This window comes from Salmo salar, chromosome ssa01, assembly GCF_905237065.1.
Source record: "Salmo salar chromosome ssa01, Ssal_v3.1, whole genome shotgun sequence".
NCBI classification, from domain to species: Eukaryota; Metazoa; Chordata; class Actinopteri; order Salmoniformes; family Salmonidae; genus Salmo; species Salmo salar.
In genome coordinates, this window is record NC_059442.1 from 164,267,446 (window position 1) to 164,555,803 (window position 288,358).

General features: G+C 42.8%; 8 protein-coding genes across 21 annotated transcripts; 5 read left to right on the plus strand and 3 right to left on the minus strand.

Annotated features, from left to right (window-relative positions):
- The first annotated feature begins 3,923 nt into the window (after positions 1-3,923).
- tln1 (talin 1) lies at positions 3,924-148,742 on the plus strand. 5 transcript variants are annotated; one of them, XM_045693648.1, is made up of 59 exons: positions 3,924-4,174; positions 36,795-36,865; positions 52,068-52,230; positions 58,110-58,207; positions 59,048-59,177; positions 60,075-60,230; positions 60,944-61,086; positions 63,078-63,205; positions 63,483-63,543; positions 63,915-64,019; positions 64,224-64,379; positions 65,405-65,506; positions 66,168-66,244; positions 67,219-67,399; positions 67,720-67,833; positions 68,112-68,220; positions 70,527-70,735; positions 71,278-71,376; positions 71,774-71,836; positions 76,631-76,798; positions 77,882-78,176; positions 78,763-78,929; positions 79,607-79,735; positions 80,786-80,899; positions 81,406-81,519; positions 81,768-81,902; positions 82,323-82,451; positions 90,208-90,310; positions 92,956-93,164; positions 93,353-93,472; positions 93,622-93,819; positions 94,145-94,284; positions 98,051-98,144; positions 101,579-101,668; positions 102,035-102,157; positions 104,627-104,770; positions 105,170-105,331; positions 105,638-105,778; positions 107,278-107,459; positions 108,074-108,206; positions 111,077-111,178; positions 114,004-114,174; positions 114,835-115,083; positions 115,495-115,614; positions 116,074-116,220; positions 116,694-116,860; positions 117,653-117,836; positions 121,224-121,349; positions 129,638-129,754; positions 130,226-130,411; positions 130,816-130,923; positions 132,972-132,974; positions 136,850-136,955; positions 140,830-140,954; positions 141,423-141,548; positions 142,490-142,552; positions 143,134-143,316; positions 146,496-146,621; positions 146,897-148,742. In XM_045693648.1, the coding sequence occupies exons 3-59, from the start codon at positions 52,101-52,103 to the stop codon at positions 147,029-147,031; spliced, it is 7,695 nt and encodes a 2,564-aa protein (XP_045549604.1). In that variant the 5' UTR covers positions 3,924-4,174; positions 36,795-36,865; positions 52,068-52,100; the 3' UTR covers positions 147,032-148,742. The 5 variants fall into 5 exon arrangements, with proteins under 5 accessions (XP_045549604.1, XP_045549606.1, XP_045549608.1 ...); XM_045693649.1 differs by lacking the exon at positions 3,924-4,174 and adding an exon at positions 32,719-32,739; XM_045693650.1 differs by lacking the exon at positions 132,972-132,974.
- An 855-nt stretch (positions 148,743-149,597) lies between these two features.
- tpm2 (tropomyosin 2 (beta)) lies at positions 149,598-186,919 on the plus strand. 8 transcript variants are annotated; one of them, XM_014144788.2, is made up of 9 exons: positions 149,598-149,906; positions 153,917-154,042; positions 168,501-168,634; positions 169,393-169,510; positions 173,635-173,705; positions 175,781-175,856; positions 177,696-177,758; positions 177,948-178,017; positions 185,064-186,919. In XM_014144788.2, exons 1-9 carry the CDS (start codon positions 149,793-149,795, stop codon positions 185,144-185,146), a joined length of 855 nt encoding a protein of 284 aa, XP_014000263.1. In that variant the 5' UTR covers positions 149,598-149,792; the 3' UTR covers positions 185,147-186,919. The 8 variants fall into 8 exon arrangements, with proteins under 8 accessions (XP_014000263.1, XP_014000243.1, XP_014000253.1 ...); XM_014144768.2 differs by lacking the exon at positions 175,781-175,856 and adding an exon at positions 176,465-176,540; XM_014144778.2 differs by lacking the exon at positions 185,064-186,919 and adding an exon at positions 181,415-181,980.
- Positions 186,920-192,322: 5,403 nt separating this feature from the next.
- LOC106571594 (E3 ubiquitin-protein ligase TRIM35) lies at positions 192,323-195,355 on the minus strand. Its single transcript, XM_014144862.2, has 6 exons — positions 194,686-195,355; positions 194,318-194,413; positions 193,453-193,683; positions 193,324-193,346; positions 193,121-193,239; positions 192,323-193,003 (listed from the first exon to the last, which is right to left on the minus strand). Exons 1-6 carry the CDS (start codon positions 195,088-195,090, stop codon positions 192,429-192,431), a joined length of 1,449 nt encoding a protein of 482 aa, XP_014000337.1. The 5' UTR covers positions 195,091-195,355; the 3' UTR covers positions 192,323-192,428.
- A 2,072-nt stretch (positions 195,356-197,427) lies between these two features.
- zgc:114200 (Aph-1 domain-containing protein) lies at positions 197,428-209,867 on the plus strand. The gene is made up of 7 exons (XM_014144882.2): positions 197,428-197,967; positions 198,342-198,512; positions 201,157-201,230; positions 202,169-202,291; positions 202,841-202,968; positions 204,969-205,092; positions 206,035-209,867. The coding sequence occupies exons 1-7, from the start codon at positions 197,855-197,857 to the stop codon at positions 206,064-206,066; spliced, it is 765 nt and encodes a 254-aa protein (XP_014000357.1). The 5' UTR covers positions 197,428-197,854; the 3' UTR covers positions 206,067-209,867.
- Positions 209,868-220,682: 10,815 nt separating this feature from the next.
- Positions 220,683-241,258, minus strand: ca9 (carbonic anhydrase IX). Its single transcript, XM_014144897.2, has 12 exons — positions 240,534-241,258; positions 233,847-233,879; positions 232,514-232,684; positions 232,217-232,359; positions 231,203-231,295; positions 230,910-230,976; positions 228,183-228,340; positions 224,992-225,118; positions 224,211-224,294; positions 222,786-222,800; positions 222,430-222,523; positions 220,683-221,959 (listed from the first exon to the last, which is right to left on the minus strand). The coding sequence occupies exons 1-12, from the start codon at positions 240,664-240,666 to the stop codon at positions 221,899-221,901; spliced, it is 1,179 nt and encodes a 392-aa protein (XP_014000372.1). The 5' UTR covers positions 240,667-241,258; the 3' UTR covers positions 220,683-221,898.
- A 540-nt stretch (positions 241,259-241,798) lies between these two features.
- On the plus strand, positions 241,799-243,142 carry LOC123729144 (GATA zinc finger domain-containing protein 14-like; the record flags this gene model as incomplete). The annotated part of the gene is made up of 1 exon (XM_045703108.1): positions 241,799-243,142. A coding segment is annotated over one exon (1,344 nt), but the record flags the coding sequence as incomplete, so codon positions are not given.
- A 14,989-nt stretch (positions 243,143-258,131) lies between these two features.
- Positions 258,132-274,520, minus strand: dcp2 (decapping mRNA 2). Of its 3 annotated transcripts, XM_014143287.2 has the most exons (11): positions 273,202-274,520; positions 272,164-272,315; positions 271,733-271,860; positions 271,502-271,600; positions 271,201-271,353; positions 270,979-271,091; positions 265,697-265,801; positions 265,474-265,600; positions 263,911-263,994; positions 260,202-260,253; positions 258,132-259,521 (listed from the first exon to the last, which is right to left on the minus strand). In XM_014143287.2, the coding sequence occupies exons 1-11, from the start codon at positions 273,252-273,254 to the stop codon at positions 259,379-259,381; spliced, it is 1,209 nt and encodes a 402-aa protein (XP_013998762.1). In that variant the 5' UTR covers positions 273,255-274,520; the 3' UTR covers positions 258,132-259,378.
- A 3,128-nt stretch (positions 274,521-277,648) lies between these two features.
- reep5 (receptor accessory protein 5) lies at positions 277,649-286,414 on the plus strand. Its single transcript, NM_001140957.2, has 5 exons — positions 277,649-277,864; positions 278,193-278,286; positions 280,288-280,426; positions 283,033-283,201; positions 286,359-286,414. Exons 1-5 carry the CDS (start codon positions 277,738-277,740, stop codon positions 286,412-286,414), a joined length of 585 nt encoding a protein of 194 aa, NP_001134429.1. The 5' UTR covers positions 277,649-277,737.
- The last annotated feature ends 1,944 nt before the right edge of the window (positions 286,415-288,358 follow it).

Below are 288,358 nucleotides of genomic sequence, written 5' to 3' on the forward strand. Positions count from 1 at the left end.
GTGAAGAGCACACTTCTCCATCGAAGGTGAGCATTTCCCCACTGATGTCGGTTACGATGCCAAACTGCAGTTAGGTCAAGACCCTGGTGAGGACAACAAACACCCAGATGAGCTTCCCTGAGATGATGTTTGACAGTTTGTGCAGAAATTCTTCAGTTGTGCAAACCCACAGCTTCATCATCTGTCCGGGTGGCTGTTCTCAGACAATCCTGCAGGTGAAGAAGCCGAATGTGGAGGTCCTGGTCTGTTATGGTTACACGTGGTCTGCGGTTGTGAGGCCAGTTGGACGTACTGCCAAGTTCTCTAAAACGACATTGGAGGCGGCATATAGTTGAGAAATGACCCTTAAAATCTCTGGCAACAGCTCTGGTGGACATTCTTGCAGTCAGCATGCCAATTGCACGCTCCCTCAAAACATCTGTGGCAATGTGTTGTGTGACAAAACTGCATATTTTAGAGTGGCCTTTTATTGTCCCCAGCACAAGTTGCACCTGTGTAATGATCATGCTGTTTAATCAGCTTCTGGATATGCCACACCTGTCAGGTGGCTGGATTATCTTGGCAAAGCAGAAAAAAGCTTTTTGTGAGTATGAAAATGTTCTGGGATCTTTTATTTCAGCTCATGAAACACGGGACCAACAATTTACATTTTTGTTCAGTTTAGATTACATGTATTTAATTTAAAAAATATATATGAATGATCTTTAAAAGAAATAAACAGCACAGTCTATTGCTCCAATACAATACATTTAATGAATTAAACGTTTTGACAGCCAGCTGCCTATATCAAGATTTCTGATCAGACATTCTGATCTTCAGAGCAGTCTTTGACTTACACCATGCTTTGTCCTCTCCTTCGCCAAGCTCTGCTTTCTTGACAGTCTAAGAGGAAACCAGGTATTAATATAAAGTTAGGCTTCAATTTTATAGAAAATGCCTCTGTTAAATACACATGTATGTTATTAAAGTGATGCTAATGCAATTATTATTTGTGGTTCTGAAAATATCCTCAGCCCACAGTGCTCTTTCATATTCCTACAACATACCTGTAGAGGTCTCTTGAGGCTCCCAGGAGGCAGGAGATCTGTTCAAGGGTCTGAGCAGAGTCACTCCAAGCCTTCCACCCACTGCCTTCCACCCGGGCCCAGAGGTGTTTCTCAAAGTGGTTCCTGGGCCAGTGGTTCCTGAGCCAGATGTGTTTTCTCAAAGTGGTTTCTGAGCCAGAGGTTTGTTGGTGGGGAAGCATTGCTGTGTCACTATGGTTCCATTTTCTTCCAGGGACTCCCTCGTTCTCTCATGGTGGTGGTGATTTATTGCTGTGGTCAGTTGGCTGTCATTTTTTTGGATCAAATTACCCAGCACATGGATGGATGATGTCCACCTGGATGGTCAGTTTCCTGGGCCAGAGGTGGGAGTTTCCTGGTTGGGTCCTGAGCCAGTCTTCCATCTGGGGGCTGAATGATGGCCTTCCTGGTTCTCACCTGGTGGGTGTTATTCATCCCACACTACCAGTAAGGCTTTATCACTTATTGGGCCAAAGGTGTTGTTAGAAGCATTTACTGGGTCACAGTAGGAACCAGTTCCTGGGTCAAAGGTGTTCTGGTTGGGGCCTCCCTGGTCCTCTGGTGGTGCGGTGGCATTGTGGTGGTCTCGTATAGCTGAATGACAAAATTGTTCACATCCGTGAAGAGGTCCCCCTGCAGGGACAGGGCGCTGGCCCGTTGTTTGGGGACCATGAGAGGCATCAGGGTATTCTGGAGGGCCTCAAGATCTAGAGGCTTGATGTTGAAGATCACCAACAGGACAATAAAGCAGAAAACAAATCTGGAAATCATCATCATGTCAATCAAACCGTAGAGAAAATAAAATGGTAACCACACTCTAGAGAGGTAGCCGAGTTGTGAGTCTTGTTTGCGGCGAGACTTGCTTGTTGTAATGTTTACTGGAGTGATATGACGGTGCTGTTATGCATTTGTTTATGACCTCACAAATGGCAGAAATCCCCTCGTCTCCTAATGACCTAGAATGGCGAGGAGATGAAGTGATGGCTGTCTCTGTGACTTCATTAAAGATCTTGGATCTGATCCAACAACACACAAACCACACATGCAACAGGGTGGATTTTCATGACATTTTGGCACTCTGTGATGTGTGATACTAGTCTTTAATAAGTCAAAACACCTGTTGCTGTTGGATAGCACCTGATGAGGTTCAGTATAACACTGAACAATAAACTATCAGTAATATAGCCCATGCCATAAGTCTATGAATATAAGTACGCCACTACAGGCTACATCTGCCTGTCTGTACAGTGAATGCCATCAATGCTAATACGTGTATCCAATAGGTATAAAGGTGTTAAACTTTCACCCTACTTAAAAGGTTGATTTGTAATTCAAGCATCCTGATGGTGTTGTCGCCTCTGCACTTGGTTGAAATAATGCAGGACCTTGCAAGGTGTTAACCCAAGCCATAGACTGTTCTCTCTGCCACCGCAGGGCAAGCGGTACCAGTGGACCAAGTCCGGAACCAACAGGACCCTGAACAGCTTTGACCCCCATGCCATAAGCAGTGGTGTAAAGTACTTTTTACTCCATACATTTTCTCAGACACCCAAAAGTACTTGTTACATTTTGAATGTTTAGCAGGACAGGACAATTGTCAAATTCACACATTTATCAAGAGAACATCCATGGTCATCCCTGATGCCTTGGATCTGGTGGACTCACTAAACAGAGAACATCTCTGGCCATCTCTACTGCCTTGGATCTGGTGGACTCACTAAACACAAATGCTTTGTTTGTAAATGATGTCTGAGTGTTGGAGTGTTCCCCTGGCTATTTGTAAATAAAAAAATATATTAAAAAATTGTGCCAATCTGGTTTGCCTAATATAAGGAATTTTAAATTATTTTGACTTTATATTTTGAAGTATATTTGAGCAATTACATTTACTTTTGATAGTATATTTAAAACCAAATATTTTTAGACTTTTACTCAAGTAGTATTCTATAGGGTGACGTTCACTTAGGTCATTTTCTAATATGGTATCTTTACTTTTACTCAAGTATGGCCATAAGACTGCTAAATAGCTAATCAAATGGCTACCCGGACTATCTGCATCGATCCTTTTTTGCACTGACTCTACCACCCCCCCGACACACACCACATTCGCTGCTGCTACTGTCTACTGTCTATCCTGTTGCCTAGTCACTTTACCCCTACTTATATGTACATAGCTACCACAATTACCTTGTACACCTGCACATTTACACGGTACTCCCTGTATATAGTTATGTTACTTTTTACTCATCATTATTCACTGTGTATTTATTCCTCATGTCAATATTTTCTCATTTTATTTTTGTATCTTTATATTAACTCTACATTGCTGGAAAAGGACCCGTAAAGCAAGCGTTTCACTGTTAGTCTACACCTGTTGTTTACGAAGCATGACAAATACAATTTGATTTGATTTGTCGCACAACTTTTCCACCATTTTACAGACTTATACACCTGTAGACACACTGTTATACCAAATGGTGGCAGCATTTCTGCGGTTTTCTGGAGCAGACGCAAAATGACATTCCTAGCTGACCTGTTATGTTTTAGACCCGATGTGGAGGACTCATAAACACACATTTGGGACCACTAAAATAGTGTGTTAGAGGGACCTTTTGTCAGTGGCCTATTGTTACGATTTCCTTTCAAATGATGTCTAATAGGTTATATTAATTGGTGGCTATATTATCATAATACAGTAAGCTACTTTGAAGTTGATCTGTTTGCGGGTGAGGTGACGGATGTAACCAAATCTCTATTTGGTAACTAGTCGACTTTTTAAAATGGGGCTTGTTAGGCTAGATGTGTCATTCACAAATAATTCAGTGACGTTGGGGTTTAATAGGAAAGTTGACGTTGACTTACACGAAATCCACAAGTTCTCGTCCCCTGATACACCGCCCATGCCTGCATCATAGTGTCTGTGCTCTTGACTCGCTGAAGGGTGGAGTTTGTACCACCGCCTCTAAAGAACGGGACTAGGGAGGGAGTTGAAAAATCACTCTCTAACATTTACCAGCATTTAGAACACCATTTCTGCTGGGGGAAAGGGATTTAATTTCGATATTTCACCTTTGAAAGTGGGAAATCTTCGCAGGAAGAGGAACTAAGAGGTGAGTGGAGATACAATGTGTGTTTTTAGTCCAGAACTATGCCTGACTGCGCGTGACGTCAAGTCCGATTTTGAAGTTTTCTACTCCTCCATTCTCTAAACTTCACCGAGTTATGCACTTCGAATAGTTTGAGGGCCGAATAGGCTACATCTTGACAAATCTTTTAGAGCAGTAGCCTAGTCGTAGCTTATATCGAGAGAGAAAAAAAAGATTTTGAAACGACCATGTAACAATAATACGTAAACTGAACCTTCTAACGTTACTTCGATTTCCGGAGCTTTGTAGCCAGAGAAGTATTTTAATACGGAAGCGAAACAGTGCCTCAAGGCATGAATACATGCATTACAGATCAGTTCTTGGCCTATTGCTCGTAAATAAAGAAGGGAAAAAAAGAATTTTGTATTCATTAAACACATGGCACGCTGTACATTTTGGTATGCAGTGAATTTGCCTTATAACCATACAACTAGGTCATCCTACAATCCTAGCCAACTGTAGCCGTGTCACGTCCTAAATCTCTAGACTACATTAAGGTGTGTTACTTTGTATCATTCTCATTGTTGGTTGGCTCAGACACTGTCATCACCATTACCTATGTTCATATTCTGGCCAGCCAGACTGAGTTGGGTAGCTGTCTGTAAACAGTTACCTCATTTGACTGGTCGTTCTTAAAACTTTACATGAAGCCAGAATATGGTATCCATCCTGTATGAAAATGTGTCTATTTGGCTTCAAATAACAAGCTACTGTTTATGTAGTTAACAGCAGTCATTGCATAACCCAATGCCTTTTGCACCCTTGCTTTGTCTATAGAGAAGCCTACCTAACACAGATTCACATTTCAAATACGTTTTCCATGGTCTAGCTTTGTATGATGAATCTTTTTCCATTGTTGTAGTTTGGATTGCCATAACTTCTTCAAAAATGTTTCAAGGCCTCGTTTTATGTGTGTGTTCTGCAGTTGTCAAACAAGCTAGAGAAAATATGCAGCCTCTGGGTGTGAATTCCAACACCAAGATGGGGTGTGGTGTCACCATTTCCGTGTGACAGAACAAACTATGTAGCTGTGGGGACACATGTGCCTCAGGAGAAATGGAGCCAATGAATAGCTAGCAATGTGATTGATATATGCTTGCAGGTAAGGGATTTGATAGGGCCTAGCTAGACTCAGCAGTTTTCAGGTAACATGGCAGGGCATGTTTCCTGTTGCTACATGTAAATGTTCTCTGGGAAGGCAGTAAGGCACACAGTGGACTTCAAAACAGAACAGCACTTCTACATTCTTGCTACATGGGGGGAAAAAAACCATGTTATTGATGTGATTTCCTTCTAGATTTTTCTGGCATTTAGTTTTATGGTTTTGTACAGTCTACTCTTTTATACCATTTTCTGTGGGTTTTTTTTTCTGCAATGTGTGTCGACACCTTAACCTGATTTTTATTACAATGCGTCTTACTGTTAGGACACGTGCAATGCTGAGTTCTACAAATTGTCAACTAGTAAATAAATTGGATCAAACAGCTAACTGTTTCAATGAAAAAAGAATGACGGGAGTGCACACAGACCCTAATTATTAAAGCCAACAACCACTGTCCTTGAGCAGCGCACAGTCACTCATCACAGCCGTGTGACAGTTGGTAGGGAGGGGGACGGGTGCCATTGAGAAATTGCTCATGACACAGCAATAATTATAATTTATTTGAGGCTAGCCTAGGCCAGTAGTCGGTCTTGTGTGACTCTGATAGTGTCAGAAGCTTGGGTTTGCCTGAGGCTCTCGACTGTTTCGCTGTCTGTTACTCTTTAATCGGTGGTTGAGAGAGCATTCAGTTCAATCATGTCTCTGTGCTTGTATTGTGAATTCAATTCTGTTTTGAATGTGTGGCTTGTTTAGGTCATTGAAAGAAACAGTCATTGTTGAGCAACAGGGAGGGTAAAGATGTTTTCACAAAATGTCAGATGTCATGTTTGTACTTATCTATTTATTTCACAACGTTCACAAGAAAGTGTTTAACATAAAACAAGTGGATGTTGTAGTCTAACCATCATCGCTGGAAATGGTCCATCCATAACACTCAAGTTCGGCTATTGTATGTTTCTATGATGGAAAATTCTAAAAGCCAACAAAGGGCCCACTAGTTTTTTCAGCATCAGATTTAGATATTTTTTTTCCTTTTTCTGTGGCCCAGAAGCCAACAAAAGCCTTTATTAAAGACAGGATGCCAAACAGGACTTCCAATAGATACATGAACACTGAGAGGCTCAATAGACGAGTCAGTGCATCGTCAATGAGGAGTTGAGTGATTCAGCCCAACAGCATGTTTGCTTTATTTCCATGCCTATTTTACTCCTGTAAAGCTATTGTCAGTATCAGAAGTTAGTCTGGATGCATTTTAAACTATCACCTTGCTCCTCTGTCATGGAGCCTCAAGGCCATCTAGAAGTGCACTTACTAGTCATTCTATTTCTATGGCGTGTACTATGCATGTTCATCATGAATTATGTCACTGGTGTCTGCTGATCCATTACTGGTCTGATTCTTTACATGGCTTAGTTTGTCTGAAGGTATTCATAAGAGATCACACATGAAGCAATGTATTGCGCATACATTTTTTTGTATTATAGAGCCCCTGTTGCAAGTGTCTCAGTCAGTGCATTTTGATCCAGGTGTTATAGAACCCGGAAATGGGCTATGTCCTAAATGTGCCCTGTACTTGCTGTCCCAGAAATGGGCTATGTCCTAAATGTGCCCTGTACTTTCTGCCCCAGAAATGGGCTATGTCCTAAATGTGCCCTGTACTTTCTGCCCCAGAAATGGGCTATGTCCTAAATGTGCCCTGTACTTTCTGCCCAGAAATTGTAAAACAGATACACTGTTCCTTTTCAACTTTGATATAGGCTTTGAAAGTGAAAGCCACTCAATGGCATCCATTGCCACTCCATTAAAGTGTGAATGGCAATGCGTAATACTGCCGACGACAGTAGCCAGCTCTGCCTCAGACAAAGGCAAGGCTAGGAGCAGCATGTGCCACAGACTCTCCCCTGGGTAACAAGGTTGCTATTGAAGGCCACAACTGTGTGGTATTGTACTGGGCTCTGGGGGAATGAAGGCCTCCTTTGTCCTCGGGGATGTGTGGGTGCTGCAGGAGAATCCTGCTGATTCCTCAGCAGCAGAGAGGTGGGTACGGACTGATGTTTCCCCTAGCTACAGATCTAGGATCAGTTTCATCAATCCTAACCTTAACCATTAGTGGGGAAAATGCTAAACTGGCCCAAGATCAGTGTCTAGGGGCACCTTCACACTACACGAGAAAGGGGCACCTTCACACTACACAAGAAAGGTGCACTGTGGGAGGCGCCCCTGCTCCGCCTCTGGATCTAGCCTGGTCCCAGATCGTTTTATAAACGGGTGACCATAGATGTTTGCAATAAGGCACTAACATCTGAGACCAACCTACTCTAGTCTCTCAACATATCTGAGACCAGGCTACTCTGGTCTCTCAACATATCTGAGACCAGGCTACTCTGGTCTCTCAACATATCTGAGACCAGGCTACTCTGGTCTCTCAACATATCTGGGACCAGGCTACTCTGGTCTCTCAACATATCTGGGACCAGGCTACTCTGGTCTCTCAACATATCTGGGACCAGGCTACTCTGGTCTCTCAACATATCTGGGACCAGGCTACTCTGGTCTCTCAACATATCTGGGACCAGGCTACTCTGGTCTCTCAACATATCTGGGACCAGGCTACTCTGGTCTCTCAACATATCTGGGACCAGGCTACTCTGGTCTCTCAACATATCTGGGACCAGGCTACTCTGGTCTCTCAACATATCTGGGACCAGGCTACTCTGGTCTCTCAACATATCTGGGACCAGGCTACTCTGGTCTCTCAACATATCTGGGACCAGGCTACTCTGGTCTCTCAACATATCTGGGACCAGGCTACTCTGGTCTCTCAACATATCTGGGACCAGGCTACTCTGGTCTCTCAACATATCTGGGACCAGGCTACTCTGGTCTCTCAACATATCTGGGACCAGGCTACTCTGGTCTCTCAACATATCTGGGACCAGGCTACTCTGGTCTCTCAACATATCTGGGACCAGGCTACTCTGGTCTCTCAACATATCTGGGACCAGGCTACTCTGGTTTCTCAACATATCATCTCATGGCTCCCATATTGACTAGACCCAGTCATGTTGGCAGGGACCTACTCCAATACAGGGACCTACTCCAATACAGGGACCTACTCCAATACAGGGACCTACTCATACAAACAACAAATGTCTCTGAGCACCTCCAAGGACCTATATACCGGCCTAACAACACATTCTTCAGCAGTTAATAGTCATTTATGATTCTCCTGTCAGCAACTGAAGCATCTGTAAGACGCATCAAACCCAATGCCCTGCATTCACTCAATCATATAAGTACATGTTTTATGTTAAACTTACGGATGTGTAATGTAGTTATTTTTAGGGCAGTTATAGCAATGAGCTCCTACTGCAGAAATATCTTTAATCCTATGGACAGGAAACATAACTAACTTCCCAAGGGAGAGACATGGCTCTGGACTAGGCCTAGCTGTTGGAATCACTCAAGGGTTCCACTGCTGCAAGATAATGCGTAAGGGTGCTTGCCAGCTAAAATATTGTGGTATTTCTTTTGCTGTAGAAATGGCAGTTAAAATGGTAGAACCGCCCTTGTGGTGGTGCAACATACTTCTATTTCTGTTGGTACACCATTTATAACTGTTTTGTCTTAAGTTAAAACTGCTAAGGTCACATACGTTTGTTTTGCCTCCAAGATGTGCTCAAAGCACCCATTTGACACGGCAGCATGTGACTGAATGGTTGTTTGTTGACAGGTGTTTGTACAGGTGAGTAATCCCATTGACCATGGCAAGTATGCATGTTCTCAACAATGTTTTCTCTCTAAATGTTTTGACACTGTCCAAACAAACTGACGGTCTTCATTCTCTCGAATGGTAAATACAAGCAGGAGAGAAATATTGCAATGGAGCACTTTTTATTTTTTTAGACACTTTTCCTATACAGCAACATTTCATACAGCTTTTCAACCTTAGAGGTCCAATTTTAGGTCTAGATCGTCTGTCCTTTTTTTTTTTTACATATTGACCACTTGTTTTTAACATTTGATAGACCATCAGTCTACAATTGTGTTAAACAGCCACGCTATTGGGGCGGCAGTGTAGCCTAGTGGTTAGAGCGTTGGACTAGTAACCGAAAGGTTGCAAGTTCGAATCCCTGAGCTGACAAGGTACAAAATCTGTCGTTCTGCTCCTGAACAAGGCAGTTAACCCACTGTTCCTAGGCCGTCATTGAAAATAAGAATTTGTTCTTAACTGACTTGCCTAGTTAAATAACCATATTTGATATCTTGAACACTACGGCAGGTAGCCTGGATCGAATCCCTGACAAGGGAAAAATGTCGTTCTGCCCCTGAACAAGGCAGTTACAATACAAGATAGTCACAATACGATACTTAGATGTCGATACGATATTGTCACGATTCTATATGTATTGTGATTCGATCCTGGGATTTTATTGCGATTTTGATGTTCCAAACTAATTGCTCACTATATGTCTGCTGTAGAGAGACAAGAGACAGCATGAGAACTAGTTTTGGTCAGTCAGGGAAATTAGTCCTGAAAACAGGCTGGCTCAATATTTAAAAAGAAGATTGAGAACAAGCTATAGGATTAAATATATTGGCGTTTTGCGCTTGCCAACGCTACCTACCATAGCAAAACATTACATTTTGTTTTTATACTTGAAGTCAAATATCAATATAATATCATCCCAAAATAATATTGCAATATGCAACTGTATCAATGTTTTCACCATGACTATAAAATCAACAACAATGTTTCTTCGCCACATACAAATGGACATGCTCCCTTGGTTTAAATAGGCGTGTTACCGCTGAGCGTAGATATCATGGTAGATGTCTAGACTTCTAAGCAGCATGGGTCATGCAGTTAAACGTTATATTTAGGCCAGGAATCTTTTTGAAGTTGCCATGTTAGCCCACACCTTAAGGAAGGGTTCTTGGTAATCTCAGAGACCAAATAAGAAAAGCGGAGAGATGAATAGATGAGGGTAATACAGAGGAACAGAAAGGGAGAACCGGTATGGGCTAGGGAACGAGGCCTGATCTGCTATGTTTTGTGATTCATTTCCCATTTTCATCATTTAAAGTCTCACCTTCTGTTTTGGCAAAAAACTCCACAGAGACAATGTTACTCCCAATCATCTTTTTCAGAATACCCAAACATATAATTTGGACAGTTTGCAGACTGTTAAAGACAGTCGAAGCTGGCCCTGGCTGTTACTTTGCAAGTTCAGATTGTGTATAACTTAGTGAAAAAAAAAAAAAAAAAAGATTGACTCAAGGCAAAAATTATGACCTCACTCACAACGGCCATTTGAATCCACTGTGAAATATACCAGAACAGGAAATGTGTATTTCAAACGCTGGCTGCTCAAAATGATGGACGTGAACATGACCTTTTTTGAGAACCTGAATGTCTGATCAAATTCAACAGTGAAGATCTATTTATGAAAATAGCAATGTGGAAGTAGTGGACTATTGCATTGTGGGCCAAAATTGCAATTTGTATATTTCATAGCTGATCTTAATTTGAATAGTCTAAAACAGTGGTGTTCCATAGTGTTTGCCAAACTCTCCATTTGTGCAGAGTGAATGAATGTCTGTTTACAACAGAATTTTTTTTTTCTTAGGGTTTACTCCAAGAGCTTTGATCAACAATGGACTGACTGTACGTCAGTGGTTGAACTGTGCTGAGTGTGAGTTGTACTGCTACTCATATCCAGTGATTTTTGTATTTGCATTACACCTACCGTGATCACTTCTGGCTATTCAAAGCAGGTTAACGTCTTGGTCATTTCCTGAAGCACTGTCTAGGCTGGTGGATGTCTTCCTGGATAGCACAATTATACGTATCCTCCCGGGCAATTACTGTATATGTGACGTCAACCAACTGAGTGCATGAGTCAGATAAAAGGTAGGTTTTGCAAGACAGCGCAACCTCCGTATCAAATGTATCACTGTCATGTTTCTCTGACGCTACATCCTCACAAACTAGAATATTCCATTACAACCAATTTGAGATCGATTGAAGCCAAATATTTTGTAAGATGTAAGAGCAAGACAGAGTTAGCTCAGTAGCTCATTTCAATAATGGAAGGGGAACATTGCAAAGTGAAGGGATGTTCATGTTGTTGCATTGTCCCAGCTGGTCTCTGCCATTAGGCCTTTTCTGAAGTCAGATCCACAGTGACCCCTGGCACAGTGACCACATGGCCTCAGGATGTTCTCCCTGGACAGCCATTCAGAGCTTCCCCTGAGGAAGCCCCATGGGCGGGAGACTGGCAACGTCAACAGGAAAAACATGGAGAACCTTTACAGCCAATAAAAGAGTATCAGGACTGCTCCCATCCATCTTTGATATCCACTCTGTACCACCTACCACAAGTCACTTTGTTAAAAGGTGGACTAAGCACTATGACATCATTGTACACAGTGAGGCAACTTCCTGTTTACAGACATCAACAACAGAATTCAAATGTGCCATAACTGCCACTATTGGCTCCTCTGAATTTGGCCCCACCTTTTGAGGCATGCTCACATTGGGAAGAGCACATTGTGGCAGTTTTGGCTGAACCATGGCCTTGTAAACCATAGCCTTAATAATTAGCTTTGAAGCTGCAATGTGTAACTTTTTGGGCTAGCTCACCAAAATAACATAGAAATGTAACCTTATAGATCTTTCATTCTCATTGAAAGCAAGTCTAAGAAGCGGTAGATATGTTCTATGTGCGCTATTTCTATGCTTCAGGTTCTTAAGTACTGTTTTTGCGTCTTTTACTTTCGGTTTTGTACACCAGCTGAAAATGCAATATTTTTGGTTGTTGAAAATATATTTCAGTGGTTTAGATGGTACAATGATTCTCTACATTTATATATAGCTTGTTTTGTCACAAACTGAAATAAGACAAACTATTAGAATTTTAGCAACCAGGAAATGGGGGAGCGATTTCTGCATATTGCACCTTTTTAATGAATAAATAGCCTTAAATAAATGCATCCCTGGTTGTACTGTATAGTAACAGATTGGCAAGCTGTACTGAACAAAAATATAAACGCAACATGTAAAGTGTTTGTTTCATGAGCTGAAATAAAAGATCCCAGAAATCTTCCATACTCACAAAAAGCTTATTTCTCTCAAATTGTGTGCACAAATTTGTTTACATCCCTGTTAGTGAGCAATTCTCCTTTGCCAAGATAATCCATCCACTTGACAGGCATGGCATATCAAGATTAAACAGCATGATCATTACATAAGTGCACCTTATACTGGGAACAATAAAAGACCACTCTAATATGTAGAGTTTTTTGTTACACAACACAATGCCAAGTTTTGATGGAGTGTGCATTTGGCATGCTGACTGCAGGAAAGGCCAACAGAGCTGTTGCCAGAGATTTTAAAGTACATTTTCTACCATAAGCCGCCTCCAACGTTGTTTTAGAGAATTTAAAAGTATATCCAACCGGCCTCACAACCACAGGCCACATGTAACCATGCCAGCCCAGGACCTCCACATCCAGTGCTGAGGAGTATTTCTGTCTGTAATAAAGCCCTTTGGTGGGGAAAAACTAATTCTGATTGGCTGGGCCTGGCTCCCCAGTCATGTGAAATCTATAGATTATGGCCAAATGAATTTATTTCAATTGACTGATTTCCTTCTATGAACTGTAACTCAATAAAATCGTTAATTGTTGCATTTTTCAATTTTTTGTTGTTGTTGTACAGTATAAGTAAAGAAACAACCTAGATTTAATTGATGTCAGTACAGTATGTGTCCTTGCTCACTCTCACTCATGTTTAGGTGTGTGTGTGTGTGTGTGTGCGTGTGTGTGTGTGTGTGTGTTTCGCAGGCTGCTCCATGTCAGTGTTTTCAGCCAGCCAAATTTGGTCAAGGCAACATGCACTGTTATTTCTCCAGCTAAAGAAGTCATTTGTTTTGCATTCCCGACTCTGCTAATGGGCTCACTGTGTGTTCAAATGCCAGTCCAAGATCATCATTTATGATGCTGATCATCCCCCCCAGATTTGAGTTTGCTGTTCACCTTCTGCAAGCTCCAGTGCACTTTTACACAATGTATTTGATTAAGCTTCAGCAACCAGCGGCAGCGCTTTTAATTTTAAAGTTACGTCATGCATTGACAATTAGCTTTGTGGAGGCTTATGCACTTTGTCTACATAATTTGCTTGTTGAGCTACACTAACAAGTAGATAGTTATAAAGGCCACAATTGTACAGTTTTGTAATGTTTCTGACAAAAAGTTCAGTAGAATGGGGTTCCCGAGTGGCGCAGGGGTCTAAGGCACTGCATCTCAGTGCTAGAGGCGTCACTACAGACCCTGGTTCGATTTCAGGCTGTATCACAACCGGCCGTGATTGGGAGTCCCATAGGGTGGCGCACAATTGGCCCAGCGTCGTCCGGGTTAGGGTTTGGCCAGGGTAGGCCATCATTGTAGATAAAAATTTGTTCTTAACTGACTTGTCTAGTTAAATAAAGGTTCATTAAAATAAAGAATGCGGTGGATTAAGACTGGATACATCGTTTCCTGTTAGTGTCAGAATTGCCCTCAGACTATGCTTGTATGTAAGTTTTTGTTCATCATATTATTTTTCATTTCCCCCCCCCCCGGCTTCCAAGAACGATGTTTTACCATACCGGCAGAAAGCCTACATGACAAGATGACCTGCCGTTACTGGATGTTGAACGACACACTGTTAATCATGTGGTGGTGGACAAACTTGACCCTCCTCATGGTCTACATAGGAGCCATTGGAGAGGAACACCTATGAGATCTCTCTTTTACACCAAGTCATTCAGCCTAGGTGTACGGTCGGGTTCCCCCTCAGTGTCTAGCAAGGGGGCGTACAGTACACACACTAGCAGATATTTGGCATAGCTCGCTAGCTGTGTCATTGCTTACATTAGGAGATCTGCCTGCCACTGGCCTCTGATCTGTCAAGTGACTGTGTTGTCTTCTGTCTAGACCTGACAGATGGAAAATTGTCATTCTCACCAGTAAAATGTTAGCTTGTGTTTGACAGCGAGTATGTTGTTAGCACGCAGATGCTGATCTGATCGAAATCTCGAGTGGACGTGTGTAAAGGAATATCTCTGTTTACTACTGTTTAGTTGACTGGGAATGTAAGAGTGGCCCCCCTCCATACCACTGGTAGCCCTACGCCGTCTTCCCCTTACAAGGTATTGTCTTGACTAACTGGAGTATTATTTAATAATAGGATCGAAAAACCCTAGATATTGGCATCTCATTATGTTTTCCTGTGCTTTAGAAATCATCTTTCAAGATTTAAGACATTTATTTCACCAACATTTTTCAGGATTCAGCTGAGAATCAGCTGCCATGTCATAATATCACACACTCTGGTTTACGGTAGTTCTCAGAATATCTACATGAATAGCCTACATTTGTTGACTAGAATATTGAATTAAGTCCTATGTAACCATCTGTAATTGAATATACAAACCTACTTTTATTTCTAGTCTGGAATGAAGCGCCTTTTTCCATGACAGAAATACAATTTATGTTCTTGCCTGTCAATATCATGGCCATACTTTACCCTCTCAAAGTATCTAACTACTTTGGTTATAGAATATAGTTGAAAATAGTTTGTTCGTGGCTGCACTTTGCGTCTTTGCAGACGTCAGTCGACGTGAACATGAAGGAGGACGTGCATATCAACTTCCTGTTTTGCTGTGGGAATGAAAGTGCAAGAATGTTGAACTCCCGTCATTGCTCATATCATGGTCCCATGGCTGCGTGCATCAGGTTCGCTGGTTCCTGAAGCAGCCCTGTAACATTTTCACCTCCCATAAATGCCATAACCGGACACTTCAGTTACATCATACATCATATTGGTTTGAATTGAGGAAGGATCACTACATGGAGCCAAGTAATAAGGCCTTGCTTAAACTGTTGATCAACCAAGTGGGATTGTTCTGTAGCAATCTCTTGCACATAGACAATACTTACGTACTCTAAAGATGGTGAAGTGTCAACTTTCCCACCAGATTCTCTGCTGACTGTTAGATGCCATTTTAGCATTTAGCTTGCCCCAGGTCTTACCATCTGCAGTGTTGTTGTAGTGCTCTCGCAGACAAGGCTGTAAAAAGAACTAACTAACTGGTAGGATTGTCTAACGTTTGCCTGCTGACAGTACCTGGCACCTCCTGAACAGTGTCGTCAGCTGCTCAACCTTGTTAGAACACTCCAACCCAGAAGGTGGCAGTAGCATTGTTTTGCAATGCATGTCCCTGTGTGTTGCTTTATGGTCTATAGCCAATGTTGGCTGGCTAGCTGGCTAGCTAGCCGTGCTAATGCTGCTATTGTTGTAGAAAGCTAATGTTGATACTAGCTATATGGCCACAGCTAGAGAACTAGCTAGCAAGATGACCAAGAAACAATTTGAATTCACTCTCCATTATCACATATAGCCTATAGATGGATAGATTTTTAGCTAGCTGGCTAACATTAGCTAAACAGTTAGCATGATTCGCTAGCTGTTGTGCTAGCTAGTTAATGACTGCATTGACTCACAACAGCCAGCTACATGCAGCTGCTTCATGGAAACAAATCCATTGTCATTTAATTATAACATTACTAGCTACAGTGGCCAAATAGCTAGGCTTGGAGGCATTACTTTTTTTTTTGTGACAGACATTCAGTGTGGTGTACAATACCTATTAGAGGGCCTGGGCCCAACACTTATGTGTTTACAACAGTGGTGGTCGGTACCGTTTTACAATGAGGGAGGACATATTTGTTTTCTTCATGAGCATGGCCTTATTTACAGCATATTATATGACTGTCATTCATTTTCCATTCACCCAGTTCAATGTAACAGCGATAGGTTTAGGCTACTACATGATATCATTTTCCCTATACCCATCATGAGGTTGCTAAAACCTAGCCAATGAATGAAAGTTTACAATGTAGGTGCACACTGGTAGTGACACATTCAATACCGCCTTGCACACTCATGCCTGTATCTAGCTGATCTAGGGTGTAATCATTAGTCCAACAGTTGCAAACTAGTTTTATTTTATTTTTACAAATTAATGTATGTTTATCCCCACCTCATTCCTTTGATTCCATTTATTCAACTTTTGAACGAAATCAGCAGAATGAATACACCCCTGATCACAATTCACTTTCATAGCAGCCACGTTGTATTCCTTCACGCATCTATGCGCTCTCTTCTCACCTTTTCTCTTCGCTTGTGGACTTCAATGCACAACACATCAGCTGTATGTGACCAGGCAAAAAAACCTTCACAAACCATATCATAACCGCTACACACAGTCTTGAATTAATTAATTTGTTCAAAACTGTTCAACTATTGTCTTTCTCTCTCTTTGAGTCAACTACTAACCACATTTTATTATGTAATTATGTTTAAAAAATATATTTTTATGAAATTCACTGAGGATGATCCTCCCCTTCCTTCTTTGAAGAGCCTCCACTGGTTTACAAGCTACCACCCAGTCTACACACACATCTGGGAACAAGCTTTCCAGCATTATGCTAGCCGTTGGAATTTTCCTCTCTTCCTCCTCACAACCGTGCTATCAAAACCAGGCAACTTGGACTTCCTGATGTGCTTTGACACAGACTTGTCATGTTCACAGTTCACACATGCAATTCAGGCCTGAGTTTTCTTTAGTGCTTTCTAGATCAGTCAAACTCACAAATTTGACTGAACGTGATCATTTGAAAATGAATCCAGAATTGACGATATCTTTGCAATAGTTCTTTGTGACTTGGGGGTGTCCCTTGTATGGGTTCCGATTGTAACAGGGCCTTTCTCTTTTACCATATGGCTGAACCAGGCTCCCGAGTCGCACAGCAGGTCTAAGGCACTGCATCTCAGTGCTAGAGGCGTCACTACAGACACCCTGGTTCGAATCCAGGCTGTATCACAACCAGGCTGTGATTGGGAATCCAATAGGGCGGCGCACAATTGGCCTAGCGTCGTCCGAGTTTGGCCGGTGTAAGCCGTCATTTGTAAATAAGAATTTGTTCTTAACTGACTTGCCTAGTTAAATAAAGGTTCAATAAAAAAAATTATCCTGGTTAACTCTTTTTTTGATGACTTCAGTTCCACCAGGCTGCCTGCCTGGCCCGGCGGCCTTGGCGCGAGTGCAGGTCACAAATGTTACCACAATTAGTTTGACACAGACGTTTTCTGAGAACACACAACTTCCAAGAATGTCCGTGGTTTCACAGTCTAATTGGATTAAAAACTAAGTGGCTACCTCCATTCACTCCACAAAGGAGATATTCCACTAACTCACTGGCATTTTCTCAGCAAGCATGCAGGGAGGATGTTGTATCGCCTGAGCTGACCATGGCTTTGTTAAGATGGTGTGAACCAGCCCAGTTACTTTGATCTCGTAAACATAATCTTAGCCAAGGTCATTTAGTTGTACTGCAACACCGGTTTCGCACGACTTTTAGAATCAACGGTGTCATATCTATATCAGGATATGATTCTGATCCAACTAAGCTGTGGGCAGAGGGTGAAGAATGCACTTGGTTGAAGTGAAGGAATACTTCCTTTTCAGACCTCCCCCACTGAAAGCCAACAATAATTCAGTGTTTTCTCCAAAGCATCCCTGATGAAAAGTGGAATGTTGTTTTATTTTATTTTTTTTAATTCTTTTACTCCAAACATTGTTTGGCTGATTTCCTATCAGTTTGTTGGAAGAGTCACAAAAGAGCAACATGACTTTGGAACAGCCATGCTTGCATATCTCTGTAGTAGTCTATTCCAAAAGATGCTGAAGGGCTTGAAGGAGACACCAGAAGATTCAACTGCACCAGACTTATTTGTCTACAAGTGACATTTTAAGGGTTTCGATCCCAGAGGGAAGTATGTAGCTGCCATTTTCAACTGCTTGACATTCCTCCTCTGCTACCTTGTTTCTGCTTGGTTGTGTAGATTTACCCGCTATTTTCCGTCAACATGCCAACCGAGCTTCTCAATCGGTTCCCTCACATTCTTGCAAGCCTTCGGGGAATAAATTAAATTAGTGTGTTCCTCTCTTGCCAGTGACAAGAGGCCCAAAAAAGAGCCCTCCCTTACACCCTCTCCTGGACTCTGCAGAGAATCGTAGCGGAATTCCAATGGAATGTGGGATGGAATTCAGATATGGAGTTGGCGGGCCAGAGTAGCCATGCTGTCTCTAGACCAGTCTCTAGCCTAGCTCATGTTGCTGTTCTAAATCTACCACTGCTTTATTTAAGGATGCTATTAGTCTCTGCGGTAGCAACCTGTTGACACTGTATTACTTCAGGGGATGGTTTAACATTGTGGGATTTCTTTTGACCGATGTCGATAGTTGGGAGCTAGCTTTTGAAAGGGATAGTTATGACTTTTTAACCCCAATCTTTAATTTGTTTCTTACTCGGAAGTTCTCTGAACTGGTTTCGCAAGTTCTTTACGAAACTGAGTCTGACCGCACTCTGAACTTCTCTCGAAGTAAGAAACTGATTAAAGGTGTTACAAAATATATTTCACATCTATTTAGATGGTACAATGATTCCCTATACTATTCAGTGCTTGTTTTCTCGCATAAACTGAAATTGAGCGAACAGTGTAGAATTTTAGCAGACAGGAAATGACAGAGTGATTTCCACTACATAACACAGCCACAAAGTCAGAACAGCTTTACCATTCTGACAACAGAGGCCACTCCGGCGGGAGAAATCAATAGGGGAGTATCACAGCCAATCACAACACTGGCGGGTAAGTAATATTGTGAAACACTATCATTCCACTATTGACATTTTCGGAAATTGCAATGCAAAAAAAGTGTAGCACAATTTAAGATTGATGTAAAAAGTCAGAAAACAAACACTTTAATGTCATGTTTTCTGTAACATTGTGAAAATGATAAGAGTTGGCTTAATTTGTTTGACAAGTGACAACATGGAGTTACAAAGAGCTTGACCACAGGGGAACGGAGTCCCTTTTCAAACTGGCACAAAGCACTGAGCAAAGTTCCGTTTTTCCTGGTTGCCATGGCTAGCCACTTGTTTCTCATCACTAAGAGGTTTTCCTCTTTACCACTCCGTACTCCATTCATTCTAGAATGTGTGAAGGAATCCTATGTGAGTGTCTGCAGAGAGATTTAAAGCCAATGGATTTGCCCTGCAGATTATACTCCCAACAGATGTTCCTGGGCTATTGCTTACAGTTCCCCATTGGTTAAGCCATCAAAGCATCTTAGAGCCTGCCAGCCAGCAGAAAAACATGGAGCCACAGTGGTGAAGTTCACATCAGTGCGCCAGAATTCACAGTTTAACTGCACTCCCTCTGGGAGAGTTTGTGTGTTTTGTGAGCACCCATTCAGACAAACCCCTCACCACAGGTCTAATTTCAACCATATGCTGTAACAGCAGGGTCTACCTGAGACACATCATGAGGTTGTTATAATGTTACATCAATGTTAAAGCACATCCGGAAGTTGGAATGCTAGTGTTTCATGATGCAGGGATGAATGAATATGTAGTTCATGAACCTAATATAAAAACACAGTATCCTACGTGCTCTGCGGAACACAATTTGTGTTACATTTTTTTCCATGTAGAATTGTTTTCCATTGACTACACAAATTAATGATTCATCAGAATATATATGTATATATCTCAGTTAGCACTACCGGATGATTCATCAGAATGTACAGTGCATTCCAAAATGTCTCAGACCCCTTCACTTTTTACACATTTTGTTACGTTACAGCCTTATTCTAAAATGGATTCAATAGTTTTTTTTTCTCATCAATCTAGACACAATACCCCATAATGACAAAGCAAAAACAGATTTTTACATAAGTATTCAGATAATTTACTCAGTACTTTGTTTTAGCACCTTTGGCAGCGATTACAGCCTCGAGTCGTCTGGGGTATGACGCAACAAGCTTGGCACACCTGTATTTGGGGAGTTTCTCCCATTCTTCTCTGCAGATCCTCTCAAGCTCTGTCAGGTTGGATGGGGAGCATCGCTGCACAGCTATTTTCAGGTCTCTCCAGAGATGTTTGATCGGGTTCAAGTCCGGGCTCTGGCTGGGCCACTCAAGGACATTCAGAGACTTGTCCCGAAGCCACTTCTGCGTTGTCTTGGCTGTGTGCTTAGGGTTGTTGTCCTGTTGGAATGTGAACCTTCGCCCCAGTCTGAGGTCTTGAGCACTCTGGCGTAGGTTTTCATCAAGCATCTCTCTGTACTTTGCTCCGTTCATCTTTCCCTCGATCCTGACTAGGGATGCATGATATATTGGTGAACATATCGGTATCGGCCCGATGTCTAGTTTAACGCCGATGTGCAAACTGATGTCAAAGCTGACGTGCTTACCTATGTAATGACGCCACGTAAAATGTTGTGCTACACAGCATTCCTAACCTAGCCCACAATGTCTGCTGTGTGGATCGAGTCTAGCAGTCATTTTGAAAGTGTAAGAACATTTCAGCAAGAGAACTCAAAGGCAAAATCCATTTAAAGCCAATATTGCCCTTGACAATCAACCGTTCTCTGTCGAGGATGATGTTGGCTTTCGCCGAGTGGTCGAGCACCAGTACGCGCTATTTTTCAGATGTTGCCCTACTGGTGTTACACAGTAATAGCGTCACTACTATTAGCTTCACGATATATGGACCGCCGTTTTGGGCCATTGCTTGTCAAAAAAGATACAGTAGCACTCTCAAAGCTGTACAAAAAGTCTTCCTAACACCGGCCACGAACGATGTGTTTACAATACCGCTTTGGTAATAAAGCATAATTTGTTAGACCGCAACTTCTGGGGTAGCCAGCTTTAGCTTGGTACCTAGCTAGTACCAATACAACCAGCCTGAAAACAATGACCAGTAGAAACTGCAGTCATTTTCAATATTCTTAGCAATGACTTAGGAATCTTTGTGAGTAAGTATTAGCTAGGTTGCCACTTGTTGTTCACCTATTGAATTTGAACTTCAGTTTATGAAAAGAAATAGCTAGACAGCTACTTAACCCTGTTGCCCAAAGCTAACGTTATAAGCAGGCAGCTAGCTTCATCTGGCTATTGAGGCTCGACCGGACCGGGTTATGTGTTGTGAAGCTAGCCACAATAAGGATTAGGCACAATAGTGGAATTTGCGGTTTATGCCACACTTTTTTATTTTGAAGGCTAACCGCAAAGTCCACTGTTGTGGCTAATCCTTATTGTGGCTAGCTTCACATAGATGGATCCAACAACTATTAATCAAATAAGAACGTTCTTATAAGTTAGGGTTATTTTAGATGATGACACCTAGCTATATAGTTAGCTAGCTAACTAAATATGTCGTTTTGCTATGTTTTTGGGGAAGAACATTGTTTGCATCCATGAGCTAGCTAGCTTTATTTTATGACCAGCACTGTAGGTGTGCGCGAGACTACTTTACCAGCATCATAGCACACGTATCAACGAATCGTTGTGACATATGAGGATAGTGTAATCAATGTGTAATAACTACGTAAAAAAATGTATGAACGCGTTAAATTATTATGTGACGTGCAGTCATATTCAGGTCCTGATTGGTCAACAAGCTTATCTGACACGCAAAGACCCAAACGGTGTTCCATTGCAGAGATCCAGACGGCGCTCCATAGAAATCCTGGTTGAGAATGAAACGACTGAACAAATGAACGAAACAGGACAGCAAGTAAGTGAAAGAAATAGGTTTTGATGATGTGTGTGTAACCTTTATTTAACTAGACAAGTCAGTTAAGAACAAATTCTTTATTACAATGACGGCCTATCCCGGCCAAACCCGGACGACGCTGGGCTAATTGTGCGCCGCCCTATAGGACTCCCAATCACGGCCGGATGTGATACAGCCTAGATTCGAACGAGGGACTGTAGTGACGCCTCTTGCACTGATATGCAGTGCCTTAGACCGCTGCGTCCATGTGTGTGTGTTAACTATTTAACTGTACTAGAATGCTTAAAAGGCCGCTAAAATGTAACATCTCGGTTATCGTATCAGGTTTTTTGGCAAGGAAAATATTGGACATCCGTATCGGCCAAAAATATCATATCGGTGCATCACTAATCCTGACTAGTCTCCCAGTCCCTGCCGCACAACAGGATGATTCATCAGAATGTCTATCTCGGTGAGCACCACAGGAATGTTGCCCTTTTTGGTATTTATTCCTGCTATAGACTTGCTCAACAGGACAAATATAACTCTCCAACAACTCACTCAGTAGCAGAAAGGACACAAACATTCTTCTCTCATATTTTTTCTAGGTACAATGGTTACAATAAGAGGCCAGGTATTTCCAAACAGACAAGAGACGCCAGTCTTGTGTTTTATTGTAAATATGTGGCAATTCGCCCACTGATTTGGGCACGTGCTCTAGTCCTTGGAATGGGATGGGGCGGCACAACGCTGATTATGACTGATCTCAGAAAGCCGCTCCTCCTCCCTCTGACATGAAAAGATAGTTCTTATTAATACTCATATTGTTGTTTTGGGGTTGTTAACTTGGTGTCCCTGTCAGTAGATACAGTAGTCCCAACTATGCGAACTAGAGGGAAACGGACACAGCCGGGTGGTGGAGATGGAGTTGAATACGGGGTCAGGGAAGTCATTCTCGTATGCGGCTGTCATTCATACCAGTGGCCCAGGAAGTGATCTGACACTACATGCTGACATTGGAGGGCGATGGGAAGGTTGTTAGGTCTTTTTCTGGATCCTGTCACGTCGCGCTCCCTCTCTCACCATAAGTGGGCTGTACGTATGGGACCAACTGTTTATGCCGAGTTGGAGGAAACCATTTGTGCTGTTAAAGCTTTTAAGTGGATCTGGGCATGTTTGGCAGAGCCTTCACCAAATACTGATGCAATAGAACAATGTCTTGACACAATCACCCCAATGCAATATGAATCCAACTGCACTTGTTTGCGTTTTTCTAACACTACCGTTCGTTTTTTTTGTATCCCTTCAAAGTAAGGATGGGTATGAGTAGTCGAACGGACGTCAAAGCTCAATCTTTAACCAGAGATTACATTTTTTTTTCAAATACCGCAAAACTATTTGATTAGACTCTAGTGTTCCATTTGTACATGTGCTTTTGCGGGGTACAACAAAAAAGAAACCAAGCCGTTGTTCTGCCTAAATTCCCTTTCCCCTCCGTGTCTCATTCACTCAATTGTGTTCACACAAGCTCTGTTTAGGCCTACAAAATTAAATGCCCTATGTAATGTAACGAAATAGATTAGGATTTGTTATCAGTAATGGTTAGGATACATTAGGCATGTTACGATCTGTTGGCATATAGATAAAGGCACAATTTTTATTCCAGTGCAGGCCTTGTGTGCTTGGTACTTGTTTTTAAAGAAAAACACTTTTTTGTCCATTTAAAATAACATCAAATTGATCAGAAATACAGTTTAGACATTAATGTTGTAAATGACTATTGTAGCTGGAAATGGCAGATTTATGGAATATCTACAGAAGGCCATTATCAGCAACCATCACTCCTGTGTTCCAATGTGTTAGCCTTTTAAAATTATTAACTTGGATTAGCTAATTGATCATTAGAAAACCCTTTTGCAATTATGTTAGCACAGCTGAAAACGGTTGTGCTGATTTTAAAGAAGCAATAAAACTGGCCTTCTTTAGACTAGTTGAGTATCTGGAGCATCAGCATTTGTGGGTTTGATTACAGGCTCAAATGGCCAGAAACAAAGAAATTTCTTCTGAAATTCGTCAGTCTATTCTTGTTCTGAGAAATGAAGGCTTTTCCATGCGAGAAATTGCCAAGAAACTGTAGATCTCATACCACGCTGTGTCCCTTCACAGAACAGAGCAAACTGGCTCTAATCAGAATAGAAAGAGGAGTGGGAGGCCCTGGTGCACAACTGAGCAAGAGGACAAGTACATTAGTGTCTAGTTTGAGAAACAGATGCCTCACAAGTCCTCAACTGGCAGCTTCATTAAATAGTAACCGCAAAACGCCAGTCTCAACGTCAACAGTGAAGAGGTGACTCCGGGATGTGAAGAGGTGACTCCTTCTAGGCAGAGTTGCAAAGAAAAAGCCATATCTCAGACTGGCCAATAAAAATAAAATATTAAGATGGGCAAAAGAACACAGACACTGGACAGAGGAACTCTGCCTAGAAGGCCAGCATCCCGGAGTCGCCTCTTCACTGTAGACGTTGAGACTGGTGTTTTGTTGTACTATTTAATGAAGCTGCCAGCTGAGGACTTATGAGGCGTCTGTTTTTCAAACTAGTGATCCCAAACATACGTATGTATGTATGTATGTATGTATGTATGTATGTATGTATGTATGTATGTATGTATGTATGTATGTATGTATGTATGTATGTATGTATGTATGTATGTATGTATGTATGTATGTATGTATGTATGTATGTATGTATGTATGTATGTATGTATGTATGTATGTATGTATGTATGTATGTATGTATGTATGTATGTATGTATGTATGTATGTATGTATGTATGTATGTATGTATGTATGTATGTATGTATGTATGTATGTATGTATGTATGTATGTATGTATGTATGTATGTATGTATGTATGTATGTATGTATGTATGTATGTATGTATGTATGTATGTATGTATGTATGTATGTATGTATGTATGTATGAATTCGAGTACTCGGGGGAAGAAGAAAAGTCATGCGAGTACTCGAACAGTAAAGAGAATGTCAAATGCCCATCCCTACTTCAAAGGCTAGCCTGTCGGGAAAGATAAGCTGCTAGTTTTCGGCACGATGATAAACTGTGTGTGAGGATTTGAGCTAATCTCTTCCTGAAAGTACAGACACGTTCCGGCCGCTCAGATGTAGAGATCAAACAATTATAGGCCTAAGGCATAGCTTAATCATACCCGCAAGCCCTAGAAGGGGAGCTGTGCATTACAAGTGTGTCCCGGTACCTGCTGTAGACAGTCTGTCGTGCTGCGACGACCTTGAATTTCACATTCATAGGGTTACTGATTTTGGTTCTACTTTCCAGTGATTCTGATTTATTTATTTCAGTGATGTTAGAAGTTGTTCATGTTTTTTTTTTTTAAAGGACTTAGAATTCCATTTCTATTAAAGGGATACATGGAGATTATCTACCTCCCCAGAGTGGGATGAACTCGTAGATACCATTTTTATGTCTCTGTGTGCAGTTTGAAGGAAGTTGCCAACTAGCGTTAGCACAATGACTGGTAGTCTATGGGAACAGCTAGCATGCTATTGCTTTGAAGTACAGCTAGTTCTGTTGTATTGAAATCTAATAATGGCTAACACAATGGGTTCTGGGAAAATGTAATGAACGATATACCGTACTACTTTTGTTATCCTATTTCACCATCATCAAAACAATGTTCCTGTTATGATTTGATTATTTATATTCACTGTGGTTGCTCTTTGTGCATACTTGTGTATTTAGTTTGAGGCGTCTTCATTTTCTCCCTTTTTGACAGGGTGGGGGAGGAGAAAGGGTGTATTTTTGGCCGTGACTGAGCTGGGAATGCAGGCAGTGTTTGGGGAGGAGCTCGTGTGGACACAGAGGCTTGAGCACTGAGGTTATGTCAGGCTGCTGGTTGGGGATGGCCGTTGTCATAATAGTGGTGTGTGTGTGTGTGTGTGTGTGTGTGTGTGTGTGTGTGTGTGTGTGTGTGTGTGTGTGTGTGTGTGTGTGTGTGTGTGTGTGTGTGTGTGTGTGTGTGTGTGTGTGTGTGTGTGTGTGTGTGTGTGTGTGTGTGTGTGTGTGTGTGTCTATATACAGTCTATGGTGTGTCCACTCTGGGCGTGGCAGGCGTTGGCATTATGCATCTTGAGAAAATATGTCCTTAGTCAGATCACCACTGCCCATAAGATGTTTTTAGGTCTCAAGAATTTCACCAATGACTCACTTTCCATGGCTATATCATGTGAATGAAGACTTGACTCACCCAGCTCCGTCTCTTATAATATGAGTTATTGTTTACTTATTACATCCCAAGCTTTAGGTTTGTGTACCCCTATTGGATTTATTTATCTCAAACGGTCTTAGGCTGTGACAATAAATACATTATTTGGGGGGAATATATATTTGTTGAAGTAAAACTGTTGTCTCAAGACTACTCTGTCCTTTTTGAGTGACCAAACCTAGGAACTAATGTGTCCTAATTGTGTAATAATTACAGTAGGCTGCAACAGCTGTATTGTGTCTGGTGCAGATAAAGGCCCCTGACCTGTGCAGTGATCTGTACTAAAAGGCTACGGGATGCTCTGGAACATGGTGGGTCCCAACACAATGAGTGACCTGTCTGCTGCAGAACACCAGAGCTACAGATAAAAGGGTTTTGTGTTCATGTTTTCTTTGCAATAACCTTGACGATATTGACTTTTTCTTAATTTTATTTGGCCTGTTTATCATGCTCAGCCTTTCTAATCAGTCATTGTTTACATTTCAATTACGATGCCATGACGCATTTCAGAGAGCCATTCATCAGCAAAACCGCAAAACCTCTTCAACCAAAAGCTGAAGGTTCTAGACAAAAGATTGAAGATGAATTAACTTGTATTTATACTGAACAAAAATATAAACAAAACATGTAAAGTGTTGGTCCCATGTTTCATGAGCTGAAATGAAAGACCCCAGAAATGTTCCATACGCACAAAATGCTTATTTCTCAATTTTTTTTGTCTGACTCACCCAGCTCCATGTTTGTGAGCATTTCTCCTTTTACTAAGATAATTCATCCACCTGACAGGTGTGACATATCAAGAAGCTGATTAAACAGCACCTTGTGCTGGGGACAATAAAAGGCCACTCTAAAATGTGCAGTTTTGTCACACAACACAATGCTACAGATATCTCAAGTTTTGAAGGAGTGTGAAATTGGAATTCTGACTGCAGGAATGTCCACCAGAGCTGTTGCCAGAGAATGTAATGTTAATTTCTCTATCATAAGCTGCCTCCAACTTAATTTAACAGAATTTGGCTAAGTCCAACCGGCCTCACAACCACAGACCACGTGTAACCACGCCAGCCGAGGACGTCCACATCCGGCTTCTTCACCTGCGGGATCATTCTATGATACATCTCCTTTCAAGGCGTATCATAGACTCTCCAGCCACACCCCAAAACATGAACATCGTAGATCAAAGATTTGCGATGAACTTGAAGCCCTGGTGCTAAATGGATTATCAAATTCCCTTGACTGAGCTAATTCTTAGCCTGGCTTCCATATAACTCATGGTTACCTGATATTACCTGCTTTAAGAACTTTAGTTCCTTAATTGTAACTCACTGGAGGTACAGTACTACTTCTGTAAGAGCCCCAGGTTTATTGTGTTATTTTCCAGTACTATACCATAACCTCTCATTGACCCTACAGAGAAGGTTGGTGAGTTCAGCTCAGAACGCATTCAAGGACTTCCTTCACTGAACACCTTGTTCATTTATCTACACTCACTGTAGCTCCTTTCAATGTGAAATTCTGAGGAAACCTTGTTATCCTAGGTGTTTGTTGTCCAGTTATAGTGAAATGTAGATTTTTCTCAACTAGATTGTAGTCATAAATGATGCCTGGCTGTTCTAGGCTGTCTACTGTTCTAGGCAGGCTACTGTTCTAGGCAGGCTACTGTTCTAGGCAGGCTACTGTTCTAGGCAGGCTACTGTTCTGTGTGGTTGTAGATATTGTGAGACATGGAGTGAACAGATGGAATATTGCACGGTTTCGCCTCAACACATGTCAGCAGCCGTTATGCTGTTGGATCTTGGACAAGTAGGAGTACTTGACGATAATGACTTTGGCCTCTGTCTTGCACTGCGCAGATTATCAGATCTCACAATGATTGGAGAAGTGTTCAACATCACCAGTACCACATCCTTATGATCTTGTCATTTAGCACAACGTGACTTCAAAAGAGACAGGTTGGAATGTCAATTCTCATCAAATAAATGGGAAGTCTGACAGAATTTTTTTTTGTAAATAAGTGGCGTTTTCATTTGTTTATAAAAATGTGGGACATGATTGTTTGGTTGCGCAACAAAGAGCCAAAAGCAGGACGGACTGTCCCACACAATCGGGAAAGTTAGTCACCCTATATTCCTACCAGTATCTTGATCTAGCACTACACTTGCCTGACAACTCAAACTGCTCTATCGTTCGCTCCATACTTCAGTCGTTCGTGGTCAAAGTGAGGGGTATTGTAAAAAACTAAGTCATCAACGATTGGATCATCTCTAACCAATCAGAGTATCAAAGCCAATGACGAATTTTCAAAAAGTTGCTTTACCCATGTGTGTTCTGGCTCTGGCCCAACCCATCAGTTTCTGGGACTGACTAGAAATTGTTGGGGAGGTAATGAGTCTGGATCTAATGTCCGTAGGCGTAGCATTTGGCCGGAGAAAGGAGTTTGGGTAGCCAGGCAAGCACTACACAAGATCCAGTCCAACTTCTCCAAGATGGATTTTCCACTGACTAAATTGATTATGGGGTTGGAGGTTTGGATTAGAGATTAGGATTATCTTCATTGGTTCATATCTCTGATTGGGTCTAGACGGTGGACAGGGCTGAATGGGTAACAGATAGGGATTAGGGTTACCTTCATTGGTCCTTATCTCTGATTGGGTGTTGATGGTGGTCAGGGCAGGATGGGTAACCAGTAAGGATTAGGGTTACCTTCATTGGTCCATATCTCTGATTGGGTGTTGGTGGTCAGGGCAGGATGGGTAACCAGTAAGGATTAGGGTTACCTTCATTGGTCCATATCTCTGATTGGGTGTTGGTGGTCAGGGCAGGATGGGTAACGATGAGGGTTAGTCTATTATAGTTAATCCTTTTGCTTGTTTTGGTGTCTCCCGTCTGCTTGGGAAGAATTTCATGTTGCTTCCAGAGCCTTGGTTGTCTAATCTTTATTCCTTGAAAGAGCCTTTTGATAGGTTGATATTCCTGAAAAGTGAATGGTGCCTCATTGATTTGATTGGAAGTGCTAAAGGGGTTTTTGACATTGGGATTGAGAGACCTGGACCTAGTCCAAAAACAACCTCTTGTCCTAGACACCTCAGGTAGATCTGAAAGATCTGGATACAGTGCGTTCGGAAAGTACAAGTCAAGGGGTGTGAATACTTTCAGAATGCACTGTATCCAGGCATTATGGTTATAGCTCCACCTTGCCCTCTGATAGGCTAGTGCCAGATGGATTTTTCATCGTAGTACTAATATTGTACCTATCCAATTCTTTCAGATCATCACGTCCAGTGTAGGGCAGGGCCCTAGAGAGACACAGGGTTGGTTGGACTAGGTAGCCTAATTGATGTGAGGGGGGCCATGGTAATATTTCCACAGTCCCCTACTTGCTTTGCGTGTTGAGTGTATATCACTCCTTCTTTCCCAATTAGCAGTTCTCACACTGAGTGATCTAGTTGGCTCCATTCCCCCTCTCTGGCGCCTGGTGGAGTTGCTACGGGGTTCAGTTACGCTGGCAAGTGCGAGGGAGCATATCCTCATGTCACACAGCTATATTTTCATATCAGTGGTGACACGAGGCCCTCCAAAATAAAACCACCACCATGGTGTCACCTTGTTATGGAGGGCCCGCCGATGCCCCCCAACTTTCTCTGTAGTTGATTGGCTGATTGAAGTCGAGTAGTGAGAAAAGTATTGGCTCCAATCTTGACCCAAAAGGGTCCCCCCCAAATGGACAGAAATATTGCCAATATTACCACATTGGATAGAAAGAGACACACCTCTCTACCCTCATGAGCAAGTATATTGTTTACGTGAAACCAAGGAGATGCCATAAACGATTAGCAACTAAACTTCAATAGTGTACCATTTTAAATTCTAGAAAATTCAAGAACAGTATAGTTATTAACCATATATACGGATCTTTTGATAATGAAATTAAATATTTTGAGGTATATCTCAGTTCATCTTGTTCTAGGTTGTTTTAAAGTCAGACTGCATCTGTTTTGTGTTACTGGTATTTAGGCCTAGCTCCATATACTAGTGTAAATCAAACTTCTAAATCCTATTAGCTTATTTCCACATTCTATCTCTACAAAATGCAAATATCTTTGTACTTACATAATGGTAAGTGGGTGATGGGACATTACGGAGTTTTGTGAAGAACAGGAGGTGTTTGGGAGTATGTTTGTTATGCAAAAACATTTGTTCGACAGCAGTACAGTCTGTATCAGCAGGTTAAAATGCATCACAAATAGCCACTAAGATTCCCCGTCATGATTGTTCTGCAGTCTGCACAGTCTCTGATAGTAGTAATCTCTTCCAAGCTTGGAAAATTCGATATAAGACAGCGAAGATACAAACTATATAATGTGGGTACGACGTTGTCCCCATACTGAGGGACTTTAGGGTACGACGTTGTCCCCATACTGAGGGACCTTAGGGTACGACGTTGTCCCCATACTGAGGGACCTTAGGGTACGACGTTGTCCCCATACTGAGGGACCTTAGGGTACAACGTTGTCCCCATACGCAGGTGCCGATACGATATGTATTCCAATTCTATATGTATTGCAAATTTGATGTCCCGTACCCTAGTTGTATATACAGATTCTTAGAATTAGTCACAAAACAACAATTCTCAAAATTCTATATGTATTGCAATTCAGTGCTGCGATTTTATTGTGATTTTGATGGTCCAAACATATTGCTTACTATAAGTATGCTGCAGAGAGACAAGGGAGCCATGAGCACATGAGTTATGATCAGTTATGTGCTGAAAACATGTTGGCTCAGTGTTGGAGAAGATGGAGAACAAGCTATCGATATAATATTGTAACTGTATTTAATATGTAACTGTATTGATCTTTAAAATTGAATTAAATTGAGATTTGTCACTGGTCTACACACAATACCCCATAATGTCAAAGTGGAATAATGTCCCATTTTTTTATATAATTAAACATGAAATGTATTGATTCAATAACTATTCAACCCCTTTGTTATGGCAAACCTAAATAAGTTCAGGAGTAAAAATGTGCTTAATAAGTTGCATGGAGTCACTGTGTGCAATAATAGTGTTTAACATGTACCCTAAGTCGAGCAGTGAATTTCAAACACAGATTCAACCACAAAGACCAGGGAGGTTTTCCAATGTCTTGCTAAGGTCACCCATTGGTAGATTGGTAAAAAAAAAAGCAGACATTGAATATCCCTTTGAGCATGGTGAAGTTATTCATTACTCTTTGAGTGGTATATTAATACACCCAGTCACTACAAATATGCGAGCGTCCTTCCTAACAGTTGCCGGAGAGGAAGGAAACCACTCAGGAATTTCACCATGAGGCCAATGGTAACTTTTTTAAATAGTTGCAGAGTTGAATGCCTGTGATAGAACTAAGAAGGTATCAACAGCATTGTAGTGACTCTAAATACTAACCTAATTGACAGAGTGTAAAGAAGGAAGCTAGTACAGAATAAAAAATATTCCAAAACATGCATTCTGTTTGCAATAAAGGCACTACAGTAATACTGCAAAAAATGTGGTGAAGCAATTCACTTTTTGTCCTGAATACAAAGTATTATGTGTGGGGCAAATCCAATACAACACATTACTGAGTACTACTCTCCATATTTTCAAGCATAGTAGTGGCTGCATCATGTTATGGGTATGCTTGTAATCGTTAAGGACTTGCGTTTTTCAGGTTAAAAAAGAAACGGAATGGAGCTAAGCACAGGCAAAATCCTAGAGATTAACCTGGTTCAGTCTGCTTTCCATCAGACACTGGGAGACAAATTCACCTTTCAGCAGGACAATAACCTAAAACACAAGGTCAAATCTACACTGCAGTTGCTTACCAAGAAGACACAGAATGTTCCTGAGTGGCCGAGTTAAAATTTTGCCGAGTTAAAACTTGAGAATCTATGGCAAGACCTGAAAATGGTTGTCTAGTAATGATCAACAACCAATTTGACAAAGCTTGAAGAACAATGAGTAAATATTACACAATCCAGGTATGGAAAGCTCTTAGAGACTTACCCAGAAAGATGCACAGCTGTAATTGCTGCCAAAGGTGCTTCTACAAAGTATTGACTCAGGGGTGTGAATACTTATTTAAATGAGATATTTATGTTTTTTATTTTATTGTGTGTAGATGGGTGAGAACAAAAATCTATTTCATCCATTTTAAATTCAGGCTGTAACATAACAAAATGTAGAATAAGTCAAGGGGTATGAATACTTTCTGATAGGCCCTATAGTGTCAAAGCGATGCACTACGACCGTATTGTTTGCGAGCTGGCTCTTTGTTACTCGGCAGCGGAAACGCTGCAATAATTGCAGCTCTGGCCGGTGACTTCCTTTTCTCAGTCAGGGTGGGGAAGCGTTCCACTCCCGTCAATAGTGGGCTAGCTGCTTCATACATCAACTGGCTCAGACCTACAAGGGGACATCAAAACTCTGAAGACCTGGGTAAGACATATTGAGCCACTATGGACCCGACTTCAGTTGTACTCAAAATAAATAAATCAATGTACAAAAAGTAAAAGCTATTGAACTAACTGTAGCATAAGCTGAGTGAATGATTAGATCTTTGGTGTCAATGATACTACTAGACATGATGTTATACAGTATGTTCTGTAGATGATCAGAAGACTAATATCTTACACATCACCATGCACTTTCTCTGAGGGATGTGTCCTCACCTAGGCTAGTGTAAAAGTAAACACATGGAAGGTCTGACATTTTGCCCATCATTAGAAATAACTTCCGTCTCCTTTGTGACAACTTGTGCCTAAACACAACTTCTTTGTTTGCTTTGGTGTAGTAGTTCTGCGTCTTTCTCATAAGCAAAACAAACCCTTCCTTCCCTTTACTACTAGCTAACTCTTAATTGCACAGGATACAGAGATCCCGGCTGGGGAAAAGTCTCTCTCTCTCTCTCTCTCTCTCTCTCTCTGAGCCTACAGATGGCTAAAATTCCCTTTTATGGCGTTGGAGGGCTTTTGAAACAGGAAATGACATCACGCTCTGAGGTAGTGAGTAGGGAGCTAGCTACAACTCTGTGGCATTCCAAAGCGGGTGAGTCGCAGCTTGCCTGGAAATGAACCCCAGGCATGACTGACACTCAAATCACCTAAACCCAAAAAATAGACCGGGACGGACAACTTTTCAATTGAGATGTTATTTCATCTATGGTAGATGATAGCAGCAAACCAAAATAATGAATGGTGGGTTGCAGTGTTATTGTATCAGGGGCTTGTGTTGAGTGATGATGACAAAAATATTTGTGGTTTGAGTAAAGTTCAAGGCCTTGAAAGGAGTTCAAACTAGTGTTTATCAGAGAGAACGTGACTAAAGAAAGAGAAATACAGAGCGGGAGAGAGAGAACAGTTAACAGAACAGTCAGCGGGCGTACCATGCATGTTTCATTCCCTGGGAGGGGCTGTCTGTCTGGTCTGGAACTGCTGACATGCAACACACATGGCCACTCCCTCTAGAAATAGGAGGAGCTGCAGCCAGGCCACTCCTTCTAGAAGTAGGAGGAGCTGCAGCCAGGCCACTCCTTCTAGAAGTAGGAGGAGCTGCAGCCAGGCCACTCCCTCTAGAAGTAGGAGGAGCTGCAGCCAGGCCACTCCCTCTAGAAGTAGGAGGAGCTGCAGCCAGGCCACTCCCTCTAGAAGTAGGAGGAGCTGCAGCCAGGCCAGAGAGAGAGGGAGAGAGGGAGCGGAAGAAGGCTCACAATGTTCCAATAGCCTTCTAAGGCCTCTTCAGACAGCAACTGTAACAGATTACTCATAATGGGGATTATCAGGAGTCGGACCTCGGATGACGATTGTTTTCTTTCTATGGGGCTAGCCACCTGTATTTATAGAGCAGTTTGGAGTGTTCATTTCATTCTTTATTTCAAAATCACGTTGACTAAGAGCCTTGAAACTGCCTAGTTTTCTAGTCAAATTTTATTGGTCGTATACACATTTTGCAGATGTTATCGCAGGTGCAGCGAAATGCTTATGTTTCTAGCTCCAATCGGTGCAGTAATACTTAACAATACAAAACAAAACAAATAATTCCCCAAAAATTGAAATAAAGAAATTAAGAAATATCAGAACGAGCAATGTCAGAGTCTGGAATAGAGATATGCATTCGGAAAGTATTCAGACCCCTGACTTTTTACACATTTTGTTACATTACAGCCTTAAAATTGATTTAAAAAAAATTCCCCTCATCAATCTACACACAATACCCCATAATGACAAAGCAAAAACAGGTTTTTAGACATTTTTGCAAATGTATTACAAATGAAAAAACGGAAATATTACATTCCCGTAAGTATTCAGACCCTTTACTCAGTAGTTTGTTAATTACAGCGACTACAGCCTCGAGTCTTATTGGGTATGACGCTACAAGCTCGGCACACCTGTATTTGGGGAGTTTCTCCCATTCTTCTCCTCTCAAGCTCTGTCAGGTTGGACAGGCAGCTTTGCTGCACAGCTGTTTTCAGGTCTCTCCAGAGATGTTAGATCGGGTTCAAGTCCGGGCTCTGGCTGGGCCACTCAAGGACATTTGAGGCTTGTCTCAAAGCCACTCCTGCGTTGTCTTGGCTGTGTGCTTAGGGTCATTGTCTTGTCGGAAGGTGAATTTTTGCCCCAGTCTGAGCTCTTGAGCACTCTGGAGCAGGTTTTCATCAAGGATTTCACTGTACTTTGCTCCATTCATCTTTCCCTCGATCCTGACTAGTCTCCCAGTCCCTGCCACTGAAAAACATTCCCACAGCATGAAGCTGCCACCACCATGCTTCACCGTAGGGATGATGCCAGGTTTCCTCTAGACGTGACGCTTGGCATTCAGGCCAAAGAGTTCAATATTGGTTTCATCAGACCAGAGAATCTTGTTTCTCATGGTCTGAGGGTCTTTAAGTGCCTTTTGGCAAACTCTACGGTAAAGGCCTGATTGGTGGCGTGCTGCAGAGATGTTTGTCCTTCTGGAAGGTTCTTCCATCTCCACAGAGGAACTCTGGAGCTGTCAGAGTGACCATCAGGTTCTTGGTCACCTCCCTGACCAAGGCCCTTCTCCCCCGAATCCTCACTTTGGCCGGGCGGCCAGCTCTAGGAAAGAGTCTTGGTGGTTCCAAACAGAAATGTTTTGGTACCCTTTCCCAGACAATTCCTTCGACCTCATGGTTCGGTTTTTTCTCTGACACGCACTGTGAACTGTGGGACCTTATATAGACAGGTGTGTGTCTTTCCAAATCATGTCCAATCAATGGAATTTACCACAGGTGGACTCCAATCAAGTTGTAGAAATCAATGGAAACCGATGCACCTGAGCTGAATTTCGAGGGTCTGAATACTTATGTAACAATTTTTTTTAATACATTTGCAAATATTTTACCGCGTTGTCATTATGGGGTATTGTGTGTAGATTGAGGGGGAAAAAACAAACAATTTAATTCATTTTAGAATAAGGCTGTAACGTAACAAAATGTGGAAGAAGTCAAGGGGTCTGAATACTTTCCAAGTCTTGTGCGTGTGTGTAGGCAGTATTAGTTGTTATGAAAGTCCTGACAAATTGATGAATCATTGTCATATTTATATCTAATAGTGTAATTACCTGTGTATCTGAATATTCCAAGGATGTGATATTAAAGTAGTAATATTAATTTAGATCAATATATTAACCTGAAATACTAGTGTAAATAAATGAACTGTGGAGAAAGGAAATACACACAGCTTTACAGTATGATGACCCAAAGATAAAGGATGGTCATGTGTGTGTTGCAATGCTTTCTTATCTGGTGAACCCTGTGTATGGCCCGTTGTCATTATTTCTAATTCATGTGACAAATATGAATGTGACCACTAGAGAAAACACTTGGTATCTGTTGTTCATGCTGCCTATTGCCTTTTAAATGACTCATAATGGATGTGTCCAGTCATGTTTCAACACCTCTATCTATCACAGGGCTGTTTTAAGTTACATGGCCCATCCCAAATGTAACCCAATTCCTTATATAGTGCACTACATTTAACCAGGACCAATGGGGCTCTGGTCAAAATAAATGCACTTTGTAGGGAATGGGGCGCCATTTGGGACGTAACCACAGTTTGTCAAACCCTCATCGCTCCTCTCTGACCCTGACACACTTTGGCATTTTGTATGACGGTGTTTCTGAGAAGCTATCGACAGGAACATCACTTCTAAGCAGCCAGTGTAGTCCAGCAGCAGAATTGCATAAATGTCTTGTGTTTTTTTGTATTTGCATCTATACCTCAGGTCAGTCTTTCAAAAAAAACTAAGCGTACAACCATTTTAAGTATGGAAAGTTTTAGGACGATAAAAAGCAGATGAATTAAGAGATTGTTAATGATAATTAGCACAGAAGATTCCATATTCACAGTTGGATGTCCAATCTAATTTGGACTTGTTGACATTGTCATTTAAGCAGCAATCTCAATAATTCGTTCCAGTTTAATGAAAAGATTGATCTTGGTTACACTAAACTCCTCCTTTCTTTTTCTCTGCAGCCGGGCAAAGAACCCTACAGCGCCATAACCGACTGGGAGGACATCTCCCATTAAAGACCAGTTTCTATCAGGTACTGTCTGTGACCTTGTGCTCTACTGTCATCTACTATTAGCGCTACTCACATGTTGTAAAGAAGCATTTTACATGGATGGATATTACTTTATTAATCCCCTTTTGGAAATTGATTTGTCAACTCCAGCAAGAAAATCAATACACATTTTCCTGTCATGCACAGAGATCCTATAAATTACCAATCTACACTGTGTCTAAAACATTAAGAACACCTTCCTAATATTGTGTTGATGTGATGTCATCAAGTTCATGTAATTACTCATTACATTGATCTTTGTCATTGGCTGTACCAGAGTGGATCTGGATGGGAGTGCATTGATTTGTCCAGGCTGAGTTGTAGCTTCATAATTAAAAGGAAGACTGGGGCTTCTGTCAACACAGGAAGCCAGTTCTGAATCTGAGCCATCTTATCACACGGTTGGTGATGTGCACTCACAATTTACAAGTGTTGAATGGCAATCTCGTCTAGTGACAACTTGTTTTTCCCAAAGAGCTCACTGGTGTGTCGTTTGGACTAAAAGACTGAAGGCATAATTGCCACTGTCGGGCCCATTTTAACAAGCTGAGGAGCAAACAGCTGTGTGGAGAATACCTTACCCAGAGACCACTACTTACAACGGTATCCTGGTTAGTAGGTCTCTTTTAGCTTGGATAATGTCATTCTTCAAACTATTTCAACTATATTAGATTAGTCTCTCATAGCATTGCTCTGCTTAAATTGGACATATACATTTAATTTGTTAAACTTACCAGACAAGAAGAAGTCGAGTGCCTTCTTGAGGCAAGATGAGTGAAGTCTCACATAGGAGCTGATCTTTTTGTTCACTTTTCAAGGTGTCTAACCTTAGTATGTCACTCACTCTTTTAATAATGCATCCACCATTTAGACAGAAAGCGGGTTGTGTGCAATGGGGGGGAAACCTCCCACCCACAGACTGTCAAACAGACTCAGAAACTCCTCAGAGATAGACAGTCCGTAGTAGTCACCTTAGACTTTGACCAAACCCACCAACATTCAAAACCAGGCCTTTGTTTAGTCTGAGGGGCAACGTAAAACCAGACCTGACCGAACTGAAGGTCGATCTAAAAAAAACTCTGTGATTGACCCTGACCTGACCCAACTAAAGGTGGGTCTAAACAACACCGTGATTGACCCTGTTCAGAATGTGTCAATGGCTGACTGATGGGGTTGACTTATCACAAGGTCTTGAAAGAAAGCGCAGTTTGTGTGTTTGTCACGGAATCATTTGTCTTACCCAGATATTCTCCTGAACAGGACTGAAACAGGTCTGTCTTGTAGGGGACATGATACAAAGGACCACAACCTACAGGTGTTAAAAACGTTGTTTTCCTGACACCTTCACCGAGTTGTGCAGCTCTGACTGACAGCTCTGTGTGGCTGCGAGCACAAGTTTGTTTGTCTTCAAACGTTGCAAGACAGTCACGTGAATTGTAATATCAACGTATGAGGTGCAGTTACCCAATTGTTCTACCAATGCTCAAATCAAATTTTATTTGTCACATACGTCGAATACAACAGGTGTAGACCTTACCGTGAAATGTTTACTTACAAGCCCTTAACCAACAATTTTAAGAAAATAGTTATGAAAATATTTACTTTTTATTTAAAAAAAATGACTTTAGTTTATTTAGTAACACAATAAAATAACAATAATGAGGTGAAGATTTAACTTGTCGAAGCCATAACTGTATTTAAGTTCTTATGCTGACTTGGTGTATTGTTTATACCTTCCTATCAGTGGCCATAAGTGCTTCACTGGAAAACTAATTCTGCTTTCACCACTGTATTTTACCCAGAAAAAGAGACAACAACGTGGAGCTAAAATTGAAGGAGAGGCATCTTGATTCTAGCCCACTGAGTTCCTCCTTTGTATAAAAATGCCATTTTGTATTTGAAGGTTGTTCCTTGACCTCTACGACCTCATTTCAGAGCATCTGTAGAGTGAAAGAGCTCCACACAAATAAGTTGAGTTCCATGAATAGCCTTCGGTTTGAAAAAGGCAGGAAGAATATCACATCTCAGTATGTTATTGTCCCTGAAGAGCATTCAAATGTTTTTATAAATGGAGAATATTTAAAATATAATGTTCAAATTAAACAAAGGCCTAGAAAACTGTAATATAAGATTTTGACGATTTAGTAGTTTCTTTGGCATAAAATCTGAAAGCATACAGTGGGGATTTGGTAACGTTGAGTGTATTCAGGGAAGTGATACAATTGAATGTTGCCGGTCATGTTGTGAAAGTATCCCCCATCTTGAAGCTTTATGCTGCATCAGGGGAACATCCCCCACTGTGTGAAGAACATGAAGACAGTGGCGTTGCCCAGGGTGGCCACGGCCCTCTCTATAATCTGATTGGAAATTCTGAGATCTGATAGGTCGTCTCTGAATACATTGACAATTTTGGTTATTTGGTTAACTATCTACATTGCCGCTTTATCCTCTAAATCTTTTTGACTCATTTTATCTCTACCTATATGTACATATCTAGCTCAATTACCTCGTACCCCTGCACATCTACTCGGTACTGGTATCCTGTGTATATAGCCAAGTTATTGTTATTTATTTTTCGTGTAATATTCTATTATTTCTCCTTTTTGTCTCTGCATAGATACACGTGGCGAGGTGTGGCTTAATTTGACCACGGCCCCGATTAGGGTACACAGGTTACTCCCATGTAATTAGCCAAACTTTGGCATCATCTTAAGCAAACTACTGACACTTTATTTTTTTCTCTCGTTTCAATAATTATTTTCAGCAGTGTCACATGTCGTTATTAACATACTGTACTTGGCTGTCACAACAATAAATGACTTGCATGATACTTATTCTGCCACTCTGTGTTACCCGACCTGCTAACACTGACAGTGAAGCTAGTAAATCTGTTGCATTATACTGACGTCACTGTTTGTTTACCCCTAGCTTTTTCACCGGTTAACTCACGTTTGCTGGCTGGCTAGCGAGAGAAGTTACTCTCAATCTAATTGGCTAGTTTCAGATATGCTGCGTAACTTTGCCATGCCATTGAACCGTCTAGGTATTTAGAAAAGTAGATTAATTTAGCCTTACCTATATGTCCTTTCAACTTGCCAACTGGGCAGACAACCCTACCAAATGGCCCAAATTAGCCTATGGTGATATCTACACAGACTTGAGGGAATATCCAGGTTTACACAGGCATTACACATGGCTAGTTAGATACAAACAAGTGTTAGCTTAAGACTTACGGTGAATGAAGTGCTTCGAACACACATGTATGGATTAACCGGAGTCCACAGCTTTCCATCATCATTGCAGTGTATAGAGTGAAACCACAAGGTTAATTTATCCTGGTCCTTGGGTATAGAGTGAAACCACAAGGATAATTTAACCTGGTCCTTGGGTGTAGACTGAAACCACGAGGTTCATTTAACCTGGTCCTTGGGTGTAGAGTGAAACCACGAGGTTCATTTAACCTGGTCCTTGGGTGTAGAGTGAAACCACGAGGTTCATTTAACCTGGTCCTTGGGTATAGAGTGAAACCACGAGGTTCATTTAACCTGGTCCTTGGGTATAGAGTGAAACCACGAGGTTCATTTAACCTGGTCCTTGGGTATAGAGTGAAACCACGAGGTTCATTTAACCTGGTCCTTGGGTATAGAGTGAAACCACGAGGTTCATTTAACCTGGTCCTTGGGCGTAGTAAAGTACCCTGCAGCGGTACCCTACCTGGGGGCGTGGCTTAACGTTACCATGGGAATATGGGCGGGCCCGTAAACGTTTCATTGTTAGTCTACGCCTGTTGTTTACGAAGACTAATAACATTTTTTTTAAAAACATCTATATTGTTAAACAGTTTTGGGACGCCTGGCTGCCCTTGGCAACCATAAATACATGTCACTGTGTAGGTAGAATGTCATTACCCTGATGGTGTTTGTGATAATGTCCCTTATCATTCAAAAGGCAGGTGCAAAGTGCACTGTTCAGAAGCTGGACTTGATTAGGAGTAAAGGAACTTGTTCAGGTAACTTACTTAACCTAGTTTTTGAAGTGATTTGTTTGACAAAAAATATGAAAACATCATGACTGGTTGTGTTCATGACACATTAAAAGGTCCTTTTTTTACAGTTAAATTACATGTCTTTACTATAAAGCCCATAAAGCTTTTTTCTTTTCTTTTGTGTACGTTTGTTTATGTGTAACTCTGTGTTGTTTTTGTCACACTGCTTTGCTTTATCTTGGCCAGGTCGCAGTTGTAAATGAGAACTTGTTCTCGACTGGCCACCTGGTTAAATAAAGGTGAAATAAAAAACGAGGTCCTGTTAAAAAATATTCTGACCCCCCCCCCCCCCGAATGTCACGTACTCCGGGTGGCACTTTCAAGTAAATTTACTTCTGTATGCTAATACCCTTTATATAAAATCCTGACCTAGAATGCAAACACTGTAGCAAGACTTTTGGAAATAATTTTTATGCTTTATTTGAACTGGGGAATGTACCAAATCGAAAATGAAGCATTTAATGCGTTGAACCATCATAATAACATTTAACAAATCACGTTTTATGACGTCGTCGTCCCCAAACTGGGGCTGTGCCCTACCTTGACCCCCACGCTCAAAATATTCTGCACATGACAATGCAAAATAAAAACGAGAAGTGAAACTGAAATACATATCACCACAGAGCGTCCTCTGCTATATTCTCATCGCTTGTCAGCTCTCAAGCGGCTTTTTATGCATCTATTTTCAGTGATGGGTTTTCATGAGAGGGACAGCTACATTCTTTGAGTGGGGTTGAGGTGACTGACTCAAGAATGTTATATTTTTTCCGGGCCAGAATGTAGTCTGTTTTTTACCAAGTCCTTAGCCTTACTCTCTGCCTCCATGCTAGACCTCTTCCAAATGGTTCATTGTCCAAACAGTAGTCAGAGAGAAGGACTGACACTAGTAAATGTCTACAAATGGACATGGCTCCAGATGATTTGGTTAGCATGTGGAACTGTGAAGACACTCTCCATCTTAATTCTACTTTTGCCCTGTAAAAATGTAATTGGGGATTGACAATGGAAGCTATTTGACCAGTCTTCTTAGATGTTCTCTGAACTTAATCGGTTAACAAAGGCTGGTTGTGTGGGCTACTCTTTGAACTTTGTGAACTCTTAAAAGTTCCCATCATAATGGTGTGGTACATCGCTTGCCTCAAAAAAAAGTATTCCCATGTTTAAGGAACAACTTGCAGTGCATGTGCTTTATCTATCTAGGTTACTTGTAGCAGGCATGTACTATGCCAGTGAGAAATGTGGACTGAAAGTAGTGCTGCCTTCCTCAATGCCTCCCTCAAACTCAATAGCATTAGATAACCTATATCCTACAGAATCTCACCCAGCAGTTGCACCTTGCCACTAGACCGTAGAAGAGCTAGTGAGGTGGCCTGGGCTGGTCTAAAGGATCAGATGCATCTCAAATCTGAGTGCCGATAGGTACTTACTTAGCACTTAGTGCCCTATTCTTCTTGTCACTTCTGTCGAAGGTTTGTGCTCTCTAATTGGCTCAAAGTCAATTTCTCGCCCACTGACAAGCATTGCGATTCTACAAGTAGAAACAGCAGGTTCATCGGTACACCGTCAGTACACAGCAGGTACGTATTTTGTTCTTGCAAGAGAAGGAACGGCCTCCTACTGTTATAAATACCTATCGGAAGTCCGATTTTCTCGGTGTCTGTACCAAAAGAAACCGCCTCTGGAGTCTGGAACACACATACCGCTGCAGCATGGGTTCGAATCCGGACTGCTGCTATTTTCTCTCTATCTCTCTCCAACCCAATATGGGGGACTGCTCCACTCCTTAATAAAAAAAGAAATGACAAGTGCTACTGAGAATGCAAATACAATCGTTCAGTATGCAGTGCATTTTTGCGGTGGAGCTGTCAAAACGAACAGCTAAATTACTGGTATTTCATGTCATTTTTATATCTCGTGTAAATCTGGGATGCATTTGGTATGTCCAGTAAAAACATGGTTACAGCCAACTCTTAAAGACTGATTCTTCTCAGGAATTTTGACTGGAAACCAGAGAAAACACACACAAAGAGGGACAGCTTGTCCTTTATTGTATTGGACACAGTCACTTATTTATACTGGTGTAAATCACTGCTTTGAGTAAGAATAAAATAATACAGCCTAACTTCATACACATCTTGTAACCTCTTTAATGAAAGTTGAACACAGCTATAAACCTCTCTCTGTTTCATACAACGGGTTAACGGTCTGAGCGTCTCACACACTCAAAGGCCAGAGTGACGTTCTAATTAAGACTTTGAATATTCATATCATTACTCATCTTTTAATCCAAAGTCCCAATTGATTGTGCAGAATGGTAATTTCTTGAGTCACTTTTAGACATGATGAAAAGGTAAATAGAGAACCACACATTTTGAAGCATAATCTCTGATTTCCCATAAAACTCAACTCAAGAAATGACCATGCTATTCAAATCCTAATGCTGTAAATGTGTTTTTGGCTGTTACTGATACTGTTACTGATACTGAAAGCCAGTCAGTTTGACCGAAGTAGTAACCCCAAACTTTCAGCAGGCGTTCTATTGTAAGGCAGCAGAGACACCAGCAGGGATCATAAAAACCATCTCACCAAAATCTAAATGACCATATATATATATAAGGTTTTTCATTGATCCATCTGAAGGGCTTAGCTACTGGAATCTGATAGATGTGGTTTTTATGACTCCATTGTGCTGAGGTTTGGGATTGGTGCATTCCTAAAGGAACATAATGCTCGATATCGGGCATGTTGCTGCAGGAGCTAGGTTACAAAACCAAGTTTGCAGTTAACGTCTGTAACTAACATGTGTGGGAATACATACATACATACATACATACATACATACATACAGTACCAGTCAAAAGTTTGGGCACACCTACTGAGAGAATGCGAAGAGTGTGCAAAGCTGTTATCAAGGCAAAGGGTGGCAACTTTGAAGAATCTCAAATATATAAAACTTATTTTCATTTGTTTAATACTTTTTTGGTTACTACATGATTCCATATGTGTTATTTCATAGTTTTGATGTCTTCACTATTATTATACAATGTAGAAAATATTACAAATAAAGAAAAACCCTTGAATGAGTAGGTGTGTCCAACCTTTTGACTGGTACTGTACATTTACTTACATACATGCATACATACATACAGTTGAAGTTGGAAGTTTACATACACCTTAGCCAAATACATTTAAACTCAGTTTTTCACAATTCCTGACATTTAATCCTAGTAAAATGCCCTGTCTTAGGTCAGTTAGGATCAGCATTTTATTTTAAGAATGTGAAATGTCAGAATAATAGTAGAGAGAATGATTTATTTCAGCTTTTATTTCTTTCATCACATTCCGAGTGGGTCAGAGGTTTACATACACTCAATTAGTATTTGGTAGCATTGCCTTTAAATTGTTTAACTTGGGTCAAACATTTGAGGTAGCCTTCCACAAGCTTCTCTCAATAAGTTGGATGAATTTTGGCCCATTCCATCCCTCCTGCAGCAAAGCACCCCCCACAACATGATGCTGCCACCCGTGTGCTTCACGGTTGGGATGGTGTTCTTCGGCTTGCAAGCCTCCCCCTTTTTCCTCCAAACATAACAATGGTCATTATGGCCAAACAGTTCTATTTTTGTTTCATCAGACCAGAGGACATTTCTCTAAAAAGTACGACCTTTGTCCCCATGTGCAGTTGCCTGGCTTTTTTATGGCGGTTTTGGAGCAGTGGCCTCTTCCTTGCTGAGCGGCCTTTCAGGTTATGTCGATATAGGACTCTTTACTGTGGCTATAGATACTTTTGTACCTGTTTCCTCCAGCATCTTCACAAGGTCCTTTGCTGCTGTTCTGGGATTGATTTGCACTTTTCGCATCAGAGTACGTTCATCTCTAGGAGACAGAACGCTTCTCCTTCCTGAGTGGTATGACGACTGCGTGGTCCCATGGTGTTTATACTTGCGTACTATTGTTTGTACAGATGAACGTGGTACCTTCAGGCGTTTAGAAATTGCTCCCAAGGATGAACCAATTGTTGGAAAAATTACTTGTGTCATGCACAAAGTAGATATCCTAACCGACTTTCCAAAACTATAGTTTGTTAACAAGAAATTTGTGGAGTGGTTGAAAAACGAGTTTTAATGACTCCAACGTAAGTGTATGTAAACTTCCGACTTCAACTGTACATTCATACATACATGCATACATACATACATACATACATACATACATACATACATACATACATACATACATACATACATACATACATACATACATACATACATACATACAGTGAGGGAAAAAAGTATTTGATCCCCTGCTGATTTTGTACGTTTGCCCACTGACAAAGAAATGATCAGTCTATAATTTTAATGGTAGGTTTATTTTAACAGTGAGAAACAGAATAACAACAAAAAAATCCAGAAAAATGCATGTTATAAATTGATTTGCATTTTAATGAGGGAAATAAGTATTTGACCCCTTCTCAATCAGAAAGATTTCTGGCTCCCAGGTGTCTTTTATACAGGTAACGAGCTGAGATTAGGAGCACACTCTTAAAGGGAGTGCTGCTAATCTCAGTTTGTTACCTGTATAAAAGACACCTGTCCACAGAAGCAATCAATCAATCAGATTCCAAACTCTTCACCATGGCCAAGACCAAAGAGCTCTCCAAGGATGTCAGGGACAAGATTGTAGACCTACACAAGGCTGGAATGGGCTACAAGCCCATCGCCACGCAGCTTGGTGAAAAGGTGACAACAGTTGATGCGATTATTCGCAAATGGAAGAAACACAAAAGAACTGTCAATCTCCCTCGGCCTGGGGCTCCATGCAAGATCTCACCTCGGAGTTGCAATGATCATGAGAACGGTGAGGAATCAGCCCAGAACTACACGGGAGGATCTTGTCAATGATCTCAAGGCAGCTGGGACCATAGTCACCAAGAAAACAATTGGTAACACACTACGCCGTGAAGGACTGAAATCCTGCAGCGCTCGCAAGGTCCCCCTGCTCAAGAAAGCACATATACATGCCCGTCTGAAGTTTACCAATGAACATCTGAATGATTCAGAGGACGACTGGGTTAAACTGGTGTTGTGGTCAGATGAGACCAAAATGGAGCTCTTTGGCATCAACTCAACTCGCCATGTTTGGTGGAGGAATGCTGCCTATGACCCCAAGAACACCATCCCCACCGTCAAACATGGAGGTGGAAACATTATGCTTTGGGGGTGTTTTTCTGCTAAGGGGACAGGACAACTTCACCGCATCAAAGGGACGATGGACGGGGCCATGTACCGTCAAATCTTGGGTGAGAACCTCCTTCCCTCAGCCAGGGCATTGAAAATGGGTCGTGGATGGGTATTCCGGCATGACAATGACCCAAAACACACGGCCAAGGCAACAAAGGAGTGGCTCAAGAAGAAGCACATTAAGGTCCTGGAGTGGCCTAGCCAGTCTCCAGACCTTAATCCCATAAAATATCTGTGGAGGGATCTGAAGGTTCGAGTTGCCAAACGTCAGCCTCGAAACCTTAATGACTTGGAGAAGATCTGCAAAGGGGAGTGGGACAAAATCCCTCCTGAGATGTGTGCAAACCTGGTGGCCAACTACAAGAAACGTCTGACCTCTGTGATTGCCAACAAGGGTTTTGCCACCAAGTACTAAGTCATGTTTTTCAGAGGGGTCAAATACTTATTTTCCTCATTAAAATGCAAATAATTTTTACATTTTTGACATGCGTTTTTCTGGATTTTTTTGTTGTTATTCTGTCTCTCACTGTTCAAATAAACCTACCATTACAATTATAGACTGATCATTTCTTTGTCAGTGGGCAAATGTACAAAATCAGCAGGGGATCAAATACTTTTTCCCTCACTGTACATACATACATCTCGTTTTATTGTTCCTGGAGGCTTTTGCCATAGTAATAACCAAAAGATAGCTGTATATACATATGTACAGTATAGTGTGTATATACACAATATATCAAAAATATATGTTGTAGATTGTAACAGTTCTTGATCTTCAGAAATCAAGTGAACTCAGTGCAGTAATCACTTCAGTGTCCTGTCTATCTACAACAAGTAATTTGACATGATGAGTAGGCCTCTTCCCATAGGAGCCTCTTCAACACTGCAGCTGAGAAGCGGGTGTCAGAATCCTGCCGTAAACCACCCTCTCCCCTTAATATAGAGTAGGGATTGATCCCCTGGAAGGCTGCCAGCCAGTCTGTCTGTCTCCCCACCACACACAGCCGTGCCAGTAGACCGAGACGGACCACACCGGGAGGCCGGGGACAAAACACAACTGGGGGGTCTGATTTGATTTTTTTTTAAAAATGTAACCTTAATTTAACTAGGCAAGTCAGTGAAGAACAAATTCTTATTTACCTTGACGGCCTATGAACAGTGGGTTAAGGCAGAACGACCGAGTTTTACCTTGTCAGCTCGGGGATTCGATCTAGCAACCTTTCGGTTACTGGCCCAACGCTCTAACCACTAGGCTACCTGCCGCCCCCGATAATACCATATCTACTATTGCTAGATTCAGACAATAGTGCCGACTGGCTTGGAGATCTTCTTTTGACATCGTCATTTCCATCACGGTTACAACGCAGTTCGGCTCGCCTCTGCTCAATAGTGTGAAAATGGTACCTGTGTGTGTTTAGGGATGTAAAGCACTTACTCAGGGATAACCCCAATCTTCACTGTTTGGAAACCACGTGGAATTCGCCTCAGCTCACAGTGGGGGCTGTGGTGGGGGATGGGAGTGTGAATTGCTTCCAGCTTTGTGCTTGTGTAACAACATTAATTGGATCTTGATGCTCAGTTCAACATTCTCTGCATTCTGCCGAGAGCCAAATATTGTCAGTCACATGAATCACATTTTGATTACCAATATGTTAACCTACTGGGACTTGACATTCTTATCACACGATTTGAACACGGACATGAGTATTGATCTATCTAACGACATGCGTTTTCATGAATAACTTGGGCTGAGTCCCAAACGTCACCATAGTCCCTTTGTAGTTCACTACTTTTGATAGGCCCATTTCATGTGATTTAACTCATGATGTGTGTTGCTATTGGCTCATTACATTTTACATTTTAGTCATTTAGCAGATGCTCTTATCCAGAACAACTTACAGGAGCAATTAGGGTTAAGTGCCTTGCTCAAGGGCACATCCACGGATTTTACCTAGTCGGCTCTGGGATTTGAACCAGTAACAGTTGAATTACTGGCCCAACGCTCCTAACCACTAGGCTACATGCCTCCCCTGACAGTCAGACAGTCATTGTTAAAATGGTTGCTCCTCACCCACGCCAACAGTCAACATATTATGACCTACGTGCTGTTTGTCGTTCCGTCGGTGCCGTGACTGTGACACTAGCTACTGTTCGTATCTGTGCTGTCATCACTGACCGGTTATAAATAAGTGTCTCGAGCTCAGTCCACAGTCTAGGCCGAGGGTCAAATCACTCTTGCTACACAGACTTATTTTTATATAATCGTTCAGCTGAGGTGTTCTCCAAAATGCTTTGTAAGTTGATTAACTGGTCAAATGCGAGACAGATGCTGATGCGAAGTATGTCTGTCTGTCTCTGTGTCCATTTAAATATCTGTATCTCTGTCTGTGTCTGTAACTGTCTCTATTTCTCTGTCTGTCTTTGTCTGTCTGTGAAGAAAACCCTTTGAGTACAACTCCCAGCCGTTTCTCAAACCCTCTCTCTGGCCCTGGGACTAATGGCTCTCGCACACATCCCACCGAATATGGATGTTGCATTCGTCTGCCGATCATTCAGTGTGCTGTTTTAGGGACCACCCTCTGTAAGACGTGTGACTGCCAACATTTTTCACACGATTCTACATGTAAAATCGGTGTGCATTCGGTTCTCAAATTACGCTGAGAGGGGCTTGGTACTCTTGGCCAGCAGACGTTATTGGTGTCGGAGCCCTTCTAGGCAAACTTTGTGACGTCTTACAGCTGAGGTAGGCTACTAACCCCCGACCTCCGGCAGAGTCTATTGTCCTGCGGCAATAGTACTGTTTGTCCATTTTGAGATGCTGTAGCCAGTATACACTTCCTTTAAAATAGTCAGAATTAATCTAAGAAAACTCAAGAAATATGTAATTAATTTTGACGGTTTTGCCGAGGAGATCTTAGTCGCGCAATTTTACATCTAACTAAGATGTTTGGTGTAGTTTTTTTCAATGAAAAAAATGTGCATGAAAACGAGTCGTTTCTTGTTGAATGACAACAAAGACTTTATTGAAGAATCTCTACTGTTAACCAATCACCGACGAAGAGGCATAGACTTTCGGCTCCGAACTTCGGCTTACCTCTAGAAACAATGTTGTGTGCCTGAACAGCTGAAATACCCTCACCGAAGACCAAAACCAACAAAAACATCACAAAATGTTGTCATAATATATACTCGAACTCTTCTGAACTGTTTCAATCAAATCAATCAATCAAATGTATTTATAAAGCCCTTTTTACATCAGGCAATGTCACAAAGTGCTATACAGAAACCCAGCCTAAAACCTCAAACTGCAAGCAATGGAGATGTAGAAGCACGGTGGGTAAGGAAAAACTCCCTAGGTAGGCAGGAACCTAGGAAGAAACCTAGAGGAAGCAGGCTCTGAAGGGTGGCCTCAGACTGGCCGGGAAGCATACGGATGCCTCTAGGGACCAGGTTACCAGGGAATAGAGTTGTCCCGGTCAGTCGGTGGCCTAGCCTGGTGTTGGAGACCCCAGTCTGCCCCTGAACTCTTTAGTTGTCTCCCAAGATGTCATGTTGGAGACAACTTCTAGAAACTCCTGTCTACCTCAACTCACATCTGGACCCTTCATCTGGACCCTTCATTCTGCTGGACTCCCTCATGGGTGTGTCTTTGACCATAACCCACTACCCTGTGTGTCTGTTTGGTGTGTGTGTGTGTGTGTTAATAAAGTGTGAATTGTATTCTACTGGTTATTTCTGTCCACTGGGACAGATGCGTCTGTACCTGAACTGGCACCTCTTTCAGAGCCCACCACATGGTGTTGCTCTTTTCCAGTGTGTTTGTGTTTGTTCTCTCCTCTATGTCTAGAGGAGGATGTTGCTGTTGAGCTGATTGTAATGTGGTGTAGAGAAGTGATACTAGTGATGGTGTGAATAGGACAGGAGAAGTCTGGTCATGTACTCCTCCTCCCTGTGTATTGGGAAAGGCTGATTTGAAATCCCTCTTTAGCTACAGGCGCCCTCACATCACTGCACATTGCTAGGCAACCCAAATAGATTTAACCTCGGAACTTAAACTTTCAACACCTTCCCTTAAATTCTGAGATTGTTTTTGAGGGCTATTTTTCACAGCAAATGGAGTTGTTTTTCCCTATTGATTGATATTAAATGTCTTCTTTCATTTAGTATGGTACTGGTTTTGATTCCTCAATTGACGTAATAATCAGTCAAGCCACAAATGTTCTGTTGATGCTATTTTCAGAGGTTCCACATTCAGTGTTCACCAGTTATTTCCATGTACTGTTATGTCTCTGAGACAGTTCTTCTTTTCTACTATGGCCCCTTTTAGACTGAAACTGCAACTCGTGTAAAGTCCCCTCAGAGGAGGAACTACATGCCGGCAGGAGGGTTATTAATGAAACAGCACAGTCCCCACTCTCTTCCTAGTGAACATGAGGGTTAATAGTGAAACACCAGTCTCCTACTCTCTTCCTAGTGAACATGAGGAGGGTTAATAGTGAAACACCAGTCTCCTACTCTCTTCCTAGTTAACAGGAGGATGGTTAATAGTGAAACACCAGTCTCCTAGTCTCTTCCTAGTGAACATGAGGAGGGTTAATAGTGAAACACCAGTCTCCTACTCTCTTCCTAGTGAACATGAGGAGGGTTAATAGTGAAACACCAGTCTCCTAGTCTCTTCCTAGTGAACAGGAGGATGGTTAATAGTGAAACACCAGTCTCCTACTCTCTTCCTAGTGAACATGAGGAGGGTTAATAGTGAAACACCAGTCTCCTAGTCTCTTCCTAGTGAACATGAGGAGGGTTAATAGTGAAACACCAGTCTCCTAGTCTCTTCCTAGTGAACATGAGAGGGTTAATAGTGAAACACCAGTCTCCTACTCTCTTCCTAGTGAACATGAGGGTTAATAGTGAAACACCAGTCTCCTACTCTCTTCCTAGTGAACATGAGGAGGGTTAATAGTGAAACACCAGTCTCCTACTCTCTTCCTAGTTAACAGGAGGATGGTTAATAGTGAAACACCAGTCTCCTAGTCTCTTCCTAGTGAACATGAGGAGGGTTAATAGTGAAACACCAGTCTCCTACTCTCTTCCTAGTGAACATGAGGAGGGTTAATAGTGAAACACCAGTCTCCTAGTCTCTTCCTAGTTAACAGGAGGATGGTTAATAGTGAAACACCAGTCTCCTATTCTCTTCCTAGTGAACATGAGGAGGGTTAATAGTGAAACACCAGTCTCCTAGTCTCTTCCTAGTGAACATGAGGAGGGTTAATAGTGAAACACCAGTCTCCTAGTCTCTTCCTAGTGAACATGAGGAGGGTTAATAGTGAAACACCAGTCTCCTAGTCTCTTCCTAGTGAACATGAGGGTTAATAGTGAAACACCAGTCTCCTACTCTCTTCCTAGTGAACATGAGGAGGGTTAATAGTGAAACACCAGTCTCCTAGTCTCTTCCTAGTGAACATGAGGAGGGTTAATAGTGAAACACCAGTCTCCTAGTCTCTTCCTAGTGAACATGAGGAGGGTTAATAGTGAAACACCAGTCTCCTAGTCTCTTCCTAGTGAACATGAGGAGGGTTAATAGTGAAACACCAGTCTCCTACTCTCTTCCTAGTGAACATGAGGGTTAATAGTGAAACACCAGTCTCCTAGTCTCTTCCTAGTGAACATGAGGAGGGTTAATAGTGAAACACCAGTCTCCTACTCTCTTCCTAGTTAACAGGAGGATGGTTAGTGGTGAAATGAGAGCTCACTAGTTAATAGGAGGATGGTTAGTGGTGAAATGAGAGCTCAGTCTTTCGTTTCCCAAAGTTATAAACATATTGATGTAATGCTATATGTATGGTGTTGTCTTTTAACCTTTAACCCCCTGTCCTGTGTGTTTCCCCTGCTATCCCTGCAGGTGTAACGGCGGTGGAAACGGAGAGCGGCAGTCATGGTGGCCCTGTCACTGAAGATTGGCGTGGGGAACGTGGTGAAGACGATGCAGTTTGAGCCCTCCACCATGGTGTACGACGCCTGTCGAATGATCAGGGAAAGAGTCCCTGAGGCACAGCTGGGCCAGCGTGAGTACACACACACACACACACACACACACACACACACCTCGGACACAAACACACACCATGCCGATACACAGTCTTATACATATCTAGTTTTGATCATAAGACACACACCACCAACACACACGCCTGTCATTTTAGTCACGTCTATGCCTTCACCAAGTTCTAGTTGTTTTTCTTACAGGTCATTTAGAGTTCACCAACAATGGTTTTGTCTATGAATAACTAAATATTTGGTTTAATTAATATCGATTTAAACTTTGATTACATGGCCATTATGTGTGACTCAAACTTAAATTGAAGTTTAATTAAAATCCAGGAATAATTTTACTCTTGTCTAAAACATTATCGTCACTGTCAAATGCAAATGAGTGCAGGAGTAGGCATCAACAGTCTGAAATGGTTCAATAGTGTATAACCCAATGCGTAGCTGTTAAGCTATTCAGTTTATCAGTCCAGTGCAGCTTCCTGGGATGTTGACAAACTAGAGCCTCTGTCTTTCAAAATCACTCAATTGACAACAGGAGATTAGATAGGAATGATGTATGCAGAAGGGATCCAGAAACAAGCAATCTGCTGTGGCACAGGCCAACAGACTTCTATAAATGCCAGCACTTCTCACTAAACCAATACTGACAGGGAACTATCTATTACAGACTTGAGCAGCTGTCTTTAATAACACCCAATATGACAACAGGAAATTCAAAGAGATGATAACTGTCTCTCTTGTAGGGCAAGGAATTGCCAGGGACCTCACCATGTACGATATGTTTTGCGATTCTTATGAGTCTATATGCATTGAGTTTTGATGCTGTGATTTTTATTTTGCGATTCGGCTTAACCAAACATATTGCTTTTTATTTTTTATAACCAAATATATTGCTCGACATACAGTTGAAGTCGGAAGTTTAAATACACCTTAGCCAAATAAATTAAACTCAGTTTTTCACAATTCCTGACATTTAATCCTAGTAAAATCCCCTGTCTTAGGTCAGTTAGGATCACCACTTTGATTTAAGAATGTGAAATGTCAGAATAATAGTAGAGAGAATGATTTATTTCAGCTTTTATTTCTTTCATCACATTCCCAGTGGGTCAGAAGTTTACATACACTCAATTAGTATTTGGTAGCATTGCCTTTAAATTGTTTAACTTGGGTCAAATGTTTCAGGTAGCCTTCCACAAGCTTCCCACAATAAGTTGGGTGAATTTTGGCCCATTCCTCCTGACAGAGTTTGTGTAACTGAGTCAGGTTTGTAGGCCGCCTTGCTCGCACACGCTTTTTCAGTTCTGCCCACACATTTTCTATAGGATTGAGGTCATGGCTTTGTGATGGCCACTCCAAAACCTTGACTTTGTTGTCCTTTTGCCACAACTTTGGAAGTATGCTTGGGGTCATTGTCCATTTGGAAGACCCATTTTCGACCAAGCTTTAACTTCCTGACTGATGTCTTGAGATGTTGCTTTAATATATCCACATCATTTTCCTACCTCATGATGCCATCTATTTTGTGAAGTGCACCAGTCCCTCCTGCAGCAAAGCACCCCCACACCATGATGCTGCCACCCCCGTGCTTCACGGTTGGGATTGTGTTCTTCGGCTTGCAAGCCTCCCCCTTTTTTCCTCCAAACATAACGATGGTCATTATGGCCAAACAGTTCTATTTTTGTTTCATCAGACCAGAGGACATTTCTCCAAAATGTACAATCTTTGTCCCCATGTGCAGTTGCAAACCATAGTCTGGCTTTTTTATGGCGGTTTTGGAGCAGTGGCTTCTTCCTTGCTGAGCGGCCTTTCAGGTTATGTCGATATAGGACTCGTTTTACTGTGGATATAGATACTTTTGTACCTGTTTCCTCCACCATCTTCACAATGTCCTTTGCTGTTGTTCTGGGATTGAAATGCACTATTCGCATCAAAGTACGTTCATCTCTAGGACACAGAACACGTCTCCTTCCTGAGCGGTATGACGGCTGCGTGATCCCATGGTGTTTATACTTGCGTGCTATTGTTTGTGCAGATGAACGTGGTACCTTCAGGCGTTTGGACATTGCTCCAAAGGATGAACCAGACTTGTGGAGGTCTGCAATTTTTTTCTGAAGTCTTGGCTGATTTCTTTGGATTTTCCCATGATGTCAAGCAAAGAGGCACTGAGTTTGAAGATCGACCTTGAAATACATCCACAGGTACACCTGCAATTGACTCAAATGATGTCAATTGGCTTATCAGAAGCTTCTAAAGCCATGACATAATTTTCTGGAATTTTCCAGGCTGTTTAAAGGCACAGTCAACTTAGTGTATGTAAACTTCTGACCCACTGGAATTGTGATACAATGAATTATAAATGAAATAATCTGTCTGTAAACAATTGTTGGAAAAATTACTTGTCATGCACAAAGTAGATGTCCTAACCGACTTGCCAAAACTATAGTTTGTTAACAAGAAATTTGTGGAGGAGTTGAGAAACAAGTTTTAATGACTCCAACCTAAGTGTATGTAAACTTCCAACTTCAACTGTATGTCTGCTGCAGAGAGACGAGAGAGCCATGAGAAAACCAATTTTAATCAGTCATGGAAATAGTGTTCCCTATTAAAAAGAAGATGGAGAACAAGCTGTAAAGGAAAAATACTGGAATTTTGATGCAGGTACAGAAAACGAGTGCAAAAATAATATTGCAATATTGCCAAAAGCGATACGATATATCGTCAAAAATAATATTCCGACATGTAACTGTGTCGATTTCCTACCCCATCTCTTGAAACTCTGCAGTAATCCTAATGGGACGCATTCTAAATTACACCCTATTCCCTATGTAGTGCACTACATTTGACTAGAGTCCTATGGGAGCCCTATGAGCCCTGGTCAAAAGTAATGCACTACATAGGGAATCGTGTAATTTGGGATGCAACTAAGCAATTGCAACAAACGTGAAAGCAAACAATTTCATGCCTCCACGCCCATCTTTCCTCATACTAACATTCTGTGTCCATTCCAGCCCTTCGTCGTCTTCTCATTGAATACTTGCCATGAAGTCGATTTCTCTGAGGTCTTGAAGGGTTGATGACTTATACTGAGTGTCATTATGGGCTGCTCAACCTTTCCATGTTAATATTTCCATGTATGACGGCTGAGCAGATGCAGTGTTGATATGAGAAGGAGGATATTTCAGTGATCCAAGGATCTGGAGAATTCTCCCTTGTGCATCTTTGATGTTCCAAGATTTTGTCATTCTTCTCCAAGATTCCCCCTCCCTCTATTTCAAGATTCCCCTCATTGTTCTCCAAAATTCCCCCTTCCTCTTTCAAAATTCCTTAATCCCCATCTCATCTTATTGCCATAACAGCTCAACGATGCAGACTGGTTGGAATTCAAAAATATGATCACTGTCTGTTTTTAGACTTCTTTGTTGACATCAGTTTCAGGCCAAAAAATACCTATTGGTTCAGTGAAAAAAAAAAAATGGCGTGAGGAAAAAAATATCTTCAGGAAGCCCAGAAATGTCTCAAATTGAGTGTAACAAAGACAACTGCGTCCCTTATTGAAAGGAACCTCTCCTTCTCTGCTTTCCAATGTGCCTCGGTTAGGGGTTACGTACGAAGCTGTGTGCTGTTACGTTGGTGATTCTCTCTGACTGCAGTGGACAGACTCGCTTCCATGTCTCAACCTGTGAGTAATTTTCCACTTTGAGAGAGAGAGAGAGAGAGAGAAAAAAAGAGGGAGAGACGTGTCTTGGCCAACATCAACAGCTAATATGGAATGTTCAGCGTCTTAAATGGCCAGATTCCTTTAGCTCTGGCAAGCTGTGCTAGCTAGGCACCTTTCAGGCCCTAGAGGACAGGAAGTGCCGTTTTGAAACTTGGATGTAGTCCAGTTAGTGCTGAGCAATTTTTCCTTTTTGAGGTTGGTTCGGTTTTGGTTCGATTTATTAAAAACGAATCACTGTTTTTGGTTTCCATAATAAAAAAATAAACTTAAATGCACTATGCATTATGTGGGTTGAATGCTGTAACAACATTGAATAAAAGTCCCATGATGGTAGTGACTGTCCATTACTGATTATCACTTATTAACCATCATTTATTCACATTACTTTACTTTATTAAAATATTTCAGTTGTTGTTAACTGCTGAATACCAACTATCAATCACTTAGATCATGTATTTACATATATACTGTACCAGTCAAAAGTTTGGACACGCCTACTCATTCCAGGGTTTTTCTTTATTTTTACTATTATCTACATTATAGAATAATAGTGAAGACATCAAAACAATGAAATAACACATTTGGAATCATGTAGAAACCAAAAAAGTGTTAAACAAATCAAAATATATTTTATATTTCAGTTTTTTTCACAGCAGCCACCCCTTTGCCTTGATGACAGCTTTGCACACAAAACCCTTGAATGAGTGTCCAAACTTTTGACTGGTACTGTATATACATACGGTGCATTCTGAAAGTATTCAAACCCCTCTCCCTTCTTTTGACTGGTACTGTATATACATACAGTGCATTCTGAAAGTATTCAGACCCCTCTCCCTTCTTTTGACTGGTACTGTATATACATACAGTGCATTCTGAAAGTATTCAGACCCCTCTCCCTTCTTTTGACTGGTACTGTATATACATACAGTGCATTCTGAAAGTATTCAGACCCCTCTCCCTTCTTTTGACTGGTACTGTATATACATACAGTGCATTCTGAAAGTATTCAGACCCCTCTCCCTTCTTTTGACTGGTACTGTATATACATACAGTGCATTCTGAAAGTATTCAGACCCCTCGACTTTTTCCACATTTTGTTACGTGACAGCCTTATTTTAAAATGTATTTAATAGATTTTTTCCCCCTCATCAATCTACACACAATACCCCATAATGACATAGCAAAAACAGGTTTTTGGTGCCCTTCCCCAGATCTGTGCCTCGGCACAATCCTGTCTCTGAGCTCTACGGACAATTCCTTCGACCTCATGGCTTGGTTTTTGCTCTGACATGCACTGTCAATTGTGGGACCTTATATAGACAGGTGTGTGCCTTTCCAAATCATGTCCAATCAATTGAATTTACCACAGGTCAAAGTTGTAGAAACATTTCAAGGATGATCAATGGAAACAGGATGCACCTGAGCTCAATTTTGAGTCTCATAGCAAAGGATCTGAATAGTAATGTAAATAAGGTATTTCATTTTCGTATGTATGTATGTATGTATGTATGTGTGTGTGTATATATATATATATATATTTGCAAAAATTTCTAAAAACCTTTTTTCGCTTTGTCGTTATGGGGTATTGTGTGTAGATTGATGAGGAGAACAAAAGATTGAATCCATTTTAGAATAAGGCTTTAACGTAACAAAATGTGGTAAAAGTCAGGGATCTGAATACTTTCCAAATGCACTGTGTATAGATCACGTATTTACCTCGCGCAGCAACTGCACTCTATAGCTCTGGAGAAACTGCGTATTGAGTACACAGAAGAAAAAAACGAACAAAATGTAATTCAGATAATTGAACCAACGTTGGTCAATTAGTTGTTTAAAAAACTAAACCGAGTTCCGCACTAAATCCGGTAGAAACAGTCCAGCTGATTTCCGTGTGGTAGCACAGTTTCCTGTCACTTGTTGACATTCTAGTTTGTTTCCAGCTGACTTAATGCACCGATAAGAACGCTTTTAATCCACACTGAATTTGTTCTATGTGTTGGAATTACGTCAACTAATCCAAGATGAGACCCTTTGACTCACTCAATCCAGGGGAAAAAAACGCCTTCAGATCGTATCGTTTACACAACCAGAACATCCCCCCCAAACCCCCTCCTCAAATCCCTCCCAACCCCCCCCCCCCAATCTCTAATACCCTTTCTCTAATTTCTCTTCCAGCCAATGACTATGGTCTGTTCCTTTCCGATGAGGACCCCAAGAAAGGCATCTGGCTGGAGGCAGGCAAGGCCCTGGACTACTACATGCTGAGGAATGGGGTGAGTGATTCAGTCACAGCTGACTGCTATGGGACCTAATTCACTTAGAGGGTCCTTTCCGCATCTCTTTCCATTCATGACCACTGATACAGTAGATGAAAGCACTGGATAGGCTTCAGCCATGTTGCTCTCCCTGTTCAAGTGCTTTTTAGATCTGTGCTCGTGAAGGTGAGGTGGTCAGGAAAGCTCTATAGGGATCTTTTGAGAAATATCGGCAGTGTCTTCCACAACATCTTACGGAGACATCGCCAACAACTGTTGTCAGCAAAAAAAATGGTCTTTCTTTTCTGTTACCCATTGGTTGTAGAGTCAGTGGTAAAGCTGCACCAGTGACGACTGGGTTTAGAAAGCCTGAAACCTAAACCTGTCCGAACGCGCTGTATTAGACACTACAATGCATATCTATCACAAAAATACCCAGATCTTTTTTTAAGAAAAGTTGGGACATACTGTATTGGCAGTCAGTCTAAACATTGGTACGATGATACTAATGATAATATCCACATGGTTGTCCTCAGTTGGTAGAGCATGGCACTTGCAACGCCATGATAGTGGGTTCGATTCCCGAAACCAGCCAAGCGTTAACAATTCATACATGTATGACTGTAGGTTGCTTTGGATAAAAGCATCTGCTAAATGTAATATTATAATGTTTTATTATGATGCTAACAGTTCTACGAGGGATGTAGCTAGCTAGTTATCTGAAGTATTGTCTAATGATTGTGAATGTGGTTTATAATTAACACATGACGTCTAATAAATGTGAATGTGCCCTCTGAGCGAAACACTTCAAAAATATGTATTTTAAACAATATTGTTCTCACTGGGTGGTTTTATCAGGACACTCTGGAGTACAAGAAGAAGCAGAGGCCCTTGAAGATCCGCATGCTGGACGGGACGGTGAAAACCGTCATGGTGGACGACTCCAAGATCGTCAGCGACATGCTTATGACCATCTGTGCCAGGATAGGTCAGTTTAATGAATTAGAGATGGGCACGTTCATTATAAGTCATGGCACAAAATGTAACGTTAGTTGGCTAGCGGTAATTGGTGAATTGGGCTGAAAGTCAGTTGACGTAAGCGCGCATTAACAGTTCATAACTTATCTGTTATGTCATTATAATGGTAGTGTTATCGAGGCGTTATGAATAAAGGGTCAACTCATAGAAGTCTAATGTTACTGCTTGATGATTTTCCACTTTTTCAACTAGTCAGATTTCCAGCTAAAACAAAGGCTCTCTCCTTGATTCCTCACATCCTCTCTCCTTGATTCCTCACATCCTCTCTCCTTGATTCCTCACATCCTCTCTCCTTGATTCCTCACATCCTCTCTCCTTGATTCCTCACATCCTCTCTCCTTGATTCCTCACATCCTCTCTCCTTGATTCCTCACATCTTCTCTCCTTGATTCCTCACATCCTCTCTCCTTGCCACCTCCTCAAAACAAATTGGAGGATTATTTTCTATTTAATCCTTATTTTACGGGGTAAGTTGACTCAGAACACATTCTCATTTACAGCAACGACCTGGAGAATAGTTACGGGGGGGTGAATGAGTCAATTGGAACCTGGTGATGATTAGGTGGCCATGAAGGTATGAGGGCCAGATTGGGAATTTAGCCAGGACACCGGGGTTAACACCCCTACTCTTACAATAAGTGCCATGGGATCTTTAGTGACCACAGAGAGTCAGGACACCCGTTTTTAACGTCCCATTCGAAAGACTGTACCTTAAACAGGGCAATGTCCCCAATCACTGAAGATCCAAGGCCCCTCCCTTCTGACTTTCTCCTCCAATGAATGTATAGGAAAGACAATATGAGTTAGAGCCAAAAAGTAATTTTTTCTTTCAACACTCTTTGGGCAGGTATCACAAACTATGACGAGTACTCGTTGGTGCACGACGTGGTTGAGGAGAAGAAGGAGGAGATGACAGGGACTCTGACAAGACGGGACAAGACTCTGATGAGAGACGACAAGAAGATGGAGAAACTAAAGCAGAAACTCCACACAGACGACGAGTGTAAGACAACACACACACACACACACACACACACACACACACACACACACACACACACACACACACACACACACAGACAGACGACGAGTGTAAGACACACACACACACACACACACACACACACACACACAGACGACGAGTGTAAGACACACACACACACACGCACACACACAGAAACACAGACAACGAGTGTAAGACACACACACACACAGACGACGAGTGTAAGACAGACGCACGTACAGATACAGACACACGTACACACACACAGACGCACACAAAAGTGTCAAGAACAATATGGTACCAGTTGTCATGTAAAAATCTATTTCACACTGGGAACATTTTTGACATGACACCAGTATCTCTATTGATGTATGTGCTTGTCCTTCATTTTGAATGTCCATTAGGACACCACTGATTAAGTTGTATTTTTGGGGTTTTGATTGACTGGCATCAAGTTGTGTTTTCTCACATAATTTACATTTAGTTGCATAAAAGTTTACATTTTTTGGTATTGACTGCATTTTATTGACATGATTTGCATAGATAAACATATATTCCCATTGCGTTGTACTGACTGACATTGAGTTGTATTGATTCCCATGAAGTTGTATTGATTCCCATGAAGTTGTATTGATTCCCATGAAGTTGTATTGATTGACATTGAGTTGTACTGATTCCCATGAAGTTGTATTGATTGACATTGTGATTGTCAGTGAACTGGCTGGACCATGGGCGGACGCTGAGGGAGCAGGGTGTAGAGGAGACCGAGATGCTGCTCCTCAGGAGGAAGTTCTTCTACTCAGACCAGAACGTGGACTCACGAGACCCGGTCCAGCTCAACCTGCTCTACGTCCAGGTACTGACCGCTACCCAGGCTGCGTCCAAAATGAAACGTAGTACTCTTCAAATGTTGTGCACTATATAGAAATAATAAGGTGTTATTTCAGACACAACCCCAGAATGACCTCTGTTGGCCAAATCCTGCCTGGAGTTTGGAAAGAAATCCAAGGCAGGAATGCGGTTTGGGTGTTCAGTGTTTTGGGAACAAGGTTCTCCTTGGAGGGGTTCATGTAGACCTGTCGGTGTTAATGATTGATCACATTCCAACACCTATCCTGAGATGACCTAACCTGAGATGACCTAACCTGACCTAACCTGACCTAACCTGAGATGACCTAACCTGAGATGACCTATCCTGACCTAACCTGAGATGACCTAACCTGAGATGACCTATCCTGAGATGACCTAACCTGACCTAACCTGAGATGACCTAACCTGACCTAACCTGAGATGACCTAACCTGAGATGACCTATCCTGAGATGACCTAACCTGACCTAACCTGAGATGACCTAACCTGAGATGACCTAACCTGACCTAACCTGAGATGACCTAACCTGACCTAACCTGAGATGACCTAACCTGAGATGACCTAACCTGAGATGACCTAACCTGAGATGACCTATCCTGAGATGACCTAACCTGAGATGACCTAACCTGACCTAACCTGAGATGACCTAACCTGAGATGACCTATCCTGAGATGACCTAACCTGAGATGACCTAACCTGACCTAACCTGAGATGACCTAACCTGAGATGACCTATCCTGAGATGACCTAACCTGACCTGACCTGAGATGACCTAACCTGAGATGACCTAACCTGAGATGACCTAACCTGAGATGACCTAACCTGAGATGACCTAACCTGAGATGACCTAACCTGACCTATCCTGAGATGACCTAACCTGAGATGACCTATCCTGAGATGACCTAACCTGAGATGACCTATCCTGAGATGACCTATCCTGAGATGACCTAAACTGAGATTATTGTATTTACCTAAAACCTTCCACTTCACTCATGCTTTGATGTCAATGGAAGATACAGTATGTGAGAAACATTTAGCATTATAAGTTCCTATTCATGCCCTTAGTTACTGTACCAACATCCATTTCCATTGGTGTGAGAATGCACGGTGTCAGGAAGAACAGCTGAGAGTCACAGCTGGAGGACAGCAGACTCAAGGTGCCCGTTGACGTGTCAGCCATGTTTTATGTCCTGAGGTGGCAGATGTCATAGTGGTGGCGGGATGTCTTCTCCCAAGATCACCTCCCAAAGTTTGAGAAGAAAATGTTGTTCAACGTGTGATTGTCTCATATTGACACACACAGTGAAGGAGTGAACCTTTTGTCTTTGAGACTTTTTGCGGTCTTCCACTCACAGAAGCTTCATCTTCTTCTTTCTTAAGACTTCTAGTCTTTGTGTTCCTGCCAAAGACAGTAGTTCTGGGAGCTCTCCTTTCCCTGTTGAAACACAGCTGGACACATGGGCCCAGGCCAATGCAAGCACTGCCCATGTGGCCGGCCTGCCTGCCTGCCTGCCTGCCTGCCTGCCTGCCTGCCTGCCTCTACTGGTTTTTGCCAGAGTACATCACAAAATGTTCCCAATAGTTCATGCTCCTGGTAATATGAAAACAATGAAACATTTGGACCAACATTAAAGTTAATTTATGGGTACATTTTCTCGTCATTCATTTTGATGCTAGAAAGGCATTAGATTGTCTCAGAAAGAGGATATTTGATGATATTTTCCTTGGATGTTTTTCAGGGAAGTATAAGCCTGGTCCCAGATCTGTTTGTGCCCCACCACAGAGTTAAGACCATTGATCGCAGGAGTTCCCTAGACTGGTCACTAAGGAAATATGCAAAACAGCAGATAATTCTCTGTTTTATCTATTTTCCTGATCTGGGATGACTCCTGGCTCTGTTTGGGATCTTCCTTAATGAATGTCTTTGTGGATAATGTTTTTGTGGATAATGTTATTGGGATGTTCCTCTCCCTGTGCAGGCCCGTGATGACATTTTGAACGGCTCCCATCCCGTCTCCTTCGAGAAGGCCTGCGACTTCGCCGGATACCAGTGTCAGATCCAGTTTGGTGACCACAATGAGACCAAGCACAAACCAGGCTTCCTAGAGTGAGCACTGTTTATTGCAGAATGATTAAATATATCATGCTATGTATATACTTTAACATGAATGGCTCAAATATTTTCGATATATAACAAAGATGTATTTTCCTTTTAGCAAAAGCGATTTACAGCACTGTGTGCATACATACAGTACATTTATGATGTAGTATCACTTGAATTCAAACTTGAGTCAGAACTACTGGATTATATTGCCTGCCTTAGTGATTTTGCTGTCTTCTTGAATAACGTTTGTTTCCATTTATTTATTATTTATTTTCTGTAGTTTGAAAGAGTTCCTCCCTAAAGAGTACATCAAGAACAAAGGGGAGAAAAGAATCTTCCAGGTAAGAACCCCAGCATGTGTGTATTCGCTTGTGGGTGCTTGCGTTGGTGCATGTGTGTGTGATGGGGGGGTCGTTGTAAAGCCAGTCATTTTTGGGCTGCTTGCTCTTTGCGGTGGGGACATTTTTTTTCTCACAGACTGAAAACACATGACCTGAAAAAATAGTTTCCCAGTCTGGTTTGTAGTAATAGTCATTGTCTCCATCTGTGTAGAGTTCAATGTATGCCAACTAGATTCATTGTTGCTATGGCTGTAACTGGTCGTATTGATTTAAACCTGTCCTGACTTGCTCTGTTCTAATTACTTCTGCTGTGACACTATAGTATCACTGGCTGAGATGTTCAATAAGTGTTCTTTTTGTTTCCCACACAGGCACACAAAAACTACCAAAACATGACTGAAATCGAGGCCAAAGTCAGCTACGTCAAACTGGCTAGGTCTCTGAAAACCTATGGAGTGTCATTCTTCCTAGTAAAGGTACAATGGCACTGACAAAATAACATTCAACCACAACTCCTTAAACAACTCCTTAAACAACTCCTTAAACAACAGTGAATATCTTCTTTCTAACCAATCAAAGCTCTAACATTTCAAAGATTTTGAAGTTACCTTTTCAAATGTTAAGGTATCATAGTACTGGAGTACTTTTAACCGTGTGTGTTTTTGTGTGTGTCCCTGCAGGAGAAAATGAAGGGTAAGAACAAGCTGGTCCCTCGTCTGCTGGGAATCACCAAGGAGTGTGTCATGCGGGTAGACGAGAAGACCAAGGAGGTGATCCAGGAGTGGAACCTCACCAACATCAAACGCTGGGCTGCCTCGCCCAAGAGCTTCACCCTGGTGAGTCCCCTGACCTCTGACCTCCTGGTCACCTTTGACCTTCTGGTTGCGTGGTCAGCATTGGAACAGGGTGACATTCAGGGTCGTGTTCATTAGGAGCCAAACTGAAGAAAAACCGACTGAAACAGGGAGTGACTACCTGGACTTATAAGAAATGTTAATTGACCACTTTTAAAACATTTTCTGTTGTGTGCCCTAATGAACATGACCCAGTGCTCAACTAGAGCTAATATCAATGGGAACATATTGTCTGGCTGTTTGAATTAGGTTGTTTTGTGTTCAGTCTTTCAGTTTTTTTGTTGACTAAACCACAATGTTCATTGTCTTGAGTTTGTCTAGACTGGAATATGAACACAGGGTTGTCTATTGCTATTACTATGCTACCTCATAGAAGTTTTTGAGGCATCTTGTACCAAAAGCACAAAACAATGTATACAACCACTTTAGAAGAATACACCCTGCAAAGATGGTGCTGTGTATTTCAAATAAGGCTCCATTTTCTTTGTCAGTTATTTTGTCAGTTATAAACAATTACAGAAAAGGGACGGGCCGTTTTGTCCGACTTGTTATTATTTTCTTTTCTGGAGAGTATTTCCTGGCAGCTCATCAGATAAATAAAATTGAGCTCCATGATGACTTATTGAGGGTTGGAAAGAAAATATCTGCCGCTTATAATGCCAACAAAATTACAGATAGTGCATTGTATAACGCCAGTGTTATATTTCAGGGGAGCAATAACTATTAAAACGGCCCTATACTACCCAATCTTTGGAGATTTTTATGTAAGTACCTCAGAGGAGGTATTTGGCAGGTGTTGGTGATTTACAATGTGCATACAGTATATACAATTAAGTTGTAATTTTGTCTCTTACAGTGGTGTAACAGCTGTGTTCCCTCTAGGCATCTCTATGGGATTAGTTGTAAAGGAATTGGTCACATAATAGGACCACTGCCATTTCAAACAAAAACATAGAGATGCATTGAGGGAGCACCCCGTTACAGTAGATATAATAATTGTATTCCAGGACTTTGGCGATTACCAAGACGGTTACTACTCTGTCCAGACGACTGAGGGAGAGCAGATTGCCCAACTGATCGCTGGTTACATTGACATCATTCTGAAAAAGGTACTGCGCTGTCATTGATGTTTCACAATATAGATGCATTGGAGTATGGTGAAGTTGCCCTTAGACACCGATCGTGGGTCAGTTTCCCCATTTGAATGTTTAAGGTTAGGATTGAGGAAGCTGATCCTTGATCTATACCTAGGGGAAACTTCACCGCGGACACTAACACAAAATCCTGGTTAGAGCCAGAGATTGTAATCAGCCAAGATAGTGAATCAAGAGTTCTGTATGACCAGGTCACCATGGAAATCATATTGACAAAAACCTCAGGTACACTAGAGTTGCCTCTTCAATGTGTCTGTGCACTGCAGTACAGTATGCATAGAGTACTGCCGTTTTAGAGTTTAGAGATTCCACATCATATCACATTACCCAGTAATGGTGAGATTAAAATTGTTTACAGACAATAGAGTAAAACTAGCTTATAATATGGGTTCTGATGAGGCACGACAGTTGAACTAAGCTCAGGGTTCTGATGAGGCACGACAGTTGAACTAAGCTCATGAGGCATTTAGAAGTTCCATACGTCAAGAATCAATGGTCATATATCATTACTTTAAAAGTCCCAAAAAATTGATGTACAAATCCCAGATTGCCCCTTTAATTCAGTGAATAGAGCTGTATCAATCACCCAATAACCTGTCTTGTCTCCTTCCAACAGAAAAAGAGCAAAGACCACTTTGGCTTAGAGGGAGATGAGGAGTCCACCATGTTGGAGGATTCTGTGTCACCCAAAAAGTGAGTCCAGTACAGCTGTTACCTGCAATGTGTGCCAGTGATATGTCACAGCATGCATGTTGATGACGGCTCACTTCGTGTGTGTGTTTTGACGTCAGTAGATTCTATAATGTACTAACTTTCCCTCAGTCTTTATCCATAACTCACCTAAAGATTTTCATCATCAAAATGTATGGATTTATTCCTGTGTAGTGGGTCCATCTGGCATGTGGGTCCATCTGGCCTATGGGTCCTGTGTAGCGGGTCCATCTGGCATGTGGGTCCTGTGTAGTGGGTCCATCTGGCCTGTGGGTCCTGTGTAGTGGGTCCATCTGGCCTGTGGGTCCTGTGTAGTGGGTCCATCTGGCCTGTGGGTCCTGTGTAGTGGGTCCATCTGGCCTATGGGTCCTGTGTAGTGGGTCCATCTGGCCTGTGGGTCCTGTGTAGTGGGTCCATCTAGCCTGTGGGTCCTGTGTAGTGGGTCCATCTAGCCTGTGGGTCTTGTGTAGTGGGTCCATCTAGCCTATGGGGGCCATCTTTCTGATTCTGATGAGGATGAAGAGCCTTACTGTATACAGCACTGCAATATAGTATGTCTTCTGACATCTCTATTCATCCCTCTCTCTCTCTCTCCATCTCTCCCTCTCTCCATCTCTCCCCTCCCTCTCTCCATCACTCCCCTCCCTCTCTCCATCTCTCCCCTCCTTCCCGCCATCTCTCCCCTCCCTCCCGCCATCTCTCCCCTCGCCATCTCTTCCCTCCCTCCCTCATCTCTCCCCTCCCCCTCACCATCTCTCCCCTCCCTCCCTCATCTCTCCCCTCCCCCTCACCATCTCTCCCCTCCCTCCCTCTCTCCCCTCCATCTCTCCTCTCCCCTCCATCTCTCCCCTCCCTCCCTCCCTCCCTCCCTCCCTCCCTCCCTCCCTCCCTCCCTCCCTCCCTCCCTCCCTCCCTCCCTCCTCTCACTCCCTCTATCTGTCCCTCCACTCCCCCAGGTCTACGGTGCTGCAGCAGCAGTTCAACAAGGTGGGGAAGGTGGAGACTGGCTCTGTGGCCCTGCCGGCCATCATGCGTTCAGGGGCCGGGGGCCCCGAGAGCTTCCAGATGGGCTCCATGCCCCAGGCCAAGCAGCACATCACCAGCGGACAGATGCACAGGGGCCACATGCCCCCGCTGGTAAGACTGGAGGGCCACATTGAACTCTAGCAGCGTTGGGATCAATTCAGTTTTCAATCCAGAAAGTGAAATTCAGTTCAATTCGAGATTTTGAAAAAAGCCCTATTAGGAAATAGTGGTTAATTCACTTTCTCAATTGACTGTTAATTGAAATAACTGAACAGACTCCAAAACGATCTCTATATCTGAAGAAAGCCTTTTAGAGGCTAATGCACCATAACATTCTCAGTGGAAAAAAATTACAAACATGAAGTGTTTATTTCATTAACAGTACAGAATGAAAACTAAGAGTGTATCTCGATATGTTCCCCTGTGTGCAGACATCCGCCCAGCAGGCCCTGACTGGCACCATCAACTCCAGCATGCAGGCGTTGCAGGCTGCCCAGGCCTCGCTGGAGGAGTTTGACACCCTGCCTCCCCTTGGGACAGACGCGGTGAGACACCTGGTCTTAAACTGACCCCCTCTTCACCTGTACAACCTCCAACCTGTAGCTATAAGAACATTCTGGATGATCTCTATCATTTTTTCCTCTGTTAGTTTGAAGTTAATTATTTCAAATGGATACAATTTTAAAGCATAGTTGTGCCAAATAAAGAGAGAGAACATGCTCCACTCTTTTATAGTGTAATACAGTGAGTTGGTGTATTTTTCATGTAAGTTGTGTAGAAAGTAGTTTAATGTCAATGTAATCTGTGTCTTCCCATGATCAAGGCCTCCCAAGCCTGGCGTAAGAACAAGATGGACGAGTCCAAACATGAGATCCACTCCCAGGTTGACGCCATCACAGCCGGGACGGCCTCTATGGTCAATCTCACCGCAGGTACCGTCTCCACACTGCGGATACCAACAATGGATGTTGTGGTAACTTCTATCCAGTGGTGGAAAAAGTACCCAACTGTCATACTTGAGTAAAAGTAAAGATACCTTAATAGAAAATGACTCAAGTAAAAGTCACCCAGTGAAATACTACTTGAGTAAGTCTAAAAGTATTTGGTTTAAAATATACTTAAGTATCAAAAGTAAAAGTATAAATCATTTCAAATTCCTTATGTTAAGCAAACCAGATGGCACCATTTTCTTATTTTTAAAATTTACGGAAAGCCACGGGCACACTCCAACATTCAGACATAATTTACAAACAAAGCATGTGTGTTTAGTGAGTCCTCCAGATCCGAGGCAGTAGAGATGGCCAGAGATGTTCTCTGTTTAGTGAGTCCTCCAGATCAGAGGCAGTAGGGATGACCAGAGATGTTCTGTTGATAAGTGCGTGAATTTGACTATTTTCCTCTCCTGCTAAGCATTCAAAATGTAACGAGTACTTTTGGTTGTCAAATGAAATGTATGGAGTAAAAAGTACAATATTTTCTTAAGGAATGTAGTGAAGTAAAAGTAGTCAAAAATATAAATAGTAAAGTACAGATACCCCAAAAAATGACTTAAGTAGTACTTTAAAGTATGTTTACTTAATTACTTTACACCACTGCTTATATCTGTCTCGAAGAACTAGTAGATATGGGATTGCCTTTTTCACAAGCGCGCTTAATTCAATACAGGTCTCTCTTGTAAAATAGATTTTATCTCAATGACAATAACATGTAGAAATACAGCTTAAATGAAAAATAAATAAATAAAAAGGTATTTAGATACTGCATTGTAATGTCCTTCAACTAGATATGTAAAGGCTTTTTCAGCTTAAATATTGACTGTGGTTGGATGAAAAAAACAAAGCAGCAGCATAGGCCACATGAAGACTGCTCATGAAGTTCACCTCATAAACCACGTGAAGACTGCTCATGAAGTTCACCTCATAGACCACATGAAGACTGCTCATGAAGTTCACCTCATAAACCACGTGAAGACTGCTCATGAAGTTCCCCTCATAGACCACGTGAAGACTGCTCATGAAGTTTCCCTCATAGACCACGTGAAGACTGCTCATGAAGTTCCCCTCATAGACCACGTGAAGACTGCTCATGAAGTTCACCTCATAGACCACGTGAAGACTGCTCATGAAGTTCACCTCATAGACCACGTGAAGACTGCTCATGAAGTTCCCTCATAAAACACTTGAAGACTGCTCATGAAGTTCCCCTCATAGACCACGTGAAGACTGCTCATGAAGTTCCCCTCATAGACCACGTGAAGACTGCTCATGAAGTTCCCTCATAAACCACGTGAAGACTGCTCATGAAGTTTCCCTCATAGACCACGTGAAGACTGCTCATGAAGTTCACCTCATAGACCACGTGAAGACTGCTCATGAAGTTCCCCTTATAGACCACGTGAAGACTGCTCATGAAGTTCCCCTCATAGACCACGTGAAGACTGCTCATGAAGTTCACCTCATAGACCACGTGAAGACTGCTCATGAAGTTCACCTCATAGACCACGTGAAGACTGCTCATGAAGTTCACCTCATAGACCACGTGAAGACTGCTCATGAAGTTCACCTCATAGACCACGTGAAGACTGCTCATGAAGTTCCCTCATAAACCACGTGAAGACTGCTCATGAAGTTTCCCTCATAGACCACGTGAAGACTGCTCATGAAGTTTCCCTCATAGACCACGTGAAGACTGCTCATGAAGTTCACCTCATAGACCACGTGAAGACTGCTCATGAAGTTCACCTCATAGACCACGTGAAGACTGCTCATGAAGTTCCCCTTATAGACCACGTGAAGACTGCTCATGAAGTTCCCCTCATAAACCACGTGAAGACTGCTCATGAAGTTTCCCTCATAGACCACGTGAAGACTGCTCATGAAGTTCACCTCATAGACCACGTGAAGACTGCTCATGAAGTTCCCCTCATAGACCACGTGAAGACTGCTCATGAAGTTCCCCTCATAGACCACGTGAAGACTGCTCATGAAGTTCACCTCATAGACCACGTGAAGACTGCTCATGAAGTTCACCTCATAGACCACGTGAGGACTGCTCATGAAGTTTCCCTCATAGACCACGTGAAGACTGCTCATGAAGTTCACCTCATAGACCACATGAAGACTGCTCATGAAGTTGCCCTCAACATCTGTCTGTCCCCTTCACCATAGGTGTAGTGCTTAAAGGACTGCCCACAAAGTATTGAAACCTAAACATGTCTGTCTGTCCCCCTCAACAATAGGCGACCCAGCAGAGACAGACTACACGGCGGTGGGCTGTGCCGTGACCACCATCTCCTCCAACCTAACGGAGATGTCCAAGGGGGTCAAGCTGCTCGCCGCCCTCATGGAGGATGAGGGAGGCAACGGAAACCAGCTGTTGGGGGCTGCCAAGAACCTGGCGTGTGCCGTGTCCGACATGCTAAAGACCGCCCAGCCAGCCAACACTGAGGTAACACGCACGAGCACCAACTGAATACTGAAGTAACACACCGAATGCTTAGCCATGTTTGTGAACATCCTGTTTCATGCTAAAGACCGCCCAGCCAGCCAACACTGAGGTAACACGCACGAGCACCAACTGAATACTGAAGTAACACACCGAATGCTTAGCCATGTTTGTGAACATCCTGTTTCATGCTAAAGACCGCCCAGCCAGCCAACACTGAGGTAACACGCACGAGCACACACTGAATACTGAAGTAACACACCGAATGCTTAGCCATGTTTGTGTACATCCTGTTTCTGTGTCGCACAATGATAATGTTCAGAAAAGCGCACGGGGGGAAAAAGATTTTGCAGCTAAAATTGAAAATCTGTGTTCTTATTAAACTGTTTTCTCCCATTTTGTGCTTACTGGACATGACCAATGTCACCTGTAAGTTAACGTGAAACCAACTTCATGCATAAGATATACACTGTTAAAGAATCCCTTCTTCACTCATGTGACCTGTGCTTTTTGGGCATCTTTTCCTCTTTTTTTTTACCCATCAGCCCCGTCAGAACCTTCTGCAGGCTGCAGGCAACGTGGGCCAGGCCAGTGGCGAGCTGCTGTCTCACATCGGAGAGACGGACGCCGACCCCCGCTTTCAGGTAGGCCAACCGTGACCCAGTCCAGAGTGAACTAAACTGACACTCTGAAAGTGGTACTACGCCACAAGAAAATAAGTTCACCGTTTTCAGACTTGGGGCAAATTCTAACTTACACTTAAGTCAAACGTTCACTTAGTCTCCCATTGACATCAATAAATGGCTAAGTGAAAATTCCTGGAAGTTAGGATTCAGCCCTTCATAAACTTTAGTCTGAATCTTCTGTGCAAATTGTCCATTGCTTTCAACACTCTGATTTGCACAACGTTTAAGTTGTCTTAGGGTCTTAGGTCAGAATTACGGTCCTGATCAGTTCCCTATGTAGAGTTTGTTGACATCATTTGTGCAATACTGTGTGATTTTACTATAACCCCTCTTTTTTTACACCTGCATTGGTCAGTTTCTAGGTAAAGGATCTTTCAGGGGTGCAAGGCGGAGCGTCTCCACTTATAGTCACATGCTGGTAACAAACGTGTCCTCGAAAGATGAGCCTATCCGAATCACTGTCACTCCCAATGGCCAATCATACTAATCGTTCTTGGATCTTTCACTGTAATTGATATGGACCACACTGGTGTATCATCATCTAGAAGTCTATTCTTGACATTTCTACCTGTTTAATAAGCATACGACAGCAGTTTTGTTCAGTTTCTCTTGCATATCTTCAGGTACTCAAAATGCTCTCGGTTTTCTTATAGGTTTTGATTATTGACACGCAAAAAGAGCAAGTAGCTCTCAAAAGCATTTGATTATGAAAGTATGCAACAGCTGAATAGCTCAATGCACTAAGAGAAACTCCGAGTTTCAGATGAGAAAATTCACCCCAGGGATTAAAAGGTGAACTGTATTTACATGATCATATTCTGCCCTGTCCATACAAGACTTCTGCCCTGTCCAAACAAGACTTCTTCCCTGTCCAAACAAGACTTCTGCCCTGTCCAAACAGAGTAGTTTCCATTTGTAGGGTACTGGGTTGATTATTAACTCTTAATGTGGTTGCATTGAGCTCTAGGAGAATACTGCTGTACCTGAAGATATACAGGCAATGTCTGTTTTAACAATTGTGTCCAATATTAAATGAAGGTTTTAACAATAGTAGTAGTAGGGGATCTGTTTCGATAAGTGATGGGAAGCCTGTTACCAATTGTTTTCTCTAAGAGAATTTCTGAATTCCTCATGACTGAACTAAGACCTATTGGCAACAGGTTTTGAATACAGTATTTAACCTTTAAAATGAGACAAAACGACAGCTCTTTGGTGAAGGTGTTGGAGTTGTTGTTTAATGTGGAGTTATTTATAATAGCCTATACATGTATTGAAGGAAGCACTTCAACTGAAAATGTGACGATGTAGCTGTAATGTTACACCTAAGTGATGATATATCCTACCATACAATGACTGAGCGAGCGCAGAGAAGATATTGTGGAGAAATAAGTAGGCCGGCTAATGCCTGTTCATAAATGCTTGTGGAATGCAGCCTGACCGCAGCTACCATAAAGTTCTCCGGTTTTTTTTCTCCCCCTCCATTTTTCTGCCTCCTCCCCCCCACTCCTTCACAAAACAACATGCAGAGAGAGCTGCCCAACTCCTCTGTCGTGATGTCGATAATCCCACTCAAACACCTTCTAAACTGCATAAAAATAATCTCTGGAGTGGTGCGGAGGCTGATGAGTGTTTGCTAGATTAGCTTTTGCAGCGACCCTGTTGCAGCCTGCTACTGGTGATATCCTGTCTCTCCTCAATGACAACCGTGTGTTAGCCTACCGTGTGTTAGCCTACCGTGTGTTAGCCTACCGACCGTGCGTTAGCCTACCGTGTGTTAGCCCACCGTGCATTAGCCCACCGTGCATTAGCCCACCGTGCGTTAGCCTACCGTGCGTTAGCCCACCGACCGTGTGTTAGCCTACCGTGCATTAGCCTACCGTGCGTTAGCCCACCGACCGTGCGTTAGCCCACCGACCGTGCGTTAGTCCACCGACCGTGCGTTAGTCCACCGACCGTGCGTTAGCCCACCGACCGTGCGTTAGCCCACTGCGTTAGCCCACCGACCGTGCGTTAGTCCACCGACCGTGCGTTAGCCCACCGACCGTGCGTTAGCCCACTGCGTTAGCCCACCGACCGTGCGTTAGCCCACCGACCGTGCGTTAGCCCACTGCGTTAGCCCACCGACCGTGCGTTAGCCCACCGACCGTGCGTTAACCCACCGCGTTAGCCCACCGACCGTGCGTTAGCCCACCGCGTTAGCCCACCGACCGTGCGTTAGCCCACCGACCGTGCGTTAGTCCACCGACCGTGCGTTAGTCCACCGACCGTGCGTTAGCCCACCGACCGTGCGTTAGCCCACCGACCCGTGCGTTAGCCCACTGCGTTAGCCCACCGACCGTGCGTTAGCCCACCGACCGTGCGTTAACCCACTGCGTTAGCCCACCGACCGTGCGTTAGCCCACTGCGTTAGCCCACCGACCGTGCGTTAGCCCACCGACCATGCGTTAACCCACTGCGTTAGCCCATCGACCGTGCGTTAGCCCACCGACCGTGCGTTAGCCCACTGCGTTAGCCCACCGACCGTGCGTTAGCCCACCGACCGTGCGTTAGCCCACCGACCGTGCGTTAGCCCACCGACCGTGCGTTAGCCCACCGACCGTGGGTTAGCCCACCGACCGTTAGCCCACCGTGCGTTAGCCCACCGTGCGTTAGCCCACCGTGCGTTAGCCCACCGTGCGTTAGCCCACCGCGTGTTAGCCCACCGCGTGTTAGTCCACCGAGTGTTAGTCCACCGCGTGTTAGTCCACCGCGTGTTAGTCCACCGCGTGTTAGTCCACCGCGTGTTAGTCCACCGCGTGTTAGTCCACCGCGTGTTAGTCCACCGCGTGTTAGTCCACCGTGTGTTAGTCCACCGTGTGTTAGTCCACCGTGTGTTAGCCCACCGCGTGTTAGCCCACCGCGTGTTAGCCCACCGCGTGTTAGCCCACCGCGTGTTAGCCCACCGCGTGTTAGTCCACCGCGTGTTAGCCCACCGCGTGTTAGTCCACCGCGTGTTAGTCCACCGCGTGTTAGTCCACCGCGTGTTAGTCCACCGCGTGTTAGTCCACCGCGTGTTAGTCCACCGTGTGTTAGTCCACCGTGTGTTAGTCCACCGTGTGTTAGCCCACCGCGTGTTAGCCCACCGCGTGTTAGCCCACCGCGTGTTAGCCCACCGCGTGTTAGTCCACCGCGTGTTAGTCCACCGCGTGTTAGCCCACCGTGTGTTAGCCCACCGCGTGTTAGCCTAATGTGTGTTAGCCTAGTGTGTGTGTGTGTGTGTGTCTGGCACTTCAGAGGTCACAACTGGAGTCCCTCTGCTTCCACGTATCATCTTTTGACACACCTAGAGAGCCCCTACTCCCTTTTCTCTCCCCCTACTCCCTTTTCTCTCCCCCTACTCCCTTTTCTCTCCACCCCAGTCTCTTCTCCCCCCTCAGTCACTCCCCCCAGTCACTTTTCTCTCCCCCCTCAGTCAGTTTTTTCTCTCTCCCCAGTCACTTTTCTCTCTCCTAGTTACTCCCCCACCCCCCTTAGTCACTCTGTTTTTATGCTTCCAAACGTGAAGTAACAGGTTTTGGAAGCACAAAAACGCACATTCTTTAGTTTAAATATATCTATCACGAGTCACAATTCAAACAGTTGCACATGTTTGAAATATCCCAGACCCAAAACCAGTATCAATGTCAAACCCAGTCTCTGATTTAATCAGCTAGTTGACAAAATCTACATTAATATGCCATTGTTAGTCATTCTGTACCGTAGCTGCATTAGCTAGCCCACCACATAACCTTGTAGAATATCCTTATATTACCTTTGGAGGGTAGAGAATGCCGGTATGTTCCTAAAGTCCCGACTTGTGGGGTAGACACAAAGACCAACAACTAAAGGCAGAGTTGATGATTGTCTTTGGAGCCACCAGGCTTGAGTCTCCCCTCCTCCCCAGCCTGGATGGGTTATACTATAGTATATTTAGGTTTAAGCCAATGAATGTGAAGCGCTCTATCACAAATGACACCATATTCCCTACATAGTGTACTAAGGCTCTGGTCAAATGTAGTGCTCTATGTACGGAATAGGGTGCTATTTGGGACGTAGGCTTGGCTTGGCTTCTCCTATGGAAAGAAACCTTGGAGGCCACTTCCCGAGTGGCGCAGTGGTCTAAGGCACTGCATCGCAGTGTGCCACTAGAGATCCTGGTTCGAGTCCAGGCTCTGTCACAGCCGGCCGCGACCGGGAGACCCATTTGGCCCTGCGTCGTTAGGGGAGGGTTTGGCCGGAAGGGATGTTCTTGTCCCATCGCGCTCTAGCGACTCCTGTGGCGGGCCGGGCGCAGTGCACGCTGACACGGTCGCCAGGTGTACGGTGTTTCCTCCAACACATTGGTGCGGCTGGCTTCCGGGTTGGATGGGCATTGTGTCCAGAAGCAGTGCGGCTTGGTTGGGTTGTGTTTCGGAGGACGCACGGCTCTCGACCTTCGCCTCTCCCAAGTCTGTACGGGAGTTGCAGCGACGAGACAAGACTAACTACCAATTGGATACCATGAAATTATGGAGAAAAAGGGATGTAAAAAAAGAATTTAAAAAAGAATCCTCAGAGGCCATTACATGGAAGGTTATAGATAGTAGGGTCATCAATAGGGCCTTCTATTCACCTTTGTGCTAAAACTGGCTACCACTGAATTCAGGTCAGACTGTAAACTGTGGTGTGTTTGGCAGCACAGATTTTAAAACTGGAAAAGTCTCTAATTTTCTCCTTTTCGTAGAGGCTATTTCTCTAATCTCTTTACTTAATTTAATTAGCCAAAATGGACCTTAACATTTGAGTACTCTTCCTGAAGAGGACCATTCTCTTCAGAATAATTACATTGATCCTAATTCTTACCAAAATAATTAAATGAGTGCATTGTTCCATAGTTGACCCACAATCTTTTCACCCCATATAACCTAGGTGTCACACTGTTTCTGTTCTCAACAATGCTACACTGTCGTTTTCTTTGCTACGACAACAACGACAAGTTAACTAAAGCAGAAACAGTCTGGTACTCAGGCTAAAGATACTCACAATGAACCACAGTCTCAATCAAAACAGAGCCTCGTTTATGGGCCTGGTATGGAATCGTCAAAATTATATTTTCTCCTTCCACTTAAGCATGCCTTAATTTACTTTATGCTACATGCTAACAAGCATGCTAACAAGCATGCTAACTAGCCTGTGTCATCCCTGCCATTCTCAGGACATGCTTATGCAGCTGGCTAAAGCCGTGGCTAACGCCGCCGCCGCGCTGGTGCTCAAAGCAAAGAACGTGGCCCAGAAGACAGAGGACTCTGCACTCCAGAACCGCGTCATCGCCGCAGCGACCCAATGTGCCCTGTCCACCTCCCAACTGGTGGCCTGCACCCGGGTAAGAGAAGAGAACCCCAACATCTTTACCACACACTAACCATCTATTGTCCCATGTTTGTCATTTAGGCTTGGGCGGTATACCGTTTACCGGGGTGTTTTTTTAAATACAGACGCTATGATTTTCAGTACTGTAAATTGGGTGCCCCATAAAGCTCGGGTGCACCTCCGCATCACGGGAGCTGTTATAACTGCTAAGTTAACAATCTAAGATGTGTCAGATAAATGATATCCAGCTTGGGGCTCCAGCTATGCATTTGGTTTGCTAACTAGCTATCTAAGCGGCTAGATGGCAAGATCAAGCTTATTGGTTACAGCAGAGATAATCAATCCCAACCTGGATCAAGATCCCTGCTGCCTAAATTTGTTTTATGCGTTAAAATACAAACATTTGGAAAGAAATGGTGCCCCTGGTGTGCACTGCCGGTAATACAATATACCCTGGTATTGTACAGGAACGGTATGAAGGTATGAAAATCTGCATACCTCCCAACCCTATTGTCAAAATAGTGACACATTTGACACAAATGAATGAATGAGTGTTTTTCCATTTGAAAATAAAGTTTACATAAGAAGAGAGAATTGGTTGTTTCCCCTCTCTAGTTTAGTGTCGACACCAAGAAGTGGTTCAGACGGCTTGATTAGATCTGTAGTCCTTCCAACATCTGTTTCTCTCCTCCTCTTCCTTTACCCATTAATTTATTTCTATTGTCCCCATTTCTACCACCCCCTTTTTTACCACTTACCCCCATATCTCCCTCCTCTTTTCTTACCCCATCTCTCCCTCCACTTTTTTTTACCTTTCTCTCTCTCTCTCTCTCCCCCCTCCTTTTTGACTCCTATCTCTCCTCCCCCTTTTTTACCCCATCTCTCCCTCCCCTTTTCTTATCCCTCTCTCCCTCCACTTTTTTCTTTACCCCTCTCTCCCCCCCTCCTTTTTACCCCTATCTCTCCGTCCCCTTTTCTTACCCCTATCTCTCCCTCCCCTTTTTTACCCTACCCCTTTCCCCTATCTCTACCTTTGCTTTTTCTCTCCTTTCTCCCCTCATCCCTTTTTGTCTTACCTCTCTCCCTCTCTCTCCAGGTGGTCGCTCCCACCATCAGCTCCCCGGTGTGCCAGGAGCAGCTGATTGAGGCAGGCAAGCTGGTTGCCAAGTCAGTGGACGGCTGCGTGGATGCGTCGCAGGGAGCCACCAGCGACGAGGGGCTCCTCAAGCAGGTGGGCGCCGCTGCCACAGGCGTCACCCATGCCCTCAACGAGCTCCTGCAGCACATCAAGCAGTACGCCCACGGAGGCCAGCCCATAGGGCGCCACGGAGAGGCCACCGACCGCATCCTGGACGTCACCGAGAACATCTTCAGCTCCATGGGAGACGCCGGTAGGCTGGGGGATGGGAGGGGTGGGGCTAAAAGAGGTCAAGGGTCAGCAGTCATATTGGAGTGAGATAGCAAAGATGGTGGATTAAAGATGTCCCACTCATGCCTTTTACCATTGAAGAAAATGGTCACAGTTCTGGTCTGCTTAAGGGGCTGGCTCTCCCATAGGTAGCAGCTGGGTCTGGTCTGCTTAGTTTATTGACTGTATATGAACCTGAAAAAAGGAGCGAGTGAGATGTCTCTGGAGTCTGCATCTCAAAATGGCATCCTATTTGCAAAAAGCAATTTCAAACGTTTGTCTTATTTCCAAAAAGCAGTACAAAAAAAGTCTAATTTGACATGTTTTAATATGACAATATGATGAGGAAGTGGATTGTTGTATAACTTTTTGTTGATAAAATACTCCCTGACTTTTAAGTTTTAAGAGGTTTATTAAAGGAAAGATCAAAATGCTGCCTCTCCTACCGTTGCCCTTTTCCTAGGGCCAGAATCAATAAAGGTTGGATGAATAAATCAGTATTTAAACGTCAATAAAAACTAGATGAATAAATGAGGATTTCAACTGTATTGACTGCTGTTTCTCTCCAGGTGAGATGGTGCGTCAGGCCCGCATCCTTGCCCAGGCCACCTCGGACCTGGTCAACGCCATCAAGATGGATGCAGAGGGCGAGTCGGACCTGGAGAATTCCCGCAAGCTGCTGTCAGCCGCCAAGCTCCTGGCAGACGCCACGGCCAAAATGGTGGAGGCTGCCAAGGTCTGTTCCACATGACCTACTGTTCCCATCCTGTCCCCCATTCCACCATGTTCTGTTCCACATGACCTACTGTTCCCATCCTGTCCCCCATTCCACCATGTTCTGTTCCACATGACCTACTGTTCCCATCCTGTCCCCCATTCCACCATGTTCTGTTCCACATGACCTACTGTTCCCATCCTGTCCCCCATTCCACCATGGTCTGTTCCCATCCTGTCCCCCATTCCACCATGGTCTGTTCCCATCCTGTCCCCCATTCCACCATGTTCTGTTCCACATGACCTACTGTTCCCATCCTGTCCCCCATTCCACCAAGGTCTGTTCCACATGACCTACTGTTCCCATACGGTGCCCCATTCCACCGTTGAGGAATTATGAGCGTGGATGGAGGAATGGCGATGCCTCCGTTTAGGAGCTCTGTGTGTGTGTGTGTGTGTGTGTGTGTGTGTGTGTGTGTGTGTGTGTGTGTGTGTGTGTGTGGTGTAGTTTTTTTTGTTATTGTTTAGTCTTACTTAAGGTTAAGTCTGCTGTATTGAGGATTTAGTTAGCAACTTCCTCAGTGCGCTCGCATGCGGGTGGAATATCCTCTTGGTCTAATGGTTATGATGCTGGTTTCTCCAGCGGGAGACCGGGGTTCAGGTCCCACTCGTAACATTAACGTGCTGATGTGTGTGCAGGGCGCAGCCGCCAACCCGGACAGTGAGGAGCAGCAGCAGAGACTGAGGGAGGCAGCAGAGGGTCTACGCATGGCCACCAACGCTGCTGCCCAGAACGCCATCAAGAAGAGGCTGGTCAACAAGCTGGAGGTGAGGACACAGACAGCTTTCTCTTGATATTACTGGATCTCAACCAGTGTTTCCCCCGTCGTTATGTAGATTGGGTTGGGTGGGCCCCCCTCCTAACTTTGTTACACCCCCCCTGCTTAAAAGAGACCGCCTGGAAATTAAACTAATGCTGACTTTCAAATCAAATGTTATTGGTCACATACACATGGTTAGCAGATGTTAATGCGAGTGTAGCGAAATGCTTGTGCTTCTAGTTCCGACCATGGAGTAATATCTAACAACTAATCTAACAATTTCACGACAACTACCTTATAAGAATATGTACATAAAGATATATGAATGAGCGTTGGCTGAACGGCATAGGCAAGATGCAGAACTAAGCAGAACTTATGACTGTCTGACTTGCCTAAGCAGAACTTATGACTGTCTGACTTGCCTAAGCAGAACTTATGACTGGGGGTGAATCTGTCAGTGAACAGCAAAACAAGCCTGCCGCAATATTACAATCGTGGGAAATCATTGGTTGGAAAGCAAATGTCTCCTGCTGAAAAGAGAAGAGGCTAAATCCGTATGCTGTAGGCTACCAAAATATTAGATCAACTTCCAAATATTGTTTACAAAGTAAAGCAAGAGAGACAGGCTTTTGGCACGAACACATCAGCCATCACCGGCGAGTGACCGGTGCATCATTGGCTGAGTCAGTGAAACTGGAAAGTATTTTCAGGATCATCATTTCCTCCTCAGGTTGTAGCCTACAATATGTGTGTCTGCACACACAGCTCACTATTGATGGATTCAAGACAAGGTTGTTTTTATTGATCTCAGTTTGTCAGTGTCAAAGTAGCCTGTCATTTTGATTATTTGTGCGCAGCATTATGATTGCTAAGATTGATTTGTTTTATTGCCATACATTAAGGTAACCATACATTAAGGTTATTAAAAACGTAACCTTAATGTATGCATTGCTGAAATTAACCAACCCGGGTGTTAGTTAGCAAGCACATCGGTTTGGAAACCTAAGTTGAAACTAAACTAACAGTCTTTTTTTTTTCACACTGCGTTTCCTGTCAGAACGCAGCCAAGCAGGCCGCCGCGGCCGCCACTCAGACTATAGCCGCCGCCCAGCACGCCGCCTCGTCCAATAAGAACCCAGCAGCCCAGCAGCAGCTCGTCCAGAGCTGCAAGGTGAGAGCTCCGCTGCCATGGCAACCCAACCATCACTCTCTTCCTGGTTTCTGGTCCTGTGGGGTCAGGCATAGGTCACTGAGTACAAGTGTCATGCCTTCTCTCTCTTCTCTCATTTTCTCTCGCTCTCTTTTTCTCTCTCTCTCGCTCTCTCTCTCTATTTCTATTTTTCTTTCTCTCTCTCTCAGGGGTACAATTACTGTAGTAAATCTCAAATCAAATATTTTTGACTTTGCCATTCTGAGTTAGATTCTAGTTCAGGTGTCCTTCATTGTTCTCTGAAAATGAATGTGGAAATATCCCCTTTCTATACACTGAGCTTGTGATTTGTCATGTATGCAGTGATGTGAGCAATGATTGCTTCATTGCACTGTAAGAATGAGAATAGAGTATTGTGATTTTGATAGTGTATGTTATTGTTTTTACCCTGACCAAACTACACATTTTCCATTTGATTGGTTGGTTGATAGTCATTAATTGGCCGATCTGGTGTGTATGTGTGTCAGGTGGTGGCAGACCAGATCCCTCAGCTGGTCCAGGGGGTGCGTGGCAGCCAGTCCCAGCCCGACAGCCCCAGTGCCCAGCTCACCCTCATCGGGGCCGGCCAGAACTTCCTCCTGGTGAGACCCTCATCTCTGCCCTGCTCTCATGTTTTTTTTCCTGATTCTGATATACTTTCGCAAAGAAGGATGCCCGCCTAAAAGGAATATGACACAAAACAAGGAAGCTTGTCCTCTGAAATCTGCTGGAGCCAATTTGATTTATTACAATCTACACCGGAACAATGTTTTAGTAGCATGTAGCATGCACCTTTGTAGAAATAAACAAGTTAACCCTTTCCTTCCTCCATCCACTCCTATGCCCTCAGCCTGGTGCCAAGATGGTGACGGCTGCCAAGGCCACAGTACCTACCATTGGCGACCAGGCCTCTGCCATGCAACTCAGCCAGTGTGCCAAGAACCTGGCCACTGCCCTTGCCGAGCTCCGCACGGCCGCACAGAAGGTACCAAACACCCCCCAAACGCACTCAACAAGGACCTGTTGTTTGACCTTGTTAGCGCTTTCGCTAGTGGAATTAGCTAGCTACAGTAGCTTGCTCTGTAACTAGCTGAAATACTGTGTTAGCAGTTTAGCTAGTGGAATTAGCTAGCTAGCTTGCTCCATTTGGCTGAAACATTGTATTAGCGGTTTAGCTAGTGGAATTAGCTAGCTACAGTAGCTTGCTCTATAACTAGCTGAAACACTGTGTTAGCAGTTTAGCTTGTTGGAATTAGCTAGCTCACTCCATAGCTAACTTGAGTAACACCACGGTAATATAGCACTAGAGGTTTAGCAGGCCCAGTCTTGCTCAATATGGGGTCCCTATTCTGTTCTGTCTTCCCTTTCCCCACTTCCTGTGTTGACTTCCTGTCATGTGATCCAGGCACAGGAAGCATGTGGTCCTCTGGAGATCGACAATGCTCTGACGGTGGTCCGAGGCCTGGAGAAAGACATGGTGGAGGCCAAGGCCTCAGCTGGTGATGGCAAACTCAAACCCCTGCCCGGAGAGACGGTGAGAGAACACACACACACACACACACACACACACACACACACAATACACCTTGCATATGTCGTATGCGAACTGTGCTTGTAGGCTAGCAGGAAGTTTGACACACACACACACACACACACACACACACACACACAATACATCTTGCATATGCCGTATGCGAACTGTACTTGTAGGCTAGCAGGAAGTTTGACACACCACACACACACACACACACACACACACACACACACACACACACACACACACACACACACCCCTGCCCTGGTAGATGGCAAGCACATGCCCAAATGCACACATTTTCACAAACACACAGTACTGTACGTACAAGCTAACCACTTGTTCAACAGTATGCATATTATACAGAACCAAGTGTACACATCTCTCCCACGATCTTCCTGTCACATGACTTGTGACAGAAATAACTTGTGACAAGTTAACTACTGACTTTCAGCATGCATATAGGGAAGGGCACTCAACTTGTACTGCACCGACACAGATGACTGGCTAAAAGAAATGGCTAAGAAGATGATAATGTTATGTAATATTTTAAACTCTATATAACTTTTTAATGTTGCTGGACCTCAGAAGGAGTAGCTTCTGCCTTGGCAGCAGCTAATGGGGATCCTTAATAAATTCAGAATACAAATAGTTGGAGCTGTATTGTTAGATTTCAAGCCTTTGATGTTATTGATCATGAATTGTTATTGGAAAAAAAACTTTACATCACCTGCCATCACATGGTTGGAGAGTTATTTATCCAATAGAACCCAGAGAATGTTCTTCACTCTCTAACATCAGATATCTACAGTGCGGTATCCCTCAGGGCAGTAACCTTGGGCCGTTACTCTTCTCAATTTTTACCAATTATTTGCCACTTGTCTTACAAGAAGATAAAATGACTCTGAATGTTGATGATTGAACACTACACATCAGCACCTCTAGCCAGTGAGCTCACTGACACTCTTAGCAAGGAGTTGCAGTCAGTGTCAAAATGGGTAACTAACAATAAACTGGTCTTAAATACATCTAAAACTGAAGGCATTGTATTTGGATCAAAACATTCTCTAAGACCTAAACCTCAACTGGAGTTGTGTATAAAGGGTGTGACCATTGAACAACTCCTAGGAGGAACATTGGATGGCCAGATATAATGGTCAAGTCATATTGACAAAGTTGTTGTGAAGATGGGGAGAGGTATGTTTGTTTATAAAATATATATTGCATTTTTTACACAAAAATCAACTGTACTAGTTGTTCAGGCTCTGGTCTTGTCCCATCTTGATTACTGTCTGGTAATATGGTCAAGTGCAGCAAAGAAAGACCTAGCAAAGCTGCCGCTGGCTCACGACAAAGCAGCACGCCTTGCCCTTAACTGCACACACACAACTAACATCAACAACTTGCATTGATAGTTTTTCATGGTTTAGGAAAAATGTACATCTCTTCTAGTCTTTTTAAGAAACATTTGTGTGTTGAAAATGCCTCACCACTTGTACAATCTATTTTAAACAGACGTACATACCTCACCAGACACACCACTATGGGTTCCTTCACGGTGCCCAAACCATAAACAGATTTTCACTTAGTTATCTATTGAGTCATGGTGGAATGATCTGCTACCAGAGGTTACTCAGTTATCTATAGAGTCATGGTGGAATGATCTGCTACCAGAGGTTACTCAGTTATCTATAGAGTCATGGTGGAATGATCTGCTACCAGAGGTTACTCAGTTATCTATAGAGAGTCATGGTGGAATGATCTGCTACCAGAGGTTACTCAGTTATCTATAGAGTCATGGTGGAATGATCTGTTACCAGAGGTTACTCAGTTATCTATAGAGATGTCATGGTGGAATGATCTGCTACCAGAGGTTACTCAGTTATCTATAGAGTCATGTCATGGTGGAATGATCTGCTACCAGAGGTTACTCAGTTATCTATAGAGTCATGTCATGGTGGAATGATCTGCTACCAGAGGTTACTCAGTTATCTATAGAGTCATGGTGGAATGCTCTGCTACCAGAGGTTACTCAGTTATCTATAGAGTGTCATGGTGGAATGATCTGCTACCAGAGGTTACTCAGTTATCTATAGAGTCATGGTGGAATGATCTGCTACCAGAGGTTACTCAGTTATCTATAGAGGTCATGGTGGAATGATCTGCTATCAGAGGTTACTCAGTTATCTATAGAGTCATGTCATGGTGGAATGATCTGCTACCAGAGGTTACTCAGTTATCTATAGAGTCATGGTGGAATGATCTGCTACCAGAGGTTACTCAGTTATCTATAGAGTCATGGTGGAATGATCTGCTACCAGAGGTTACTCAGTTATCTATAGAGTCATGGTGGAATGATCTGCTACCAGAAGTTACTCAGTTATCTATAGAGTCAGTCATGGTGGAATGATCTGCTACCAGAGGTTACTCAGTTATCTATAGAGTCATGGTGGAATGATCTGCTACCAGAGGTTACTCAGTTATCTATAGAGTCATGGTGGAATGCTCTGCTACCAGAGGTTACTCAGTTATCTATAGAGTCATGGTGGAATGCTCTGCTACCAGAAGTTACTCAGTTATCTATAGAGTCATGTCATGGTGGAATGATCTGCTACCAGAGGTTACTCAGTTATCTATAGAGTCATGGTGGAATGATCTGCTACCAGAGGTTACTCAGTTATCTATAGAGTCATGGTGGAATGATCTGCTACCAGAGGTTACTCAGTTATCTATAGAGTCATGGTGGAATGCTCTGCTACCAGAGGTTACTCAGTTATCTATAGAGTCATGGTGGAATGATCTGCTACCAGAGGTTACTCAGTTATCTATAGAGTCATGGTGGAATGATCTGCTACCAGAGGTTACTCAGTTATCTATAGAGTCATGTCATGGTGGAATGATCTGCTACCAGAGGTTACTCAGTTATCTATAGAGTCATGGTGGAATGATCTGCTACCAGAGGTTACTCAGTTATCTATAGAGTCATGGTGGAATGATCTGCTACCAGAGGTTACTCAGTTATCTATAGAGTCATGGTGGAATGCTCTGCTACCAGAGGTTACTCAGTTATCTATAGAGTCATGGTGGAATGCTCTGCTACCAGAGGTTACTCAGTTATCTATAGAGTCATGGTGGAATGATCTGCTACCAGAGGTTACTCAGTTATCTATAGAGTCATGTCATGGTGGAATGATCTGCTACCAGAGGTTACTCAGTTATCTATAGAGTCATGGTGGAATGATCTGCTACCAGAGGTTACTCAGTTATCTATAGAGTCATGGTGGAATGATCTGCTACCAGAGGTTACTCAGTTATCTATAGAGTCATGGTGGAATGATCTGCTACCAGAGGTTACTCAGTTATCTATAGAGTCATGTCATGGTGGAATGATCTGCTACCAGAGGTTACTCAGTTATCTATAGAGTCATGTCATGGTGGAATGATCTGCTACCAGAGGTTACTCAGTTATCTATAGAGTCATGGTGGAATGATCTGCTACCAGAGGTTACTCAGTTATCTATAGAGTCATGGTGGAATGATCTGCTACCAGAGGTTACTCAGTTATCTATGAGTCAGTCATGGTGGAATGATCTGCTACCAGAGGTTACTCAGTTATCTATAGAGTCATGTCATGGTGGAATGATCTGCTACCAGAGGTTACTCAGTTATCTATAGAGAGTCATGGTGGAATGATCTGCTACCAGAGGTTACTCAGTTATCTATAGAGTCATGGTGGAATGATCTGTTACCAGAGGTTACTCAGTTATCTATAGAGAGTCATGGTGGAATGCTCTGCTACCAGAGGTTACTCAGTTATCTATAGAGTCATGGTGGAATGATCTGCTACCAGAGGTTACTCAGTTATCTATAGAGTCATGGTGGAATGATCTGCTACCAGAGGTTACTCAGTTATCTATAGAGTAGTCATGGTGGAATGATCTGCTACCAGAGGTTACTCAGTTATCTATAGAGTCATGGTGGAATGATCTGCTACCAGAGGTTACTCAGTTATCTATAGAGTCATGGTGGAATGCTCTGCTACCAGAGGTTACTCAGTTATCTATAGAGTCATGGTGGAATGCTCTGCTACCAGAGGTTACTCAGTTATCTATAGAGTCAGTCATGGTGGAATGATCTGCTACCAGAGGTTACTCAGTTATCTATAGAGTCATGGTGGAATGCTCTGCTACCAGAGGTTACTCAGTTATCTATAGTCAGTCATGGTGGAATGATCTGCTACCAGAGGTTACTCAGTTATCTATAGAGTCATGGTGGAATGATCTGCTACCAGAGGTTACTCAGTTATCTATAGAGTCATGGTGGAATGCTCTGCTACCAGAGGTTACTCAGTTATCTAGAGTCATGGTGGAATGCTCTGCTACCAGAGGTTACTCAGTTATCTATAGAGTCATGGTGGAATGCTCTGCTACCAGAGGTTACTCAGTTATCTATAGAGTCATGGTGGAATGATCTGCTACCAGAGGTTACTCAGTTATCTATAGAGAGTCATGGTGGAATGATCTGCTACCAGAGGTTACTCAGTTATCTATAGAGTCATGGTGGAATGATCTGCTACCAGAGGTTACTCAGTTATCTATAGAGTCATGTCATGGTGGAATGATCTGCTACCAGAGGTTACTCAGTTATCTATAGAGTCATGGTGGAATGATCTGCTACCAGAGGTTACTCAGTTATCTATAGAGTCATGGTGGAATGATCTGCTACCAGAGGTTACTCAGTTATCATAGTCAAGTCATGGTGGAATGCTCTGCTACCAGAGGTTACTCAGTTATCTATAGAGTCATGGTGGAATGATCTGCTACCAGAAGTTACTCAGTTATCTATAGAGTCATGGTGGAATGATCTGCTACCAGAGGTTACTCAGGCAAAAAGCATGTTTAGCTTAAAAAACAGATATAAAATACATTATCACAGCGCCTCTCCTATTTCTAAAGATCTGATTGAACTGTACTGTATATAACAATATGAATATGTACACTGCTCAAAAAAATAAAGGGAACACTTAAACAACACAATGTAACTCCAAGTCAATCACACTTCTGTGAAATCAAACTGTCCACTTAGGAAGCAACACTGATTGACAATACATTTCACATGCTGTTGTGCAAATGGAATAGACAACAGGTGGAAATTATAGGCAATTAGCAAGACACCCCCAATAAAGGAGTGGTTCTGCAGGTGGGGACCACAGACCACTTCTCAGTTCCTATGCTTCCTGGCTGATCTTTTGGTCACTTTTGAATGCTGGCGGTGCTTTCACTCTAGTGGTAGCATGAGACAGAGTCTACAACCCACACAAGTGGCTCAGGTAGTGCAGCTCATCCAGGATGGCACATCAATGCGAGCTGTGGCAAGAAGGTTTGCTGTGTCTGTCAGCATAGTGTCCAGAGCATGGAGGCGCTACCAGGAGACAGGGCAGTACATCAGGAGACGTGGAGGAGGCCGTAGGAGGGCAACAACCCAGCAGCAGGACCGCTACCTCCGCCTTTGTGCAAGGAGGAGCAGGAGGAGCACTGCCAGAGCCCTGCAAAATGACCTCCAGCAGGCCACAAATGTGCATGTGTATGCTCAAACGGTCAGAAACAGACTCCATGAGGGTGGTATGAGGGCCGACATCCACAGGTGGGGGTTGTGCTTACAGCCCAACACCGTGTAGGACGTTTGGCATTTGCCAGAGAACACCAAGATTGGCAAATTCGCCACTGGCGCCCTGTGCTCTTCACAGATGAAAGCAGGTTCACACTGAGCACGTGACAGACGTGACAGAGTCTGGAGACGCCGTGGAGAACGTTCTGCTGCCTGCAACATCCTCCAGCATGACCGGTTTGGCGGTGGGTCAGTCATGGTGTGGGGTGGCATTTCTTTGGGGGGCCGCACAGCCCTCCATGTGCTCGCCAGAGGTAGCCTGACTGCCATTAGGTACCGAGATGAGGTCCTCAGACCCCTTGTGAGACCATATGCTGGTGCGGTTGGCCCTGGGTTCCTTCTAATGCAAGACTATGCTAGACCTCATGCGGCTGGAGTGTGTCAGCAGTTCCTGCAAGAGGAAGGCATTGATGCTATGGACTGGCATTCCCCAGACCTGAATCCAATTGAGCACATCTGGGACATCATGTCTCGCTCCATCCACCAACGCCACGTTGCACCACAGACTGTCCAGGAGTTGGCGGATGCTTTAGTCCAGGTCTGGGAGGAGATCCCTCAGGAGACCATCCGCCACCTCATCAGGAGCATGCCCAGGCGTTGTAGGGAGGTCATACAGGCACGTGGAGGCCACACACTACTGAGCCTCATTTTGACTTGTTTTAATGACATTACATCAAAGTTGGATCAGCCTGTAGTGTGGTTTTCCACTTTAATTTTGAGTATGACTCCAAATCCAGACCTCCATGGGTTGATAAATTGGATTTCCATTGATTATTTTTGTGTGATTTTGTTGTCAGCACATTCAACTATGTAAAGGAAAAAGTATTTAGTAAGATTTTTTCTTTCATTCAGATCTAGGATGTGTTGTTTAAGTGTTCCTTAATTTTTTTGAGCAGTATATATATTCCTATATATAAAACTCTTGTTTTATTTCTAGTTTGAATTTATTGTAATAAGTTGTCTATTACTGTTCTGTACTTTCATGTATTTGAATGTTTTGTGTGGACCCCAGGGAGAGTAGCTGCCGCATTTGCAGTAGCTAATAGGGATCCTAATAAACTAAACTAAACTTGTTGCCACATGCACAGCGGTAGATAGGCTGATTTCAACACCCACCACAGAATCAGGCAGGTAGGCTGATTTCAACACCCACCACAGAATCAGGCAGGTAGGCTGATTTCAACACCCACCACAGAATCAGGCAGGTAGGCTGATTTCAACACCCACCACAGAATCAGGCAGGTAGGCTGATTTCAACACCCACCACAGAATCAGGCAGGTAGGCGATTACAACACCCACCACAGAATCAGGCAGGTAGGCTGATTACAACACCCACCACAGAATCAGGCAGGTAGGCTGATTACAACACCCACCACAGAATCAGGCAGGTAGGCTGATTGCAACACCCACCACAGTATCAGGTAGGTAGGCTGATTGCAACACCCACCACAGTATCAGGTAGGTAGGCTGATTTCAACACCCACCACAGAATCAGGCAGGTAGGCTGATGTCAACACCCACCACAGAATCAGGCAGGTAGGCTGATGTCAACACCCACCACAGAATCAGGCAGGTAGGCTGATGTCAACACCCACCACAGAATCAGGCAGGTAGGCTGATTACAACACCCACCACAGAATCAGGCAGGTAGGCTGATTACAACACCCACCACAGAATCAGGCAGGTAGGCTGATTACAACACCCACCACAGAATCAGGTAGGTAGGCTGATGTCAACACCCACCACAGTATCCAGGTAGGTAGGCTGATGTCAACACCCACCACAGTATCATGCCTCAGCACCCATCATTGGGTCTGTGCCCACATGATGATTACAAGTACTTGACTGTGAGAATTCCAACCACAGTGCAGACACTTAGGAACACACACGCACATAACTGGCCCTCAATGCTTTGTATGCGAGAGCAGTCTGTAAAATGAAACCTGTAGGCATAATTAGGATTCTTGACCACTCACTCCTACTCATGTTACTTTTAATTTAATTAGTTTGTGTGAAGATCAGAATTATACAAGTGGAAGTATGTGCATTGTGTCATATAGTGTATAACTGTTGTGTGTGTTTTTGCAGCTGGAGAAGTGCTCTCAGGACGTGGGCAACAGCACTAAGGCTGTGAGCTCTGCCATCGCCCAGCTGCTGAGTGAGGCCACCCAGGGCAACGAGAACTACACAGGTAGCTACAGTAGTGTACAAACTGGTCACCCAGGGCAACGAGAACTACACGGGTAGCTACAGTAGTGTACAAACTGGTCACCTAGGGCAACGAGAACTACACGGGTAGCTACAGTAGTGTACAAACTGGTCACCCAGGGAAACGAGAACTACACAGGTAGCTACAGTAGTGTACAAACTGGTCACCCAGGGAAACGAGAACTACACAGGTAGCTACAGTAGTGTACAAACTGGTCACCCAGGGAAATGAGAACTACACGGGTAGCTACAGTAGTGTGCAAACTGGTCACCCAGGGAAACGAGAACTACACAGGTAGCTACAGTAGTGTACAAACTGGTCACCCAGGGCAATGAGAACTACACAGGTAGCTACAGTAGTGTACAAACTGGTCACCCAGGGAAACAAGAACTACACGGGTAGCTACAGAAGTGTACAAATTGGTCACCCAGGGCAACGAGAACTACGCTGGTAGCTACAGAAGTGTACAAATTGGTCACCCAGGGAAATGAGAACTACACGGGTAGCTACAGTAGTGTACAAATTGGTCACCCAGGGAAATGAGAACTACACGGGTAGCTACAGTAGTGTACAAACTGGTCACCCAGGGAAACGAGAACTACACAGGTAGCTACAGTAGTGTACAAACTGGTCACCCAGGGCAATGAGAACTACACAGGTAGCTACAGTAGTGTACAAACTGGTCACCCAGGGCAACGAGAACTACACAGGTAGCTACAGTAGTGTACAAACTGGTCACCCAGGGCAATGAGAACTACAGTACCAGTGAAAAGTTTGGACACACCTCCTCATTCAAGGGTTTTTCTTTATTTTTATATTTTTTCTACACTGTAGAATAATAGTGAAGACATTTCAACTATGGCTCTCTGGGACTAGAGTTGGATAACCCTGGCCTACAGCAAGGCTCTCCAACCCTGCTCCTGGAGAGCTATCGTCCTGTAGGTTTTCACTCCAACCCTGCTCCTGGAGAGCTATCGTCCTGTAGGTTTTCACTCCAACCCTGCTCCTGGAGAGCTATCGTCCTGTAGGTTTTCACTCCAACCCTGCTCCTGGAGAGCTATCGTCCTGTAGGTTTTCACTCCAACCCTGCTCCTGGAGAGCTATCGTCCTGTAGGTTTTCACTCCAACCCCTGCTCCTGGAGAGCTATCGTCCTGTAGGTTTTCACTCCAACCCTGCTCCTGGAGAGCTATCGTCCTGTAGGTTTTCACTCCAACCCTGCTCCTGGAGAGCTATCGTCCTGTAGGTTTTCACTCCAACCCTGTTCCTGGAGAGCTATCGTCCTGTAGGTTTTCACTCCAACCCTGCTCCTGGAGAGCTATAGTCCTGTAGGTTTTCACTCCAACCCTGCTCCTGGAGAGCTATCGTCCTGTAGGTTTTCACTCCAACCCTGTTCCTGGAGAGCTATAGTTCTGTAGGTTTTCACTCCAACCCTGTTCCTGGAGAGCTATAGTCCTGTAGGTTTTCACTCCAACCCTGCTCCTGGAGAGCTATAGTCCTGTAGGTTTTCACTCCAACCCTTATCTAGCACACCTGATTCTAATAATTAGCTGGTTGATAAACTGAATCGGGTTAGTTACAACTAGGGTTGGATTGAACACCTACAGGAGGGTAGCTATCTAGGAACAGGGTTGGATTGAACACCTACAGGAGGGTAGATCTCCAGGAACAGGGTTGGATTGAACACCTACAGGAGGGTAGCTCTCCAGGAACAGGGTTGGATTGAACACCTACAGGAGGGTAGCTCTCCAGGAACAGGGTTGGATTGAACACCTACAGGAGGGTAGCTCTCCAGGAACAGGGTTGGATTGAACACCTACAGGAGGGTAGCTCTCCAGGAACAGGGTTGGATTGAACACCTACAGGAGGGTAGCTCTCCAGGAACAGGGTTGGATTGAACACCTACAGGAGGGTAGCTCTCCAGGAACAGGGGTTGGATTGAACACCTACAGGAGGGTAGCTCTCCAGGAACAGGGTTGGATTGAACACCTACAGGAGGGTATCTCCAGGAACAGGGTTGGATTGAACACCTACAGGAGGGTAGCTCTCCAGGAACAGGGTTGGATTGAACACCTACAGGAGGGTAGCTCTCCAGGAACAGGGTTGGATTGAACACCTACAGGAGGGTAGCTATCTAGGAACAGGGTTGGACTCAACACCTACTGGATGGTAGCTATCTAGGAACAGGGTTGGATTGAACACCTACAGGAGGGTAGCTATCTAGGAACAGGGTTGGATTGAACACCTACAGGATGGTAGCTATCTAGGAACAGGGTTGGATTGAACACCTGCAGGAGGGTAGCTACTCTAGGAACAGGGTTGGATTGAACACCTACAGGAGGGTAGATCTCCAGGAACAGGGTTGGATTGAACACCTACAGGAGGGTAGCTATCCAGGAACAGGGTTGGAGAGCCCTGGCCGAGAGGTAACTTACTGAAGTATGTAAAAATCAAGAATGTAGCTCAGATACTAAAAGGATCATGAAGCCCTCAGCCATGTGCACTGAGTATAGTATATAATGTGTCTGACAGCATTAAAGCCTGAACATGTATCTGGTGGGAGTGAGGAAGACTCATGAGCACCCTCTAGGGGAGACAGATGGTACTCACGCTTTGTCCCCTCTCTCAGGTATGGCAGCTAGAGACGTGGCTCAGGCATTGCGCGCTCTGGCCTCGGCCGCCCGTGGGGTTGCCGCGACAACCGCCGACCCTCAGGCCCGCAACGCCATGCTGGACTGCGCTGGTGACGTTATGGACAAGTCGGCCAATCTGATCGAAGAGACCAAGAGAGCCATCGCCAAGCCGGGAGATCCTGACAGCCAGCAGAGACTGGCACAGGTCAGTCAGAGAAAGTCAGACAGTCTGTCAGGTTTTATACTTTTGGATATTTGTTGCCAATACACAAAGAGCTCACTATTAGAATGTAAACCCATCAACAGTCAAGACTGTGCTTCTATGAAAGACCTTAAGAAACATCATATCCACCTACGAAATGCTTCTATTTGAATGTGTTTGGTTGTGTACAGGTGGCCAAGGCTGTTTCCCAGGCCCTGAACAGGAGTGTGAACTGCCTGCCTGGACAGAGAGATGTGGACAACGCTATAAGAACAGTTGGAGAGGCCAGTAAGAAGCTACTGGCCAATTCTGTGAGTAGAAAATCACACCAAACTAAAATACGAGGTGCGTTGTTCTGACTTTTTAGGACGACTTTTTGTTTTCTACTATTATTCTCTTTTCTCCTTTTCATGACTTATTTTTCTCTTCATTTATCCCCTCCTCCCCCTCTCTTCTCCAGTTCCCGCCCAGTGGGAAGAGTTTCCAGGAGGCGCAGGTCAACCTGAACCAGGCTGCAGCCGGTCTCAACCAGTCAGCCAATGAGCTGGTCCAATCGTCCAGAGGCACCACCCAGGACCTGGCCAAGGCCACTGGCAAGTTCGGCCATGACTTCGGAGAGTTCCTGGAGGCCGGCGTGGACATGGCCGGCCAGTCACAGGTCAGAGAAGGACACGGATGAAACACCTGTGTCATGTGACTGGGGTGAAATGATATCTATTGCGTTGTGATGTATTGTTCAGGTTGATTGATGTTGTGTAGCTAATTTCATACTGTGTATGATGCAGTGGTCGTATGTTTTGTTAAGTGTATGTTTAGAGAGGAGGACGGGACGTGTCTTGAGATATACGCAGGCAATTCATTCTTATCAGAAGTTTCCATGCTTGTGTGTGTCATATGTTACTCACTTCATATGTGCGTGAATGGCTGAGAGAACCTTCATGACCTGATGTGAACCATTTCCTTCCTGTCTGCCCTCCGTTCAGAACAAGGAGAACCAGACGCAGGTGGTGTCCAACCTCAAGACCATCTCCATGTCGTCCAGTAAGCTGCTGCTCGCCGCCAAGGTCCTGTCCACTGACCCCAACTCCCCCAACCTCAAGAACCAACTGGCAGCCGCCGCTCGGTAAGAATGGCATTAGAGCCTGTCCACAGACCCCTCCCAGCACCCACAATGCAGTTCGCTACAGATAGCAGGCTTGGGTTCACTTCTACTTTCAACTCTATGAAATCTATTTAGGCATTCATTGAAATTCCAGGTTTGTACTGGAAACGTGCTGTCATTTTCACTGGGGAGAGTTTCTATTTGAATTGTGATATTTGTTACCCTCTCATGATGCTCCATGCTAATTGTTAGCATGTGTTCCTTTCCACGTTACTCAAGCTCTTATTGTTACACACACACACCACCCACTCTCATTTACAGTAGACACAGCTCTGAGCATTCTCTAACTCCCTGTCTTCCACACACACACGTTACAATAGTCACGTTCTTGTATACACGTCTTCTAACGTGCGTGCGACGTGCATAGAAAGCGCAGGGTTTATATAACAAACTGTCAGTAGTGGTTATATAACAAACTGTCAGTAGGGGTTTATATAACAAACTGTCAGTAGGGGTTATATAACAAACTGTCAGTAGGGGTTTATATAACAAACTGTCAGTAGGGGTTTATATAACAAACTGTCAGTAGGGGTTTATATAACAAACTGTCAGTAGGGGTTTATATAACAAACTGTCAGTAGGGTTATATAACAAACTGTCAGTAGGGGTTTATATAACAAACTGTCAGTAGGGGTTTATATAACAAACTGTCAGTAGGGGTTTATATAACAAACTGTCAGTAGGGGTTATATAACAAACTGTCAGTAGTGGTTATATAACAAACTGTCAGTAGGGGTTATATAACAAACTGTCAGTAGGGGTTTATATAACAAACTGTCAGTAGGGGTTTATATAACAAACTGTCAGTAGGGGTTTATATAACAAACTGTCAGTAGTGGTTATATAACAAACTGTCAGTAGGGGTTATATAACAAACTGTCAGTAGTGGTTTATATAACAAACTGTCAGTAGGGGTTATATAACAAACTGTCAGTAGGGGTTTATATAACAAACTGTCAGTAGTGGTTATATAACAAACTGTCAGTAGGGGTTTATATAACAAACTGTCAGTAGTGGTTATATAACAAACTGTCAGTAGGGGTTTATATAACAAACTGTCAGTAGGGTTATATAACAAACTGTCAGTAGGGGTTTATATAACAAACTGTCAGTAGGGGTTTATATAACAAACTGTCAGTAGGGGTTATATAACAAACTGTCAGTAGGGGTTTATATAACAAACTGTCAGTAGGGGTTTATATAACAAACTGTCAGTAGTGGTTATATAACAAACTGTCAGTAGGGGTTTATATAACAAACTGTCAGTAGGGGTTTATATAACAAACTGTCAGTAGGGGTTTATATAACAAACTGTCAGTAGTGGTTTATATAACAAACTGTCAGTAGTGGTTATATAACAAACTGTCAGTAGGGGTTATATAACAAACTGTCAGTAGGGGTTTATATAACAAACTGTCAGTAGGGGTTTATATAACAAACTGTCAGTAGGGGTTTATATAACAAACTGTCAGTAGGGGTTATATAACAAACTGTCAGTAGGGGTTTATATAACAAACTGTCAGTAGGGTTTATATAACAAACTGTCAGTAGGGGTTTATATAACAAACTGTCAGTAGTGGTTATATAACAAACTGTCAGTAGGGGTTTATATAACAAACTGTCAGTAGGGGTTATATAACAAACTGTCAGTAGGGGTTTATATAACAAACTGTCAGTAGTGGTTATATAACAAACTGTCAGTAGGGGGTTATATAACAAACTGTCAGTAGGGGTTATATAACAAACTGTCAGTAGGGTTCTATAACAAACTGTCAGTAGGGGTTCTATAACAAACTGTCAGTAGGGGTTTATATAACAAACTGTCAGTAGGGGTTATATAACAAACTGTCAGTAGGGGTTATATAACAAACTGTCAGTAGGGGTTTATATAACAAACTGTCAGTAGGGGTTATATAACAAACTGTCAGTAGGGGTTTATATAACAAACTGTCAGTAGGGGTTTCTATAACAAACTGTCAGTAGGGGTTTATATAACAAACTGTCAGTAGGGGTTTATATAACAAACTGTCAGTAGGGGTTTATATAACAAACTGTCAGTAGGGGTTTATATAACAAACTGTCAGTAGGGGTTATATAACAAACTGTCAGTAGTGGTTTATATAACAAACTGTCAGTAGGGGTTTATATAACAAACTGTCAGTAGGGGTTTATATAACAAACTGTCAGTAGGGGTTTATATAACAAACTGTCAGTAGGGGTTTATATAACAAACTGTCAGTAGGGGTTTATATAACAAACTGTCAGTAGGGGTTTATATAACAAACTGTCAGTAGGGGTTATATAACAAACTGTCAGTAGGGGTTATATAACAAACTGTCAGTAGGGGTTTATATAACAAACTGTCAGTAGGGGTTTATATAACAAACTGTCAGTAGGGGTTTATATAACAAACTGTCAGTAGGGGTTTATATAACAAACTGTCAGTAGGGGTTCTATAACAAACTGTCAGTAGGGGTTTATATAACAAACTGTCAGTAGGGGTTTATATAACAAACTGTCAGTAGGGGTTTATATAACAAACTGTCAGTAGGGGTTTATATAACAAACTGTCAGTAGGGGTTTATATAACAAACTGTCAGTAGGGGTTTATATAACAAACTGTCAGTAGTGGTTATATAACAAACTGTCAGTAGGGGTTTATATAACAAACTGTCAGTAGGGTTTATATTGAATGAAAAGTTCAACCGGACACACCTCTCCCAGTTGGATGTCATGATGACGGGTGACTAGAGCTCTATCTACAGATCTAGGATCAGCTTCCCCTCCCCCAATTCTTACCTTAACCCTTAATGGGGAAAATAAAAAACTGACCCAAGATCAGCATCTAGGGGACAACTTCACCCTACTCCGCTATGAGACTCAAGGAAAAGGGATGTGACAGGCTTTGATTGAACACTTTTCAATTTTTCTAAAGGCACCTCTTTAGACTCTAGTGTGGGCTGCTCCGTTCTTTAGTGTGGGCTGCTCCGTTCTTTAGTGTGGGCTGCTCCGTTCTTTAGTGTGGGCTGCTACGCTCTTTAGTGTGGGCTGCTCCGTTCTTTAGTGTGGGCTGCTCCGTTCTTTAGTGTGGGCTGCTCCGCTCTTTAGTGTGGGCTGCTCCGTTCTTTAGTGTGGGCTGCTCCGCTCTTTAGTGTGGGCTGCTCCGTTCTTTAGTGTGGGCTGCTCCGCTCTTTAGTGTGGGCTGCTCCGTTCTTTAGTGTGGGCTGCTCCTTTCTCGCTCTCTGTCTTTCTCGCTCGCTCTCTGTCTTTCTCGCTCGCTCTCTGTCTTTCTTGCTCTCTGTCTGTCTGTCTGTCTGTCTGTCTGTCTGTCTGTCTGTCTGTCTGTCTGTCTGTCTGTCTGTCTGTCTGTCTGTCTCTGTCTGTCTCTCCTGCTTTCAATGTCTACCTTTTCTTTTTCACTCTCTGCCTTTCAGTTTCTGATGAGAAAACAGCTCACCAGTTCTCTGTAGAGATTCTAAACACCAAAGCTCTGAAGCATGTGTGGGCGAACGGCAATTTACAGCGAGAGACTGGTGCTCTGCATCCCTCATTCTCTCACACACACACACACACACACACACACACACACACACACACACACACACACACACCCTTTCTGTTACTCTGTCGCTAACACACTCCCTCTTGTTTTCTCACATGCTACCTCCTGTTTCTCTCTCTCTCTCTCTCTCTCTCTCTCTCTCTCTCTCTCTCTCTCCGTCCACAGTGCCGTCACTGACAGTATCAACCAGCTCATCACCATGTGTACCCAGCAGGCCCCGGGCCAGAAGGAGTGTGACAATGCTCTCCGGGAGCTCGAGGTACTCCCGTTCTTCTCTCCTCTTTCTATTTGTTGTCATTTTTTTTGTCTTTCAATCTCTGAACAGTTTGTTGGATGACTCATTCAGTTGTTGGTGTATGTGAACACTGTGGAGTGAGGGAGTTGAACGGTTGCTAAGGCTGGGAAAGAGTGTGTTATTGTTCTTCTGGGACTTGTGGTATAGGTACACTATACTGTATTACTGCATGTTGTATTCTGTATGTGGATATTAAAGGGATAGTTCAGGAACATTTACAAAGTAAAATTGTATATTTATACATATTCATTATCATAAAAACAGTCTACTGTATGGACAAGGGAGAGACTGCAGTCTACACATTGTTTTTTAAAAACTTGCCACTGCCACCAACCACTAATATTAGTATTTTTATATTAGTTTATCATGTTTTAAATTTCATTCCGTCTGGCTCCTCCTCTCCCTCCTCCTTCACACTCTCGCTCCTGTTCCTCCTCTCCCTCCTCCTTCACACTCTCGCTCCTGTTCCTCCTCTCCCTCCTCCTTCACACTCTCGCTCCTGTTCCTCCTCTCCCTCCTCCTTCACACTCTCGCTCCTGTTCCTCCTCTCCCTCCTCCTTCACACTCTCGCTCCTGTTCCTCCTCTCCCTCCTCCTTCACACTCTCGCTCCTGTTCCTCCTCTCCCTCCTCCTTCACACTCTCGCTCCTGTTCCTCCTCTCCCTCCTCCTTCACACTCTCGCTCCTGTTCCTCCTCTCCCTCCTCCTTCACACTCTCGCTCCTGTTCCTCCTCTCCCTCCTCCTTCACACTCTCGCTCCTGTTCCTCCTCTCCCTCCTCCTTCACACTCTCGCTCCTGTTCCTCCTCTCCCTCCTCCTTCACACTCTCGCTCCTGTTCCTCCTCTCCCTCCTCCTTCACACTCTCGCTCCTGTTCCTCCTCTCCCTCCTCCTTCATTCCATCGCTCCTGTTCCTCCTCTTCCTCCTCCTTCACACTCTCGCTCCTGTTCTCCCTCTTCCTCCTCCTTCACACTCTCGCTCCTGTTCCTCCTCTCCCTCCTCCTTCACACTCTCGCTCCTGTTCCTCCTCTCCCTCCTCCTTCATTCCATCGCTCCTGTTCTCCCTCTCCCTCCTCCTTCACACTCTCGCTCCTGTTCCTCCTCTCCCTCCTCCTTCACACTCTCGCTCCTGTTCCTCCTCTCCCTCCTCCTTCACACTCTCGCTCCTGTTCCTCCTCTCCCTCCTCCTTCATTCCATCGCTCCTGTTCTCCCTCTTCCTCCTCCTTCATTCTCTCGCTCCTGTTCCTCCTCTCCCTCCTCCTTCACACTCTCGCTCCTGTTCCTCCTCTCCCTCCTCCTTCATTCCATCGCTCCTGTTCTCCCTCTTCCTCCTCCTTCATTCTCTCGCTCCTGTTCCTCCTCTCCCTCCTCCTTCATTCCATCGCTCCTGTTCCTCCTCTCCCTCCTCCTTCACACTCTCGCTCCTGTTCCTCCTCTCCCTCCTCCTTCACACTCTCGCTCCTGTTCCTCCTCTTCCTCCTCCTTCATTCCATCGCTCCTGTTCCTCCTCTCCCTCCTCCTTCACACTCTCGCTCCTGTTCCTCCTCTTCCTCCTCCTTCATTCCATCGCTCCTGTTCCTCCTCTCCCTCCTCCTTCATTCCATCGCTCCTGTTCCTCCTCTCCTTCCTCCTTCATTCCATCGCTCCTGTTCCTCCTCTCCCTCCTCCTTCATTCCATCGCTCCTGTTCCTCCTCTTCCTCCTCCTTCATTCCATCGCTCCTGTTCTCCCTCTTCCTCCTCCTTCATTCCATCGCTCCTGTTCCTCCTCTCCCTCCAAGTTATCTCATCAAAATATTTTGTTGCTCAGTGATTTGAAGTTATTTGTAAATGATTTGGTCATGGAATGTGAAACTCTCTAAATGGAGGACATTGACTTGGATAGGTTTGTGTTTGAACAAGCTAATATTGTCTTGTGGCTAGATTAACAAACCAACGTGTAGATTGTACTCCCTCCTTGTCCATAGACTGTTTTCAAGGTAAGGAAACAAATATATGAATATGTAATATCGCTGAACCACCCCTTCAATGTACTTAAAGTGGTGATTGGTCAAGAACATGTTACTATTTTTCTACTGTTTTCTACTATTATATCTTAGTATTAGAAATGTGTAATTATTAATATATAAACATTGATGTATGAATATCAATATCTTTATGCATTTCTGATATATTTTTTGGGTCATAGACTTGAAATAATCTCAGTATTGGCATGGTTTATCCGTACTTGGGAAATAAAGTTATACTACCTAATAATTTCTCCTATTACACAGTGAAGGTATGATTTGAGTGTGAGATCAAAATTTGTTGTTGTGCTCCAGAGTCTAGTGACACAGCTTCAAGTTGTTGTGCTCCAGAGTCTAGTGACACAGCTTCAAGTTGTTGTGCTCCAGAGTCTAGTGACACAGCTTCAAGTTGTTGTGCTCCAGAGTCTAGTGACACAGCTTCAAGTTGTTGTGCTCCAGAGTCTAGTGACACAGCTTCAAGTTGTTGTGCTCCAGAGTCTAGTGACACAGCTTCAAGTTGTTGTGCTCCAGAGTCTAGTGACACAGCTTCAAGTTGTTGTGCTCCAGAGTCTAGTGACACAGCTTCAAGTTGTTGTGCTCCAGAGTCTAGTGACACAGCTTCAAGTTGTTGTGCTCCAGAGTCTAGTGACACAGCTTCAAGTTGTTGTGCTCCAGAGTCTAGTGACACAGCTTCAAGTTGTTGTGCTCCAGAGTCTAGTGACACAGCTTCAAGTTGTTGTGCTCCAGAGTCTAGTGACACAGCTTCAAGTTGTTGTGCTCCAGAGTCTAGTGACACAGCTTCAAGTTGTTGTGCTCCAGAGTCTAGTGACACAGCTTCAAGTTGTTGTGCTCCAGAGTCTAGTGACACAGCTTCAAGTTGTTGTGCTCCAGAGTCTAGTGACACCGCTTCAAGTTGTTGTGCTCCAGAGTCTAGTGACACCGCTTCAAGTTGTTGTGCTCCAGAGTCTAGTGACACCGCTTCAAGTTGTTGTGCTCCAGAGTCTAGTGACACAGCTTCAAGTTGTTGTGCTCCAGAGTCTAGTGACACAGCTTCAAGTTGTTGTGCTCCAGAGTCTAGTTTCACAGCTTCAAGTTGTTGTGCTCCAGAGTCTAGTGACACAGCTTCAAGTTGTTGTGCTCCAGAGTCTAGTGACACAGCTTCAAGTTGTCTTCTTTGTCTGGTTCATTAACATGTCACCTGAAGGGTGCATAATTGACAGGTCTTTTGTGTGTGCGTGTGCCTTGTGCGTGCACATATGTATATGTGGGGTGTATCTGAGTGTGCACCATAACCTGTGCACCATGTCTCTCCAGACTGTTCGGGGTATGCTCTGTGTTGTCTCTGTGGCTGTGTGGGTTGTCATGTTCCTAACCTGTGCACCATGTCTCTCCAGACTGTTCGGGGAATGCTTGAGAACCCCACCGAGGCAGTCAGTGAGCTCTCATACTTTGACTGCATCGACAGTGTCATGGAGAACTCCAAGGTAAACAACAGACTAGACACCTCCTTGATAAATATTTCATTTCTTTCATTTCCTCTCACCCTTTCTCTTCCTTTCCTTCTATACGTTCTCCCTACTCCCCCCCCCCCCCCCCCACTTCCTCCCTACTTCCCACATACTTCCTCCCTACTTCCCACATACTTCCTCCCTACTTCCCACATACTTCCTCCCTACTATGTCCTAGAATATATCCAGGGAAATGGTGGTGTTTTGTTTTTAAAATAAGATTTTCGATCACCTATATACCTTATAATGTTGTATAGGTATTTTGTGAAATAAATATGTTTAAATATATAGAAATATTAACAAATATAAGTATTTTAAATCTATTTGCCTTGTGTCCTGCAGGTCCTGGGGGAAGCCATGGCTGGAATCTCCCACAACGCTAAGAACAGCAATCTGCCTGAGTTTGGGGACTCTGTCAGCTCTGGCTCTAAAGCCCTGTGTGGCCTTACTGAAGCAGCTGCCCAGGTAAACCACCTTCCAGTCCAGCAGACCAGGGGGTGTCCCAAATGGCCCCCTATTCCCTGTATACCCTATGGGCCCTGTATACCCAATTCCCTGTATACCCAATTCCCTGTATACCTTATTGGCCCTGTGTACCTTATTGGCCCTGTATGCCCAATTCCCTGTTTACCCTATGGGCCATGTATACCAAATTCCCTGTGTACCCTATGGGCCCTGTATACCAAATTCCCTGTGTACCCTATGGGCCATGTATACCAAATTCCCTGTGTACCCTATGGGCCCTGTATACCAAATTCCCTGTGTACCCTATGGGCCCTGTATACCCAATTCCCTGTGTACCCTATGGCCCTGTATACCGAATTCCCTGTATACCCTATGGGCCCTGTATACCAAATTCCCTGTATACCCTATGGGCCCTGTATACCAAATTCCCTGTGTACCCTATGGGCCCTGTATACCAAATTCCCTGTGTACCCTATGGCCCTGTATACCCTATGGGCCCTGTATACCCAGTTCTCTGTATACCCAATTCCCTGTATACCCTATGGGCCCTGTATGCCCAGGTCTCTGTATACCCTATGGGCCCTGTATGCCCAGGTCTCTGTATACCCTATGGGCCCTGTATACCCAGTTCTCTGTATAACCTATGGGCCCTGTATAACCTATGGGCCCTGTATACCCTATGGGCCTTGTATACCCAATTTCCTATATACCCTATGGGTCCTGGTCCAAAGTTGTGTACTACATGGAGAATAGAGTGCATTGCATAGTTGGATGGTCCCACGCTCTAATACATCGGCCTAATTATTCCCTCAGCCAATGAGGCAATTCGATGCTAGCTTAGGAACATCTGGACCTGGGATGGAAGGAGTGGTAGTCACTTTCAACAGTCAATTCCTCTCTCAAATGGAGGGAAGGAGTGGTAGTCACTTTCAACAGTCAATTCCTCTCTCAAATGGAGGGAAGGAGTGGTAGTCACTTTCAACAGTCAGTTCCTCTCTCAAATGGAGGGAAGGAGTGGTAGTCACTTTCAACAGTCAGTTCCTCTCTCAAATGGAGGGAAGGAGTGGTAGTCACTTTCAACAGTCAGTTCCTCTCTCAATTCATCTGCGTACATTTACACAGTAGGGCACACATGCATACTCTCATATAACCACACAAACAAACGCCCGCACTTGCTCGCATGTGAGCACGCGCGCAGACGCAGAGGCGCCTAATGGCTGTGAGTAAGGCCTGGTCATGTGGGTCTGTCAGTGTGTGTCTCTGAATGCTCCATCTGCTCATTACATTACAGTTCAGTACATTACAGTTCAGTACATTACAGTTCAGTACACCGTTTGCTACATCATTGCTTTATTTATTTTTTCATAAAAAAAAAAAAAAAGATGTAAATGTTATTTTGTGAGCCTTGTATTGTAAATGGAATTCCCCCTCTGCTTCTGCTGCCAACTACTGTTTTGGAAGAAAGCAACAGCATAGTACATTACAGTTCAGTACAGCATTACAGTTCAGTACAGCATTACAGTTCAGTACAGCATTACAGTTCAGTACAGCATTACAGTTCAGTACATTACAGTACATTACAGTTCAGTACATTACAGTTCAGTACAGCATTACAGTTCATTACAGTTCAGTACATTACAGTTCAGTACATTACAGTTCAGTACAGCATAGTACATTACAGTTCATTACAGTTCAGTACATTACAGTTAGTACATTACAGTTCAGTACAGCATTACAGTTCAGTACATTACAGTTCAGTACAGCATAGTACATTACAGTTCAGTACATTACATTACAGTTCAGTACATTACAGCATAGTACATTTCAGTACATTACAGTTCAGTACATTACAGTTCAGTACAGCATTACAGTTCAGTACAGCATTACAGTTCAGTACAGCATTACAGTACATTACAGTTCAGTACATTACAGTTCAGTACATTACAGTTCAGTACAGCATTACAGTTCAGTACAGCATTACAGTTCATTACAGTTCAGTACATTACAGTTCAGTACAGCATAGTACATTACAGTTCAGTACAGTTCAGTACATTACAGTTAGTACATTACAGTTCAGTACAGCATTACAGTTCAGTACATTACAGTTCAGTACAGCATAGTACATTACAGTTCAGTACATTACATTACAGTTCAGTACATTACAGCATAGTACATTACAGTTCATTACAGTTCAGTACATTACAGTTCAGTACATTACAGTTCAGTACAGCATTACAGTTCAGTACATTACAGCTCAGTACAGCATAGTACATTACAGTTCAGTACATTACATTACAGTTCAGTACATTACAGCAGATGCAGATGTTAACGTTGTCCATCAACAATAACACGTGTAGCGCTGCAGATGTTAACGTTGTCCATCAACAATAACACGTGTAGCGCTGCAGATGTTAACGTTGTCCATCAAAACCATCCATACCACATGAATTTGTCTGATAAATGTTACAGGGTGCCTACCTGGTTGGAGTGTCAGACCCTAAAAGCCACGCGGGCCAGAAGGGGTTGGTGGACCCTGGCCAGTTTGCCCGTGCCAACCAGTCAATCCAGATGGCATGCCAGAACCTGGTAGACCCGGCCTGCACCCAGTCCCAGGTAGAACACACACACACACACACAGACACGCACACACACTGACACGCACACACACACACACACACACACACACACACGCATATGACCGTACGAATGAACACTCATGCATTCATACACTCACCTGCTTACTCAAGGTACATGGATAAACACACGCATGCACTCACAAATAAACACACACACCTGCAAACTCTCATACACTCACTGACAACCTCATTGACTTCCTCACTCACACGTCATACCACACAGACCACACATCTAACCAACCTAAACTTGCTCTGCATACTGTTTTCCAAATGTCCCCTGTATACAGAGTCAAGGTGAACACAGATGATCAATATTTCTGAACAGAAGCCGTGTCTTTTAGCTGCCTACTTCAGACGCCTCCTCTTGTTTCCCAAGGTCCTCTCTGCCGCCACCATCGTCGCCAAGCACACGTCAGCGCTGTGCAACGCCTGTCGCCTGGCGTCCTCCAAAACAGCCAACCCTGTTGCCAAGCGACAGTTTGTCCAGTCTGCTAAGGAGGTGGCCAACAGCACAGCCAATCTGGTCAAGTCCATCAAAGTGAGTAACTACTTTTTGAATTCATATGTACTATGTGCCATTCAATGTACAGTACAGGTTAGGGCTGCAGCAAGGTACATCGTTAATGTGACAGACACTTGCAGGGTGACTCCAACAACAACCCATGCAATGAGAAATACACTTCTGAAATATGTTCCTGACAGTGCAGTTAAATCCATCTTGGAGCAAATGTTTATATATATATATTTTATTTTATTAATTATTATTATAATTTTTTTTACTGCTGTTTTAGAATGTCATTCCATCACTAATGAATGTAACCCTGTTTGTGCATTGTGTCTGTAGGCTCTGGATGGAGCGTTTAACCAGCAGAACAGAGAGAAGTGTAGGGTCGCCACAGGCCCCCTGATAGAAGCTGTGGATAACCTCACCGCCTTCGCCTCCAACCCAGAATTCGCCAGCGTGCCGGCTCAGATCAGTGCTGAGGTACTACAGTTCACTGTGGTTACGCTGTCCCTTCCCTACTGTCTCTGTGGTTACGCTGTCCCTTCCCTACTGTCTCTGTGGTTACACTGTCCCTTCCCTACTGTCTCTGTGGTTACGCTGTCCCTTCCCTACTGTCTCTGGTTACGCTGTCCCTTCCCTACTGTCTCTGTGGTTACGCTGTCCCTTCCCTACTGTCTCTGTGGTTACGCTGTCCCTTCCCTACTGTCTCTGTGGTTACGCTGTCCCTTCCCTACTGTCTCTGTGGTTACGCTGTCCCTTCCCTACTGTCTCTGGTTACGCTGTCCCTTCCCTACTGTCTCTGTGGTTACGCTGTCCCTTCCCTACTGTCTCTGTGGTTACGCTGTCCCTTCCCTACTGTCTCTGTGGTTACGCTGTCCCTTCCCTACTGTCTCTGTGGTTACGCTGTCCCTTCCCTACTGTCTCTGTGGTTACGCTGTCCCTTCCCTACTGTCTCTGTGGTTACGCTGTCCCTTCCCTACTGTCTCTGTGGTTACGCTGTCCCTTCCCTACTGTCTCTGTGGTTACGCTGTCCCTTCCCTACTGTCTCTGTGGTTACGCTGTCCCTTCCCTACTGTCTCTGTGGTTACGCTGTCCCTTCCCTACTGTCTCTGTGGTTACGCTGTCCCTTCCCTACTGTCTCTGTGGTTACGCTGTCCCTTCCCTACTGTCTCTGTGGTTACGCTGTCCCCTCCCTACTGTCTCTGTGGTTACGCTGTCCCCTCCCTACTGTCTCTGTGGTTACGCTGTCCCTTCCCTACTGTCTCTGTGGTTACGCTGTCCCTTCCCTACTGTCTCTGTGGTTACGCTGTCCCCTCCCTACTGTCTCTGTGGTTACGCTGTCCCCTCCCTACTGTCTCTGTGGTTACGCTGTCCCTTCCCTACTGTCTCTGTGGTTACGCTGTCCCTTCCCTACTGTCTCTGTGGTTACGCTGTCCCTTCCCTACTGTCTCTGTGGTTACGCTGTCCCTTCCCTACTGTCTCTGTGGTTACGCTGTCCCTTCCCTACTGTCTCTGTGGTTACGCTGTCCCCCTGTACTTTCCACTTAGTAAAGCAAGTAGCCAGAAATGGCCCATTTGACAGCTTGATGTACACTGCCTGCCCCTTAACCCCAATTCTTCACCTTAATGCTGAGGCATTAGGTCCCATTTCTAAGTATTTGGTATGACTTGACCAGGGATCAAACCCCCAACCTTCCAATCTCAGGGTGGACACTCTAACCACAAGGCTACTGAGCTTGTTGTCTTCCCCGATGAAAATAAAGCCTGATTCAGATGAAGCCTACATGGTGAATGTGACACATCACTTCAACGCCGAGCCAACATTATGAATCTGCCATGAATGTCAAATGTTAATTGATTTTAATACTGATGACATGAGATACTACCTTGTCCACTTTTTTGGGTGGAGAGATAACGGATACGGGAACGTCAGATGTTACACAGTCAACCAGAATGTTGTCTATTCTTCCAACCCCCAGGGCCTGGCAGCGATGGAGCCCATCGTGGCTGCAGCTAAGACCATGCTGGAGAGCTCCACAGGTCTGATCCAGACCGCTCGCTCCCTGGCCGTCAACCCCAAAGACCCCCCCAAGTGGTCAGTGCTGGCCGGACACTCCAGGACCGTTTCCGACTCCATCAAGAAACTTATCACCAACATGAGGTAACAGTTAACATGGTCAGTTACCACAGCAGAGATAAATACTGTGTTAACATGGTCAGTTACCACAGCAGAGATAAATACTGTGTTAACATGGTCAGTTACCACAGCAGAGATAAATACTGTATCAACATGAGGTAACAGTTAACATGGTCAGTTACCACAGCAGAGATAAATACTGTGTTAACATGGTCAGTTACCACAGCAGAGATAAATACTGTGTTAACATGAGGTAACAGTTAACATGGTCAGTTACCACAGCAGAGATAAATACTGTATCAACATGAGGTAACAGTTAACATGGTCAGTTACCACAGCAGAGATAAATACTGTGTCAACATGAGGTAACAGTTAACATGGTCAGTTACCACAGAAATTCCGGAAACTTTTGAAAAGTTCCCAGGTTACTGGCGTAAAGCTAGCCACTGGGTTGGTGTTTAATTGTTAGATATATTCATGCAGCCAGCCATATGAGACATGTCTCTGTGAGAGAGAAGAAAAGTATCTTCGTTCCAAGTTATCAAGGTTAAAAACACAAATCGTTAGGAAGTCTGGTCATTTTGGCTTCTCCAAAACCATTTCTCAAGTACTGTGTGTGTGTCTATGTGTGTGTACAGAGACAAAGCCCCAGGCCAGAGGGAGTGTGACGAGGCCATCGAGGTGCTGAACAACTGTATTCGGGAGGTGGACCAGGCCTCCCTGGCAGCCATCAGCCAGCAGCTCACCCCAAGAGAGGACATCTCCCAGGAGGTGTGTGTTTCCGTTTGTGTCTTGTCTGGCTGTCTCTCTGTCTAGTTCACTGGCTGTGTCGGTTTGTCAGTGTAATGTTTCGTGTGTGTGTGTGTGTGTGTGTGTGTGTGTGTGTGTGTGTACACACTCTCATAAGACCAAGAGCATTTACAGTGCCTTCGGAAAGTATTCAGACCCCTTGACTTTTTCCACATTTTGTTACGTTACAGCCTTATTCAAAAATGGATATAAAAAAAAATACTCAGCAATCTACACACAATATCCCATAAAGACAGGTTTTTTTTTGAATTTTTGCAAATGTATTGAAAATGTAAAAAGACTGATAGCTTATTTACATACTGTAACGCTTTCGTTTGGAGAAGTATCGGAGTCAGGCGCAGGACACGGGGATGAGTGCAAACAAAAACGTGTTTACTCAGAACCATAATCCAACTTCTCCCACAGCAAAACAACAGGGAGAAACACCTCCAACAACCACTGACAAAGAACAATCACAGACAAAACAGAAAGGGAAGCCAGAGGGTTAAATAAGGAACATACTCAGGGAATTGAAAACAGGTGTGTATAATTAAGACAAAACAAAACGAACAGGGAAACGGTGGTGACTAGTAAGCCGGTGACGTCGACCGCCGAACACCGCCCGAACTAGGAGAGGGGCCGACTTCGGCGGGAGTCGTGACACATACAATACCAGTCAAAGGTTTAGACACACCTACTCATTCAAGGGTTTTTCTTTATTTTTACTATTTTCTGCAAGCTGTCATCAAGACAAAGGATGGCTACTTTGAAGAATCTCAAATATACAATATATTTTGATTTGTTTAACACCTTTTTGGTTACTACATGATTCTATATGTGTTATTCCATAGGTTGATGTCTTCACTATTATTCTACAATGTAGAAAATAGTACAAATAAAGAAAAACCCTTGAATGAGTAGGTGTGTCTAAACTTTTGACTGGTACTGTAAGTATTCAGACTCTTTGGTATGAGACACGAAATTGAGCTCAGGTGCATCCTGTTTCCATTGATCGTCTTTGAGATGTTTCTACAACATTGACCTGTGGTAAATTCAATTGATTGGACATGATTTAGAAAAGGCACACACCTGTTTTATATAAGGTCCCACAGTTGACAGTGCATGCCAGAGTAAAAACCAAGCCATGAGGTCGAAGGAATTGCCTGTAGAGCTCCAAGACAGGATTGTATTCGAGGCAAAGATACGGGGAAGGGTACCAAAACGTTTCTGCAGCATTGACGGTCCCCAAGAACACAGTGGCCTCCCTCGTTCTTCAATGGAAGAAGTTTGGAACCACCAAGACTCTTCCTAGAGCTGGCCGCCCGGCCAAACTGAGCAATCGGGGGAGAAGGGCCTTGGTCAGGGAGGTGACCAAGAACCCGATGGTCACGCTGACAGAGCTTCAGAGTTCTTCTGTGGAGATGGGAGAACCTTCCAGAAGAACAACCATCTCTGCAGCACTCCACCAATCAGGTCTTTATGGTAGAGTGGCCAGATGGTAACCACTCCTTGGTAAAAGGCACATGACAGCCAGCTTGGAGTTTTCCAAAAAGTACCTAAAGACTCTCAGACCATGAGAAACAAGATTCTCTGGTCTGATGAAACCAAGATTGAACTCTTTGGCCTGAATGCCAAGTGTCACATCTGGAGGAAACCTGGCACCATCCCTAAGGTGAAGCATGCTGGTGGCAGCTTCATGCTGTGGGGATGTTTTTCAGTGGCAGGGACTGGGAGACTAGTCAGGCTGGAGGCAAAGATGAACAGAGCAAAGTACAGAGAGATCCTTGATGAAAACCTGCTCCAGAGTGCTCAGGACCTCAGACTGGGGTGAAGGTTCACCTTCCAACAGGACAACGACCCTAAGCACACAACCAAGACAACACAGGAGTGGTTTCGGGACAAGTCTCTGAATGTCCTTGAGTGGCCCAGCCAGAGCCTGGACTTGAACCCGATCAAACATCTCTGGAGAGACCTGAAAATAGCTGTGCAGCGACGCTCCCCATCCAACCTGACAGAGCTTGAGAGGATCTGCAGAGAAGAATGGGAGAAACTCCCAAAATACAGGTGTGCCAAGCTTGTAGCGTCATACCCAAGAAGACTCAAGGCTGTAATCGCTGCCAAAGGTGCTTCAACAAAGTACTGAGTAAAGGGTCTGAACACTTATGTAAATGCCATATTTAATGTTGTAATTTTTGATGAATTTGCTAAAATTTCTAAAAACCTGTCTTTGCTTTGTCATTATGGGGTATTGTGTGTAGATTGATGGGGGGGGACTATGTAATACATTTTAGAATAAGGCTGTAACCTAACAAAATGTGGAAAAAGTCGAGGGCTCTGAATACTTTCCAAAGGCACTGTAGATGTGTACATGACTAAACTGTACCATACTACACTATACAAACCGTACCATGCCATACTATGCTATACTATACCATACTATACTGTACTATACTATACCATACTGTACTATACCATACTGTACTGTACTATACCATACTGTACTATACCATACTGTACTATACTGTGCCATACTGTACTATACCATACTGTACTATACTGTACCATACTATGCTATACTATACTGTACTATACCGCACTATACTATACCATACCGTACTATAGTATACTATGACATACCATACAATGCCATAATATACCATTAAGCAATAAGGCCCGAGGAGGTGTGGTATACAGTCTGATATACCACGGCTGTCAGCCAATCAGCATTCAGGGCTCGAACCACCCGATTTATAATATACTATACCATATGTAGCTTTTTCCAGTACATCTATGTGTTTGTGTATTTGCTTCTACCGTGTGTGTGTGTGTGTGTGTGTGTGTGTGTGTTTCAGGCTCTGCATGAGCAGCTGGCAGCTTCGGTCCAGGAGATCAGCAATCTGATAGAGCCAGTGGCCATCGCAGCCCGCTCTGAGGCCTCCCATCTGGGACACAAGGTAAGAGACCCCATCCTCTTGGCCTATTTACATTATCCACATCTGTCTGGCTTTATACCTTACAGTCTAATAAAGGAAATTACATATTTAGTATCCCAATGTGCTAAGCTTTTTTTCTATCATAAAAAGCCTTCAAAGGTTGTATTTATACCGCCATATCTAGTGAATTTGTATATACACTGCTCGAAAAAATAAAGGGAACACTTAAACAACACAATGTAACTCCAAGTCAATCACACTTCTGTGAAATCAAACTGTCCACTTAGGAAGCAACACTGATTGACAATAAATTTCACATGCTGTTGTGCAAATGGAATAGACAACAGGTGGAAATTATAGGCAATTAGCAAGACACCCCCAATAAAGGAGTGGTTCTGCAGGTGGTGACCACAGACCACTTCTCAGTTCCTATGCTTCCTGGCTGATGTTTTGGTCACTTTTGAATGCTGGTGGTGCTTTCACTCTAGTGGTAGCATGAGACGGAGCCTACAACCCACACAAGTGGCTCAGGTAGTGCAGCTCATCCAGGATGGCACATCAATGCGAGCTGTGGCAAGAAGGTTTGCTGTGTCTGTCAGCTTAGTGTCCAGAGCATGGAGGCGCTACCAGGAGACAGGCCAGTACATCAGCAGACGTGGAGGAGGCCGTAGGAGGGCAACAACCCAGCAGCAGGACCGCTACCTCCGCCTTTGTGCAAGGAGGAGCAGGAGGAGCACTGCCAGAGCCCTGCAAAATGACCTCCAGCAGGCCACAAATGTGCATGTGTCTGCTCAAACGGTCAGAAACAGACTCCATGAGGGTGGTATGAGGGCCAGACGTCCACAGGTGGGGGTTGTGCTTACAGCCCAACACCGTGCAGGACGTTTGGCATTTGCCAGAGAACACCAAGATTGGCAAATTTGCCACTGGTGCCCTGTGCTCTTCACAGATGAAAGCAGGTTCGCACTGAGCACATGTGACAGACGTGACAGAGTCTGGAGATGCCGTGGAGAACGTTCTGCTGCCTGCAACATCCTCCAGCATGACCGGTTTGGCGGTGGGTCAGTCATGGTGTAGGGTGGCATTTCTTTGGGGGGCCGCACAGCCCTCCATGTGCTCGCCAGAGGTAGCCTGACTGCCATTAGGTACCGAGATGAGATCCTCAGACCCCTTGTGAGACCATATGCTGGTGCAGTTGGCCCTGGGTTCCTCCTAATGCAAGACAATGCTAGACCTCATGTGGCTGGAGTGTGTCAGCAGTTCCTGCAAGGGGAAGGCATTGATGCTATGGACTGGCCCGCCCGTTCCCCAGACCTGAATCTAATTGAGCACATCTGGGACATCATGTCTCGCTCCATCCACCAACTCCACGTTGCACCACAGACTGTCCAGGAGTTGGCGGATGCTTTAGTCCAGGTCTGGGAGGAGATCCCTCAGGAGACCATCCGCCACCTCATCAGGAGCATGCCCACGCGTTGTAGGGAGGTCATACAGGCACGTGGAGGCCACACACACTACTGAGCCTCATTTTGACTTGTTTTAAGGACATTACATCAAAGTTGGATCAGCCTGTAGTGTGGTTTTCCACTTTAATTTTGAGTGTGACTCCAAATCCAGACCTCCATGGGTTGATAAATTGGATTTCCATTGATTATTTTTGTATGATTTTGTTGTCAGCACATTCAACTATGTAATTTCCGGACTATTAAGCGCACCTGAATATCAGCCGCACCCACTGAATTTGAAAAAAATATTATTTTGAACATAAATAAGCCGTACATGTCTATAAGCCGCAGGTGCCTACCGGTACATTGAAACAAATGAACTTTACACAGGCTTTAACAAAACATGGCTTGTAACAAAAATAAATAGGCTTTAACGAAACACGGCTTGTAACAAAAATAAATAGGCTTTAACGAAACACGGCTTGTAACAAAAATAAATAGGCTTTAACGAAACACGGCTTGTAACAAAAATAAATAGGCTTTAACGAAACACGGCTTGTAACAAAAATAAATAGGCTTTAACGAAACACGGCTTGTAACAAAAATAAATAGGCTTTAACGAAACACGGCTTGTAACAAAAATAAATAGGCTTTAACGAAACACGGCTTGTAACAAAAATAAATAGGCTTTAACGAAACACGGCTTGTAACAAAAAATTTAAAATTTGCAATAAGCTTTAGTTGTCTTTTTGCACTGAGTCAATTCCTCACGCTGCTGTTTCCAACGTCTTATCGACTCATTAAGACCAAGCTCCCATGCAGCAGCTCTATTTCCTTTACCAACAGCCAGATCAATCGCCTTCAACTTGAAGCTGCATCATATGCATTTCTCCGTGTCTTTGCCATGATGAGGGTGACAAAATGACTACCGTAATCAGAATGATGGGAAGTTTGAGAGCGCTCAATTTAATCTAAACAGTAAACAAAAAAGTTGTTTGACCTTAACCCGTTCGGCAATTTCATTGGTCTAATGAAAGCTTCATGCCGCCAAAAAACTGAGCACGTCACAGAATGTGTTTTTTTGGAGAAAAAATCCATATATTAGCCGCGTCATTGTTTAAGCCGCGAGGTTCAAAGCCTGGGAAAAAAGTTGCGGCTTATAGTCCGGAATTTACGGTATGTAAAGAAAAAAGTATTTAATAAGATTATTTCATTCATTCATATCTAGGATGTGTTATTTTAGTGTTCCCTTTATTTTTTAGAGCAGTGTTCTTTACTTTGGTTCAAAGACTTGGTGCAGCTGGCTGGAGTCTGACAAAAACATACAGCAATGTGATAAAATAGAACATATCTCAACAACAATTGGTCCCCTCTCTCTCTCTCTCTCTTCCTCCTCTTCAGGTGTCTCAGATGGTGAGCTACTTCGAGCCCCTCATCATGGCAGCCATCGGCACAGCCAGTAAGATTCAGAGCAGCCAACAGCAGATGGCGGTGTTGGACCAGACCAAGACACTGACAGAGTCAGCCCTGCAGATGCTCTACACAGCCAAGGAGGCCGGAGGAAACCCCAAGGTCTGCTTTCTCACTATACTATACTATACTATACTATACTATACTATACTATACTATATACTATACTATACTGTACGAGTCAGCCCTGCAGATGCTCTACACAGCCAAGGAGGCCGGAGGAAACCCCAAGGTCTGCTTTATGACACTAATAGAAAAATAATCTATTCCAGCTTTAATGTATTTGAAAATATTTGATATTATGTGTTATGTGGTCCTCTGTAGCTCAATTGGTAGAGCATGGCGCTTTCAACGGCAGGATAGTGGGTTCGATTCCTGGGACCACCCGTACGTAAAAAATAATATGTATACACGCATGACTGAGTCGCTTTGGATAAAAGCATCTTCTAAATGACATATAGATTTAACTCCGGTCTAACCAGGGACAGCAGGGCAGCATCCATATCATCAGTGTTAATGGCAGTATTATGGTTTATAATGCCGTGACATAGCGAGGTACTGTCTAGGTCTATTCCTAATGTAAGTGGCACTTAGTCGAAAACACGACATGGTAACACTCAATAGAAATGTATCTCCCAACGGCCCAGCTATGATTTGATGTGTACGACATTCCACTGATCTTGTCTGCGTCTGTCTGTCTCTCTCTCTCTCTGTCTGTCTGTCTGTCTGTCTGTCTGTCTGTCTGTCTGTCTGTCTGTCCAGGCGGCCCACACCCAGGAGGCCCTGGAGGAGTCCGTCCAGATGATGAAGGAGGCGGTGGACGACCTGGGCGCCACCCTGTCGGAGACGGCCAGCGCTGCGGGTGCCCTGGGCGGCATGGTGGACTCCATCACCGCCGCCATCAACAAGATGGAGGAGAGCCCTGCCGGCGAGCCCGATGGCTCCTTTGTGGATTACCAGACTACCATGGTGAAGACTGCCAAAGCCATCGCCGTCACCGTGCAGGAGATGGTGAGGAAGGGTGGAGGGGGAGTTGTGGGGGGGGGTAGTACGTTTGTGTGTAGAACTGTGGGGGTTGTAGTAGTTGGATGTGGTTGTGGGGGGTAGTAAGTTTGTGTAGAACTGCGGGGGTTGTAGTAGTTGTATGTGGTTGTGGGGGGGTAGTAAGTTTGTGTAGAACTGTGGGGGTTGTAGTAGTTGGATGTGGTTGTGGGGGGTAGTAAGTTTGTGTAGAACTGCGGGGGTTGTAGTAGTTGGATGTCATCATCAAACCATGAATGACATCCACTTCCTGTGGAATGATAGTTGTGTAATTGTTATATGTGTGGTAGAGAAATCTTGTTTTCCATACAGGACATTCTCTTCCCTCAGGAAAAAATCTAATGGAAGATCATTAGATAAAAGGCTTTGTCTTGTTTTCAGGTGACTAAGTCCAACACCAACCCAGATGACTTGGGAGGTCTGGCCAGCGAGCTAACTAATGAGTTTGGAGAGCTAGCCACCGAGGCCAAATACGCTGCCATCACTGCAGAGAACGACGAGGTATCTGATCACAATTAATATGTATTATATTAATGTGACTAATATGTTTTACCAAGTAGAAATGAATACATATTCGCAATGCCAGTGTGATAATGCAGTGAAAAAAATCTGTTTTATTGTCCTCCTAGTCCTTGGGTTGGGGAAACAGAAATACTACAGAGGAGATTCAATATCATAGAGATTCTATATGTAGTTTTATGTACAAATAAAAGAGCACTGGTTTCGTTGATGGCTGCTTTATGGAGGAAAGTGTTTTACTTGTAGTGACTGTGATATGTGGTTGTCTCGCCTACCTTTGTTGAAAATGCGCTGACTGACAGTTGGATAAGAGGGTCTGCTTAATAATGACCTTTTTATTTTTTTTCAAGACCATTTTTTCCCCCCAAAAAGTACAATACTGAGTGATACTGCACTGAAAAAGAGCTTTCTAAGAGTCCCGACTCCTCTGTCCTCGTCCAGATTGGTTCCCACATCAAGAAGCAGGTTGGGGAGCTAGGCTTCAACTGTACTGGACTGGTGACTAAAGCCGGCGCTCTGCAGTGTAGTCCCAACGACTCCTTCACCAAGAAGGAGCTGATCGACAGTGCACGCAAGGTCTCCGAGAAGGTGAGCCATAATGACCTATCTGTATTTCTTCCTACCTACATGAAGCTAGCCCCTGTTTTTTTAAACAGTTTATATATGTCCTGTCCTCTTTTTATTTAAGTCTACTGTGTTTTATGCTTTATAAACCCCTCCAGACAAGAATTTCCCTCACAGGAACAAAGTTATTTGAATGTGAATTTGAGTTAACATAGGAGAGACCGTTGTAGCCCCTGAGAACCCAAATGAAGCCTGGGTATCTGTCTGTTTTGACTGGTGATGCCTTCAACAACGCTACATTGTGACATTGCCAGGACACATTTTGAAATAGACTGGTCCCTGGGATTGACAATACTCAGATTGGGATTGAAATGTTGTCTGTTTGGTCTGGATCTTAATAAATCACAGTTGGACCATGTCAGAGTTGCAGACATTAAACCTTGGTTGATGCAGCCATATGATGTCACCATATTCATAAAATCTCTTCTCTCCGTCAGGTGTCTCATGTGCTGGCGGCCCTTCAGGCTGGTAACCGTGGCACCCAGGCCTGCATCACAGCGGCCAGTACCGTGTCGGGCATCATCGCCGACCTGGACACCACCATCATGTTCGCCACCGCCGGCACGCTCAACCGTGAGAACTCTGAAACCTTCGCCGACCACAGGTACTGTCCAGTAGCCTGGTGTAATATTTGATGCTGGGGTTATTAACTATGGTAGCCTGGTGTAATATTTGATGCTGGGGGTTATTAACTATGGTAGCCTGGTGTAATATTTGATGCTGGGGGTTATTAACTATGGTAGCCTGGTGTAATATTTGATGCTGGGGGTTATTAACTATGGTCGCCTGGTGTAATATTTGAAGCTGGGGGTTATTAACTATGGTAGCCTGGTGTAGTATTTGATGCTGTTGGGCTTGGGAGGGTAAAGGGAGTTAATCGTCATTTTAAAAGGTCTGTCTTTTCATTATATGTGTGAATATACAGAGTAGAAAGTAGATACTTATTTCATACAATATTTGATAGAAATTTATTTGATACAGGTATTTGCGTACTCACCCATAGAGCACGTCACCATCATCCAGAACACAATATGAACTATTATACTCCAGGGCCGGGACGATACCAGCATCGCAATATTTTTTCCATTAAATTTTTTTTTAACACAAAGCAGATCCAGCTCTTTGGTCCGTTTAAAAACCTGCTGTATGTAAAATATTGTGTGTTTATAGCTTGGAAAATAAATACATATGACTCTGGATAACAACACAATGATGTGTGTTTCCAACATCAGGACTGTTTTCATAAAGAAGTTACATCCGTTTCATGTTTTGTTTCCTTGCCGCGATACTAAGGAGTATGGCGGTACTGGTGTCGTCCCACACCTATCATGCACATCACTGCACATAAACGGCTCTAAACACTGATATTACGTATGTCTCATGGTGCCCCTCCCAGAGAGCACATCCTAAAGACAGCCAAGGCGCTGGTGGAGGACACCAAGCTGCTGGTCTCTGGTGCCGGGGCCAGCCAGGAGAGACTGGCCCAGGCTGCCCAGTCCTCTGTCATCACCATCACCAAACTGGCCGACGTGGTAAAACTGGGCGCCGCCAGCCTAGGCGCCGAGGACCCCGAGACACAGGTACGACAGTTAGAAGCATGGTCGTCCCATATTGTTCCCATCCAAAAAGCACTGACATTTTTATTCAGGGTGCCAGTAATATCTCTAGTTAATGTTAGTGTCACTTAAAAAAAGGAGACACTCACATACATTGGAGTTTAAAATTTGATTCAAAAGAAGGCATTTCCCTACACTATTCTTGCTTTGAAACTTTTACTTTTTCATTTCAAAAGCCAATATCTGGGCCTATCGACTTTTGTCAAAGCAGATATGAGTAGTAGTAATAATCGGCTAGTTTTATAGTAAGTAGTCGTTTTGTAGTTGTAGTAAGTAGTTGTTTTGTTGTTGCTGTAGTAGTAGTAGTAGTAGTAGTAGTAAGTAGTAGTAGTAGTAGTAAGTAGTCGTTTTGTAGTAGTAGTAGTAAGTAGTCGTTTTGTAGTAGTAGTAAGTAGTCGTTTTGTAGTACTAGTAGTAGTAAGTAGTCGTTTTGTAGCGGTAGTAGTATGTAGTCGTTTTGTTGTTGTTGTAGTAGTAGTAGTAGTAAGTAGTTGTTTTGTAGTAGTAGTAGTAGTAAGTAGTTGTTTTGTAGTAGTAGTAGTAAGTAGTTGTTTTGTAGTAGTAGTAGTAGTAGTAAGTAGTTGTTTTGTAGCAGTACTAGTAGTAGTAAGTAGTTGTTTTGTAGTAGTAGTAAGTAGTACTAGTAGTAGTAAGTAGTCGTTTTGTAGCAGTAGTAGTAACAGTATCAAGTAGTAGTAGTTTATTGTAGTAGTAGTAGTAGTTTATTGTAGTTGTTTTGTTGTAGTAGTAGTTTATTGTAGTAGTTGTTTTGTACTAGTAAGACCTTGCAATGTTTCTTATACTAGTGTTTAATCGAGTGCTCTCTCTCTCTCTCTCTCTGTGTGCCTTCCTCTCTTCACTCTTCCTCTCTTCACTTCAAAAGGCTCTTTTTTCTTCCCACGGGACAGATCTCTGTACAAATGTGGGTACTCTCTTCCCTTTTGTCTGAATATGAACTGACTCAAAATGTCACTTGTCTGTGCTCTTTGGAGTGGCCATCAGTTATAGTGTATACAATACCACAGACTATAAAGACATCTGTCTGTGGTTGAGATTAGGATGAACAAAGACACACTGGGTGACACACTGACGTCCGTCCATTCTGATGTCCAACTTCGGTCCTGGAGAGCTACTGGGTGTTCAGTTTTTTATTCCAGCCCATTTCGAACACACCTGGGCCTGTATCCACAAAGTGTCTCAGAGTAGGAGTGCTGATCTAGAATCTGTCCATATAATCTTTTTCATTATGATCAGGTCCCATCTGTCCATATAATCTTATTCATTATGATCTAGGATCAGTTCCCATCTGTCCATATAATCTTATTCATTATGATCTAGGATCAGGTCCCATCTGTCCATATAATCTTATTCATTATGATCTAGGATCAGGTCCCATCTGTCCATATAATCTTATTCATTATGATCTAGGATCAGTTCCCATCTGTCCATATAATCTTATTTATTATGAGGCAAAACCGATCCTAGATCAGCACTCTTACACTGAGAGACTTTGTGGATACGGGCCAAGATTTAAATAATGATGATCTTCAGGGCTGTATTAACAGCCTGCAGACACAGCAGAGCTTCATGACTAGACTTAAGAGAGAAGGAGCCAAGCAAGATGTTTTGAGTTGATAATACTACTCTCCATGCCCCTCCCTTCAGTAGCTACGTTAGCCACCACATGCCTCAAACCTGCTACAGACGGATTGAGTTTTTAACTGTGGTGGACGTTCATTCTTCAGCTAATGTAATTTAAGGGTTCTCTGCTGAATTGCTGACATGGTTTCTATGCTTAAGCACTAAAAGCCTTAAGAAACCACCGTTGTGCATTAAAGTTTCCAAAAGCATCAGCATTTACGAGCTTCCTGTTTACAAAGTCAGCTAGTCCTGCATTATGCAGACAAAAACCTTTTGTGCGGTCTTTATTCAGTCTGATGGTTTTCAAGGGTGTGTTCTCATCTCTCATATGGCATACAGTTGATTTGAAACGTGTTTTTAAAGTTTTTAAAGTTTATTTGCTGCCGGGCTCTGACTAACTAGCCACCCTCACTTTGTACAACTTCGATTGGGTTGGATTGTCTCATATTTGATGGGTTGGATTTGGCTCATTGATTGATCCATTTTCCGATCTGTCCAATGGTGTTCCATTTTCTTCTAGCTGCTGCTCCCCACTCTGCTTGGCTCCTCCCTAACCATCCTATTGGTAATCATGCCCCACAATGCGTTGGTGAATGCGCTAATTTGAACAACAGGCTGCTTTTGTTCAACCTGCTTATTCCCAGTAATTACTACTTTGTCTGGAGTACTTTTGATTTCCAATGTCAGTGGAAATCTAGGAAGAATGGCTCTACGGAGTTCTTTCAATACATTGTCTAGTCTGGTGGTCCCACCTTTATTATTATAGTCATCCAAAATCTGCTTTTATCTGCTGTCTGTTATGGGGACAGTCTTCCCTGTGGCTCAGTTAGTAGAGCATGGTGTTTGCAACGCCATGGTTGTGGGTTCGATTCCCACGGGGGGCCAGTACGGAGAGAGAAAAAAAAAATGAAATGTATGCATTCACTACTGTAAGTCGCTCTGGATAAGAGCGTCTGCTAAAATGTAATGTAATGTAATAATGGGATGAATACACACTGTTATTGGTGTGATTACACACTGTTATTGGTGTGAATAGACACTGTTATTGGTGTGAATAGACACTGTTGTTGGTGTGAATAGACACTGTTGTTGGTGTGAATAGACACTGTTGTTGGTGTGAATAGACACTGTTATTGGTGTGAATAGACACTGTTGTTGGTGTGAATAGACACTGTTGTTGGTGTGAATAGACACTGTTGTTGGTGTGAATAGACACTGTTGTTGGTGTGAATAGACACTGTTGTTTGTGTGATTACACACTGTTGTTGATGTGAATAGACACTGTTGTTGGTGTGAATAGACACTGTTGTTGGTGTGATTACACACTGTTGTTGGTGTGATTACACACTGTTATTGGTGTGAATAGACACTGTTGTTGGTGTGAATAGACACTGTTGTTGGTGTGAATAGACACTGTTGTTGGTGTGAATAGACACTGTTGTTGGTGTGAATAGACACTGTTGTTGGTGTGAATAGACACTGTTGTTGGTGTGAATAGACACTGAGGTTTTTGGTCAGATTCTCTATTACCTGTGAATCTCTTACCATCCCATTCCATCATTCTTCACGAGGACGTGTGTGTGCGTGTGTGCGTGTGTGCGTGTGTGCGTGCGTGCGTGCGTGCGTGCGTGTTACCAGCCAGTAGATGTCATTGTTTTACCATTGTAAACCTCCAGTCACTTGTTTCCTTCTCTGGTGGGCCCTCTATAGGTGGTCCTGATCAACGCTGTCAAAGATGTTGCCAAGGCTCTGAGTGACCTCATCAGCGCTACCAAGGCCGCTGCAGGCAAGCCTCACGACGACCCTGCCATGCTGCAGCTGAAGAACTCTGCCAAGGTAAAATAGTCCTCTTCTGGGCCTGGGGTTGATCCAGGGGATAAGGCAGCTGCCCTCAGCACATATGCCATCCCTTGCCTGCGTGGGATGGAATCCCGACCTGTACCGGTCTTCACACTATGTTCCATCTATCTGTCTCGTCTTCATTTCTGTCTATCCCTTTCAATAAAACTGGAAAAATGCTTTCAAATATATTTATGAAATCGTTTCTCTGTAGCTCTGGACTGCTGTGATGTCACTAACACGTATTGGGTCTCTAACACCAGTCTCCCTCTTATATACAGTAAACAATGTAAATTAATTTCACTTTTATACTTTATATATATATATAAACACTACCGTTCAAAAGTTTGGGGTCACTTAGAAATGTCCTTGTTTTTGAAAGAAAAGCGCATTTTGTGTCCATTCAAATAACATCAAATTGATCAGAAATACAGTGTAGACATTGTTAATGTTGTAAATGACTATTGTAGCTGGAAACGGCAGATTATGTTTATTTTTAATGGAATATCTACATAGGCATACAGAGGCCCATTATCAGCAACCATCACTCCTGTGTTCCAATGGCATGTTGTGTTAGTTTATCTAAGTTTATCATTTTAAAAGGCCCATCTTAATCTTTATTTTTTTGGGGCCAGTCTGAGATATGGCTTTTTCTTTGCAACTCTGCCTAGAGGGCCAGCATCCCGGAGTCGCCTCTTCACTGTTGACGTTGAGACTGGTGTTTTGCGGGTGCTATTTAATGAAGATGCCAGTTGAGGACTGCTGCTAAGGCTGTGATGTCACTAAATTTGATGTTATTTTAATGGACCAAAAAAATTGCTTTTCTTTCAAAAACAATGACATTTCTAAGTGACCCCAAACTTTTGAACAGCAGTGTGTGGGTGTGTGTGCCTGTATGTATGTGTGTGTGTGTGTGTGTGTGTGTGTATACGTACATACATACATACATACATACATACATACATACATACATACATACATACATACATACATACATACATACATACATACAGTTGAAGTCGGAAGTTTACATACACTTAGGTTGGTGTCATTAAAACTAGTTTTTCAACCACTCCACAAATGTCTTGTTAAGACTATAGTTTTGGCAAGTCGGTTAAGACAAAGAAGTAATTTTTCCAACAATTGTTTACAGACAGATTATTTCACTTATCATTCACTGTATCATTCATTGTATCACAGGCTTGCAAGCCGATGAACACCATCCCAACCGTGAAGCACGGGGATGGCAGCATCATGTTGTGGGGGTGCTTTGCTGCAGGAGGGACTGGTGTACTTCACGAAATAGATGGCATCATGAGGGAGGAAAATTATGTGGATATATTGAAGCAACATCTCAACACATCAGTCAGGAAGTTAAAGCTTGATTGCAAATGGGTCTTCCAAATGGACAATGACCCCAAGCATACTTCCAAAGTTGTGGCAAAATGGCTTAAGGACAACAAAGTCAAGGTATTGGAGTGGCCATCACAAAGCCCTGACCTCAATTCTATAGAAAATTTGTGGGCAGAACTGAAAAAGTGTCTGCGAGCAAGGAGGTCTACAAACCTGACTCAGTTACACCAGCTCTGTCAGGAGGAATGGGCCAAAATTGACCCAACTTATTGTGGGAAGCTTGTGGAAGGCTACCTGAAACGTTTGACCCAAGTTAAACAATTTAAAGGCAATAATAATTATAATTTTCCTCCCTCGTCATGCCATCTATTTTGTGAAGTGCACCGGTCCCTCCTGCAGCAAAGTACCCCCACAACATGATGCTGCCACCCCCACGCTTCATGGTTGGGATGGTGTTCTTCGGCTTACAAGCCTCCCCCTTTTTCCTCCAAACATAACGATGGTCATTATGGCCAAACAGTTCTATTTTTGTTTCATCAGACCAGAGGACATTTCTCCCAAAAGTACGATCTTTGTCCCCATGTGCAGTTGCAAACCATAGTCTGGCTTTTTTATGGCGGTTTTGGAGCAGTAGCTTCTTCTTTGCTGAGCAGCCTTTCAGGTTATGTCGATATAGGACTCGTTTTACTGTGGATATAGATACTTTTGTACCTGTTTCCTCCAGCATCTTCACAAGGTCTTTTGCTGTTGTTCTGGGATTGATTTGCACTTTTCACACCAAAGTATGTTAATCTCTAGGAGACAGAACGCGTCTCATTCCTGAGCGGTATGACGGCTGCGTGGTCCCATGGTGTTTGTACATGCGTACTATTGTTTGTACAGATGAACGTGGTACCTTCAGGCGTTTGAAAATTGCTCCCAAGGATGAACCAGACTTGTGGAGTTTTTTTTTCTGAGGTCTTTTTTCTGAGGACTTGGCTGATTTCTTTTGATTTTCCCATGATGTCAAGCAAAGAGGCACTGAATAAAGGTAAAATAAAAAATTAAAATAAATTATTCTACTATGTAGAAAATAGTAAAAATAAAGAAAAACCCTTGAATGAGTAGGTGTGTCCAAACTTTTGACTGGTACTTTATATAGAACAAAAATATAAACACAACATGCAACAATTTCAGAGATTTTACTGAGTTACAGTTCATATAAGGAAATCAGTCAATTGAAAAACAATTATTTGGCCCTAATCAATGGATTACACATGATTTGGGCAGGGGCGCCTGGGAAGGCATAGGTCTACCCACTTGGGAGCCAGGCCCAGCCAATCAGAATACATTTTTTCCACACAAAATAACTTAATACAGACAGCAATACTCTTCAGCACCCCCGAAGGCAGCTTATGATAGAGAAATGACATCTGTGGCATTGTGACAAAACTGCACATTTTAAAGTGGCCTTTTATTGTCCCCAGCATAAGTTGCACCTGTGTAATGATCATGCTGTTTAATCAGCTTCTTGATATGCCACACCTGTCAGATGGATGTATTATCTTGGCAAAGGAGAAATGCTCACTAACAGGGATGTAAACAAATTTGTGCACAACATCTGAGAGAAATAAGCGTTTTGTGCGTATGGAAAATTTCTGCAATCTATATTTTTGTTCAATGTAGTATTTTACATGATTCGGAGGGAGGGGGGCATGTATCGCTACACACACACACACACACACACACACACACACACACACAGCTGTCAGTAAAGTTTTCCTAAGGTACTTTATAGCCAAAACACTGACCTCAACTACACCCTGTACTTTATCTCTTCTTTAAGTCTGTCAGTCATAAATCATCTGATTCAGAACTGAAGTGTCTGTTGACAGCTGAGGGTGTAACTCTGCACTAATCTCTCCCTCCTCCCCCTGCTGACCCGGAACGGAGCATAGGGCAAGGCTATCACACTGGGGCAGTCTGGCAGTACATCGCCACTCGCTGGGAGAAGTGTGTGTGTGTGTGGCCGGCCTCCCTGGCAACCTTAGAACTCTCCCCTGTCCCTCCACTCCATTTTCTCTTCATAATAATAATACATGGGTTTTATACAGTGCTTTTAATGGAACCAAAGTCACAGTAGTCTCTCTCTCTTCCAAGTCTCTCCCATTCTCTGTCTCTCTCTCTTCCAAGTCTCTCCCATTCTCTGTCTCTCTCTCTTCCCAGTCTCTCCCATTCTCTGTCTCTCTCTTCCCAGTCTCTCCCATTCTCTGTCTCTCTCTTCCCAGTCTCTCCCATTCTCTCTCTCTCTCTCTTCCCAGTCTCTCCCATTCTCTCTCTCTCTTCCCAGTCTCTCCCATTCTCTGTCTCTCTCTTCCCAGTCTCTCCCATTCTCTCTCTCTCTCTCTTCCCAGTCTCTCCCATTCTCTCTCTCTCTCTCTTCCCAGTCTCTCCCATTCTCTCTCTCTCTTCCCAGTCTCTCCCATTCTCTCTCTCTCTCTCTTCCCAGTCTCTCCCATTCTCTCTCTCTCTCTTCCCAGTCTCTCCCATTCTCTCTCTCTCTCTTCCCAGTCTCTCCCATTCTCTCTCTCTCTCTCTTCCCATTCTCTCTCTCTCTCTCTTCCCAGTCTCTCCCATTCTCTCTCTCTCTCTCTTCCCAGTCTCTCCCATTCTCTCTCTCTCTCTCTTCCCAGTCTCTCCCATTCTCTCTCTCTCTCTCTTCCCAGTCTCTCCCATTCTCTCTCTCTCTCTCTTCCCAGTCTCTCCCATTCTCTCTCTCTCTCTCTTCCCAGTCTCTCCCATTCTCTCTCTCTCTCTCTTCCCAGTCTCTCCCATTCTCTCTCTCTCTCTCTTCCCAGTCTCTCCCATTCTCTCTCTCTCTCTCTTCCCAGTCTCTCCCATTCTCTCTCTCTCTCTCTTCCCAGTCTCTCCCATTCTCTCTCTCTCTCTCTTCCCAGTCTCTCCCATTCTCTCTCTCTCTCTCTTCCCAGTCTCTCCCATTCTCTCTCTCTCTCTCTTCCCAGTCTCTCCCATTCTCTCTCTCTCTCTCTTCCCAGTCTCTCCCATTCTCTCTCTCTCTCTCTTCCCAGTCTCTCCCATTCTCTATCTCTCTCTCTTCCCAGTCTCTCTCTCTCTCTCTTCCCATTCTCTCTCTCTCTCTCTTCCCAGTCTCTCCCATTCTCTCTCTCTCTCTTCCCAGTCTCTCCCATTCTCTCTCTCTCTCTCTTCCCAGTCTCTCCCATTCTCTCTCTCTCTCTCTTCCCAGTCTCTCCCATTCTCTCTCTCTCTCTCTTCCCAGTCTCTCCCATTCTCTCTCTCTCTCTCTTCCCAGTCTCTCCCATTCTCTCTCTCTCTCTCTTCCCAGTCTCTCCCATTCTCTCTCTCTCTCTCTTCCCAGTCTCTCCCATTCTCTCTCTCTCTCTCTTCCCAGTCTCTCCCATTCTCTCTCTCTCTCTCTTCCCAGTCTCTCCCATTCTCTCTCTCTCTCTTCCCAGTCTCTCCCATTCTTTGTCTCTCTCTCTTCCCAGTCTCTCCCATTCTCTCTTGTCTGTCTGTCTGTCTGTCTGTCTGTCTGTCTGTCTCACCCTTTCCTTTCTCGTCTTGATCTCTTTTCCTCTATCACTTTTCACAACCCTTCTCTCTACCATACCTGACTGAGAATAAACCAGTTCCCTTCTCTCTACCATACCTGACTGAGAATACACCAGTTCCCTTCTCTCTACCATACCTGACTGAGAATATACCAGTTCCCTTCTCTCTACCATACCTGACTGAGAATACACCAGTTCCCTTCTCTCTACCATACCTGACTGAGAATATACCAGTTCCCTTCTCTCTACCATACCTGACTGAGAATACACCAGTTCCCTTCTCTCTACCATACCTGACTGAGAATACACCAGTTCCCTTCTCTCTACCATACCTGACTGAGAATATACCAGTTCCCTTCTCTCTACCATACCTGACTGAGAATACACCAGTTCCCTTCTCTCTACCATACCTGACTGAGAATATACCAGTTCCCTTCTCTCTACCATACCTGACTGAGAATATACCAGTTCCCTTCTCTCTACCATACCTGACTGAGAATAGACCAGTTCCCTTCTCTCTACCATACCTGACTGAGAATACACCAGTTCCCTTCTCTCTACCATACCTGACTGAGAATATACCAGTTCCCTTCTCTCTACCATACCTGACTGAGAATATACCAGTTCCCTTCTCTCTACCATACCTGACTGAGAATATACCAGTTCCCTTCTCTCTACCATACCTGACTGAGAATACACCAGTTCCCTTCTCTCTACCATACCTGACTGAGAATACACCAGTTCCCTTCTCTCTACCATACCTGACTGAGAATATACCAGTTCCCTTCTCTCTACCATACCTGACTGAGAATACACCAGTTCCCTTCTCTCTACCATACCTGACTGAGAATATACCAGTTCCCTTCTCTCTACCATACCTGACTGAGAATATACCAGTTCCCTTCTCTCTACCATACCTGACTGAGAATATACCAGTTCCCTTCTCTCTACCATACCTGACTGAGAATACACCAGTTCCCTTCTCTCTACCGTACCTGACTGAGAATATACCAGTTCCCTTCTCTCTACCATACCTGACTGAGAATACACCAGTTCCCTTCACTCTACTATACCTGAGAATACACCAGTTCCCTTCTCTTTGCCATTCCTGAGAATACACCAGTTCCCTTCTCTCTACCATACCTGACTGAGAATACACCAGTTCCCTTCTCTCTACCATACCTGACTGAGAATACACCAGTTCCCTTCTCTCTACCATACCTGACTGAGAATACACCAGTTCCCTTCTCTCTACCATACCTGACTGAGAATACACCAGTTCCCTTCTCTCTACCATACCTGACTGAGAATACACCAGTTCCCTTCTCTCTACCATACCTGACTGAGAATACACCAGTTCCCTTCTCTTTACCATACCTGACTGAGAATACACCAGTTCCCTTCTCTCTACCATACCTGACTGAGAATACACCAGTTCCCTTCTCTCTACCATACCTGAGAATACACCAGTTCCCTTCTCTTTGCCATTCCTGAGAATACACCAGTTCCCTTCTCTCTACCATACCTGACTGAGAATACACCAGTTCCCTTCTCTCTACCATACCTGACTGAGAATACACCAGTTCCCTTCTCTCTACCATACCTGACTGAGAATACACCAGTTCCCTTCTCTCTACCATACCTGACTGAGAATACACCAGTTCCCTTCTCTCTACCATACCTGACTGAGAATACACCAGTTCCCTTCTCTCTACCATACCTGACTGAGAATACACCAGTTCCCTTCTCTTTACCATACCTGACTGAGAATACACCAGTTCCCTTCTCTCTACCATACCTGACTGAGAATACACCAGTTCCCTTCTCTCTACCATACCTGAGAATACACCAGTTCCCTTCCCTTTGCCATACCTGACTGAGAATACACCAGTTCCCTTCTCTCTACCATACCTGACTGAGAATACACCAGTTTCCTTCTCTTTACCATACCTGAGAATACACCAGTTCCCTTCTCTCTACCATACCTGACTGAGAATACACCAGTTCCCTTCTCTCTACCATACCTGACTGAGAATACACCAGTTTCCTTCTCTTTACCATACCTGACTGAGAATACACCAGTTTCCTTCTCTTTACCATACCTGATAATATACCAGTTCCCTTCCCTTTGCCATACCTGACTGAGAATACACCAGTTCCCTTCTCTCTACCATACCTGACTGAGAATACACCAGTTTCCTTCTCTTTACCATACCTGATAATATACCAGTTCCCTTCCCTTTGCCATACCTGAGAATACACCAGTTCCCTTCTCTCTACCATACCTGAGAATACACCAGTTCCCTTCTCTTTACCATACCTGAGAATACACCAGTTTCCTTCTCTCTACCATACCTGAGAATACACCAGTTCCCTTCTCTCTACCATACCTGACTGAGAATACACCAGTTCCCTTCTCTCTACCATACCTGACTGAGAATACACCAGTTCCCTTCTTTCTACCGTACCTGAGAATACACCAGTTCCCTTCTCTCTACCATACCTGAGAATACACCAGTTCCCTTCTCTCTACCATACCTGACTGAGAATACACCAGTTCCCTTCTCTCTACCATACCTGACTGAGAATACACCAGTTCCCTTCTCTCTACCATACCTGACTGAGAATACACCAGTTCCCTTCTCTTTGCCATACCTGAGAATACACCAGTTCCCTTCTCTCTGCCATACCTGACTGAGAATATACCAGTTCCCTTCTCTCTACCATACCTGAGAATATACCAGTTCCCTTCTCTCTACCATACCTGACTGAGAATATACCAGTTCCCTTCTCTCTACCATACCTGACTGAGAATACACCAGTTCCCTTCTCTTTGCCATACCTGAGAATACACCAGTTCCCTTCTCTCTACCATACCTGACTGAGAATACACCAGTTCCCTTCTCTTTGCCATACCTGAGAATATACCAGTTCCCTTCTCTCTACCATACCTGAGAATACACCAGTTCCCTTCTCTCTACCATACCTGACTGAGAATATACCAGTTCCCTTCTCTCTACCATACCTGACTGAGAATACACCAGTTCCCTTCTCTCTACCATACCTGACTGAGAATACACCAGTTCCCTTCTCTTTGCCATACCTGAGAATACACCAGTTCCCTTCTCTCTACCATACCTGACTGAGAATACACCAGTTCCCTTCTCTCTACCATACCTGACTGAGAATATACCAGTTCCCTTCTCTCTACCATACCTGAGAATACACCAGTGTGGTTGAGAGCTCTGGACTTTAAGGGGAAGAATAGCTCTGATCCATGAGAATGTCCCAATATGTCTGTCCCCCAACTCTTTCACATAGTAATAACACCTCTACTGTATGTCTGTCCCCTTGTCCCCCCAGGTGATGGTGACCAACGTGACGTCACTCCTGAAGACAGTGAAGGCAGTGGAGGACGAGGCCACCAAGGGCACACGGGGACTGGAGGCCACCATTGAGCACATCAAACAGGAACTGGCTGTGAGTGGCACTGACACACAGAAATAGAATAACTAGAATGCCCATTCAAGTCACTGTTCTGTCATTCTATTTATATGCTGTCACACCAGAGGACAGTTGCCTTGAAGTGTCACTGGACAACAGAAGTTTCAACTCAAAATCAACCAGCTTTAATTTGAGAACAGTATAATAGAAGACATATTTATCCAGTTTGAGATGGAAATTTAACATAATCACTCATCATACACACGTCATACAACGCTGTAATACCGTATTCAAAAATGATCTGTACATCAAATACACAATAGTGTATTTATCATCACAGTAAGTTATATTGTTAAGTTGAAAAACTATTTTGAAGAACGATATAACATATTATAATCCTATATGCACGCATGGGCCTTTTTTTTATAATGTCTTATTATAACAAATAATGGAGTATTATAGCTACCAACAGGCTAAGGAAATAGTTACTGTTTTGTTCTCTCTCAGGTGTTCAGCAATGGTGACCCTCCCCCCAAGACGTCTACTCCAGAGGATTTCATCCGCATGACCAAAGGCATCACCCAGGCAACAGCCAAAGCAGTGGCTGCTGGGAACTCGTGTCGCCAGGAGGACGTAATCGCTACGGCCAACCTGAGCAGGAGGGCCATCGCCGACATGCTGCACTCGTGCAAGGTCAGAAAGGGGTCAAGACGACCCTTCGATAACCTTCAGATAACCTTTATCTTCTCTAGCTCCTTGGAGCTTATCGCCCTCGACAACCTTAAAGGGATACTTCAAGATTTTGTCAATTAAGGCATTTTTCTCTACTTACCCAGAGTCAGATGAACTCATTTGTATATCTCTGTTTGAAGGAATTTGAAGGTAGTTTCTGGAGCCATTGATAACTAGCATTAGCGTAATGACTGGAAGTCTATGGGAGCAGCTAGCATGCTAGGTGGAATGACGAGCTCTCTAATACCTTTTTTTAATTATCGAAATGAATATTTTTGAATACAGCAAAGAAAAACCCAATGTTATCTATTCGTGCACCAGTCATATATGTCCCATACTAATGTGTGTCAGTGTGGTCTCCACAGCAAGCCGCCTACCACCCAGAGGTCAGCAAGGAAGTTCAGAGCCGGGCCCTGCGCTATGGCAACGAGTGTGCCGTGGGCTACCTGGGTCTGCTGGAGCATGTGCTAGTGGTAAGATTACATGTATCTCTTATTTTAATATTATTTTATATAAGGGGTAAGAAATGGCCGCTGTTTGTCAAAGTGTTGATTTTTGCGGGGGATGGTTTGATGTGCAGGCGTTGGTTCAAGCCCACTAGCACTAAACAACCTGAATCACTGAATGAAGGTGTTGATGATTAGTTGAATCAGGTGCGTTAATGCTGGGCAGGAACAACATGAATCACTGAATCATGATTAGCTGAATCAGGTGCGTTAGTGCTGGGCTGGAACAACATGAATCACTGAATCATGATTAGCTGAATCAGGTGCGTTAGTGCTGGGCTGGAACAACATGAATCACTGAATCATGATTAGTTGAATCAGGTGCGTTAGTGCTGGGCTGGAACAACATGAATCACTGAATCATGATTAGTTGAATCAGGTGCGTTAGTGCTGGGCTGGAACAACAGGCTCCACACACAGTAGATGTCCAAGACCAGGGTTAGTGGTGACCACCACTGCTGTCAGGGTTGTGGGGACTAGGGAGGGTATACCAACACCTCCCACACACACCCCCCCTTCACCCCCTCCCTCCCTCTACCCCACACCCCCCTTTCACCCCACACACCCCCTCCCTCCCTCTACCCCACACCCCCCTTCACCCCACACACCCCCTCCCTCTACCCCACACCCCCCTTCACCTCACACACCCCTCCCTCCCTCCACCCCACACCCCCCTGCCTCCCTTCACCCCACACCCCCCCTGCCTCCCACTACCCCACACACCCCCTGCCTCCCTCTACCCCACACACCCCCTGCCTTCCACTACCCCACACACCCCCTGCCTCCCTCTACCCCACACACCCCCTGCCTCCCTCTACCCCACACACTCCCTGCCTCCCTCTACCCCACACACCCCCTGCCTCCCTCTACCCCACACACCCCCTGCCTCCCACTACCCCACACACCCCACATTCCCCTCTACCCACACACCCCTCCCTCCCTTCACCCCCTCCCTCCCTTCCTTCACCCCTCCCTCCCTTCCCCCTCCTCCCTCCCTCCCTTCACCCCCTCCCTCCCTCCCTCCCTTCACCCCTCCCTCCATTCCTTCACCCCACATCTTTCCGAGGGCTCTGGATGAGACCGTTTCAAACAGCAATTCCTATAGCTCCCAAAATACTACACCTGCCCCTCTGCCCCCATAACTGAGCAAAGAGTGTCAATATTGTCCCAAGAGATGTTTCCAAGACACACAACCCCCCCCCCCACAGATACGCACAAACACACACACAGAGATTAATTTACCATGTGATTTATGATATATCTGTTGCCATGGGACATAAAAAGCCTTATCTATCATTAAAACCAACCCATAGCCCCGCCCCCACTCCCAATGTCAGAGGTCACATATAATGTCAACGTCCTTTTCCCTCCTCAACACCCCCTGTGTTGAGGAGGGTCTAATTGGTGGGCGGAGAGCGCTAGGTGTTAAGCCACAGTCATGTCTATTATAGAGATGGGTGTGTAGCAATCTCACTCCTTTAAGAAGGAAGGGATATCGGTTAACATGGTGACCACTAGAGCTCTTGGATTCCACTCAGGAACTAATCAGCAAGGGACTTCCTCAGGGTGCAGAGATATTGGAACTATATTTGGGAGCTGTTAAATTGCTTGTTTGGTTGCAAAAAGAGAAATCAAAAGGGACAAATCGTAATTTGAGATCTGTGTGCTTACTTGGACGTTGACTTACTCAGACTTTCACATAAATCATGCATTGATGTCAATGGGAGATTTAAACATTTTTTGTCACATGCACAGATCTCAAGATAGAATTCTGCCATGATTAAGTTGTTCATTACTATAGATATAAATGAAAATCAAACGATATAAAGATGATATCACATTACAAACCATTTTCATGCACATTTTCTCACCTGGTATTTTCATATACTTTCTCCACCGTGAAATTGAATGTCCATTAAAATGTAATCGAAAGGTCCTGATGAATTTCCTCTCCACCTTCCCCCCCCAATTTCCTGTGAATGATCTGGGTCTCACTGTTGACTGTGATGATGTAGCCGGTGAGTATTAGTAAGGCTATGTGATTGACTGCACGAGTGTGGCGTTCCATTGACCCAGTTCTGGGGACATACTTTCACCTCCCTGAGAACACTGTCCTCAGCAGATCCTAGACCAGATCCACACATCTCTCCTTATCTGGCTCTAAAGTTGTTAATACAATTATATTACCTCAGATCTACACTTACCTGGCTCTCAAGCTGGTTTTAAAGAAAAGGTTTGCTTTTTTTTTTCTAAACAAATAAAATGTTTTGGTTTCACTTGTTTTTGAGAAACCAGAGATTCACTTCCTCATCCTCATTATGTAGTATGGAAGCTCGAAAAACACAAAACTATGTATTTTTTCAAACGGAAACGCTCTCAGCATAGTGATGCAGGTTTTTAAAGGTTGTACACATGAAATTGTGTCGTTCCGAACTTTATCCGCAACATTATATTACATTTTGTGTGAAATTATATGAGAGCTACTAGAAGCGGTAGTATCCTAATACTAGAAGTGGTAGTATCCTAATATGGTAGTATCCTAATACTAGAAGTGGTAGTATCCTAATACTAGAAGCGGTAGTATCCTAATATGGTAGTATCCTAATACTAGAAGCGGCAATATCCTAATATGGTAGTATCCCAATACTAGAAACGGTAGTATCCTAATATGGGAGTATCCTAATACTAGAAGCGGTAGTATCCTAATACTAGAAGCGGTAGTATCCTAATATGGTAGTATCCTAATACTAGAAGCGGTAGTATCCTAATACTAGAAACGGTAGTATCCTAATATGGTAGTATCCTAATACTAGAAGCGGTAGTATCCTAATATGGTAGTATCCTAATACTAGAAGTGGTAGTATCCTAATATTGTAGTATCCTAATACTAGAAGCGGTAGTATCCTAATACTAGAAGCGGTAGTATCCTAATACTAGAAGCGGTAGTATCCTAATACTAGAAGCGGTAGTATCCTAATATGGTAGTATCCTAATACTAGAAGCGGTAGTATCCTAATACTAGAAGCGGTAGTATCCTAATACTAGAAGCGGTAGTATCCTAATACTAGAAGTGGCAGTATCCTAATATGGTAGTATTCTAATACTAGAAGTGGTAGTATCCTAATATGAAAGTATTCTAATACTAGAAGCGGTAGTATCCTAATACTAGAAGCGGTAGTATCCTAATACTAGAAGCGGTAGTATCCTAATACTAGAAGCGGTAGTATCCTAATATGGTAATATCCTAATACTAGAAGCGGTAGTATTCTAATACTAGAAGTGGTAGTATCCTAATATGAAAGTATTCTAATACTAGAAGCGGTAGTATTCTAATACTAGAAGCGGTAGTATTCTAATACTAGAAGCGGTAGTATCCTAATACAGTAGTATCCTAATACTAGAAGCGGTAGTATCCTAATACTAGAAGCGGTAGTATCCTAATACTAGAAGCGGTAGTATCCTAATATGGTAATATCCTAATACTAGAAGCGGTAGTATTCTAATACTAGAAGTGGTAGTATCCTAATATGGTAGTATTCTAATACTAGAAGTGGTAGTATCCTAATATGAAAGTATTCTAATACTAGAAGTGGTAGTATCCTAATGCGGTAGTATCCTAATACTAGAAGCGGTAGTATTCTAATACTAGAAGCGGTAGTATCCTAATACAGTAGTATCCTAATACTAGAAGCGGTAGTATCCTAATACAGTAGTATCCTAATACTAGAAGCGGTAGTATCCTAATACTAGAAGCGGTAGTATCCTAATACAGTAGTATCCTAATACTAGAAGCGGTAGTATCCTAATACAGTAGTATTCTAATACTAGAAGCGGTAGTATCCTAATACAGTAGTATCCTAATACTAGAAGCGGTAGTATCCTAATACTAGAAGCGGTAGTATCCTAATACTAGAAGCGGTAGTATCCTAATATGGTAGTATCCCAATACTAGAAGCGGTAGTATCCTAATACTATAAATAATGTTTGATTTTTAGCAAGTTGACACATCAATGCATCGAGAAATACACAGATTGTTCTTAACAGCAAATATGCAACTAATGTTATCTTGCTGCATGGAGATTTGCGTTTGTCATAATGTGTGTACAGGGTATATGTACATAATGTGTTTGTGCCCGAGTGTGTTGGAATTCTGTGCCTGAGTGCACAATACACACAACTCATTACTTTCCCATGCCCTGTATTGTTTCAAAAGTGTAAGTTCCTTATTCCAGTTCTCCATGACCTTGTGGCTCAGGTCAACTCACGTGTGTGTGTGTGTGTTACTCCCGTGTGTAAATGTGACTTTCCTGTGTGTGTTGCGTCCCTGTACGTACAGTATGTATTTGCGTGTGGCTAGCGGCCATGCCACGCATTCCTGTGCAGCCACGCTGCTCCTCTTGTCTTTTCCTAGTAGCGCATCTGAATAAACTGGAGCGCAGCATGCCTCGGCGCAGCGAGTCCCATAGGCACAGAGCACTGTTAATGCCCTGCACCTGTCGTCTGCCAGGCCCAACTGGCCAGGTCCATCTCACTGGAGGACACTCTGAGGACACTGACACACACACACATAATGAGTGGGGCACTGCCTGGGGCTGGCTAGAGCCATGTACTGTATATTATATACTGAGTTTGAGTGTTTGTTTGAGGCTAGACGTCTATAGACCATGCCATGTTGGCACCAAATGTTCCAAGGCTGGTCCTTTCTGGTGAGAATGCATTGTAATGGCTGAACTCTGAACTAGTTAGCTGAACTCTGTATCTATGGCTGAGTCTGAAAACATTACTAGCTGTCAAATCTTGTTTCCTGAATTCCTGTCAAAGCTCATTGCAGGAGGACCGAGGGACGTACTTTGGATCCTCTCATCCAATGAGCTTTGAGAGGAATTGCAGACACTGCCAATGGCTCTGGGATAGCCCAACCTCTCCCACTACCACCCTGCCACTACCACCCTCCCACTACCACCCTGCCACTACACCACTACCACCCTCCCACTACCACCCTGCCACTACCACCCTCCCACTACCACCCTCCCACTACCACCCTGCCACTACCACCCTGCCACTACCACTACCACCCTGCCACTACCACCCTGCCACTACCACCCTCCCACTACCACCCTGCCACTACCACCCTCCACTACCACCCTCCCACTACCACCCTGCCACTACCACCCTGCCACTAATCACCCTCCCACTACCACCCTCCCACTACCACCCTGCCACTACCACCCTGCCACTACCACCCTGCCACTACCACCCTCTCCCACTACCACCCTCCCACTACCACCCTGCCACTACCAACTAGCAAGCTCTTCCCACATGATCACCCATGTCCACATCCAATTGGACTAAACTGCTAATGTGCTTTGGCATGTGGAGGCTGAGTGGTTTATGTTTGTTAACAAGGTGTCTTTGTAGCACCTTTATTTATTGCTAAATGTAAATAGCCTGATATCTTTATCTTAAATTTGTCACCCAATTCTTTTTAAAGACCTTTAACTGTGAGTTCCAAATAGTGTTATGGTCCCAAATGGAAGACCCAGCAGTGTTACATTTTCATGGTCCCAAATGGAAGACTCCGTTGTGTTAGTAGGTACAGCAGGTGACAGATGATTGAATTGCAGTGTCTTGAAGCATAAGCAATATAGCTGAAGTCTGAGGTGTCAATGGGGGCTGTGGCTCACTCTCTCAATTAGTCTTTCTAGGATTCCTCCTATCCTCCTCCTTAACTGTATTAGAGGACAAGGTCCAATGTGTTAAAAGGAGAGAGGATTCGAGGAACGATTCATTGCGAAAGATCCCCTGTCTTTGGCTGCAGTGTTAGTCCTACAAAGACCCTAGTAGAGAGAGACTGACTAACTGTTGTTGTCTCTCCTTTGTCCCCTTCCCACAGATCATCCAGAAGCCCAGCCACGAGCTCAAGCAGCAGTTGGCTAACTACTCCAAGCGCGTGGCAGGCTCCGTCACCGAGCTCATCCAGGCCGCCGAGGCCATGAAGGGTACCTTGACCTCTTATTATTACAGAACTACATTCCCCACGTGTCGCTCTTCCACCTCTCCCCTCCTTAAGGTATCAGCATGCTTCAGTTCGACTGGCGCCTAGCTGAACTCCGCTAGCCAAAACGAACTCCCTTAAAATACCTTTGCTTGAAAAACAAGAAAAAAGCGGCATAGCCATAGCCAGTATTCACTTCCTCAAAATAGTCAGAATAATCTAAGATAACTCAAGAAATCTGTCATAAATTTATCAAACTACATCTAACTAAGTTGTTTGGTGCAGTATTTCTCAATTTAAAAAATGTGCATGAAAACGATTAGTCTCTCGTTGAATGACAAGAGACTTTATTGAAGAATCTCTACTGTTAACCAATCACCGACAAAGGGGCATAGACTTTCGGCTCCGAACTTCGGCTTACCTCTAGAAACAATGTTGTGTGCCTGAACAGCTGAAATACCCTCACCGAAGACCAAAACCAACAAAAACATCACAAAATGTTGTCATAATATATACTCGAACTCTTCCGAACTGTTTTGGCTGGGAAGCATTAGGACGCCTTTATCCAAAAGGCAGCATGGCTGTAGTTTATTTAGGAGGCAGCATGGCAGCTTCCCGTGGCTGTAGTTTATTTAGGAGGCAGCATGGCAGCTTCCCGTGGCTGTAGTGTATTTAGGAGGCAGCATGGCAGCTTCCCGTGGCTGTAGTTTATTTAGGAGGCAGCATGGCAGCTTCCCGTGGCTGTAGTGTATTTAGGAGGCAGCGTGGCAGCTTCCCGTGGCTGTAGTTTATTTAGGAGGCAGCGTGGCAGCTTCCCGTGGCTGTAGTTTATTTAGGAGGCAGCGTGGCAGCTTCCCGTGGCTGTAGTTTATTTAGGAGGCAGCATGGCAGCTTCCCGTGGCTGTAGTTTATTTAGGAGGCAGCGTGGCAGCTTCCCGTGGCTGTAGTTTATTTAGGAGGCAGCATGGCAGCTTCCCGTGGCTGTAGTTTATTTAGGAGGCAGCGTGGCAGCTTCCCGTGGCTGTAGTTTATTTAGGAGGCAGCGTGGCAGCTTCCCGTGGCTGTAGTGTATTTAGGAGGCAGCGTGGCAGCTTCCCGTGGCTGTAGTTTATTTAGGAGGCAGCGTGGCAGCTTCCCGTGGCTGTAGTTTATTTAGGAGGCAGCGTGGCAGCTTCCCGTGGCTGTAGTTTATTTAGGAGGCAGCGTGGCAGCTTCCCGTGGCTGTAGTTTATTTAGGAGGCAGCATGGCAGCTTCCCGTGGCTGTAGTTTATTTAGGAGGCAGCGTGGCAGCTTCCCGTGGCTGTAGTTTATTTAGGAGGCAGCGTGGCAGCTTCCCGTGGCTGTAGTTTATTTAGGAGGCAGCGTGGCAGCTTCCCGTGGCTGTAGTTTATTTAGGAGGCAGCGTGGCAGCTTCCCGTGGCTGTAGTGTATTTAGGAGGCAGCGTGGCAGCTTCCCGTGGCTGTAGTTTATTTAGGAGGCAGCGTGGCAGCTTCCCGTGGCTGTAGTTTATTTAGGAGGCAGCGTGGCAGCTTCCCGTGGCTGTAGTTTATTTAGGAGGCAGCGTGGCAGCTTCCCGTGGCTGTAGTGTATTTAGGAGGCAGCATGGCAGCTTCCCGTGGCTGTAGTTTATTTAGGAGGCAGCATGGCAGCTTCCCGTGGCTGTAGTGTATTTAGGAGGCAGCGTGGCAGCTTCCCGTGGCTGTAGTTTATTTAGGAGGCAGCGTGGCAGCTTCCCGTGGCTGTAGTTTATTTAGGAGGCAGCATGGCAGCTTCCCGTGGCTGTAGTTTATTTAGGAGGCAGCATGGCAGCTTCCCGTGGCTGTAGTTTATTTAGGAGGCAGCATGGCAGCTTCCCGTGGCTGTAGTTTAAAGTTGTCCCCTCCCCTTCTGGCCTAGCTCGCTATCGCGTCACAGATCTAATAGGGCAGGATAGGTGTTAGCAGTATGACTGAAACCAGGCGGAGATATTGCTTACACCTATACCTAGTCATGTCAGATTTGTTAAGCACATCGAACAAGGGCAGAAAGAAAGGAAGGGTAGCACCTCTCTGGAATGAGACTCAGCCCAAGTCTGTCAGAGAGAGGGGGGCGGCCGCCCCGCATAACGTTGAGACTCAATTTACAGCCCCCCCCCCCTCAGCTGCTGCCCCGACGGGCCCTTCTCTTTCACACGGCCGTCTCCAGTCCCCATCCCGGAGGTGTCAAGAACAAGCCGCGCGTCGTCCTCAAGACCGCACCATGAGCACATCGCCCACCGATTTAGAGGGGAAATACTAGAGCCCCCCCAAAGAGCAATCTTCTGCAGTCCCCGATAGAGATGCTTTAGCCTGAAAGGGAATCCTCGCCGCTGGCTTGGTGATAATGCCACGTCTTGATTTAACAGACGATGAGACAGGAACGTCTATATCTGCTCTCTGGTAAAAGACGTGGAGATTGATGTGGTGAGCAATACGTGGTAACAGCCCACTGAAAGGCTGTCCATCATATCGGCAGCATGAATACAGTAGCAATCTAAAGGCATGAGTAGGACAGAGGATGTGGAAAGCAGTGGAGGTCAGTGCCATTTAAGATCAGTGAGATTTATGACCATGTCCTTATTTGTGTTACAGCATATTGGATGACTGTCATTCATATTCCATTCACCCAGCTCAATGTAACATCGATAGGTTTAGGCTACTACATGATACTCACATTTTCCCTATACCCATCATGAGGTTGCTACAACCAGGCTACGAATGAAAGTTTATAACATAGGTGCACAGGTCAAGAGACAAATTTGAGTAATCAAGGTGACAGACAGTGACACATTCAATACCGCCTTGCACACTCTTGCCTGCATCTAAGCTGATCTAGGGTGTAATCATTAGTACAAACTCAGGTAGGTTTATCCCCATTTCGTTCCGTTTGCATAACTTTAAGAAAAGTTTTTCAACAGAATCTGCGGAATAAATACACCCCCGATCACCCGCACAAACAGTTCACTTTTGTAGCTGCCATGTACAAACAGCATCATCACTTTGCCTTAGCCAGCTAGCTAACATAAATATAATTCCTTTCTGTTTGAACCGAGTGTTTGAGTAGGCTAAATTAGCTAGCTGCATTAGCTAGCAAAGTGAAAAAAAATACAATCAAATATATATAGCTGATTTGTTCAAAACTGTTCAACTATTGTCTTTCTCTTTGAGTCAACTACTCACCACATTTTATGCAGTGCAGTGCTAGCTAGCTGTAGCTTATTCTTTCAGTACTAGATTAATACTCTTATCCTTTGATTGGGTGGACAACATGTCAGTTCATACTGCAAGAGCTCTGATACGTTGGAGGATGTCCTCCGGAAGTCGTCATCATTACTGTGTAAGTCTATGGAAGGGGGTGAGAACAATGGGCCTCCTACGTTTTGTATTGAAGTCAATATACCCAGAGGAGAATGGAAAATAGCTGTCCTCCGGCTACACCATGGTGCTACCCTACAGAGTGCTGTTGAGACTACTGTAGACCTTCATTGCAAAACAGTGTGTTTTTATCAGTTATTTGGTGGCGTGAATAGATTTATTATAGTTTTATCTAAAAAGGATAACTTAAAAATGTTCTTCCTTTGGAAGAGAACTATAACAGTGTATATATGGTAACCATGTGATGTTGAATGTGATGCACTGGACCAATGGGCTCCCAACACACTGTATATACCTGCAAAATGAATATTTATTACCATTCCATTTTGAGAGTACAACTTTGAGGCATATTGTTCTGTGTGACAAAAACTTTTATGAAGATAACCATGTGATGTACTGTACAGGAGCATTCAGTAATGCCTCAGTGACCATAAATAAGAGTACTGTTGTTTAGCACTAACATGTCGTTTTTGTGTGTCAACAGGAACGGAATGGGTGGACCCCGAGGACCCCACGGTCATCGCTGAGAACGAGCTTCTGGGAGCTGCTGCCGCCATTGAAGCAGCCGCCAGGAAACTGGAGCTGCTGAGGCCCCGCACCAAACCCAAGGTGAGGACGCTTTTTCTGCCCGCGTCAGAAGGGCCCCATGCCTCGCCCAGCCAGCTAAGCCTCTCTGCGGGGGACACAGTCACACACTAACCCTCCACCTATGGATCAGAGACCATGTGTTGGTGCTCCACTCCTTGTGCAAAGGGTTACGCAGTCTTGACCTCAAGGGTAGAGGCCTCCTGGACTAGTTAGCTGTCCGCTTTGAACACCCCTACAGTAATGATACCGTCCACTTAAAATGTCTAGATATCCATTTAGATGTTCATGTTTGAGTCGAGGGCTTAAGTTACATACTGTAGTTGACACCCTCTGTACTCATCATAGTGGTGTAGAGTAGGCCTATTAACACCACTCAGGATGTCTATATTGTGTGCACTAACCGCGTCCTCAACTTGTCGCGCCATAAAGTAGGTTATGGTGTGTTTAACGTGTTTCGTGCCTCCAACATTCTCTGTGTTTTGTAAACAGGAAGCGGACGAGAGCCTGAACTTCGAGGAGCAGATCCTGGAGGCGGCCAAATCGATCGCAGCCGCCACCAGCGCTCTGGTCAAAGCTGCCTCAGCCGCCCAGAGGGAACTGGTGGCGCAAGGGAAGGTAAGCGCTCCAGAGTTATCAGTACGGTATTGGGCCTACCCAGGGGGCAATTCACTGGTTGAAATAATGTAATTATGACATCTTTTCAACCAGTTTTGCCCAGCTGTGTCTGCTGGGTAGTAATGTCTAACTCATGCTGTAGTCATTCAACACCGTCTGAGTGGCCCAGGCTGGATTTACACTCTCCCCGGGCCCGTGTGCCCAGACTAACTCTTTCCCCAGACCTGTGTGACCAGACTAACTCTTTCCCCAGACCTGTGTGACCAGACTAACTCTTTCCCCAGACCTGTGTGCCCAGACTGACTCTCTCCCCAGACCAGACTGACTCTCTCCCCAGGCCTGTGAGCCCAGACTGACTCTCTCCCCAGACCAGACTGACTCTCTCCCCAGACCAGACTGACTCTCTCCCCAGGCCTGTGAGCCCAGACTGACTCTCTCCCCAGACCAGACTGACTCTCTCCCCAGACCAGACTGACTCTCTCCCCAGGCCTGTGAGCCCAGACTGACTCTCTCCCCAGACCAGACTGACTCTCTCCCCAGACCAGACTGACTCTCTCCCCAGACCAGACTGACTCTCTCCCCAGACCAGACTGACTCTCTCCCCAGACCAGACTGACTCTCTCCCCAGACCAGACTGACTCTCTCCCCAGACCAGACTGACTCTCTCCTCATACCTGTGTGCCCAGACTAACTCTTTCCCCACACCTGTGTGCCCTGACTAACTCTCTCCCCACACCTGTGTGCCCTGACTAACTCTCTCCCCAGACCAGACTGACTCTCTCCCAGGCCTGTGTGCCCAGATTGACTCTCTCCCCAGACCAGACTGACTCTCTCCCCAGACCAGACTGACTCTCTCCCCAGACCTGTGTCCAGACTAACTCTTTCCCCAGACCTGTGGGCTCAGACTAACTCTCCCACTCTCTTTTGCTGTGCTCTCTCAGGTCGGTGCCTGCCCAGCCAATGCAGTGGATGATGGACAGTGGTCTCAAGGTCTCATTTCAGCCGTAAGTGTCACTGTCATTCCTTAACCAGTAGATGAGGTATTAAAACATTCCTTAACCAGTAGATGAGGTATTAAAACATTCCTTAACCAGTAGATGAGGTATTAGAACATTCCTTAACCAGTAAATGAGGTATTAGAACATTCCTTAACCAGTAGATGAGGTATTAGAACATTCCTTAACCAGTAGATGAGGTATTAGAACATTCCTTAACCAGTAGATGAGGTATTAGAACATTCCTTAACCAGTAGATGAGGTATTTGAATATTCCTTAACCAGTAGATGAGGTATTAGAACATTCCTTAACCAGTAGATGAGGTATTAGAACATTCCTTAACCAGTAGATGAGGTATTAGAACATTCCTTAACCAGTAGATGAGGTATTTGAATATTCCTTAACCAGTAGATGATTAACATCTACCTAAAGTAGCACCATTACTAAGGAATATAACTTATTCATATTTATGGTGGCATCATTTCTTGTCTACACATGTGAATTAATAATAGAGGCATTCATTTATCTCACCGATTTGATGACAAACAGAATACATTCACAACACTCTTCTCCAACTCTGTTCCACTAGGCCCGAATGGTTGCTGCAGCGACCAGCAACCTGTGCGAGGCGGCCAACTCGGCAGTGCAGGGCCACGCCAGCGAGGAGAAGCTGGTCAGCTCGGCCAAGCAGGTGTCTGCCTCCACTGCCCAGCTCCTGGTGGCCTGCAAGGTCAAGGCTGACCAGGACTCCCAGACCATGAAGAGGCTACAGGTCAGAGTGCTATGTACTTATAGAACTTCTCCTATTGTGTGTGTCGTGTGTCCCCCCCCCCCAGGCAGCTGCTCTGTCTGCTCAGTCTATACATACAAACCAATGTGACAGGGGGGAGTCAGTTGATGATAAACAGTCAGTCAAAAGGTTTTTCAATGGTGACACAGTGGTAAACTTGCTATGACTCTGCCATAAAGACTGAGTATCCCATAGGGCGGTGGCGTGTGTCTTTGTTGGTTTTAGCACAGCCTTATCCCTCGCAGTGAAGCAATTCCTGATTTGGTCACAGTGCTATTAGTCTTTAATGACTACAGACCCTTTCAATACCCACTGTACCTTTTCTTGTCTAAACTACGTCCCTGCCATTTGATTTTAATTGTGGCTTTTGTCTCTACTGCCTCTTCAACAATAACGTTTAGACCAGCTTAGACCAGTCCTTCTGGGGTTCTGCAGTTTTTATTTCTTAGAAAATATTTTTTTGGTCAAAGACCACAGTTGGGGCTCATTTGGAGGAGGCCGTAGCCGAGGGAGGGAGGGATGGAGTGAGACGTGTCACGGTCTAAATCAATGGCTCTATCTATTAACATCCCATTGCTACAGTATTTCTAGAAGTGTCTGTTGTTCCATAAAGAAAAGGACAGGTGAGGAGACCCCCCCTCTATTGTCTCCAAAGGCCCAAAACTGCGAGGAGCCAACTCATTCAGACCTCAGTAGAAACTTATCTGTCAGTATTCTCTGGTGACACAGCAGAAGAGACATTTAACTTCCTGTTTAGCAAACTATCTTTTAGAGGTGTGTCGTCATGGAAACTCATCATTTCCACAATCCATATATGGAGGGTATTCTGTTTCAGAACTGTGTGTGAAAATCTAAAGTCCAGCCTATCAAAGCTGTCCCAGCATTACTGACGTGGGCCATCCACAGTCAGTCCACTCTCTGGAAATAGTCGATCCTGTATAGTTACAGGATCTCCCCCCAGCTCTATGCACACCAACCAGCCAACCGGCTCATATTCTCTCATCCCAATCAGCAGCGGCTTATCTCCTGCTGTTCTGGGCTTGCAGCTGCTGCTGGGTCATTCCCATATAGTTGTGTATACAGTGTCTCTCAAAACAACATACATTGCCTTTGAAAATGTCGTAACCCTAGCTGGGGCCTTTGATTACTGCCACACTGGAGAAGTTGAAGACTCCACGTTTGTTTCCAATCCCTTTTGGAAGGCCATGTAGTTAGTCAACGTTGCTTGGTTATTAAGCCCGTTAAGATTAAGAGTCGATTGTAGTGCTGTGTGTAAGGCTTGTGTTGTAGGTACGTGGCCGCGGGGTGTATGGCTATTCTGACTGTCCCTGACATGAAGCGAAGGCAGCAGGGGGTATCAGACCAGAGGGGGTTAAATAGAGTCATTATACAATGGTTGGTTTGGAATTCCCATTGTTAGTCTATCCAGCCTATGATATACTAGACAACATACACATCGCCACATTCATAAAAAGTGCCGTAGGTTACGTCGTTACTTAGCAACGCACTGCTACTACTACTACTACAGATCCACTGTTTCGTCTGCCCAGGCATGCAACTTATACATCTGATTTCCACTGTAAAAAGCCTCGACAATTGATAAACACGAAAGAAGAAACAAAGTGCAGCTAGTTTGCAGTCTTAACAGCTTCAGTTTGAAGTGAATTGTGTTAGCTGTGTAGTTGGCTAGCTAGCAAGGTGGGTATAGCTTCCATAGCAACCATTTTTGTTTGCCATAGCAACCTGCAAAGTTCTAGAACAATCCACCAGTGCTTGGGTAGTTTTGCTTTACACGGCAGTTAATATGAATAAAACTAACAACCAGTGAACGCCTAAAATTGCACTTGACAACCAGTGTTGGTGAATGTAGCATCACGTTTGGTTGAAAAATGTATGGTTTGGAAATAATCTGGCTTTTTAATGCTGGTAACCCTTTGTATAAAATCAATAATGTTATGACATGTTTTGTCATGGCTGTGATGTGGTGATTGCTAAATGAAGCCATATACTGCACATCCCTGACATACTCGACAAATGAGAGAACGAACACTGACAGCAGTGTTGACTGCTGTCGTATCAAAGCGGTATGGAAATATACCTCAGGAAAGGATAGCAATCTATTTTTCCAATTGTGTAAATCAAATGTATGAAACAAAACCACTTGGTTTGTACAAGATATGTTTCCTTGGGCATAAAAAATAAAACCATGAACCTTTTCCCACTACTGAGCCAAACCAAACTACTGCCCCAGCCTGGTGACGATTCCTCCATAGTTGCTGAAAATGACTGTGAAAGAAAAATGACCAAGCCAGCACAAGATGGTTCAGATTTGCACAATAGTGTGAAAGGAGTTTTTAAGTTTGACAGTTGGTTTTATCTAATTCAATCTCCCCCACCTGTACGCTATTTTGGTCAGTACCAGATAAACAAACCTGGCATCTTTTACTGACTAGCAGCTGTTGGAGATCCGACGGGGCTGTCTAGCGGTGTGTTTTATGTCAGGGCTGTCTAGCGTTGTGTTTTATGTCAGGGCTAAGCTAACAGTGACATTCCGACCATAGAGATAGTGTAAGGGGAGGGAGAATTGGACAGGAAAGCAGCTCTAGCCTTGCCAGCACGGTACCTATTTTCTCTCAGCGAAGCCTCAAAAGGAGAGAAAAAAACCCACGTCTCCTTGTTTGTAATGGACTGCCAAGTGAGTCTTGGTAACAAGTATGTTTTGCTTCAAGTGAACTGCGGCGAACAGCTCCTTATTGCCTTTTAAAGCAATCCCCAAGCGTGAAGAGAGAGCAGGGTGTTTTGGTCCTCTCCACTAGCTCTGGCCGAGGCAGACATTCCCTTTCCAGGGGCACTGTTTATGAACAGTAGGCGTGGAAAAGTCATGGTCTTAACTGAAAGCTATGTGTCAGTCAGTCGCCAGTGTTCCACACCCCTTTTGGGAGTCCAATTCACTTTTAAAATCCTGTCTGGAATTCCGTTTTTTACTTAAGAGGGCTACAGTATTGAAATGTGATTACACTCGTCTTTAAAAGGCCTGCACACAGTGTGCTGAATATCACAGAAAAGTGTGTGTCTGTAAGCATCTTAATGAGTCAATGCATTGGGTTTTGGCTTAGAGTTTGTGTCACCTTGTCCCCACTGTCCATTCTGAACTTCCACAGGCTGCCGGAAATGCTGTTAAGAGGGCCTCCGATAGCCTGGTGAAGGCGGCACAGAAAGCAGCCTTTGACGCCCAAGACGAGCAGGCCGTGGTTGTTAAGAGCAAGATGGTGGGCGGCATTGCTCAGGTAAGCAGAGGGTCATGAGAGCCTGTTTGAATTTTCACACAAAGTTCCCATCAATTTAAGGATTATTTCAGTGCAATACAGGAAGACGGTGTCATTCTATGACACCCGAATTCACATTCAGAATTCCTTTCTTAAAGATCACATATGAGGCATGTTTTGTATACCTGTTGATGTGTGTGCCTGTGTTTCCATGCCTGTGTTTCCATGTGCCTATCTGTTCATCTATGTATGAGAGGTGTGGTCTGGGTGTTAACCAGTTGTGTTCTGTCTGTTAGATCATTGCTGCCCAGGAGGAGATGCTGAGGAAGGAGAGGGAGTTGGACGAGGCCAGAAAGAAGCTGGCCACCATCCGACAGCAACAGTACAAATTCCTGCCCTCCGAGCTCAGGGAGGACGGGCAGGAGCAGTGATGAAACGTGTACACACACACACACACACACATATATAATACACATATAGATACATACATACATATACAGCGAAGACAAATCCGATGTTCAGGGCCTACACGCCCAGGCTATATTAGAGAAAATACAAAAACTAAGAGGTGTTATGCTTGAAGAGGAGCAATATTAGGGTGAGATAATTAAAAAGAAAGGAAAGGGGTAAAAAGTGAAAGCTGTATTAGGATGTTTATTTTAAGTGTATTTTTTTTCTTTGATTATTTCTCACGTTTAAGAGCGTTACAGTGCCACTGGTTTTGTTTTTGGATAATGCTAAAAAATATATATATATATGTATCCAAGTCTTTGAGGTAGTCCTTGATAGTTTGTGATTTAATTGAGCGTTTAGGTCCTAGATTGCATGTGTTCACTGCCGCTTCACCGTTTTTATTAAATTCACATCCTCCTGCCAATAACTGATATTTGCCTTTAACGCTAGCATGCTATTATTTTAGTGAGCACAATTACTATCTGTTTGGCGGTGTCCGTTTTCAGTTTTTTTGGATTAGAAAAATGCAGTCACCAAAAGGTGGGCTTACAGCGGGTAAGTGTTGAGATCTTACTTGACTGACCAATGATTTTAACTGGCCAGGGTGAATGGTAAGAGACGGTCGGTCACCGTAAAACACAGAGCTCAGCTAGGTGTTTACCATAAACAACTGTGGCTTTGGCCACATCCCAAAGAAACATCGTTTAACAAGAATGTGTGTTGTCAGGTAGGCTCCTCCTTTTTATTTGAACCAATGACATTTAACTGCATCTTGTTGCAATTTGGACCAGAGGTGCAATGATTTACTTTGCGATTAAACAATTCATAGAGAGAAAACATATCTTTTTTTTTTTTAAGAGAAATAATGCTATGAAATGTGTTACAAATGATATCTTCTATTACATTTATATGTTAATAAAGTATATGTGAGTATTTGTTTGTGTCATCATATGAACTTCTGGACCTGATATTATCTGTGTTTGAAGCTCATAAAGCCATACTTTGCTTTCTTCAGGACATTGTTTTGAATCATGAATGACTGTTCCTTCGGGTGCTATTGAGTGGTTAAAATCTTTATCAGATGTAGACTATTAATATGCATCTAATAGCCAACTGTAATCAGTAGATCATTAGAAACAAATTTAGATATGTATTTTGGGGTAATTTCTCTTGTCACAGTACAATCCTATGATGGCCATTGTATGCAAAGGATAATGTGTCCAATGTTGTTCTTATTAACCGTCATTTACCCTGAATTGCCAGCCTATTTCACATTGTCAGAGGCCTCATTGTAACCTAACCTCCTTTCTTTCAACATATCAATGAGTCAAAGTGCCTGCTATATGTATTTTACAACTAATTGTATTTAACTGTTAACGTTTTCCCATCATCAAGTGCACTTATCCATTTGTTTAACTTAACAACACATATAAATCCACTCTTTTACAAACATTGTTTTCTCTTCTCTTAATCGAAATAGTTGGATAGAAAACAACTGTTAAGTTGCCTATGTGTTGATCACAAACATAGGGAAAGCCTAACTTGAGTGTTTTTTTCTTTTCATTTTCTAATTGTTTTGTTGACCTTTCTGATTTTGATACTATATACATGTATTAACAGTGCTATGGGATCACCATCTCAATGGTATTGTAAAAGAGATTTATGGTCAATAAAGCTGGTTTTCCCTGAGAAGTTGTTTTATTTCTCTTTATTAAACATTAAAATGTTGAAGTCACTTCTTTGTCAATGCTTCATATCTTAATATGACCTGCTATGCTGATATTCGGACAGGTTAACATGAGTAAAATAGACTCGCCATTGTGAACGAATTCTAGTCGCGTCAAGTCGACAGTAGCCTAGTCAGTCACACATTTCCCCTTGGCTCCAATACTGTACCTTGTCGCTTGTGACCGGTCATTCTTCACCAAAAACCAACCTCGTCCCCAGGTGGCTGCTGCTAACCGGCACCAACTACCCTCAGTCTTTGCAACTTAACTTTTGACTGTTGTTACAACTTGTTACTGTTATTTTCCCCTCTGAAATACCATTAGAAACAACCTATGCCCTGACAGACTTATCAATGAACAAGCCTAGTTAAGGCGACCAAACTAAGACGACGCTGGCTGTAGTGTCGTCAAGTGTGCAGATTGTATTAAATGTGGACATAAATGAACCCATGAAGAGGAAGAGCGCATGAAGGCTATAACTTTTACATGAGCTGGTTAAAACCATGCCTAAATGCGTCCCCCAGTGCGCTCTGGGACTGAACGGCAAATACAGGGGAAATGAAATACACCCAAGTAGACCTATGAAAGATGGCCAACCTTTTCATTACATGGTGTGGGCACCTATATCCCTGTGTCTACAGATATATTTAGGTCCAATATCATACCACAGACATTCGAACATTATATGAAATCGGAGCCTCCCAAAAATGGGCAAAATCTGTGCGCTTAATTCCTACCCAACGCGTTGAACGAATCACAGGCGCGCGACGTCACTCTAGCTCGGGCGTGATTTATCTGAACTTTCCAAAAAAAGTATTGGGCTCTGGACAGAATTACATCCTCCCATCCTCCTTTACCTAATCCAGACTAGCTTTGTCTCATCACTCGGCTCGAGGTGCTGCTTCTGTGAACTTCAGTCCTCTGTCCTCCGTGTGGCTCGTGCGCGTCCGTCGAGAGTACCAACTCTGAACCCTTTCCGCTTGTTAGTAGGAGAGAAAAAACAACAGTAACCATGGAAGCCATCAAGAAGAAAATGCAAATGTTGAAACTGGATAAGGAGAATGCTATTGATCGGGCAGAGCAAGCAGAAGGAGACAAAAAGGGGGCAGAGGACAAATGCAAACAGGTATGGGAATATAACTGAACAAGAGGGCATTCCCTGCCTTTTCATTGCTTGAAGGGAGAGGGGCAACTGTATCTAATACCAATAGAAATTAATTTTACACTGATTTATTCATTTTAATGATTATACTGCTCCCCTCTATCTGTCAACCATGAAGTGGTTTGGTCGTTGACAGAAAGTATGTCATCCACATATGATAATCCATGTACAATCTATTCTACAATATACAATAAACATACTGTAAAACCCCAGTCAGTGATTTTATTACTCGGGTGAACACATCAAATATTTACTATATTTCAAGTATGTAGTTTCTACCCTGAAACACATGGTAAGATAGGTAAGACAGATGTCCAACGTCTATGTGGAAGACAGGTAAGTGTTTGTTCTAAATATACTCTTGTGAAGTTATCCATGAAGCTACTTCAGACTTTTGCAACTACAAATAATAAATGTCCTTATAGTCTCTTCAATGGTGTTTCATGGGTACAGCAGGCGGATCGGAGTGAAGTTGATTAGATAGATGGACAGATCCCACCAAACGACCCAGCCAGTTTGAGGTTATTACGGGCAGTGTTAAATTCAAAGCACATTGATGAAGGGGGCACAAGCTGACTTAAGGAGTACAGTGTGAATGAGTGTTTCATTTTGAAGTATAAACTGGGTGGTTCGAGCCCTGAATGCTGATTGGCTGACAGCCATGATATATTTAAGTAATAAGGCCGGAGGGGGGTGTGGTATATGGCCGATATACCACGGCTAAGGGCTGTTCTTATGTAAGACGCAACGCGGAGTGCCTGGACACAGCCCTTAGCCGTGGTATATTGGCCATATATCACAAACCCCAGTGGTACCTTATTGCTATTATAAACTGGTTACAAACGTAATTAGAGCAGTAAAAATAAATGTTTTGTCATACCCGTGGTATACGGTCTGTTTGGCTGACAGCCGTGGTATATCAGACAGTATACCATGGGTATGATAAAACATTTATTTTTACTGCTCTAATTACGTTTGTAACCAGTTTATAATAGCAATAAGGCAACTCGGGGGTTTGTGGTATATGGCCAATATACCAAGGCTAAGGGCTGTATCCAGGCACTACGTGTTGCGTCGTGCTTAAGAACAGCCCTTAGCTGTGGTATATTGGCCAAAAACCACACCCCCTCAGGCCTTATTGCTTAAGTATCAAACCCAAATTGTCAGTATTGACCCAATCAGGGAACTTGAGAATACCAGTCTTCCCAATGATCATATGTCCAGTGTCATCTCTCATTTGTTATAATTTAACCATTGAAGATGGTCAGATTCTGTATTATACAAGTGTTAGCTAGCCTTCAAGAAATGGACACAATTTGAGGTATTTGAGTTTTAACCCTCTCACGTGATGCAATCAACTTCTGCCACTTTTCTGTTGGAAAATCAAGACCGGGATGGAATGACAGAAGACACTCTCCAGTCATCATTTTGGATCCAACGCTATCTCAGAATCAGTTACATCTTGGCCCGAGCTTTTCATGGTCTCCCTCTCAGCTGTTACCCATGGTCTGTCTATGATGACCATTTCTCATAATGTTGACATTATGGCTCCATAGCAGCTTAGCCCTTCTCCCAGTTTCATTCTATTTTCTGCCTTTGGACATAGGCTACTCCCTACCATCCCCCATGGGAACAAGAAAAACATCTTTCTGCTTTGTCTTGAACATTTGGAAGTAAATTATCGAACGCATATGCAACTTCAGAGCCGCGGCATTTAAAAAAAAATCATCCCTACCTACACAATTTGTCAGATTTGGTAACAACTGAATGTGTAGTTATACCTGGATCTGGACCAGAGAAGATACACCATCTCATTCTACTGTACCTCATTTTTACTGTTATGAAGCTACTTCCTACCTCAGCTGCCTCAAGACCCCAGATTCATGATGGAGATTTGGAATGGATCCTCTTCCTGAATAGAAAATAGCTTGAACTTATATGGACATGTACAGTACTGAACCAAATAGCTTCTGGTCACTTTAGACTTGACTAATATTACCCATTATGTTATGCGAGTCCTCTCTTTCCGTTTAGTTCCCAAGTAACGAAAGCCACCAGTGGCTTGGAATGGAATGGAAATGGAACCCCCCTTGTCCTTGAACATTTGTCTACCCCCCAGTGTGTATTTGTGATACCATGGAGAACATTTGCTTCTGTGGCGGCGAATAACTAATGGCCTAATCGCTTCAGCTTTTGTTGGCGTCTAAATTTTCCATTCTACTCATCTGTCATGTTTAATTGACATGGTCAGCTAGAACCAAATGGAGCCTCTCTATAAATAGGAGTAGTCTTCCCTCACAAGTATTTGTTCGCAGAAGACCACACCTTGGGCTATTCTGATTCCAGCACCGACATTTCTCTTTGGAGCAGCCTTGACTGTGGCATGTCTATTGGAATTGTTGTTCAACAAAGAAAAAGGGGATCAAGGCTGGATCCAAAATAACATGAAAGAGCAGCAGGCCTGGGATCAGAATGGCCCCCTCACATAGCTGGAGCCTAAAAGACCGCTGTAATCTGTCAGAAGTAATAAAAGAATGACATTCATCACAAGGACATAGTGTTCACGATTCACAAACTGTCGCTGTCATTCACAATGGGCTTTTTCTAGGTTAGAGGGGATCTTTTCTAGCGACAATCCTAACGACATGAAGCTTCTTTGGTTGTAGCCTAGATATTTTTAACACTCGTCAGGAAGATTTTTGGGAATTGGGAAAGATAGCAAGAACTTTGATATGATGAGGTGAACAGGAGACCCCCCAAAACAAGCAACATTCCTACAGGTACAATCAACTCTCAACAGCTTCAGTCGATGAGCAGGGCACCATTCCTCTGTTTTTACTTTACATGACCTCGTTACCATAAACAGTAGTAGCAGAGAGTCGCTATCGTCACAAGAATACAATTAATAGGTGTCTGCTTTTACGAGGCCGCGCAGGGAGCTATGTCCCGGCTGCCAGGCTTGTGGATAATGCACAGGGGTTTATTTGATGCCAGTTGAAAGGGGAGACTGAGGGAACATCACCAGCTGCAGCCCCAGTCACTCTGAGACTATGTCTAGTCACAAATGCCACCCTATTCCCTACATAGTGCACTACTTTTGATGGGCACTGGTGAAAGGTAGTGCACCATGTAGGGAATATGGTGGCATTTGGAAAACAACCTCTGACTCTGGAGGGACACTATGACAGCTTTCCCTTTATAAGTCTGTCCTCATGCCTGGCCCAACCTGCCCTGACAGTCAGCCTCAGGCAGTGCTCTGTCATACCCAGACACATTGACTGGAGGATAGAGTATAACCTTCAACAGGACAGTTATTCTACCGCTAACTCAATCTATATGCAGTATGGGTCCCATTTCAAACTAAAAGCGCCTTCATAACCCCTTCATAAACCCTTTATAAACTCTTTATAAACCGTTCATATAAACCCTTCAAAAACCTATATAAATCCTTCATAAGCCTTTAATAAAACCTACATAAACCCTTTATAAAACCTACATAAGCCCTTTATAAACTTTACATAAGCCCTTCATAAACCCTACATAAGCCCTTCATAAGTAAATGATATGCTAAAGGTGGCATCAGCTGTTATATCACTCTTTATGCAGTAGGACTTTGCTTATGAAGGATTTGTGAAGCATCTATATAGTGCTTATGGAGACTTTGTGAATGCTCTTTAGAGTAGGTTTGATATGAATCGGTTATTTATCTTATTGAATCGGTTATGTATCTTATTGAATCGGTTATGTATCTTATTGAATCGGTTATGTATCTTATTGAATCGGTTATGTATCTTATTGAATCGGTTATGTATCTTATTGTATATGACTCTAATCAAACAAACAAAATGGATTGGTCCCCTGACATTATTGTGTGTGTGTGTGTGTGTGTGTGTGTGTGTGTGTGTGTGTGTGTGTGTGTGTGTGTGTGTGTGTGTGTGTGTGTGTGTGTGTGTGTGTGTGTGTGTGTCTCCTAGCTGGAAGAAGAGTTGCTGGCGCTGCAGAAGAAGCTGAAGGGAGTGGAGGATGAGTTGGATAAATACTCCGAGTCGCTGAAGGATGCCCAGGAGAAGCTGGAGCAGGCTGAGAAGAAGGCCACAGACGTGAGTGACACAGGGCAACACTAGGGGGTCACTACGACCACGGTGACGTCAAAGCACGGCACACACACACACACGCACACACAGACACACACCATTGAGGCATGTACATACACACACCTCAGTTACAGGTATGGATAACATGGTAGTGCTCTAAGGCAATGTATCACTGCAGTACACAGACGAGCAACTGACTCCAGAGACTACTGCATAATTCCCTCCTCTTTGTTGATTTTCACTGGTCATTTAGATAATAGTATGTCAGAATATGTTATAGTTAAAGCATTTCCCCTACTAAAGTTATTGTCATAAATTCACCTATAAAATCAAACACTTCATTGTGATCTAGGATTGTATTTCATCAAGGATGCTAAGATCCTCCAGCCATATAGTTTTCACAATTTCACCATTGCTGCCTGTCATTAAAGCACACTTGTAATGTTATACTATGTAAAAGTATACACAGCTAAATGTGTCGTCAGGTCATAAATCAGTAGGTTGTCAGGCCCCATTTCCCGTTGTCTCCCCCTGGTGGGACAAACCTGCACTGCACAGTGTGGGCAGTATGCTTCTGTCAAACCTCCCAAGTTTTGTCCCAATTATCTCACCTTCCTCTCAATGTGGGCACTTATTCACTTGCCCTTGCTGATTTGAATGGAAATGACTAATATGAGAAATATGGTGTAAACCCCTACCAGCCCACATGCCTCCACCAAAGGAAATATTATTGGGATACACCTCAAGTCCCATCCTCTCTGGCCATGCCCCTCAACAGATCTTTTGACAATTATTTGTCATATATGATACCTACAGTGAGGGAAAAAAGTATTTGATCCCCTGCTGATTTTGTACGTTTGCCCACCGACAAAGAAATGATCAGTCTATAATTTTAGTGGTAGGTTTATTTGAACAGTGAGAGACAGAATAACAACAAAAAAATCCAGAAAAACGCATGTCAAAAATGTTATAAATTGATTTGCATTTTAATGAGGGAAATAAGTATTTGAACCCCTCTCAATCAGAAAGATTTCTGGCTCCCAGGTGTCTTTTATACAGGTAACGAGCTGAGATTAGGAGCACACTCTTAAAGGGAGTGCTCCTCATTTCAGCTTGTGACCTGTATAAAAGACACCTGGGAGCCAGAAATCTTTCTGTTTGAGAGGGGTTCTGACACCGTTCTGACACCATGTTGACACATTAGACCTGTATTTAACTGGAGTCAGACAAAGTGCGGACCAGAGAACACGGCAATCAAAGAAACTCAAACCAAATCATCCCCTGCATTCACTCCAAGGTGCTGACAAGCTTTATGCTGTGTTTGCAAAATGTGATACAGGTCGAGGTTCGGCACTTTCTACGCCGCAGCTGTCAACAAGCAAGGTCGCTTGTTCAGTGGGGTTCCAACTGGCCCATATCAGATTTGTGCATTCACATTGATGTAGCATCTGAAGTAGTACACAGATGCGATGCTCATTTCCTGTCACTGTTCCTTTAAATTTTGGGGTAGTTGACGTGGTAACGGCATGGCATGTGCAAAATGGAAACATTTCAGAGCAAAATAAATCAGATCTGAGCATCCAGACTGAATTGTATCAGGTTTGAGATCAACATATGGAGGTGGTCTATATTGGAAGTCAAAAGATCAGATTCCATGTTTTTTTGTTGTTGCCGTTTACACATTAGGGAAAAGATCAGATATGCCAAATAATTGTCAAAAGATCTGAATTAGGTTGCCTGTGTAAACACAGTCAAATATTCTCATGAGGAGGGGGTGCGCTCCCGAGTTGCGCAGCAGTCTAAGACACTGCATCTCAGTGCAAGGGGTGTCACTGCAGTCCCTGGTTCGTATCCAGGCTGCATCACAACCGGCCGTGATTGGGAGTCCCATAAGGCGGCGCACAATTGGCCCAGCGTCGTCCAAGTTTGGCCGGGGTAGGCTGTCATTGTAAATAAGAATTTATTCTTAACTGACTTGCCTAGTTAAATAAAAATAAAAAACATCTTCAAAGAGTAGGGTGTTCGGAAGATGGGCAGGGACTCTGCTGTCCTATCTTCAGGGGGAAGCTGGTTCCACCATTGGGGTGCCAGGACAGAGAAGAGCTTGGACTGGGTTGAGCGGGAGCTCAAGAGACCAGAGGTGGCAGAACGGAGTACTTGGGTTGGGGTGAAGAGTTTGAGCAGAGCCTGAAGGTAGGGGTAATTCCTCTTGCTGCTCCGTAGGCAAGTACCATGGTCTTGTAGTGGATGCGAGCTTCGATTGGAAAGAGGGAAGAAGAAAAGGAGTTGAGGGTCATCCACATAGCAATGATAGGAGAAACAATGTGAGGATATATAACGGAGCCGAGTGACTTGGTGTATAGAGAGAAGAGAAGGCCTATTACCGAGCTCTGGGGGATACCAGTAGTGAGAATACGTGGTGCAGACACAGATCCTCTCCACGTCACCTGGTAGGAACGGCCTGCCAGGTAGGATGCAAAGTGTGTGCAGAGCCTGAGACCCCCAGCCCTGAGAGAGTGGAGAGGATCTGATGGGTCTCTGTGTTGAAGGCAGCGGATAGATCTAGGAGGATGAGAACAGAGGAGAGAGAGTCAGCTTTGGCAGTGTGGAGAGCCTCCGTGACACAGAGAAGAGCAGTCTCTGTTGAGCCACCCATCTTGAAGCCTGACTGGTTAGGGTCAAGAAGATCGTTCTGAGAGAGATGGCTAGAGAGTTGGTCAGAGACAGCATGCTCAAGTGTTAAGGAGACGGGAGGGAGAAGGATTTAGAGATGATAGGATAGAGGAGGAGAGAGTAGTGGGAGAGAGAGAGCTAAGATTGCGACGGCGCATTACCATCTGGGTAGGGCCTGAGTGGTTAGGGTTGGAGGAAAGGGACAGAAAAAGAAACAAAGTAGTGATCAGAGACCTGGAGGGGGGTTGCCGTGAGATTAGTAGGAGAACAGAGACCTGGAGGTGGGTTGCCGTGAGATTAGTAGACAAACAGCCTCTAGTAAAGATTAGGTCAAGCGTATTGCCTGCCTTGTAAGTGGGAGGGAACTGGGAAAGGATGAGGTCAAAAGAGGCAAGGAGGGGAAAGAAAGAGTTGGAAAGAAATGAATCAAAGGCAGATGTCGGGAGGTTGAAGTCACCCAGTACACCCAGCAGGTGTCAAGCTCATTAAGGAACTCTCTAAGGGCACCTGGTGAGCTATAGATGACAACAATGTTGAGCTTGAGTGAACAAGTCACAGTGACAGCAGTGAATTCAAATGAGGAGATGGACAGGTGTGTGAGGGAGAAAAGAGATAATCTCCATTTAGAAGAAATGAGCAGCCCTATGCCACCACCGGGACGACCAAATCCTCTCGGAGTATGAGAGAAAATGTTATCAGATGAAGAGACAGCAGCTGGGGTAGCAGTGTTCTCTGGGGTGATCCATGTTTCCGGAAGGGCCAAAAAGAGACCAGGAATTCCATGTGGGTTGTGCGTGCAGGGTAAACTAAATTAGAATGGTTGCAGCCAAGGGGTGGGGAGCATCTGTAAAGCCTACGGGAGAGGAACGAACTAGGATAGAAAAACCCACACATAGTTGCTAAAGCTACAAAATAGCAAAATGAGATCATCTAAAAATAACTAGGTAAGATACTCAAGTGAGAGAGTGGCATGTATGCAATAGCTGGGACCGGGCTAATTTCAACTCTGTACAGTACAGTTATGCTTCAGAGTTCCAATCCCGTTTCACCATGTCCATATAAGGACTGTGGCTGTCAGCATTCTAGACTACCTGTTTTCAGAATCCTTCCTAAAAACACAGTTTATAATTTCCTGACGTTCCACTCCTCCCGACCACTTCCTCTTCCCACTGATGTTCCACCCCTCCCGACCACTTCCTCTTCCCGCTGATGTTCCACCCCTCCCGACCACTTCCTCTTCCCGCTGATGTTCCACCCCTCCCGACCACTTCCTCTTCCCGCTGATGTTCCACCCCTCCCGACCACTTCCCGCTGATGTTCCACCCCTCCCGACCACTTCCTCTTCCCGCTGATGTTCCACCCCTCCCGACCACTTCTTCTTCCCGTTGATGTTCCACCCCTCCCGACCACTTCCTCTTCCCCTGATGTTCCCCTCCTCCCGACCACTTCCTCTTCCCGCTGATGTTCCACCCCTCCCGACCACTTCCTCTTCCCCCTGATGTTCCACCCCTCCCGACCACTTCCTCTTCCCCCTGATGTTCCACCCCTTCCGACCACTTCCTCTTCCCGCTGATGTTCCACCCCTCCCGACCACTTCCTCATCCCCCTGATGTTCCACCCCTCCCGACCACTTCCTCTTCCCCCTGATGTTCCACCCCTCTCGACCACTTCCCCTTCCAGCTGATGTTCCACCCCTCCCGACCACTTCCTCTTCCCCCTGATGTTCCACCCTCCCGACCACTTCCCGCTGATGTTCCACCCCTCCCGACCACTTCCTCTTCCCCCTGATGTTCCACCCCTCCCGACCACTTCCCGCTGATGTTCCACCCCTCCCGACCACTTCCTCTTCCCCCTGATGTTCCACCCCTCCCGACCACTTCCTCTTCCCCCTGATGTTCCACCCCTCCCGACCACTTCCTCTTCCCCCTGATGTTCCACCCCTCTCGACCACTTCCCCTTCCAGCTGATGTTCCACCCCTCCCGACCACTTCCCCTTCCAGCTGATGTTCCACCCCTCCCGACCACTTCCCCTTCCAGCTGATGTTCCACCCCTCCCGACCACTTCCCCTTCCAGCTGATGTTCCACCCCTCCCGACCACTTCCTCTTCCCCCTGATGTTCCACCCCTCCCGACCACTTCCCCTGATGTTCCACCCCTCCCGACCACTTCCTCTTCCCCCTGATGTTCCACCCCTCCCGACCACTTCCTCTTCCCCCTGATGTTCCACCCCTCCCGACCACTTCCTCTTCCCCCTGATGTTCCACCCCTCTCGACCACTTCCTCTTCCAGCTGATGTTCCACCCCTCGCGACCACTTCCTCTTCCCCCTGATGTTCCACCCCTCCCGACCACTTCCTCTTCCCCCTGATGTTCCACCCCTCCCGACCACTTCCTCTTCCCCTGATGTTCCACCCCCCGACCACTTCCTCTTCCCCTGATGTTCCACCCCTCCCGACCACTTCCTCTTCCCCTGATGTTCCACCCCTCCCGACCACTTCCTCTTCCCCTGATGTTCCACCCCTCCCGACCACTTCCCCTTCCTCCTGATGTTCCACCCCTCCCGACCACTTCCTCTTCCCCCTGATGTTCCACCCCTCCCGACCACTTCCTCTTCCCCCTGATGTTCCACCCCTCCCGACCACTTCCTCTTCCCCTGATGTTCCACCCCTCCCGACCACTTCCTCCTGATGTTCCACCCCTCTCGACCACTTCCTCCTCCTGATGTTCCACCCCTCCCGACCACTTCCCGTTGATGTTCCACCCCTCCCGACCACTTCCTCTTCCCCCTGATGTTCCACCCCTCCCGACCACTTCCTCTTCCCCCTGATGTTCCACCCCTCTCGACCACTTCCTCCTGATGTTCCACCCCTCTCGACCACTTCCTCTTCCCCCTGATGTTCCACCCCTCCCGACCACTTCCTCTTCCCCCTGATTTTCCACCCCTCCCGACCACTTCCTCTTGCCCCTGATGTTCCACCCCTCCCGAGCGCCACCTCTTCCCGCTCCATCATCACGCCACTGTGATGATGTCACCAGTTGTAACCGTGCCAATAGAGGACAGTCACCAATAGCTCTCACTCTGATCTATTTAAAGACTGTGGCTATACCTGATGAGAGAGATGATTAGTTAATTTTCAGGCTTACTCATGATAGAAACCTGATAGACACTACCGGTTTTAAATACATAAAGTTTAGTTATTTATACATAATTATTTTCAATAATTGAGTCGGGACGCTTTTTCAATGGCAAACCCAATGACGCATGTAGCCTATTGGTATATCAACACTGGTTGATTATGCCACATATTTAAACACACAGAAATTACAACTTAGTAATTATGATACTCGTGTAAATCTTAAGCATGTGTGACATTAGACATCTCACATTCAAAACCTTTAACTTGTAACATTATAATGTTACCAAAGAAGGAAAAGAATTGAAAGAATGCAGTCTTGTTTATAGTGAAGTGAAGTCATGCTTTCCAGTTCATGCTCACAGCTTCACAATTAGTCTATTTTTCAGACTGTTTTTGGACAAAGCTCCCTCTCGCTCCCTCTCTCTCTCTCTCCCTCTCCCTCTCTCTCTTTCTTTCTCTCTCCCTCTCTCTCTCGTTATCTCTCTCCCTCTCTCTTTAGCTCTCTCTCTCTCTCTGTCTCTCTCTCTCTATATATATATATATATATATATATATATATATCTCTCTTGGACAGGTTTAAAAAGTCAGACCTCTTGTCAACTAAATGGTTTACATAAACACACATTGGTTACACTCAAATAACTTATAACATGATAAATTACAGATTCAACTGATGATAAATGCATAAAACTACAAACCATAGGTACTTTTCTGTGGCTACCATCAATAGCACAAGGCAAATAATCAAAATGTATATTTTTGTGGCATTGTATAGCTTTGAATTAGGATAATTATGCAATAGTCTACCACACACAAGTAAATAATTACAAGATCACCATTAAGTAGCTTGTCCTATTAAAGCCCTTTCATGGAGGATAAACATTCATAATCTGAAAATACTTGAAGACAAAACAGTAGGTAGCTACTAAAGTACACAGTTTAGGTCTCAAACGTTGAAACAAATAAATCCTGTTCATTCATATAGTGTTATTCTAGATAAATATGTTTAAATAATGGTTAGTAGGCTACAGTTAAACACTTTTTAAGAATATTAACTAACCCCCAGTCACAAGTAAATCTAAAGCCCACTGCTCCCGAGTGATGCAGCAGTCTAAGGCACTGTATCTCAGTGCTAGAGGTGTCACTACAGACACCCTGGTTCGATTCCAGGCTGTATCACAACCGGCCGTGATTGGGAGTCCCATAGGGTGGCGTACAATTGGCCCAGCGGCGCCCGGGTTTGGCCGGGGGTAGGCCGCCATTGTGAATAAGAATTTGTTCTTAACTGGCTTGCCTAGTTAAATAAGTGTTTAAAAAAATAAAACTGTTTATATAATATATATATATATATATATATATATATATATATATATATATATATATTCATATATATTCATACAGAAAACAGAAAACCTTTTCTTTATTTTGAATAATATAATATTGTTATTATTTAGCTTTGTATTTTTTTATGTGCATAGAGACAGCTGATTAGGAATGTATATGTGTATGCCATGCCACCTAGGTTACACTAACAAAGTAGAAGCTCATTCATCAACATCTCTCTTCAGCAAGTTTACTTGCTCCACCTGTTTTCTCCTGTGCGACCTATACCGTATGCTCAGCTCTACACACAGATCTGTCAAAGTTGAGTATCTGTTTGAGAGGTTCTCTTTTTACCCCTATTGTCCAGGCTTAGTGAGCTTCCTCTGATGTTTCTTTTAGACATGTTTTACCTTTTACTGAAGTGGGCTAAATCAGGGTCACAGAGTGTTTCTTGGAAGTCGTAAACAAATCTACTTTGAAACACAAGTATACACCTCACACATGTGAGGTGTATACTTGTGTTTCAAAGTAGATTTGTGAGGTGTATACTTGTGTTTCAAAGTAGATTTGTTTACGACTTCCAAGAAACACTCTGTGACCCTGATTTAGCCCACTTCAGTAAAAGGTAAAACATGTCTAAAAGAAACATCAGAGGAAGCTCACTAAGCCTGGACAATAGGGGTAAAAAGAGAACCTCTCAAACAGATACTCAACTTTGACAGATCTGTGTGTAGAGCTGAGCATACGGTATAGGTCGCACAGGAGAAAACAGGTGGAGCAAGTAAACTTGCTGAAGAGAGATGTTGATGAATGAGCGTCTACTTTGTTAGTGTAACCTAGGTGGCATGGCATACACATATACATTCCTAATCAGCTGTCTCTATACACATAAACAAATATAAAGCTAAATAATAACATTAATATTATATTATTCAAAATAAAGAAAGAAAAGGTTTTCTGTTTAAAAAAAAAGAAGACACCTATACCATGTCAGATATAGAGTTTAAATGTATTACATTTTGACTTTGCTTCCCAATTTTATATACATCACAAAATATAACAAAACATAGAAACACTGGATTTTCTTAATTATGAAAAATATTAATAACATTCCACCCATGATGCCTCTAGAGGGCGATGTGGTCATTTGACTGCAGGAAAGGGTTTTAATAGAGGAAACAGGGGAAATTATTTGGCCACAACAAACCAAATAAAGTGTAATGGAGTGTGGCTGGCTATACATCCACCACTGGGGTATATTATGAATCTGGCCATGTCCGTATGTGCACCTTATCAAAGTAGAGGAGCTTATCCTCAATAACATTACATTTAAATGTTGATGACCCAATGGACATAACAATGTAAATACAGTGCCTTCAGAAAGTTCAGACCCTTTGACTTTTTCCACATTTTGTTAGGTTACAGTCTTATTCTAAAATTGATTACCGTAAATCGTTTTTTGAAGCATGCTTCACCGCCAGGTTTCCTCCTTCAATCTTGGTTTCATCAGACCAGAGAATCTTGTTTCATGGTCTGAGAGTCTTTAGGTGCCTTTTGGCAAACTCCAAGCGGGCTGTCATGTGCCTTTTACTGAGGAGTGACTTTTGTCTGGCCACTCTACCATAAAGGCCTGATTGGTGGAGTGCTGCAGAGATGGTTGTACTTCTGGAAGGTTCTCCCATCTCCACAGAGAAAGTCTAGAGCTCTGTCAGAGTGACCATCGGGTTCTTGGTCACCTCCCTGTCCAAGGCCCTTCTCTCCCGATTGCTCAGTTTGGTGGTGATTCCAAACTTCTTCCATTTAAGAATGATGGAGGCCACTGTGTTCTTGGGGACCTTCAATGCTGCATACATTTTTTGGTACCCTTCCCCAGATCTGTGCCTCAACACAATCCTGTCTTGGAGCTCTACGGACAATTCCTTCAACCTCGTGGCTTGGTATTTGCTCTGACATGCACTCTCAACTGTGGGTCCTCATATAGACAGGTGTGTGCCTTACCAAATCATGCCCAATCAATTGAATTGACCACAGGTGGACTCCAATCAAGTTGTAGAAACATCTCAAGAATGATCAGTGGAAATGCACTGGATGCACCTGAGCACAATTTCGAGTCTCATAGCAAAGGGTCTGAATACTTATGTAAATAAGGTATTTCAGTTTTGTATGTTTTATAAATTTGCAAACATTTCTTAAAACCTGTTTTCGCATTGTCATTATGGGTTATTGTGTATAGATTGATGAGGGGGAAAAAGTATTTACTCCATTTTAGAATAGGGCTGTAACGTAACAAAATGTGGAAAAAGTCAAGGGGTCTGAATACTTTCCAAAGGCACTGTATATGCAGGTCTACAACAGAAAGAGACTAAGAAGCATAGAAACAGGTCTCAAATAACATTTTAGTCATCTTATGTATTTACTTCTGGGCCATCATTCCCAGTAACATGGTGGATGCATTCAACAGCATGTCCAAAGTGTTGCCTTTCCTCAAGATAATATTGAACATTTGCTCTAAGAATCAGCCCTCTAGTCCAGGGTTTCCCAAACTTGGTCCTGAGACACTCCATTTAGTATGATATGTTAAGTTTCGTAGGGTATGTATTAATTTGTGTATGTCCATCACCCATTTTGTGTGATATGTTACGAATTCTAGCTAGGTGGCTAGGTGGCTAACATTAGCTAGCTGGCTAACTTTAGCTAGGCTAGGGGTTAGGGGTTAGAGTTAAGGTTAGGGTTAAGTTTAGGAGGTAGGTTAAAGGGTTAAAGTTAGGGTTAGCTAAAAGGGTTAAGGTTAGGGCTAGGGGAAGGGTTAGCTAAAAGTTTTAAGGTAAGGGTTAGGGGAAGGGCTAGCTAGCATGCTAAGTAGTTACAAAGTAGCTAAGAAGTAGTAATTAGGTGAAAAGTTGCTAATTAGCTAACATGCTAATGTTGTCCGTGGTGAGATTTGAACTCGCAACCATTGGGTTGCTAGACGTTTGCGTTATACCTTCGTTTTTGACTTAAGTAACTGTCTGTAACCATACCAAATGTAACTTATCATTCTTATTTGAGTGTCCTGGGTTTACGTTTACTATATTACGTCTAGTCTATGAGATCAGGCTACATTAGGGAGTTCTTCAGGGGTACAGATTCAGTTGGTGGTACAGTAACCGAAAAAAGGTTGGGAACCAAATCAAATCAAATCGTATTTGTCGCATGCGCCGAATACAACAGGTGTATTCCGTGAAAGTCTTACTTACAAACCCTTGGCCTAAATTGCATATGGCCTAAATGACATATGAATGGACATACAGCATTGAGACACACGTGCTTTATTTCAATAGAACACAAAGAGACGCACAGCTAAATAAAATGCTGCTCTTCAAAACTGGAAACCCGTCATTTGTTTTGAATGCTGCTATTCCTTTAAACCGCGGTCGACCTGTGACATCATCTGAAAGATAAGAGAGGAGGCGGAGAAGGGAACGTAGTAACTTTGTACCCTAGCTACTGAACTGTGATAACGCATTAGCAGGCAGGAGACTGCAAGCATGTCGCTGAATTAACAAGATCGTTTAGGCTTGCATATGGATACTAGTGGCACAAAATAACTGTATTGTAGACTATCACTGGGCCGTCGCTATTTACAAGCCGCGTGACTCATCAATCAAGGTGCCTCTGTAGCGTTCTAAGCAACGCGACAACGTCGCATTCATAGCAGCTTTGTCTATTGAATATAAGTGTTACATATAGATACAGTTGCAATGGCTGGAATAACATCTATTGAAGCCGTGAAAAGGAAAATTCAGACATTGCAGCAACAAGCTGATGATGCGGAGGACCGTGCGGAAACGCTCCAGAGAGAGGTTGATGCGGAGAGACAGGCCAGAGAGCGGGTAAGAGACGCCTAGAATAAACCGACGAATCCGAGTTGGAGCCTATGATCACCATTTATAGGGGAGCATGGATGCAGCCCACAAAGTAATCGCTTACACACGGAATATAATTACCTAATATCGCAAAGTTTATCTCTGCTGGTACAGAGGGAGTTGAAAATGTGGAGTGTTTTACGCAGTGTGCATTTGGCAAGCTACAGCCCGGTCAGCATACTCTAGTAAATTACTCCATGTTTTACTCGTGGTCACAGTCCCGGAGAGAGCCACGTAAGGTTAATACCAGTTATAACAGACTGGCTCTTGGCAAATTGTTACTTCAAACGTTTGATATGCCAGAGTAGACTCCCATATGAACTCAATACTTCACTAAAACTGGATGTAAACACATTACATTGAATTTTAAAGATGCCCTATAAAGGAGAATGTAATTTGATATATCTGTCCCTGTATAGCCTGCTGACTTAAGTTACTACTTATCATACTCTATTATTCATCTTCTATTCAGTTTGGATGTGGACAGTGGCAGTCCCTCAAAATGGAGGGTGGGTGTTGGCCATGATGTATGCATGGGAGTTGCTCTCTTGATGGCCTATGATTCTGCCATTTATTAAGCTGTTTTCCCTAGCAAGCAGGCTTGACCTTGATATGGTCTTTATTCCATCAGATGCTGTACAAAGTTAGTTTCTGGTGAGCCATGATGCTAATGGACATGCATTGTAATGCCTACACTAGAGAATAAGCTGGCTGTTGAGCTTGCTGCCCTTGCATGAGTGCACCTCAGTAGGCTAATTTGTTTATCGCCCACTTTCCACAAGGGTATTGGGCTGTCAAGGGAATTAAGTTGTGCAGAGCATGCATACATATAGAAAAGTGGCTGCACGTTAGCTGATAATGTTTGGCTGTAATGAGCCCTTAACAAAATAGCATAGTCCTCAATGTATTATTTGCTCTTTCTAGTTTAGCACATGAAAGACATCCATTGTTCATTCAACTGTTTCCGCATAATTAGATATGAACCTCACTTGAACACTAATTGATGACTGGTTGTTAAATTGTACAAATCACTGGGAAATGAGCCAGTGTACAGTAGTGAGCTGAAAGGATGAGGGCAGCTTTTATTGAGCAGGTCTCTCTTCCTGACTCCACTCCCTGTCTAGCCAGAGTCGCTGTCTGTATTTCTCGCTGTCTCATCTCTGGTAGTTGAGCAGGTTAATCATTTCCTGACCAGAGTTTTAGCTGAGAGAAAATGGCCTTGGGTCCATTCAGTCAGCCCAAAGTCCCTCTACCATTAAAGGAGCAGTTCACTATTTTACAACATGATGTTAGGTGGTTCCTCACCCTGAAAGTAGGCTATGGGTAATTCAAAGTTCGGTTATCTTTAAACAGCCACTACAGTTTTCAGCTAACTTAAAAAAAAATATATATATATATATATATATATATATAATCCTGGCCCATAGATGGTTCCTTACCTTGAAAGTAGTCATGTTGTTAAAGGAGTAGTTTGCTATTTTAAAGAGCAACTGGACCTCAACCTTTCTGCCTACCATGATGGGAATATGACTATCATTAATGTAAACAGCTTTGAAGTGCAATCATACACACTGAAATATTTCCTAAATTCCCTGTAAGGGGTCAAGTTCACCCAAGGGGAGGAACACTGACTGTCAATCATACTACAATATGGCTTAGGGCCTAGGCCAGAAATATAAAAATTGCCCAACAAAAAAGCAAACCTATTGTTCCCGTTCTGTCCCATTGCCAAACAATCTACACTGAGAACTCGTTGGTTCTCTCTGAAATGGTAATCTCTTAACAGTTTACCTGGCATGAGTGCCACATATATCAATTATTTGACTAAACTGAGCCAAATGAAGTGTGGTATTAACCGGTCTGAGTGAAAGGCTCTGGAATGTTTTCAATGTCACAGATGGCATTCCACGGCTTCCCCGACGAAGGCCTGGCAGAATGGGAATAGATTTCTGGGATTTGGCTGAGAGGGGGGTCTAATTAGCTGTCTTCTGCTGCTGGGGGGGGGGGGACAACAATGGCTCTTTTGTTTTGCCGGCAACTCCGTCTGTATCCCCCAGCGGAAACTTTAAGAATGCTGGAATGCGGTGCTCTCGCCATCCAATCATCTGTCATCATCATCTACTCATGGACTCGCTGCTTGATCAGCCCCCCACCTGCTTCATCAAGTATTTGGAGAGTTGCTGCCTTGTGGAAATGGACTGTTCTACTGATATCCATGTGGCTGAGTCTAATGTAGTTCACATGCTGCTGCTTGTTTTCTACATTTACCACTACCCTTTGTTAGGCCAACAGTCTGTTATTAGAAAGCCTACAATCTTAGTGTTACACATTTTACACAAAGCCTGCAATCTTAGTGTTACACATTTTTACCACAAGACAAAAGGTAGAGCCCAAAAGGACCCACTTGAGGTATCAAAAGTTGCAGAGTTAATTTTCTCAGGAAGGTCAATGTGACAGTACCAACAAACGTTGGTTCAGGGGTAAAGAGAAGCTCAAAGGGCCCCTAACTGGACAAATAAACCTTTGGCACTGTCATTACTGTCCCTTGTGACATAAGGGAACACATACCTCCTCCCAATGCCTCAATTCTGGGATTGTTTGCGTTTGTCATTAACTGTGGTATGATGCCACTTCACTTCCCCATGGAGCAATGTACAATCCATCAGAAGGCCTCTGCTAATCCAATGAACCACAGTCATTCTGTGTCAAGAAGGTTATTTTCTAAATGCTTTCAATGTTTGGAAAAGACTGTTCTAAAGCAAACAGTGAAAAGACAGTCAACAAAGGTGTTGATCAGTATCCATGGTGAAAACTAGGGACACCTGAGAAAAATGGATGCTAGATAGATGAACCCAAGGGCATATTGAAGGTGGTTATTCTTTGCGGTATGGAACTTGGATATGGTTGCTTGCACTGCAATGATTTGATAAATCTGTCAGCTGTAAGCCTGCCACATGTAGCCTAGTAACCATATCCCTGATGAGTTTCCTTCCTCCCTGGCAGCTCAGTTAGCCTGGTTGGTGTATCACCCAGACACCCTAAGAAAGTTCTCTAATGTGGAATAAATTGGGGCAGTTGGCAACCCAAATACTCATTTGGGGTGAATTAATTTGACAGTGCAGTATTATCTTTAAAACAAATAATGCCTTCCTAGAAAGCTGTCATCTGCCTGTGATGTGGTGTCCACATCAGTTTGGTTGATGTACTGCGTACATTGTGCACAAATAAATGTAAGCTAGGGTGCATTCAGTGATGCGAAACGTTCAGAAACGTTGCCGATAATGGAATGAATAAAGCTAACAATTGTCCTTATTCTACATGACCCACAGTTATATCTGTTCTACATAATATAAATAGGCCAGTGGTGAGTGCTACAAGGCTACAGCTCATTATTGTGGCTGACTGAGTGTTTTCTCTCCCCCACCAGGCAGAGGCAGAGGTGGCTTCCCTAAACAGACGTATCCAGCTGGTAGAGGAGGAGTTGGACAGGGCCCAGGAGAGACTGGCCACTGCGCTGCAGAAGCTGGAGGAGGCCGAGAAGGCTGCAGACGAGAGCGAGAGGTGGGACTTCCGTCTCCTGTTTTAGGTCGTGTTGCCGATGCATGCTAAATGTTACAACGCCTGGATAGGTATTTTACGTATCCGCTAACCACATCATATGTTCTAGCAATCTGATGCCCGACTGCACAGTTGACGATGTGGCATGCAACCGTTGGTTGATGTATGCAACGTCTGAGCAGGGGAGCACCACCATAGTTCAGCCGTTCTGCTCTAGAGCAGGGTTTCCCAGTTCTTTCACACTAGTAATTGTGGAAGGAAGTAAAAAGAAACGCCAGCTAAGACATTCAACAAGCCCCAATAGTTTTTCACAATTCCCTTCAGCAGTTACTATTAGCATTGAAACGTAAGAGTAGACGGGTCAAAGTATTTTTGATATTAAAGAAAGTACACATCGAAAGTATGTTCCAATCACCCATGACTTCTCTCTGTCCTGTTGCCTGTGATGTCCCCCAGAGGAATGGCGATGGAGAACAGGGTTGGAGATGGAGGTCCATACTGTAGCTAACCCTGTGGTGTTGTTTCTCCAGAGGAATGAAGGTGATGGAGAACAGGGTTGGAGATGGAGGTCCATACTGTAGCTAACCCTGTGGTGTTGTTTCTCCAGAGGAATGAAGGTGATGGAGAACAGGGTTGGAGATGGAGGTCCATACTGTAGCTAACCCTGTGGTGTTGCTTCTCCAGAGGAATAAAAGTGATCGAGAACTGGGTTGGAGATGGAGGTCCATACTGTAGCTAACCCTGTGGTGTTGTTTCTCCAGAGGAATGAAGGTGATAGAGAACAGGGCGTCAAAAGACGAGGAGAAGATGGAGATCCAGGAGATGCAGCTAAAGGAGGCCAAGCACATCGCTGAGGAGGCTGACAGGAAGTACGAGGAGGTGGGTGTCCTTCTGCCCTAAAGTATCGTTGCGTTCCAGGGCGTCTTATTTGAAGGTTGCTATATCATGTTTACTATAGTTTCTGAGACGTTACCTTTGACAAACAGTGCGACCTGGAACGTGCCCATTGACTAAAGCCAGACTACTGTAGAGCCGGGTCATACGCTGGAATCCACCACTTTTCATGATTTTGTAGCCACTTTAACAAGCATTTTATTTGATTTAAGATTTTTTGGAAAATGGAAGCTGTTGTGTTCCCTTCATGTTAGTGTTAACACCTGTGGTGTTTCTTTATAACAGTACACAGACATACACACACACTGCACACCCCTTTCTCCTCTGTAGCATCAGTTTAGCCTGCTACATGTCAGATCAAAGGAGGCCCCTTTGTGGAGGCCCCGCATCTGTACCTCTGCCCAGGCCTCATTATCCTAACATGACAAGATGCATTTACAAGTATTCTATCAGGTCTTAAACATACCGTTTGGTCTTTTCCTTCCCCCGATATATATTTTATTTTCAATGCCTGTATGTGTTATGGGGAAAACTCAGAATTTCTACAGTAAACTTGTAGTTTTCAGCATAACCCCACGCTCTTTGGCTGTTTCCCAGGATCCTGGACTAAAAAGCAAGATCGATCGCTTTTGAATGTGATTTTTGTCCAGCATTAGGCTTAATCTGGCTCCTGGAAACCGGCCACCTAGTGTTGAGCTAAATTTAGCTTGCTTAGCTAAGGTCATACACAGGTACCACGGTATAGGGTGATGCTGATCCTGGGCCAGTTTAACATTTTCCCCACTAATGGTTCTTGTTAAGATTTGGGAAGGGGAAGCTGGTCCTAGATCTGTACCTAGGGGGAACTGATTAGCAGTTTAGCCTGTAGCATATGTTGACTGCTCATGGCCCGTGGCTTAGACCTGGAGGTCACATGAGCCCACATCCCAGAGGATTACACTGACAGACAAAGTAGCAGTCTAATGGACTTAAACAGAATGAGACCTGTCATTGACCGCCCTCCCTCGATCTCTCTCACTAACACTCAGCCAGTCTAGTGCACTTCCCCACTGAGGGCACCAGCTGCACCCTGGGAGCTGGCCACACATTTAATCATGGGGGTTGTAGACCTGCCACTTCCGGTACACAGTATATAGTCCTACGGTATGTTGGTTCATCCTATGGGGGGTTATAGGCCTACGGTATGTTGGTTCATCCTATGGGGGGGGTTATAGGCCTACGGTATGTTGGTTCATCCTATTGGGGGGGGTTATAGGTCTACGGTATGTTGGTTCATCCTATGGGGGGGGTTATAGGCCTACGGTATGTTGGTTCATCCTATGGGGGGGGGTTATAGGCCTACGGTATGTTGGTTCATCCTATGGGGGGGGTTATAGGCCTACGGTATGTTGGTTCATCCTATGGGGGGGGTTATAGGCCTACGGTATGTTGGTTCATCCTATGGGGGGTTATAGGCCTACGGTATGTTGTGTCATCCTATGGGGGGGTTATAGGCCTACGGTATGTTGGTTCATCCTATGGGGGGGGTAATAGGCCTACGGTATGTTGGTTCATCCTATGGGGGGGGTTATAGGCCTACGGTATGTTGGTTCATCCTATTGGGGGGGTTATAGGCCTACGGTATGTTGGTTCATCCTATGGGGGGGGGTTATAGGCCTACGGTATGTTGGTTCATCCTATGGGGGGTTATAGGCCTACGGTATGTTGGTTCATCCTATTGGGGGGGGGTTATAGAACTACGGTATGTTGGTTCATCCTATTGGGGGGGTTATAGGCCTACGGTATGTTGGTTCATCCTATGGGGGGGGTTATAGGCCTACGGTATGTTGGTTCATCCTATTGGGGGGGTTATAGGCCTACGGTATGTTGGTTCATCCTATGGGGGGGTTATAGGCCTACGGTATGTTGGTTCATCCTATGGGGGGGTTATAGGCCTACGGTATGTTGGTTCATCCTATGGGGGGGTTATAGGCCTACGGTATGTTGGTTCATCCTATGGGGGGGTTATAGGCCTACGGTATGTTGGTTCATCCTATGGGGGGGTTATAGGCCTACGGTATGTTGGTTCATCCTATTGGGGGGGTTATAGGCCTACGGTATGTTGGTTCATCCTACGGGGGAGTTATAGGCCTACGGTATGTTGGTTCATCCTATTGGGGGGTTTATAGGCCTACGGTATGTTGGTTCACCCTATGGGGGGGTTATAGGCCTACGGTATGTTGGTTCATCCTATGGGGGGGTTATAGGCCTACGGTATGTTGGCTCATCCTATGGGGGGTTATAGGCCTACGGTATGTTGGTTCATCCTATGGGGGGTTATAGGCCTACGGTATGTTGGTTCATCCTATGGGGGGGGTTATAGGCCTACGGTATGTTGGTTCATCCTATGGGGGGGAGTTATAGGCCTACGGTATGTTGGTTCATCCTATGGGGGGGAGTTATAGGCCTACGGTATGTTGGTTCATCCTATGGGGGGGGTTATAGGCCTACGGTATGTTGGTTCATCCTATGGGGGGGGGGTTATAGGCCTACGGTATGTTGGTTCATCCTATGGGGGGGTTATAGGCCTACGGTATGTTGGTTCATCCTATGGGGGGGTTATAGGCCTACGGTATGTTGGTTCATCCTATGGGGGGGGGTTATAGGCCTACGGTATGTTGGTTCATCCTATGGGGGGGGTTATAGGCCCACGGTATGTTGGTTCATCCTATGGGGGGGGTTATAGGCCTACGGTATGTTGGTTCATCCTATGGGGGGGGGTTATAGGCCTACGGTATGTTGGTTCATCCTATGGGGGGGGTTATAGGCCTACGGTATGTTGGTTCATCCTATGGGGGGGTTATAGGCCTACGGTATGTTGGTTCATCCTATGGGGGGGGGTTATAGGCCTACGGTATGTTGGTTCATCCTATGGGGGGGGTTATAGGCCTACGGTATGTTGGTTCATCCTATGGGGGGGTTATAGGCCTACGGTATGTTGGTTCATCCTATGGGGGGGGTTATAGGCCTACGGTATGTTGGTTCATCCTATGGGGGGGGTTATAGGCCTACGGTATGTTGGTTCATCCTATGGGGGGGGGTTATAGGCCTACGGTATGTTGGTTCATCCTATGGGGGGGGGGTTATAGGCCCTACGGTATGTTGGTTCATCCTATGGGGGGGGGTTATAGGCCTACGGTATGTTGGTTCATCCTATGGGGGGGGTTATAGGCCTACGGTATGTTGGTTCATCCTATGGGGGGGGTTATAGGCCTACGGTATGTTGGTTCATCCTATGGGGGGGTTATAGGCCTACGGTATGTTGGTTCATCCTATGGGGGGGTTATAGGCCTACGGTATGTTGGTTCATCCTATGGGGGGGTATAGGCCTACGGTATGTTGGTTCATCCTATGGGGGGGGTATAGGCCTACGGTATGTTGGTTCATCCTATGGGGGGGGTTATAGGCCTACGGTATGTTGGTTCATCCTATGGGGGGGGTATAGGCCTACGGTATGTTGGTTCATCCTATGGGGGGGGTTATAGGCCTACGGTATGTTGGTTCATCCTATGGGGGGGGTTATAGGCCTACGGTATGTTGGTTCATCCTATGGGGGGTTATAGGCCTACGGTATGTTGGTTCATCCTATGGGGGGGGTTATAGGCCTACGGTATGTTGGTTCATCCTATGGGGGGGTTATAGGCCTACGGTATGTTGGTTCATCCTATGGGGGGGTTATAGGCCTACGGTATGTTGGTTCATCCTATGGGGGGTTATAGGCATTATATCTCAGATTTTTTTTTTGCTCTTTTTTTTTTTAACCCACCGCTACCGCCCCTCATCGTAAGAACTTTTTATTACATTTTTGTTTAATGATTTCTCTTAAATTCTTAAATTAAATCTCTTTTTTTCCTCCCTCTTCATTTTGTTTTTGACTATTGAATGTACTGGTCAATTCAGAATTTAGTTTGACGTGTTTTGATGCTTGTGCCAGCTTGAAGGTCTGTTTCTGCACGTTCTTAGTGCCACCATCTCTGTTCAGATGTTGCATGGGAATAGTTTTGTGTGTGTATGAAGTTATTGGAAGTGTTTGGCCTGTGTACTTTAATGTGTGATTTGTCTGACTACAGGTGGCCCGTAAGCTGGTGATCCTTGAGGGTGACCTTGAGCGCTCTGAGGAGCGTGCTGAGGTGGCTGAGGCGTAAGTTTACCCTCCTTCATTACTGACACACAAATGGCACCATATTCCCTTTTATAGTGCACTACTTTTGACCAGGTCCCATAGGGCTCTGGTCAAAAGTAGTGCATTATATAGGGAATAAGGTGCCAATTTCCATGTCTTAGTCCCTATTCTCCACCCTTTTCCCGTCAGGGGTTTAACAGGAAATGATTGATGTAAGCATTGGCTGGAGTGAGTTTTCACCATTTTAAAGTTCATCCAATCCCTTGGGAGAAGGGTGGCGAATCAAAACGCAGTGCTGGACATCACACTTAAAAACTTTGTTAAAACCAACAAATTCCTGGTATTTCAGTTCCATTGAATTGTGGTTGTTTAAGGCAATTGTGGTGTTGTAATGTGAATGACATGTTGATGGTTCATCGGTAGACTTTACTTGCCCCATCTCTTACTTACTTGAGCACATTTGGGAATTTATGCATATATTTTTATCATGACGTGTTGTATCTAACCATCTAATGCATTTTGAAATATACATTGATGAGGCCTCTCCTGAAAAATGATCTTAATGTTAATTTGACTTGTTGCATGGACCCACCTTCCTGTTAATAAAATTAGTCATGATTGGATGGCAACTGAAACAAGCTAATGACCTCCGTGGGTGTATTGGTTTCAATTGGCTTAACAACGGCGAGTCCAGTAGCCACCCCTTTAACCAGTAGCCACCCCTTTAACCAGTAGCCACCCCTTTAACCAGTAGCCACCCCTTTAACCAGTAGCCACCCCTTTAACCAGTAGCCACCCCTTTAACCAGTAGCCACCCCTTTAACCAGTAGCCACCCCTTTAACCAGTAGCCACCCCTTTAACCAGTAGCCACCCCTTTAACCAGTAGCCACCCCTTTAACCAGTAGCCACCCCTTTAACCAGTAGCCACCCCTTTAACCAGTAGCCACCCCTTTAACCAGTAGCCACCCCTTTAACCAGTAGCCACCCCTTTAACCAGTAGCCACCCCTTTAACCAGTAGCCACCCCTTTAACCAGTAGCCACCCCTTTAACCAGTAGCCACCCCTTTAACCAGTAGCCACCCCTTTAACTGACAACAAAACATATATTTATTCCCAGGTAGTCCCATGATACAACATGACACTAATGTCCTAACCTCGTCCCCCAGCAGTCTCTCTTTCTGTCGAACAGTCTGTTCTCACAGCGCCTCAGAACGGGACTTGACTGGAAGTCTATGGCAGAAGTGGATTCTTTTTTTTCCTTTTTTTTTACGCTGGTTTTAGTTGGCTGATCTATACCCATGGCCATCTAGCACAGGGATGGGCAACTCTGATGTGGGTGGGGGCCACATTAAACTGGACTCCATCATGAGGGGCTGCAGTGTCTCGTAGGTCTGCGACCTCTAGAGTGATTACATGTTTTAGCTGACATGGGCTATTTGAGTGACTGATGCACAAACAAATTTTGAAATTCCACCTTGTGTATTCTATTATTCTAACTCTCAACTGTAAGTTGATACCCCAACTGAATTCCCAATTTTTTTCTTCAAATTTTGTTTTATATATATATGTATGTGTGTATGTATGTATGAAGATTTTTTTAAATTATTTTTCTTTTTATAATTATTTTTTTAATTATTATTATTATTGGTCCGCAGGCCTACATTGGTCCATAACCATTAACCCCCCCTTACATTGTGGACTATAAACACGAGCAGGGCAAGTGATTTTAAACAAGGAAGTGAATTTGGAAAATCTTAAAGGACTCATCTTAGAAGTAGTTTTCACATATAAATGTTATATGCCCTGACTCAGAATCAATTGAGCTTTCAATTTGGTCAATAATATGGTCAATGTGACAGAACACTTTTTTTTCCCCCCATGTGGGAAACACGAGACGATGGCATACACTGGATACACTAACCACAACAGGGCACCTGGATGTGTGTGTTCTCTCCCCTGTGCTTTATGTAATGCATGCCTGAATCCAACACCACCAACACCCCTCCACCTGGGATCACCTTGTGTGTGGGTTCCCTGCCCCCTCCTGCCCCCCCTCCTACACCCCTACCTACCTGACTGTGGACTAACCCAGTCGAGTCAGGGAGCTGGAGGAAGAGCTTAGACTCATGGACCAGAATTTGAAGTCCATGATGTGCGGAGAGGATGAGGTACTGTCTGCCCCCCCGTACCAGGACAAACGTCCCGGTTCCAAACCTCTTTACTACCTGCTTCCTTTCTCCTCTCCTCCGCTCCTCTGGCTTATGCCCTTGACTCGTCCCTCCAAGCCTCTCTGCCTCGCAGCTGTGCTTCATGGAGGGCTCCCCTGGTGGTTGACGTGACAGTATTGCTGTGGGACAAAAGGACTAATGTCCTACAAGCCATACTGTCCCTCGCCATATCTTCAACCTGAAGCCAATGGGATCCTTGATGTGATACTTGAGATTGAGGCATACAGATTATACATGTATGGATTTTATACATGCGTTTGTATATTTCCTATACTAGAGTATATGATTTCATCTGTCAGATGTTATCCATCAAGGATCCTGATTTAACCCTTCCATCTGGTGGGTAGGTGACATTAACCCCTTCTGGTAAGTGTGTCATTAACCCCTTCAGGTAAGTTTTATTCTCCTGCCAACGCACTCTCCCTAATAGGCACTGGGCTGGAGGATCCAGACCAGGGTCTTCTTGGTCATGTCCTCTCCTCCCTCTCAAAATGCTCTCTCTCCTTTCTTTTCCCTCGTTTTCCTCCCGCCCTCCTGCTGTTGCACAGTAAATCTGGTGATCTTGAGGAAGAGTTGAAAAATGTCACCAACAACTTGAAGTCTCTGGAGGCCCAGGCTGAGAAGGTACTGTAGGAGAGGGGAAGTAAGCTGGGCCCAAAGGTCAGATACAGATACGATGCAGGATAGTCCAGCTGGATAAAACGCACACGGATGCCCCTCAACACACAGACTTAGTGTAGGATATCTAGCTATAATCCATGTTTATTTGTCATATGCACAGAATACAACATAGTGTCAAATGAAATGCTTACACACAAGCCATCCTCTCAAACAGTGCAGCATCTATAAAGTTATCTATATATATGTTTTTATCCATAACATTGATTTTAAAAAGTGTAGGGATTGAACTGTAGTCCAGGCATAACGTTAGATGGGTGTAAAACACATTTAAAAGCAGAAGATTATGATTGAGGAGAGTTTGATGTTTTGTTCTTAGGACCCGCTTGCATTATGACAAGCCTACGCTGAGACTTTAGCTAGCCCTCTTAGCTTTATTTTCCCAGCCAAACTTTCAGCTCTCGTGTTGCAGTCTCCTCTCCCTAGCCAACCTTTCAGCTCTTGTGTTTTAACCCTCCTCTCCCTAGCCAACCTTTCAGCTCTCGTGTTGTAGTCTTCTCCTCCCTAGCCAACCTTTCAGCTCTTGTGTTGTAGTCTCTTCTCCTCCCTAGCCAACCTTTCAGCTCTTGTGTTGTAGTCTCTTCTCCTCCCTAGCCAACCTTTCAGCTCTTGTGTTGTAGTCTCTTCTCCTCCCTAGCCAACCTTTCAGCTCTTGTGTTGTAGTCTCCTCTCCCTAGCCAACCTTTCAGCTCTTGTGTTGTAGTCTCCTATCCTCCCTAGCCAACCTTTCAGCTCTTGTGTTGTAGTCTCCTATCCTCCCTAGCCAACCTTTCAGCTCTTGTGTTGTAGTCTCCTATCCTCCCTAGCCAACCTTTCAGCTCTTGTGTTGTAGTCTCCTATCCTCCCTAGCCAACCTTTCAGCTCTTGTTGTAGCCCTCCTCATTTTTATGAACAGAATTTGTATCCAATAGTGTTTACTTTAGTGGATGTGAACAGTAGGCTATTAATTGAATGCTACACTGTAGATGTTGTCATAGAATAAATACATAAATATATATTGACTGTCTATTTTAACTAGAATACTGCCGTATGTTTTGAGTTGTGACTGTTTAAGGAGAAGCTCTTGTGCTAAAATATGAATCTCTATTATTTCACTTCTAGTACTCACAAAAGGAGGACAAATATGAAGAGGAAATCAAAGTTCTTACTGACAAACTTAAAGAGGTGGGTACTGTAGGGTCACCATATGTAATATTTTAGTATGAATGGTTCTTCAAATGGTATCTTAAAGCCTCATCTTCCTCCCACTCTTATGCAACCTGATGTTAACCAAGATATTACGTAGATATGTCATTTGGTGCTTGGAAAAATGTATTTGAAAAGCATTGTGCTCTGATGCTTTGTCCCCCCCAGGCTGAGACCCGTGCTGAGTTTGCAGAGAGGTCTGTGGCTAAGCTTGAGAAAACCATTGATGATTTGGAAGGTATGTTTTCTACCCTCCTTTCATTCACAACCATTAACACCTCTTGGAGTTCCCAGGAGCTGACGTCGCTAACTGCATTTTCAGTGCCCCATTCACTTTATCTGAATCCCAAATGGCACCCTAAACCCTGTTTAGTGCACTTCGTTTGACCAGAGCCCTATTGGGGGGGGGGGTGCCATTTGGACTCACTCTTATGTTTCCTTTGTGAAAGTGTAACAGACGTTTCACTAACAGAAGAATGTTCCCCTATAACCATGAGTTGTAACACTGAAGCCTGTTGGGTACCCTCGCATGACTTGTTAGTAGTGTATTATAGCGTTAGGTAACATGCCTGTGTGTTTCAATCATTAATAAAGACTCTTAATAGTCGAGCAGCTTTGTAGATAGTAATTAACAATTTACCTTCCAACTTTGAGTACCGTTAGAAACAGAGGAGCGCCGATGGGAATGGATTTATTAATATGGGTTTAATAGATTAACCAATGAGAGATTAGATAGATTAACCCCCATTAACCTGGCTCTGTTGTCCAGGGATCTAATTAGAACAGATTGCAGTTGAAATCAATGATGAGCATTCCGTATGATTGTGTAGATTCTGAGTCTTTAGCTCCTAAGAATAATAGTCTGCCTATAAGGCTGCGTTTACACAGGCAGCCTATAATTCTGAACTTTTTCCAGTAGCCGGTCTTTTGACCAATCAGATCAGCTCCTTTGCCAATAATTGGGCAAAAGATCAGATTTTGGCTGCCTGTGTGATTGCAGCCTAACTGTGGAGCCACAGCTTCACTTTCGATTGCCTATCCTGTCTGGTTATTATTATAATTATTTAACTAGGCAAGTCAGTTAAGAACAAATTCTTACAATGACGGCCTGACCCCGACGACGCTGGGCCAATTGTGCGCCGCCCTATGGGACTCCCAATCACGGCCGGTTGTGATACAGCCTGGAATTGAACCAGGGTCTGTAGTGACGCCTCTAGCACTGAGATGCAGTTCCTTAGACCGCTGCACCACTCGGGAGCCCTTGGTGTTGCCTTATCTCATATTGATCAGTTTGACTGATCGATTAGATCCTATAAGAAAGGTTAGATTTCAGTTGTAGTACTTGGACTACGAGCAAGTTGGATTCTTCCAAGGTTTGCCTTGTTTCTTATTTACGTAAGGGTGTTGTCGATTCATCCAGTTACTCAATCAAATCAGTGGTTATTTAGCAATCAGAATGGGCTTGTTGTGGAGAGCTTCATGTCTTGTTGTGTTTTGGCAGACTTTGGAAATGTAATGTGAGAGTAGCGGTTATCTGGTGTGTTCCAGGAGTTTGAAGTGGAACAAGACTGTTCAGTAGGTCTAATCTGGTGTGTTGTTTGAAGTGGAACAAGGCTGTTCAGTAGTTGTTATCTGGTGTGGTGTTCCAGGAGTTTGAATTATTGATGTGACTTAACTTTTAAACAAAATTGGGATCCTTAACTTTAAGAGAACCCCCCCCCCACCCCCCAAAGTTAGAATCTCAGCCTGAGGAAAGTTGTGGAATTTAAAGAGAACCAGAGGAAGAGGTGAACTTTAGGCTACTTTGGTGAATTTGCGAGGTATGCAAGACAGATTACCAAGAGATATCCTCACCATGGTTTGTTTTCTTCTGCCTTCCCCCTCAGCTCTCGCCCTCGAGCTGGCCTGCCTGGGGTGTATTCATTACACCCATTTATGTTGCAAAACGTTTCTTAAACGGAAGCAAACAAAACTGATGGACCTACTTGAATTTGTCCAGTAGAAACTCTGGTTTTAGTTACTGTTTGGACTAGTGATTACACCCCTGCTCTATCTCTTCGCTAATGATGCCAGTGTGTGTTCAGTCTTCCGTCTGTTGCGTGTAGCATATCCTAGCCTATTCATTGATGGGCACTGCTTTGAAGTTGCAAGACATTGCAAGCCAAGAAATTACGATTTACAGTATTCCATTGCGAGACACAGCTTTTGATTGCCGATAGATAAACCTAGTGCAGGGTTTCCCCAACTCGGTCCTGGGGCCCCCCCTGGGTGCACGTTTTGGTTTTGCCCTAGCACTACACAGCTGATTCAAATAATCAAATCTTGATGATGATGATGGTTATTTGAGTTTGCTGTGTAGTGCTAGGGCAAAACCAAAATGTGCACCCGGGGGGGGGGGCCCAGGACACAGTGTGGGAAACCCTGGCCTGGTGCACGGTTCTGACGGCCTGGTGCACGGTTCTGACGGCCTGGTGCACGGTTCTGACGGCCTGGTGGCCGACCTGCCTGGTGGCCGACCTGCCTGATACTGTGGCCCTCGTTCTCCGTTCCTCATTAGCGCGCTATGAAAGATGCAAGTGTTTTGTGTTCTCAGAAGTACGGCAACTAAGCAGTCTCCTCCGTTCCAAGAATACTGAATCTTAGGAGTTGATTCCTATTGGAATCTAATCTTCACACTCGACGTGCAAGGAGTCGAGGAATCAATTATTTTGGAGTCTACTCTCCAACACTACGTCATCGTCATTAACAGTTGCAAGAATCAGAGAAAGGCAAGTGACAGAAGTGAAGTCCTGTATGGCAATAATTTTAGAAGTTAAATGAGAAGGAAACTTTGCCAGGTGGAATTGAGGCTCAGTCATGGTGGCACAGGTCCAGTCATGGTGGCACAGGTCCAGTCATGGTGGCACAGGTCCAGTCATGGTGGCACAGGTCCAGTCATGGTGGCACAGGTCCAGTCATGGTGGCACAGGTGCAATGCTTAACCATTGGAAAGGGATGCACCGTGAGACCCGTTGTTGGCAGCAGCACAGGTGCATTGTAAACTCACGTGGAATTTTATGCATTTTTCTTATCGTTTTAACGTAAAACTTATTTAAAAATAAATAGCAGTTTAAATGTTAAGATTACATTTTTTCTCCATTTGTCACATCCCTAGTTTGAAGTGGAGCATGGCTGTTCAGTTGGTGTTATCTGGTGTTTTGTTTGAGGAGTTTGAAGTGGAACCTGGCTTTTGATGCTGCATGACTCTGATAACCTTGAGTGGATTTGTCTTTTTCTGAAGGATGAGTTTTAGTTGATTTTTAAACTGGAGTGCGTTGTGTTAACGGTTTGATTCTGTGTTAATGATACGCAACTTATTCATATTCTAACATTTTTGGAATTTGGTTAATTTATTTTTTACAAATCTAGAATTTTTGTGAAGTATTTGATTGTCAGATTGCTACTGCTGAATGAATTTGGTGGAAAAGTTATTTTGCATTTTATTATAATTTCTTTAGATGTGCACAATCCTTTTTAAAGTTAAGATTTCAGTTATCTGACTTTTCTTTAACTTTTTTCTTTTTTCACTCACCTTGTTCTGTTTCCATCTTGTGTGTCTGTCCATCTTTCTGTCCTGTGTCCACCCCTCCCTCCAGACGAGGTGTACGCTCAGAAGCTGAAGGGTAAAGCCCTCAGTGAGGAGCTTGACCTGGCTCTCAACGACATGACTACACTCTAGACACTCCCTCACTCTTCCTCCTCCTCCTCCTCCTCTCTGACGCTCTCCACCTTCATCTGGCACCCCTGGGGTTCAGACATCCTCCACTTCCTTTCTGTCCTTTTTTTTTTCATTCCACAACTTTTCAGACAGAACTGTGATTGATCTCTCAATACCCTTGGTTACGAAATTTGTATGGCGAATTTGAAAAAAATGTGGTCGTACTAGGTTTACAAGACTTGCTGATTCAAAATACCAAGGGATATAAATGTGGCCCCAGGCAGATTGTCCCCCCTTTTAGTTCCGCTCCCTACTGTTGTCAGATGTCAACATTGTTCAGTGATCCTCGTACATTTCTATAGATGTATATAGGAAAAGCCAGTGGTGTTGTCTGGCACGGTGTCCATACCTCTCCAAAGATCTGGGTTAGGCTTGGTCTTCTGTATTGAGATATATACTTGTCCCCTGTTTTCCCTTTCTCTGTAATAAATGTCCTGAAACCGCTCCTGTTTTCTACTGTCATTATCAGCATTTGGTTTCTCATCATAATCACCTAATAATGTTAAGAAGGTTGGTGCCGACGATTACAATCCACAATTTGCCATACCAATATACCTGACTATACTCAACTTACATGGTGTTTATTGACTACATTTAATATAGGCTACATTTTTTGACTACCTTTACCGTTTTATTGAGAATTTTAAATATTCAGGATTCATATCCAATTATATCTGAAGTGTTGTAAAGTGTTATGATGGAGATACGAGTCATTCGGTGAATTACTTATTTTACGATACAAGGGAATCGGTGTGAATGAATCTCAATTCAGTACTGTTCCCACCACACCGTATTAACCGTTTTTAACTGTAATTATCTGGCCAACTCTGACACAAGGCATCAAAATAAATCTCACCAAAAGTGGTGCAGTTCTGAACAATCCCTCTGATTTCCAACCACTCCCAGTTGAACCAATACATCTCTAATGATTTAAGGGAACATGATATTTAGTTTAAAGTGAGAATTATCCTGTCTAAAGAAACCTGCGGCTCAGTACTTTGGAGAATCTTAAAGGGATGTGCTGTGTCTCTTTTACCTCCCTTTCTTATCCCCTGACCCCAGCAATATGAATATGTATTGCTTCCTGCTATAGTTGCTTAAAGGAAAATTACACCCAAAAAACATCTTTTGGTATTTGTTTCATTAGTCCATTGTTGAGTCCCAACATGTTTTGCTTGTCAGCAATCAAGTTAAGATATGTAACTTTCAACAACAATTTGTGTTCTTTTTTTCTAAGTACAGAAGTCATCCCTGTATTATGCTACGTTTTGCATCGTATTTTGATAATTACATAACTTGATTGCTGACAAACAAAACATTTTGGGACTATGTCAACAATGGACTAATGAAACAAACTTTCCTTTTAATGTCTTGCAATGATTGTGTTCAATTCAAGACATTTCAAGCATTGTCAAGCGAGCTGTAATGGCTATAGGTGCTGATTTACCTCTGTCAGACGAAAAAAAAGCAACTTTCAGCAGTTCTTTTTTTCTTGTCTTTCATTGCCCTGTGACCTTTATTGCACTAACCTGTGACCTTTTAACCCTTCCCTCTTTCTCTCCCTCTTTCTATCTTCACACTGGCTTTCATTGACTCTTCTGGCACCACAGAACGTTATCACAAGGAGGTGGAGAACAACCGCATCCTCAGTAACGAACTGAGGGTTGTTTTGAACGAATTTAACAGCTGAGTCTGAGACGGAAGCTTTGGCAAACTTCCTTCCACTATCCCACTCTTCCAATATGCACTTGTCTCTGAATAACCTTGGAACCGATTTCTCATACCCCCCTCTAGAAGGCACTGGTTGTACATCGTTCATTAGGGTGGAGTCAATTCATGAAAATTTAAGTGATAACATTGAAGTCATTTGCAAACATGACATTCAAGTAATTGCCCAATCATATAAAACATTTAATACATGGAAAAGCTGTTAAAATTCATCAAGGGAATTGAGTGTGAATGAATTTGCCCCAAACTTGGGGTGTTGTGTGTAATTTGGGCATAGGTACAGTAATTCATCCCCCCCAAAAAAATCATGTAACCTTTTTTGTATGGAATTTGGTTCCAAGTTTTTCAGAATTAGGCAAGTTAGTTTTTCACAAACCTTGAGGATACTCACTTGCTGCACATTGTAGAGTTCCACTGCTAAGACATGAGGGAGTTTAATGGAGCACTTTGGACTGGACACCATCCCACACCTGAAGTTTTCAAAGCTTTCACAGAATGTGGAATAATTAGCATTTATTTGGAAGAATGGTTTTCAGGATTATTTATTCAAAAGAAATACCCAAGTTTGCATATAGGACAGTTTGTTGTAAAACTTCAGATTGTTTGCATGCCATCCTGCCTATATACTCTAAAGCCTGTAGACTGACACATATAGATGATGATATATATATATATATATAAAATACCATGAAATCTGCCTCGTACCTGGTGAATGTTATACATTTTTTGATTTCACAAATGTTTTGCTATTGCTCAGACTGTCTTACATGTATCCATCCAAAGTCAATGATATGTAAACTTTGTTAAGCTTTACACGGGCTTGAAACTACACAGGCTTATGTATTTCTTTGAATGTAGAGTTTGTAGTTTAGTGTGATGAAACATATATTGTATCATTAAGTATTATAGTACTTATACATACTAAGTATACACTCTGGGTGCAGTATTACATTTATGGGGTTGAAGTTTCTCTACACTTGGCTTCGCTAAAAGTTACCCCATATTATATCCACACCCAATCGTTTACATGGATTCCTTTTGGGTGTTTTCCCTGTTAAGATTCCCTAAGTAATTTCACTATTTTGCATGGTGTGCTATAGTGAACTTGGCTAATTCCAAGTTGTGCTACATTTACCTCATGACTTTCCACAAGTTAGCTGGGCTAAATGTAAATCTTTAGCCTCCTTGTATTGACTAGCATTACTTTCATTGCACCAAGTATCTTCACGTTTTAGCTTCCCTCACCACCTGGCCCATTGAGTGGTGTGACAAGCAGAAAGCATCTGCTGTCCTCTGGAAACGCTCCTTTGTACACACTGAAATTGAAACCTCACCTGACATTCTGTGCACACAAGGAGCACTGTCCTCTCATTGGGTCTGGGAAGGCACTTGCTATGGTAGCGCACCAACATGTAGAAGATGTCTGAACTAAGATTAAAAACAAAAGTTCATATTACATTTTTTTGTTTTCATCTAGATTAGATTGGCTGTCCAGAAAAGTTAATTCTTGCTTCAATTATATATAACTTGGATCTTTTCAACAGCCTAGCTCTGTTTGTATTGTCCGCCTGTGCTTCTTAGTGACCACTTTCGCTGTTTTAACTGACACAAACATGTTACTGCAATTTTACACGAACACACTTGATATATGAATGTGTAAAATACCGTATGCTTTTGAATCACATTGTTAGATAGTACTGTTCATTTTTTGATGTCCGTGTTTCATTGTCCTATTCCTGAGCCAACTGAGCGCTTGCTTGTTGGGGTGCTCACCTGTTCTTTTGTTTCCCCGTCACCAGAGAAACTGGCTACAGCTAAAGAAGAGAACCTAGACATGCACCAAACGCTGGACCAAACCCTCCTGGAGCTCAACAATCTATAAAGAGAGCTCTGTCTGCCTGGGCCCATGAACAAGAGGCCTAAAACGAAGCGAAATGAAAAAAACACAAAGCTTTCATAATGCTCATTGATACACACTTGACCAAATCCTTTAGTTGACTTGCCCCTTTGGGAACAGGACAGTCTTCACTTGGCTTTAATAGTAGTAAAGGCTTACGAACAAGGCATTTCGTTTAGCTAATGAGGGTCTCTTGCACACATGCTAATTAATGGCAAACGCATGCTGGCTACAGAAGTTAACATGGTTCACTATAACAGCATAGAGTTGAATGCTATTGAGGTTGCTGTTTGTATTTAGCATGTGATTCGAGTCTTAAAGTTGACATCTCTTTTCTAATCTGACCTCTGAGGCCTCCTTGAAGTGAAATTGCATTTGCTTTACTCTTTGAGCTTTGTTACCTCAAACTCTTATTTTTTATCCAAAGTATAAAGTTTTTGTAATCCTTCAAAACAAATAAATGGTAAACATATATTCTTTACTTACTGTTTGGTAAGATGTGCCACTCATTGTTTTAATTAATACAGTATAGTATTTGTGTAGAACTGACCCAAACAGGGAAAAAGACTAGCGTTCACATGTTAAATGTACGTCTAGGTTTGTTTTATATGTTAAAAATGACTAGCAAAGGTATCATAATGTAATACAAACTAATTACAATAGGGACATTTAATTTAGACACAGTATTCTTTTGACAAAGTTTTTGAATTTTCAAAATTGTTGTAGTGACCTTTTGGGGGTTTGGATAATAGTATAACATTAGATGATTTTGGTATTCTAATCATGCCGATGTGGTACCTCATGTATTCTAATCACTTGCCTTTTATTTTTTTTTCCTTGACAAAGATTTTTGAGAATGCCCATAGTTGTTAGAATCTGAAACGTCTCTTAATTTTTGAAACACCCTCTCAATAATTAGCCGGTTTAACTGTTACATGGTCATTCCACTAAACGAGTCTCTTTTTGAGTAGTGTAACTTAATCTATGAGTAACAGGGTTGACGTGTTATGCTCAACCCACTGTTTCCCCCCACAAAACACCAGAAAGAGTAGAACCAGCTCACCTGCTTTTACACTGATTTCATTATTAGATGTTAAATGTTTGTTTTTTTTGGGGGGGGGGGGGGGGAATATATGAAATATTCACCATATTAAAATGAGAGTTCAGGTTACAGGATTGACCTTAAACACGTCCCTCATTTTAAAGTGTTTTACCTTACAATGAGTCACTAATCACATGAAATAGATAATCGTCTGAATTGACTTTGTCAAAACAGCCAAATTTTACTTTTGAGGTTAAATGAGTTAAAATCTTCTGAGAAGTCAGATTGCAGATGTCAAAATGCTGAATGTTGGCACTCTCTTATTGTTATTAAAAAAAAATCTAATGTATTGAATTTTCCATGTCTATATTAAATGGCACTTCATTTAATATGGCAGGCTTTTAAAATCCAATATTGGTGCAACATTTCTACTTAAAATATCAAAGGGATGCAAAAGGGACTCATTTTGTGGAACTACCCTACAGCTGTAAACTTGTAAGGTTGATTTGAAGCTCATGTAATGATATCTTAATGCACCTGTGTCAATACTTCAGAGTAGTCAGAATGCTTATTGGTCTGAAGGTTTTAATTAGGGGGAATTATTCAATATTCTGGAGGTATTCAAATGTGTATTAAGGTTTATTACTCATGTATCCTATGCAATGAATCAACTGTATAAGCTCTTAAGATGATTAAAAAATGGCCGGCAAAATAAATGGTTGTTTTGTGCATTTCTTCTAGTATTTCCTTAAACCAGATTACAGTGCAACAAAGTCTCATAGCGTTTATACTTTAGTTTGCTGTTTACAATGGTATGGTGAACTGATCAAGACAACTTTTTGGTTTCTTTGAATGATGCTGGCTACCACTTTACCATTTAGTAGAAGTGACCCATTTAGCTGACGTTTTGGCGTAACAATTCTGGTGTAACTGCTTTTGTCATTTTTCCGCAGCAACAGGATGGTAGCTTCAGATCAACTTTGACCCATGATATTGCCAAAGCATGATGTGCAAACAATCATGGCAGAAATGTCTAACAAGGTTGTACATTTAACCTTTGTCACATTGACACTGAACAAAAATATAAATGCAACATGTAAAGTGTTCGTCCCATGTTTCATGAGCTGAAATAAAAGATCCCCCCCCCAAAAAAATTCATTCGCACAAAAGGCTTACTTCTCTCAAATGTTGTGCACAAATTTGTTTACATCCCTGTTAGTGAGCATTTCTCCGTTGCCAAAATAATCCATCCACCTGACAGGTGTGGCATATCAAGAAGCTGATTAAACAGCATGATCATTATACAGGTGCACCTTGTGCTGGGGACAAAAGACCACTCTAAAATGTTCAGTTTTGTGTCACAACACAATGCCACAGATGTTTTGAGGGAGCGTGCAATTGGCATGCTGACTGCAGGAATGTACATCAGAGAATGTAATGTTCACTTCTCTACCATAAGCCACCTCCAATGTCATTTTAGAGAATTTGGCAGTATATCCATCTGGCCTCACAACCGCAGACCACGTGTAACCACGCCAGCCCAGGACCTCCACATCCGGCTCCTTCACCTGCGGGATTGTCTGAGACCAGCCACCGGACAGCTGATAAAACTGTGGGTTTGCACAACCGAAGAATTTCTGCACAAACTGTTAGAAACCATCTCTGGGAAACTAATCTGCGTGCTCGTCATCTTGACCTGACTGCGGTTTTGCATTGTAACCAACTTCAGAGGTGCCAGTTGCCCATATGGTATGACATAAGTCCCGTTTATACCTGGTGCTAACATGTGTCATTTGTTCTGATCTTGTCCACATTCTGATTGTGCCCACATTTTTAAGATGATTAAAAGACTCATTGTGATCAGATCTTCCTGACCATGCCCACACGGTGTCTGGATATTATTACAAGTGTAGACGGATCTGGACAGTAAAACAATTTAAATCATCAAAACCCTCTTAAATCATTGACATGTCGCACCATTGACTTACGGTACCATTCAAGGGTTTTTCTTTATTTTTACACTGTAGAATAATAGTGAAGACATCAAAATTATGAAATAACACATGGAATCATGTAGTAACCAAAAAGAAATTCAACAAATCAAAACATTTTAGATTCTTCAAAGTACCCACCATTGGCATTCTCTCAATCAGCTTCACCTGGAGGGCTTTTCCAACAGTCTTGAAGGACTTCCCACATATGCTGAGCACTTGTTGGCTCCTTTTCCTTCACTCTGCGGTCCAACTTATCCCAAACCATCTCAATTGGGTTGAGGTTGGGTGATTGTGGAAGCCGGGTGATTGTGGAAGCCAGGTCATCTGATGCAACACTCCATCACTCTCCTTGGTCAAATAGCCCTTACACAGCCTGTAGGTGTGTTTTGGGTCATTGTTCTGTTGAAAAGCAAATGATAGTCCCACTAAGCGCAAACCAGATGGGATGGCGTATCGCTGCAGAATGCTGTGGTAGCCATGCTGGTTAATTGTGCCTTGAATTCTAAATAAATCACCACCAGTGTCACCAGCAAAGCACCCCTCCTCCATGCATCACGGTGGGAACCACACATGCAGAGATCATCTGTTCACCTACTCCGCGTCTCACAAAGACATAGCGGTTGGAACCAAAAATCTCAAAGTTGGACTCATCAGACCAAAGGACAGATTTCCACCAGTCCGATGTCCATCGCTCATGTTTCTAGGCCCAAGCAAGTCTCTTCTTCTTATTGGTGCCCTTTAGTAGTGGTTTCTTTGCAACAATACGACCATGAAAGCCTGATTCACTCATTCTTCTCTGAACAGTTGATGTTGAGATGTCTGTTACATGAACTCTGTAAAGCATTTATTTGTGCTGCAATTTCTGAGGCTGGTAACTCTAATGAACTTATCCTCTGCAGCAGAGGTAACTCTGGGTCTTTCTTTCCTGTGGCGGTCCTCATGAGAACCAGTTTCAGCAGCACTTGATGGTTTTTGCGACTGCGCTTGAATAAACTTTCAAAGTTCTAGACATTTTCCGGATTGACTGACTTTTATGTCTTAAAGTAATGATGGACTGTCATTTCTCTTTTCTTATTTGAGCAGTTCTTGTCATAATATGGACTTGGTCTTTTACCAAATAGGGCTGTCTTCTGTATACCAACCCTACCTTGTCACAACACAACTGATTGGCTCAAATGCATTAAGAAGGAAAGAAATTCCACAAATTAACTTTTAACAAAGCACACCTGTTAATTGAAATGCATTCCAGGTGACTACCTCATAAAGCTGGTTGAGAGAATGCCAAGAGTGTGCAAAGCTGTCATCAAAGCAAAGGGTGGCTACTTTGAAGAATCTCAAATATAAAATATATTTTGATTTAACACTTTTTTGGTTAATACATGAATCCATGTGTTATTTCATAGTTTTGATGTCTTCACTATTATTCTACAATGTAGAAAATAGTAAAAAGAAAAACCCTTGAATGAGGTGTGTCCAAACTTTTGACTGCTACTGTATGTCATCAATGTGTGTCTAAAGTTATTATTTTGAAAGAATATCTGTCCAAAAATTTGCATACATGGATGGACAAGTAAATGTGGTCACAATGCGGACACAGTGGACTGCTGAGACACATTTTAATACAATGTGTAGATGCATATCTGAAAACGTGGGCACAATCAAAATGTTGTAAAACCATTTCGTATGGGCTATGATTTTTATCAGGTCACAAAATGTTCATATGAATTCTATTCTAACTAGAGAGGAGTTTTCCTTACACACACAAACAACTGCAATTAGATAATATAAAATAGAAGGGATGAGCTTTATGCAGGGTTACCTCAAGCATTCCTCATGAAGCTGGTTGAGAGAATGCCAAGAGTGTGCAAAGCTGTCATCAAGGAAGTCAAAGGGGGGCTACTTTGAAGAAATTGTTGAACACTTTTTTGGTTGCTACATGATTCCATATGTGCTATTTCATAGTTTTGATGTCTTCATTATTATTCTACAATGTAGAAAATAGTACAAATAAAGAAACCCTTGAATGGGGAGGTGTGTGAACTTTTGACTGGTAGTGTGTATATATAATATAGTGTTCAATATTTCTATATACATACATTGTTAAATATCTATATAATATTGTGTTCAATATATATATATATATATAAAATAGCGTTCAATATATCTATACAGTGCATTCAGAAAGTATTCAGACCCCTTGACTTTTACAGCCTTATTCTAAAATGTATTAAATTGTTTAACACACAATACCCCATAATGAGAAGGCAAAAACAGGTTTAGACATTTTTGCTAATTATAAAAAACGAAATATCACATTTACATAAGTATTCAGACCCTTTACTCAGTGCTTTGTTGAAGCACCTTTGGCAGCGATTACAGCCACAAGTCTTCTTGGGTATGACGCTACAAGCTTGGCAGACCTGTATTTGGGGAGTTTCTCTCATTCTTCTCTGCAGATCCTCTCAAGCTCTGTCAGGTTGGATGGGGAGCGTCGCTGCACAGCTATTTTCATCTCTCTCAAGGTATGTTTGATCGGGTTCAAGTCCGAACTCCGCTCAAGGATATTCAGTAACTTGTCCTGAAGCCACTCCTGCATTGTCTTGGCTGTACGCTTAGGGTCGTTGTCCTGTTCGAAGGTGAACCTTCGCCCCAGTCTGAGGTCTTGAGCACTCTGGAGCAGGTTTTCATCAAGCATCTCTTTCTACTTTGCTCAATTCATCTTTCCCTTGATTCGGACTAGTCTCCCAGTCCCTGCCGCTGAAAAACATCCCCACAGCATGATTCTGCCACCACCACGCTTCACCGTAGGGATGGTGCCAGGTTTCCTCCAGACGTGACGCTTGGCATTCAGGCCAGAGTTCAATCTTGGTTTCATCAGACCAGAGAATCTTGTTTCTCATGGTCTGAGTCCTTTAGGTGCCTTTTGGCAAACTCCAAGCGGGCTGTCATGTGCCTTTTACTGAGGAGTGGCTTCCGTCTGGCCACTCTACCATAAAGACCTTGGAGTGCTGCAGAGATGGTTGTCCTTCTGGAAGGTTCTCCCATCTCCACAGAGGAACTCTGGAGCTCTGTCAGAGTGACCAGCGGGTTCTTGGTCATCTCCCTGACCAAGGCCCTTCTCCCCTGATTGCTCAGTTTGTCTGGGCGGGCAGCTCTAGGAAGTCTTGGTGGTTCCAAACTTCTTCCATTTAAGAATGATGGAGGCCACTGTGTTCTTTGGGACCTTCAATGCTACCGAAATGTTTTGGAACATTCCCCAGATCTGTGTCTCGACACAATCCTGTCTCGGGGCTCTACGGACGGGATTGCTTGGTTTTTGCTCTGACATACACTGTCAACTGTGGGACCTTATATAGACAGGTGTGTGCCTTTCCAATGAATGTCCAATCAATTGAATTTACCACAGGTGGACTACAATCAAGTTGTAGAAACATTAAGGATGATCAATGGAAACAGGATGCACCTGAGCTACATTTCAAGTCTCATAGCAAAGGGTCTGAATACTTACGTAAATAAAATATTTGTTTTTTATTTTTTAATACATTTGCAAAAATGTCTAAACCTGTGATGTCATTATGGGGTATTGTGTGTAGATTGATGAATGGGGGAAAAAACTATTTAATCACTTTTAGAATAAGAGTAAGGTAAGAAAATGTGGAAAAAGTCAAGGGGTCTGAATACTTTCCGAATGCACTGTATATATCATAGTGTTCAGAGGTTCATTTCAGTAAATCATTTGGATAGAAAAGGTATTAAAGACTAAGTAGTCAAGCTGAATCTTGAATCAAATTTGAACACGTTCACATTTTCCTGACATCATTGGTCTGACTGAAAAAAATAATTTGGTTTTCATGATGTTCAAAATCTGTCTGTGCCCTCAAATGAGCAATTAACATTAAGTGCCTTGCTCATTTAAGTCTCTCCGGATAAGAGCGTCTGCTAAATGACTTAAATGTAATGAGTTACTTATTTCTATTGGGAGTGATATGTTTTCAAATTCCAGAGGAAAGAGTAGAGCCTGAATGTGATTGGTTAAGATGCACACAACGGCAGCACAGATGAACAGTGTGCAAGATGACTAATCACAAGACAAATCGGCCCCCCAAAAAAACTGTTGTTTCCACACTTTGTCAATATTTTTATTATTTCAAATGAACAGTAGTGGGGTGTTGCGAAACCCGATGAAACTGACTGGGGTAAATGCCAGCTCACCACACGTTTTCCGGCAGCCCTAACTGTGCTGTTCCACTGTTACAGAGGCCCTCACTGGTAAAATCCGCAGACCATCACGCACTGAAAAAATTGGAAATATTCTCCCAGTGAAAGCGTGTGTATGTGTGTGTATATGTGTGTTATTATCAATGTCGTAGAATGATAGCTCTCCTCTGTCCCTGTCCAGCTGAACTCTGATCCTGTCCTTAACTCTGGAGTTGTGTCTCACGGGGAGGTAAATGGTTTCAGTATTTGGGCAACTTACTTTATATACATAATCAAAGTCTTCCTTATAATCTGTATTAAAACTACCAACATGGCTAATACCCCAGACTTCATCTCTAGGATCAGACCTATTGATAGACTCAGCGGCCACACCTGCAAACCAAAACTCGTCATCAATCGCAATGTCCCAGCTGTGTGTCCCTGAGGTAAAGCCCTCAGAGCCCATGACCCATCCCTCGGTTAACCTCTCTGGGTTGTCAGGACGCTGCTGGAACTCACCACCCCATACAAAGCAATCATCATACCCCATCCAGGTCATGGAACAGAGTAGCTTTGAGTGCACAGTATTAGGGTCCAGAACCACCGGAGCTGAACAGAGAGAACAGAGACACGTCACGTCAAAACTAAACAGAGAACAAAATAAACGATCCGTTCAGCCTACATGTCAAGCGATCATTGAATCTATTTGGAATAAATATCACTCACTGTATTGAACAATCTCCTTCATTTTCTCCCAGATTCTGAACTTGAGGTTGCCCAGGTGGTTTGCCACATCGATCAGCGCTCCTGAAACCCTCACAGGATCAGGCAGTGGGCACTGGGTTCTGGAGAACATTTAGGAGTCATTGCTGCTGTGGGGTTAGGTTCAGAACCACAGAGTAGAGAGAGACAGGAGGCAGATCACTTACCTTTTCATTGTGGCATTGTAGTTCTGCAAAGTAACAAAAAGAGCAGCTTAGCTATCAATGATCAATCAGTATTCATTGTGGCATCCATCTTTAATAATATTGAATGATTATGGGGACAGACATCTGTACCTGCAGGAATGAGATGTCTTCAGCTTCCAGCTCTTTCTCTATGGCTTTGATTGTGTCTGAAAGTGATGATATCTGTCCGCTCATCTCTTCAATCTTCACCTTCATCGTCTGACTCTTCTGCTCCTCTTCCTCCCTCAGGGCAGCTATCTTGGCCTCCTCCTCCTTTCGTAGAAACTGGTGAACCTGCTCAAACTCCGCCTTAATCTTTATCTCTGTGTCCTCAGCCTGGCGCTGGAGACAGAGAGCACTAGAACTCTACCTTGGTCTTGGTAACATGGTTGAACAGTCAACTCTGTACAGTTGTTACACCACTCAGCATTCTTACCTTGATATGCTGTGCTGTCTGTGTTACATCACTCAGCATTCTTACCTTGATATGCTGTGCTGTCTGTGTTACACCACTCAGAATTCTTACCTTGATATGCTGTGCTGTCTGTGTTACACCACTCAGCATTCTTACCTTGATATGCTGTGCTGTCTGTGTTACATCACTCAGCATTCTTACCTTGATATGCTGTGCTGTCTGTGTTACACCACTCAGAATTCTTACCTTGATATGCTGTGCTGTTTGTGTTACATCACTCAGCATTCTTACCTTGATATGCTGTGCTGTTTGTGTTACATCACTCAGCATTCTTACCTTGATATGCTGTGCTGTTTGTGTTACATCACTCAGCATTCTTACCTTGATATGCTGTGCTGTTTGTGTTACATCACTCAGCATTCTTACCTTGATATGCTGTGCTGTTTGTGTTACATCACTCAGCATTCTTACCTTGATATGCTGTGCTGTTTGTGTTACATCACTCAGCATTCTTACCTTGATATGCTGTGCTGTTTGTGTTACATCACTCAGCATTCTTACCTTGATATGCTGTGCTGTTTTATCACAAGTGAGTTTGACTTTCTTAAAGACTTTCAGTTTGTCCTGTAAAGACTTCAGGGTAGGCTTGAGTTCCTCCTGGAATAAAACACTAGGTTGTTGTCCGATACCATATCACACACTTATTCCAGTTGACTGAATAAAAAATGCTGAGGGATAGTCACTTTGTTACAAAATTAAAACTCCAGATCACATACCTACTCTCACGAAAAGGAAGTTCATAAATGCATATTGTAAGCAAATAATGTACTTGTAGGCCTATAGTGTTTTTCACTTTCACAGTGAAGTTGAAATTATTGTTAATTTTCTGCATAACGCCCTGACTTAACAAAATCATTGGTTTACTCTACCTTAAGATCCTGTACAGCTTCATCTATGGGGATGCAGTCATGCTTTTTATGTTTCCTTGAATCGCGACACACCACACAGATAGGCTGTTCATGCTCCAGACAGAAGAGCTTGAACTTCTCTCCATGCAGACTGCAGAGCACCTCAGACCCTGCTGAAGCTCTCTGACGCCTCTCCTGTAAGAAGGCCTCACATAGGTTCTTAAGAGCCCGATTATTGGGAGGCTCAGACCTTGACGATCTTCTCCTGCAAACTGGACACTCCTGCCATTCCTTCTCTTTCCAGAATTCCTGCAGACAGGCTTTACAGAAGCTGTGGCTACAAGACAGGAGAACAGGTTCCTTGAAGATGTCACAGCACACAGCACAGGATAGATCCTCCTCTGGGAGAGTCGATTCGCAAGCCATTTTTCTGAATCCGTCAAACTTGTTCCTCTATAATGGCCTGTAATAGCTTAAGAAGCAATGTATTTTACCCCTTATTAATAACGCACTAAAGCCATTTGGTGTGCTTTCCTTATCTCCTTCAGTATCTGCTCTGAAATGTTGACATGAATCTAGTAATGAGAAATAGCTCCTGTCGTGTGTGTTGTTGAACAGCAGAGAGCTGAACATTAGCTACGTTTTAAATGGCTTCACTGACTCTTACTTCCTGTATAATGTGTATGAGGGGAGAACCTTTGCAGTTGTTCTTCTATGATATTATGGCAGTCCACAGAACATACGTTAGTGGTGCATGCTGCCACCTACTGTGTGGGGTGAAAACTGGCATTTAATGCAGAAAACATGCAGGGAAACAGCTTGGAGATTTAACGATGCAACTACAAAAGGTTCTAAAGATGAATTTAACCTGAAGATACTTTTGGGAAACCAGGCTCTGGTCACTTTGATTGACTCCACTTTTCCCAGTGCGTCTTCCAACATCTCCTTGACTGCAAATGGATCTCCCCCAAAACACATCCTTATCCATGAAACATACTCCAACACCGGAGCAAGGCATTACAAGATCGAGGCATATCTTCATTAACACCCTTAGCCCGTTTTGCTCGATTCTCCCATGTTAGTTTTCCACTCATTTCCCTTAACTTTCCTCAACGCACCGTAAATTAGGTTGTAAACCTTTAAAGACATAACAAAAAGTTACCATCTTAATTAAACATTTTAATGAACTTAAATTAGTTTAAACATTTAAATAACATTCTAAATAACTAAGATGAATTAACCATTTAAGCCTTTTACCATTGGCATCTTTGGACTGAACCTGTGAGTGAACTTGGAGTTTTCCCTCTGAAGTTTGTTCTTCTGAATGACTGACGCCCTCCATGCCTTCACAGGTGCTCCAAATAAGTGAAATGATTGATCAGGTGACAAGCAGCCGGTTTGCTGCTGCTGGTGCACTCTGGGAAGTGTAGTTCTTTGAGTCACTCCTGATATTCAGCTCAACAGTTGGAGTGAAAACCTACAGGACGGTAGCACTCCAGGAACAGGGTTGGAGACCCCTGCTCTACACAGTCAAATAACCAAGTAAAAACAGCCAAAACTTTATTTTGTCTTGTCAGACCTTTCAGAAAGAAGAAATACAAAAACATTTGATTTCAAAAACTCTATATTTAAGAACTATTTGTTAAACATATTTCCTTTCTCACAAACAAGCATTTTCTGTTTGGTGCTCATTTTTGAGTGTCTGTGTCAGAAATCTGCTGCTCTCTCACTGAGAAGGAGCAGCTTGGGAAAGCTCCTTTTCACCCAAACATAATTATAAATGTGCAACCAGAACCAGTCGAAACAAAATACATCAAAGACACTTGTTTATTTTGGACCTGTGTAAATATCTATACACATGAAATCCTCCGGGTCAAAATGACCCACAACAACATGTTTCTATACAAAATCTACACAGACATTCCACAACACATCAGTGTGTCCACATTTTGAAGTTAGGTTCATGACCCTAAATGAGGGGAAATAATTTAATTTCATAGAGAAAAAGAGAGGTTAACTAGTATTTTTAGACAACTCAAAAGTGGAAATTGGTCAAATTGACCCGCAACATAATAGGAGGGTTTAGGAAGTCTAAAGTACTCCACGTGTACTACGACGCATGTCAAATAACAATACAGAACTCCAGAAGATATTCTACAGGCTATCAAGATCCTAGGAATATACATCTAGGGAAATCTAAGATGTTCAACACAGATAGAGAAATATGAAAAGGCCAACCGATGTCTAGTTCCACCTCTTTCGCAGTGTGGCATGCGGCACTAACCATCATTCAATCAGACACCATCGTGGGCACGGACTACACCTACTTAGATCCATGGATCTCTTATCACTCTAAACAGGGAATGTCTCCCAAGGTCCTTCACAAGTTCTCTACTACAATCCGACTCCTACTGCCATATGCTCCCGCCTCAATTATCGTATGTTAGTCTACGCCAGACCCACTCACCTAAATTGGACCTGATCCACTGCAGGACTGAGCGTTTCCTTTCCAGCACCATCCCAGCCTGCTGAATAGCTGATGATGAACATGTATTGTATTGATGTATTTTATTGATTGTGTTTTGTTATTATGATTTAGTTAGTGTTCCCATTTTTTATATTTAAAATGTAAGTTGAACTCCCATTCAACTTGTTGCTGCCACTTCTACAATGCCTCGTCGAAGAACACTTAAAAGAAAATTAAATTGTATTTTTCGTATTCAACGCGCGCACTAGCCAAAAAGGTCACGTGGTTGCAAATTGTCAAACACGGAAGTACGACATTCGACAAACAAAAAGCTTAGCTAGGAAATGAGAGCATGGAGGGATCTAAATATCGATCAATAAAGTCGCTGAACGAAAGGAAATATAGCTACTAAAAGATTTATGCGAAAGAAAATAATGAAATTATTGTAAATGTATTGCTAGACAGCAATGGATATCGGTATGAAGTTTATCTTCTGCACTGATAGCTAACGTTAATTTTAGCTAGAGAAACATAGCCCGCTATTTTGAAACGGACTTGCTTTTTCAATTTCAAGAGACTAACTAGCTCTATGGTTCAAATAGCTAGCAATCCAGTGGGCGTTTATCTTATAATTATCATTTCACCTCGTTATTAATCCGCTAACGTTAGCTTGCAGATTTTTTTTAAGGGGCTAGCCAAGAAGAACAAGTTCAGATAGTTACAATGACTGCTGCGGTGTTTTTTGGGTGTGCGTTCATTGCGTTTGGGCCAGCGTTTTCCCTATTTATTTTCACTATCGCCAAAGACCCATTGCGAGTCATCATTCTAATTGCAGGGTAAGCTGGTATGTTATTGTTGATAACTTGTGGATTTGTTATTTAAAGTTGTTTGACAAATAAGAATAGACCTAGATCAGTGGTTCCTATCTTTTTAAAGTTGTGTTAGTGGAACTCACAAGGTGCAACTTCGAAATTGGGTTGTGAATATATCAAGGGTCCTTTGTTGTAGTAATTTTCTCAATGAAAAATGGCCACCTAAATGTATCCCTAATTATTAACCCTATAATTACAGCCATAAGTATATACACTCTTTTGAAAAATGTATGTTGAATTTGCCATGATACGTTTTTGGAAGCTAGTAAGATAGTGAAATGTTCACTGGTGTGCTTCATTGCATCAACAATGACAACTGTTTTTCTCTATCTCTTCAGGGCCTTCTTCTGGCTGGTGTCCTTGCTGCTGTCCTCTCTGGTGTGGTTCATAGCCACGAAGGCCACCAATGCCCAGGACCTGACCCTGCAGAAAAACCTGCTCATATTTGGCTGCATTTTCTCAGTCATACTGCAGGAGGTCTTCCGCTTTGCATACTACAGGCTGCTCAGGTCAGCATACACACATCTCATTCTCTTGCTGTCTTTATCATGCTATTTCACTCTGGCAGGGGTACTCAACTCTTAACCTACGAGGTCCAGAGCCTGCTGGTTTTCTGTTCTACCTGATAATTAATTGCACCCACCTGGTGTGCCAGGTCTAAATCAGTCCCTGATTAGAGGGGTACAATGAAGACAAGCACTGGAACTGGCTTGGAGGTCCAGAGTTGAGTTTGAGGGCTCTGTCTTGTCTGTCTTGCTTTGTGTCTCTTTCTTACCGTGTCTCTGTCTGTGTGTGTCTCTGTCTGTGTGTGTCTCTGTCTGTGTGTGTCTCTGTCTGTGTGTGTCTCTGTCTGTGTGTGTCTCTGTCTGTGTGTGTCTCTGTCTGTGTGTGTCTTGCTTGCTGAAGTCATACAAGCACATCTAGGATCAGTTTTGCCTTTCAGATTATAGTAAATAAGATTACATAAACAGGATGGACCTGATCCAAGACCCTACTGTGTGAATATGAGTCCTAGTCTATTAAATCCATTATAAACCACATCAAATCAACCTGTACATATTACCTCAACTTACCTCGACTAACCTGTGCCACCGCACATTGACTCTGTAACCGGTACCCCCTGTATGCAGCCTCACTACTTCAGTTTATTTTAGTAAATACTTTCTTAACACTTATTTTTCTTAACTGCATTGTTGGTTAAGGGCTTTTCAATGTAAGGTACCTGTTGTATTTGGTGCATGTGACAAATAACATTTGATTTCTTTATACAACACATTTCAAAAATGGAATGCAACATAATGTGCTTTCACAGGAAAAAAACTAATAAATACTGAAATATTTACTACACAACAAATGTAAGAGGGGGAAAAAAACAAAATATTAATAAAAAATGAAAGACTGAAAAGCACAACTTTTAAATATGGCCACAGTTTTGTCCCCCCTCAGGTTCTCTGGCAGGCTGTTCCAGAGGCTGGAGGCATAGTAACTAAAGGCTGCTTCTCCATGCCTCTTGGTCCCCCTCAGGTTCTCTGGCAGGCTGGAGGCATAGTAACTAAAGGCTGCTTCTCCATGCCTCTTGGTCCCCCTCAGGTTCTCTGGCAGGCTGGAGGCATAGTAACTAAAGGCTGCTTCTCCATGCCTCTTGGCCCCCCCTCAGGTTCTCTGGTAGGCTGTTCCAGAGGCTGGAGGCATAGTAACTAAAGACTGCTTCTCCATGCCTCTTGGCCCCCCCTCAGGTTCTCTGGTAGGCTGTTCCAGAGGCTGGAGGCATAGTAACTAAAGACTGCTTCTCCATGCCTCTTGGTCCTAGGCTTTGGGATAGTTAAAAGACCTGTGCCAGAGGAATCTACTGGGTACAGAACTTAAAAGCATGTCTGACATGTATTGAGGTGCACAATCATGGAATCTTAAAAAATCTTAAACATGTATTCTATAACTCAGAGGCAGCCAGTGCAGAGACCTTAAAACCGGTGTAATGTGTGCTCTCTGTCTGGTCTTGGTCAGTACCCGTTTTACAGTTGACCAATTGCTTTCTTGGGTAGACCAGACAGGAGAACATTGCAGTAGTCAAGCCTGCTTTTAATAAAAGAATGGATGAGTCTCTCTGTATCAGCCTGAGTGTGAAATGGCTGCACCGTGGCAATGTTCCTCACTTGGTTAAAAAGCTATTTTGTTCACATTCCTAATGAGTGATTTGAAATTGAGTTCAGAATCCAAAATAACACCTAGGTTTTTTTACCTGGTGTTTTATCATTATTGTCCACGATTAAAATATGCTCCCAGATTCTCTCTGTGCTTTGGCTCCAACAGTAAGACCCTCTGTCTTTTCTTGATTCAGCTGCTCACTATATGTCTGCTGCAGAGAGACGAAATTAGTTTTGATCAGTCATGGAAATAAGTGTTAAACATATTGGCTAGTTAGTTAAAAAGATGTAGAACAAGCTATAGGATGAAAAATACTGACATTTTGTTGCCGGTACAACTGACTAGCACTAACTAATGCTACCTACAGCAGCGTTAGCTACTTGGAGTCAAATATCGATATATATATCACAACCCCAAAAAAATAATATTGCAATGGGTAACAGTATAGATTATTTCCCCCCTTCACTATGACTTAACAGGCCTGCCCAGGTATCAATGTCCCTAGTTAATATACAACCAGGGGAGTATTCACTAGGAAGCAAACCGGCTCAACAGGTGAGGGACTTACCTGAATTTGTCCAATAAGAAACGCTTATATAAAAAAATCCCAAATCGGTTTTCAAACGCTTTGCTTGACCAGGGATGAGGAAGCTGTGGTGCAGTATACATGTCTTCATCTTTGCCATTTTACAGCATCCAAAGTTATGGTGTTGTCATAAATCCTGTTTAGTATGACTTCTAAATGGAGAATTCTTAGACTCTGTGTTTTAATAGTCACATGTACAGGGTTGCAGGTGTGATTGCAGGATACAGTGAAGATCTTGTGCCTGAAAACGTACCCATCTTAGCCATATCTGACTACAAAGTAAATACTCATCCGTACAAGTTGTATTTGTGGTCTGTAGGCTACATTGTTACTTTTTTTCAGAACCCCAAAACACTGATATTTTGTGATAAAGTTTCCACTGTGTTACTGCTATTAACATGTTCTTTCCACTGTATCATCAGGAAGGCAAATGAAGGCCTGGCAGCCATCAGTGAAGAAGACGGCCCTCCCCTTTCAGTCCGGGAAATGGCCTATGGTATACCATTATCTTTACTTTTATTTACTTTAACATATTAATTAGCTAATTAAATACTTAACTAAACTGATTTAAATATGTGACAGATTGTGTGTGTATATAGTCACATGACAGACAGCTATCATCTTACTTGGCTTTAAGAACACTTCGTCTTTATGTTGACCATTCAGAATTGTATTACCACTGTGTGCCAATCGGGTCTGATTTTGGAAGTGCATGTAGCCTATCATTGTCAGCGGAATGCTAGGTGATATGAGTTTGACTAATCCGCTGGCTGGTGCTCAACACTGAACTAATCTTACCCTCTACCGCTGTGATTGTTGACAGGTGAACCCAGGCAAAGATTCATGACTGTACTAAACTCCCATTAAACCTCAATATTAAGTATTTGTAATTTCATACACCCATGTGTATCTGTATGGTTATTTTGATCTGGACAGCTAATATGGTTACTTCTAGGACAGTCTTTCTAAGGAAATGGCAATGGCCTGTATTTATGATCATGTACTTTGGCATTGAGGCATAAAGTGAGTCAGAGCAAGATTTAAAATGTCTCTTCTCTAATCAGATCTTTGTGTTGGCACAATAAAACCTAACCAAGCCTGCATAATTCTCTGTTGATTTGCAAACACTCTCGAGACCTTCTTGTCTAAATAAGACACCGCAGAGGTGAAATGTCAGTTGAAGCTCACTGTAGTGAACATTATTGTCGGTTTTAGATATGACTCAAATAATTTGTCATCAACATTGGGAATGTATTTATTTTTCCACAATAGGAAGATTTAATGCTACAAGAAACTCTCTAAAAGCTCTAGATCAACAACTTGATCAGAATGTCACAGAAAATACTAAAATAATGTTAATTATATACTGCATGTCTAGTCATTGACTGTGATGTTGACTATGTAGGTCTAGCAGTTGATTGTTTATCTCGACAGTGGCTGGACTGGGCTTTGGCATCATGAGCGGAGCCTTCTCCATGATCAACACTCTCTCTGACTCTCTGGGCCCAGGGACAGTGGGCATGTTTGGAGACTCCCAGTACTACTTCATCACCTCAGGTGTGTGTCTGTCTGTCAGGGTTTGCACAAGGTGCTTAAAGTACTTGAATTTGGCACTCTGAAAAAGTACTGGAATAATTAAAAAATCAGACATTTTCTCAAGTTGGTACTTGAAAAGTACTTGAATTATAATGTGAGGAGAACAGAAAATGCTCAAATATGGTAATATAAAAAAATATATATTGTTCGTAAGAATTAATTTCTACGGAGTTTTATTTCCTCACGTATTAGTGCTTGAAAAAGTCCTTTAATTTGACTGTCTGTATGATCACTGGTCTGTCTGGCAGCCTTTATATTCCTGTGGAAGTTCCTCATAATCTCTACTTGCTGTATACTGTCTACACCCAAGCCTTGTATTACTTTCATTGTGTGCTTGTCATGAATAGACAACTATAGAATAACTTTTGCACACTTAACTTCTTCAGCACAGGGCTTATGAGGGGGAAAAAATGTAAAAGGAAAAGGACTTGAGTACACACTTTGTGTACTAGCAACAAAACAAATGAAGTGCGACACTTCTGTGACTGATGACCCCTTTGACCTTTGTAGCCCTGATGACCCTGGCGCTGACGCTGCTCCACACCTTCTGGGGGGTGGTGTTCTTTGAGGGCTGTGAGAGGAAGAGATGGTGGGTGATCGCTGTGGTGCTCTGTCTCCACCTGATGGTCTTCAGCCTGGTGAGTGTACACACGGACACACACACGGACACACACACACGGACACGGACACACACACGGACACGGACACACACACGGACACACACACACGGACACACACACGGACACACAGGGTTGGTTGTTTAGCGAAAGAATATGGCGCGTGCACAACGGTTGGCTTAGATTGTTGACAACATGTAAACTATACTTTGTCTTCTAACATAAATACATTTGCTCAATGAGCACTTGTTCTCTCAAATACATTGTTACAGTTGTTGGTTAGCTAGCTGGCTAATTTTAGCCATATTAGCATCTCACGTGAAATCAATCAAAACAAGACATGGGTATCAATAACAAGATACAACTAGCTGAAACGAGCCACCAACGATTCCCCACATGGCAGCTTCTTGTCATTATTGCTAGCTGTCTGACCGCTCAGAATCGTGACGTTGTCCACCAACCTGTCTGTCACCCATCATGAGAGTTGCACTAGCAGGAATCAGTCACAGGAGGGAGTTGTTATCTTGTGTTTAACAACTCTATACCTGACTGTATTGTCCATTTTTGAAGCAATTTGACAAGAAATACAGCTAAAGACTGAATGAGTTAAAGTTTGTCTTATAAATTTCAGATTTTGTTGAATGGGTTCCTCATGAATCCTAATTCTGTTTGTAATAAAAGATTTAAATGATAAGTCGTGCATAAAGGAGACTGGCAATTCATTTTTCTAGAGATTGACATACCATTTTAGAGGACCATGTTGTAGATGAACAGTCTCCTCCAGTCTCACAAAAAACCCAGCACTGTATTCAGACCACAGGGTCACAGAAAGATAGTCATTCATTATATACATGCTGATGATTTTGTAGTGTTTCTTGAATGTATGGAAGGCACTGTGTGTCCCAAATGACACCCTATTCCCTATATAGTGCACTACTTTTTACAAGGGGGGGGTGAAAAGTTGCAATTTTTTTACATTTTAGTCATTTAGCAGATGCTCTTATCCGGAGCGACTTACAGCAATGTATGAATGCATACATTTCATACAGTTTTTGTTTTTTGTACTGGCCCCCCGTGGGAATCGAACCCACAACCCTGGCGTTGCACACACCATGCTGGCGTTGCAAACACCATGCTCTACCAACTGAGCCACAGGGAACAGACCCGTATACTATATAGGTGGAGAACAGAGTGCCATTTGGAACATAGAAACTGTGTGTTGGGCAATGGGGGGGGGGGCTTGCCAATGAGAACCTGAGCCTGGACATATTTCCAGGACACTGCACAGGAATGTTCTGTTCTCCCTCTAAGGGATTCTACTCATACAGGGGGAGGTTTTAGGATAAGCTTCCCCTCCCCCAATCCTAACCTTAACCATTAGTGGAGGATAATGCTGAAGATCAGCGTCCTAGGGGCAACTTCACCCTACACTGATTCTACTGCAGGCACTGTAGGCTCTCGTTTACCAAGGGTTACAGAGCTCATTATATTAATGATACTACTACTACCTATGTGATGAGTGTTGTCTGGGGCTCCAATCAAAATTGTTCTCGTGTCATGCTTAGGACACTTTGTCAGACACTTGTAATTCTGTCAAAAGAATTCTAAAATAAGTTCCTGACATGCTATGTGGGAAATATTACAGTCCGTGCCATTTGACCTCTCCCCCGCTGTCAAAGACAGAGAAATGGTTAATGAATAACTTCTGAATAAATTGTGACTTATGATTCTCTGTTTTATCATCCTGAGTGGCATCTGCATTCATGGGGGGGAAAAAATAAAAAGCAGTAGATTTGTATTGCTTTTATGAATAATTTCCCACAATATGTTTAAACTTTCTGCTCGTAGTAGACATGCATTTGGTGTTTAGCTAATAATCTGTCATGTTCAGTAGGGGGTAAATGTTTTTTAAACCGAGTGAACGATCAATTACGAACAGGTTTTCATTTTCCATTGCAAAATGTTTTACTACGCGGTGCCATAAGTCTCTCACGGTATCTCTCTCTCTTTCTCGGTGCCAGTCTCTGTTGAACCCGTTCTACGTGGGCAGCATTCTCCCGGTCTACGCCATCATGCTGCTGATGGCTGTCTGGGCCTTCTTCTCCTCCGGTGGCTCCCTGCACAACATCACTCTTCTCTGGACGTGTAAGACCCGCCTCAAGCCTATCTGATACAGCAGCTGTACTAAACCCTAGGTCCTGTTTATTAGGCAGCAAACAGAAGAAAACTTCCTGAAACAGGGAAGGACTACCTTTTTAGTTGTCCGATGATAAACCCCTCGTTTTTGGTTGCAGTATGTTTTGTAGCGGTGTTCCCTAATGAACACGTCTCTGTGGTTATCGGTCTAAAGGGCCACTTTGTTTGCTGATTGTCACTCCAGTGGAGCGTTGGTAGAGGATATGTAGTTAAACAGATTAGTTCCATCTCTCTGCTGCTGCTGCTCCCCAAGTCATTGTTCTCAGTCAACTTGCCTTTGTAAAAAATAAGGATTATTTCAAATATAAATGAGCCACTTGGCTGAAATAAATAATGAAACCATTGAGGTTATGTTCATGTGGACTGGCCCTCTTCTTGTAATTTAGAATGTACCTCTATTGGTCCATAAGAGTGGGCCTGTTGATACCGCTTTTATACGTACATAATACATGCAGGGCTCCCTTGTAAAAGAGGTCTTCAGACCTCAAAATAACGTAATTATAATGCCCTTTCTACTGAATTAAAAGTCCACTATCACCATGGTGATATTTGACAGATAGGTGATTGGTGCAGTATATGACCCATAAGTCCACAGCAGGTGAACCTTTTATTAAGTAGAGCTATAAAGTAGCAACGTGTGGTGGATCCTCTCAACTGGTCAGGAGCAAATCAAACCCTGTTAAATTTAGTCCTGGTTGGTCACAAGTTGTATAGTCAGGTGGTGTTATTAAGACCACATGTTAATCTGTGACCCTCCAGTCATCATACATGTCGAGTTTGTGACTTACTACCTAAACAGCATAACTGGATCAGGTCAATGTCATCTTAATTACAAAGTACTTCATGACCCTTACCATACTGAAGAGTTATTTTTGTCTGTCTGTTTTGCAGGTAGGAAAAGTAATACGGAGACGTCGTCATAATTCACATTCCATGTTGATCTCTCGGAAGGTCGAAGGGCAATAGGAGCTTCTATCGCTGCTGTGCTGTGTACAAACCAAAGCAGCCAATCAAGAGACTACACAGTCTCCACATCAACCAATCTCCACATAATATGGATGGGCTGAATCAGAGCCCAGAAATCAGCACGTCACTGACCTATGGAGCTGACCAAGGGAAATCCTTCATACTGTATATAGCTTGAATGACACTAGTTTACACACACGTAGGCATGTGTAAGCTTTTTTCAATGCAAGGAAACAACCTTTTAATTTTTAATTTTTTTTTACTTTCTTCGTCTCTTCGCAGATTTTGCTTTTGTGTGGACTTTTAATCAATCCACTCCCTTGCGTCAATTATTGATCTTTGGTTTACTGAATTATGATTACTTTTTTAAGAATGATCATTTGTTAATGTAATGCGAAGGGCAGAGCAGCACAAATCAAATGTTATTTGTCACATGTGCCGAATACAACAGGTGTAGACCTTACAGTGAAATGCTTACTTAACCAACAATGCAGTTTTAAGAAAAAAACTTTTAAAAAAATAGATAAGTAAAACAATAAGAAATAAAAGTAACAAATAATTTAAACAGCAGCAGTAAAAATAACAATAGCGAGGCTATATTCAGGGGGTACCGTTACAATGTGCAGGGGCACCGGTTAGTCTAGGTAATATGTACAAGTAGGTAGAGTTAAAGTGACTATGCAACAGACTGTTGGCTCTGGTCAAATGAAGATTCTTCACCAGGGATTCCCAAACTTTTTTGTACCCTCAACCCCATTTTCAATTTTTTATTTTAAATCATGACCCACCATTTAAAAAAAGTTATGTAATCAATGGAGAATGTTAACTTTTTTTTTATTTGGGCTATGACAGTCTTACAAATCAGTCTGACAGTATTTTTGACAGTATTTTAATCTGAAGACCAAATGGTTTGAATTGACTGAAATGTATTAGGAAATGCAGAAGATCATCAGGCAATAATGTATGATCTGTGTAGAAAAGAACCTTGGAAGAGAACTGATTTAACCCCGGTTCTATGAACCAATCACCAATTTTTGATCGTGACCCCCATTTTCAAATCCCCTAGTTTGGGGAAACCCTGTTATACACTCATACAAAGGTATGCAACTTCACTATATCATGCATTATCTGCCCTGGCAGACACTGCCATGTGTAGGACACATGTACACATCACAGGAGGTTGGTGGCACCTTAATTGGGGAGGACGGGCTAGTGGTAATGGCTAAAGCGGAATCAGTGTAATGTTATCAAATACATCAAACTAAATGTTTGATGCCATTCCATTTTGCTCCATTCCAGCCATTATGAGCCATCCTCCCCTCAACAGCCCCCACTGGTACACATTATGTAAGGTATTTTAATGTTTTTCTTATGCAAATAAAATGTTGTTGTTGTTTGGCAAACGACCTTGATCCAACAAATACAGGTGAAAAAGACAACTGAATCATATTCACCAGACACTAAACTACGCGGGACTACCTGAACCAATAAGAAACTAGTTTTTGTTGCAAAATGTTTTTCTACAGTGTGCCCTAATGAATATGACCGTCCTCTAATGGTATTATGACTAATCAGTCACTAAAATGTGGCCTTTTTTACTCTAGAACTGAGTGGTTATAGAGTAAAAATTATTATCGGCAGCAATACCATAGCGTTTTGAATCTTTTTTTTTTTTTTAAACCTCTGGGTACTCACAAAGTGTTTCAGAGTAGGACTTCTGCTGATCTAGGATCAGTTTTGTCTTTTGGATCATAATGAATAGGATTAAATGGACAGGGAAGACCTGATCCCAGATCAGCACCATATAGGCCCTTGGGCTTTTAAAGACCATTTCCGTTTGAGCCGACATGCCGCGTTTACCGTGAAAGCGATCTCCACGAACAGCAGGAACGGTGCCTTTCAAAGCTGCGTTGTCTGAAACCTGCGATTTCATTGACTCTTGTAAATTGACCTTTTCTTTTTTGTATTTCACCACAAAAGCTGCTTGGCCAAGTGTCTTGGACGATACTTGTTAAGATGACAGCTTGTTGGATAGAGCGTTTTATAAACTGGGTGGTTCGAGGCATGAATGCTGATTGGCTGACAGCCACGGGTATGACAAAACATTTATTTTTACTCCTCTAATTACTTTGATTACCAGTTTATAATAGCAATAAAGCACCTCGGGGGTTTGTGTTATATGGGCTCTGCTTTGCGTCGTGCCTAAGAACAGCCCTTAGCCGTGGTATATTGGCCATATACCACACCCCCCCTCGTGCCTTTTTGCTTAAAAATTGCTTTTCCACACTATCGTGCTGGCCAGCTCTGGTATTTTCTTTTCGCACTGACTGGCCTTTCAAGCACGGTTCCAGCCACTATGATCGGTTTAGTGTGAAAGGGAATTAGTCTCGATGTTCCCATTTTGAATGGCTCGATTTAGTTAGGATCCCCATTGGCCAGTTTCTCCATTAAACTCATCATTTCACCAGCTTTCCTAATGAAAGAGTTGAGATGGGTTCAGCTCACCCCAATACATTTAAAGTCTAAGCAGTTTATTAACTGTTGATGGACGACAGGGTTTTGTAATATATCATTTCAATAACTATTGATGGACGGCAGGGCTTTCTGACATATACAGCCACGTCAATGCAGGTCCTCCGTTGATTTCATTATCATATATTTTTATTTTTTGATGGCTTGCTGTCTGCATACGTACCCATGTTGTGTTTGTAAGTGTGATTGTACGGGGGGGCAAAAGGTTAATAGTTTGGTAGACTTGCTCTGTTCCAGGGTTTATTAGTTGAGCAATGGAGAGGTGCCAAGGTCTTTTTTTGTAGCATAATTTGGTTGGTGAGCCATTGTTCAGCCAGAAACCATTGCCAACCGCCAGGCACCAGCTCAAACAAGCCTGCAGTACAGTTTGTGTCCCAAACATCACCCTGTTCCTATGTAGTGCACTACTTATGACTAGATCCTTACGGGCCCTGGTCATAAGTAGTGCACTATAAGGGGAGTAGGGTGACGTTTGGGACGTGGTGTAAATCAAGAACCGTGTTCCTGACTACGCTGAGAGATGGCAGCGCTACCTCGTTGTGAAGTCACACTGAAGTGACCACACACACACCAGCACTCACATTGTGGACAAATCCCACTGACGCACTACTGGGGTAGTGAAGGGCGATCCAGCACTCCTAAGATTGTGCATATCTACAATGGTTTTAAAAATCCCTGACACGTGGCATATGCCGCCACAATCTTTCCAATGAGTGTGTTTTATTTGTGTTGTATACGGTGGTCCTACTCACCTCTGTGTAGGAGTGTTAGTGGACAATGGGTCCCCAACAATTGGCAAGTCACACCGAGTGGATTGCGCCGAATGTCCCTTATTTCATGTTGGAATTCCAGCACGTTCGCTGTCGTTGTTTTGTGCAGATAACATGTTGTGAAGGCAGAAAAAAAAACTGGGAATCTACCTCTGAAGAACGAGGGAGAATGTTTGCTCGGTACCAAATGTCTTGTCTTATTGTATTGTCCGAGTTGACTCAATTTCTAAACATCTGTATTTAACTCTGATTATACTACTTCCTATTTGATTCCCTAAGCCACCTATCCATCTTTGCATGTGAATTTCTCATCATTGATGCTTATAGGGATTTTGATCAATTAGCTGTTATGATCCTATAATGGTTTAAAGAATGTATCAATAAATCTGCCAAATGGGAATAAATTCTGACATCATGCTTTTCTTTTTTTTTAATTAATAAAGATGTATTATCTGAGATTCGTGTTGTGCATATCATTGACAGGACTCCATTCCACATAATAGTAAATTAATACTGTAGCTTAAGTATGGGCTGGTTTTCCAGACTTATTTAACCAGGCAAGTCAGTTAAGAACAAATTCTTAATTACAATGACTGCCTACCCCTAACCTGGACAGGCAGACCAAGGTTCAGCCTACTCCTGGTAGTTAGTCTTGTCCCATCGTTGCAACTCCTGTACGGACTCGTGAGAGGCGAAGGTCGAGAGCTGTACGTCCTCTGAAACAACCCAGCCAAGCCACACTGCTTCCTTAACCCAGAAGCACCAATGTGTCCACTGTGCATTGCACCTGGCCCACCACAAGAATCACTAGTTCACGATGGGACAAGAACATCCCTGCCGGCCAAGCCCTCACCTAACCCGGACGACACTGGGCCAATTGTGCATCGCCCCATGGGTCTCCCAGGTTGTGACAGAGCCTGGACTCGAACCAGGATCTCTAGTGGCACAGCTAGTACTGCGATGCAGTGCCTTAGACCACTTCGCCACTTGGGAGGCCCTGACCTTGCACTTAAACATGAGAATAGAATCATTAACCCGCTATTCATTTTGAGTGAAGGTCCAATAAATGAAAGTGTGGTGTGTCCACAGATATGCCTTATTCTGACCATGACTTCATTCCCTCATAATTACACCACCTTTATGCGTGAGGAAACCATGGATAAGGTCTAGCGAACCTAACAGTTCCAAGTGGAAAAAGCATCTACTTCATTTTTTCCATTCGAAATAACACTATCATCCTGCTATAGACCACCAAGTGCTAACAGTCAGTATCTGGATAATGTGTGAAATGAATAAACAAGCGTACAGTCAATAACACAATAGAAGAAAAAAAACTGTCAATGTGTGCAAATGGCGTGAGGAGGTAAGGCAATAAATAGGCCATATTAGCGAAGTAATTACAATTTAGCAAATTAACACTAGTGATAGAGGTGCTAATAATAATACCCCATAATGACAAAGAAAAAAATGTTTTTTATAAATTTTAGCTAAATTGAAATACCACATCTATATAAATATTCAGACCATTTACTCAGTACTTTGTTGAAGCACCTTTGGCAGCGATTACAGCCTCGAGTATTCTTGGGTATGACGCTACAACCTTGGCACATCTGTATTTGGGAGTTTTTCTCATTCTTCTCTGCAGATCCTCTCAAGCTCTGTCAGGTTGGATGGGGAGTGTCGCTGCACAGCTATGTTCGATCGGGTTCAAGTCTGCTCTGGCTGGGTCACTCAAGGACATTCAGAGACTTGTCCCGAAACTATTCTTGCGTTTTCTTGGCTGTGGGCTTAGGGTTGTGGTCCTGTTGGAAGGTGAACCTTCACCACAGTCTGAGGTCCTGAGCACTCTGGAGCAGGTTTTCATCAAGGATCTCTCTGTACTTTGCTCTGTTCATCTTTCCCTCGATCCTGACTAGTCTCCCAATCTCTACCACTGAAAAACATCCCCACAGCATGATTCTGCCACCACCATGCTTCACCGTAGGGATGGTGCCTGGTTTCCTCCAGACATGACGCTTGGTATTCAGGCCAAAGAGTTCAATCTTGGTTTCATCAGACCAGAGAAACTTGTTTCTCATGGTCTGAGAGTCCTTTAGGTGCCATTTGGCAAACTCCAAGCGGACTGTCATGTGCCTTTAACTGAGGAGTGGCTTCTGTCTGGCCATTGTACCATAAAGGCCTGATTGGTGGAGTGCTGCAGAGATGGTTGTAGTTCTGGAAGGTTCTCCCATCTACACAGAGAAACTCTGGAGCTCTGTCAGTGACCATCGGGTTCTTTGCCTTCCTGACCAAGGCCCTTCTCCCCCGATTGCTCAGTTTGGCCGGGCGGCCAGCTCTAGGAAGAGTCTTGGTGGTTCCAAACTTCTTCCATTTAAGAATGATGGAGGCCTCAATGCTGCAGACATTCCCCAGATCTGTGCCTTGACAATCCTGTCTCGGAGCTCTATGGACTTCATTTACATAAGTATTCAGACCCTTTGCTATGAGAATCTAAATTGAGCTCAGGTGCATTCTGTTTCCATTGATCATCCTTGAGTTGTTTCTACAAGTTGTTTGGAGTCCAACTGCTTGGAGTAACCCTGGATTGTAAACTGTCATGGTCAAAACATGTTGATACAACAGTAGCTAAGATGGGGAGAATTCGGTCCATAATAAAGCGCTGCTCTGCCTTTTTAACAACACTATCAACAAGGCAGGTCCTACAGGCTCTAGTTTTGTCGCACCTGGGCTACTGTTCAGTCCTGTGGTCAGGTGCCACATAGAGGGACCTCGGAAAATTGCAATTGCCTCAGAACAGGGCAGCACAGCTGGTCCTTAAATTATACAGAGCTAACATTAATAATATGCATGTAAATCTCTCATGGTTCAAAGTGGAGGAGAGATTGACTTCATCATTACTTGTTTTTGTAAGAAGTGTTGACATGCTGAATGCACCAAGGTGTCTGTCTAAACTACTAGCACACAAATCAAATGAAATCAAACTTTATTTGTCACATGCGCCGAATAGAAAGGTAGACCTTACCGTGAAATCCTTACTTACAATCCCTTAACCAACAGTGCAGTTCAAGAAGAGTTAAGGAAATATGTTCCAAATAAACTAAAGTAAAAAATAAAAGTAACACAATAACATAACAATAACGAGGCTATATACAGGGGGTACCGGTACCAAGTCAGTGTGCAGGGATACAGGTTAGTAACGAGGCTATATACAGGGGGTACCGGTACCAAGTCAGTGTGCAGGGGTACAGGTTAGTAACGAGGCTATATACAGGGGGTACCGGTACCAAGTCAGTGTGCAGGGGTACAGGTTAGTAACGAGGCTATATACAGGGGTACCGGTACCGAGTCAGTGTGCAGGGGTACAGGTTAGTAACGAGGCTATATACAGGGGGTACCGGTACCAAGTCAGTGTGCAGGGGTACAGGTTAGTAACGAGGCTATATACAGGGGTACAGGTTAGTAACGAGGCTATATACAGGGGGTACCGGAACTGAGTCAGTGTGCAGGGGTACAGGTTAGTAACGAGGCTATATACAGGGGGTACCGGTACCAAGTCAGTGTGCAGGGGTACAGGTTAGTAACGAGGCTATATACAGGGGTACTGGTACCGAGTCAGTGTGGAAGGGTACAGGTTAGTAACGAGGCTATATACAGGGGGTACCGGAACTGAGTCAGTGTGCAGGGGTACAGGTTATTAACGAGGCTATATACAGGGGGTACCGGTACCGAGTCAGTGTGCAGGGGTACAGGTTAGTAACGAGGCTATATACAGGGGGTACCGGTACTGAGTCAGTGTGCAGGGGTACAGGTTAGTAACGAGGCTATATACAGGGGGTACCGGTACCGAGTCAGTGTGCAGGGGTACAGGTTAGTAACGAGGCTATATACAGGGGGTACCGGTACTGAGTCAGTGTGTGGGGGTACAGGTTAGTAACGAGGCTATATACAGGGGGTACCGGTACTGAGTCAGTGTGTGGGGGTACAGGTTAGTAACGAGGCTATATACAGGGGTACAGGTTAGTAACGAGGCTATATACAGGGGGTACCGGTACTGAGTCAGTGTGCAGGGGTACAGGTTAGTAACGAGGCTATATACAGGGGGTACCGGTACTGAGTCAGTGTGCAGGGATACAGGTTAGTAACGAGGCTATATACAGGGGGTACCGGTACCAAGTCAGTGTGCAGGGGTGCAGGTTAGTAACGAGGCTATATACAGGGGGTACCGGTACCAAGTCAGTGTGCAGGGGTACAGGTTACTTGAGGTAATTTGTACATGTAGATAGATAATAAACAGCAAGTTGCAGCAGTGTCAACGTAATAGTCCGGTGGCCAGTTGATTAATTGTTTAGCAGAATTATGGCTTGGAGGTAGAAGCTGTTAAGGAGCCTTTTGGTCCTAGACTTGGCGCTCCGGTACCGCTTGCCGTGCGGTAGCAGAGAGAACAGTTCATGACTTGGGTTACTGGAGTCTCTGACAATTTTACCTATTATATAGGTCCTGAATGGCACTACACTCTGTAGGAACTACTCGGTCAGATGCCGAGTAGTTGCCATACCAGGTGGTGATGCAACCGGTCAGGATGCTCTCGATGGTGCAGCTGTAGAACTTTTTGAGTATCTGGGGACCCATGACAAATCTTTTCAATCTCCTGAGGGGGAAAAGGTTTTGTCGTGCCTTCTTCACGACTGTCACAGCTCGGACACACATGCATACCCCACAAGACATGCACCAAAGGTCCTTCACAATCCCCAAGTCAAGAACAGACTATGGGAGGCGCACAGTACGACATAGAGAGTCATGGCTACATGGAACTCTGTTCCACATCAGGTAACTGATACAAGCAGTAAAATTAGATTTCAAAAAACAGATAAAAATATACCTTAATGGAACAGCGGGGACTGTGAAGAGACACACACAGGCACAGACACACATACACATGATAAGACACACAATCTACACACACATACACATGGATGTTGTATTGTAAATATGTGGTGGCGGAGTGGTGGCCTGAGGGAACACACTGATTGTGTTGGGTAAGGTGTTATGAAATGTAACGTCATGTAGTATTTTAAACTGTATGTAACTGTCTAATGTTGCTGGACCCCAGGAAGAGTAGCTGCCTTGGCAGCAGCTAATGTGAATCCATAATAAATACAAATACAAATTGTTTTAGATATATTTTACCTTATAATTGCTAGAAACATGTAAAACCAGTCATATGGCGGCAAACTGAAGCATATCAACATACAGTTGAAGTCGGAAGTTTGCATACACTTAGGTTGGAGTCATTAAAACTCGTTTTTCAACCACTCCACAAATTTCTTGTTAGCAAACTGTAGTTTGTGCAAGTTGGTTAGGACATCTACTTTGTGCATGACACAAGTAATTTTTCCAACAATTGTTTACAGACAGATTATTTCACTTATAATTCACTGTATCACAATTCCAGTGGGTCAGAAGTTTACATATACTAAGTTGACTGTGCCTTAGAACAGCTCGGAAAATTCCAGAAAATGATGTCATGGCTTTAGAAGCTTCTGATAGGCTAATTGACATAATTTGAGTCAATTGGACGTGTACCTGTGGATGCATTTCAAGGCCTACCTTCAAACTCAGTGCCTCTTTGCTTGACATCATGAGAAAATCAAAAGAAAACAAATTGTAGACCTCCACAAGTCTGGTTCTTCCTTGGGAGCAATTTCCAAATGCCTGAAGGTACCACGTTCATCTGTACAAACAATAGTATGTAAGTATAAATACCACGGGACCATGCAGCCGTCATACCGCTCAGGAAGGAGACGTGTTCTGTCTCCTAGAGATGAACGTATTTTGGTGAGAAAAGTGCATATCAATCCCAGAACAGCAGCAAAAGACCTTGTGAAGATGCTGGAGGAAACAGGTGCAAAAGTATCTATATCCACAGTAAAACGAGTCCTATACTGAAATAACCTGAATGGCCGCTCAGCAAGGAAGAAGCCACTGCTCCAGAACCACCATAAAAAAGCCAGACTATGGTTTGCAACTGCACATGGGAATAAAGATCGTACTTTTTGGAGAAATGTCCTCTGATTTGATGAAACAAAAATGTCCGTAACGGCCATAAAGACCATCGTTATGTTTGGAGGAAAAAGGGGGAGACTTGAAAGCCGAAGAACACCATCCCAACCGTGAAGCACTGGGGTGGCAGCATCATGTTGAGGGGGTGCTTTGCTGCAGGAGGGACTGGTTCACTTCACAAAATAGATGGCATCATGAGGAAGGATAATTATGTGGATATGTTGTAGCAACATATCAAGACATCAGTCAGGAAGTTAAAGCTTGGTCGCAAATGGGTCTTCCAAATGGACAATGACCCCAAGCATACTTCCAAAGTTGTGGCAAAATATGCTTAAGGACAACAAAGTCAAGGTATTGGAGTGGCCAACACAAAGCCCTGACCTCAATCCTATAGAAAATTTGTGGGCAGAACTGAAAAAGCGTGAAAGGAGGTCTACAAACCTGACTCAGTTACAGCAGCTCTGTGAAGAGGAATGGGCCAAAATTCACCCAACGTATTGTGGGAAGCTTATGGAAGACTACCTGAAACATTTGACCCAAGTTAAACAATTTAAAGGCAATGCTACCAAATACTAATTGAGTATATGTAAACGTCAGACCCACTGGGAATGTAATGAAAGAAATAAAAGCTGAAATAAATCATTCGCTCTACTATTATTCTGACATTTCACATTCTTAAATCAAAGTGGTGATGCTAACTGACCTAAAACAGGGAATTTTTACTTGGATTAAATGTCAGAAATTGTGAAAAACGGAGTTTAAATGTATTTGGCTAAGGTGTATGTAAACTTCCGACTTCAACTGTATCAACTTTCCCATGCTAAAGTTTATGAAATGCTGTGCCATTATGCAGAATTTTAACTATATGGCCTTTTAACTTGCAGGGACGGGTACTGTCAAATGTCATAATTATAGGCTACCCTGACATTCTCTGTCTCCTGTTTCTATCATGTTAAATATTAGCCACTATCAGTATCGACCATCAGACGAGGGTATAGCCTATACTTGTCTGTGACGTCACACAGTTCCATGGTTAGTGCAGGAAATAGACGAGGGTATAGCCTATACTTGTCTGTGACATCACACAGTTCCATGGTTAGTGCAGGCAATAGACGAGGGTATAGCCTATACTTGTCTGTGACATCACACAGTTCCATGGTTAGTGCAGGCAATAGACGAGGGTATAACCTATACTTGTCTGTGACGTCACACAGTTCCATGGTTAGTGCAGGCAATAGATGAGGGTGTAACCTATACTTGTCTGTGACGTCACACAGTTCCATGGTTAGTGCAGGCAATAGACGAGGGTGTAGCCTATACTTGTCTGTGACTTCACACAGTTCCATGGTTAGTGCAGGCAATAGATGAGGGTGTAACCTACTATTGTACACTATTCTCCCTACTATAATTATATGTACACTAATCTTCCAACATTACCATGAATTAAAGAACTGAATGTGGCAATTTTCAAAATGAATCAAACCACCGTTTTCTTTCTTTTGTGTGTAAAGCCTCTCCAAACCAGTTTTTTATGATTCATAAGTACTTTCCTAACCCTAAATAATCTACAAGATCAGAGTATTTTTACATCTACCAGTTGGTGCTGAAACGGAGACTAATATGCATATGTCATTGATCCCTAATATTCTGAACCTGTTCTCTCTTTATATTAAATTGGGTCTGTCAACAAAATACTGACTAAAAGGTACACCATATTTAAAGGGTGTACCTTCATATAAATGTACTGAAAACCCTATTGAATGAAAACTCCTTGAGAAAATCTGTTTGCCAGCAAGTGGGAGGCTTTTCAGTGGTTGAATTACATGTATTCAGCACAGGCAAGGAAACTATGCCTGTAAAACCCGTAACGGTAAATCTGATTACCAACTACTGAGAAGTGCATAGAAACTTCCTGTGAAATTGGCGGATTTTCACATGCAGGCTTTAATGTGCTGGGCTTTGCTGTATAAACACAACTTTCCACCTCATAAATGTTTTATGTTGATCAATGGGTCGATATTTCATAGAAACAAGATGATATTTAATAGTAACTGGTTCTCGAAAAACATTGTCCTTGTCAGCCAATTAGCTAGTATTAGTGGGAATCTATTTAAGCGGAGAGAATTTATGGAAAGATACAACTTTGAGGTTTCAAGCAAGGAATATGACACTGTTATTAAAGCTATACCTAGTGGGATAAAAACTTTACTTCAGAATAATGCATATTTTGTAATATCTCCTATTGTAAGCGATATCCAGGTGAACGGCATAGGTCCACTAAATAAGAAATTCAACAATCGTTTATTAAGGGATATTTTCTACAGGAAGTCTATTCCCTCTGCTATATTTTGTTGGGCTTCATCGTTTGATGTAAACTGACGCCGTGCTTGGCTCATTCCACACACATTTATGGTGACCAATAAAGTAAAGGAGATCTCCTTTGAGATCATCCATAGATTATATCCGTGTAATAACTTCATTTCTAAATATATACCTGGAAAATGTATTCGCTACAAGTCTGTATTTGAATTGATATAATGTGGATTTAAAAAATATATATATTATTTTATTTCTTTGTGGAATCCCTCTGGGTGTTCTGTTTATGGTTTGCATAGGAAAGTGCATAAGAAAGGTGCGTGGAGGGAAGGCGTCATTTCCTAAATCGGAATCGGACTAATAAGCACTTCCAATGGAGATTCTCTGAATTTGTGTCCAGGAAACCGGCCCTATCTCTAAACTTCTGCTCTACTGCCTCACATCTGACTCACATCTGACTCACATGTCCACTGCTACCAGTGGAAAGTTTTGCAGTGAGAAATGTATTAACATAGAACGAACTAGAAAAAAATAACTTGACCAGGACACAACTTGCTTGCTTATGATCTTGAGTTATGTAACTCGCTTGAAAGCCTCATTTTCTATCTATGTCATTTAGCATGTACTGTACCCAAACTGATGGATAAGAATTGCACACTTCATTTAGAGCTCTTGATGTCATTAAAGTGGATTTGAGAAGCTAGCTAACGGTACTTGACCAATTTCTCAGGAATTAATAAACTCTATTGCCACATTACACCCAGAATGTTCATACAACACTTTAACAATTTGTCACGCAACTAGTACATGTCTAGAAGGTTTTGTATGTAGCTATGTCCATGGACAGTATGTCATGGTAGATGAAAGTATTATAGACACATGAATCAGTCACCTCTGGAATCTGCCTGCATCGCTCCTATAGGCCTGTCCAGTTCAGAGTGTCCTGTGCATGTTCTTTTGGGAGTTACAGAGGAACATGCAACACTGTATGTCAGGCTTTCCTCTAGCACGCCACATGTATCCTCAGAGTAATGGAATGTGGTGGAGTTTAAAAAAACACACGGAAAGCTAGAGGGGTTCTTTGCTGAGTTATAGCTACTGAACAGACCACATTAATTGCATAAGGTAGCCTAGAGGTTTGAGAGGCGGGCCAGCATCCAGAGGGTTGCCTGTTTGAATCCCAGCTCAGACGAGGAATATATAGTGCAGTGTGAACTGGCATTCTCCCTGGTTCTGGTTCAGCCTGGTTGGCTGGCTGGCTGGTTGGCTGGCTGGCCTCTCTTGTCCCTGGCTGGCTGGCTGGCTAGTTGGCTTGTTGGTTGGCTGGCTGGCCTTTCTTGTCCCTGGCTGGCTGTCTGGTTGGTTGGCTGTCTGTCTGTGTGCATGTTTGAAACCAACATGTTTCAAGCAGACCACCATAGTCCCTGTGCCCAAGAACACAAAGGCAACCTGACTAAATGACTACAGACCCGTAGCACTCACGTCCGTAGCCATGAAGTGCTTTGAAAGGCTGGTAATGGTTCACATCAACACCATTATCCCAGAAACCCTAGACCCACTCCAATTTGCATACTGCCCAAACAGATCCACAGATGATGCAATCTTTATTGCACTCCACACTGCCCTTTCCCACCTGGACAAAAGGAACACTTATGTGAGAATGCTATTCATTGACTACAGCTCAGCGTTTAACACCATAGTACCCTCAAAGCTCATCACTAAGCTAAGGATCCTGGGACTGAACACCTCCCTCTGCAACTGGATCCTGGACTTCCTGACGGGCCGCCCCCAGGTGGTGAGAGTAGGTAGCAACACATCTGCCACGCTGATCCTCAACACTGGAGCCCCCCAGGGGTGCGTGCTCAGTCCCCTCCTGTACTCCCTGTTCACCCACGACTGCATGACCAGGCACAACTCCAACACCATCATTAAGCTTGCAGACTACACAACAGTGGTAGGCCTGATCACCGACAACGACGAGCCTATAGGGAGGAGGTCAGAGACCTGGCCGGGTGGTGCCACAATAACAACCTATCCCTCAACGTAACTAAGACTAAGGAGATGATTGTGGACTACAGGAAAAGGAGGACCGAGCACGCCCCCATTCTCATCGACGGGGCTGTGGTGGAGCAGGTTGAGAGCTTTGAGTTCCTTGGTGTCCACATCACCAACAAACTAAAAAGGTCCAAACACACCAAGACAGTCGTGAAGAAGGCACGACAAAGCCAATTCCCCCTCAGGAAACTAAAAAGATTTGGCATGGGTCCTGAGATCCTCAAAAGGTTCTACAGCTGCAACATCGAGAGCATCCTGACTCTCTATATGATTCCCTAATCACACTGTGTATGTCAATCAAATCAATCATATTTATTTATAAAGCCATTCTTACATCAGCTGATGTCACAAAGTGCTGTACAGAAACCCAGCCTAAAAAGCCATGTCTATTACTATAAATGCTATGTGGAATACAGTATTGTTTTCTTTTTCTTATTTTTTTTATAAATAGATGACAAACCGTAAAATGTATTACTGTTTAGCTCCTGAGTGGCACAGCCGTTTAAGGCACTGTAGCTCAGTACAAGAGGTGTCACTACAGTCCCTGGTTCGAATCCAGGCTGTATCACACCCGGCTGTGATTGGGAGTCCCATAAGGCGGCGCACAATTGGCCCAGGTCATCTGAGTTTGGCCGGTGTAGGCCGTGATTGTAAATAAGAATTTGTTCTTAACTGACTTGCCTGGTTAAATAAATAAAAAATATCTATTTACTGTAGCATTTTACTGATGATTGATTGACCCTACTAACTAAATGACACAGTTGGTGCTATGGCTTCATTTAATCCCCATTTTGGTGGATTTGTATTGCTCATAGTTAATAGATGGCATATGAGACAGACTTTATAAGAATATAACACATTTATTGTACATTTCAAGGTCCAATTGCACATCCGTATACACCGTTGTGGAGAGGTTGAGAGGTAAACTACAAAACAACTTAACGGTATTAGTGACAAGTGTGAATACATTAGAGGATATACAGTAATAACAATACAACACTCATATAAAACACTTCCTGCATGATATCCAACACACACGATACAGCATAACACTTTCATCTGCAGCTCTAGTACTTGTAACGAAGTGAACACCCTGGGAAAAAAGTGATTTGACTTTCTTCGACAGTAAGTCAATTGTATTGAAGTTAGAACATCGACAGGTGGATTGTATTCATGAACATCTTATCATTTTGCCACCACAATTAAATAGAACACATTGTACACATTCCTACTCAGATGGTAACTGCAGCTATTCTTCTACACGTACCATACACACACATCACAGGAGGTTGGTGGCACCTTAATTGGGGAGGACAGGCACATAGTAATGGCTGGAGCAGATCAACAACATCAAACACATGGTTTCCATGGTTTCCATGTGTTTGATGCCATTCCATTCACTCCATTCCAGGCATTATTATGAGCCGTCCTCCCCTCAGCAGCCTCCACTGACACATATTACATACTTAAGCCACTTTGCATTAGTAACAAAGACAAGGACAATCATTCTGAGCAAATGTCAAACTTGGTTTGAGCAATATGAATTCTCTTTCATAACTCTTTTAAAGACACCGGCTCTAGAACATTGGCAACGACTAAGTATTTTTTAAACATCCCACTTTGGGGCTGGATGTGTCAATGTGTAGTTCATACATGCATAATCTATTATCAGAATTACTGTCTTACCGTAATTAGACATGAAATCCCTAGTTTGAAAGCGACTGTTTTTCCTGGAAGGGGTGATGGTCTATTTTCCCTCCATTTTTCAGTTTGATTTCAACTAATGAGCTTCAACCCCTCGTCATAATAGTGACAGCTAGCAAGAGGCACATTGTGCACCACAGTAGAGCGAGCGAGAGAGCGATGCTGTGCTGCGCATACAGTATCTGCACATAATCTGATATAGTATGCAATTTTCAGGGACCACTTTTGGCTTGTGAGAGCTACTTTCAGAACTACTGGCTAAAAAGTCTAGAAAAGTACTGGATAATCTCTTTAATTCTTATTGAAAATAGTTTGAATATGGAATCTGAATAGGATTCCTTTCCAGTGACATCTATGCCTCTTCTTTAGTTGCTGGTTTGTAGATAACGTTCTGTCTGGAGTCCTTTTTGATACTGCAGAGAAAGGAAATACACAGACTTAGTCTACAAAATGTGTACCTGCAGCCTCTGCTTAACTCAATGGCAGAGGAGTGTACGTGTAGCCCGTATGATATGACATAACAATGGTCGATATTGACCAGTTTATATTGGTGTATGTATAGCTGTATGCATGTAGTATATATAGTATGTTGGGTGCATTAGAAAACGTGACGAATCCCGGAATCAAGGGAACAAAGGGTCACAAAACGACTTGTTGTTTTTCAAACGATATTTGACAAAGGACATTTTGGCCTTTGACGGAGGACATTTGGTCTTCAGCAATGAACATCTGTTGCATACCAAAACAGAGGGATCTTTCCATGGACATTTGGTTTTATGACTGGACAGGTCGGCCAAAGACTGTCTTCATTCTGGGAAATGTCGGGAACAACACCAGAACTCATCATTTGTCAGAAATGAGAAAATCAAGGAATCTTACTTACCTAGAGTATTTTTTACGCTGTTGGTATGCGTAGAGCGTGAATAGCAGCAAGGTGACGGCAAAGAGAGCTCCAAAGGCTATGGCCAAGATATCTCCTGTAAATCAAGACATAAATGAGATGTTTACCATCTAGATGTTTTTATGAACCTACCTTAATCGGGCAGTTACAAACCAATTCTGAATTTTGAAAATGTAACATCATCAGTTATCAATTACATATTTTGTGTTTAACTTCATTTAAATACTGTTTAAGAAGTGAATACATGGGAAAGTATTTAAACCGTTTAAAATTGTATATCTTATATTTAGTTAGAAGTTGTACACGTTGGATTTGTATTACTGTTGAGCACAGCTTACCTCTTGCCAGGACCTCTACAGAAACATGACAAAAAGAGAGATGTATATTAAAACATACACTCCAGCATGTAAAATGTTAAACAGTCTGTGTTCCTGTCACACAGGTAAGGTCAGCTTGGTGAACATATAACATCAGCTCAGAGCACAAGGCCTTGTTTAACTTCTGATATGTACAATCTACATCTAAACGCCCCGTCAGACACTGATAATAGAGCTCTGGGGTGAAGTTTCCCCTAGGTACAGATCTAGGATCAGCGTCCCCTCCCCCAATCCTAACCTTAACCATTAGTGGGGGAAATGAAATACTGACCCAAGATCAGCGTCTTGGGGCAACTTCACTCTACTCCAATAACAGTTACCTTTACAAATCAAAGCTCTGGCATCAAAGCCAGTGACATCCATCACATCAATAATGAAAAGTCAAGATGCTGTGTGCACACTGCACAGTACACACAGGACTCCAGTTAACTGTATGACAAACAGCCTAAGAGCATGTTCAAGAAAACATTAAGATAAGGGGAGCATGGCTACCATGCGCCACCTGCCCTTATAAAACCCATGTACGTCCAGAGAACAATTGTCCTATGCACCACCAGCGTTTCAACCTGGTCCCAGATCTGTTTGTGCTCACCAGCGTTTCAACCTGGTCCCAGATCTGTTTGTGCTCACCAACGTTTCAACCTGGTCCCAGATCTGTTTGTGCTCACCAGCGTTTTAACCTGGTCTCAGATCTGTTTGTACACCACCAGCGTTTTAGCCTGGTCCCAGATCTGTTTGTGCACCACCAGCGTTTTAGCCTGGTCCCAGATCTGTTTTTGCACCACCAGCGTTTTAGCCTGGTCCCAGATCTGTTTGTGCTCACCAGCATTTTAGCCTGGTCCCAGATCTGTTTTTGCACCACCAGCGTTTTAGCCTGGTCCCAGATCTGTTTGTGCTCACCAGCGTTTTAGCCTGGTCCCAGATCTGTTTGTGCTCACCAGCATTTCAACCTGGTCCCAGATCTGTTTGTGCTCACCAGCGTTTTAACCTGGTCCCAGATCTGTTTGTGCTCACCAGCGTTTTAGCCTGGTCCCAGATCTGTTTGTGCTCACCAGCGTTTCAACCTGGTCCCAGATCTGTTCGTGCTCAGCTGCTTGTCAACGCCTTGTCACTCTTTGTCATGCCAAACAATGTTGAAATGATAGCACAAACTGATCTGGGACCAGGCTACCATAGTTTTTCTAAATGGATGACAATTGGGGCCTGCATAGTCAACAGGTGATTATTTAAATGACATGGTTGTCCTTGGTTGACTCTCTCGGTGCTCCGCATGACAGCGGCTGTGAGAAGGCATTATTATATATCCTAGAACTCCAGGCTCGTCAGAGTTTGACTTTATTTTAATCATACTAAAAATAGTCTTTGGATTTATAATACTTTGCTTACCGGATGGCCCAGTTGATGGCCCTTCACTGTTAGAGGCATCAGTCTCCGACAAGGTGTTAATAGAGATACCTGGATGTCCTGCAACTGCAAGCAAAAACAATGACTTATCTCGATGTTAATGGGAATAGATAGAAAGTACAATATTAATAATAACAATATTAATAATCAAATGAATAATAATAATATGAATATGAATAATAACTATAATAATAACTATAATAACAATAATAATATGAATAATAATATCAATGTGAATAGTGTAGTGGTCAGAAGAACATGAATGAATAAACAAATAAATGACAGAATTCCCTAGAGTCGACCACCTCTCATGTAACCGTCACACTAATAATATGAGATGTATCATGTAGAAGAAGGAATTTTCACACGTTCTCGTGAAAGTTGTACGTTAACATGCAATACCCCTGCCTTTGAGTGATGAGTTTGTTTCTGAAAGTACTCCCAACCTTTACAAGGTCATACATGAACCCATTTGACATGAAGTATACGTATGTACATGTGTGCTCTGGTCATGAGACTGATCAACATGTATAGAGTGTTAAGGGCACACTGGGTTTCTGTCTTGTGAAACTTGTGTACATACAAAACCTCAACAAAAAGTCTCTGGCTTGTTAAGAGTTGTGCAACCAGGACCGTAACCCTTGACCTGGGCTCAGCTTCTCAAATGACGTTGGTCTATAGTTTGTGAATGTCTCACAAGACAACGAGGTTGCCTAAGGTGGAACACACGTGAAGTGTGCATAGGGGGACGATGTTTACTAACCGATTATGGTGGGAGTGTCTGTGAACGAGGCGAGGACGTGTCTCCCATGTAGAAGCTGAGGTGCTCTGAAGTTCTTGGTCAGGTGCTGGTGTTGGCCTGCTTTCAGGGTGTCCTCCAGAGCAGCCAGCTGGAGAACACAACATGGACACCATCAACATGGACACCATCAACATGGACACCATCAACATGGACACCATCAACACGGAGATCCATTACCATATTGTAGATTGAAGATAGATTCTACTGTTATGTTCAGCCACCATGACCCACACAGTTTTCAAACAGATTACCATATAATTGAATTTAATAAATGTGTAAAACAAATTAAAACATTATCTAGTAGTGCTCTGTCTAAACGTTACATTTCTCTTGTTTGAAGATCTATTTTTAGACATGAAAATACAGACATACAGTACAGGTAGTAGTGGATCTCTTGTACTCTCAAGGAGGTATACATGATGCAAGTCAATCTGTAAATCTCCTGGAAACCCTGGTATCATTACTGACCTGCCTCCTGTAGACTATGATGGTATCATTACTGACCTGCCTCCTGTAGACTATGATGGTATCATTACTGACCTGCCTCCTGTAGACTGTGATGGTATCATTACTGACCTGCCTCCTGTACACTATGATGGTATCATTACTGACCTGCCTCCTGGACACTATGATGGTATCATTACTGACCTGCCTCCTGTAGACTATGATGGTATCATTACTGACCTGCCTCCTGTAGACTATGATGGTATCATTACTGACCTGCCTCCTGTACACTATGATGGTATCATTACTGACCTGCCTCCTGTAGACTATGATGGTATCATTACTGACCTGCCTCCTGTAGACTATGATGGTATCATTACTGACCCGCCTACTGGACACTGTGATGGTATCATTACTGACCTGCCTCCTGTATACTATGATGGTATCATTACTGACCTGCCTCCTGTAGACTATGATGGTATCATTACTGACCTGCCTCCTGTACACTATGATGGTATCATTACTGACCCGCCTCCTGTAGACTATGATGGTATCATTACTGACCTGCCTCCTGTAGACTATGATGGTATCATTACTGACCCGCCTCCTGGACACTGTGATGGTATCATTACTGACCTGCCTCCTGTACACTGTGATGGTATCATTACTGACCTGCCTCCTGTAGACTGTGATGGTATCATTACTGACCTGCCTCCTGGACACTGTGATGGTATCATTACTGACCTGCCTCCTGTACACTGTGATGGTATCATTACTGACCTGCCTCCTGTATACTATGGTATCATTACTGACCCGCCTCCTGGACACTATGATGGTATCATTACTGACCTGCCTCCTGTAGACTATGGTATCATTACTGACCAGCCTCCTGGACACTATGATGGTATCATTACTGACCTGCCTCCTGTAGACTATGATGGTATCATTACTGACCTGCCTCCTGTAGACTATGATGGTATCATTACTTACGTGCCTCCTGTATACTATGGTATCATTACTGACCTGCCTCCTGGACACTGTGATGGTATCATTACTGACCTGCCTCCTGTATACTATGGTATCATTACTGACCTGCCTCCTGGACACTGTGATGGTATCATTACTGACCTGCCTCCTGGACACTGTGATGGTATCATTACTGACCTGCCTCCTGTATACTATGATGGTATCATTACTGACCTGCCTACTGGACACTGTGATCGTATCATTACTGACCTGTCTCCTGTATACTATGATGGTATCATTACTGACCTGCCTACTGGACACTGTGATGGTATCATTACTGACCTGCCTCCTGTATACTATGATGGTATCATTACTGACCTGTCTCCTGTATACTATGATGGTATCATTACTGACCTGCCTACTGGACACTGTGATGGTATCATTACTGACCTGCCTCCTGTATACTATGATGGTATCATTACTGACCTGCCTCCTGTAGACTATGATGGTATCATTACTGACCTGCCTCCTGGACACTGTGATGGTATCATTACTGACCTGCCTCCTGTACACTGTGATGGTATCATTACTGACCTGCCTCCTGTAGACTATGATGCTATCATTACTGACCCGCCTCCTGGACACTATGATGGTATCATTACTGACCTGCCTCCTGTACACTGTGATGGTACCTGCCTCCTGTAGACTGTGATGGTATCATTACTGACCTGCCTCCTGGACACTGTGATGGTATCATTACTGACCTGCCTCCTGGACACTGTGATGGTATCATTACTGACCTGCCTCCTGTATACTATGGTATCATTACTGACCTGCCTCCTGTATACTATGGTATCATTACTGACCTGCCTCCTGTATACTATGGTATCATTACTGACCTGCCTCCTGGACACTGTGATGGTATCATTACTGACCTGCCTCCTGTATACTATGATGGTATCATTACTGACCTGTCTCCTGTATACTATGATGGTATCATTACTGACCTGCCTACTGGACACTGTGATGGTATCATTACTGACCTGCCTCCTGTATACTATGATGGTATCATTACTGACCTGCCTCCTGTAGACTATGATGGTATCATTACTGACCTGCCTCCTGGACACTGTGATGGTATCATTACTGACCTGCCTCCTGTACACTGTGATGGTATCATTACTGACCTGCCTCCTGTAGACTGTGATGGTATCATTACTGACCTGCCTCCTGGACACTGTGATGGTATCATTACTGACCTGCCTCCTGGACACTGTGATGGTATCATTACTGACCTGCCTCCTGTATACTATGGTATCATTACTGACCTGCCTCCTGTATACTATGGTATCATTACTGACCTGCCTCCTGTATACTATGGTATCATTACTGACCTGCCTCCTGGACACTGTGATGGTATCATTACTGACCTGCCTCCTGTATACTATGGTATCATTACTGACCTGCCTCCTGTATACTATGGTATCATTACTGACCTGCCTCCTGGACACTGTGATGGTATCATTACTGACCTGCCTCCTGGACACTATGATGGTATCATTACTGACCTGTCTCCTGTATACTATGATGGTATCATTACTGACCTGCCTCCTGTAGACTATGATGGTATCATTACTGACCTGCCTCCTGGACACTGTGATGGTATCATTACTGACCTGCCTCCTGTATACTATGGTATCATTACTGACCTGCCTCCTGTATACTATGGTATCATTACTGACCTGCCTCCTGGACACTGTGATGGTATCATTGAACATTGTCCAGTTGACTGTTTGGAAGCAGGGAGGAGTGGTAAGAGAGCCATTATATCTGTAGAAGCGCTCCAGCTTGTTTGGCAAAAGATGACGGACATTGAAGGCAGGGATCTCAGTGTTAGACTCTGGAAAGGTGTAAAATAGTTCATCAATTGTGTGGACCATGTGGGTCCTTAAGCTGTCATTTTGTTTCTCCTTAATATTTATGTCTCTCCTTCTGTTGTGGATTTCTTTTAACGCATTGCAGTTTCTGTATGGAATACACATTTCTGTGAAAACGGACATTAAAGTACAATCTAATCTAATCACTAAGAATGTGAGAAACACCATGGGGATTCTTAATAATCTCTTGTGGGCAGATGCACATAAATGCTGACTCCAGTTCGCAGCTAGCATACAGAAATCGGTGGTGGTAGTCAAAGTTGTTTTTAACTGTAATGCAGTTGATTGGTGACGATTACATTTTTTCAGTTTTTTAACATTTTATTTCACCTTTATTTAACCAGGTAGGCAAGTTGAGAACAAGTTCTCATTTACAATTGCGACCTGGCCAAGATAAAGCAAAGCAGTTCGACACATACAACAACACAGAGTTACACATGTAGTAAAAGAACCATGCAGTCAATAATGCAGTAGAAAAATAAGTCTATATACAATGTGAGCAAATGAGGTGAGATAAGGGAGGTAAAGGCAAAAAGGCCATGGTGGCAAAGTAAATACAATATAGCAAGTAAAACACTGGAATGGTAGATTTGTAGTGGAAGAAAGTGCAAAGTAGAAATAGAAATAATGGGGTGCAAAGGAGCAAAATAAATAAATAAATACAGTAGGGGAAGAGGTAGTTGTTTGGGCTAAATTATAGATGGGCTATGTATAGGTGCAGTGATCTGTGAGCTGCTCTGACAGCTGGTGCTTAAAGCTAGTGAGGGAGATAAGTGTTTCCAGTTTCAGAGATTTTTGTAGTTCGTTCCAGTCATTGGCAGCAGAGAACTGGAAGGAGAGATGGCCAAAGGAGGAATTGGCTTTGGGGGTGACCAGAGAGATATACCTGCTGGAGTGCGTGCTACAGGTGGATGCTGCTATGGTGATCAGTGAGCGGAGATAAGGGGGGACTTTACCTAGCAGGGTCTTGTAGATGACCTGGAGCCAGTGGGTTTGGCGACGAGTATGAAGCGAGGGCCAGCCAACAAGAGGGTACAGGTCGCAGTGGTGGGTAGAATATGGGGCTTTGGTGACAAAACGGATGGCACTGTGATAGACTGCATCCAGTTTATTGAGTAGGGTATTGGAGGCTATTTTGTAAATGACATCGCCGAAGTCGAGGATCGGTAGGATGGTCAGTTTTACGAGGGTATGTTTGGCAGCATGAGTGAAGAATGCTTTGTTGCGAAATAGGAAGCCAATTCTAGATTTAACTTTGGATTGGAGTCTGGAAGGAGAGTTTACAGTCTAACCAGACACCTAGGTATTTGTAGTTGTCCACATATTCTAAGTCAGAACCATCCAGAGTAGTGATGCTGGACGGGTGGGCAGGTGCAGGCAGCGATCGTTTGAAGAGCATGCATTTAGACATGAACATGTATTGGGTTTAACATCCATATAAGCATTATACTCTGATTTTACCTCAACATAGTGTGAAATACACATAAACATTAGCCTAAATGCAGGCAAATTTTGCTGGGGGGTAAAGAGGAGATTCGGGATCTTTCACCAACGCGTTTCCATGGCATTCCCATTGTTTTGGTTCAGTTCCATTGACCTCTTTCCGAATATATGGAAGGGGAAGCTTTCTACAAGAAGTGAAGGCAGTTGTAGGATAAGCTCATAGAGCTAAATGAATGGTTGAAGTGGAGATGCAGGTAGGAAACCGTGCAGCCTTTTTACTTCATGTTATCTTGGCTGAGTTCCTATGTCAAGCACTGGGAAATGGATTCCAACATCTCAGAAAAGGTAAGGTCTTGTCTTTTCATTTAGCTAGTAATTAGCTGGATGGCTAGTTTAGCCCTAATCTCTACAAGTATTGAATGCGTATGACAGCCCCGCCGAAGATCAAGAGGTATGAATGCTCTTACTTCTGCCGATGTCAAATCTTGTAAATGTTGTACGGCCACTGAATTCAAATTGGAATTCATATAACTGTTGGGGATAATACAAAGTGGGAATTGAATTCTTGGAATTTACCTAACACTTGAATTGAGAGGAATTCAAATTGAGAGGAATTCAATTATTTCTGAATTCAAAGACTAACCTGGAATTTAATTTAATGAAATGGAATTTACAGGGAGAGGGAATTGAATTAGAATATAATTTGCAGAATTGACCCAACCCTGCTGAGAGTTTCTGTTTAGGGGGGTGAAGACTTTGCTCGTCTTGTTAGCATCTTTTCTCATATATCTCCCCTAGAAGCTGATGGAGCATCTGATGCAATTATGCAAGATTTTAGTTCTGGGTTTCCGAGATTAGATTCTCAGTAATACAGTTCTGTCTAATTTTCAGGCAATTCTCTAAAATGATCTTGCTATGTTCATTTTATGAACCTAGAAAGCATAAATGAGAAAACAGTCTCCAATCTGTTGGAGACAACACAAGGACATTTCAAGAAAGGAGTATGTAAACTACATCCAACGTTGTAGTACACAATGTTTTGGCCACAAAACAAAATGGTCTATGGCTAGAGGCGTATCACGGGGTTACCTTCGATGCTGACATCAGCGAGCGCAGACAGGATCTTTTCATAGTTGTCATTCTCATGAAGACCAATCTAAATCAAAAAGAGTCAGGAAGTGATTAAAGTGATTACTTTTGTATAATTTATTTAATAATCTCGAGGATTCTTCTGATTAATGTCTGTTTTTAAGTATGTGAAACCCAAGACAAATGTCTTATCCTAGAATCTTATCCAGTAGTGGTGCATGAAAATAGACAAATGACACTTCAAACCTTTGAGTCACCATGATGAGTTGTTATAACTGTGTGGAATAACTTACCCCAATGAAGCCCCCTAATACAGCCAGGCCATCTGATTTGCTGGCTGCCTCGGACAGATTTGCATATTTAGAGTTGTAATGAACCATGTGAATCTGGGAAGAGAAGCACAGGAACATGTCTGTCACTGTTTGGTACAGTATTATTTAGAGACATGATTGCACGGAACTTCCTTCCATCTCCTACTGCTCAAGTGAACAGCAAACCTGGTTTCAAAAATCAGATAAAGCAACACCTCTCCCCTATTTCACCTGAATATTTTGTGTGCATGTACTGATATGTAGGCTATGTGTAAGTGATGGCCTTGATGCTACTGAATATACATGTAATATATGAATATGTAAATGTTAAAGGCCTAGAATATGTAAATGTTAAAAAGCCTCGAATAGCAGGTTTCTTTTCCCAGCGATGAGTCAGTACAGACACTGCAAGTGTCAGTGAAACAAAGAACACCAGCAAGAAAGAGTTAGTAGTGAATCATGGTAGTGATGTCCTAGGTGCTTCTGGATGTAAATGTAATGTATGAATATGTAAATATGTAAATGTAAAGCCATATAAGATATGAATATGTAAATGTGAAATGGTAAAGCCCTAGAATATGTAAATATGTAAATGTTAAAAGCCTAGACTATTAGGTTTCTTTTCTCTGTATTGAGTAAGTACAGAACTTTTTTCTTGTTTTACATTTCTGTAGTTCTGTCCTTGAACTGTTCTTGTCTATTAATGTTCTGTATTATGTCATGTTTCATGTTTTGTGTGGACCCCAGGAAGAGTAGTTGATGTTATCGCAACAGCTAATGGGGATCCTAATAAAATACTAAAATATTAAAATTGTTGTGTTGTCTTGTCAGTGTTGTCACTTTTAGTATGTTGACTATGAGCCACATGCCAAAGACAATTTCCCATCTTGACATATAGATTTGATGGGCAATAAAATGATTTTCAGTTTAAACTAATTGAACCTGCAATAATTCTGGGGCATTTTTTCATTTCCCCAGTATTTCTGACTTCCTCACCTCTGCAGGGAAATGGACGTTATCTATGGTGTGTTCAGATCCTGGTACCTCTTTGGTCCCCCAGTGGAAATGCAGTTGGGCGGCCCGGAACTCGTTGTCAAACCCACTGGTGATGCGCATGGTGTTGGGCAGGACCAGCTGCACTGGAGACACACACGTGGTTCTATTTAGTTTTCCAAGTGTAGAACCTTCTGCAAAGCCATCCACGTTTTGGTACAGCTTTATAAGGAAAAATGTTGCCTAATAAATGTTGCTCGTACCGTCAATATAATGCATATTAAACAGCCAGGAACTTACAGGTATGGCCGTTGTTCAACAGTGTCAATGCTAAGCTGTCTGTCAGATCATAGCCCTCCAGTGTTATGGGTGGCAGGCTGCGGTCATAGAGGGCTCTCCTGGTATCAATGTCAATGGGAGACTGGGATTTTCCACTGCAGTGTGAGAACTCAGAGGACCAGGCAGCTTGATCTGTCAATAGGATGTGGGGAAATTATTAACAGAACAATGGCCCTTCCGCAGTGTGACTTAGTTAATGATAAGACACGGCTCTCTTCTTATGAACACAAGTTTTTTGCACATGAGATTTACACAGGAAATCCTGCATGAAGTGAAATATGCATGACACTGCAAGTGTCAGTGAAACTATGAACACCAGCAAGAAAAAGTTAGTAAGGAATCATGAAATAGTAACTATTGATGACCACCAGGAAATAGTGATGACCACCAGGAAATAGTGATGACCACCAGGAAATAGTGATGACCACCAGGAAAAGGTGATGAACACCAGGAAATAGTGATGACCACCAGGAAATAGTGATGACCACCAGGAAATAGTGATGACCACCAGGAAATAGTGATGACCACCAGGAAATAGTGATGACCACCAGGAAATAGTGATGACCACCAGGAAATAGTGATGAACACCAGGAAATAGTGATGACCACCAGGAAATAGTGATGACCACCAGGAAATAGTGATGAACACCAGGAAATAGTGATGACCACCAGGAAATAGTGATGACCACCAGGAAATAGTAATGAATAAGCTGTATACCGTCTTATTTAACTCTAGGACGATAATATTTCATTAATGATGTGGGAGTATTAATGTGTTTAGTTTAACACCTGTAACAAGAGGCTATAAATTAAAGTTCCTGATCACAACCATTCATAAAGAGATCAACAATAGCAAACACAATTATTATTATTATCAATGAACTGTTTAATAACTATCAAGCAATCTTAGGTCACGCTAACTTCACTCATTCAGTTACATTATGGCTTCTTCTCACTAAGTAATACCAAGCAACAGGTGCAAGATCGATCGTGGAGGTGGACATTAACAGTGGGATGTTCCACTCATATCAATGAAGACTATATGCTAAGTAAGGTGTCTTGAGTATTGGTAGAGTTTGTACCTCTGGCTCACATTTATGATCTTATTTTACCACCGTAACTAAAGCAAAACATGGTTCTCTCTTTATTACAGACATGATAAGCCTTTCTTTGAGCGACAGAAAAAGAGACTTGTGTTGGTAACTGATAGTTGGACCGATAAGGCAGATCAGCCTGTGCAGAGAGAAGGATACAGTGCATGTATTCTCGTAATAACAACGGTTGTGAATATTTACCTTCGTAGCCCCAGTGTCCACCATGAGGGACACCTGCAGAAAAAGAGGGAAGAGGATTCATTTATCAGTGATCTGTAGTGAACGGCAACAAAACAATATGAGCAGCATGAATATATGCATTTGTGAGTTTATAATTTTACAGGTTACTAAAAAGTTGACGTTATTAGAGAATAATAATTCAAACTGTTTTGTCTGAGGATCAGATATGTGGGACCAAATAGCTGATCTTGAAATATTGTGTCTATTAAAGTTAATTCCAAACTATGCTTAAGTAATATCCACCTATTGCAGCAACCAAACAGATATTGGCAAATGCACTCATCAAAAAATGACTTGGAACAACAGTGACCCATTCTTATGTGTTAGGCTAACCCAATACATATCCATTTACGACGAAAGTACATATTTAGGCATAACTGTACAATTCTGATCAACCATTCAGGATGTATTTCATCAGCGTAGGTTCCTTAAATGGTTAAAAGGAAGCAGCCAAGTTCTAATCCCAAGTTGAAAGAGCCAGGTATCTGAGCACTCTGGTTCTGGATGACGCAGGTATTTACTATTACTCTTTTAACCACACACACAATCCTAACTGTATGCTCTTGTGTGAACGTGGCCATTATCAATCCCCCACTGTATGCCCTTGTGTGAATGAGTCTATTATCCAGCCTGCCAGTAAAGGCGTCAGCATACTTCAGTTCGGCTGGCGCCTTGCGGAGAATCGAACAGTAGAGAACCGAACGAGTGTACTCGCATACTCACTTAAAAGACTTTCACTTGATAAACTTGAAAAAAGCGGCAATAGTACTATTTGTCCATTTTGAGACACCGTAGCCAGTATACACTTCCTCAAAATAGTCAGAATTTAAAAATAAAAATTATTTCACCTTTATTTAACCAGGTAGGCTAGTTGAGAACAAGTTCTCATTTGCAACTGCGACCTGGCCAAGATAAAGCAAAGCAGTTCGACACATACAACAACACAGAGTTACACATGGAATAAACAAACATACAATCGATAATACAGTAGAAAAATCTATATACAGCATGTGCAAATGAGGCAGGATAAGAGAGGTAAGGCAATAAATAGGCCATGGTGGCGAAGTAATTACAATATAGTAGGATGTGCAGAAGATGAATGTACAAGTAGAGATACTGGGGTGCAAAGGAGCAAGATTAATAAATAAATACAGTATGGGGATGAGGTAGATTGGATGGGCTCTTTACAGATGAGCTATGTACAGGTGCAGTGATCTGTGAGCTGCTCTGACAGCTGGTGCTTAAATCTAGTGAGGGAGGTAAGAGTCTCCAGCTTCAGAGATTTTTGCAGTTCGTTTCAGTCATTGGCAGTGGAAAACTGGAAACAGAGGCGCCCAAAGGAAGGATGGGCTTTGGGGGTGACCAGTGAGATATACCTGCTGGAGCGCGTGCTACGGGTGGGTGCTGCTACCAGACACCTAGGTATTTGTAGTTGTCCACATATTCTAAGTCAGAACCGTCCAGAGAAGTGATGCTGGACGGGCGGGCAGGTGCGGGCAGCGATCAGTTGAAGAGCATGCACTTAGTTTTACTTGCATTTAAGAGCAGTTGGAGGCCACGGAAGGAGAGTTGTATGGCATTGAAGCTCATCTGGAGGGTAGTTAACACAGTGTCCAAAGAAGGGCCAGAAGTATACAGAATGATGTCGTCTGCGTAGAGGTGGATCAGAGAGTCACCAGCAGCAAGATTGACATCATTGATGTATACAGAGAAGAGAGTCGGCCCGAGAATTGAACCCAATTCCGGACAACAAGCCCTCCAATTTGACATACTGAACTCTATCAGAGAAGTGGTTGGTGAACCAGGCGAGGCAATCGTTTGAGAAACCAAGGCTACTGAGTCTGCCGATGAGGATGTGGTGATTAACAGAGTCAAAAGCTTTGGCCAGGTCAATGAATACGGCTGCACAGTAATGTCTCTTATCGATGGCGGTTATGATATCGTTTAGGACCTTGAGCGTGGCTGAGGTGCACCCATGACCAGCTCTGAAACCAGATTGCATAGCGGAGAAGGTACGGTGGGATTTGAAATGTTCGGTAATCTGTTTGTTAACTTGGCTTTCAAAGACCTTAGAAAGACAGGGTAGGATAGATATAGGTCTGTAGCAGTTTGAGTCTTAAGCTAACATAACTAAAAAAAAATCTGTCATTAATTTTGACGTTATGCAGAGATCTTAGTCACGCAATTTTACATCTAACTAGGATGTTTGATGCAGTATTTTTCAATTAAAAAAATGTCATGAAAACGAGTTGTTTCTCATTGAATGACAACAAAGACTTTATTGAAGAATCCCTACTGTTGACCAATCCTCAATGAAGGGGCGTAGACTTTGGCTACCGACTTCAACTTGCCTCAAGAAAAAAAAATTGTGTGCCCGAAAAGCCGTAAAAAACCCCACTGAAGTCCAAAATGAAGAAAAACTTCACCAAGTGTCTTCATAATATATGCACGAACTCTTCCAAACTGTTTTGGCTGAGAAGCGAGCGGACGCCTTTAAGCCTTGCTCAGGGGGATCAGACGGGACAGAGTGCCATGTTCCTAATGGGGCAGACGGGTCCAAACAGCCTGATTGGAAAACCCCGGGTCATTGTTGTGTTACATGGCCCCTGAGCCACCAGGGAGACCGAGGAGACAGACTGGGCTCCATTGTAAATAGCTCCTCTGTCAGTTTCACCATTATGAGCATGTCATCACCTAAAGACATGCCTGATGATGATATCATCAGAATGCTGACATCACTAAAACCGGGATCCAATTTGGAATACAGTTATCCCCCTTTAAGAATAGACCATAGGACTGGACTGAGGAATCTTAGTGAGAAGTTTGATTCATTGAACAACTGGCAGTGAGACTTGACTGTGAAAACCTCACTGTGTCTGTCTGAGACATACTTTAGGAAGGGAGGTGACCCTTCATTTTGAAACCGGTAGTTCTGTGATGTGACGTGTTCAGACTTCATTTAGAAACTGGTGAGAAGTCACCCACTGCACACAGCCAGACTGAGTTGACTTTCAGTTAGGTTTCATTTTCTCTGAAGGTTTCAGTTTTTAATTTTAATTTCAGTTCACACATTTTTCCCCCTAGTTTAAGTTTACTATAACAACCTTGCCAACAAGTTTGGAGGGAACGTTCAGTTGATTCACCTGTCTGTTTGACGTGTGGATATACTTATTGTACCACTGAGAAAAGCCACAAGCAGAACCCCATGTTTAACACTTGGTCAGTAAATCATGAATTCGATATTTCACCCCAACATTGGTGATGCCACTTTTTTAATTCTACGGTTTAAAAAGGAGCCATTGGTTTGTGGGTGCGTCTCTGCGGTAGGCAGCCACACAGAAGACAGTAGTGTATTACTGCTATTGAGTCTGACACGTGGAAGGACTGGCTGATGAAATGCCGGACTGCACATTCTGAATCACTGCACCTTTTGCCAGGGCACACGGACTCTACGTGCCTTTAAAAACGTACAGTCAAATCTCAGAGCAGAATGTGCTGTGATTCAGAATGTGCAGTCTAACATTTAGTTCGTCACTTCTTCCACAGTGAGTCAGTAGAAGGGAAACCCTGATGTCAGTATTTTTGAATCATTTCAAATAAATGTTACCATATTAGTCCACCTCATTAGAAATAATTTCTTTATTATGCCAAAAGATGCTAAAGAAGCACACATTTGCTTTTATTTTTGGTTAGCTGTAATTTGACTTTTATATTGCCCATAAGGTGGATAAACAAAGGTAATTATGTAAAGAATTACAGCTAGGTTACTATGGTTACAATTTCATTGGGTGTAAATACTTTTCTATAAACTACTTTACCAAATCCCAATGCATCTGATTATTGTATCAAAAGAAAGATAGAGTTAGAAATGAAAGCCCTTCCTGTTCCTCACAAGGATGTGTTAAAGTAAATGTTGAACGGAAGCATGTCTCTGTGTGAAAATAAACAGAAAATGTGTTTGTTCTCACAAGTGCTTAATATGGATTAGTAAACTCACTGTTTTGGTATTTGTAAACACTGAAACCCTAATAAGTTTGTTGGGCAACTTCCATCGATGCCAAAAATCTGGTTTTAAAAGAGCTAAAGGATTCCTTGTTTTTGGAACTAAATGAAAATCTTCAAGTATTTTCAAAGGTCTGATTATTTGGACAAAAGAATGTAACTGATTCTTTTTTTACATATGAGGAATGGGATGTTCTATCCATATTGGCTGTCTATTTAGCCAAACACAGCATGTCCTTTAGAGACAGCTATCTTTTTGACATCCCCATTTTGCTTCATAAATCCAATGTTACAGAATGTTCATCCAGAAGCTTTAAACGGTTTTAGTTTAGTCTTGTTCTTCATGAAAACCTGTCTCAGCCATATCAAAAAACGTATGTATAAATCATGTGTATAAAATTGGCTAGATCCAATATTTGGGACCAGATGCTGCCAAGTCAAGTGTGTAGTCTACAGTGTCAACACTAGTCTTATGAGTGGAGACATGGTTTATAGGACTTGTCTTGCTGTCTTCACTTTGTAACTTCCTGTCAAAGACAGACTGAGACAGCCACGATAAAACATCATTAGTGTAGTTGTCAGTACTGCCAATACAGCACGTATCCCAGTGACTGTGCCTGTACCCCCCACCTCTCTCCCCCACCAAGACGCCAACACCGTCGGCTGAGGAATATTCTAACTTTTTTATTTTTTTGAATGAATTCCTGTGAGGCTTGTGTTCAGATCTGAGGTATTTTCTTTATGACCGAGCACTTAATTGTAAGCTGTCAGTAGAGTCCAACCTGACGGAAATTGGTTTTACAGTGACAATATTAAATAATTTAAATTAAGAAATTAGGCTGCCATTGGCATATTCATAAAGAGCAACAATTGAAGGTTTACATGTCATGAAAAGAAATGGATGTAAAATATGGTTTTGAATCTTGAAATCCTTACTTTGATTAATCATGTATGCCTTTTCATGATGGAACATCTCTAACCAGCTTAAAACAAACATACGGTACAATAGAATGGTTAAATACTGTATATTGCCTAATGTTCTAATCTCAGGTGTAGGCTACCTCCTGTTGAAATCAAAGACATTGAACTAGGAAGCACTAATTCATCACTTGTTGGAATATAATACTCTGCATAAACAATATCCTCAAACTATTTGTTGAAATTTTTGATAATACTGTAGGTTATAACAGAATCAATACTCCTATCCCTGCCCCTGTATGTCTCGTCCATTGTCCAAAGTCTAAAGGAAGGACTCGTTTATCTAGGTGGTAATTGCGTCTGACACAATTAGGTGACTTATCTGCACTGGTAAATAAGCATGAGGTGATCTGGAGGAGTGATTATGACAGTGGTGAAAAACACTGGCTCTATTTTCCTCGTGTTAGAACGCTTACCCACACACATCTGAAGCTTTGCCTAATCACTCTTACAGGATTTAAAACACATGTTTTGGGTTTAAATATTTTTTTATGAACTTTAATCAAAACCATTTTGATAATACTTGCATAAAAGGTGAAAACTATTGCTGGAAAGACTAGCTTTTGAATACAAACTTGAGTAACAGTCTTTATTGAGATGTTACAATAAAAAAAGCATTATTGTAAAAAATTTATTCAAATAAAAAAGTGAATCATGAATTAATCTTGAAACGAAGCAATGATGCAATACCAAAGACCTTGTCTTCTGAACTGAAACCAGGTCCACTGTCCATTCAACGTTTAGCCAGCGTCTTCTGAACTGAAACCAGGTCCACTGTCCATTCAACGTTTAGCCAGCGTCTTCTGAACTGAAACCAGGTCCACTGTCCGATCAACGTTTAACCAACGTCTTCTGAAGCACCATACACATCACACTACTACACACATCCCACTACTACACTCATCACACTACTACACACATCACAAATCACACTACTACCCACTAAACAACATAAAACATCCCATCAGACCAGTTGAAATAACACCACCACTAAACAACATAAAACATCCCATCAGACCAGTTGAAATAACACCACCACTAAACAACATAAAACATCCCATCAGACCAGTTGAAATAACACCACCACTAAACATCCCATCAGACCAGTTGAAATAACACCACCACTAAACATCCCATCAGACCAGTTGAAATAACACCACCACTAAACAACATAAAACATCCCATCAGACCAGTTGAAATAACACCACCACTAAACAACATAAAACATCCCATCAGACCAGTTGAAATAACACCACCACTAAACATCCCATCAGACCAGTTGAAATAACACCACCACTAAACATCCCATCAGACCAGTTGAAATAACACCACCACTAAACATCCCATCAGACCAGTTGAAATAACACCACCACTAAACATCCCATCAGACCAGATGAAATAACACCACCACTAAACATCCCATCAGACCAGTTGAAATAACACCACCACTAAACATCCCATCTGACCAGATGAAATAACACCACCACTAAACATCCCATCTGACCAGATGAAATAACACCACCACTAAACATCCCATCTGACCAGATGAAATAACACCACCACTAAACATCCCATCAGACCAGTTGAAATAACACCACCACTAAACATCCCATCAGACCAGATGAAATAACACCACCTTGCTCGGTCAGTAGCAGCCACAACACTCACCTTTAGGATGATGCTCCCCGCTGTCCTTCTCACTGCTCCCGCCATCCTCCTCTTCGGAGGATGAGGAAGAGGAGGATGCATTTAGCACCAGACCATGGAGGAAGAGGAAGGTGAGGAAGATCTTGAGAATCATCTGGTCAAGGTATTGTTAGGATCTCCTGTGTCAAACAAGCACTGTGGCAGTTCTCTGAAAATGGTCTGTCAGGTATTCAGTCTACAGTTAAACTATGTAATGAAGTCTACTGTCTGTCTCTCAGGTAGTCTACATATAGACTATGTAAGGAAGTCTACTGTCCGTCTGTGTTCAGTCAAACTGTCTTTAGTGAGACAGCACCCAGCTAGTTATCAACCGGACACTCAATAGTAATTTTGTCCTGAGAAGAGAAATGTTCAGCTAGGCAACAGAGCAAGTTTCAACAGAGCAGGTTTCAACAAAGCACACTTAGCAAGAAGGTAAGAGTAGTAAAGTTGTCTTCAATATGCCAAGCTTCAGTCTTCATACTCTCTCTTCACTCATTGACCTGTGTCTCCTCTCCTTCACCGTTACTGGATCTAGGGCCAGGACATCTGGTCTGGGCTTTTTAAAGGCAACTCGGAGGACAGCCCAGGCACCAATCAGGAGCCTAGGAGCTGCTCAAGGTGGCTGGTACATCCCCTGTTCTCCCCCACTTCCCTCTCTTTCTGCTGGACTAGACCCACACACAGGCACAGACACACACACAGTCCCTATCTAATCTCGTGCCTTGTCAGACTCTCTCTTTCTCTATCTCTCAGTCCCTATAGCTGCACAGAGCAAAGTCCAGAGGACTGCCAAGATGAGGTGTGAGAGGGGGAGTTTGATGGAGTGAGGAGAAATGCAGGTAATGATAAGGGCAGTCAGGAATGAATGAAATATCAAAGTGAAAAATAAATAAATGAAGATGTATTGTCACATACACCGGATATGTGTAGTGAAATGTGTTGTTTTATAGGGTCAGTCAGAGTAGGACTGCCCCCCTGGAGCAAATTAGGGTTAAGTGCCTTACTCAAGGACATATCAACATGTTTTTCACCTTCTTTGTTCTGTCTGACAAGGGGGTGTAACTGTACTTTGAAAGATAAACACATTTACTACAGCCAGGGATTTTTACTATTACTTACACATGTTGTTCACTGGCAACCCTAACAACAACCCCAACAACGCTAACAACAACCCCAACAACAACCCCAACAACCCTAACAACAACAACAACCCTAACAACAACAACAACCCTAACAACAACAACAACCGTAACAACAACCCCAACAACGCTAACAACAACCCCAACAACAACCCCAACAACCCTAACAACAACAACAACCCTAACAACAACAACAACCCTAACAACAACAACAACCCTAACAACAACAACAACCCTAACAACAACAACCCTAACAACAACAACAACCCCAACAACAACCCCAACAACCCTAACAACAACAACAACCCTAACAACAACAACAACCCTAACAACAACAACAACCCTAACAACAACAACAACCCTAACAACAACAACAACCCTAACAACAACCCCAACACCAATAACAACCCCAATAACAACAACCCCAACAACGCTAACAACAACAACCCCAACACCAATAACAACCCCAATAACAACAACCCCAACAACGCTAACAACAACAACAACCCTAACAACAACCCCAACAACCCTAACAACAACAACCCTAACAACAAACCCAACAACACCAACAACAACAACAACCCTAACAACAACAACAACCCTAACAACAACCCCAACACCAATAACAACCCCAATAACAACAACCCCAACAACGCTAACAACAACCCCAACAACCCTAACAACAACAACAACCCTAACAACAACAACCCCAACAACGCTAACAACAACCCCAACAACCCTAACAACAACCCCAACAACGCTAACAACAACCCCAACAACCCTAACAACAACAACAACCCTAACAACAACAACAACCCTAACAACAACAACAACCCTAACAACAACCCCAACAACGCTAACAACAACCCCAGCAACCCTAACAACAACAACAACCCTAACAACAACAACCCTAACAACAACCCCAACAACGCTAACAACAACCCCAACAACCCTAACAACAACAACAACCCTAACAACAACCCTAACAACAACAACAACCCTAACAACAACAACAACCCTAACAACAACCCCAACACCAATAACAACCCCAATAACAACAACCCCAATAACAACAACGCCAACCCTAACAACAAACCCAACAACAACCCCAATAACAACCCCAATAACAACCCCAACAACAATCCCAATAACAAACCTAACAACCCCAATAACAAACCTAACAACCCCAATAACAAACCTAACAACCCCAATAACAAACCTAACAACCCCAATAACAAACCTAACAACCCCAATAACAACAACCCCAATAACAAACCTAACAACCCCAATAACAAACCTAACAACCCCAATAACAACAACCCCAATAACAACACCAATAACAAACCTAACAACGCCAACAACAACCCCAATAACAACCCCAATAACAAACCTAACAACAACCCCAATAACAACAACCCCAATAACAACAACGCCAACAACAACCAATAACAACCCCAACAACAACCCCAACAACAACCCCAACAACAACGCCAACAACAACCCCAATAACAATCCACCGTACCTTCTTCGCTGTGCAATCTGGTTTCCAAGCTGGTCACGGGTGCACCTCAGCCACGCTCAAGGTACTAAACGATATCATAACCGCCATCGATAAAAGACAGTGGCCAAGGCTTTCGACTCTGTCAATCACCGCTTCTCAAATGACTGCCTTGCCTGGTTCGCCAACTACTTCTCAGATAGAGTTCAGTGTGTCAAAAATCGGAGGGCCTGTTGTCCGGACCCCTGACAGTCTCTATGGGGGTACCACAGAGTTCAATTCTTGGGCCGACTCTTTTCTCTGTATATATCAACGATGTTGCTCTTGCTGCGGGTGATTCCTTGATCCACCTCTACGAAGATGACACCATTCTGTATACTTCGGGCCCTTCTTTGGACAATGTGTTAACAAACCTCCATTTACAAAATAGCCTCCAACACTCTACTCAGCAAACTGGATGCAGTCTATCACAGTGCCAACCGTTTTGTCATCAAAGCCCCATATACTACCCACCACTGCGACCTGTATTCTCCTGTATTCTCTCATCGGCTGGCCCTCGCTGGCTCCAGGTCATCTAGTCTTTGCTAGGTAAAGCTCCACCTTATCTCAGCTCACTGGTCACCATAACAACACCCACTCGTAGCACGCGGTCCAGCAGGTATATCTCACTGGTCATCCCCAAAGCCAACACCTCCTTTGGCCGCCTTTCCTTCCAGTTCTCTGCTGCCAATGACGGGAACGAATTGCAAAAAAAAAAATTGCTGAAGTTGGAGACTTATATCTCCCTCACTAACTTTAAGCATCAGCTACCTGAACAGCTTACCGATCGCTGCAGCTGTACATAGCCCATCTGTAAATAGCCCATCCAACTACCTACCTCATCCCCATATTGTTTTTATTTACTTTTTTTGCTCTTTTGCACACCAGTATTTCTACTTGCACATCATCATCTGCACATCTATCACTTCAGTGTTCATTTGCTAAATTGTTATTACTTCGCTACCTTGGCCTATTCATTGCCTTACCTCCTTACTCCATTTGCACACACTGTATATAGATTTTTGTATTGTGTTATTGACTGTACTTTTGTTTACTCCATGTGTAACTCTGTGTTGTTGTTTTTTGTCGCATTGCTTTGCTTTATCTTGGCCAGGTCGCAGTTGTAAATGAGAACTTGTTCTCAACTGGCCTATCTGGTTAAATAAAGGTTAAATAAAAAAATGTATCTTAAAAAACAATAACAACCCCAGTAACAACCCTAACAACAACTCCAATAACAACCATAACAACAACCCCAACAACAACCCCAATAACAACCCTAACAACAACCCTAGCAACAACCCTAGCAACAACCCCAACAACAACAACACCAATAACAACCCTAACAACAACCCTAGCAACAACCCCAACAACAACAACACCAATAACAACCCTAACCCCAATAACAACCCTAACAACAACCCCAATAACAACAACAACTCCAATAACAACAACCTCAATAACAACACTAACAACAACAACTCCAATAACAACAACCCTAACAACAACCCCAATAACAACACTAAGAACAACAACTCCAATAACAACAACCTCAATAACAACAACAACTCCAATAACAACAACCCTAACAACAACCCCAATAACAACAACAACTCCAATAACAACAACCCCAATAACAACACTAACAACAACAACTCCAATAACAACAACCTCAATAACAACACTAACAACAACAACTCCAATAACAACAACCCCAATAACAACACTAACAACAACAACTCCAATAACAACAACCCCAATAACAACACTAACAACAACAACTCCAATAACAACAACCCCAATAACAACACTAACAACAACAACTCCAATAACAACAACCTAAACAACAACTCCAATAACAACAACCCTAACAACAACTCCAATAACAACAACCCCAATAACAACACTCAACAACAACTCCAATAACAACAACCTCAATAACAACACTAACAACAACAACTCCAATAATAACAACCCCAATAACAACAACCTCAATAACAACACTAACAACAACAACTCCAATAATAACAACCCCAATAACAACACTAACAACAACAACTCCAATAACAACCCTAACAACAACCCCAATAACAACAACAACTCCAATAACAACAACCCTAACAACAACCCCAATAACAACAACAACCCCAATAACAACACTAACAACAACAACTCCAATAACAACCCCAATAACAACACTAACAACAACAACTCCAATAACAACCCTAACAACTCCAATAACAACAACCCTAACAACAACTCCAATAACAACAACCTCAATAACAACACTAACAACAACAACTCCAATAACAACAACCCCAATAACAACACTAACAACAACAACAACTCCAATAACAACAACCTCAATAACAACACTAACAACAACAACTCCAATAACAACAACCCTAACAACAACCCCAATAACAACACTAAGAACAACAACTCCAATAACAACAACCTCAATAACAACAACAACTCCAATAACAACAACCCTAACAACAACCCCAATAACAACAACAACTCCAATAACAACAACCCCAATAACAACACTAACAACAACAACTCCAATAACAACAACCTCAATAACAACACTAACAACAACAACTCCAATAACAACAACCCCAATAACAACACTAACAACAACTCCAATAACAACAACCCCAATAACAACACTAACAACAACTCCAATAACAACAACCCCAATAACAACACTAACAACAACTCCAATAACAACAACCTCAATAACAACACTAACAACAACAACTCCAATAATAACAACCCCAATAACAACACTAACAACAACAACTCCAATAACAACCCTAACAACAACCCCAATAACAACAACAACTCCAATAACAACAACCCTAACAACAACCCCAATAACAACAACAACTCCAATAACAACACTAACAACAACAACTCCAATAACAACCCTAACAACTCCAATAACAACAACCCTAACAACAACTCCAATAACAACAACCTCAATAACAACACTAACAACAACAACTCCAATAACAACAACCCCAATAACAACACTAACAACAACAACTCCAATAACAACAACCCCAATAACAACACTAACAACAACAACCCCAATAACAACAACCCCAATAACAACACTAACAACAACAACTCCAATAACAACCCTAACAACTCCAATAACAACAACCCTAACAACAACTCCAATAACAACAACAACTCCAATAACAACCCTAACAACAACCCTAACAACAACAACTCCAATAACAACACTAAGAACAACAACTCCAATAACAACCCCAATAACAACACTAACAACAACAACTCCAATAACAACAACCCCAATAACAACAACCTCAATAACAACACTAACAACAACAACTCCAATAACAACCCTAACAACACTAACAACTCCAATAACAACAACCCTAACAACAACTCCAATAACAACAACTCCAATAACAACAACCCCAACAACAACCCCAATAATAACTCCAATAACAACAACCCCAACAATGTTTAGCAGCAATATTGAAACATAATTTTTTTTATTCAAGTAATTTCTGGAAACTTTAGCATTTTGCAACAGGAGAAAATGAGTAATTCTTGTGGAAGCCACATTCAACCTCCATTTTGTGGAATTCATCACCTCCCACTGCAACACACACACTTTGGCCCCCGAGGGCTTGAGCAGGAGGTCATCGGGGGGGCATCTATAATAACCATATCCTACTTCTTCTTCCCTAATTCTTGGTATTTTCAGAGTCATTGGGCGTGCAGGCATTTGGGAGATCAACATGAGGTCAGCCCTGGATGATGAAAGCTAATGAATCAGGTAGAGAAGGCAAATAGCAGTAAGTAGCCTTGCCTCATAGTACCAGGAACTCATCTCCGGGTTCTGTAGCATGAGGGAGCTTGATGTACAACTACACCCTCTCACCAGGACGGTTGTCTATCGCAGGGCACAAGTACAGTGAAATGCCTTTATTGCAAACTCAAAACCCAACAATGCAATAATCAATGTATTACTAGAAGAAAAAACCCCACAAGAAATACACTATAAAGTAAGTAAGCATACTATATACAGGCAATATTTAAAAAGTCAGTTCCAATACCATATTTACATGTGCAGGGATACTGGAGTGATGGAGGTAGATATTTATAGGGGTAAGGGGACTAGGCAACAGGATATAAGATAAACAGAGCAGCAGCGGCTTGTATGTGAGTGGGTATGCAGGAGTGTAGTGTCAGTCTAAATGTATGAGCATATTATGTGTGAGTGAGCAGATGATGGAGTGAGTGTGTGTGTGTGTGTGAGTGTGTAGGCCCCTGTGAGTGTGCATAGAGACCGTGTAAATACTGAAATAAAAGGTCAATAAAGATAAAAGGTAAACTCGGTCCGTCCATGTAGCTATTTATCCGTTTTATTGCTTGGGGATAGAAGCTGTTCAAGAGCCTGTTGGTGTCAGACTTGATGCACCGGGACCTCTTGCCGTGCGGCAGCAGAGAAAATAGTCTTGGGATCTTTGACGATTTTACGGGCCTTCTTTTCACACCGCCTGATATAGAGGTCCTGGATGGCAGGGAGCTCAGCCAAGGATCAAACTCACAACCTTCCAATCTCAGGGTGGACATTAAGCACGAGGCTACAGAATTGGACAAATGCAGTTAATCCTCCTGAATCCCAATGGGGATATCCAGCGTCACAAATTAATGATAGAGTAGAATTACACAGTCTTTCACTATGCTTTGTGTAATGAATTTCAGATATTTGCTAGCAATCATGAACTTGAAGTTATTACTATGTCAATTTTGGTATCCACAAGGAAATGACACAAACATTGGGCGGCAGGTAGCCTAGCGTTTAAGAACGTTGGGCCATTAACTGGCAGGTTGCTAGTTTGAATCTCTGAGCCGACTAAGTGAAAAATCTGTGGATGTGACCTTGAGCAAGGTCGTTAACCCTAATTGCTCCTGTAAGTCCCTCTGTATGACTAACCTGTACCCTCGCACCCTCGGACATTGACTCGGTACCAGTACCCCCCCGTATGAATGAAGACTAAATACACAATGTAAATGTTTGAGGACAGGGTTTTGTTCTCTCTGGATTCCATTTATGATTTTGCTGCTCTTTTATGTTTTTACATTAGTTTATATATTAAATATTTTTCTTAACTGCATTGTTGGTTTAGGGCTTGTAAGTAAGCATTTCACTGTAAGGTCTACACCTGTTGTATTCATCATTTCACTGTAAGGTCTACTACACCTGTTGTATTCAAAAACACATTTTATTTGATTTGTATAAGAGTGCCGGCTAAAATGTAAATATTGAAAAAGGTTTTGTGATTGTACAAACAGAATCTAACTCAGCCACACCTTATCTGAAGCTCGGTCAAGTAGACAAGAGTCAAAACCCTTTTTAGTAGTATTTTTTAACTAGGCAAGTCAGTTAATAAGAACAAATTCTTACGTACAATGACGGCCTACCCTGGCCAAAGCCGGATGACGCTGGGCCAAATGTGCGCCGCCCTATGGGACCCCCAATCACGGCTGGTTGTGATACAGCCTGGATTCAAACCAGGGTGTCTGTAGTGATGCCTCTAGCACTGAGATGCAGTGCCTTAGACCGCTGCACCACACCCTGGAGAACTATAACTACTGTGAATGTTTTAGAGACCTGACTTATCTTTTATCTCATTGAAGTTGGTTTTAATTAAAATCAGGTTAGAAAATAAGCTAATTGCGTTTTGATATTTGATACTGCTCCCGACTGGCGCAGCGGTCTAAGTCACTGCATCTCAATGAGCAGAAGCTCTGCACTATCCAATCAGGCTCCAGTCCTACCTACCTATTCAATGCTCAGAAACTGTCCGTGTCCCCAGAAGCACTGCCTGAATGCTTTGTCGAAAATCACTATCCCAAAACCCTTTTCCTTTATTCTATACCATTTTATCTTGTGTATTGTTGGTTTGTTTTATCGTTTAATAAATGTGTTTTTACAAGTGTGTTGTTTCTGGTACCACACTGTTCTAACAGCTCTGTAGAATTCACTATACCTTCAGATAGACCAAGATAAGCTAATGTAATAGTTTTATCTTATGTAGTTATTGTTAAAGTAACTCATAACTCAGGTCTTTTTAGAAGACTAATTTTGTCCAATAACGGACTGGTGCCCCGATTTCATAACTTCTAGTAGTAACTTGACACTGCCTTACACTGATATAAATAGGATTAAAAGCTACGTTTGCCGTTGTAATCCCTCATTAAATTCACGCTTTCCCGAAGGAAGTTTTAATGAATAACTCCTGTCTTTCCAATTCCCCGTGGACTGTGAAAGGCTTCCGCTTGACTGAGCCGACCCAATGCTTTTACAGGAGCAAAAACGCGGTTGGTTAATGACATGTCTTATGAAAGTATCATACTTCTCAAGGAGGTGGCCTCCCTTTGTAAGTAGTGACAAAGACATTTGTGACTTAATTCAAATGCATTCAGTTTCAATGTTCCTCACAAATTTTCCAAATAAAGCAACCAAAAAAAGAGCCATTTATGTACTAAACACCTCAACTGAAACAATTTCCCCCTGGGGAATAATATAATATAGAGGTTAATATAATAATATACAGGTTAATATAATACAGGTTTTTGGATGATCACAGTGAGTGGAAGTACATTCATTAATTGTTCTCAAATTGGCATATAGTTGAGACTAAAGCAGGTAGCCTAGATGTTGGCCAGTAGTGGTTGGATAAGGCCAGCTTTAGCATAACCTTCTGCTATAGGAGTGATGTTGGTTGGCCAGTGGAAAGCACTCTTTATTCTTTAAGATCAATAGTCGATAATTGCAGAACATATTCTATCCCATGTTGTGTCTTTGGCTATGCCGGATTAAGTGATATGACATGCTATTCTATAAAATCCTTTCTCTGTAATTAATATTACCTGATTGAGCTAATCATGTAAATGTAATTAATTAGAAAGTCGGGGCACCACGAAAGAGTGTTTATAGAGCTGTTATCTTCCGAATAAACTGAAAGACCTAGTAATATTTTACATCAATAGCAGTCAATATTAATCATCACCTTATTTCAGTCCCATCTGAAAGTTGTAATTTCTTGGTTATCTTCACGAACCCTGGCTAACAAGTTGAATCAGCAATACAAAATTGGGTTTAATTATTTATTTACTAAATACCTAACTAATCACACAGAATTACATATACACAGAATGCAAATTATGTCATACAGAAAACATCCCTGGTGGACAGAACCTGTATTGTTACACAAAGAGGGGGGGGTTGGGCTTGAATGAAAGAGCGGGAAGACTGAGGAACAAAGGGAGAAGCTGTGCTATCGTAAATACAGTATCTTATGCATTCTAAATTACCGCCCATTTGGAAAAGGAAAATGCAATAAATATTTACTCCGAGCTGCGCTTCGGTAGATTGGTCGTAGATGCTGGCCGTGTTGGCCAACTGAGATCTTCCTGTCCTCGGAAGAATGTCTCTGGTGGTAAATTGGATATGTTGTAGTATCTTCGTTGTCCGTCGTCCGTCCTTTCCTAGCCCACATTTACAGCTGTTGTTGCTAACTCAACGGCTAGGAGGTCTCACTTCTTTAGTGAATAAGAGTTCAAAGTTCATACCATTCACAACCAAAGCTCACGCTGAGGTTGGCTTAGTTCTGTAGTTGACATGTTAGTCCTTTTTAACGTATGGACCGTCGTCCTATCGTACCCGGAACAGGAGGTTACATTTTCATCAAGGGCTTATATAGTGGAGGGAGAAGGGTGTGTTTCATAGTTTATAACCCATGTCTCTTCACAGGGGCAGACCACTGATTGAGCAGGGCTCTAACCTTATGAAAACCCAATTCTCTCATTTGGAAGCTAAAATTACATTTAATCTTATCACAAATAGTTTCATATTCAAACATTTAATTTGCACAACAATTCCATGTGAATCTGATAACTAGAATGTGTAGACTTTCCCAGATACAGTTTATGTCGTCCTATCATCAGTCATAATGTCTCAGATGACAACCGAACTGACACCATATTCATTAAGTACCAACGCATATTTTCAACTGGTTCTATTACCGAAATATGGTTCCTTTCCCCCCACTTGTTTAATGTTCCCAGACTCTCTATGTTTAACAAAGGCTATTCAAGAGTCCTTCAGTAGAGTCAGAGAGAGAGGGAAGGGAGAAAGGTATTTATGGGGGGGGGGTCATAAACCTTACCCACAGGCCAACATCATGACACCCAGAATGCACGTGCCTCCTCCATTTCTACGAGCAAGATACATTACAAAAGTGTGTGGACACCTGCTCGAACATCTCTTTCCAAAATCATGGGCATTAATATGGAGTTGGTCCCCCCTTTGCTGCTATAACAGCCTCCACTCTTTTGGGAAGGCTTTCCACTAGATGTTGGAACATTGGAAGCAAGTTTCTGCAGTATTCAGCCAGAAGAGCATTAGTGAGGTCGAGCACTGACGTTGGGCGATTAGGCCTGGCTCGCAGTCGGCGTTCCAATTCTTCCCAAATGTGTTCGATGGGGTTGAGGTCAGGACTCTGTGCATGCCAGTCAAGTTCTTCCAAACTAATCTTGACAAATAATTTCTGTATGGACCTCGCATTGTGCAAGGGGGCATTGTCATGCTGAAACAGGAAAGGGGCTTCCCCAAACTGTTGCCTGAACCATGAAAAACAGCCCAAGACAATTACTCCATCAAAACTTTACAGTTAGCACTATGCACTGGGGCAGGTAGCGTTCTCCTGGCATCCGCCAAACCCAGATTCGTCCATTGGACTGCCAGATGGTGAAGCGTGATTCATCACTCCAGAGAACGTGTTTCCACTTCTCCAGAGTTCAATGGCGTTGAGCTTTACACCACTCCAGCCGACGCTTGGCATTGTGCATGGTGATCTTAGGCAGTATAATACTACTATTATACTGAACAAAAATATAAAAACACAACATGCAAGAATTTCAAAGATTTGACTAAGTTACAGTCAATTTAAATAAATGCATTAGGCCCTAATCTATGGATTTCACATGACTGGGAATACAGATATGCATCTGTTGGTTAGATACCTTAAAAAAAAATGGGCCTCACAATGGGCCTCAGGATCTCGTCACGGTATTTCTGTGTATTCAAATTGCCATTGATAAAATGCAATTGTGTTCGTTGTCCGTAAAATACAGCGCATTCGGAAAGTATTCAGACCACGTGACCTTTTCCACATTTTGTTACGTTACAGCCTTATTCTAAAATGGATTAAATAAAAAATAAAATGGCCTCAATCTAGAATTGTTCTTGTCTGACTTGCCTAGTTAAATAAAATGTTAAATAATACAAATATATAATCAATCTACACACAATACCCCATAATGACAAAGGAAAAACAGTTATGAACATGTTGCTAATTTATTACAAATAAAAAACAGAAATACCTTAATTACATAAGTATTCAGACCCTTTGCTATGAGACGTGAAATTGAGCTCAGGTTCATCCTGTTTCAATTGATCATCCTTGAGATGTTTCTACAACTTGATTGGAGTCCACCTGCAGTAAATTCAATTGATTGGACATCATTTGAATAGGCACACACCTGTCTATATAAGGTCCCACAGTTCACAGTGCATGTCAGAGCAAAAACCAAGCCATGATGTCGAAGGAATTGTCCCTAGACCTCAGAGACAGGATTGTGTCGAGGCACAGATCTGGGGAAAGGTACTAAAAAATGTATGCATCATTGAAGGTCCCCAAGAACACAGTGACCCCCATCATTCTTAAATGGAAGAAGTTTGGAACCACCAAGACTCTTACTAGAGCTGGCTGCCCAGCCAAACTGAGTAATCGGGGGAGAAGGGCCTTGGTCAGGGAGATGACCAAGAACCCGATGGTCCCTCTGACAGAGCTTTAGACTTCCTCTGTGGAGATGGGAGAACCTTCCAGAAGGACAACCATCTGTGCAGACCTCCACCAATCAGGCCTTTATGGTAGAGTGGCCAGACGGAAACCACTCCTCAGTAAAAGGCACATGACAGTCCGCTTGGAATTTGCCAAATGGCACCTATAAAGGACTCTCAAACCATGAGAAACAAGGTTCTCTTATCTGATGAAACCAAGATTGAACACTTTGGCCTGACTGCCAAGCTTCACGTCTGGAAGAAACCTGGCACCATCCCTAAGGTGAAGCATGGTGGCAGCATCATGCTGTGGGGATGTTTTTCAGTGGCAGGGACCAGGAGACTAGTCAGGATCAAGGTAAAGATGAACGGAGGAAAGTACAGAGAGATCCTTGATGAAAACCTGCTCCAAAGCGCTCAGGACCTCAGACCGGGGAAAAGGTTCACCTTCCAACAGGACAAAGGACCTAAGCACACAGCCAAGACAACACAGGAGTGGCTTCAGGACAATTTTCTGAATGTCCTTGAGTGGCCTAGCCAGAGCCCGGACTTGAACCCGATCAAACATCTCTGGAGACCTGAAAATAGCTGTGCAGCAACACTCCCCATCCAACCTGACAGAGCTTGAGAGGATCTGCAGAGAAGAATGGGAGAAACTCCCCAATTACAGGTGTGCCAATTGTATAGCGTCATACCCAAGAAGACTCGAGGCTGTAATCGCTGCCAAAAGTGCTTCAAGAAAGTACTGAGTAAATGGCCTGAATACTTACGTAAATGTGATATTTCAATTTGTTTTTATACATTTTCAAAAATGTCTAAAAAACTGTTTTTGCTTTGTCATTATGGGGTAGTGTGTAGATTAATGAGGATTTTTTTTTTTATCCATTAAGATTAAGGCTGTAACGTAACAAAATGTGGAAAAAGTGAAGGGGTCTTAATACTTTCCAAATGCACTGCATGTCTGCCCATATCATAACACCACCGCAACCATGGGGCACTCTGTTCACAACATTGAATTCAGCAGACCACTCGCCCACACAACGCCATACGTGGTCTGCGGATGTGAGGCCGGTTGGACCGTACTGCCAAATTCTCTAAAACAACGTTGGAGGTAGCTTACGCCAGATAAATTAACATTCAATTCTCTAGTGAACATTTCTGCAAATCAGCATGCCAATTACACGCTCATTCAAATTTTGAGACATCTGTGGCATTGTGTTGTGTGACAAAACTGCAGACCCCAACACAAGGTGCACCTGTGTAATGATCATGCTGTTCAATCAGCTTCTTGATATGCCACACCTGTCAGGTGGATGGATTATCTTGGCAAAGGAGAAATGCTCACTAACAGGAATGTAAACAAATTTGTGCACAAAATTTGAGAAATAAGCTTTTGTGGTAGTGGGGTCTGGCTTGGGTTTTGCAGTTTCCTGTTATTCTATCATTAACGTGTGTAAGCTACCTCATGCGTGTACAGGTAACTTCCAAAATAACGGAAACACTTGAGTAAATGAGGGATATAAAGTATATTGAAAGCAGGTGCTTCCACACAGGTGTCGTTCCTGAGTTAATTAAGCAATTAACATCCCATCACACTTAGGGTCATGTATAAAACCTCCCTGTTTCCCATTATTTTGGCTACCATGGCTAGAAGAGCTCTCAGAGACTTTGAAAGAGGGGTCTCACAGGACCATAGTGGATTAAAGGGGGTGTGTGCCTCAGTCACCACATTTCAACCCAATTGAACACTTATGAGAGATTCTGGAGTTCCGCCTGAGACAGTGTTTTCCATCACCAACAAAACACTAAATGATGGAATTTATTGTAACATGGTATTGCATCCTTCCAATCGAGTTCCAGACACTTGCAGAATTTATGCCAAGACGCATTGAAGCAGTTCTGGCTCGTGGTGGCCCAACGCCTTATTATGACACTATGTCGGTGTTTCCTTTATTTTGGCAGTTACCTGTATGTTTGGGGGCGGCAGGTAGCCTAGTGATTAGAGTGTTGGGCCAGTAACCGAAAGGTTGCTAGATTGAATCCCCAAGCTGACAAAGTAAAAATCTGTTATTCTGCCCCTGAACAAGGCAGTTAACCCACTGTTCCTAGGCTGTCAATGTAAATAAGAATTTGTTCTTAACTGACTTGCCTAGTTAAATAAAATAAAAAATTGTAGATATGTAAAGCATATACAGTAAAACTATGTCCACCAACAAATAAAAAGATAGTGACAATGTATGTTTTTGTCACTACCACCGGTACTGTCAACCTTTGAATCCTCTAAACTAACAGACATAGGAAGCTATCCAGTTTCACATAAGACGTGATTCCCATCAGATCAGGCAGACTCTATGAAAGCCGGATGTCGTTTCGTTCCATTGACAGATAAATCAGATGTTGCTAATGAGGAGGAAAAAGAAGCCATTCTGACTGAAGAGAACAGCATCTTTATAGAAACATAACAATAAACAGTCGGAGGAGATTACTTCCTGGAGACAATAGATGAGACAAGCAACTTGTACAATAAATTCCCTTTTTTTTTTACCCACCAAAAGCATGACGGACTGCTTTTCTTAACTATCTTACTGCATTTACTTCACAAATTCAGTAAAAACTAATGGCAGGTCTACTTGATGCAAAAACAGTCTTAACAGTGTTTGAAGGGTACCTACCTAAATACTTCATAAGCCATGCATAAAACATTCATAAGCAGTACATGCTTAGGTCAACAATCACAAGTAAAGGACATTACTGTGAAAAAATGAATAGATAACATTGTGGTTGTTGACATAGCCAATGATGGAATAAATGTGTCAAGAAGTCCTTACTTACCTTTCAAATAAAGTGTTACCCATAAAGTATAGCAAAATGGTTGAGAGAAATTATTTTCTAAATGAAATAACAGAAGCAACTTGAGCTGCAACTGACCAGGTTAAACAAATAATTCAACTTAAAAAAAAAAAAAAAAAGTACAGTATTTAAAATGAAAGCTTACGATCTCAAAATAATAATGATAGGCATTGAAAACACGAGTTACACACGAAGATAAAAGGAGGAAGTACTGCTTATTTCGACCAACCTCAGGTCAACGGCGTTCAGATGTACACCACTAATGCAATTCTCCAAATCAAAAGAAGTTCAGAACGTTGCAGATAGAAATGTAACAAATAGAGCTGGCATGGTTCCCTATTCTATACGACAGACCATCATATCCATTCTACACAATACATTTCTATAACGTTGCACCCTCATGAACAGGTATTTGTTAGACACATGAGAATGAACCATACGCGGTGAATATAACACTGTTAATCAAAAGGAAAGTCCTGCTTCGTCATAGTCCCAGGGGTTCATCAGCATACCAAACCTAATATCAAAACTCTTATCACATTTTGTCTCAGCAGGCACCTGGGTTAACTATGGTTCAAACGCTAAGGGCCACAAAATATCTTGACTTACTGAAAGACAAAAGACCACCTCGAGCAGACCGCCTCGAGCAGACAGACGAGAGCAGACAGACGAGAGCAGACAGACGAGAGCAGACCGCCTCGAGCAGACCGACGCGAGCAGACCGCCTCGAGCAGACAGACGAGAGCAGACCGGCGAGAGCAGGTGGTTATGGACTCACACAGTGGCTAATTCTAGGACTAAAAAAGTACCCTACTATTTGAGCTACTTGTAAGAGAGCAGTGAGACTCAAATTACTTTAAAAGCAGTTATTCCAATAAGGGAGAGTGATGAAGCAATGTGAAGAGTTTACAGGACACTTCTGACCAGTATTTTAATTATTTATTATCAGAGCTTGCTGCTGGAAACACTGAAATACCTCCACTCCAGAAATACACACCAACACACATGGGATCATTACCCTGTCTCAGCGCAGAGTGCCGACCACAGACGGGGAAATGACTGCCATTAGGAAGTGTCACCAGAACAAGATCAAAGAGTGTTTCTCCCAAGAGGGGACGTATGTCTTCTAACATCTCTAACAGGTTCCTGTTGAGACTGTCTCTTACTCAGATTGAATCATGGGACTGATTCCGTGAGTTGCAACATAGACAGGTAATGATGAAGAGTCTTGATTCTACATGAAGTGTGTATCTTCTACACAATCTATTTCTATGTAAACATTCTGTAACGTTGCGCCCTCCTGAATGAGAAGTCTATGTTCATGTATTGTTGAATAACCACCTCTGAACATGAAGTTTGTAACGCTCTACTAACTTAATGCAAGCAGGTATGACGCTTCATTACCTGCTATAAGCAGGTATGAGCCCTTACAATGCTTCAGGCTGAAAATAGAAGTGACTTAAAGGATCATGAAGAGATGACACTTACTAAAACACAGTGGGGTTCGTATATGCTTATGACAAGTATTACATGCATTATAACCACAATGCATTACTAAGCATCAAGTAAAGTGTTACCATTAAGTTCTCTAAAAACCTACCTTTGACTACATGTAGGGTCAATTTATTGTTCAATCATACATTACAGTCACAGTTGGGGTTCTATGACTTGTTGCCATGAAAAACACAACGTATAGTACCCTAGCGGGCACGGTATTATGATTAAGAGGTCTGAAATACTTCAAAAACAAGCATACTGAAGATGCAAGGGTAAATTGAATTCATTCATAGTCATATGCCAGTTAGGAGTATGCTTTGTACCACACATATTGGGCTAAATTTACTAAGCCTTTGCACCTGTGCTTTCAGTTTAGAATCATTTTGTAGAAGGGAGAACAAACAAAAGCTAGAAAAAAATTTATTTCCGTTTTGTCTTAGGATTCCATCCCCTGTTACTGTTCCCTAGTGTAAAATGTGATTTGTCTTGTCCAGGTGTAGAATAGGTACAGATACTTTGTTAACCAGGCGTATTGTGAGAGTGATGAGTTTTGCACAGAGGAATCTTAACACAAGCTGTTTCAGTCTAACATCAGCCTCTGAAGTCAGGCTAGCTGCACCAAGCCCTGCTACAGACCCCAGACAAAAACAGACATAGGACACGTTCCAGGTTGTCTTTATTGTAGTCGTGCTGCGCAAAATCACATTTAACATTGTGGAAACCACATTCGTATCATTTAGCAATCTTCTGAGATGCACGACTGCAAAAAAAAAGAAAGCTTGACCTGGAACGTGGCCATTGGCATCACAGTTGGTAGGACGAGGCTACTTGGAGCTGATACGGCTTGAGCCATTCAACATGACTGCCTGTACAAGACAATCTACACCAGCTCTATGACTTTGGGGATAAAGCGTAGCAGCACAATGTACAGTACTCTGTGCTTAGCCTCAGATCAGTTCACACCAGCTATACACACACACACACACAACAAAAAAAAATGGTTCCCAACCTTTTTCGGTTACTGTACCACTGAGTACCCCCTCATGTGCATTTTACCAGCAGTCCTATGGTCTCATGAGTCTTCTCAAGTACCCCCTGTAGATAGGCCACGTACACCAAGGGGTCCTAGTACCCCTGGTTGGGAACCACTGCCCTAAAACATAAATCGGGAGCTCAGTTGGTAAGGCGGTGAAACTGACCAAAGTTGGACTATGTTGTCCATTAAAATTAGACAAAAACACTGAACAAGTTATGGCGCCGACTTCACTCACTGGCCAGATTTACTAAACATATGCTCTGTTCGTGTCAACAGGGGATGAAACCCCAAAGTTAAAACTCTTATCTTCATCTACCTTTATTTTTTATTTAACCTTTAAATCTACCTTTACCGTCTTTCTTCTCAGAACCTGCATTTTCAACCCCCCCCACTCTACTTTCTGTGACTAATTCCCTCTATAAAAATACAGGTACAACATTTGCACCTGATGCAAATGCTTAGTAAATCTGGATCATATGGGCTGAATCCTAACTAGAGATCTGTGCACAAGAGCACAAACTGTTCATCCCTAGTTGCCATTGACATCACTGCATGATTTCCTGGAAGCGAAACTAAGTTACTAAGAATCCCAAAGTAAGGATTCGGCTTGAATGAACAAACAGCGACATCTAGTTCACCTTTCTGTGCTTGACAAAAAATTAAACCTACGACAGAAGGCTTTTATATATGTGGTCAGTACTCTTCATCTCAACCCTAAGGTTGGAGGGGCTGCCGTTCCATAGAACTGAAGTATCTGCTAGTCTGCCATTCCAGGGTCGTGTTCATTAGGGCATACAACGAAAAGCAAACAAATGCATTTACTTTCTTTTGGCCCCTACTGAACACGACCAAGGTGTCCCTTTGGCTATTTCAGGAATCAAAGCATTTCATGATGGCCTCCCTGTCGAACTTGAAGTTGAGGAAGGACCTGGAGGAGAGGTGTTCACAGTTGCCGTTGCAGACCACCTGCTGCCCATTGGTGGAGCTGCACATGTCAGATGGCAGTGCTGCATCTGGGAAGAGAAAGGGAGCAGTTTCACTCAAGGCCCAGTGGAAACAACCTTTAAAAAGGGAGAGTTCACCTCAACGTTTTGTCCAACCCCCCAGACGTTTTGAAAATGGTGGCTCTCTGAAAATGTCTGACTGATGTTGAAGTGAACAATACCTTTAAATTCTCACTCTGAACTAATAAAAATGGTGGCCAAACCTCTTGGAGAGCTACCCTCGCAACATAATTTTGTTACATTATTCTAGTCATGTGCTCCTTAGGATCTTGATTAGCTGAATCAGGTGTGTTAACTAACCTGAGCTAGTTAGAAGATCTATAGGAGTCACGGCCACCCCTGAGCTAGTTAGAAGATCTATAGGAGTCACGGCCACCCCTGAGCTAGTTAGAAGATCTATAGGAGTCACGGCCACCCCTGAGCTAGTTAGAAGATCTATAGGAGTCACGGCCACCCCTGAGCTAGTTAGAAGATCTATAGGAGTCACGGCCACCCCTGAGCTAGTTAGAAGATCTATAGGAGTCACGGCCACCCCTGAGCTAGTTAGAAGATCTATAGTGAAAAAGAGGGACACAAAACAATGTGTGTCTGAAAAAATTAACGTATAGTTGCTTCAAACAGCACATAAAAGCTGTTACATATATCTATTGAAAACTTGTCTCATTCCTAATCTTCACTTTGTGCAATACCTGTGTCGAAGTTGTCCTGTAGTCTCCTGGGTTGAAGTCTCTTCTCCTCTTTCTGGAAGAACAGTTTTAACATTTTAAATGCAAAAAAAAAAAAAAAGTGTGTCTATGATAAAATCAACAGACTATGATCAAACATCAAGCAAAAAACAATACGCACAATCACCATTGAACACATGAATATAATTGCAATTTCAAAATGTGAGACCGATTTGTATTAAATTAGTAGATAACAAGAAAGCTTTTAGAAAATGTTTGTAGTTGCTTCAGCTATTCACTTGCTTTAGATCTAGTTTAATCTTAGACACCCAGAACTAAAATCTTCCGTAATTGTGTCAGATGCTCGATAGAGTTCTGGGGTGGGGTGGGGGGGGGAAGCCTCCACCCCTCTCTACGGAAACTCTCGGCCAGTTTCGGGCAAGTCCCTTCTGAAATTGGAAAGATGCGAGCACATGTGAAATCGTGATTTGTCCAAATGATCAGCGACGGAAAATCAGCGTACCGGAACAAAGTTCCTCGTTAGTTGTCGCATACCACAGTCTGTCGACAGATGCTACTACCATTTATGTTACCTGCATCTGTCCACAAGAAATTAGGTCTAGCTAGATATAATCTAGACCAATACTAACAACACATCTAGCCTGGTCCCAGATCTGTTAGTGCTCTTGCCAACTCCATTGCTGTCAAGCTATAGATGTTTGGCTTGACAAAGACTTGGCATGCAAAGACCGGCACTCAGGCTTTCTACAATCTAGATAGACCTAATCTACATTCTTATAGTCTCGGTAGAGGTCAAGTAAGTTGGTCTAGATCCTGGTCTATAGTTTAGACTAGTTAGAGGTCTAGTTTGTATAATTGGTTTTATTTAGGGAGTGGTTTAGTTGGTCTGGACCTACATCTATGATGATGTGTAGAGGGTGTAGGTAGTTATAGTTCGATGGGTAGAGGGTGTAGGTCAGCTATAGTTAAATGTGTAGAGGGTCTAGTTGAGTTATAGTTACAGCTGAAGTCAGAAGTTTACATACACTTAGGTTGGAGTCATTAAAAATTGTTTTTCAACAACTCCACAAATTTCTTGTTAACAAACTAGAGTTTTGGGAAGTCGGTTAGGACATCTACTTTGTGCATGACACAAGTAATTATTCCAACAATTGTTTACAGACAGATTATTTCACTGTATCACAATTCCAGTGGGTCAGAAGTTTACATACACTAAGTTGACTGTGCCTTTAAACAGCTTGGAAAATTCCAGAAAATTATGCCATGGCTTTAGAAGCTTCTGATAGACTCGAATGATGTCAATTAGCCTATTGGAGGTGTACCTGTGGATGTATTTCAAGGCCTACCTTCAAACGCAGTGCCTCTTTGCTTGACATCATGGGAAAATCAAAAGAAATTAGCCAAGACCTCAGAAAAAAAGTCTGCTCCCAAGGATGAACCAATGTCCAAACGCCTGAAGTTACCACGTTCATCTGTACAAACAATAGTATGCAAGTATAAACACCATGGGACCACTCATACCGCTCAGGAAGGAGATGCGTTCTGTCTCCTAGAGATGAACGTACTTTGGTGTGAAAAGTGCAAATCAATCCCAGAACAGCAGCAAAGGACCTTGTGAAGATGCTGGAGGAAACAGGTACAAAAGTATCTATATCCACAGTAAAACGAGTCCTATATCAACATAACCTGAAAGGCTGCTCAGCAAGGAAGAAGAAGCCATTGCTCCAAAACCGCCATAAAAAAGCCAGACTACGGTTTGCAACTGCACACGGGGACAAAGATCGTACTTTTTGGAGAAATGTCCTCTGGTCGGATGAAACAAAAATACAACTGTTTGGCCATAATGACCATCGTTATGTTTGGAGGGAAAAGGGGAATGCTTGCAAGCCGAAGAACACCATCCAACCGTGAAGCACAGGGGTGGCAGCATCATGTTGTGGGGGTGCTTTGCTGCAGGAGGGACTGGTGCATTTCACAAAAGATGGCATCATGAGGTAGGATAATTATGTGGATATATTGAAGCAACATCTCAAGACATCGGTCAGGAAGTTAAAGCTTGGTCGCAAATGGGTCTTCCAAATGGACAATGACCCCAAGCATACTTCCAAAGTTGTGGCAAAATGGTTTAAGGACAACAAAGTCCAGGTATTGGACTGGCCATCACAAAGACCTGCCCTCAATCCTATAGAACATTTGTGGGCAGAACTGAAAAAGCAAGTGTGAGCAAGGAGGCCTACAAAACTGACTCAGTTACAGCAGCTCTGTCAAGAGGAATGGGCCAAAATTCACCCAACTTATTGTGGGAAGCTTGTGGAAGGCTACCCAAAACGTTTGACCCAAGTTATACAATTTAAAAAGGCAATGCTACCAAATACTAATTGTGTATGTAAACTTCCGACTTCAACTGTAGATGTGTAGAGGGTCTAGGTCAGTTATAGTTAGATGTCTAGTTGATCTAGATATATAGTGAAGTTTGATACCTCATAAGGATTGATAAACATCTCCTGGGAGTACACCCAAACCAGTCTACTGATTTAACTAATGAGGGGCTTGATTATAAATGGGGCCATTTAGAATCAGCTGTGCTAGTTTGGGAATACATCAATAAGTGGACTGGCTAGGAGTACAGGTTCGGGAAACACTGGTCTAAACAACAACACGAAAGGGAGACTGCGACCGAAGCTGTGTTCCGATTTCTTACACTTCTCCTATAGGGTGCGCAGAAGGTTTTGCAAGTTTGACACATGACAAAGGAAGTAGTGACTGTCGTAGTAATGGTAGTAGTTATAGTGAGCTATTTTGGGGTGGTTTGTAGGTATGGCGTTATTATAGTGGGTTAAGACAGTAGGGTAGTGTGAGTACTATAGCATCATAACCAGTAGAATGTGTTTTAAGCTCTGAAAATGTTTTAGTTTGAACATTCTGATAGTTCTGCACCAGTGATTTAGAATGTGGAAGTCTGTATACCACTATTGACATGGGGGGGGGGGACACAGGAATCTGTAAGGTTTTACATCTACAGTCATTTTAACAGTCTTATCCAGAGCAAGTTCCAGTTACAACAGTTAGAGCATTCATCTTAAGGTAGCTATAAAAAGATGTATTGACGTAATCAACGGCCTAGTGGTTAGAGCGTTGGACTAGTAACCGAAAGGTTGCAAGATCGAATCCCCGAGCCGACAAGGTAAAATTCTGTCATTCTGCCCCTGAACAAGGCAGTTAACCCACTGTTCCTAGGCCGTCATTGAAAATAAGAATTTGTTCTTAACTGACTTGCCTAGTTAAATAAAAGGTAAAATTTTATAATGTAAGTTGAGACGGCTCGCACTTGTCAACATCAGTTTGATGTTTGTAGAGCAAACGGTTGAAGACCAGTATCCAATCTAAAATGGATGGCCTATGGGGCTTTGATAATAAAAAAATGGTAATAGTATACACAAAATCCAGAAGTTTTTTTGGCAAGCAATACAAGCCGAGTCAGTGAGAAAGTAGCATACAAAAAAATAAAAATATAAAATAAAAAGACTAGTGCTAGCCTGGATGTTTTTAAAGTAGTTTTGGCGTTGGTAGGGGGTTACAGTTGGTAGGGGGCAGAGAAAAGGCAATAATGAGAAAGTAAGCCAGATTTCAGTAGTTGTTTTCACTTTCAGCAGGCACACCTAACAAACTATGGTGAGGCGTTACACACAGCTTCAGCCAATCTAAGTTTCACCTGCTGGTTGCCGACTCCATTGGCCCTTTTCTTCAGGTTGGGAGAATCCTGGTGCTTCTTCCCATTGCCTTTCACATTGAGGTTCTGCAGACAGGAGCAAGTACCATAGAACCAGGACTCATACTTGGGACATTCAACAACAACAAAAATATATTGAGTAGGCACTGAGGCACTTCTACTACTATAGTGTCCTCAGAACGACATAGAAAATTTTGGGGGGGGGGGAAATCGATTTTGGTTTAGGTCAGTTTTGATTAATGGGTGCTGTCAGAAAAGAAGGAATTCTTGCTAATTTTTTTTTTTTAAAGAATAATTTCAGGCTAGACACAGAAATATTTTTGCATTCTACAAGGCCTGATTCAGAACAAGGCCAAACTGGGAAGACTAAGGCGACATCACCCTCTGCTGGTAACAGGAAAAAAAAACCAAAACAGACCTTTTGCCCTTGAGTGAATTGATGCTGGATTACAATTGCTGCATTGTTTTGATCAGACTAAGAGATATCGGTATGCTACAGTATCCTAGTGCAGAGTAAACACACACTCAGTGTTGCGTCGCCCATTAATTAAACAATCTGGCTTTGCCTGAGGAAGACTGACAGTGAGCATGCAATGTGTTTCAACCTGAGTGTTTGTCATGCTTTTGTTAGTTCATCCATTGTAGTATTTTTGAAGAAGATGTACCACAGACATTTCATACATCTATCCCCCCACCCACCCCATCTTACATTTGGTCTAAACTAAACGTGTGTCAGCTGCAGCAGGCCTCAGCACTCTGAAGTTAAATCTGTAGATAACTGCCCAAATCATCCAATTTATAGAGTCTGCTGGAGCGAGTGTGGGGTACCTGAGCCGTAACATTTTCTGATACTGCCCGATTCAGAGTTGAGATTAGTACACGATACCGACTTTCCCATTTATTCATGTCAACGGGAGACTCGAGTTAAGCACTCGTGAGCATCTCGTCAATAAATATATATACAGATCTCTGGACGGATACACTTTGACGCCCGCAACATTAGGTTAGTTACACACAGAGCGCATGAGAGAGGAATGTGCACGACACAATGACAAGAGGGAGAGTTCGTGAAAGTGTGCCGTATCTACTTTGAAGAACTAGTAAAATAATTGTCAGACAGCTCTGCAGCATACTTAGGCAGGCTAGATAAATAGGATGACTAAAAACAGTACAGGAAGCACAGAGATGTGGTCTGGGTGGCTGCTACTTCCTGAGCAGAGATGATGACTAAGGAATGAAAAATAATAAAGTCAAATAAAAACGAAATAATGTAACCAACTGAAATATTTTATTTCATTGTCATTTTTCTATTGATATCTACCCAATGTGGACCTGACAGAGACATCATATTTTCTGTGTTTTGGCAATTGAATGTCCACCATTTTTTGCTTAGGAATTTCCATTAGAAAGCTCAAATCATTTTTAAAATGTAATTATTTCATAATGCATTTAATGTTTTTCTTATTATCGAAACAGAAATCGAAAACCGTGACTATTTTTTAATAATCTAACCAAAACAACCTCAAACAGCAGAGAGCAACCAACCTTGGCTTTCAAGAGTTCAGAGACCTCGTATTGGCTCAGCTGTCCCAGAGGCTTGGGTTGCTTCTGCTTCCCCCACCCCTCTCCTGGAGAGGCCTCAGGCAACATCTGGGCCCGTCTATGCTTCGAACTATAGAAGAAATTATTCAATTCATATTCAGAAAGCTTTATTGTCCACCAAATGTATATAAAAAAATTGTCTTTAGCATGGGCATAAGTGTCTTACCGTGCTTTGTCCAGAGGTTTGCATGGAGTGCTGCCGTTGGATGCAAAATCCTCATCACTGTCTGTAGACTCTCCTTTACGCTTGGCAATCCATTCTCGGAGTGGTCTGTGGAGGGCAAAGTAGAGATGCAAGAATCAATGACTGATGTTTACTTTATACACATAGGATAGAAGGTTACACAATAATATACTGTACAAGTCGGCTACAACTATAGGTGACGCCTCCATAAGGCTAGGGGATGCTAAGGGGCTCCCGAGGGGTGCAGTGGTCTAAGACACTGCATTTCAGTGCAAGAGGCGTCACTGCAATACCTGGTTCGAATCCAGGCTGCATCACATCCGGCCGTGATTGGGAGACCCATAGGGCAGCGCACAATTGACCCAGCGTCGTCCGGGTTTGGCCGTCATTGTAAATAATAATTTGTTCTTAACTGACTTGCCTAGTAAAATAAAAGGTTAAATAAAAAAATAAAAAAATATTCCCCTAAAGTAAAGGTCATTCAAATTGCCTAGTCCCGTCTTTACAGAAATAAATACAAATCATTCAAATAATAGGCTACTAGACCAGAAAGCATGATTTGGCCAGAGGATCATTAGCTTCTTTACCAAAAGAAATAAGCTGTGGATCGTTTTCAAATCGCACTGCCTGCAGTCGGAAGGGCCTGCAATTTGGTCAGTGCACACAACAAATACCAAATAGATGATTGTCAAGTAGCAACAGACAGTGAAATGTAGAGGTCATCCAGCCAGGCATAAAACAAAATGGCTATTGCTGTAAAGACAAGAAAATGAAGAGACTAAACCGTCTTTTAGTTATCAAAATCCTCAACTTAATTGAGCGAACAGTATAGCCCATCTTGACACCAGCGGAGAGCATTGTCCATGTCCCGGGTGATTGTGCATATTCACCCTTTATCATGGTTGGGTCAGTGCCACCTGAAAATTCGTTTTTGGACAATAATATTGTCCTCCAGGTTAGATGGACTTCAGAGTCATTTTTATAAATCTGTTTGTCAGTATCAGCAGAGTAGTTGTCGTCATAGGCTATTCAAAAGTAGAATGAAACACCATAATAAAAAAGGCCACATTTTCCTGTGCAAAAGGAGAAGAAACGTGTCTGGATATTGCCTAGGCTTACTCTACGCCACTACACTCTCAGCTATGCATTGAACTGTATATTTTCCCAACAGTACTCAAGTTAAATTATTTGCCTAAATGACTATCCAATCATCACATTATGAAAACATTAGTCTGGAAATGCCGGTGATGCATGGAATGCTTTCTGAAGAAGGTGCATTTTTAATGGTGAAAATTTGCCTCCCCAAACTAGAAACTCAGGCGTGGCCTATGGCTACACCCTAAACATACAATAGTTTTACCATTTTGTTATTCATGCTGCACTGAAATGACAGGTTATATTTGACAAACTGAAAAAGCAACACTACAGAGTATTCCACTGTTTACTAGATAGATACTCTTATCACATGCATTTGGCTGTCACACAAGTCTTTCAGAAATGTGTGGGGGGGGGGTTACATTGTAGAATAATAGTGAAGACATCAAAACGATGAAATAACACATATGGAATCATGTAGTAACCAAAAAAAAAGTGCTAAACAATTCTAAATACATTTTAGATTCTTCGAAGTAGCCACCCTTTGCCTTAACAACTGCGCTTTGTTAATAGTAAATGTGGAATTTATTTCCTTCTTAATGCGTTTGAGCCAATCAGTTGTGACAAGGTAGGGGTGGTATACAGAAGATATGCCCATTTGGTAAAAGACCAACTCCATATATGGCAAGAACAGCTCAAATAAGCAAAGAGAAACGACAATCCATCATTACTTTAAGGCATGAAGGTCAGTCCATGCAGAACATTTCAAGAACTTTGAAAGTTTCTTCAAGTGCGTTCGCAGAAACCATCAAGCACTGATGAAACTGGTTCTCATGAGGACCGCCACAGGAAAAGAAGACCCAGAGTTACCCCTGCTGCAGAGGATAAGTTCATTAGAGTTACCAGCCTCAGAAATTGCAGCCCAAATAAATGCTTTACAGAGTTCATGTAACAGACACAACATCAACTGTTCAGAGGAGACTGCGTGAATCAGACCGTCATTGTCAAATTGCTGCAAAGAAACCTTTACTAAAAAGGACACCAATAAGAAGAGACTGGCTTGGACCAAGAAACACAAACAATGGACATTAGACCGGTAGAAATATGTCCTTTGGTCTGAGGAGTCCAAATTTGAGATTTTTGGTTCCAACCGCCGTGTCCATGTGAGACGCAGAGAAGGTGAACAAATTCTCTCTGCATGTGTATTTCCCACCGTGAAGCATGGTGTGATGGTGCTTTGCTGGTGACACTGTCCATGATTTATTCAGAATTCAAGGCACACTTAACCAGCATGACTACCACAACATCCTGCAGCGATATGCCATCCCATCTGGTTTGCGCTTAGTGGGATAATAATGTTTTTCAACAGGACAATGACCCAACACACCTCCAGGCTGTGCAAGGCCTATTTGACCAAGAAGGAGAGTGATGGAGTGCTGCATCAGATGACCTGGCCTCCACAATCACCCGACCTCAACCCAATTGACATGGTTTGGGATGAGTTGGGCCGCAGAGTGAAGGAAAAGCAGCCAACAAGTGCTCAGCATATGTGGGAACTCCTTCAAGACTAATGGAAAAGCATTCCAGGTGAAGGTGGTTGAGAGAATGCCAAGAGCGTGCCAAGCTGTCAAGACAACGGGTAGCTACTTTGAAGAATCACCACTTTGGGTTACAACATGATTCCATGTGTAATTACATAGAATATTAGTGAAGACATCTAAACTACAATGTAGAAAACAGTACTACATTTTTTTTATTTTTTTTTAAAAGCCTTGAATAGGTGTGTCCAAACTTTTGACTTGTACTGTATATGTTTACCCCAAATATATATGTGGATTGATTACATTGATGGAAGCTACAATCCGCAATATTACAGCTGAACCACCCACCCCAAAAAAGAAGACAAATAATATTTCAGAAATGGGCATCTTTATCAGTGTGAAGCGAGAAAAAAGAAAAAACCCGCACACTGCTCTTTAATAAGCTTTACGTATTGGCCTTAGAGCTTTTCAGAGGTTTTTAAATTAGCACCCTTATGTAGACCTAGCCCTACCCACAGCCGTTCCACGCATCGAATGGGGTTGGAGTCGAGGGAAAACAAATAAGTGTTACCAAATATAACAATATGCATTTAAAAAGAAATTATGTTAAAATAAAGTGTGTACATTAAAAAACGTATTAAACACATCTGTAAAACCACAATGAGGACATCGACCTACCAAGCATGTTTTCATAAATCATTGGGTACAGCGCAAGAAAAACGTCAGAGTAATCTGAAATGGGGGCATAATTCATATTCACAACATAGGCATTTCATCATTAAGACCTTTAGGAAATAATGTCTGGAGGGTGAAAATCCCAAAACATTCTCTTTTACTCAGAGTATTATTTATATCACCTCCCCTGTCTGATATCTTAACATTCTCTATGCCAAAAAATAAAAACATTTAAAAATGTCATGTTTCAGGTCATTAAAATGTACTGCGACTGGATAATCCCTGTCGTTTCTCCTTATTGATCCTTTATGTTAAGAGAACCAGAGGTTTTGCCTACATAACACGGCCCACAATGACATTTCATCATGTAGATAACGGCGGTGGTGGAGCACGTAATAATGCCATTTATTTGGAACTGTTTTCCTGTATGTGGGTGGCAGAAATATTCACACTTCATCCTATTGTTGCACTGTGAGCAACCTCTGCATTTATAGCTACCATTCGGAAAAGCGAGTAAAAGAGCTTGGCTGATTTCCTTTTGTGGCTGGCAGTTGGCATGGACCAATTTATCACGTAAATTGCAAACTCTCCTATATACAATAAGTGGTGGATTCTTAAATTGAGCAGGCAAACCTGGGTCGGATGATGAAAACATGCCAGTGTTTCTTGACAGCATCTCCCACTTTTCGCAAGTTCAAAGTATATGTGGTGGTGAACATTAGAGCGTTCTTTAGATCTAGTGGGTCTTTTTTGTATCCGTTCATCTTGTGTTTTCCCCAACGCCAAACGAAGAGCTTCATCCACACATTGTGGAGAATAGCCTCTTCTTAGAAACCTATTGAGCATCTCTGCTGCTTTTTCTAGATATAGTCCTCTGTGGAGTGGCATATTCAGCACTGTCTGAAAAACTGTCTCAGGGTAGAAGCTGTCCCCTTGTAATAAGTGTGTTTCTGTCCGTTTTTGTTTTCTATACAGAGTTATAAACAGGGTTCCATTTGATTTCTCAATCCACATATCGAGGTAATGAATGCGTTTAGCGTCACATTCAATAGTGAATTTGAGATTGGGGTCAATGTCATTGAGTAATTCCATAAAGTCTGACAGCTCTTTTCCCCATATGCAAAAGATTGTCAATATATCGATACCACTTCAGGACTTTATTCAAAAATTTATTTTCATTTTCATTGTTAACAAAACATTCTTCAAAAATACCCACATAAAGGTTAGCATAGCTCAGAGCGAATGTGGAGCCCATCGATGTCCATTCGTTTGGAGGTAGTATTCATCATCAAACCTGAAATAGTTATATGTCAAAACATATTCAGCCAGCTCTAGAATAAAGTTTCTTGGTGGGTATTCGTTAGTATCTCCATCTCTCAAATAGTAAGCTAGGGCTGCCAGCTACCCCGTATGGGGAAAGCTGTTACATAGACTCGACATTTAATGTGACCAACAGTCTTCTGTTAAACCCTTTATTGGCGAGATCTTGTTTATGAAGTCTATAGAGTCTTTCACATATGATGGCAATTCTTGCACATGATTTAATAAAAGAGTCTATGAAGTTCAACAGGCACTGAACCTATTCCCGCAACCACTGGTCTGCCTGGATCATTTTCTTGTTGTGTTTTAGGTTTGTGTAATTTTGGCAAAATGGATGTATGACACATTTGCAGCAAAGGTATTCATACTCAGGTTTTGAGATAAGGTTGTTTAATAGGGCTTGCTCCAGGTTAGAGCAGATATCCCATTGGAACACCTGTGTGGGATCAACACAGTTTTTTTATAGAAACGTTCATTATTGAATTGTCTCTGAATCTCTTCTTTGTATTTGTCATAGTCTAAAACTACCACAGCACCCCCCTTGTCTACAGGTTTGATGACCAAAGATTAATCTTTCATTAGTTCATTAAGTGCCTGTTCTTCTGAATGTGTGAAGCGCAATAAGACACTTACCTGACAAAAGGAATGGCCATGAAAAACTTGTTGGGGGCGAGTCCAAGTTTAGACTTGGGAGTCATGTCGTTCCTGTGACATGGTAGTTTCTCAATCGGGAACCACTCGATGTTCTAGGAGAAACACAGCACAACAGCTAGTCCTAGTTGTTCTCTTCATCTGCGTTGTAAATACAAATTGTAAATAAGAACAAAAGATGAGAAAGTTAAGGGGTAACCGTACCCTTATCTCCTTCCTTGTTTTGGGGTTGAACTTCGTCTCCTTGGGTACCCCAGGTATTATGTACAATCGGGCCAACTGATCAGTGATTTTCTGCTCGATGTACGTGTCTTTGCAGATGCGATCTTTGATATCGAAACCCGTTTCCTCCATAACCTAAGAGAATACAGACATGGGTATGAGAAAACATTATTGATTGAAACGTCATATATATAGTATCTAGCCAATCTGTATTGAGAATAAATATTTACTTGCCAAATCAGAATTATAAAGACCTATAAAACTGAGATAATTTAATATTTACCTCTCGTACAGCACAAACATGAGGAGCCTCATCTTCATTGACTTTTCCCTTTGGAAAGCCCCACCCTGACTTGGCCAAATAGCCCTGAACCAGCAATGCCTAAAGAGAAGAAATATTAAATATTATAAAAGGACATACAACACACACGTGAGACAACTTAAGACATATGAAATGTTTATCGGGAAGTATCACCATACATTATAACACTGGCTGTGTATGTACTATACGCACATTGTCAAGCGATTCATCTAGAATAATGGCACCATAGGTTGGAACACCCATCTTATATTCCTTCCACTGTTCTAGAACCTTCTGTACATCCTCCCCATTGGGCAGCAGGAATGGACAATGATTAAAAAGTAGCATGGTGTCAAGGAGAATATAAGGAACATTTGCAACAACAACAAAAAATATGAATATTGAGTTTAGTTGTATGTACCGCTCCTCACAAGACATTATTTGAATTGAAGGTGGTGGGGTCTTTGCAAGTTCAACAAGGAACTGTTAGGTGATGACATGTACATAACCTTTCACACAGCGGGCCTACGGTCATAGAGCATTATTTTTTTTTTTAAATCAGGAATTAACTAACCAAAGAAAAAAACAACACGATAACAACTCCCCCCACCCCCTCTCACATCATTATACTCATGTAAGGATATCAGCCTTGGCAAAGTCCCTTATCCCGCACTGAGGTAATCCTGGTGCATTCTGCATGCAGAAGTCCAGGTAGAACCAATGGGCAAGCTCGATCTGGAAGCACACGCGGATAGCATTGTCTCTCTCTTCACTAGGGATGTGGAGGATGAAGCGACTGGAGGAGAGGAGAGGCAAATCAGTACAGTAGCAGAACTACATGGACATAGTTCATTACACAACATACTGTGGTCCATGTCACAATACAGTTTGAGTTATGAAACTACAACACAGTTTAATGAAGTACCATGACGGTAGCCAAACATTAGTGATGTACCATCATGACTGTAGTGAAGCTTGAGGTTAGGTGTATGCAACCAGGGGCACATTCATTAGTGAAACCGTTTAAGAACTAAACAGAGCAAAACACGAGTTAATATTTGACAATTAGCCATCACTAGCACAGAGGCTGCTGTCTATATACATAGACTTGAAATCACTGGCCACTTTAATAAATGGTACACTAGTCACTTTAATAATGTCTACATATTTTGCATTACTCATCTCATATGTATATACTATATTCTACTGTATCTAAGTCTATGCCACTCTGACATTGCTCGTCCAAATATTTATATATTCTTAATTCCATTCCTTTACTTAGATGTGTGTATATGTTGTGAAATTGTTGGATATTACTGCACTGTCGAGGGCCAGAAACACTGGCATTTCGCAACACTTGCAATAACATCTGCTAAACACGTGTATGTGACCACTACAATTTGATTTAAATTCAGATTGGTCCTTCCCCGTTTCGTTCCGTTTGAGAAACGTTTTGTAACATAATTAATACAACCCCGAGAACACTAATGCAACGCACTTTCGTTAAGTCAACCCCATTGTCGCTCGACAGACTAACTACCTCGGTATCTAACTAGCTATCCACAACCAAGGTTACGACAAGCCACAAGCACAACAAAGACACTCCTCAGGATATAGTGTTAGTAAATAAAACAAAACATTATATTTCAAAACAAGTTAGTCACTTTTGACGCGGTTTTTACCTGCAGAGGTCGTCCAATACGCCGTTGGGAATCTCCCCTCTTTTTGTCTCCATGTTGAGGATAAAAACATCCCGAACTCGCGAAACAATGAGGCGAAAAATAAACAGCGCAAAGCTACTATTTTCTTAAATCTCGAATCAATGCATTCTATTGATCAATCAAGCTGAACTATATGTGCCAGGTTCGTCAAATGTCCCTAAATTTACACAAATGAATACATGTTAGCTCGCTAAAAACAAACACCAACACCGCGTAATCGAAAAAAAGAAAGGTAGAAACGCCACACTGTTGATGAGGTGAGAGAACATTATTATCCAATCGTATATCAGGGGAGGCTGGCCACGTTGAGTAGCTGGTACCTTATTAGGCTGAATGATGGCCTGTCAAAATATTCTAACCAATCACGACACACAATAACTCGAGCAAAATGTATTAGGTTTGGTTGACAAAACAAGGAAACGGTAAGCAAAGATATTCGAGCAAGATTATAAAAAAGACAACTAGACATTATTGAGGAAGAGGCGAGGCCTGTGTAGCTATGTAAATTACATTTTATACGCGGACATCCAATGGCAATATAACACTTTTTCATTAGCAGTAATCACAATAAATAACATGCGATATCCTTGGCCACAATTATATTATTAAAGGAATAAGATAAACTTGTTATTGTAATAAAATATATAGAATATTGTTATACGTGCCCTTATAAGTTATTATATTGTATATCTTCTGTTGTGAGAGGCAAGCGACCTGTGAAAGCACTAAACCATTATACAGCTACAACCATTTATTCAGTCTACTGCCCTCGTCTAAATGTGTGGATATTAATAGTTGTTTAATTCAATAAAATAGACTAAATTAACCTCTCATTTGTGACAGTAATTTGAAATGTGGATGCTCTTTTAGGATATGAATGTCAGAATGTCAGTGAACCCTAGGATTGACCTTTTTGAATGAACATGCATATGAATAAAATAAAACAAATATTAGGTTATATGACATTATATATGACATTATAAATATTTTGTGTTTTCATAGGCTGACATATTAATGTGTAGGCATATTAAATGTTTCATAAAGGAGATTTGTGTGACTGGGCTGTAGCAGAAAAATATATCATATCAAAAAATGGTCAAAGGCTCCAGCCACCCAAGTCATAGCCTGTTATCTCTGCTACCACACGGCAAGCGATACCGATGCACCAAGTCTGGAAAAAACAGGACCCTGAACAGCTTCTACCCTCAAGCCATAAGACTACTAAATAGTTAGTTAAATAGTTAACCAATAACTACCCGGACTTTCTTCATTTACTCTTTTTGCACTAACTCTTTTGACTCATCACATAGTGCACTGTAACAGCAGTTTATCTATCCTGTTGCCTAGTAACGTCATCCCTACTTATATGTACATACAGTACCAATCAAACATTTGGACACACTTACTAATTCAAGTTTTAAAAAAAATATTACAATTGGGGTTCTTTTTTCATTTTTTAAACAACTAATTTAATAATGTCTGTTAAATTATTTGAATTCCAATTTGTTTGTTTTTTCCCCCCCTGCGAGCTCAATGCACACATTGCACAGTTTCTCTAGAGCTACACTACCAGTCAAAAGTTTTAGAACACCTACTCATTCAAGGGTTTTTATTTGTACTATTAACTACATGGTAGAATAATAGTGAAGACATCAAAACTATGAAATAACACATATGGAATCATGTAGTAACCAAAAAAAAGTGTTAAAAAAATCAAAATACATTTTATATTTGAGATTCTTCAAATAGCCACCCTTTGCCTTGACAGCTTTGCACACTCTTGGCATTCTCTCAACCAGCTTCATGAGGTAGTCACCTGGAATGCATTTCAATTAACAGGTGTGCCATGTTAAAAGTTAATTTGTGGAATTTCTTTCCTTCTTAATGCATTTGAGCCAATCAGTTGTGTTGTGACAAGGTAGGGGTGGTATACAGAAGATAACCCTATTATGGCAAGAACAGCTCAAATAAGCAAAGAGAAACAACAGTCCATCATTACTTTAAGACATGAAGGTCAGTCAATAGGGAACATTTCAAGAACTTTGAAAGTTTCTTCAAGTGCAGACACAAAAACCATTAAGCGCTATGATGAAACTGGCTCTCGTGAAGACCGCCACAGGAAAGGAAGATCCGGAGTTACCTCTGCTGCAGAGGATTCATTAGAGTTAACTGCACCTCAAATTGCAGCCCAAATAAATGCTTCACAGGGTTTAAGTAACAGACACATCTCAACATCAACTGTTCAGAGACTGCGTGAATCAGGCCTTCATGGTCTAATTCCTGCAAAGAAACCACTACTAAAGGACACCAATAAGAAGAAGAGACTTGCTTGGACCAAGAAACATGAGCAATGGACATTAGACCGGTGGAAATCTGTCCTTTGGTCTGATGAGTCCATATTTGAGATTTTTGGTTCCAACTGCCGTGTCTTTGTGAGATGCAGAGCAGGTGATTGGATGATCTCCTTATGTGTGATTCACAGCCAAGAGTGTGCAAAGTTGTCATCAAGGCAAAGGGTGGCTACTTTGAAGAATCTCAAATATATTTTGATTTGTTTAACACGTCTTGGTTACTGCATGATTCCAATATGTGTTATTTCATTGTTTTGATGTCTTCACTATTATTCTACAATGTAGAAAATAGTAAAAATAAAGAAAAACCCTTGAATGAATAGGTGTCCAAACTTTTGACTGGTACAATATATACCTCAATTACCTCGTACGTACCCCTGCACATCGACTCGATACTGGCATAGCACTGACACAAATGACTGATGATTGGCTGAGAGAAATTGATGATAAAATGATTGTGGGGGCTGTCTTGATTGCCTTCAGTGCAGCTTTTGACATTATCGATCATAGTCTGCTGCTGGAAAAACGTATGTGTTATGGCTTTACACCCCCTGCTATAATGTCTAACAGAACACAGAGGGTGTTCTTTAATGGAAGCCTATCAAATATAATCCAGTTAGAATCAGGAAATCCAGGGTAGCTGTTTAGGCCCCTTGCTATTTTCAATATTTACTAACGACATGCCACTGACTTTGAGTAAAGCCAGAGTGTCTATGTATGCGGATGACTCAACACTATACACGTCAGCTACTACAGCGAATGAAATGACTGCAACACTCAACAAAGAGCTGCAGTTAGTTTCAGAGTGGGTGGCAAGGAATAAGTTAGCCCTAAATATTTCTAAAATTAAAAGCATTGTATTCAGAACAAAACACTCAAACCCTAAACCTCAACTAAATCTTGTAATAAATAATGTGGAAATTGAGCAAGTTGAGATGACTAAACTGCTTGGAGTAACCCTAGATTGTAAACTGTCATGGTTAAAACATATTGATGCAGTAGTAGCTAAGATGGGGAGAAGTCTGTCTATAATAAAGCGATGCTCTGCCTTCTTAACAACACTATCAGCAAGGCTGGTCCTACAGGCCCTAGTTGTGTCGCACCTTGACTACTGTTCAGTCGTGTGGTCAGGTGCCACAAAAAAATACTTAGGAAAATTGCAATTGGCTCAGAACAGGGCAGCATGGCTGGCCCTTGCATGTACACAGAGAGCTAATGTTAATAATATGCATGTCAGTCTCTCCTGGCTGAAATTGGAGGAGAGATTGACTTCATCACTACTTTTATTTTTGAGAGGTATTGACATGTTGAATGCACTGAGCTGTCTGTCTAAACTACTGGCACACAACTCGGACACCCATGCATACCCCACAAGACATGCCACAAGAGGTCTCTTCACAGTCCCCAAGTCCAGAACAGACTATGGGAGGCACACAGTACTACATAGAGCCATGACTACATGGAACTCTATTCCACATCAAGTAACTGAAGCAAGCAGTAAAATTAGATTTAAAAAACAGATAAAAAAAAACACCTTATGGAACAGCGGGGACTGTGAAGCAACACAAACGTTGGCACAGACACATGCATACACACAAGATAACATATGCACTATACATACACATGGATTTTGTACTGTAGATATGTGGTAGTGGTGGAGTAGGGGCCTGAGGGCACACAGTATGTTGTGAAATCTGTGAATGTATGGGATATTTTTTTTAATTGTATAAACTGCCTTAATTTTGCTGGACCCCGGGAAGAGTAGCTGATAATGGGGATCCATAATAAATACAAATTTAAAAGTTATCGTTTGCCATTGTGTATTTATTGCTTGTTATTCTTTTTCTATTATATATATATTTTTTATCTCTCTCTGCATTGTTGGAAAGGCCCTATAATTAAGCATGTCACGTTAAGTCTACGCCTGTTGTTTACGAAGCATGTGACAAATAAAATTTTATTTTATACAATTTAGCATTGTCATCAAAGTATTGGGTGTGGCTGTAGACATATTGCAGTGACGTTTCGTTCAGTGAGCTTCTGGCCGTGCTTCCATTCATTTACTCTGAACAGCGAGAAGAAGCAGGATAGAGTTGCATGGGTGTCGCAGTTCAATAGCCAACCAGCACCATACAACACGAACATCATGGCAGCCATGGTACAGGACATAAAAGAAAGATTCGACAAGTTTCTTCATGAAAAGAATATCATGACCGATGCATTGGCAAAGATCGAAGCTAAAACTGGAGTAAACAGGGCCTATATCGCAATCGGTAAGTATTTTGCTGTTATGAGATGGCGGGGGGAAGCACAAGGGATCTATTTATTGAAAAGAAAATGAGGGTATGCTGTAAGAGTTCTGGTAACACAGCCTGCATCGGTCGTGGCACAGTTTGTTCTCTTGACAAATAACGTTAAGTCAATATTCTGATCAAATAAATTGTTGTACGTTTTGATGGGCTTTGTCATAATACAATACGTTTCCATATGAGCATACTGTACACCATTTTTATTTTTTACTAGATGATATTTAGACAATCACTTATATTAATGGATGACATTTGTAGCCTATAGGCTAATAAACATGTTATTATCTTGCAGCTGTCGTCATCATTCTCGCAATTTACCTGGTTATTGGGTATGGAGCCTCCCTACTGTGCAACCTCATCGGATTTGCTTATCCAGCCTACATATCGTAAGTTTTTTTTTTCTTCCTCTCATTAATTGGTCATTTAGGATAGCAGTCCAAATATAAAATTGTTGCTGCCCTGTTCTCAGCAAAAACAAGAAATGAATTGCGTCATATTTGACCCACCCTACCCTGTTCCTCACACGCACGCCCAATAGCATAAACACAACATCACTATGCTATCTCAACATTTCCCACAGAAAACAAGGCCCAACGGGGAATCAATCACCCACGTTGCACGGAGAGAGCCTATTTGATTTAGTGAATAATTTTAAACACATTTTGCTTGATGGGTGTTACCCATGTAGTCCTACAGTAGCCCATGTTGAAGAAGAATGTCTGGGTCCAAAGGGCATGTTTACCTTACTATCAGCTTGAGAGTCAGGATTCTTTGAATGGCACTGGTAAAGTACTCGGCAATATGCCAGTAGCATCTTACTACAAGTTGTTACATAATAACTAAGGTCCAATTGTAGACAATTTTGTCTGCAGGTCGGGTGTGTGTTTGATATCACCTTTAAAAAAACTAGAGTCGATGTTCGCGCCTCCGCGGAAATCTTATTAGCACAATACAAAAATCCCCATAAGAATCTGTCAATTTAAACTGTTTTTTTTTTTTTGCATTGGTGGCGGCTCAATCCATCGCATCCGCCAACGTTGCACTTCCTTGTCTGCGGTGAAAGGTGGTAGAGCTAGAGCGGTGTTTGTCAGACCATGAGACATCCCGGAAATCTCTCTCAAAATCGTCTGTAACGTCCGAACGATTTGGCCTATAGGACAGACACTAAAGAACAAACGTTCTTTTTTTTTGAGGGGGGCAGCGGACTATCAGTTCCATGTAGTGAATGCGTTTGTATGGGCTAAAATAATTATTCAAATATTTAAATATAATTTTATTATACATTAAGGGGTCTTAAAATTCCAAATCAAATACCAAAATGATCCTTGTATGACCTTCTTAAAACAATTCCATATAGCTTAGTAGAACCCCCCCTCCCAGGGGCTTAGACTGTTATGGGTTAATGGCATCTTTCATAAGGTAGTAATGTATGGTTTCCTGTGTCTACAGTTGCGTAAAATACTTTGATAGTGCAGCAATATGCCATAGCCGTAATCCTATGAAATGTATTGCCATTTGATTGACTTGCTACTTTGTGTTGTGGTTCCGCTCTCTATTGTGCAAAAACCGTTTAAACATTAAAATGTCACAATCTAACACTTTTTTTTGGTGTGGATGATCTAGTCAAACTCATCTATGAATGATATCAAATCACTCCTTGGGGTGAGGAGATCACATTTTCTCCCAGACACACTTACCGTACAGCAGTCTATGGATCTGCAATGAGGACAATATTTCAGTTATTCAACATGTAGGCCCAAATGTGGGCAAAGCAGTCATGATATTGTCGAGGCTACTGCTCTTGTGGAGTGTTGCAAGAGACTGGGCAATTAGCACAGAGAGGAAAATCCAGATGCGCATGATTAACCACAAAATGCAAGTGACTCAGTCATTTCAGTTGGTCCCAACCACAGTTGCTCCTTGTGATTAACTCTGCATGTCTGGACAAAGTTCAACTGAACTCTGACATATAGTGTTATCCTCGTACAAAAAGTTATATTATTAAATTCATAACTTGTTTAGATATGGATGAGTTTACAAACGTCAGCACATAGTGAAACAATACAAATGCTTTTCAAAGATAAAATGGAACATTCAGTCTTATTTGGCATGCAAAACATTGACACAAGACTCACAATTTGCTCTGAACTCCCACTCGTGACTCAAAATATTACCATGGAAACCTAGTTGCCAGGCCGTATGGTATCTATTATGTTCTTTAGCCTGTAGCTTGACAGCCTGGCTATTCTTTCCCAAATATAAAATCAATGCGAATTCGTGTTTGTGTTATGAAATCTGCTCAGTGTGTTCATGTCATCTTGCATAATACTTTGCCATTATGCTTTTAGGCGTCCTGTCGCTAACATGGACTTATCCTTTAATTGCAGGATCAAAGCCATTGAGAGTGTAACCAAAGATGATGACACAAAATGGCTGACCTACTGGGTGGTGTATGGGGTGTTCAGCGTGGCAGAGTTCTTTGCTGACATCTTCCTGTCCTGGTTCCCATTTTACTACATGGGAAAGGTAATGCATACTGGTGTTTGTCCTTAACCTCAAGGTCCTGAAGTACAGTGGTTTCCTAATCTTTGATACTATTTGATGAGATTAACATTGAGGGCATGATGTGCAGTGCACATACACCGTTCCCTCATTTGTTAAACTGTCCTGCTATTGTGAAACCTTCTGCACACAGTTGCCAACATCCAAACACACCCCATAGTTAAATAATAGGCTGAAATATTTTCAACTTCAAAAGGTGTGAATTCTGAAAATAAATCACACTTACAGTGCCCTCAGAAAGTATTCACACCCCTTGACCTTTTCCACATTTTGTTGTTAGGAATTAAAATGGGATTAAAGTGGGATTAAAATGTATTTAATTGTCATTTTGTCTACGATCTACACAAAACTAATGTCAAAGTAGAAGAACAATGTTAAAATGTGTAAAACAATGAAGAAAAAAATGTGCAGTTCTTTTTTTTGTTTTAAATTACTAATTTACTGATGTCTGTTCAATAATTTGAATTCCAATTTGTTAGTTCAAGCTCAATGCACACAATGCACAGTTTCTCTAGAGCTACACTACCGGTCAATAGTTTTAGAACACATACTTTTTCTTTAGTTTGACTATTTATACATAGTAGAATAATAGTGAAGACACCAAAAATATGAAATAACACATATGGAATCATGTAGTAACCAAAAAAGTGCTAAACAAATTAAATTTGAAATTCTTCAAATAGCCACCCTTTGCCTTGATGACAGCTTTGCACACTCTTGGCATTCTCTTAACCAACTTAATGAGGTAGTCACCTGGAATGCATTTCAATTAACAGGTGTGCCTTGTTAAAAGTTAATTTGTGGAATTTCTTTCTTTCTTAATGCGTTTGAGCCAATCAGTTGTGTTGTGACAAGGTATGGGGTGGTATACAGAAGATGGCCCTATTTGGTAAAAGACCAAGTCCGTATTATGGCATGAACAGCTCCAATAAACAATGAGAAATGACAGTCCATCATTACTTTAAGACATGAAGGTCAGTTGATCTGGAAAATCTCAAGAATTTTTGAAAGTTTCTTCAAGTGCAGTCTCAAAAACCATCCAAGCGCTATGATGAAACTGTCTCGCATGAGGACCGCCACAGGAATGGAAGACCCTGAGTTACCTCTGCTGCAGAGGATAAGAGTTACCAGCCTCTGAAATTGCAGCCCAAATAAATGTTTCAGAGTTCAAGTAACAGACACATCTCAACATCCAACTGTTCAGAGGAGAACAGGCCTTTTATGGTCAGATTGCTGCAAAGAAACCACTACTACAAGACACCAATAAGAAGAAGAGACTTGCTTGGGCCAAGAAACACGCGCAATAGACATTAGACCGGTGGAAATTTGTCCTTTTTATCTGGAGTCCAAATTGGAGATTTTTGGTTCCAACCGCCGTGTCTTTGTGGGACGCAGTGTGGGTGAATGGATTATCTCCGCATGTGTATTTCCCACCGTTAAGCAATGGACATTAGGTGTTATGGTGCTCTTAAGAGCTTTCCCCACCTGGATTGCGCAACAATTGCCCATTTATTCTATTCAGAATGCTTCAAGCTCTGTCAAATTGGTTGTTGATCATTGCTAGATAACCTTTTGCAGGTCTTGCCACATGTAACTTGGCCACTCAGGAACATTCACTGTCTTCTTGGTAAGCAACTCCAGGTTAGATTTGGCCTTGTATTTTAGGTTTGTCCGGCTGAAATTTGAATTCATCTCCCAGTGTCTGGTGGAAAGCAGACTGAAGTAGGTTTTCCTCTGGGATTTTGCCTGTGCTTAGCTCCATTCAGTGTTTTTTTTATTTTTATTTTTTATTTTTTTAAACTCCCCCAGTTCTTAACGATTATAACATGATGCAGTTACCACTATCCTTGAAAATATGGAGAGTGGTACTCCGTAATGTGTTGCATTGGATTTTCACCAAACATAAGTTAGCATTTAGGACAGAAAGTGAATTGCTTTGCCACATTTATTGCATTATTACTTTTCCTTGTTAGGAAGGACGCCTGTATCTTTGTATTGATACACATAAAAAAAATTCTAAACACAGTTCATGCAACTTATTATGTGACTTGTTAAGCAAATTTTTACTCCTGAACTTTATTTAGGCTTTCCATATCAAAGGGTTTGAATACTTATTGACTCCAGACATTAGCTTTTAATTTGTAATTCATTTGTAAACATTTCTACATAGTTCCACTTTGACGTTATGGGGTATTGTGTTTAGGCCAGTGACGACAATCTATTTAATCAGTTTTAAATTCCAGCTGTAACACACCAACATTTAGAAAAACTCCAGGGGTGAAATACTTTCTGAAGGCACAGTAGCTCATCGTTAAGTTATTAAAAGCATGTTAAATCATAACATTATATTGACTCGATTCAATAACTTAATCTCCTTCCTTAATCTACATCCATCATGTGCTGGTATGAAGCAGATGTCCTTATTTCCTTCCCATCTAAATCTCCATGGCAACGGAGCTCATGCCCGCCAGCTTGTGTAATTTGCTAGAGCACTTACTCAGAGACTTTATTCTTGGCGGCGTTTCCTGGAAGCATTGGGTGAGAACGTTCTTTTGTTTGTTTCCCCTCAGTGTGCCTTCTTGGTGTGGTGCATGGCTCCAACTCCTTCTAACGGTTCCATCCAGATATACACGCGGATCATCCGCCCCATCTTCCTCAAGCACGAGGCTAAGATTGACAACATAGCCAAGGACCTCAAGGGCAAGGCGGCAGAGGCTGCAGACAAGTTCAAAGATGAAGGTAGGCACACCTAGCATTTGTTTTCAATGTCTCTCTGAAGTACAGTGAATCCTTTTTAAAACCGTCTCTGCTTTTGCCCTTTTGAATCTTATCTTTACCATTTTAAAGGATGAAATATGCAGCATCTGCTCTTTGAAAGTAGCTGACGGTGATGCCTTTTGCTCTAACACGGTCACCACTGATAAATCCATGATAATCTAAAATTTCAATAAGCATTTCTCTATGGCTGGCCATGTCTTCCTCCTGGCTACTCCAACCCCGGCCAACAGCTCCGCCCCCCGCAGCCACCCCCTCGAACCTCCCCAGCTTCTCCTTCACCCAAATCCAGATAGCAGATGTTCTGAAAGAGCTGCAAAACCTGGACCCATACAAATCAGCTGGGCTAGACAATCTGGACCCTCTCTAAAACTATCCGCCGCCATTGTTGCAATCCCTATTACCAGCCTGTTCAACCTCTCTTTCGTATCGTCCGAGATCCCTAAAGATTGGAAAACTGCCGCGGTCATCCCCCTCTTCAAAGGGGGAGACACTCTAGACCCAAACTGCTATAGACCTATATCCATCCTGCCCTGCCTCTCTAAAGTCTTCGAAAGCAAAGTTAATAAACAGATCACTGACCATTTCGAATCCCACCGTACCTTCTCCGCTGTGCAATCCGGTTTCCGAGCCGGTAACGGGTGCACCTCAGCCACGCTCAAGGTACTAAACGATATCATAACCGCCATCGATAAAAGACAGTACTGTGCAGCCGTCTTCATCGACCTGGCCAAGGCTTTCGACTCTGTCAATCACCGTATTCTTATCGGCAGACTCAATAGCCTTGGTTTCTCTAATGACTGCCTCGCCTGGTTCACCAACTACTTTGCAGACAGAGTTCAGTTTGTCAAATCGGAGGGCATGTTGTCCGGACCTCGCAGTCTATGGGGGTGCCACAGGGTTCAATTCTCGCGCCGACTCTTTTCTTTTTTCTTTTTTTTCTTTTTTTTACCCCATTTTTCTCCCCAATTTCGTGGTATCCAATTGGTAGTTACAGTCTTGTCTCATCGCTGCAACTCCCGTACGGACTCGGGAGAGGCGAAGGTCGAGAGCCATGCGTCCTCCAAAACACAACCCAACCTAGCCGCACTGCTTCTTGACACAACGCACATCCAACCCGGAAGCCAGCCGCACCAATGTGTCAGAGGAAACACCGTACACCTGGCAACCTGGTCAGCGTGCACTGCACCCGGCCCGCCACAGGAGTCGCTAGTGTGTGATGAGACAAGGATATCCCTGCCGGCCAAACCCTCCCTAACCCGGACGACGCTTGGGCAATTGTGTGCAGCCGTCTTCATCGACGTCGCCCCATGGACCTCCCGGTCGCGGCCGGCCACGACAGAGCCTGGGCTCGAACCCAGAATCTCTGGTGGCACAGCTAGCACTGCGATACAGTGCCTTAGACCACTGCGCCACCCGGGAGGCTCGGGCCGACTCTTTTCTCTGTATATATCAATGATGTCGCTCTTGTTGCGGGTGATTCCCTGATCCACCTCTACGCAGACGACACCATTCTGTATACTTCTGGCCCTTCCTTGGACACTGTGCTAACTAACCTCCAAACAAGCTTCAATGCCATACAACACTCCTTCCGTGGCCTCCAACTGCTCTTCAACGCTAGTAAAACCAAATGCATGCTTTAACCGTTCACTGCCCGCACCCGCCCGCCCGACTAGCATCACTACCCTGGACGGTTCTGACCTAGAATATGTGGACAACTATAAATACCTAGGTGTCTGGTTAGACTGTAAACTCTCCTTCCAGACTCATATTAAACATCTCCAATCCAAAATCAAATCTAGCATTGGCTTTCTATTTCGCAACAAAGCCTCCTTCACTCACACCACCAAACTTAACCAAGTAAAACTGACTATCCTACCGATCCTCGACTTCGGTGATGTCATCTACAAAATAGCTTCCAATACTCTACTCAGCAAACTGGATGCAGTCTATCACAGTGCCATCCGTTTTGTTACCAAATCACCTTATACCACCCACCACTGCGACTTGTATGCTCTAGTCGGCTGGCCCTCGCTACATATTCGTCGCCAGACCCACTGGCTCCAGGTCATCTATAAGTCTATGCTAGGTAAAGCTCTGCCTTATCTCAGCTCACTGGTCACGATAACAACACCCACCCGTAGCACACGTTCCAGCAGGTATATCTCACTGATCATCCCCAAAGCCAACACCTCATTTGGCCGCCTTTCCTTCCAGTTTTCTGCTGCCAGTGACTGGAACGATTTGCAAAAATCGCTGAAGCTGGAGATTTATATTTCCCTCGCCAACTTTTAACATCAGCTATCTGAGCAGCTAACCGATCACTGCAGCTGTACATAGTCCATCTGTAAATAGCCCACCTAATCTACCTACCTCATCCCCATACTGTTTTTATTTACTTTTCTGCTCTTTTGCACACCAGTATCTCTACTTGCACATCGTCATCTGCTCATTTATCACTCCAGTGTTAATCTGCTAAATTGTAATTCTTCGCTACTATGGCCTATTCATTGCCTACCTCCTCGTGCCTTTTGCACACACTGTATATTGACTTTCTTTTTTTCTACTGTGTCATTGACTTATTTATTGTGTTATTGGCTTGTTTATTGTTTATTCCATGTGTAACTCTGTGTTGTCTGTGTCACACTGCTTTGCTTTATCTTGGCCAGGTCGCAGTTGTAAATGAGAACTTGTTCTCAACTAGCCTACCTGGTTAAATAAAGGTGAAATAAAAAAAACAGGTTTTGAGGAATGGTTCAGACAGTTTTCAGAAATGTAACACGTTTTCTTCATTGCATTATTGAGGAACGGTGAACCTGTCACATTGACAGATTTTAAGTGGCCATTGTTGATATATCCAATTTTAAAAGGTCAGCATCACATTAATTGAAATGCTCCGGTCTTGACCATTCATTTTTCATTGTCAAATTGTCTGTGTGACTGCTTCTGACAGACAGATTGACGGTGTTGTTGAGGTAGGCCTCTTGATAGGCAGACGGTGTTGAGGTAGGTCTCTTGACACACAGATAGCGTTGTTGAGGTAGGCCTCTTGACAGACCGACAGGCAGAGTTGTTTAGTTTATGCCTCTTACGTCTAAAGTGTAATGTTTTTGTTCCACAGCGAAGAAAGCGACGGCGAACATAATGTGGGAGGAGGGGATGAAGAAGGACTCCTAAAGGCGCCACGAGGACAAAGTTCCCAAAGTTCAACAGCATTGTCATCTCTGGAGTGGACTGTGTTACACAGCTCAATCAATGTTGCCTTGGATTTTTTTTATTGTTTATTATTTTATAAATTATCTGAAGGATAGCATCTTGGTCTTGCACAGTTTGTCTGTAAAAAAAAACCAAAAAACACAGCGATTAGATGGTCACGTATCCAAGAGTGATGTAAAACCGTTTGAAACCTTTAACTTGTTTGCGTACCTTTAGGCTGTAATGAGCCAGTGATGTTGTTTCCCCTCCTGCTACGCTTTAAGAACCCAAATAAAAATAAAAATAAACTTGCTGTTATTTCTCCATTGTTTCTCTCCCTCATTATGTATGGCTTATGGTCTTTTTTACAATGTTATTTTTGGCAGAGAGGTTGACGTGTACTAGACCAAAAGCTAACATTTTGGCTGGATTTACTGTTTTGATTTGCATACCTGAACCTCCCCTGTAAATTGGGGCCTGCTTATAGAAGAAAGATACTGATAGATGAACTTTACTGTTCAACTTTCAATGGAAAAGGATTGATTTGCTGATACAAAATCCAACCTAATAAAATGCACAAACACACAAGGCTGGCAGCAGCACAGACTCAGCTGCAGATCAGCATCGCTGGGGCAATTGTAGGGGTTAAGTGACTTGCTCAAGGGCACATCGGCAGTGAATAGTACCTGGGAACAGAGATCAGCAGCCATCTGTTGCCAGGTTAGTTCCCGTTTATGTAGCCCGGTCCAGAGGGGTATACTACAAAGCAAGTTAACGTTGACTAACAACCAGAAAGAACCATTTATTTTCTGGTTCATAAAGCTAGACTTAGATATGTGTTTTTGGTTGTTGAATTAAGTAGATGATGCCAATTTCAAGCATATCCTTCTAAACAAAACTTTCTAAATAGGCAAGTTAGCAGGCTAACTCATTGATCCTGTTTTGACATATACCCCTCTGGGCTTGAAGCAGAAACCTTCCCATGTATCCTTTGGCAACACGATAGACTGATATGAGTGAGGAACAATTGATGTACATCCATGATCAATAATGGAACCTTTTTTATGTTTAATTGGGTAGAGATGCAGAGGTGAAAGGTAGATGAGAGTGCTGAACTCATGCTGGCAGCGTCGCATGAGATGCCAGAATATTCAGTGGTAGAAAAAGTACCCAATTGTCATACTTGAGTAAAGGTATAGATACCTTAAATGTTACTCTAGTAAAAGTGAAAGTCACCCAGTAAAATACTACTTGAGTAAAAGTATTTGGTTGTAAATATACTTAAGTATCAAAAGTAAATGTAATTGCTAAAATATACTCAAGTATCAAAAGTATAAATCATTTCAAATTCCTTATATTAGGCAAGGCAGACGGACCCATTTTTGTTTTGAAAAGTACGGATAACCAGGGGCACACTCCAACTTACAAAATATGTATTTGTGTTTAGTGAGTCTGCCAGATCAGAGGCAGTACGGATGACCACGTGTTCTCTGTTTGATCAGAGGCAGTAGGGATTGTTTTATTTAACTATGCAAGTCAGATAAGAACAAATTATTTACAATGACAGCCTACTGGGGAACAGTGGGTTAACTACCTTGTTCAGGGGCAGAACGACAGATCTTTAACTTGTCAGCTCTGGGATTCAATCCAGCAACCTTTCGGTTACTGGCCCAACGCTCTAACCACTAGGCTACCTGCCACCCCCCAGGGCTGTTCTCTGTTTAGTGAGTCTGATCAGAGGCAGTAGGGATGACCAAGGATGTTCTCTGTTTAGTGAGTCTGTCAGATCAGAAGCAGTAGGGATGACCAGGGATGTTCTCTTGATAAGTGTATGAATTGGATCATGTTCCTGTCTTGCTAACCATTCAGTAGTTTTGAATGTCAGGGAAAATGTACTGAGCAAAAAGTACATTATTTTCTTTAGGA

What these genes read in the sequence shown, in the direction of transcription:
- LOC106571594 (XM_014144862.2), bottom strand. Translation starts at nt 195,090, where the DNA reads ATGGCTTGCGAATCGACTCTCCCAGAGGAGGATCTATCCTGTGCTGTG. An exon ending in AAACAGCACAGCATATCAAG is followed by an intron (nt 193,684 to 194,317) that starts GTAAGAATGCTG and finishes CTCTGTCTCCAG; the next exon opens with CGCCAGGCTGAGGACACAGA. An exon ending in GAAGGAGATTGTTCAATACA is followed by an intron (nt 193,004 to 193,120) that starts GTGAGTGATATT and finishes CTCTCTGTTCAG; the next exon opens with CTCCGGTGGTTCTGGACCCT.
- dcp2 (XM_014143287.2), bottom strand. Translation starts at nt 273,254, where the DNA reads ATGGAGACAAAAAGAGGGGAGATTCCCAACGGCGTATTGGACGACCTC. An exon ending in AAGGGACTTTGCCAAGGCTG is followed by an intron (nt 271,861 to 272,163) that starts ATATCCTTACAT and finishes ACACCATGCTAC; the next exon opens with TTTTTAATCATTGTCCATTC. An exon ending in AAACAAGGAAGGAGATAAGG is followed by an intron (nt 271,092 to 271,200) that starts GTACGGTTACCC and finishes TGTTTCTCCTAG; the next exon opens with AACATCGAGTGGTTCCCGAT.
- zgc:114200 (XM_014144882.2), top strand. Translation starts at nt 197,855, where the DNA reads ATGACTGCTGCGGTGTTTTTTGGGTGTGCGTTCATTGCGTTTGGGCCA. An exon ending in GTACTACTTCATCACCTCAG is followed by an intron (nt 202,292 to 202,840) that starts GTGTGTGTCTGT and finishes TGACCTTTGTAG; the next exon opens with CCCTGATGACCCTGGCGCTG. An exon ending in ACCTGATGGTCTTCAGCCTG is followed by an intron (nt 202,969 to 204,968) that starts GTGAGTGTACAC and finishes TCTCGGTGCCAG; the next exon opens with TCTCTGTTGAACCCGTTCTA.
- reep5 (NM_001140957.2), top strand. Translation starts at nt 277,738, where the DNA reads ATGGCAGCCATGGTACAGGACATAAAAGAAAGATTCGACAAGTTTCTT. An exon ending in GCTTATCCAGCCTACATATC is followed by an intron (nt 278,287 to 280,287) that starts GTAAGTTTTTTT and finishes CTTTAATTGCAG; the next exon opens with GATCAAAGCCATTGAGAGTG. An exon ending in AGACAAGTTCAAAGATGAAG is followed by an intron (nt 283,202 to 286,358) that starts GTAGGCACACCT and finishes TTTGTTCCACAG; the next exon opens with CGAAGAAAGCGACGGCGAAC.
- ca9 (XM_014144897.2), bottom strand. Translation starts at nt 240,666, where the DNA reads ATGATTCTCAAGATCTTCCTCACCTTCCTCTTCCTCCATGGTCTGGTG. An exon ending in TGGACACTGGGGCTACGAAG is followed by an intron (nt 232,685 to 233,846) that starts GTAAATATTCAC and finishes TCCTATTGACAG; the next exon opens with ATCAAGCTGCCTGGTCCTCT. An exon ending in GTTGAACAACGGCCATACCT is followed by an intron (nt 232,360 to 232,513) that starts GTAAGTTCCTGG and finishes GTGTGTCTCCAG; the next exon opens with TGCAGCTGGTCCTGCCCAAC.
- tln1 (XM_045693648.1), top strand. Translation starts at nt 52,101, where the DNA reads ATGGTGGCCCTGTCACTGAAGATTGGCGTGGGGAACGTGGTGAAGACG. An exon ending in CGGCCTGCACCCAGTCCCAG is followed by an intron (nt 104,771 to 105,169) that starts GTAGAACACACA and finishes TTGTTTCCCAAG; the next exon opens with GTCCTCTCTGCCGCCACCAT. An exon ending in CGGCTCAGATCAGTGCTGAG is followed by an intron (nt 105,779 to 107,277) that starts GTACTACAGTTC and finishes TCCAACCCCCAG; the next exon opens with GGCCTGGCAGCGATGGAGCC.
- tpm2 (XM_014144788.2), top strand. Translation starts at nt 149,793, where the DNA reads ATGGAAGCCATCAAGAAGAAAATGCAAATGTTGAAACTGGATAAGGAG. An exon ending in GCTGCAGACGAGAGCGAGAG is followed by an intron (nt 168,635 to 169,392) that starts GTGGGACTTCCG and finishes TTGTTTCTCCAG; the next exon opens with AGGAATGAAGGTGATAGAGA. An exon ending in AACCATTGATGATTTGGAAG is followed by an intron (nt 178,018 to 185,063) that starts GTATGTTTTCTA and finishes CCCCGTCACCAG; the next exon opens with AGAAACTGGCTACAGCTAAA.